We start from the raw sequence: 239,942 nt of genomic DNA, 5'->3' as shown, positions 1-239,942 counted from the left end.
GCATTGCCACTGACCAGGGATTGGGAACTGCTTAGTCATTCCTCTTCTGCAGTACTGCAAAAGAAATTGAATAAAGGAGAAAAGTACCATGTATATTAAATTATGACTAAACCCCATCATCCATAGTGAACCTTTTAGGTCTGATAAAGCAATGGCATGCTGGTTTTGTAGGTTATGAAAACTGTATTTAGTTTCTGAAGCACCACTGGAGATGATCTTTCCCCACAGCAATTATTAATCACTACCCAGACCAATAAGACCACAGATACCCAGGAGACATTTACTTTTCTTTGGACAATATCCAAAGTTGGGAACGGTCTGTGTTGAAAAAAATCTACTATATTCTTCTTGTCTCCCAGTTTGAACCCCTGCTTGGCTTTATGAGACCAGAAAGACCTTTACTAGAAATGATCAATAACTATAAATCGGATTACTTTCATCCCAACCAGCTCTTTGGGATCAGTTCTATTTAGAAACAAGTAGACTCTAACAAAGCCATGAAATTTAAAACTCTCCTCAAAAAGAGAGAGAAATGGGGTTGCTGAGAACTGCTGAGCAGATTCCAGAGCACGTGTGGGGCAGGACCATGGCTGAGCTGTGGCGGCCACGTCGCAGCAGTGCCTCTGCAAGAGTGGTGGTTCCCATCCCGGCGACTTTATCGAGGATTCTCTGCATTTCTGAAAACAAAGCATTACTCCTTATGTTTCAGAGACTATATCATTTTATTACAGGGAAAAAAAAAACAAACAAAAAACCAACCAAACAACTAATCAAACTAAAAACAACAACAACAAAAAACCCCATAATGAAAATGCTCTTGCTGGTTTTATTGAAAAAAAAAAATCTGTTAAATCCCATAATCCTAATTTTCATGCTCACAGTTTGGAACAATTGAGGTTAATCATTTATAGACAGGGGCTTTTCAATATAAACTATTGTCCAAGTCCTCTGCATGGGTATTACATACAATTTAACAGGATAATCTTTGCAGCCCCTATTTCTGGGCTTAATTTAGTTCTTTTGCCCTGCATCTCGCTATATTTTGTTTTTGCAAAAGGAGGCCAAACAGATCTGTATTGCTTACTGGCCTTCTGTATATTTACTTAATTTGTTTTGGAGGCTGTGTGTCAAACCAGAAATTGTGCAAATAAATAACCTACTAGATGCAAAGTGACTGTGAAAGACTTAATCAGATATATTGATGAATTTTATTAGCAAAAACTCTGTGGAAAGGACACAGGAATCTCACCTCATTCTTACAGCCAGCAATAGCTAGCAAGAAAGATTAATTTATTGTGACCATAATGGCACATTTACAGTACAGATACTGAAATTTAGTATTCTGGTCCCTACATTATTTTTAAAAAAACCACATTAATATTGCAAGTAGTTCCTTGAAATATGCAACACCTTAAAACAAAGATGGATCATTTAAAATCTGTGTCTGACAGGTTCATATAAACTTATATTTCAGAAAGGGAAACAAATCTATTCAATCAAGTAGTACTTTCCACCTTCCAACTAGGTAATTACCCATTGCTTTTAAAGTATATTTCCTTGTTCCATAAAGAAAAAAGCCGGCACTAATGCCATAGGTTTGAGGATGTCAGATATCTGAAGTTACTTTTTATGTTCTATGTGTTGCTTACAAAGTCCTGTTTAAGTACGACTTCTTGGAAGGAGCCTTACCCCCGCTTAAAGGATTAATTTTTAGACCTCTAAATCCATTAAATCAAATTCTAATTAACTTAAAGTCAACATTCTTTAGGCCTTGTTTATTGTACAAAACAATAGTGTTTAAACATGGTGGTGAAACACATTTCTCTTAGTCACCTGAACGGACAGAAAAATAATGTGTTAATATGATATGTTTTAGTAAGCCTAGTACAAACCTAATCTGCAACACTGATAGTAATTGAAGTGCACATGGAATGAGGTACTGCTCTGCATGAATTAAGGTACCAGACTGAGTCGTATTAAGTAAGTACAGATAAGATTTGAACCATAATATTTCTAAAGTCTTGTTTCGATATAATTTTTATCTGTGTTCCACGCTTTCAAAACTGATTTTATCTGTGTTTTCACTGCAGACATTTCCTATGTTTATTGATTTATTTGTACTCTGTACAGAACTATTGGTATAATTACGTAAAACCTTATACTTTTAGGAAAAAATGAACCCTCTTCCACCTCATAAATGTGCCGCTCCATATTTCAGAAACAGGGAGTTAACATCGAGGAGCATCAGGCTTTGGTACTGATGATTCATGAAGTTTGAAACAATTCCCCTATGCCATGCAGAGAAGAATTACAGTCCAAACAGTACTCCACTGGGGAGAAAAAAGAATATTCCAAGGCAATATCCACCAACAGTTTTGTTAAGAAATGCCAGTTCAAAGCAGAAAAGAAGTGGTTTTTCTTAAAAGTAAGATGAGATCACATCAAAAATAAACATTTCCCTCTGCAACTACTTCAAATTTCATCAACGGGAAAAAACTGTGTGTTGGAAAATGAGAAATTAAGATTTAACATCCAAGACATGTAATTAAATAATATATGAAACTGCTGCCTGTAGCATCACTTTCTACATTGTATAATCTTTTTCAAGTCGGTAGTTATACTGCTGCATTAATATATGCTAATTTAAATATTCCTCACTTAGAAAGACTTCTTAATCCATCATGATAAAGCAAGTCAAATGTTCTAGCAAAGTGAAATATTCAAATAATATGTTCTTTAACAAAATTAGAAGAAAAGCAAATACATCCTGCTCTGAATCTGGACTTAGGAAAGAACTTAAATGATTAAACATTTTAAAGTTGTGTTGGGTTCTTTTAAGGTAACAAATTGAAATGAATCACCGTGGGTTTTTTATTACAGCTGTCTTTTCAGCTATATATCTTTCCATTTGCACATTAGAATGGAACACTTTACCACAACTTTGTAGCTTTTTTTTTATAATCCTTTTAATCAGCACTTCCGTTTTATTTCTGTAATTTGCAAATTGCCATTCTTTTCCACGAAAATAAATTATTGGCGTAACTTTACCCTTGACAAAATTGTTTACCCGTATTGATTAATCACATTGTTGATCTGTATATTATCTTAAGCCATAAATCCACACAGACGTAGAGTTATATTTGATTTGGCATTTTCCAACCTTAAATCTTTTGCATTTGTAATGAGGGAATTCTGGCTATTTATTTTCATAAGGCTGATCCAGTAATCCATCTCTACTCTAGAAAACATTAAAAGTACATTTTCAAGTGCTTCAGTGATGAGGGTTGGTTATTTATTAGCTGAACAGGGGCCTAAACCAGGCTACATCTGACGACAAATGAACACAGAGGAATAAGGCTCTGTCAAGGAGTGACAGAATAGACTCTCCCTATTTCTTCAAACAATCAGATTTCACTCTGCTGAAATTTAATGCAGGTTTTGCCATTATCTGCAGTGGGACCAGACCTCAGCCATTATTTTTCATTCTATTGTACATTATTCTAAATGATATACAGCACATAGTGTTAGAAATTGTAAGTTAATTTGCTTTCTATGAAGCAGCCTTTCTGAATAAAACCACGCTGTAGCTCTCTTAAGGCATGAAAAATACTCATAATCGAATCCATCTCTGAGTGGGAAAAAATATGGTAAATGGATGACAAAGAATTATCAGCAAACATGACTTTGCCATTTTTTAAGAAAATGTATTCCAAAACTTATCGTGTTATGGATTGTTTTCAAATTTAAAAAGTGTATGTGGTTATGGAGATTTTATGATGGGTCAAGATTATTTCTCACATAACTCTATCAACATCTGCACTGTATGCTATGGATGACTCATAAACGTGATTTACCATCTCTATCTTCAGAATTCGGATTTGCATCAAGAGAAGCAGGGAAGTCCAAGGAGGGATGGATGGAACAGTGTAGCACAGCGGAGAACTGTACTTGTTGTTTCACCTGTTAAACAAAGTGTTGGGTTGGGTTTTTTTTTCCCAAAATATAATCTGCACCTTCTTCCGACCTCTACATGTGGGAAAACCAGCATCCTACAAGGATCTAAAATTTAGAATTAGAATATATTGATATACCATATAAATCAACACATCTTTTTTTAATTACTTTAAAATACTGAAATATCTTTATTCAAAAATTAGGAAAACATTACCTATTAATTATAGAATAGAATAGAATAGAATAGAATAGAATAGAATAGAATAGAATAGAATAGAATAGAATAGAATAGAATAGAATAATTTTAGTTGGAAGAGACATACAAGTCATCATCTCATCCAACTGCCTCACCACTTCAGTGCTGACCAGAAGTTGTCCAAATGCCTCTTCAACACTGACAGGCTTGGGGCATCAACCACCTCTCTAGGAAGTATTTCCAGTGCTTGAGCACCTTTTCAGTAAAGAAATGTTTCCTAATATCCAGTCTGAACCTCCCCGACACAGCTTTCAGATATTCCATGCACCCTGTCACTGGATACCAGAGAGATCAGCATCTCCTCCTCTAATCAATTTTTATTTTATTCTTCCTTCTAGATAAACTGCATTTATATAAAATCCCTCCACACTACTTGTGTCTTTTGGATATAGACACAAGTATAGACACTTTCCTACCTCCTCTTTTATTTCCACTGTATCTGCACTTTGAAGGGATGCAGTGAGATGCTGTACAAAGAACATTACCCAATGTGCAAGACATGGCCTTTATAAACCTAAGGAAAGGGGAAGGAAGAAAGCATCTTAAATGATATTTGGTTTTAACACACGTGATACAGATTTCTGTTTCTTTAGACAATTCATTCTTCTCCACTGACAACATTTTCCTAAATTCATGTTCTTCTGTCTTTGTTTCCACAGCTTTAAAGCTTATTGGAATTTCCCTCTCCCTGAGAACAGCATGAGGCTCAACACAAGAACAAAGGTAAATGCAAACATAATGTTTACCTAAAAATAGAAGTTGCTTTTACCTTTTACACAGACATACATAGAAACAGAGTGTAGATTTTCAAATGTTACATCAAAACATTGGAATGTTCTTGAGGTTTAGTAAATATTTTAGAATATTCTCTTTTTGATCGTCTCCTTCTCCTCCTTATCAAAACCCAGCATACATTTTTATTCCTTTCATCAGGTCATTACTGGACACCCTCTAGAGGCACAAGCAGAACAGTAAATATCAAATGCAATTTATATTCAAAAAAAAAGCTTTTATATTTGAGATTTATAAAAATTACTATTGGTATTTTATTATTGCAGGTCCCAGGAACATCACTCTCTGTGTCCAGTATACTCAGCAATGAACATACACAGAAGAAAATACTTCTTAAATAGATCAATTACTCCTTAAAAATAATGGCTTTCTTAAGGAAAGAAAGAAGAAGAAAGCTCTACTCATCATAGTGATAGAAGTTGATCTTGAAAATCCTAACATGGTGATGGCTGTAATGAATCACCATGTATGTCACCTTGAAAGCAGGGACTGCTCTGTTATGTAACTTCATTATTTCTGTACTCAGCCTTAGTATGGCCAAAACTGCAGCAACACGTCCAGTTTCCAATGCTGTATTCCAGTAAAAAACTAGAAAGATATGGAACAATTTGATAATGAATGTGATGAATCAATGTCATACAGATTGAGAATGAAACATAGGCAGGATCAAAAACCCTCAGCCTTCTGGGAAGGACCTTCAAGAACCAGACGAAAGGAGTCTGTGCAAAAATACATAGAAACAGCCTCCAAATAGATAGGAGGCTGGTGTGCAATGATGTGGTTCTCATATCTGTTAAGAATAGAACACAATGTAAGAAAAAAAGATGCATTAGAACAAAAGAGACATTGTTTTGACGTGGGGAGGGGAAGAAAACTCAGTACTCTGTGTGTAAGGACTGTTAACACCAGAAGAAATTGCCTCAGTGTCTTTTTGGTCGTTTTTAAGAAGTTAGACAATTGACAGTTAGGGATGTCTGTAGTCCAATTGATCCTGCCCCAGGGCAAGAAGATGACTGTCTTTAGGTCTTTCCCAGTTCTGTTATCTTCAAGACCATAGTTTTATACCCATGGCATTTCCCACTGGCTGTTCAACAGTTTTGTTCTTTTGTGAGGACTGTGTATTGAAATACATCAAATTTGTCTTTTAAGCAATCATTAGCAAGCATTGGGCTTGAAATACAAGCCTGTAGCCTTTGTGAACAACTCAGAAACCCCCAGAATGTCCAAATTAGACGTATTCCAATTGTACTCATGAAGAAATCAGTCATAAACAATGAAGTTATCTGCACATGAACACACTATGAATGAAGGGGGAAAAAGGACTGAGCACTTAGGAGTCCTACTCCAGATTTTATGCTTATAATTATAAAAATAAAACACTAGTATGTTCAAAAAAACCTTAGCCATACAAGAAATAAGGCAGTGTCCCACTGAGCATAGAAACTGTGCAGTTCGCTCACCATAAAATACCTACAGGTTTACTCTGGAAGTATAGCTTCCCCAAAAGTCCATATTTCCAGTTCCATTTCCTTTGACTAAATGTAGCATCCATCCAGCCCAGAAAGAAAAACCTTTCAAAGTACCTTCAGACAACTATTCAGAGTTTCAAAATATATACTCAGTAAGGATCCAGCAATCAGCCCTGGCTATTAATCACTCTGACAAAATCATCGATTTTCATTTCCTTCTTTCATGTTTCGTGGGAACAGCCTGACTTAGCTTACAAGATCTGAGAGAGGTGATAAGGACACTAAGCAGGCTTTTGAGAGATTCTGAGCACCTCGTGGATTACTGTCTGTTTAACCTTTTAATGAACTCTTGGGCTTAGTTTTGGGAATCTCCTCTCCTCAGCAGCATGAGTCTCATTTCTACGGTACTGAGGTGTCAGATGTAATCAGGCGTCCTGCTCCCAGTAGGATCCTATAAATTGTATGTTTGTGATTCTACTGAAAAAGTTAGTGTCCGCATATTGTGCTATATAAAAAGGCTACTAAACAACCCAATTAACAATAAAAGTTCTGGAATCGCTGGAATTTAATTAAATCTTAAATCCTGATCAATAGTCAAGTATGTTCATCTGGCTTCTCTGCCTAGTAACAAGGCACCCTGTAAATTACAAAGGGAAGATTACATAGTATTTTGCTACTTTTAAAGGCCTACTAAAGAACTAGTAAGTGCTAGTGACTCATCTTCAATGCAAATATATTCTTGACAGCTTTCACTCTGTCACAGAGAACCAGGATATGAACCTTGAAATGAATTAGTGATGTTAGGTCTGCGTATACTAAGGCAGAATCACTGTGGTAAGTCAGAGGCCTGCCTCTGTATATTCTTATCTTATTCCTCTGATGGTCCTAAACAGAAGTGTTTCCTTCCAAGTGTCCTACATTTAAAAACATAGAACCAAATCCTGCAATCCTGTTCAACTTTAAACATGTGATGAAGCCACTGAAAGTACAGTTTCATACAAAACCCCAGAAACATGTCTCGTACCCATGTGACTACCACCAACTTCTAGTGAGTGTTTCTTCCAAGCTGTGATGGCAGAGACAGGAATGAAGCCAGCTTTATGTTGCCTAGGCCCTTTGAGTTAAACAGGTACAGCATCCTTATGCCAAAACAACCACATTGCATTTGAATCTGGTTATTGATCTGCACCTAGGAGAGGAAGCAGAAGGGTAGTGGTGCATTGTCAGGAACTGCCCCTAGAATGAGAGGTGTGGAACAGCTTTTCAGGAGTTGTTAAGGGTGGCTTTGTGCTGTGGCAACAACCAAAGGGCTAATACGAGAGTCTACCTGAGATGACAGTGAAGTTAGGGCAGCAGCAGTGTTTTTCTGGGGATGAGCCAGTACTGTGTGAGGAATAAGGGGAGCTCTCAGGAGACCTGTGTGCAGAGCCCACTGAGCTGGGCTGCTTGGGTGAGCCTGAGTTGTGGGTTCTGTCATCCTGTCAGTCAGGGATGCTTGTAACAGATGTCAGGTGGAGAGTTTGTGCCATGAGAGGCAGGGAGTTATCTCAGCGGCATCGTACTGCGGGGGGAACTGAGGCACTGTCAGTGCCAGGTGAGGATGCTGGGTGTGAGTCACTCCTCTACCTGTGCACTGAACAACTTCATCAAGCACTAACCTGGGGTTCCAGCTCTTACCAATGTGCTAAAATAAACTATTTTTTTTTAAAAAAAACCAACACTTTTTGATTTATTCCACTCCCAAAGTATTTTCATCTGTTTTTAAAAACAAGCAGAGAAAAATCTAGAATGTTCTGAGCTTACTTTTGTGACAGAAACTTTCACTTGTCCCAAATGAAAATACTTCATGCTTGTTCAAATTCTTCTTTTATTTTCACTTACCACTCCTGCATACTCTTCTGTAGCAATATGAGGGGCCCCTTCCTTTTTTTAAAAATTAAACTCGTGTCGCCTTTGTCTAAATAGGGAAATGGCAGCAACCACACAGCCAGGGGAAAAGAAAACCCCACAACTGACAAATTCAAGTTACACAGTCTTAGGACAATAATACTGAAGTTTGTGGAAAGGGTTCATGGTGACGATAATTCGAGGTTAAATTGCAGAGATGCTCCACTGCATCGTAATGCTGCCCTCTTAAGGACAAAGCAAGTGAGGAGCAGGAGTACCTGCCTGGCCTACAACTTCTGTGTGACAGCTGATTCATCTCATTGAATCATAGAATGGTTTGGGTTGGAGGGGGACCTCAAAGACCATCTAGTTTCAACCCCCCTGCCACAGGCAGGGGCACTCTCCACTAGATTTGAGGTATTTTGACGTGGTTCTTGTGCCTGTTACCACACTTCTGTTCCTTTCGTGCTCCAGGGCACATTACCGTGCTCCTGCACTCTAAATCTACTTGGTGGTAGGAGCCTCCTCTGCGTGGTCAGGGGGCATGAGGCACAATGAAAACCAAAATGCCCCTTTTCATGTCTATAGAAGGCTTTGACACATCAGATCTCGCACTTCACACGTGTTTCCTGCAGGTTGGAAAGCATGAAGGTGCCCAGTTCAGGCAGCACCCACTGCCCTGTTGTGCCTGCTCCATGGGGCTCTGTGGCCTCACTGCCAGGACAGGATTTTCCTAGTGGATTATCACCACATATGTACAATTCAACAGTAATTACAATGATGCAGAAATTAACCATGGAGAAACCCAAAATATTATCAGTTAGGAAAGGACAGCGCAGAAGGCCAGCCTGCTATATGAACATCTCCAGTAGCTAATGGTGCCATCAAAGTTCAAAGACAGAGCTGAAAATGTAACCTGAAAGGATGCTGTTAACACATTAAGGTAGTTCTGTTGTTAAACCTCCGATTAAAGACAGCTCTTTTCTGAGAAAGGCCCTAGAATGGGATGTCAGAATGCTTAAAGGCTTCATCTAAAAGGAAGAAACCAGGAGACAAAGCAACACTTTCAAGACAAAAGGAGAAGAAATAAATTTGGGGGGTCGTGTGCAGAAAGCAAACTGCTGAGACTTTCCTGTTATCAGTTTTGTGCTGTGAATACTGAATATGAAGGTGATATTCTTCCATTTATCTCCTTTTTTCCCAAAACTGAAAACCAATTCTCTCCATCAAGGTTTTCTATTTCTTGTTGTCACAGTTGTAATTTAATCTTTGGCTTCACACACATAAAATTTAACTTGCTGAATTTCTCCATTGGTGAGTATTGTTCCTCACACAAAGTGGTTTAAGATTAACTATGATTAGTACTTTTGTGTTGTAAATTCTAAGATAGCGTGCTACTACTGCTAATATAATTGTACAGTTCTCACAAAATCTGGATGTTCAAGATTACATTCAGTTGACAGCATATACACTGACCAGGGGGTTGGACTAAATGATATTTAAAGGTCCCTTTCAACCCAAACCATCCTATGATTCTATCAGTGAATGTATGATTTTCAGTATCTATCTAGATATTTCAAGACTGAGGTATGTTAAGTTGTTTTTGTTGAGTTTTTGTATAAAATGTTTTAAAGGCACAGCAAGCAAAGCTATAAATTTAAAATGCCATAACTGAAACACAATTTTGGAAGCTGTATGAGTCCTTTGGGGGGGGTGTGTGGTTGAGATATCTGTACTGATACAATCTGCAAATCAGACATACCTTCATTTAATGTGAGGACAGTGTAAAGCGGCAGCTGTGGGGGAACTCCTGGACCTAGGATCAGAATTGTAGTCCTTGACTTCAGTGGGGCAGGAATTTGCTCCATGTTTGCTAAACTGAGCATCTTTAGGAAGATGAAATGTTCTGTGCTCAGAGTTCCCAGGCTGCTGCCTCATCTTTACAGTGGTGATTCCTGTAGTGTGCAAGACCCTGGATGCATCTCCTTCTGCATACTTATGTTTCGGTGTTAATATATGCACATATCTATTCAACATTTACCTAAAACATATGTATGTATCATTGTGTAGATCTAATTTATGACATATATATTGTATAGCATGACATATATGGAGTGTATACATATACATACATAACAGCATTATAAAGTATACTTATATCTGTGGGAGATATCCAAAGCTTTTAAAGAAAAGCTGCTATACAATGGTCTAAGGTAAAATTATGCAATCCGTTTCTTCATTGCTCTGACACCTTAAGTACTCATCTTGTTCTACTATTAGCATTAGTGAAGTTTACTCCTAATTTCCTTGCATTTTCCTATCTAATCCTCTTTCTAACCTCATGCTGTACTCTAGAATTTTTAAATATATGTGATAGGCCATGTTATTTAAATTTCTCATCTGTGTCCACCCGAGCATAGCAAACTGAATTTTAATATGTAAGTACATTGCATCTCATTCAACTGTTTGTATTTCCAAAACCATTTCACTCTGGAATACCGAATCATCATTGTGCCATCCTGCAAAATCAAATTGTACTTTGACATAACATTGCAGCCTTCCAGGGCCTGCAAGGAGCATATAAACAGGAGGGGAATCAACTTTTTAGAAGGGTAGACAATGGCAGGACAAGGGGGAACGGATTGAAGCTAAAGGAGGGAAGGTTTAGATTAGATATTAGGGGGAAGTTCTTTACGGAGACAGTGGTGAGGTGCTGGAACAGGCTGCCCAGAGAGGTGATGGATGCCCCATCCCTGGAGGTGTTCAAGACCAGGTTGGATGGGGCCCTGGGCAACCTTGGCCAGATCCAGGACTTGAGGTTGGTGTCCCTGCCTGTGGCAGGGGGGTTGGAGCTCTATGATCCTTGGGGGTCCCCTCCAACCCAGACCATTCTATGATTCTATGATAACCAAAACTGGTGCTGTGGTTATGTATCCCAGTTTACAGCTGTGCACAGGAAGGCAATGCTGAAAAAGACAATTGGCATTAAATGTTTCATAATAATTGCTCTCAATTTAAATACTTTTCCTATTACTCTATTTATAGCCATACAAGAATTAAAGAATGCAGAGTAATTGAACCAGGCTTTTTAATCTTTTGCAAATCAAAACAAAGTTTGGTGTCACAGAGAGAAGAGCTGCCGGGGAGGGATGAGGTTCTGCAAACAAGGCTGTGAAGCCCAGCCATTTAAGCATTCTAAGCCAGGCCTTATCTAGGCACTACACTCAGGTTCAATCCCAGATAACAGAATTAAGTCGATGCCACTCTCATCTGTGTACTTTTCTCCACAGTGCTTCCTTTTGGCCAGCACTTTGTTTCTAACAGCACTATGGCAATGCTTCTTGGGCAGGTGCTTATCAAAATACCCACTTGGTTACGTCATCCGGAGGCAGACTGTACTGTTCTTAAGAGTTTTGGGGTATTTTTTTATTATCAAAGCTGCCAATAAATTAAAGGCGCCCTCCAGATGACCTATGCTTGTGAGGAACACACAGACGCTCTGACGAGCCTGAGCCTGAGCCTGAGCCTGAGCCTGAGCCTGAGCCTGAGCCTGAGCCTGAGCCTGAGCCTGAGCCAGGCCCCGCCGCTTCCACCCGTGTTCCCAAGCTCACAAAAGCCTCGGCGGGAAACGCGCCTTTCAAACCCGAGCGCTTAAACACGCCCCCGGCCACAGGCCTTAGCTCTCGCCTTCCCGAGCTCCGAGTCTACGGCCGGGCGTTTCGGCTCCAAGCCGGCCCTTTTCGGCGGGGAGAGATGTACTCGGGCCGAGCTCCGTGACCGGCCCCTGCCCATCCCCGACCCCGCGCAGGTGAGGGCGGCCCCCCGCGGGGCGGAGCGAGGGCGGGGGGACTCCGGCCGCTCCGCCCTGCCCCGCAGGAAGCACCGCCCGCGCCCCTTCCTCCTCCTCCTCCTTCTCCTCCTCGTCCTCCTCCTCCTCCCTCCCCGCGGCGGCTCGGCAATGCAGCAGCACTTTTCCTTGGCCGACTGTGACGTGATGGGCTTCGACCTGGACCACACGCTCTGCCGGTACCACCTCCCGCAGAGCGCACGGGTGAGTGCGGGCCGGTGCGGCGCGTCTTGGCTCGGCGCGGCACGGCCTGGCAGCGGCGGGGCCGGGCTGGGCTCCCCCGGCTCTGCGCCGCCCGCCGCCACCTGCCCAAGCGAAAGAGAAAGTGCCGGGGAGCGGGGAGGCGGGACCCCCTCTGCACGGGCAGCACCCCTCGGCGGGGCAGCGAGCCGGCACGGCTGCTTCTAGGGAGACCTGAAGAGAGAAGCCCAAGTGCACGTCTCGCTGTCCGCGTCCTCAGCAGGCCTCTGCCCGAGCAAAGGGGACAGCCATGTCTTTTTCCCCTTGAACCCCGCGCTTCTTGAGAGCCTTCCCAAGCGTAGCGGTGCCGAGGAAAAGGTGGAGGACCGCCTTCCCCCCCGCCCCCGCCGAAGCTAGCGATGCTGCAGGCGGCTGGAAGCCCGCAGCACTTTCGACAGGCGACCTTGCAAACTTTGTGGTGCTTGAAATGAAACGCCGGGCATAAGGGCGCCGAGCATCTCAGGCTTAGCCCTGCTGCCCCAATAGACGAGAGGGACTATTGTCCGTGCCTTCCCGCCCTTGCTGCTGTGTCCTTTTATCCGCCTGGCACACCTTAAACTCCCTGAAAACCTCTCATTGACTCGTCCTTCTTTGGTGATGTCGGGGCTTTGCCACCGTGCTGTCTCCTGTCGTGGATGCTAGTGGTGTGTCCCCCTCTCCCCTTTTCTTCGCCTCCATTCACCTGCAGTAGGTTTTGCACTGCCCAGAACTCCTGGCTAATTGCAGGACGCTTCAGAACTTGGGTATAGAAACAAACGTTTATGAGATCTCTCACTTATGGGCAGGTGTGGTTTTGCATGTCCTGTGTTGCATACTTGCTTTCTTGGGCTGTGGGTGACTTTCTGTGGAGGGACCTCTTTGTAAGAAAGAAGGTTCAACTGTAGCAAGTGATAAAACACACGTGCTCTGGGGTTTCTGCTGGAAACCAGCTCCAGGCTCACCTTCCCTGTTCTTTGTGGTATGCCACGCACGCTGCATCTTGCACAGGCCCCTTCCTCCTGATAAGAATTTTGTCTGATGAAGGCAGACGTGAGGCAGTTGATAACCAGAGGAGTTGTGTGTTGCTGTTTTTTAACAAACAAACAACAAAATAAATATATAAAACCCCATTTACTAAACTTAGTTCACTCTTCATCTTCTCTCAGGGGAGACAGCCTGACCATGCCCATTGCATGCCTCTTTACTGGAAATAAGAAATGCATTAAAATGCTGATACGCACAGCAGAAGGTGCACTTAGTGCATCTTTCAGGGTTGGCCTCCGTGTTCGTCTTTCTTGGATGTTACTCCTATTCATTCCTAGAGCAGTTAATTAAGAAAGTAAAAGGCCAGGGAACTGTTTTAATGAAAAAAAACATGAGAAAAAGGGAGGAATTACTATTTTATATGGTGTTCAAGGATATGACAGCATCTAACTAGATCATCTTGTACAGCTTTACCAGCACATTATAATAATAAATCATTGACTGATGTATCAAGCTTTAGCAGTGTTTTTTCTGAACCTATAAATAGTAACAATTTACTTTATAGTTGTCTGTTGCCTTCAAAATATGTTCCTTCAGATACTTTTAAAATGTTCCCGAAGGGTAATTCTTTGTTGGCTCAGAAGCTGCTTGTTGAGTGTTGGTAACTGTGACAGAATAAAAAAAATAATAAAAATAAATTGGGGAAAGGAGAATAATAATGTAGTATTAGATACTTACCATCTTGGTTTCCCAACAGCCTGGAAGTATGGTACCAGTAAGGTAGAATGCCATAAACATGGTTATACTGGACACATTGCCCCAGAACTGTTGTGTGACCGTCCTGAGCTGTTTCCTGGCTGTGAAAGAAACACCCTCAGGCACAATTTCCCAGTAGTGGAGGCATTGGGACAGCACCCCTGGGTCCCTGGTTTGCTTTTGCTTAGGAGTCACTAACTCTGACATCTTGCCACTTTCCAAGGAAGCAGCAGTATCTTTCATCCTAATATATTAATGTTTTTTCTTTTTTTTTTCTTTTTTCTAATTTGTAGTTAATATATGATAGTTTTGCCCAGTATCTGGTAACGGAGAAGGGTTATGACAAAGACCTGCTGACTCTAGCTCCCGACAGCTTAGACTTCTGGTGAGTACACTGAAAATAACAGAAACTTTCTTCATAACTTCCTTTATGCTGTAATTTCTACAAAGCCTGGCAAACAGCTTCTCTTATTAGGTAGTTGTTGTTAGGATTGTCAAGCGTGATGATAAATCCAAAGTTACAGTTTCAAATACTTGTTCAAACTGGTATTTGTTGTGCGATCCTTCTGATGTCATACCAAAGTTGAAGAGAGAACTGATAATCTGATCTTGCTTTGTCAGTGCTTCTAACTATCTAGACACAAGCCTTTTAGTTTGACTTACACTCTTAGTTTATATCCCTTTTTTTGTCTTCTAATTAGATTCAACTGGTAAGTCCAGTAACCATCAGAATTTAGTAGTTTTTATCTTTGTAAATGTGGTTTTGTTTGTGTAAGACAGAACAATCCCGACAGCCTTCTGAGGACCTGAGGAAAGTTGACAGGCCAGGAGGTCGCCCTTGGATGGCACATCATGCACAAAGCTGTGATGGAAAAAGCTGCTCTGAGATCAGCGGTCTCTGAGCAGGAACTTGAACATGAATCTCTGACTTTCCAATTTTTATAGGTTGTTATCTAGGCCAGGGGGGTGGGGGCTTGAAAGGCCACATAGCCACTAATTCTTTTAGGAGAAACACAGGACAAAGGGTTAAGTAATGCATGTGTTACTGTGGGAACAGTTTTTATCAGTTGTTTTTACAACTCAGTGTTTGACTGGACAGTTTACAAGCAGATTGATTTCTACTTTTGTGTGACAAGCATGTCCCTGTATTTCTCATATTTTCATCTGATGGATAAAATAATTTGTTAAGATCCAGATATCTTGGCCATGGTCCCTTATCAGAGCTGGGGATTCATTAGCATGGACCTGCAGGCCCATGCACTGGTGGTCAGCATGTCAGTGCTCCTCACCCAGAGGTCTTTTGTGAAAGGCTGGGGTGTGCTTGCTGCCTTTGTGGCATATCTTCTTTCCGTGGGGTACCTTATAACAGAGGATGAAGGTGGCACTACTTTTTTAGTATTTTTTTTATTCATTATTATTCTCACCGCTGAACTATTAATTAGTTTTTAAACGACCTAAGCAAACATATATTCAAATATCTGTAAGGAAGCAATTTACTGGGAGAGTTAGAAACTCCTGTTAGATGCCCGTCCTATGCTGTCAGCTCTTTACCTTGCTGGCACTGCCTTGCTTCTGCTTCACGTGTTCCTTGGATGTTCTGTTGCCTTGTGTAGAATGATGTTCTACTCCTCTCTCCCTTAATAACTGGTGTTATCAGTTTAGCAATAATAAGTAGGGGAGTTGCCACCAAGAAAAAACCCTATTTTCTTAACAGAAGTGGCTTTCTTTAATATATGTTTGGACCTTAATCCTCCAATTTACCTATATGAATAGTCACTGAACTCACTGAACAATGGAACTGGATTTATTTAGTAGGAATTTGCTATGTAAGTGAAATCCAGTCCTCATTGTAGTAATATGTATTTGCATATATACAGCACTGTTCAAACATGGAACTATTGGAAGGGTTGTGATTTTCCTGCTTTTGTGTAGAATCATTGTATACCTTCTGTCACTGCGTTTCACTATTGTGACCTATAGCAGGGTATTCCTCTGAAAGCATCAATTGTTTGTTTCTTTTTTAAAATAAAACTGTTCTTAGTTGTAAAGGCTTGGTGTTGGACATTGAAGAAGGAAACTTCCTGAAACTTGCAGAAGATGGAACAGTTTTAAGGTAATATTGACAATAAGTTTATATCGTTAAACAATACTAATTTCAGCCAATATTCATTTATTAGATGTAAAAGTGTAAATGCTTTTTGGTAATCTGGTGATCAGTTTCTCTTAATGTCACACATACAGTTTTTTCATAGTATTTCCAGGATAGCTGCTAGTAAAGAATATCCCATGTAAGTCTCTGAGTGCGTACTTGATCTTGACAATAAATTAACTTTTTCACTGGCTACCAATCTACTCTTTGTCCAGTTCTGCTAAGATTCAGGGTAAGTTTTTTCTTTAAATTGTTATTAACCTGACTCATAGTCACTGCTAATGAGGAGGGCACTGTTAGCTTTGTACTATACACGTTCAAAATTCTGCAGACTTACGACGTATAATTTCAATAGCCCAAGGTAAATTAAACACAGAAGATGACGTTTGCCTTCAAAATTCTCACTTTTCTCCTCTTTAAATCTGTATTTTGCTTTCAGTCATCATTTCAGTGCATCATTATTTCCTCTTTCCCTCCTTTTTTATTATTAAATGTAGAAGACTTCTATTTTGAATCACAAATCTGCAAAGTAAATATATTTCATGGGACTGTCAGTCCCAGTCCCATTTCCCCCTTTATTTTTTTCCAAAATGAAAATCTGTGTAATTTAGCACTCAGGATAGATTATATGTTTTTTCTTTTTTCTTTTTTTTTTTTCCTATCATACATGTGGGAGAAGGAGCTTGCAGATGCTAGGGAAAATCGGGTTTTATTGTAATAAAAGAAGAAATACCTGTGAATCTCTGCTGTGTGTCCCAAAATTAATTTGCCATGAATTTTGGAGGGAGTACTAAATGCAGAATTCAAGACTAGAGGGTGTAGCACAGTAAAGGGAAAAGTGGTTCAGGATTATTTCTCCCAGCACTGCCTGTGTTTGCTTCAAACTGGAGTCTGTGCATTGTTTTGAGGCCCAATTTGATGGTCAAGCTAGTTGATTTTGATTCCTAAAAAGGCTTGTACATACTTCTGTATTACCCACTAGCACTTTTCCATAGTTCTGCCCTATCCCTCTCTGAATGTTCCCAGGCCTCAGAATGATGTATAGGCTTTCTGTGCTGTGTTTTATTGTGCAGTGTATATTGGTAGTTCAAGTATAGTGAGCGTCCTCACACAATTGAGAACGTTCGAGCAACATAGAGTGACTGTGTTAGCAGGTGAGGCACCGTAGCTGAACCCCCAGCCGACCAAACCTCTGTTTAGTAGGGCTTTTATCAAGGACTGTAAGCTGTATGACAAAAGCTGAGGTCCTGGGAAGCTTCCAAGTTAGTTACTTCTGATCAACATGCATGAACCTCAGTACTCAGTTGTAATGCATTACTCTGCACTAGGAGTAGTTTGCCTGTTTTCAACCTTTTTCTTTTCTTTTTCTTTCTAAATGCAAACAACTTAATGCATCAAATAGGGCAAGCCATGGTACAAAGAGCATGACATCCGAAGAGGTCCTGGAGACATATGGAAGGAGGGAGTGGAAGCATTTTAATACAGTCAGTGGAATGGTTTCCCGCTCAGGTTAGCATGTCCTTACCTTAGCATGTCCTCTTCTTCTGCCCCTTTAGTGCCTTGTACTATTAGTTCTTACCCACATGTATTTAAGAATATTTGAGCTGAGAATTACTGGGATTAGATACGGGTTTTGGGGAGATTGGGGTGGGTTTTTTTCAATTTCTAATACTAGAGTTCATCTTAAATTTAGGTCACCATTGATGAGACAAATAAGCTAGTTATGTCTAGTTATGTTTTAGCTACAGAGATGAGTGCTTTGTTCGTTGATTAAGTAGGCTGAGATTACCCACCTGTCTCATTTAGGACATATCTGGTAACCTGAATGTTTTTTAATTGTTGACTCGTTACCATCAGTGCTGTTACAAGAGGCCTAGGTGCAGGTGCAAAGAACAGAGCAGGTCAGGAAAGAAAAGTTTGCCTTGGTTTTAAGATGGGAGTGACTTTGAAGGCACTGTTTGCATTCTTACTAGATGCTCTGTGCTTCCTTTCTGTTTTACTTTCATCTTGTCAATCATGAGTAACACACGTAACATGCTCAGTTAAGTTATGTTGCCCTATGTAATGGAGATACCTTCCATGAGGTTTTGCTGGTGTAAACTTGTTAGTGATGCTTATTCTAAATGGCAGGTATTCATTTGAAACAAGGTGGAAGAGAAAGGTTTCCTTTGGTCATACAGCAAACGTGCCTTTCTTACTCACTGAAAAGTGCACTTGGTCTTTCTTGTGAATGTTAATCCCCATGTTGCTGACTTGTACCTTAACATACCTAACAGACAGCACAGACAAGATCATGAATGAAAAAAATAAAATCATTGGTTAAGTCATTTCACTCCTAGGAAAGAGTTTTGGATCATGACCTTGGTCTAGGAGTACGTTTGCACCCTCCTGATTTTGTTCTGTTTTGATAGAACCAGGGTTCACATGATAATGTGGGCATACTTCCCCTTGGGCTAAGGCACTGTCTACAGCATGTGTGTGCACGAAGGAGAAGACTATGTGTAAGACCTGTCCAAATGTTTCTGCAACAACTTCTCAAACTCTTTCTCTGTGTTTCCACTGCTAGGCAAATAGGTATTTTGGAAGAGTTGAGTGATACTGTCCTAACTCTTAAGGCTCATGGATCTTCCCCCATCTCTTCCACCTGAAATTTTAGAACCTTAAAGTGAATTTTTAAAATCTCACTGCCTTGAAATAGGAGAACTACTTTCAGTTGCCAATTATGAGAATCAGAAGTGGGAATAAAAGATAACAAAGACTGGGAAGCAGATAGTGCTTATTACCAGTAAAATCCAAATAGTTTATACTATTATTTAAATATGTGTGTGGGGGGGTATTTTTTTATTAGAGCATACAATATGGATTTAAAACGTAGTGTTGTTTTTTTTTTCCCAGCTAAATACTATTTGTATGATAATTATTTTGACCTGCCAGGAGCTCTCTTGTGTGCAAGGGTTGTGGACAGCTTAGATCAGGTAAGAATTGGTTTGTTTGAAACGATGTATTACATTATCTTTCTCTTCCACCACACCTGCATGCATTTAATAATGTATTAAATAGTGTATTGAACAGCATTAAGGTCTTTAGCTTTTTTCTTGTTTGGAATTTTTCATGTTGGATTTAGGCTATCAGAATTGTCTCTGAAGCTAATTGTGAGCTACATGTACATGGCATGTTCAAAATAAATGTACTTCCACCAGAGGGCACAAATAACTAGGATACGAATGGAAACACGCTGTTTTCTTAGGTTTACTCCATGATATGCTGAATATAGTTCTTTAAATCTCCGTTAATTATACTTGATGATACTTGAATTAAATCTAATGTTGGTCTTTTGAATAACACGGTTTGCCAATTTGCAGGGTGTTAATGAGTTGAAAACTTAATTCCATCCTTTTTTAAACTTGTGATTGTCTTAAACTTCTTGAATATGTACACAGACATAAACACACCTCTAGAATAGTGTCTTTTTTTTCTTTACTAAACAACAAGGTACATTCTCAACGTGGAAAATATAATTGCTTTAACCTTTTTCAGTGCTTTTTAGGCAGATAGAATGTGCTAAGTTTTGTGTTTGAAGTTAAATGGTCTGGTTATGTTTAAGAAAGCTTGAATCTAATTGTGTGCAGCTGGGGGTAGGAGAGGGCTCTTCTCATACAGTAAGTATATCGGTATCAAAAAAATACTGATGTCATCTTCTGGCTAAAGATACTGAAGTGCTACAGGGCTGAAAATTACAGATACCAAACTTTGCCTGCAGAGTGAAATTCAGAGCTGAGAGACGGGTATCTGGAATCCCTTTGGATATCAGCTGACTTGAGGCTTTAGCCTCCATGCTAAAATAGCATGCTGAGTAGATTGCTACCTAAGTCCAAGTGCTTCATGAAGAGTTAGCTAAAGCAAGCTTACTGGGAAATGCTCAGCACAGGTGTGCTGTAAGACTTTTAAAGGATTAATGTCCTTCCTCTACTGTTCACAGCTTAGAACCATCTCTCAGATGTGACGTTCACATTGCATTACTTTATATTGAGCGTAGACTTGGCACAGATCACCTACTTACGGGGGGACAAAGCATGTCATAGCATGTGTGTAATAAGTTGCATGTTCAGTTTCTAGTTTCCAAGCTGGAATACTGACTCTGAGTCAGTGCTGTCTTCAGAGAGAATTAAACTTGTGCTGTTTCTCCAGAGTTACTGGAAGTGGGTCATGCACCCTCTTTATCAGCTAGCAGTTCTTGAATATTTTACATGATGTTGGCTCAGTTTCAGTAGGGAGGGGTAGAGGAGTTGTCTGAAAGATTAGCATCAGCCAGATGAGATGGATGCAAGGCAGGAGGTGGTCAGCCTCTCCATGCACTTATGCTTGTAATCATGATTTCTTCCCCCACATTCCTGAAGGGAGATAGAGGGTTCTAATTCCTGTTCTGGGAGCCTGTTTAGTAAGGACTGTTTTGTTAACATTTCTAGAAAAATACTCTAGCATCAGGAAAGCTTTCTACTGGAAATAAATGAGAGAATTGCTAGGTTTGGATTCAGAATGGGTTTTGACATGGGTTGAATTCTGGGCTGCTCTACTCTGTTAGAACTGAATCTGCCCTTTTTGTATCCATGGGAAAAACACATAATTTCAGACAAAGCAGAGGAGCTTCTTGGTGTTTGGTATCTTGATATTGAAGAGATACAGCTTTGTCTGATAGTTCAGCTAATGAAATCACATCTGATAATGACACCAAAGTCACGGTGGACTGCATGGGCATGCACAGTTTTCTCTCTGCTTTCTGGACATTGGTCTGTTCTCTTGCACATCTCATACCCAAGGGCTGTAGATTTGCAAGGAATTGGTTCGACAGTTATTTTAGTCTTCTCTGAGGTCAAATGTTTTGAATGAACTGTACCCACTTTTCAACTAGCATCCCTCTGGCCTCAAAACAACACTCAGGAAATGTTAACTCATTGAACTGATTTTCAAAGCCAAACCCCCAAACTAAGGAGCAATTCAACCTGACTCAAGGTTAGTGCTAGTGTAGGCTAGTGCCATCGCCACGAGACAGATAGATGCTCCCCAGCCTCTCCTGAACATGGCTTTGAGCAATGACCTCAGTTAGCACCTAAGTGAAGTCTGACACACGTGAAACTGTGTCTTGCTGTTTGTTCCTTTCTGTATTTCTGTGGCAGTTTGCTTTAGAAAGTTCAATTCCTGCTCTTAAAATACAGAGCTGGTGGCTGATAAGCAGACTGCCGCAGTGCTTGTCAACCATGCACAAAAGGCCTTGTGTGACTTGCTGGATGTGAAATTAAGGGCAGGCTGTTCTTCTTTCTGGAAGCCTCCATGGCAGAGGATTAGTCCTGAAATAGCAGTTTACTTGAATACGCGTAAACTACATGGGTTTTTTTTGTTGGTGATGTTAAGGGGTGGGTGGTTGTTTGGTTTGGCTCTTTTTTTTTTTCAGTTTCTGAATGTTTCCCTCTCTAGAAAATGCTTCATGCTTACAAAATGGGTCATTATTTGGATATCAGAATAGTGCTTGGACCACAGAAGGAAACACCATGAAATCTATTAACAGTTGCATTGAAATTTATCCTACTGGGGTTGTGGAAAACACCCAGACTAAGCCACCTGCTGTGCTGCTGCCAGTAGCTTGTAATTCTGGACACCTCTTACAGGCTCTGTAGATAATCCTGTGTTCTGTGACACTGGCTGGCTCTGTAATTGCATCTGTGTTTAATTCGGTGCTCCTGAAGTTGGTGGAGTGTGAGAACGCTGTGGGGCTCAGCTGGTTGAGGAGCTTTTCTTCTCCCTGAGATGCAGAAAGGGTTGTTGAGGTCAGGTGGAGCTCTTCTGTGCTTGGGAGACTTTCTAGGAATGGTGAGAGACTGTTCACAAAGTACGCATCACCTTTCCCTGCCCTTCTGCTAGAGCTGGGGTTTGGCAGCTTTCAGAGGTTGATGTAACACGGTGCCACCCAGCTTGGCTTCTGTATGAGTGCTTCATATGGTGTTCAGGGTGCAGTTGTTGCTAGGAGGGCACTACTTCTAAATTATAGCAAAAGGTTTTGCTGGTTCTGAAGGTGGAAGGTGATAGAAGCACCAGGCTGTAGATAATATCAAACCTCTAATTAAGTACAATATTTGCAGTTCTAGGGACTTGTTTTTCCCAAGTGTCAGTGGGATGACTTATCCAGTAGGTTATCTAATGCCCTCTTTCGCTGTAATGTTTTAGAGCTCCTCGCAGACATGATTCCTTTCTCCTTTCCCTTTCTTCCTCCCACCCCACCATATCTTTCTGAAGCAGGGAGCTAACTTGGGAGCAGTGACCCAAAGTTCACAGCCAAACTGAGTACTGATCTCCCGAATCCTACTGCCTGAGGCTGGTTTGCTCCATTTTCAAAATAATTTAGTTATTAATGGAATTCATGTCATTGTTTTGATAAGAAAGCTCGAAATAAGTGATCCTCGATGTCATGACTAAGGTTCCTTTTGACATTTACAGCACGATGGCCAGAAAAAATATGACTTCTGGAAGGACATGGTGGCTGCTATCCAGCACAATTATAAAATATCAGCTTTTAAAGGTAAGTAAATTCACTGAAAACTTGCTATGCTAGATGAAAATGCTCCATGTGCTTGCCAGAGCAAATATATGTGCAAGTACACTGTAGGTTATTCAACACAGCTCCTACATTTCAAGCTTACAAGTAGTTGTATAGTAGACATGTGTTTATCCTTATCCATCTATTTCTATGTAGTTTAGCTAGAACTGTTTTGCTATTTTTAATAACACTTGTGATGAGCTGCTTCACTGAATTTAGAGGAAGAATGGTTTCTTACCATGATTCATTGATTAGTATGGTAATGTATACATCCTTGAACTACTTTGATTTTGTTCCTTGTGATGTTGCACTCCTAAATAAAATTAGAAATGCACTGGTGGGGGGGGAAAGGAAAAAAATAGTAAATATGTAATAATTTTCTTTAGCTGTCTAGTTCTGATAGAATTCCTCATGTAGTATTGACACAGTGGTGGAGAGATTGTTTTCCTAATTTTTAACCTTTTATTTTGCTATTAATTTATTAGAAGTTGCAGGTGACTTTTTTTTTTTTTAATAACCTGCCACCACCCAAGCCAACCTTCTAATACTATAAGTTTGAGTTGGAAAACATCTTTTAGCCTTCTGCTAAAAAGGCTTTTCCTCCATCAGACTTTTAACCTTCCAAGCTTCTATTTGGTGTATAAAATAGTAAGTTGAGAATAAGACTTCGTGTGCACATGTGAGATGACTAAATGATTTTTAACTGTGGTTGGGCTTTGTTTGCTGGGGGTCTTTTAAAGATCATATGCAGATCAGTTCATAATTCTGTATATTTTTGCTGATAGTATTTTCTGAGAATTACCTCTGTTAATGCAACGTTAGGCACAGGCCTAGTTTGGAGCTTCTTAAGACTTACCTGTTTTTTTTCACTAGAGCTGTGCTACTTCCTGCATTCCTTTCAAAAAGAATTTTCTCAGGTTCCAAACAAAAATAAAAGTTGATACTAAGATGCACGTTGAAACAGACAGTGAGATATTCCTAAAGTGTTTTCATTTGTTGTTGCTACTGTCTTTCCATTGGAGCTTAGAGTGTGATTGGTCATTAAGAGTTGTTCTACGAACTCATTCGTACCTGAAACGATAGGAACATTGTACCTGATGACCTTTGTTTTCTGCTGATACCAATCCTAATCAACTGAACTGTAATTTTTTTTCTTTTAAATTCATGTAGGTTTTTTTGATGGTTTGGGGTGGGTTTTTTGTGGGTGTGTTTTGCTTGGTTCTTTTCAAATCATGAAAGATCTTTGTTTTAAAAGGTATGGATCACGCAGTGGCAAAAAGAAGTAGCTTTAAAAAGTGTTCTTTGGAGATGAATTAGATGAAATAGAAGTTAAAGTCTGATCTTTGAAATCAGAAATAATAGCTCTGTTTTATTAGAGTGCCTGCCTGTGTGCACATATGTACATTTATGCATATATGTATCTACCCAGTATTTAACCATGTATGTAAGCCTGGAATTTGCATACAAACAGCTGTGTGATATGACTTAATCCTTTCTGTTACCAGAATTGGCACTTAATTTAATACACCCTAATCTCTGTTATAAAAGTTAAGGTGCATGCACAACAGCATTAAAAGTATAAGAAAACATTGTGCCTGGTAAGCATTAATTGCTTTGGATGAAGCACTGTAAAATCAGAAGTACAACAATGCAGATTGTAGGCACTATTGAGATGTTATGAAGGTACTATGCTGTGTCTCACATCACTTTGAAAGGCTTCGTAGTGATCTTATTTTGCTTTTAACAATGTGGTCCAGTGGATAAAGCACTGAACAGGCAGAAGTACTAGAGAATTTCTTCCCATATCACTTACTTGTGATGTTCACATGGAGCATCTTTTTTTGCGTCAGGTCCCTCTGTGAAATGAGAGTAATGGTACTACTCTTCTGTCACAAGTTTGTGCCGAAGAGATGTTTCTTTTCCTCAGCTGCAAGCTTAGCATAAGTTCTTGAGGAACCTCCTAAACCTGGCTCCCACCCAAAGTCTACATAGCAGGAAGCCCCACTGCCTGTCTTAGCCCAGAGCTGGGCCTGAAAACCACAGCCTTTTGATTTAACTCCATGCCTTCCATGCCTTGGAGAGGGTTTAACCCTTCAGAGAAAAGCAGTGCTCCTTAACAATTAGTCAAGGTAAAATTTCTAAAGCAGACTCGCTAAGTGGTCAGTAGAGGAGACGTGAAGTTCCCAAGTTGAAATGCTGTCTTAGTAGTGCCATTGTCAGTGTTGGAGCAGAACGACTGGCTGCTGCTTTATTTTTTTAAATTTCCAAGTGTTTGCAAGTCACTTTGGTTTGCTGTCAGTATGCCCTTGTTTCTTATGCCCCTTCTCTTTTATTTCACATGATTTCTTTGATCATAATCAGGTGTCTGGTGGATTTTGCTTTTCATTGTCTTAGCTATGGCAATTGCCTTAGATAATTGCCCTTTGATATTTTTTTTGGATGGCTCTTTCGCATAGCCAGGATTGTCCTGACTCAACTTGTCGAAGGGTATTAACCTACTGTTCTCCTTGTAAAGAAGTGAAGAACTGAGACTTGTGGAGGGACAGTCAAGAGGGGCTCCAAATAGTCTTGTGTTATTTAGCTCTTTGAGTGGGAATCTATTTGGGGGGGGGTTTATTAAACAATGCTATCAGAAAACCATGATGTCAGAAAGCTTTGAACACATTTGTACTTTCAAAAAGGTGTTTTCTTACCTACAAGAATGCTCTCTGCAGTTGATGTCCGAGTTGAGCATTAAATGTCTTGAGTAATCCTTTTTGTAAATCTTTAACTTACTACTGGAATATTTTGCAGCTTTAAGGTGACTGACATTAGTTTGTATGTATTTCACATTGTTTATAGTCTATATTAATTAGTAACGAGCAATTTTAAAAGAAATGACATGGCAATACATCTTATACTGTATAAGTATGTAGACAAAGGTCCACAACATGTTATAGAAACAAACTTTCATCTTTTAAGGGGTAATGAGGACTTGAAGTACTATAGAAGTATTTACACGTAAAAAAATTCAAATTTGGTGATTTTTGGATGGAAAAATAGTTTTTGTAGGAGGAAGTTGCCTGATATAACTTCTTAAAGCAAAATTTTGTAAAATGTCTTTTCTTAGACTGTTTTTTTTCTGTCTTCCACAATTGCCTTTCCCTAGCATTTTCCTGACAATTCTCAAAAACATAACGCTTGTGGTTATGTAGTGAAAAATCATATATTTGTCATATTTTCAATCAGTTCATAAGATTATGTTTCAATTTTGGAAGTAAAAAGATCGCAGCTAATATGGCAGCAGAGACTACTACATAAGTTGCCCATAAAAAGGCTTGATGGGATCTGCCCTCAGGTTTCAAGGATGCATCAGAGAAATTTGTCACTCAAAGTATTTAAAATCTTGCAGACCTTCTCAAGGTTCCCTCTAAACTGGGAATCTAAAGCGAAAATCAAGTTAGAAGTTGTGCTTGTGCTGCTGTTTGTTGAGTAATCTCAACCTTTTTGATGTTAGGAGATGCTTTCTTAATGGCTTTATGTCTGAACAGTTATGAAGAGCCTTCAAAAAGACAGGCCTGATGTACTAAGCTGTAGGTGTATGTGAAGTCCTATGTGTTAATTTGAGGCACAAAATGTTAAAGGACAGAACCTGATGTAAAGTGGGTGGATGGTAAGAATTGGTGAACCGTGCTTTTAAGGATACTGACTGGGCTTGGTTCCTTGTGCAGAGATGACTTAATTAGGGTCACAGGACAGTAATGTACTGCTGAGCACCAAAGTTCTCCAGCAATTTTAAACATGTGCATTGGCATACTTTTCAGATGTTAAAGCAATTAACCAGAAACTTTACAGCTCCTGAGCAGTATTTTCCAGCTCCAGTACTCAGTTTCTGAAACCAAAGGGTCAGTTTGGTTGGTTGGCACATGGAAAGTTCTGCTGAACTACTGCACGTGACTGCACAGGAAAACATTTGTAGGGAAAGAAAAATAAAAAAGATAATTCTTAGGAGATCTGTAATGAATATTTGGCATAAACCAGGAAAGTAAAAAAAGTAGGGATGGACAATACAGACTCAAGTGTCTTTTTGAGTTTTGCCTGGGCTTGAAAGAAAGGTATGGCAGGATTGCTGCCTGTTAATTGTGTTACAGCCCCCTGTATTACTTCCATACAAACATTTGTGTGCAACATTTATAACTGTAGTACTGATTTGCTTGCCTACGTCTACTTGGCTACTGAAATGAGCTGATCTTGTTACACTCGCTACTTAAGCACTTACTATATAGTATAATGTATAGCCAAAGCTACGAACTTCCTTATCCAGAAGCATTTAATAAAAGGACAAAAAACCCCAATTCTGTAGTTCTTTACAGTTTCCATAATATTATTTAATTTTGCTAATGATGGATCAACTTAAAGGTATCCTCACTTTTTTTTTAATTAATTCCAAGTACTTGGGAAACTGCTGATTTCAAATGTATGTGATACAATGAGCCTCAGGCTCTGCTTTCATGAAGAAATGACGGTATCACAAAACTTTTACACATGAATCTATGTACTTTTATTTCAAGTGATTAAAAACTCTTTAAAAAATAAGCTAAAACTAATTGTTAAAAGTGTTGATAAGGTTTTGATGTATATGACTTTTAAAGTATGTGAATGGTAACTCATTGTAAGAAATACCTGATCAAACTCTTATGGTTTTCTAAGCATAAGCACTGATTTTTATTATGGTAGCTTACTTGATACCATTAACTTTTCATGGTGCTATAGTAGATCAGTATTTGTGAGACATGAATGCATGTAGGTGTGGTAAATATGATTATGTCTACTGACTGATTACTGTCATCTGATACATTTAAAATTTAAGTAAAATATATCCCCAAAAGTATTGTATTATCAAAGCATGAACTGTTTAGGGAAAAACAGTGGTGGTAAAAGCTGTTGTGTTTTCCAGGTGTCTGCATGCTTGAAAAGATACACTCTTCTGGATTTGGTGATAGTTGCCTTAGTGTACTCTGTGGTTTTACAGAACGTTAGCAACTTTAAAACTATTGAATTAGTTTGCTGTAGATGATAAAATGTGCATCAAAGAAAGCTGAGCGGATTTCTAGGCTTCAAATATGGTTGTTTTTGCTATCTGAAAGTTTTAGATCTTAAGCAACAGGTAGTAGTAATTTGTATATTTACATTTCTGCAAGAAAGTTATTCATGACTAAGAAAAGTGGAACTAAGTTAAGATTGTGACATTGTATGTACTGTATGAGAGTTGTGTTTTCTTCACTCCTGTTTGATAGCTTAAAGATGAAGCTAACAGCAGACTAATGTTACTGAAGTGTGTCTGTTGTGAGGACCATTCTGTAGCTGAGACCTGTTTTATTTTGAATAATACCTTCAGTTAATTCAAGTATAGTAAAGTATGGTCAAGAGTCCTGGGATGGCTACTTGATGTGTCATAATTAGAAATTCCGATTTTCCTTTATTTAAAAAAAAGAAAAAAAGACTGGTGTATTATATTAATTCATAACATTTTAATGTTGTATTCACTTAGACAATTGATCATCATTTGAAATAAATTTCATATGACAATTCTCTAAGAACATAGAATATTATTCTACTAGGTTTGAACCAATCTCTTAAACCTTTTCATTTCCTCTTCCATTTCTGTGGCAAAATCGAAGTTGCATGACCTGCTAGTGATGAATCAGATCAGCACCCTGTTAAAATGGTGTGAAGGAGGGAACGTGAGGACAGCGTGAGTGGGGTGTTCTTAGCTATGAGCAAATAGGAAACCTGAGAAAGAAGAGTGAACGTAGTCAGAAGAATAGAGACCATTAGATTCTGAATTGGGCAGCTGGAGCCATACTTGATCATTCTCCATGAGATCGATGACAGCACTGCCAGAAGCCTGATCAAGGTATCCTTTCTGGTACTCATCATAAGTGTACATGAGCGGGGAACCGTTTTTGTAGAGTGCAACCCAAACATTTGTTCCTTTTGCGTGTACGTGGTAGGAGAAATAGTACAGTCCAGGGATCCTGCAGGTGAAGATTCCTGTTCTGGGGTCATAGTGTTGCTGCCTGTTGTACAGGATTTTATCAAATTTGATGGGGACTGTTGCCCCAGGGTAGGCTTTTGAGAGAATGACACTGAAAGCAGACACTGGCATCCCTGTAAGAGCTTGGTTTACTCCTTTCATGTAAGACCCTCCTGATAGCTCCCGAGACTCTCCTGCTTTCACGTAGCTTTCGGGCATCTGTGGGATTACAGCTTGGCCAGGAGGACCAGGAGGACCTGGGGGGCCTGGCAAGCCAGGCTCTCCATTGTTCCCTTTAGGCCCGGGGGGTCCAGGTGGTCCCATGGGTCCAGTCAAGCCTTTTGTAGAAATACCTGCTGGGCCTGGCAGTCCTGGTGCTCCTGGCTCGCCTTTTGCACCAGGGGCTCCTGGCAGGCCAGGGGGGCCAATGGGGCCTCTGATCCCAGGTATCCCTGAAGGCCCTCTGGGGCCTGGCTCGCCATTGATTCCTGGCACTCCCTTAATTCCTTGTGGGCCCATTGGACCAGGCAAGCCGGGTAGCCCAGCATGGCCAGTGTCACCTTTTGGGCCTGGGAAACCTGGGTGTCCCTTAGGACCAGCAAGGCCCTGCTCACCTGGGTATCCTGGTTTTCCCTCTAATCCTGGTAGACCTCGTTCACCCTTGGCCCCTGGAAATCCTGGGGGGCCTACAGGGCCCATGTCGCCTTTGGGCCCGGGTAGGCCATTCTCACCAGGCAAGCCTTTGAGTCCTTGAGGGCCCATGTTCCCTGGTGGCCCAGCAGGCCCTGATTCTCCTGGCACACCAGCTGGGCCTTGGTCTCCTTTAGGTCCTGGAAGGCCAGTAGGACCTTCAGGCCCTCTGTGTCCCTTCATCCCTGGCAATCCTGGCTTTCCAAATCCTGGAAGACCTGGGGGTCCAGGCAAGCCTGCGGGTCCAGGGTGTCCCTTGGCTCCGGGGAGGCCTGCTGCTCCTGGCGGTCCCATTGGCCCAGGCCTGCCAACACCGGCTTCTCCAGGTTCTCCTGTGGGACCCTGGGGACCTGGGACTCCAGCCATTCCAGGTGCACCTGGTAAACCTCTGTCACCTTTCTGACCTGGCTGACCTGGAAGACCATTTTCACCAGGCTTCCCCACCCCAGCAGGACCGGGGAGACCCCGGGGCCCCTGTGGGCCTGGAAGACCCCTGTTACCTGGGCGGCCTGGAACACCAAATCCATTTTCTCCCTTTTGTCCATTTATGCCAGGGATACCTGGCTCTCCCTTCTCACCGGGAAGGCCCCTTGGCCCTTGAGCTCCTGGAGGGCCTTGTGGTCCTGGCTTGCCAGGGACAGACAGTCCTGCGGGGCCGGGAGTGCCGGGGGGTCCTTGTGGCCCTCTTGCGCCTGGGAGCCCAACAGGCCCAGCTTCTCCTTTCTCACCATTTAGTCCTCTGTCTCCTGGCTTTCCTGGTAGACCTGGCATGCCTGGCTTTCCAACCGCAGAGAATCCAGGTGGTCCAGGGGGACCAGGGGGGCCCTGGGGACCAGGACTTCCAAACCCTGGCTTTCCTGCAGGACCTGGTTGTCCTCTTGGTCCAATGGGGCCTGGGGGTCCAGGGGGTCCTTGTTCACCCCTTATCTGCACACCTGTGAGGGAGAGGAAAATCAGGTCAGCCAGGCTTGCAGCATGGTGTGGAAATGTATGAAGGCTTAACTTGATTTGAACCTCTTAGAAGCTGAATTACTAATACTGTGTTTCATCACTGAGAACCTGACATTCAGAACAAAAGTGTCTCAAAGCTCTTAAATGAATAGTTGACAACTACAGATGTGTTGTGTTGTAAGCTACAAGGCCTCTAGAATTTCTCTCTTTTTTTTTTTTTTTTTTTGCTTCAATGCATTTATGTTCATTAGAGAGCTTAAAAGATGCTGTGCAAGTAGATGCAAATTATTAAGGAAGGGAAAAAAAACAACTGATTTAGCAAGCTATCAGACTTGCATCTTGATGATGAACAAAACCAGAGGAAGCTTCCCGTGCAGGTGTAGCTGCTTTTCTAAAACTACTTGGTGCTACATTGAAGTAGTGAGATTATTGTTCTTTCCCCCTCATGCTTCCAGAAGTGGTCCATGACTGTGGCAGTGGTTTGGTTTAGTTTTTTTTAATTAAATGAATGTTATTTTTTCAAATACTGTCTTAAAGATAATTTGCTTGTCATAAAAATTCTGCACAGTGGCAGGGTGAAAACTGGTAATTCATCTTGCTGCAGTCAGAATTCCAGCATTGTTTCATTTTACTATGGTAGTTGTATTTTTTAATAATGCTGCCTTTTCTTAGTTATTAAAACAGCAGATGGAGCCACTTAACCAAGTGTCACAAGTAGAGGAATAAACAAACAAGCTCACTGCTTAGTTTTCTGTGCAATTTGGGGGAGCTTGCAGCTTCCTGTTGGAATTAGGATGCTGATTTGTAGGACATTACAGACAAGATTAACATAGCTATTGGGAGACTGTTTCAGTAGTTTGCAGGAACTGGCAGCGTTATAGAGCAAAATGCCCTACCTCTGATGACTGTTAACTTAAGAGGCTGTTTTAAAAGTAAAAACTGAAGCATGTAGAAAGAACATGGATTTTCATTTTTTTTTATAATGCCAACATATTCTGTTTGCTTATTTAGAAAAGATTGATAAGATAAACAGTGGGATCACCTGAAGTTTGAAGTTTACATTCCAGTCTCTTACAAAGGGGGGGACAGAGGGGAGGAGAGAGGGAAGAATAATAGTTTATGCAATGACTGTTCTGCTGTCTCTTAGATAGTACATTGCTGTTTCCAATCTTGATGAGCCAAAACAGAGATGGAGGAAGAAAACTATTTTTGTACATAGCATTTTAAAAAGAGTTTAGCATATGAAATACCCTTGATTTTGGTTTGATACTGGATCTGCAAGGATGCCTTCTTCCTACATTGCCAGGGAAGTTGTTACCATCTACCAAGCTTAGAGATCACTTTCTTTTTTGCTGGTGCATAAAATCAGCAGATCACCTTGTTTTGCACACCTTCCTATCTCACTGCTGCTATCAAGGAATATAGTTCTTAAAAGCAGTGGCTGTGATGTACTGGCAGACTGAGATTGCAAACACACATCCTAATCAGCTGCACAGGAGATTGTGGAATCTGCAAGTACTAGTGATGGGTCTTTTGCAGTCTTTGATATTTTACTGATACTAGATCTGTTACTACTGAACTCCTACATTAAGTAAGGTATAGCTGCAAGTTGGTTTTCATGTTATATAGGTGACATAAGATATGGCAAGTTAAGAATTAAGTCATATAATAAAATAATTTGGAAAAGTCTTAAGCCTCTCAGAATTCACACATGCCCTGCAGCAGAAGTGGTATGTGAATGTTCTTTGTATGTTACGTGTTTTATCTTCTCACAGAGAAGAGCTGCCATCAGAGAAAACATGTTAACTTGACTGGAAGACTCACAGTTTATTCCATAGGTTCCACCTGTGGATAGAATTTCTAGAACTGTCTTTCCACATCAGACGTCAGACAAAGCCTGAATACAAATACCTGAACAGGTAGTCTGAGCTAATGTTATTTCATTTGTAAAGCATTAGGGGAAAGATACAAATAGGTTTTTACATCAACTGCATCAGATCCAAAACCAAGCATTTATGTGGGTATTTTGGCAGAAGACAACAGTGACACCAGCCAGGTCTATAACTATGTAAAGATCTACCACATGCATTTGGAGCTTAAATTCTGCAGGAGGCAAACTACATGTTACTCAGCTGCATTTAAGAAACATGTAGTTGCACTTGATCTTTTTCTTTTTTTCTTTATTTTTTGGTGGCAAATTGCATCAGCCTCTAACTTCACAGTGCTTCTCGCTTGCTTTTTTACCATGCACCTTCATATCATTCCCAGGTTCACAAAGTGGTGTCTGCTGCCTTTTTGCATAAGATGCTAAAGGCTTTGTCAGTATTCATGTTGTTACAGAGAAGCTTTATTTCTTTGAAGCTGTGCTGCTTTTAGACTAAAATGTCTGGGAATTGTACTGTCTAGCGACAACCATTAAATCCTCTGAGGAAAGGACAGAAGAAAACATTACTGAAGTAGGAGTGTTATTAGGAAAACTGAAGTAGTGGTTGGCTGCTCTCCTATAGCTCTTGATGCACATCTTGTTGCAAAGTTGGTTTATGTTCTCTAAGTGCAATCAAACCCTGTTTGTGTATTAAGTATGAAAACTTTAGCATAACCCACAATAATGGCTTATTTAAGCACTGCTGAGCAGTCAGGTTTAACTCAATGATTATTCTCAACCAAGACTTCTGAGAAGATTTCAAGCTGAAGATCTACTGGTTTACAGATTATGTCCTGGAATATTTGAAAAATGGTAACACTAACTGCATACAGAAAAGCAATTTATATTCTGAGTGGAGAGCTGTCAAGAACAAGCTTTCTAACACTGTTGAAACAATTTCAGCAAGTTAAAGGAAGCTTTAGAAGGGTTTAGTTGCTAAAAGAAATTGTATCATCTATTCTATGTTGTCCTGAGTCACCAATCTGGGCCTAGGCTGAAATTTTAGTCTCAGCCCGTTTGCTGACAAGCTGGTACACAATAAAAAAAAAAAAAGATTATTGATAACTAAATTTATAGGCCAATGTTTGGTGACCAAATAGGAAAAGCGAGCTATGTGAGAAGCTTGCCACATGCTACTTGAACTACTTAGGTACAGAAGAACTCACTAGACAACAGTAAGAAGAGGTTCTGTAGTATCCTGTTTTATTCTTCCATCACTATCTTGGACTAGAAACTATGATCTCTAACAGTTTGCACTCCTTAAACTCTTCTAAAATCCCTCTACAGGATCTTGTTATTCAGACCAAAGAATAGAAGTGGTTTTTCCAGTCCCCTGTTTTAATGCTGTTTTCCCAACTGAAGATTTGTCATGAGGTTTTGGATGTCTGGGCTACCACGTCTGTAAAACTGTAGGCTGTTCCTGCTTTTGAGGTCTACTGCATAGTTTTTTGTTACCTTGCATACATATACAGCATTTTATACTTCTCATATGTTGATATAATTGTTCTCATCCTAAATATGAAGTTTCATGTACATTAGCTTCTGTCTTAGTAGATAAAGTGAAAAATTAGTTCAGGACAAGGCATTTCTTCCCTGCACCCAACTTCCTGTCTGCCCTGCTCCTTCCTCGCTTTTAATTTACTGTTGGTTTCCCAGGAAATGAGCAAAAAGGAAGAGGAAAAAACCCAAACAGAGCAGTATAAGGAGAAGAGAACTAGGTGACCTATGGGAGAGGATAACCAAGTAAATATTGAACTTCACTTAACAATTTACATATTTATATTACTTTTATGAATAAACTCATGGAAAAACACTATGGAAAAATTAATAAGGTGAGGGGAAGGAAATGCACTGTAACCCAGTGGCAGTTCCAGGTAGTAAGTCCTCAGAGTAGCTGATGATGTACAGGTACCTAAATTCAATCTGAGACTGCTGATAGGATTCCAGAATGTCCTTGTGCTGAAGGTAAGGGATGAAACTCTGACAGTATTTTGTAGAGCCTGGAAGAACATTTTGAGGGATAAGTTTCCCAGTCATGCTGCTTTCAGCTGGCTTTTACAGCAGAGTGTTCTTGGAGCACATGGGCTGGAGCTGGTTGGGGTAAAACCAGAGCTGCAACTTTGTACTCGGTGCATGCTGCTTATGGAGATGTTCATCCAGTGCACAGGATCAGACTAGAGCTATTATGAAGCAAAACCTCTTAAATGAAGGTAATGTGGATGCTGTGTCCTGCACAGCAACTATTCTCTCCTGTTTTCTTCCCTGTTTTCTAATGCATATATAGGTTAAAATGTCCTTTACTGGTGAAGAGAAGCTCATTTGCAAATCCTATTTTCTGAGTCCTTTATTTGGCTTCCTCATTTCTACCCCAAAAAATTGACTATTACAACTAAACATACATGGGATAAGGCAAAAGTGAAAGCTGTTCTTAATTGCCTGTTTATGTCTGAAAGAAAACAGTCTTGTTCTGGGGGTGAGGGATATTTACAAGGAAGATGCAGTTCTCTTCATTTAAGCAATGATAATTTTGGAGAGAGACTACTGATTTGGGGGATAATTCATTAAATAAAAAACAAATCCTAGGAAGTCAAGTTTTGATTTCAAGCTTTTAAAAAAAATACTTTGGCTTTTTTTAAAGCATAGAAATATGAAACAGAACTCAGTTTCAAACACTAAGTGTAGCCACCTATTCAACTTACAAGGACAGAGAGGATACCTAGAAATAAAATGTCAGTGTATAGCATTGCAATTATATACTGCCTGTACAATCTGCCTATACAATAAGACTGATTTATGAAATGAAAACTTAGATCTTTGATACATTTTTTATTATAATATTTAAATTCACACCTAAGGCCTGTTTTGAGTAGTAACATGACAGAATATGTGAAAGTTCTCTCTGAATATTGTAGATGACAGGTCTATTGTTAGAAACCCTAGTGTTGAATCAAGAAATTTGAGGATAATTACCATGTGGTACATAACACAACATGATTGTGTGCATAATTATTCCCACTGCTGAAGCTCATATCTGTAGTAATGGTTTTGCTTCTAGTCTATATGCCTTTTTTGTTTACAATAAACATTAAAAAATGAAAAAAGTGACAAGTGTGCATCTTTGTGCAGTCTTCTTTCTGCAGTGATGACATCTTAATAGGCTTAAACTGCCAGTGAAAGTTTAATACCAGTAGTATAAACAAAGAGCTTGTGTTCATGTATTGAACCCCAAGGAGTAATTGTGTTAGTTTATGAACAAGAAATAGCAAACTTACCTTGACTCTTTACATTGAATGGTAGAAACTGTGGCCCCTTGACGCTGGATTGTTTCTGGTATCGTTCAGAAAAATATCCATCGCTACCGTGGACAATGTTCAGACAAAACAGCAGCAGTAAGGATATCTGTAAATGCATCTTTCCAAGCCCACTCTGCTTTAGAAAGGAGAGAAAAGGGTTGTTAAAGCAAAAGCTGTTCACTTCTGTTTCTTGTGCATGAGTAAATGAGTTTTCTCAAAGTACTGGTATTTTGTGCTCGTTTCTTCCTCTTTCCAGTAGTTGTGAAAAATCCTCTAAGGAAAAGGGAATCACTATTGCTATCACTTTGAATGATTGAGCTCTTGTATAGATAGCTTAGAGGCACTGGTCTCACTCTTAGGAAAAGATTCATTTTAAATGGATGGCAGCCAATTTAAAACCACTGTCTTTAGAACACGGGGATTATTTTCCTAGTTTTTCCTAGTTTCCTAAAGTTAAGTTCAGGTGTTGCACCTATGAAAACTCTTGAAATGAAGAAAAGTTTTCAGTGGAAATACATAGAGCCTCTACCACGGCCTTGCTGCCTCTGTCTAATGCTATAGCAGATGAAGCACAAAGTCCTGGCTCCTTCAGCACCAGTGGCAAAAATCTCACGTTGCTGTGCTTGAAACCAGACTCTTACCTCTAGCCTTTCAAAGAGTCCCAGTGGCATTAAGGATGCTGTAACTGGCCCTTAAATATTACCCTCCCCCTCCCCTCCACAACCAGAAAACATGCATCCTGTAGAATTTACCTTCAAAACCAAAGAGAATGAAATGAAATGGTAACATACCCCAACGGTGCGGAGCTCCAGTACAGTGTAGTAGAGCAGTGAATCCTCCTCTACTGAGGAGTTGTTCTGCCACTGGTGAGTGAGCAGAAGCTGATGATTTCAAGTGTCACCCTTGAGTATTTATACGATTTTCCCCCCTAGTTGGGTGACTGCTGAGCTTAAGCTCCTCCTCCCAAATAGGGAAGCAGTAATCATCTGTGTGTATATGTGTGTTTTTAGGGGTGGGGGAAGCTATTTTGGACACTCATCCTAGATCCTGTTAAGTAGGTTTTTTTGTTGGTTTTTTTCCCTCCTTTCCTTGGATTTCTTATTGTTGATGAAATTATATTGCTCATAGTTAGCATTTTCTAAAACTTTACAGCTCCTCTGTTCATAGAACTGAGAAAGGTAGCATTGGAAAAAATCATGAACTTGTAAGTAAGGTTGATAATTCTAAGTGCTTCATTTGGATATCTCTGTAAATATTTTAAGGAAAAGTCTATACATTTTGAACTTTGAGCTGTTGCTTTCAAGAGTAACCCCACTAAAGTCTATAGGGACTGCTTATGTGACTAATTGTTAATTGGGATGCAAGAGAAGAATTTAAAATCAATTAATATGTTAATAAGGGAGTTGTGTGAGACCCTGAAGAGTACTTTTACGCAGCTGTTGGTGTAGGAGATTATCTTCACATTATGTTTCTAGACTTCTGTTTCAGTGCTGCAGGTACCATATATGATGTATTCTGCAAGTAATGCTTCTGTATTATGAATCTTAAAACGCAGGCATACCTCACAATGAGAGCATTATTCTATCTAGTTGTAACAAATGTATTGAAATCCATACTGCAGTTTGCAAGTGTTGGGCAGGCTCATGTTTGGGGCTGATGGAGTTTTTTTGATCTTTTCTCTATTCAGCAATTAACTACTTTCAAGGTTACTTCAAGCAAAAGGCCATTATCTCTGTACTTCAACTAAATGCACGTTTAGCCTACTGAATAATTTCAGTTTAGTAAACTTAAACTACTGCTGTTTTACTGTTGGGGGTTTAAACTTGATTGCAGTTGCTCTTTTTTACTTCTATTTTTTCTCAGATCAGGTGGTATCCACACATTCAGACTTCTTTTTTTAATAAATAATGGAATCTTACAGTATTTCAGCATCACTTTGATTAGTGTTTGCTAATAAATACACAGTGATTTTCAGCCTTGAATTGTGACTCTGAAACATTAAATATCAAAGGGTAAAAGAAGAATGAAGCAGCAAACCTTCCTCATTTAGGAAGAAAATGTAGAATTATATAAATATTTTTTGCTTTTGTCAAACATTCTCAGCAAAAACGTCTACATGTAAATTACTGTGTATTAAGACTGCTTTGCCAATTGCAGACTTTTTTGACATTGTTATGTAGTATTGTCTTGTAGGAGTTAAATTTTTTGGATGTATCTGAATTTTTTTGTTTCCCTTGCCCCAAAAATTAGTGGGAAAACCAAAGATAAATGACAACTATGTTGTTACTAAACTGAACATGTGCTGCAGGTTACTGCTGTCGTGAAGTGAGCACGTATTTATTTTCCAAGTTAATTGAAGCCATTTGGGGAAGCTGCCTGGGGAGCCTTTCAGTGAGGTACAAAAAAATACCTATGCAGAAGAACACATGTGAACCTATATCTTAATACTGCTTGTATAAGCACTGCAATCAGTCAAGAGCACTAACACATGATACTGTAGGGATACTAGTAAATAACCTGCATTGCTGGGAGTTCAGATGGGTGATCAGTCCAGAGGGGACACCTGTCAAGGTTCCAACCAAAAGAGTGAGCTGGTGGCCCAGAACTGTGTGGCTGTCCTATGGAATGGCAGGTTAACGTGGGCTGTGTTTTACTTGCTTTGTGTCTTTGTTTAATTCCACACTCTTCAAGCAACAGCCTTTTTTTTTTTGCTTTTATGTATTATGGCAAATATCCTAGAACACAAGTTACTGTACTGGAAGACCAGTGGACCATCAAGTCTATTCTGCTTACAATTGTACTAATACCTTTGCTTACTAGAGGGCTGCATTAATGTTGAGATTTAAAGACTGCTGCAATCATTTATTTAATGTATTGTTGAACAGTTCTTTTCTTCTATTCTTCTTCCTAGTCATCCTCTAAACAACGCTATGTTCTGTTTTTGTAAATAAACCCTTTCCGCTGCAGAGGGCTTCAGACTGAAGCCTGGCTTTCCCTATTAAGCTTGCGTGTCCAATCTGGTCAGTGGTTTTCAGAGCATGTTTGCATGTCTGAGAGGGCATTTCTACTCCCTCTACGTGCATTCAGTTCTTTTAAATCTTTTGAAGAAGGAAGCTTTGTCCTCATGATGTTTGTGTAACTTTTTCAAGGTGCTTCATTTAAAAATTATGCTCCATAAATTCAAATGAGGACTCAGCCATCCGCTTTTGACAGGGGCAGCAAATGTATGGGCATAGAGTTTATTCCTTCCTTCAAGAAATACAACTCCAGCTTCTTTTTTTGGTTCACATAAATCCAAAAATAGCATTTGATTTTTAAACATTTAAATACACAGCCCTTAGTGGGAAGTGTGGTTGTTGCTAATTTGACAATGTTTGGTTAAGAAAGTTAAGAACAGCAGGTGACAGGTTTTTTTGTGCACACAGCTTCATGCCAATTGCTGGCCTAATTCATAAATACCCCCAAAGCAGGCACACTTAGGTTACAAAAGCACCAATAATGTATGCTGATATTTGCCCAGCAGCCTCGCTTCCTGCCTTGGCTCCTTCTGGCCAGGAAGATGAATAATCTCTGTGTCTCTGCATAAACAGGGATGATTGTGGGGTCAAAAGGTATATACAGGCGAACCCGCTGTCCTTGTGTTTAACCTGAGCTCCACCCTATTGTGCTATCTTATGCTACTTCTTGGGTTTGAGGTTTTGTTTTTTGTGGGTATAGGAAGTGGAGGTAGAATCGGAGTTCGTTTCTTTTGTATGTTTTCCCTGGTGCCGTGGACGTGTTTTATTGGCAGAGCACTGACACACATTTAGCTCTGAGCACACATATGAAAGGCAGACTTGGGTATATATTTGCACGTGCACAAATAAGGTGCAGTTAGACATATTTGTGCACACCTATTTACAGAAACAGCATATTTTTAAATAATGCTGTTTGCTTACATGTTTTCAAAGTATAAACATTTAGAAAGTTGTCTTTACTTTCAGATGAAGGTATCTTCACTGCCCCCTGCTCCCCCTGTCCCACTACCCTAATAACCAGGAATAACGGTGTGATACATGGATCCATTGCACCACTACAGAAGTGAAGTGCAATAAAAAGACTCAAAATTGAGTTCCTCTGAACCACATGAAGTAGGGACTGAAATCACGGCTTTGCAGCAGTCTGTAGTGCTTTGTCATATTTGCTGACTGAATGTTCATTTTGCTGTTGAATGTTGTTGGAAAACACATTCACAGATGCTTTCCAAAATCCCGTTTCTTCAGTGTCTGGCTCCCAGAGTCAGTGGAAACACATGCATAAGTGACGTGGAAGTGGCACCATGCTTTGGGAAATGGGAACTGACTTTCACCGCAATCCTGCAAGTTACTCATAAGGGGACTTGAATGAGTCCCACAATAAGCAGCTGCTTATGAGAAAGAAATGTGGACAGCTTAATTAGGTGTAAACTGTAATAAAATAAGTAAGTACTCCCTTTCTCACACTCACACACCCACAACCACACTCCAATCCCTGCTGGCACCAAACAACACCCCCACCCCCCCAAAAAAAACCCCAAAAAACCAACCAAACAAAAAAAACCCCACAGCCCAAAACTGGCTAAATGCATTCTTGGTACTGAGGGTTTTCTGTGTGAGTATGTTTAGATTTATGTTTTTGACTGTGAGTGTGTGATCTTGATATTGCACCATCTGAGCACAGGTGCTGACCAGTTTGTTCAGTTCACCTGCTTAGTTGTGCAAAGAGCGGTAAGTTCTGTGAAAGTAAAAACTCACAGCTTTAACTCAGACTTTGTCTTATTTTTAATGACTGTTTTTTAGTCTTAATCCTGAAATGTTTGTAGTTTATAATTACTTTTTATGTTAAAACATGGTACCCAGGGAACTTGGGCACGTTCCCTTGGGCATGGTACCCTTTTGTTTGGGTAGGTAATCTCAGTTTCGAAGAAAGAGGCAAGAATGTGTTGGGAGGTTTTTTCCTGTAGTTTAAAAAGTAGTCTGAAAAAAATGGAGTAAGTTTTTACTCATGACATAAAATACTGTTAAGAGGACACAATTCTTTTGCTTCTTATAGCTCAGTATCTATAGAAGTGCTTTCTGATGCTGTCAGTTCTGTTCTGTTACATGCCTAAAGCAAACTTTGAAGACTCTTCCCTAGTCTATGATAAGTTTTCCTCTGCTAAAGTGCTTATGCCCAAAACCTGTGGTAGCTGCCATTTTGTAATGGACTCTGATGGCCTGTAGCACCATCTCTGGTGAAGAAATTCTTCAGTTTCCAATTATAAGTTGTCAAAAAGTTGCTTAGGAATTTCAAAGAGAATTTTGAAAGCCTGCCATGAAATTAAAGGAGTAATTGAGTTTCCTAGTTTGTGGTGTACTCTGTGACACACTGGAAACTCCTAAATCATCTAAACTCTGTGGTTTAAAACCTCCTTTTCCATCAGACAGTGCTGAAGAGAGTTTGCACTCCTGTGATAGCAGATAAGCAAGCCTTCAATGGGAGTGCAAGGAACAAAGGGTTCCCCTCTGTTTCATAATGGAGAAAGCTTATACAGATACTTCTCAGCTTCTTGATGCTCACAGCCAAGTGCCCCCAAAAAAATGGAGAGCAGGAAAATCGAAGAATTCAGAAGCAGTGGGAAGTCTGGGGTTTTTTTAATTAAGTGATTTGATGTTGTGTCCTTTTATTGTTTTTTAATAATTTTTGCTTTTTGTTTACATGGAGGGTATTTTCTGTTCCAATGCTAGCCACTTGGACTTTATGGGACTAGTAAACCTTGGTGGAAGAAGATGCTTGCTAATTGTTATCCCTACAGTCGTGTATTACTCTTTTTATAGATTTCATGCCTTTGTATTTCTAACACTTGTAATTGTGGTTGAATAAATGCCCTACTTTCAAGTGTAATGGAAAGATGGTCTGTATTTATTCTGGCACTGCGAAAATGACTGACTGCTGGCCAGTTTGTTCTGTTCAGCTCAGGTACCTGTTGATCACAAGAACTCTATTTAATATAGCTGTGTATTTAAATAGATGACACAGAGTTAAATATTTATAGTTGTATTCTGTCTGAGTTAATTTGGGGATACACTGAATAACTGTAGTGAAACCTGAGGAAAAGATGTGTTCCAGGCAGGTCATAGAGAAAGTTTTGAGACCAACGTGAATTTCTGATTGTACCTTCCTCAGAGTCAGGTAGTACTATTGGCTAATGCTATTTTTATCAACACTATATTGTTTGTGGCCCTATTCCCCCATTTCATTATGCTTGTATAAAGATAAGGTAATCTTCACCTATCTTAGAGAATTTATGATGCTAGACTAAAACATACCAGACAGAAGTGCAGGTGTTAAGAAAGATGTTTTCCAGTACTTTGGGCGTACTGCTGACCTGACCTTATTCCTTCCTCATTTTTATTCCTTCTTCCACCTGCCTCTGAAAGTAAAACCAACAAATATTGATCAAAGGAAGGTATTAATTTGAAACTCCTGTAAGTTGTGTAGCTTTAGATGAAAACTGATCAGTTTTCAAGATACTAAAAACACAAAGCTCTTTCATCCTGTCTACCAGAAACGCATGTGTATTTAAAGCTTGTATTTTCACTGGATTTGTTTAAAAATGCGTATTTCTGATGGAGAGAAAGGATGGAAATAGCCAGTTAGCCTTGTGCACAAAAAAGGGTTTCAAAGGGATGGATCACTGGAAAGCTTAAGCATGTATGAAAATTTGACTTTGGATTTTGGAGGAGAGGGTTCCACAAAACTCTCTGGAACTGCTTAAACATAGCTGGGGCAGGAGGTTTCCAGGACATGCTCATTTTTATCCTTCTGCCTGATGTTGTGACCACACTCTTAGTTGTGTCAATAGAAGGGTTTATGGATCTTTTCTGTAAGATGAATTAGTAAGAATTTGATTTGGACTAAAGTGCATTCAAGCTTTCCTGGGAGTGATTGAAGGAGGAATGCTTGTTTTCCATAGGTCCAGGTCCTTTCATGGGATGTGTTAAATGTTTTTTAAACACTTGAAATACATAGCTTGTCTTTAAAGATTACTGCAATTGTTCCTTTTTTTTTTTTCTCTTTTTTAAGCAAGTTCCTGGTGTTCTGGTTTAAAAACCTGATTTGTAACAGCAGGAAGTGTCTTTGCATAAAGGCTAAATAGTTACATTTTCTGGAGGTGGTGAGGTGGTGCTGTATTTTTATTTTCTTTACTTCATGCCCTATTTTTCTCTGACATCTATTAGAGTATTTAATATTAATCTAATTTAGTATCTTTGTGCCTACTGAACTCAAGGTTTCTTTCAGACCCCCCTGGACCACAGTGAATAAAGTGGAGGCGGTGGTAAAAGTGTGGGAACCACTCCTACTTTCCCAAAAGTGAAAATAGGTAAAACTCAGCTGCTTTTTCAAGTGTACTCACTGGAGCAGGTAGTTAGCTTGCTGAATAGTCTCATTCATTGACCTTACTACCTGCTGTGGTTTGGACAATTGGTTGTTTTTAAACATTCATGTTTAAAAGCAGGTGCCAAAGGTGGTGGTGAGGCTGGGGAAAACTCCAGACTTTTACAGCCAGAACAAATAGGATTTGTCTGAGTTCACTTTAAAAATAAGGCATTTGTTTGGGGGTTTTTTAAGTCTGGCACGTTAAATATTGCTGTTACTTTTTCATTTAAGTTGAAACTTAGGAATGTCCTGTTGGTGTGTGAGTACAAACTTGCTGTGCTCTTTCTCTTACGCAAAAAAAAGCTCGAGTCTACGGAGCCTGATTGTTCCTGGTGATTATTAATTGGTTTTAGCTTCACATAGCTGAGATTGGATTTTTACAAGCATTACATTGTCATAAAGTGGACTCATAATTACCTGCTTGTAATAAAGTGCTAATGAAGTGGCTGCTTTTATTATTACAGAAAACACAATGTTTTATAGGTGACACCATATTACCTGACTTAAATATGCAACCTTCAATGTCTCCTGCATTTCATAGGAGAAAAATCACATGAATGTGAAGGATGAGGTTTTTAAAATACTTTAACCAGTAGGCTGTTGCATTTAAAGAGCTATCTTTCCTTCCTCAAATCTTTGAAAGGGGTTCATATGCCGAGCAACTAAATACTTAACAAGCTATTGATGGAAAGAGTTATCTAAATTCCAGGGGAACGATAAGAACTCCTAAACTAATGACAGACAACTTGACCAAACTGCCAGCTTGTTTCCAGTGCTGATGCTTTCTGAGCCTGCTGTTGCTGTGCTAAATGGTGGAAAAATAAACCTGAAAGTTAACTCTGCTGGAGGTGATGTTAGATGACTTGTGCACCCATTGATGGTGAGATGTAAGCAGGGAATCTCCACACAGTTAATGGAAAAGAGCCTGATGTATATCTGTTGCATACAGAAGTGGGTAAGTTCACAAGCAGAAATTAAGTGTGTTACTCCTGAATTTAGGTGTTCAGGTTCCACTGAGGCCTTTAAACCTTCCCAGACGTTCACAGTAGATTGACTGTATATTTGGCTTTGCAGTTGTCACAGTTTAAGAATACAGCAATGGAAAGGTGCTTGGATTTTATGTGATTAAAGTAACATCATGTGAATGTGTTTAAGCCTTAAGAGATTTACTAAAGATCAGAGAAGTTGAGAGACACAGGGATTCAGCATCAAAAAATGTCATGCCCCTATCTGATTCATTAATGAGCTGTTGTCTTCTGTGTGATCTGTAATCAATAACCTGTTTTTGGAATGGTTTCTCTGGCAGTAGCTTAGTTGGGGATGTAGATAAAGGTAATTTCTGGGACTCCTTTTGATAAACAGCTCGTGGTCCACAAGCAAGGGGGAATATGCTCTGCTGTCAGGAGCTGCTGCCAATATCACATGGTACATCAGAAAACTGACTACTTGAAGGAAGGATTTTTGATGTGTTGGTATTGCTACAGGTCTGGAGAAGAAGTAGCCTTCCACCGATCTGCAATAACCAGGGTAAAGTGTTAGGGCCTTGAAATGGTGGTGAGAGAGTCATAGGATAGGAAATGGAATATGGTGGTGGAAAGGAGTCATTTATCTGTGTCACAGAGTTCAGACTGTGATGTGGAGTCTGAATTTTATAGTTATCTCATGCAACATACTTTTTGAGGAATTCTTGTAGAACCTGTGGGTTTCTTTGCTAAGACAAGATAAAAGGAGGGAGGACACTGCAGCTCCTGGTGCTCAGCTCATCTCTTTTCTGGTGTAATGTCCAGGAAATGGGGAAGACCTCTGAGCAGTTGACCATGCTAGGTGAGTGTAAGCCTATGTAATACACAAATTCAAGAGAAATAAATAGTGTTTGGGTACAGCTGAGCCTTAACCTGGGCTTGAACCCAGGCTTTCTGGCTGTATGCAGGCTGTTGGATCTCGAGCTAAAAAGTTGAAGCTGTTTTACTCAACTGTCTGGCTGCAACCTGTGTTGGGCTGCTACAAAACCAGAGGGAAAGGCAGGGTAAATGCCTTGTGGTTGGCTTGCACTGCGCTCCAAGCCGTTGTGGGAATGAGTAATCTCTGTCTGCAGCTAGTTTGCGATTTTGTACTGTGTGTTTGCATCTCAGGCATACTCATGGGTGTACTCATTTTGAGGTATATATATATATATTATACTGTTGTGACCGAGGTTTGAAACTCACTATAGTTGGCATATGAAACTGCTATACTTCCATTTCATTCTCACTACTGAATGGATTTAGTAGGTCTTTACAGTGCTTGAAAATCAACTTCAGAAAACCTTTGGCAAAGGAAGTCTGTCGTCCAAATCGCACCGGTTCTACATCTCCAATTAGAATTTTAAAATGGTATTTTTTCTAAAATGGGCAATATATCTAATCATTACAGCTTTAGCACTGAAATATAAGGCAGTGTGAGTTGTGAACATCTACTTCAGGTATCTTCGAGTTCTTTACAGATTCACCTCGGACACAAATGTAACTTAAACAAGTGGCTATCTTCCCTAGCATGTATTCCAGACTATTCAAATGGTGCAAAGATTTGGCCACCCACCAGCCACGGATTCCAGTTTGAGATCTAGTCTAACTACTAGTCTCTAGAGGAAAAAAAACTTTTTAAAAATGGGCTTCTTAACATGCAGAAAATAAGAGGATATATGTAAGCCCTGAAAGTTTTGTGACAGCTTGCCATGTTACTTTAAATTATTTTTCAACCCCCAAAGAAGTGTGGAGTGTAGGAAGCCAGGGCTAAAATCCATGCTGTTACTTGTTATGGTATCTATGTTTGATACATTTTATTTATGTTGGTTTTATGACATCCTCTATTATTAAATCTGGTAGAGTAGATTCAGCATTGCCTTATTACCTTATCCAATCAGTACCTGGTTATCCAATTCTGTACTAGAAACAAGGCAAAATTCTCTCTATATATTTGTAATCTCATTCAACATTCTAGCTAGTTTTTAAAGTTACTTCACGTTTTTTGGATGAGTGAGAAACAGACTTCAGTATTAGACTCAGAATCTGCAGAATCGAAAAGGATCGTTGTATTCAGAAGATCTATCTACAGATTTAGCAGAAGTTCCAGGAATGAGATTTGGATTTAAGTCCTTTCATTTACTAGCTTAAAATATTTTTATATAAAGCTGAGCATCTTTAAACATCCTCCCTTTTTCAGGACCTAAACATAACACTTTTGTCTACTGAAATACTAGGTCACCAAGAATGTATATTAGGCCATTCAGAGAGACCTTATTGTTTCAGTAAATAGACCTCCTGTGTCTATAGACCTATGGTGGGATGTATTTGCTAACCTACATGTTAGTAAGTAAAAGTCAAGTTAATGTTACTACCATATTTTCCTTCTGGTTCCTTTTTATACCTGTCTAAATCCAGATCTTTCCTGGTATGTCCTGTGTACATAAATTGTGTTGGGTTTCAGAGTTGGGTTCCACCTTGGGCTGTGCTGATGACCGCAGGATGTTTATGCGAACTATGCAAAGTTTCTGGCAGAGTTCTCCCTCTGAGGCCTTCATCCAGTCCTCTGTCCTTGAGACATTCATGTCATTTATAACAGGTTTTTTTGTTTGTTTGTGCACCAATAGTTTGCAGGTACTCTAAGGGAAAATATATTTAGACTGGTCAACACTGTTGGGAAGCTGAGAGCTGGCAGGGGCATGAGAATTTCTTTGATATGTGAAATAATATCTGAACAACCTTAAGAGCTATTTAATAATAGTATAGGGTAGTTTTAATACCTTTCACAGTTTCTAGGGATTAAAAATGCCAAATAAAGGTAAAGCAAACTTTTGTGTTGACAAAGGAAGACCTGTTTTACAAACTTCATGGGGGTAATGGACATGGTTTTTGTTACATTCTTTCTAAAACTGCTTTGGACCTTTTAAACTTCGACTGGATCATCTTTTAGAAGCAGAGAAACACCTGTCTGTAAAGACTCATATTCTCGAAGAAAACAACCTGTAATTTCTAGAGAATTTGAGTAGTGGCAATGACAGTGATATCAGCTATTAATTCTTCCAGGAAGGGCTAAATGATCTCAGGGGAACCCAGGATCTTGGTCTTGATTTTAAAAAAAAAATCAGAAACAATCACAGAGGTAAAGGATCAGATTATCTATTTCAGTTGAGAGTTGATTTCTGAAACTTCAAGAGTAGAGAGCAAGTTAACATTTCAATATTCTTAAACCATCCTTCTCTGGAAGGAGGTGTGGGCCACACTATCACCTGGCTGCTCTCATGGAAAACTGCCTTGGGCTGTTTGTTCAGAGCCCCAGGAGAACGCTAGTCCTTGGAGTCCTTCGTTCCCAGATTACCTGGAGGGCCAATATGACACCTCAGATGCATAGATATGTGTGCTTTTCTATGTCTAGTAGCTGTGCACAGTTATTTTGAGTAGTTACATGCATAGAACTGCAAAATATTGATAGCTAACCAGACTACATTTGGTGTTTGGAGTTATTTTATGGCCTACATCTGAAATGTCTACTGAAACAAAGCATTTTTTTTTTGGTTCTCAGTTATACTTATGTTCAGGAAAGGACTATATGGCTGTACAAGTCTCAACAAAATCCCCAAAGACTGATGGCATCTAGTTAAGATTAAGGTGACTGTCCGGTGGCCCCTTTTGCTTGGCAGTGGGGTCTACACTGATTTATGCAAACATGGGTCAGGCCTCTGATGATTTTTTTAAAGGATATGTATGGCTCAACTACATGTTTAACAGAAAATGAATGTATAAACAGAGTCTAAGAACCTAGGTCTGGGTTTCTGCAGCCAAGTTTTTGGCCCATCAAACCTTTACCAGCTTCTTGTAGCCCTACAGCACAGCACTGTCCTCCAGTTCTGCATTTATGCCATGTGCCAAATGACTGGAAGGCACTTAAGAAGCATCTCAAGTTTCTGTTCTTGTGCTGGGAGCACAAAGCAGATGCAGTTATGTTCAGCTGCTGACTCTTCCAAAAGAAACAGTCTGCTGCTTAAGCAGAGTGGTCCATCAAGCGGCTAAGTAGGTGTGAGGGACATCGCAGGGGCTGAATGTATAGATAGGGTCTTCAGAGCTGCCAAACTCTAATATTGTGCAAATTCAACCTGAAATTTGTAATAATTGTGCAGAATGTCATGGCAGTGGCAGAATAGACATTTTGCACACCACACCAATAGGTGATGAATTCCCAACCTATGGAAGGAATGAAGGACTTGAAGCCACTTTGCAAGACAGATATACAAATCTTTCTGAGAAAGCAAAAGCCTGAGGTATAAGAAATTAGAGTTGGAATGGTTGGCAATGTTTTAATTATCTGAAAACCTAATTTTGAGGAAACCTCACGCTACCCATTAGCAATTATGCAAAGTGTGTTATAACATCAGGTAATTATTTTAATGGTTAAGCTCTTTTCCCTTATGCTTTTACAATTCGGGGTATGGTTGGGAGGGGCGTTGAGGAAAAATACTTTCATAGTCTTTACTTTTTATTATTATTACTATCAAAGAAAGAAAATTTAGTTTTATTAAAAGCTGTTTCATCTATTAAGAGACAGCACTTTTAACACCATTGTTTAGACTAAATTACTGTGAATTAAAATGAAAGATAAAAAAGCCAAGAATACAAATATTTCATGTCTCCTTTATGATTCTAAAATGTAAAGCATGATCACTTGTTGTCTCTGTGGTCTGTCTCCTTACTGATGCTTGCCTTCCTCTGAGAACCTCTTACCAAACAGTTCCTAAGAATAAGAAACTAGTGCTTTGGAAAAGTTTAAATTCACAAGTACACCAGCTTCAGGCTTGCCATCTCTTCCCAACGGGATTTCTTCTCTTAGTCATCCCAGTCGTTTGTGAAGTTTGCATCTGGAGAACCTTTTAAAGATGAACACTGCAATGTTCCTGGCTCATTTTGGAGAACAGTGTTTTTTACTTTTGAAATATAAAAAACAACAGCAAAGTTGGTAAGAACGGTGTGTTTTTTAATTCTGTTTTCGCAAGGGTCTGGCATTTGTATTGTCTCGTACACAATGTTTGCTCTGAATTTTAGTTATTGGCCTTCAGTATGAGGACATGGAAATGCTTTCTGTATTCTCTATGTTTTGGACCTGATAGGTCTATCAATCTTCTGTCCTCCTATATATATGTATATCAGAATAATCAGTAGAGGATTATAAATATGGTTAGGAATATCAGTACATCTTGTGGGGTGCATTACTTTCAGGGGTGTATGATTGCAAGATGCTTTTGGAAACTGGTTGGTCAATACAGCATGGAAGCTATAGAGAGAAGGTTAGAGTTTTAAAGTTTGCACAGATGTGTAGGTGAGTGCTCTTTGGCTTTGATTCTCAAAGTAATCAGAATATAAGTACTAGGTACCCACAAAATACCACCAAAGAAAACAGGCTTTTTTTTGTTGTTGGTTTGTTTTGCTTTGTAAGGTGTTTGGGTTTTTTTCAGTAAAACATAATTAATAGTAAAATAATACTTTTTAAGAATATTCCCGTTTCTATTTCCTTTACCACTAATTTTTTTTTTCTCAGTCTGCCAATTCTTGAAAACTGCCTTTTTGAAATTTTGCAGAGGCATAATGGCAAACAATCAGGAGACAACAAAGGAAGCCTGTTTTGCTTTCAGGTTATTCTCTATCCTCTTCCCAACAGCACATCAGAATGTGATTTCCCTCCTTATAGATCTGCAGGATTTCTTCTCCTGAGGCTGGTGGAAGTGGGTAGAAATGGCAAAGGCAGTTACCTTTTAACTAGAAATGTGAACACTGCACATCTCATATCTACAACGTGATCAATGCATTTTAGAAATTAAGGCTTGTCTCTGTCTTTCAACGATTCTCTCTATGCATTTCTTTCCATCTTCTATACCTTTAGCTTTGCTGTTTGCTTCTCTGTGTCTTTGATGCTTCCTCAGACTCTTTACGGTGTTCTGTCTATGCCATTCAGTGTGGCATGGGTGGAAGAATTTTCAGCATTAGACCACTAAAGATGCTGGTCTGTCCATTAACTCAATCTGAAAAATGTGTTCCTGTAAAAATGCAACCTGAGGCAAGTGGCAGCACTCCTGAAACTTCAGAAGGAATCACCATCTACTCTAGGGGAAAGCTTTGGATTTTATAATTTTATTACTATATTTTCTGTCATTACTGCCTGTGAGCAGAATTTTCAGTCTGTCTCATCTTAAGTAGTATCTTTCCCATTCAGCAGAACCGAAGATCATCTGAGTTTGAGTGCAAGCCTGGATGTACTGAATAAAAATTAAGTTTTAAATTCCTCACTCATTTTCCTGGTATGCACACGCACAAAAAAAAAAAAAGAAAACCCTGCTTTTTGGCTTGTAGCTCTGAGAAGTTACAGAGTGATTCAGGATTGTGATTAAATGTTTCTGCTATGGTAACAGCTCAAGAACACTGTCTGCTCGATCAGGTCAGTTGTGGAATTCAGGGCACTTTTGTTTATGTCCGTGAACTTGACAGGGGCTTCTCCCAGCAGGAAACAAATACGGATATTTTCATGATATGCCACTTGTTTTGGGTTTGCTTCTTGCAGTTACTCAGTCACTTGTTTTCTTCAATTTTATTTCAACTTGGTGAGACTGAAGAGCCTTCTTGCTGTCCGAGAAATCACTACCAGGTTTCCCAGTAATTCTCTGGAGTCTTGACAGGTGTCTCCAGCTTATTCTCCCTTGAGCAAAACATAACTTTAAATATTTTCAGTGGCTAAAGCCAGATTGGGTCATTACAATAATTCATTCTGACTGGGATAACACAAGCCAAAGAAGCTTGCCCAGTCGTTTCTGTTTCTGCCCACAGCATATCTTTAAGGACATAACATCCTAGCATTTACTTAGCTGTGGGATGCTCAGGCTGCTTTACACGCTGCTCCGGATTCTCAGGAGGAGAATTCCTGCCTCACACCACAAAGGGGAGCTCCCTTTAGACTGATCTGTTACCATGACTTTCCCATGGTTGGCAGGAGTATTTTGTTGTGTGGGGTGTTTTTTTCCTTACTTTAACCAAAGTCTGCATTAATGCCACATAAGCCTATTGTGCAAGGCCGTTGTAGTATGCAAGGAGAACTGAGTTTTGTAAAACTGTGGCCATGTTTGGATTTGGGAGCATCTAAACATCTGGAGCTGTCATAGATGGCTATGTAAGACACAGTCTGTCCTATATCTCCAAAGAAACTTGGTTTTTCTTTGCTCACTAGTTTGAGAAAACTTCTTCACTGTCTTTCTCAAATACTGTTCAATGGTTCTTTTTTCCTATCCTTCTTGTTTCTTTTGATGAGATTTTTCTTTTGTCTTCTTCCTGCTTGTTTGGATCTGATATATATATTCTGGTTTTGGATACTACACATATGTTGCTCTTAATATACATGTGTACATATTTGCGTGGACTAGTATATAAGGATGCAGATCGGATGATAGACTTGCACAGGTCAACTTTACAAAGAGGCTGTTTTATAAAAGGCATCTTTTGTGTATGTGGAGATGAACAGTTATTTAGCATCAGCTAGTTTTCAGTACTTCTGAAGGGCCTGGAGCATCTCCCCTATGAGGAGAGGCTGAATAAGCTGGGGCTGTTCAGTCTTGAGAAGAGAAGACTAAGGGGGGATCTAATTAACGTCTGTAAGTATCTTAAGCATGGGATGCAGGGGGAATTAGCCAGCCCCTTTTCAGTGGTCTGTGAAGACAGGACAAGGGGCAATGGCTGCAAGTTGGAGCACAGGAAGTTCCGCACCAACATGAGGAAGAACTTACCCAGTGAGGGAGCCCTGGGACAGGCTGCCCAGGGGGTGTGGAGTCTCCTTCTCTGGAGATATTCCAGACCCGTCTGGACACCGCCCTGTGCAATATGAGCTGGGGAGCTGCTTTGGCAGGGGGGTTGGACCCGATGATCTCTCAAGGTCCCTTTCAACCCCTACAATTCTGTGATTCTGTGATTCTCTCCAATGCCATTTTCAAGCCATATATAAAATTTATGTTTTTATTAAAAAATATTCATACATTTTGGAAAACCAATGTAAAAAATTGAGACAAAACTATGAAATTACGTAGGAAGTATGGAACCATTTATTTCTAATCAGAGAATTCAACTGTTTTCTGACATAAAAATTCAACCTGATACTGATAGACATCAAAGAGATGTCTATCAGTGGTGGGTAAGCTATAGCAAAACTGTAAATTCTATTTAATATGTTTACCTGCAAACTCAAAAGAAAGAGAAGCATTTTTTCCTTATCAAAGGAGTAGCATTCCTTGAACTGTTCTTGAGACTTTGCCCTTAGATGCCTGAAAATCTTTGCTTTATCAAGTACCATGTTTTTTCTTTTCTCCTTCCCAAAGGAGTTTTAAACCATGTAATCATCTTTTGAGAACTGTTAATTAATGCTTTTATGTATAGAGCTTCGTTTATTCACTCATCATGCTTCAGAACAGGCTTGTTCCCAACAGTGGAGTAGTTCAAAATTGTTTCAGGCTCTGCACACTACAGCTCACGTCCTTTGCAGATGATGGGGAGCAGGATGACAGACGGCACTGTTCACCAGAGCAAAAGACTAGACTGGCCCCCTGTGTCTGCAAGTGGAGTCTGTTGGATCCTGACTTTGTCCATATTGACAAAAGCCCTGCCCTCGTTAAAGGTTTTCTATTAGGGTAGTCTGCTAAATTAGTCTGAAGTGTATCTTTCAAGCTGGAAAATGAGTTTAAACAGGAAAAGGCTAAGGTAGAAATAAGTCTGTGGCAGCAAATATGAGTCAAGAAAGGAATGCTGTCAAGCCTGGCAGGCCCAAAGCCTACATGACCCACAGGAAGCATCTCACAGTGTTTCTATTGACAGATGCATGACTGAACTTGCATCTGGCAAGTTCTGCTGAGACACCAAAACAGACGCTTTTTTTTTGCCAGAAGAGTTGTACATAAAACCCTTTCTGTGACTTGCCAGATGAACACAAATAAATTTGGGATGCCGAATTCATTTTGAGACCATGGTAGCAGGTTGTACTTTTCCTCTGACTGCCGTTATTAACTCTTCCCAAGCTGTGCATCACATCTTCCATTGCTGATGGTCCAGTTGAGCCCGTTAGTTTTGTTGTACTTCCATTTGAGTTATCAGGAGGTTGCCTCTTCTCTAGCAGCAGCAGCTTTACAGGAGGGTGTTCCTCAGCATGTTTCATGCCACTGGCGAGCTGTGCAAAGTAAATCCTGCTTTCTGATGTTTGAGTCTCTGAGCACGCTGGATGTGTCTGTATCTCTGGCATCAGACTCTTGCACTTCTGCAGGTGCTGTCTGGATGTGAAGTAGGTCTCGCCTGGAAGGTACATGATCATCCTAAAGTGGTGCAGCACCTGAGCACTGATACATGTGTTAGTGAGGGGACATCCATGCTCATGCAGCTGCTCCCAGACCACCGCTGCTCTCTATGCAGCCAGCCCAGGGGGTAAGTAAGAGTCTGGTTGCACCTGACTGGGCAGGTATTTCTGCTGTGACCAACAGATTGTGTAGAACCGCCTGTTCTGGTCACCTAAAAATAAATTATCAAATTACAGCAAAAATAAATAGTTGTTCTTTCACAGAATATGAGGAGAGTGGAAAAAGAATGCTGCTGGAAAGGGAAAAGAACTTTTTCTTTTACACCGAACTATTTCCATCAAAATGCCAGAGTGTACAGAACTGGGAATTGGCAGGAGCCTCCTCCACGCAGCAGTTCTCTGTGGGACACTTAGGGAGAGGCAGCTTTGGAGCCGGATGAGTGGGGAGGCTGGAAATCCTATTGTGTGTGCTTATGATTTTGAACAGAAGGACTTCTTCGCTCTGAATGGCAAAGTACAGTAGCTGCTATGTGGCACATGGTGAGGTTTATGACAAATACCTGTGACCCATTATGGAGTGTGCTGTGGAGCAGTGGATCCAGGCAGAGCAGCTTTGGTGTCCGTTACACCACATTCCTAGAACTTCGCTTGGTGATTGAGTGATTTTAAAGACAGTGAAAGATAAATACTTCCACACCCATTGGAAAAGCAGATATTTTTCCTTTTAGCAGAGAACATCTGTTGTAGTTAAACTTATATAGGAAATACTTTTTTTTTTTTTCTGAGAAATCAGAGCTACTGCAGTTTTTACAACTGAAAAGAGGATGATGAGTCCTTGTGAATTAAAGGTCCCTTTCTATATAGAAAATAAATGCTTCCTTCCTGTCAACAGATTTTACCATAACCTGCATGACTCACATAGATTCAAAATTCAAACAAAAAAATGAAATTAAAAAGTATGCAAAACACCCCCCCCCCCCAAAAAAAAAAAATCCTGCAGCCTCATCCCCAAGGAGAACTCTAGAGCTGTTGTCTTTCTTCATTTTAAATAGGTGTAGTTTGTATTAGTATTCTGGAAAGGTAGTTACATCAAAAGCCCTGCTTTACACACTAGACAATATGAACAGCTAAATATTTGTGTAAGTGACATTAGGTAGCATTAGTCTTTGTCCTCTAAAAAGGCCAGTCCAGATAATAGTATAAGAGCCACCTTCTTTAGCTCAAAAGTTGATTCATGCTTTTAGCTACTGATTCAGCTGAACAAGTTCTGCTTACAGCACGTGAACAGCCCCAGATAATCACACGAACTGCTCACATGATTCAGAGAACAATTATCTTTTTGGTTAGCATGAGGGTGCTTTTTTACCCCCTCCATAAAGAAGGGCAAGAGTCACAGAAGACAGTTTAATTTATCTTTCAAAAAATATGTTTGATGCTCTACTGATAGATGCAATGTTTCGGGCTGATTTATGGTAGGAGAAGCCTCCAAACATGGGTTAGGAGAAGCAGGATCTATTCTTACTACTGCAGCCAGCACTATTGTAGGAGACAAATTTGGGGACTCAAAAGTGAATTTGATGAGAATTAGAAAAAACCCAAATAATTAATAATCCAAGCAAATCTGTCCTGAAGGATTTTTACTTTTTCTAGCTGCTGCAGTTAAGTAAATAGGTGTAGTTATACATTAGAAAATATGGAGGAACAGAAACACAATAAATGTGCCTTATCTAAGGATGAACTACAGCTTTGATACTTGCAACAGCTCGGTATTTTACACTAGCCTGACATAACTTAGTGGAGTCTGAATTTACCCAAAATAAGTATTTAAAATAAACAAAAATAAAAAGAATGTTCAAACTGTTAAGTACTGCTTTGACATAACACTTAGTTCAATCTAGGAATTTCCAGTTCATCAGTGCATCATTTTCACCCTGTCATGGATCAGTTAAAGGTTCTAAAATGGCCTGGAGGAAATGCACACAGTTGATTTATGGGGCTACTAATGGGATGTTAGAAATGAGCTGTTGTGCCTTGGAAGAGCAGCAGAAGCAGTTATATGCAAGATGTGATTGGTTTCATGTGAATGGGGATAAAAGTGACATGATTAAGTGAACTCTTGTCATTATATTCCTCGGTAACTAAATTTTCTCTGTCCTCCACAATGGAAAGAAATCTCAATTATGTTTTAAAATCTGCACTTCTTTTTAAAAAGCACTTTTCTTTCAAAAAACCCTTTCGTTGAGAAACCTTTGCAATATGCTTTTGCCTGAAACTATTTTTCTTCTAAACCTTATTGTGAAAGGCTGGGAAGTTTGTGGCTCAATGTCTTTATTTCATATGGTCTTCATTTTCTCTTACTAAGAGCAAATTAAAATTTCTATGTACATACGTGCGTTTATGTGTATTTATACTGAGAGAGAGGCAGGAGAGCAACCTTCAACCTGGAAAAGGTGACAGAAGACTTAAGAAATATTTTCCAATCACTAATTTAGCTATTCCAACTCAGTTATATATGGTCAACTAGTAAATTTCTCTTTCCAAACTGGCTTTTGCTCATGAAACACAACATGTTTACTTTGGCTGCAGCGGCTTTAAGCAGGCGTGGTATGAGAGGCGGCCGACACCAAGTTAGTTGAAAGGTCTATTAAAATATTTTAAGGGAGGAACAGTGCTACTTACTTATTAGAACTCAAAGTATTAAAATATGGATCTGCTTTCTTTGGTAGTAGAGAAAATGAGGGGTTTTTTCCTAGTTGAGAATGTAAATGCCACTGGCAGATGGCTACTGATCAGTTGTAGACTTAGAAGAAATCATCTTACTTGAACATATTCAGTTCTTTAAACCTATTGTGTTGAATTAGCAGTTTATCAAAGAAAAAAAGAATAAAATTCTTATTAACGCTAATAAATTATTAGAGCTGTTTTGAGATTAGCCTGTGAGGAAGACAGTGATTTATCTGAAGCTGGAATGCAGTTGTTGGGTGGGTTTTTTGTTTGCCTGAGGACTAAATTCCACAAATTGTGGCAGGTCAACTGGTCTGGGAATAACTTCTAATTTGTAACGCTTGGTGCATAATCTGGGGATTTTTTCTCATTGTATTTTGAATTTCAACTTAGATTTTTAAATAATGTGATGAAATATAGAGATATATGATTTCTACAAAACACTCTATAAAAAGGAATAAGGCATATGTCTGTGTCTAAAAGTGAGCAAAACGGTTTGCCCCTTCCATTTACCCTTCCTTTGCACATCTTTGTCACTGTTATATACTTTTTTTTTCTTTTTAGTCTTCCTAATTTTGTTTGGATTGTAATTTTTTACCATCAGCAACATGATATAGCCTTTTTTAAAATACCCATTTAGTTTTTTTGATTTCCTGAATGCAATAGTATTTCTATATGGTATCATAAAATAATTTATGTATTTATTGCATTATCTGTTTGCATATTATTTAAGGAGAAAGTGGAAACAAGCCATATCTCATGTAATCCATTTGGCTACATAGAACAAATTGAAAATAGCACCTTCTTGGAATTTTTTGTTGAGCACTTTTATGTCGCTGTTATAAATATGACAGGTCTGCTCTTACCTTCCATTGGCTCTAATTGTCAAAGGTTTACATGTAATGGACAAGAGACAATCTATTTTAATGAAAGCAGAAGGAGAACTAATAACCTATATAAAAACCTTTGTTTAAGCTCGTTCATCATAACAACAAAATTCCTTGGTGTGCCTTTTTGAACAGCCTTATGTGGATGTTGTCAAAAAGAAGAGGCTGTATTTAGAAAACTTACCCCATGACTATTGGAGTACCAGATTCCTACCCTTTTATTTCCCAGTAGTGCCTGTATTATACTGAGTAGTACTAGCTGGATTTAGATGTCAGGATGGCAAAAGGGGTTCTCAGCTTATATTGTGGTGGTATAATTTGGTTCACTAAAAAAAATTTCTTTAATATGTTAAAAAACAGAAGCCAAAAGAAGTAATAACTTCAGCATTTGTGGCACTTGCAAGTTACTTTCCATATTTTACAAGTGTTCCAGCTCTTTTTCTTTGTAATATAATTGTGCTTCCTAATTTAGTAACTTTAAAGATAATCTTCAGCCTAAAAAAATTATGGGACAGGTTTTCAAAACTCAACCAAAATTCCAAGAGGAGGAGAACTTTATTCCAGATTTGTCATCTGTCTCTTATTTTTAAGCATTGACTTCCAATAATTTCAAATGTGTTACGCAATATATTTATCAAGCACGTGTTTTTATACCTCCTAAATTGTAATCCCTACATTTCTGCAAGATATGTGATGCTTTCTTACTCAGTAAGCTTTTGGGGTTTTCTTTTCCCCCAAAGTGTCACAGCCATTGGAATGGTTTATGTGCATTTCCAGGGGTAGGTACCTGGAGGTTTGTGTTTTCTGAGTAATGTGCTACTGTGGTTTGTTAGTTGAAAGTAATCTGGAGGCAGAAGGATAAGCCACTAGCACCTGGATAGAGTCCAGAGCACAATGCCAGCTGTCATCCCTCTTCTTCTGTGCTTTAACTCGGCAACACGCCATGTAATGGATTACCTTGCATCAGAACAGCAGCGTGCAACTATATGCTTAGTAGCCTGTGGTAAATGTGAAATTATGAGAGCAATTAATTACAGTCTTTTTCTTTATGGGCTATGCCAAAATTTCACAGGTGAACCCATCTAGTTGGCTGCTGCCACCAAAAGGTCAGCTTCTCTGTCCTAGTTCTGCCCTCTTCTCCCCCTCCTGTCCCCTCCTCGTTCCCTTACACCACATGTGGGGATGGTCAGGTTCTTCTGGGACCTACTTTAGCTGAAATAGCTAAAATTAATCTCACATATTTGCTGGGGTAGTTTTCTCCCATTTAAAAAAAAAAATGAAAGAGCTTTACAGAGATGTTTCACAAGCATTACAGTGAAGGACTAAGCAGAGGAGGAACAGGTCCATAAATCACTTAGCATGTTTCATAGACCATTTTATTAAATTCAGGTCTTTGGATATGGCCATGAGAACAACAGACAACAGGTAGTTACTACGTTTTAACTGAGTGTATGATCTTTATTTCTTTTAAACCTGCATCTCCCATGTGAAGCAAAGCCATTTCTTCCCTTAAACAATTAGAAGTAAACTGAAGTCCTGAAAATCAGCTCTGTTGCAATTTATCTTTTATAACTTTAAATGCTTGAGTATATCCGTGCACTCCAGATATTTTAAATTCTTTTGGATTACTTAGTAGTTTGGGCATCTTGAGGTAAACCATGATGTTCTGCTGGAAATCAAACTGATCTGGATTCAGATCTTTGATTACCAGTAATTTTAAACTGCTTAATACTGGAAAACAAGACAGCAGAGAAATACATGCTGGAGGGAATGGGTTCAGTGCTTGGCCAAGTCCAGCTCCTCTTTTCACCTGTACATCCATGACTCCACAGTCGTGAACAAATACAATAGCCAGTTCTCCAGTGCAGATGTGCAGGAGTCCAAGATGTGGCCACCCTCCACAGGTTGGTTAGTTGCAGGCATCTGCAGGTGGATCACACTGGTGGGCTCTGCTGGATATAGACAAGTGCCAAGGCTGGACTTTTCTTGTGTGTCTCATACCAGGGGAATAGGACAAGCTGTGACATTATCCTCTGCTAGAGACTGCAGAAGTTGCAAACTTTGTAAATATTTTGGGGAGCTGTTTCTTAGTTAAATCACTTTTCTAAAGCTATAGTGAGAGCAGTAATATCAATAGAGAGCTTCCACTTGTACAAAAGCAACTGTACAGACTTGTATAAAACTAGGATGCAAAAGAAAATGTATGTACTATTCCCCATCATTCTGTGAACTGTAGCTGACACGTTGAAACAGTTCTGAAAGGTATAGGCAAAAGATTAGAATATAGTTGGCATTTGGTTTGGTAAATAACAAATATAGATGCTGTTCCTACTATTTGATATATTCTGCATGGCTTTTAAGATCTATGTCTTAATACAATTCAAATATAAAAGTAGGCTCCCTGAAGTTAAATTAATTGTTTTTAATACCTCAACTTTTCAGTGTTTTAAAAAAGTTTTAGTTCCTGTCTTTAAACTCATGGCATTCACTATACTGCAAAATTGTTACCATTTTCCATTCCTGTCCTTGACAAAGATGGACTGCACTGTTCCAAGGGAAATGGAATGAGGTCACCTTATGGAAATGTTTGTCATATAGTAAACATCATAGGCAGAAAGAAAATTGTTGGCTATTGGCAACAGCTGAGAGGAGTAGAAGGAAGCTTGTGACAGCAGGAAAGTGTGCAGGAGGAAAAGGAGAGACCAATGCAAAAGGCAGTGGAGTGGAAAGCTGGAAAGGAGTTCCCGTTGTTCAGAAAGGATAGCATGGCAGCTCTGCATACCCCAGCAACATGGGAGGGTCAACATCTGTATATTCACTGAAACACAGACATGTTTAAGTCTGTATTCAAAACTGGATATTGGCTGTGGATGATCCTACCAAGAAATGGTCAGAATGTGATGATGCACTTTGTCAAACAAGTGACTCTGCAGCCCAGTGTACTGACTTACAGCAATCTTAAGCAGATGTTTAGAGAAGAGGAGGAACAGGATAGGCATCCTAAAAGATGAAAATGTCAAAAGATGTTCAATTTGGTCTTGATTTCTTTGTATTTGGATTCTGGTCTCAGTTTTTGAATACTTGAAGATGGCAACACCTTCTGTATCTGAGTACACCTATCATGCTGTCACCTCTATTTCTTGATAAAAGTTCAGTTTATTAGTTATGTCTTGATTTTGTTAGGAAAAAATATTAAAGATAATTTTTAGATAATAAGCATTGTCTCTGAACATTTTTCATGTCTTAGATTTTTAAAATGGGGACACTTTTACTTTTTCTACCCAAAAAAAAAGAAGCCAACCAGCTTAACTTTGCAAAGTACCTTTTCCTGAACAGCTTTTTTGAAAGGAACCTGATACTTGGGTAATAGTAGTGATAATGTGCTAATAAGGATTTAATAGTCTTATTTTAGTTATATAGATTATGCTTAGGCAACCTTGACCCAGTGGATTGTTGTTTTCCTCTGTTTCTTAAAATAGGGTATGATTTTCTTATATACTGCTCATTTGGAGAACAGAGTAAGCTGTTGGTCACTGCCCTGATGCAGGAGCCCCTGGCAATTGCTGCATATTATATTTGCAGATGCACTGCCATCTGCAGAGTGACCTAACAAGGATTATGATCTTCCTTAACACCACCCATCTGAGTGGCTGCCCTAAAAATAACCAGATAATGCTACTCAAGGTGATGCCCCAAGCACATTGACTGCAACCACTGCCTGCTGCACTCCTTTATAAAACACCAAGCTATCATCTAAAATTCAGATGAGTCAGGTTATGCTTATTTTAGTTCTGTCTGCTTTAGAGTTGATCACAGCATGCAGTTTTGCTCTCCATGGCCTATTCTGTTGTTGATGTAATGCAACATGTACAGTTGTTTTTCCCTATACCTATTTGACCCATAATTGTGGAAGGCAAGGTCTGTTATTCAAAGGACTGTATGATGCTAAGGTGAGGAGCTGTGAGCAGTGGCACCAGTGAAGCATTACCCCCCTCCCCGTATCCTGGGATGCATCAAAAGGAATGTGGCCAGCAGGTTAAGGGTGGTGATTCTGCCCCTCTACTCCGCACTCGTGAGACTACACCCAGAGTACTGTGTCCAGTTCTGGAGTCCCCAACAGAAGAAGGACATGGAACTGTTGGAACGGGTCCAGAGGAGGGACACAAAGATGATCAGAGGGCTGGAGCACCTCTGCTATGAAGACAGGCTGAGAGAGTTGGGCTTGTTCAGCCTGGGGAAGAGAAGGCTCCAGGGAGACTTTATAGTGGCCTTCCAGTATGTAAAGGGGGCCTACAAGAAAGCTGGGGAGGGACTTTTTTAGAAGAGCATGGAGTGATAGGGTGAGGGGGAATGGTTTTAAATTGTAAGGGGGTAGATTTAGCTTGGATATTAGGAAAAAATTCTTCATTACGAGGGTGGTGAGGCACTGGAACAGGTTGCCCAGGGAGTTGGTGGATGCTCCCTCCCTGGAGGTGTTATAGGCCAGGTTGGATGGGGCCTTGGGCAGCCTGGTCTAGTGAGAGGTGTCCCTGCCCATGGCAGGGGGGTTGGAACTTGATGATGTTTGAGGTCCCTTCCAACACAAACCATTCTATGATTCTGTGATTCTATGAAAATTGCTACCTAATTGTATCCTGAAGCTTAAACAGATTCTGTCCTAATGGGCCACATAGTACATGCCTAAAGTTTGCCTTCACAAAAGGCAGGCATTCTCAGTTCAAAATCTGTATGTTTTCCCAACATTATCACTATTCTCCTTTTTTCCTTTCAATAAATTGCTGAGTAGAGTTCTTTGGGTTTGTTTTCTTGATACAATTTTCTTCTGAAACAATCATCAGTGGCGGTTTCTATATTCCATGTAAGTATTAAGTGTTATAGAAAGATAAATACTGAGCTAAAAGATAGCCTTGGTGTGCTTTAGCCAAATTCTACTTCTATTTCATGTTCAGAAGTTATTTTCAATAGACTTATTTCTTGCCCAAGTTGTGTGCTTTTCCCCATGTTTCACAAAATATATTTGCGAGTGTATCTTGGAATTGTTGTTATTATTAAGTTGTCACCCAGACAACAATCCATACACAATCTATATGGCTGATTTTTTCAATGAAAGACATTAAGTGTGATTTCATATTTATTCTTGACGGGCTTGGTTCAGTGATCTATTTCTGTAAAGTCAATAGCACCACTGTTGCTGGGCCATTGTGTGTGTGTGAGCAGCCTTTCCCTGATCTGTGCAGTGAGTGAACATGGCAGTGGACTTTTTCAAATGAAAATGAAATGTTTGAGAAGACTAATTAAACTGTTGCAAGCGTTGTGGGCGTTAAGGGAGAGAGTTCTTCCAGAGTGTTAAAAGTGAAGAAAAATCATAAAATCGTTTAGTTGATCTGAATTGGTTTAGTAACCCTTTTCTCATCCCCCAAATAATGAACAACTAAATCCATACTTAATCTAATTTAAATTAGGCAAAGTAAGACAAATATATCAAACCTTAAAAATCTTGTGGCAGAGCTATGAAATATACATATGCTTTGTACTTGACCCAAAAAATTACTTAATGCAAAATCCCAACATTTCTAATGCTGTTTCTTGGAAAGTATTAAAAATGAAAACTCAGCACTTGGAACTACAGGTGTGACTGGTAATAATTAATATGCCATCCTGTGAGGAATTGTGTATAGAACATTGATATCAAAGTGACTTATAACTGAAAGATCAGGTTGGGTCTGCTCATCATATTGAGGAAAGGCCAGTGATCTGCAATCTTCCACATGCCTGCAGAAAGTCCCTGAGCTTGAAGAGGAACTGAAAAGCAATTCTGACACTGGAGGTGCCACAGATAAGATATTTTGCTGTCAGAGTTACTCAGACTTCTTATGTTCTGTGTAAATTCAGGTTGTCCCTGGTGCAGGATTTGCTTACCAATTTAGGCAACCCAGAGCAGGGTATTTACATGAGCTATAATGATCACTTCATTGCTATATGGGTTTTATCTTGGTAATTCCTTTATGGTATAAACGATCTGCAAATCTATTGGCTGCCTTCTGAAATGTCATTGACTTTTCAGTGGTGCCCAGTGACAGGACAAGAGGCAATGGGCATAAACTTGAATATAGGAAGTTCCACCTAAACGTGAGGAGTAACTTTCACTGTGAGGGGGAAACTGGGGGATAATAGCTTGTAATAAGTTGAGATAATAGCAAAAAGTCGTAGTGCGTAGCAAGTAGGTCAGGTCCTGATGGAATAGAAACAAAAATTAAAATTTGATGTTTAAACTGATGTGTGCACTCAGACACTTTGGAGATCCTGTAGGCTACCAATGGAAGACATGCTGAATCTTCCAAAATTTTGTTTAGTAGCTGACTATTATGGGAAAATAAAGCTCAATCAGCAGCAGCTGTGTTTAGGAGAAACAATACTGTCTGGTACATTGTCTCTTACTCGTTCTTATATTATTAAGGATATTCTCCTTTGATTTATACCACAAAGTAATTTAGGCCCTAATTACTGAATTGCATACTTTGTCCAAGCTGCTTTTAAAAGACAGAATTCTCAATTTTCATGGCAACCAACCACAAAGTCTTAAGTCTTTAATTCTAGGCAGGCTGCATGCTGTGTCATAGAGGGATTTCTGGCAGATCCATTTTAAAAATGGAGGAAGAGCATTCTCCTCTTTTGCATTGGTTTTGCCTGCTATAGAGTGAGCAGCTGCTTGGTGCTTCGTTGCTGCTGGCATTAAACCATGGCATCTTTGTGCTGCTCAGGTCTTCTGCACAAATTAAAGTAATGGTGTTACATTTAAAAATACGTTTGGCTGCTTTATGTGCAAAAATGTGTACATAAAAAATAAGTGCCTTTGAATTCTTGGTGGTCTTGGAAGACAACACCAATTTAGGCATAAAGGAAGGATGATTTCTTTGGGGCACTATCCAGCTTTCTCTTAATTATAATGCTGCTCCTGTTGTAAGGTGTGTGATGATGAGCATGGGGGAAGGCCTTATGGTCAGTGCACAGATCTTTGCAAGTGATGGCTACCTGCAGCAGCCCTCCCAGTTCCTCCCCCTCACACTCTAAGAACATGCTGGAATGCAGGATGACCCAAATGGACAGAACTCCTTGAAGAGGTGGCGAGCCATTTTGAAGCTTGTGTTACCAGTATGACTGCAAATGCCTGGAGTGAATGACTTATTAGTTAGCTTTTTGAAACACAAATGTTAATATTCAGTCTTGAGCCCTGAATCAGCCCAACTAAGGTTAGGGATGTGTCCAGCTTTAGAAGTGATGATTGCTTTCTAAAAGTGATTTTATTATGTTATGCAGAAGTGGAACCAAAAACTGTCAAGCACATTGATCACTCTTATTGAGTAATATATTGAGTAATTCCAGTGTCAGGAGCTACAGGGCTGGTGGGGTTTGATATGAGCAGATTGCAGGTGCACTGTGGAGTTGAAAGGAGGGGATCAGGAAAAGAATCATTTTGGAAGGATACTTGTGCGATAGAAGCTTTAGCAGGAGAGAATTTGATGGTAAAACCTCAGGAGAGTTTCAGACCTGACATATTAAGAAACATTTCTTTACCAAGGTAAGGTAGTCAAGCACTGAAACAGGCTTCCTAGAGAGGTGGCCCTTAATAATATGCTTTGACTTTCAATCCGCTCTGAAGTGATGAAGCAATTGGACGAGATTATAATTTTAAGTCCCTTAGAGCTGAACTGTTCTAGTCCATTCCATTCCAAAAGGACTCAAAAGGAATTGGAAGTAGAGAGGGAAAAGGATAAGTATTTTGGGGAGGATCGTGGGAAAAGGAGATGTAATTTGGTTGTAAGGGACAGTGGGAGGCTTGATCAGAGTTTAGTATAGTGGAACTTTGGGAGGCAAAGCATTGGCACCCTGGGTTAGGGAAGATTCACTTCAGGTTGAAGGAAGTGCATAGGCAAAGAAAAGCCCCCACTTGCACTCTGCAGTATGAGCTGTAAGATAAGGCATGGAAGAAGGTCTGTCGGTGGATTCCTAAGCCAAATTTGGGCCCTTCTGTGTTAAAGTATAACACAGTGACTCTCTGATAAGATGATTTTTCACTTTATTAGGATCGGTACTTTGAAAATATTGCTGCTTGGTTTGTGTCTATAGAGTGGAGCTGTGAAGGTTGGCACGGTGAAGGTCATCAGGAATCTGCACTGAAAGTTAATTTTTGTCCCTTCAAAAGGCAGTTATCAAATCTTAAACTTTTAAGTAAAGTAAGGCCAACACCACAGTTGGTTGCTGAGGAACCTAAAGACCAAAGTACCATTATAGGGTAAAATTACTTCATTAAACATTATCGGGTAGACTGAAAAATACCTGAAGCATTTCCCCTTCTTTGGCCTAAATATAGCCAGGTAAGTTTAGAGGAAATCACAGAAATCTTGGGAGGTAGCAAAAATAAACGAATAAATGAATAAAAAAAACCAAAGAAACTTGTATAACAGGTGTCTGTTCAAATCTTGTTTAGAGTAAAAGAAAAACTAGTTTTCAGTGCAGCCTCATTTTTATAGCTGTGACAAGCTGCTTGCCCCCAAAAATGGTCATTTTATAACCCTATTTTTACACTTTTTTATCTAGATATATTCCCAACATAATTAAACAATAAGAGCAGGTATCAAAACAGGTGAAAGGATATGAAGTGTTTGTTTTCAATCTAATATTTCATCACTTTTGTTTAACCCCAACTTTTTTGTTAAGCAGAAGTTTTGCTTGCTGCCATTGTAAATGTTACAGGGCTGTTCTGGAATATTTTAAACAGAATTCTTTTGAACACACAGGAAATACTCTTTGTTAGTAATACCTTAAATGGCCAGGCAATTAAAATCTAATGTATGATGAAGCTGGGAGACAAGCAGTACTTCTTTCAATTGGCTTAACAAACAGGACAGTCACCCCCCACCCCCCATTCAAACTGCATCCCCTTGGAAATGTGAGCAAATTGCAGCAGAAATAGGTTTGTGATTGTGTACCCTGCATGAAGGAATATTAAAAGCACTTGAAGGCACAGCTAAGTCGTTCTGCGATTCAAGCACTGAATTTGAGTGGAATACTCGGCGCTATTTTAACTTTCTGTATCATTTCCTGAGGCTTGAATGGAATGTCTTTTTCCAACATGCAGTAGTGCTAATTTCTCAGCTGTCCAATGCTTGATAGTGTAACCATAAAATATAAGCAGAAAAATAGTGTATTTTGTGAAGCTTCTTGTTTTATATAATGAATATATTTTTCTTTTTAGAAAGCACTATATTGGACTTTTTTCTTTAAAAACACTACATTTAGGAGAGAGTTTTAATTGCTACGTATTTTAATCTTCAATCTAGTTCCTTTTCAGCATCCTGCAATAGGAATTCATGTTTGTCCTACCTTGTAGTTGACTGAAAGCTGTCCCTCAATAGAGGGAGTGTGTCTGCTTGCCAGGTGTCACCCAGAGTCCCTGCTTCCTCAGCTCAGAGGTGCTCCTCTTGCAGCAGGCATGATTCCCGGGAGGGCTCAGCAGGCATGTCAGAAGAATTAGAAGGCAGCAGCCCTCTCATTCAAAAACCCTTTCTTGGTGGCTTTTGGACTTTTTAACTTATTGAAAAGCTGAGCTGAATCATATGCTGGCTACTGACTGACGGGTCTGCCATCTGAGTCAGTTCCAGGAGAGAACAATTTTTTGTTTCCCAGCAGAAAATGGCTCTGTACAAGAGGTGGAAGGGGATCAGGGATTCTCACTCAGTTAACCTCTGTGTTGTTATTTATCTGTGTTAAAGAAGAGCATGAAATTTATCTGACATTTCTCTCTACTGGGGGGGGGGGACTTTTTTGGATAGTAGAAAGCAAATTCCTTTGTTTTCCATAGCCAATAAAAACTGCCTCTTAGGAGACAAAAGTTATAGCATTTTCCCATGGTTGTTCCTTTATTCCTATTTTGTAGCAAAACTCAGATTTCCAAAAGGGGAGACGAGCTTCCTGGAAGTTCTTAAAAATGCCTTTGTGTCTGTTACCCATTTATCTACTTCTGTGAATGTGTGGGTCAGATACAATATCTGTGAATTTTTTCCATATTAAGGAGTGATAGGTAAGTCCAAAGTAGTAGTGTTTCCTGGAATCCAAGAGAATAATCTCAAATCAAGATCGTTTCTTCCTTTCCATTGCCAGTTCTGAATCTATTAACTCAAGTGTTGGATTAAAGAAAATGACCTCTTCTGAGCACTGGTTTCATGCTTATGACAGTCCCATACCAGACTTTGAAAGATGACTGTGCTGTGCTTTATTGAATCCGTATCTGATCTCATTTCCTTGGTTTTATCTTGTCCGTGTAAGATACCTCCTATGCTGATACTTACGTTCGTTATCAGAGGAAGAAAACCTGGCGTTTGGAGTGTATTCAGTCACTGCCATAGCCCTTGGGGGAAAAAAATGAAATATAAATCTTGAAGATGACAGTGCTGGGTCTGGATTATCATCATAAGCCTTGGTTGAGGCAGATTTGTCTTTTTTACAGTCACTGTTTCTTTTTGACATTTCTCTGGTTGTGCGACTTGTAACTTCATCTAAAGATGGCTTCTTAAAACCCCATTAGAGTTACATTATTGTGCCATTTCAAAACACAGTACCAAAAAAGTGATATATTTCATTTCTATAGACAACTCTAATTTTCATATTCCCTGCACTTCAGCTTCAGAGATATTTTAAACCATTTTTTAAAATTTAATGCAAAATACCTCAGAGTTTAACTATGAAATTTATAATCAGCTCCACGGCCATGAGTTTTATCTGCAACAATATAGAAAATACTTTTTACTTCAGATTTTTTCCTGCATGTAGCCAAAATCTTGTGAGAGCGGTCTGTGTAGAGGTTTTGATCTTGCTGTGTGGAATGCATTCATTGAGAGCTGCTTATCTGCCTGATTTATTTCAATTTAATGAATCTGTCCACTCTGAGGATGAGCAAATTTCTGAGATTCTGTTGATTTCATTCAAAATGCAAGGCAGTTATGGCAGCTCTAAGCCTGAAATGAAAATAATTCGGCTGAAATTTGTAACTTAGTGCTCTAGTGAAGACTAAGTAGAATGCCAGTGATGCTTTAGAGGCAGTGATCCCATTGGAGGAGACGCAAACTTTGACTGAACTGCAGACATTTAGAAGCATAAGGTTGTCGCAAGACACCTCTCTCTGCAAGTGATCATTCATTTTTTGCTGTACCCTACCTTTTATCGTCCTTCAGGCACTGAGGGCTTAGTATGCATAAGGGCAGAAGAGAGGGGTGTAGTACAAGTCAATTGGATTTGTGTTTACAAACATGCTTGGAAGAAACAAAAATATACCAAGCAAAGATGCACCCAGAATTAGTGGATGCACATGCTGCAGGATCTGCTTCAAGGAGCTGGGGATAACTCTCAGGAATCTGATGAATGTTCATAAATGTAGAACTCAGAGATGCTTTGATATGTGGTAATGCTGGAATTAATAAGAAAGCCAGTTTGGATCGATTTCACATGTAAAAAGGCATATAGATATAAGAAAAGAAATTAAACTCTGCAGTTACAAAGTGCAAGGAACAAAACATCACATTTCTGGCACTTCAGTCTCGACTGTGTTTCACATAATGGATGCAGGACTTGATATTTACGATAGACCTTACAGTGAAAGTGACATTTCCTATCTTGCTTTTATTTTGCTGGCCCTTTAAAACATACATGAACTTCCTTAATGCATCCCTTGAAATTCAGTTTAGGACCGCGTTATCTATAGTCCAGAGCACCAAGTGCTACAGGAATGTTGGGAAAGGCAGGAACTGGCAGCAGGTCAGCTATTGATCTCCATGAAATCACTTCTGTGTATGTGGGCCTGGACTCCATCAGTTGTGAATTTTTCTGAGTTGAATGCACTTGTCCTTGGTTTTCCCACACCACTGCTGGGTGGTTAACATGGCTGGGATGAGGACAGGTTAAACCATCATCCTTGTTTCTTCCCCTCTTGTATTTTCCTCTTCCCACTTTCCCATGTCTGTTCCTTAAAAAAAAAACCTGGTTGTATTCAGCATTAGTCACTTCTTGGGAGATCTTTAGTTCCTATCTGGACTACCAAGGTAGCTGAGAACTGAGAAGCTCATTGCTCTCAGCTGTGGCTGCTTCTCCGCAGAGGGAAGGAATTGCAGGAAAGGTCCTTTTCATGCTAAGGAGACTTGGAACAGGGTGCATTGAGTGTCTAGGCAGGAATAATGAATTATGTAATCCTGCTGGCACGGCAGCGCTACATGGGAATAGAAAATGCATAGGAAAGATGGAATCTTTGGAGAATTTTACTGCCTAAATCCATAATGCAAATTTCAGAAGTGTGTATTTTAGAGCGTTGCTGAAATGTAAAAACAGAGCACTTTAACACCAGGAGACAGCCCGGGCTGTTACATAAATTCCGAGGACCTGTATTAAACCAACTTTCTCTTGTTCTTTGCATTCATGGTAACAGCTAAGCCGTTTCCCTGAATCTGCCTACAAATAAACTTTATCCAAAAGGTGAAGTATTGATCGTGGTGCAGCCATCTGGTGATAGAAAGTCCTGGCCAACTGGTAGAAGTTTAGCTGTCGCTCAGTTTAGGGGCGGAAATGCCAGCCCACCCTAGCTGTAGGTATTGGTGCTTTATCTATAGATTAATTCTCTGCGTGCCTTTCTCACAGCAGAGGAAGAGCCTTGAAGGACAAATATTTTTCAATCCTCCTTCCAGATCTTGTTCTGAATGTAAACCAGTCCTGGGTTCTTGTCTTAAATCACTTGTCACTGTGATACCTGTAATACTAGAAGATATGAAATCATTGATACAAGCTATCTTTAGTGCATTGCCCTTCATGCAGCAAATTGTATTTTAGCAATCACAGCCATATATCTTTTTAATAGACTGTTATTTATCTTAAATCTAACCATGTTATTGTGAACACTGTAGTTGCATATTTCTTTTCTCAATTCATACTCAACATTTAACCACACATTTTCTTTGTAATTTCAATTTAAATATGTCATTAGGTCCTTTATTTTTTTTCCCTTCGGTGAAAATAAAGCTAGCAAGATCCTCCCTGTGCAGCAAGTACAGCCTGTTCAAGGACCTGCACCATATCAAGTATTTCATAAAACACTTCAGCTCACTTTTAAAATCCTCCAGGTTTCTAGCCTTCAGTAATTCTTCAGGAAGGCTCCTACAGCCTCACTGTTCTCATGGTTAAAAAAGTTTCCAGCCTAAATCAGTTTGTGGCAACTTTATAGCCACTCTTAAAAAAAAAATTCTTGTGCTTTTTAATTGTCATTCTCCCTTGCAAGGGAGGTCTAATGGTATGATGTATTTAACTATTCACACAGTTATTGCTCTGGCAGTGTTTTTTTGCAAGACACACTATCTGTGTTTTGGAAGACCCTTGCAGAATATGGACAGCCACATATTTACTCAGATGAGAAGACACTACAAGGAGTCTTGGGTCATACAGAAAATTACATGTTTTCTTCCTGTTTGATTTCTGGTTGATATGAAAATTTGTAAATCTTTGAGGAGATTTTTCTCATCAAAATTAAAAGTTCGAAAGGCACCCTAGTAAGGCTTCCAGATGTCCTTTATGAATGACTGTACAAAGAGGGAAGAATCTCCAAAAAATCTCCACTCATCCCTTTTAGACACGATAATGTGAAATTACCAACTGACTTGTTCACATATGTCTAGAGATTATACAAGGAGACTCAAGAGCTGCGAAGATAAAAGGTTTTTTAGATAGATTGGACAAGACAAATCCCATTTTCACTGCAGAATGCTGTGCTTTGTAATATGACATTTCACCCCACGTTTCCCACTCAGTCCATTTCTTGCTCCCCATGGTGTTCTTGCCCCTTTGTGCTAGCAACGCTTCTGGTTATTTTTCCAGACTTCTTGCATTCATTCCTGTTTTAGGGGTGAAATCACAAGGTGAAATAGTAAACAGAATGAATGCCAAGACTAATCCAAGAGGAGTACTATTGGTGGAGTAATCTGACAGCCCAGAGGTCCCCCTTTCAGCCGGGATTTCCTCTGCAACAGTTACTTTAGTCAGCACCTTCATAGTCCTCTTCTAATATTCCTTTTCTCCAGTTTACCTAGTAATCTCCATTGTGACACCTTATCAAATGTTCTGCTGAAGTTCAGATAAAATCTAATCTCTATGCAGTTCTTTTGTCTTGAAAATCAGGTATCCTATCAAAGGAAACAATCAGGCTAGTCTGACATGACCTACCTTTACCAAAGCCATGTTACATTTTATTCTATTGTCCATTTACCTTCAAGCCATTAATTATCCTTCCTTCAGATTTTGAGGTGTGAAAGGATAAAGAGTTTTGGGTCGCTTTTTATTCTCCGGTGTTGGCACAAACCCTGATATGATTTGAGCATATTTTGTAGCTCTACCTAAGTAATGTCTTCATTAAAAGTCCTTTTTGTTGGATCTGATGTATGAAATTTTTTCAGAGTTCTGAGGTGAATGTGGGCCTGTGAGCAGACTCAGGTGTATTAAGCTGTTTAAGCTTGGCTTGTGCCTTGACAGTCATCATGGGTATGTACATTATCTCATCACATTGGTTTCACTGAAAACCCCCCCACACACACACAAAAAGGATTTGTTCACATTTCTTTGAGCATCTTTCTTTCAAGGAGTAATTAACTTTACCATGCTGACAGTTCTTTCTTCTCCCAATTATTTTAGGCTCTTTCCTTTGTCAAATACCACTGTCTGTTTGGATCTGGAGACTTTATATAGAAGGATTTCCCTTTCCTTGAGGTGCAAATTCCAATTACTACGTGAATATTTGATATAAAGAAATCTGTGTGTCCTTCATCAGTGTGTTGGTCTTTTTAGCAGTTTTTTTGTCTGAGAGGGCTGACATTGTCCAACACATCTCAAGGGAGCTCTTAAAAAGGTGCTTTAAAGTGTGCTTTAAAATTTGTTTCCAGTGACTGTATCATTGCTTAACTAGAAAGAAAAAGGCTTTGATGTTAGTACAGAAGAACTTCTACAAAATACTTCGACTAAGATATAGACATGGGGGGGTTTTAAGTCATTAAAAGGTTGTGGGCTAAAAGACGTTTTGCATAGGAAATATAAGAAAATAACACAGTCACATTACATGGCTCAGTAACAGTTACAGACTTACTGTGCTGTAAGTTCTCCAGAAGGATGTGGAAAGAAGACCAAATGCCTGTAGACAAGTGTCCCACACAGGGGATGTAGCTCTCAAATGACAGTATGGGACCTTCTGCCATCTAGATTTAGAAGTGCTTTGAGAGGCAAACATATTGAGCCATTTGCTTTACAAGAAAGGAGAAATCCAATTGATTAATTGCATTTGGGACCCCGGCTGCTTTGTTTGCTACTTCCTTTGTTTCCCTGAACTAATTGGACCAAGATCCTAGCAACCTACTTCCATAAACAAAGGAGTACAGTCACAAAGAATATCACAAGTGAATATTTTCTTATGAAATCAAAACACCTCACCATCAGCAACACTTGGCTGCATACCTTTTTCTTCTGCATTATGTGGAGAGAAAGAGGATCATTTAGCTAGTTTGTTCAAATGTTTAGTCAGGGAGGTTTTGGAAAGTTGCTAATGAAATACAGAGGCCAATACTTTCTTTAGCAAAGGTGAAAGGAGGCTGTTATGTACCCCTCTAGGAATACTCTGCGCTGTTCGCTGTATGCAGAAAGAATTCACGTGACAATCAGTGGTCACTGGGAGACCCTTTTAAAAAAAATCTCCATATTAATCACTGTCTTAATCCAGGTTATGGAATGAAGCAGAAAAACCTGTTGTTATGAGCTGTAGTATCCCGAGGTTTAGGATTGGGATCAGCTAGTTACCCTGGGTTTCTCTCATTCAGCTTAACTTGATCTAAACTGAAATACAAATAATTAAGTGCAGAACTTGCAATAAAGATTGTAGTTGAAAAGTTTTATGAGAAAAGTTAATGCAAGTAAGAGGAGCGAGCCCACATAAGTTTGCTTTAAACAAAAAATATTTGTTTAAAGGTTTCATCTGTCTCCATGCCCTCTGACACTGTCTATATTCAAGCTTAGACATCTGATTTACCCAAATTATGGATATTTGCAGAAGACAGTCAAGATTTGGGGTGTGTCCCTTTCATCTGCTTAGTCAATATTTATCTTTCATGAAAGAGAGGAGGAAGAGGATGGAAAAGGAGATAATTCATATTCAGACAGTCTAATGCATCTAGTTGTTTGGTATTCATTAATCCAATTCATTCTTGCCTAACCATTGTTTGCTATCTCCTGTTTTAGAGATGTTCATGTTTAATTGGCCTAGCTGGACAAATCTCATCCTTCCAGACAGAGTGGGTTTCATATGACTGAACACTGGACATTGACAATTAGGCATCTGTTGTCTAGATTCCATTTTTAAGCAGAGGAAAGAAACGGGCATATTTAGTGTGTGACTCACACGATCTATTTTAGACATTTATGTACACTGGGATGGGAGGAGCAGCATGCTAGAGTCACCCGTTTGTCTCTGCTGACTATAAAAGCCTTGCCATCCTGCACAGATTTGGGGATAGTCAACCTTAGGTGGGGTGATTCCCATCCTTGAGGACTCTTCTTTTACTAGGCTAGGTTTTTACCAAAGCAGTGATTCACAAGGAAGTCCTCACCTCTTCTTGTAGAGCTGGGAAATTTCCATGTCCCAGAAAGACACTTCTCATCCTCCCTCTTTTCCCACCCCACAATTACAGTGTAGCTGTACGTTATGTAGCTGGGACTGTGTGTGGGTCTCAGAGGTGAGCTCTTTGCTTAGGGCCGGTGCTAGAAGTGACCTGTCAGTGCTGACATTCACTGCTTCTGCAGCTTCTGACTCTTCTTCATAACACTGTGATGAAGGCAATGAAAATCTGCCTTGGAAAACCTGTGGTGCAGTCAGAGGTGCTCAGCACTGCTCTTCTCTGTGATCTCATATAGTTTGAGGAGTTTGCCAGCATTCTGCTTGTACCTGCAAATGTTCCAGCAGCAAAGGAAACAGATTAGGGTAATAGATATGGAAACTCAAGCGAAGCAGAGCTTTCACATAAACAGTGTTTGCAGTAGGCAGGAACCATTGTATATGTTTTAACTGGCGTAGCTGTGGACTCCTGTAAGAGGGCACATTCAGAAACATCCTTAGTATGTGAGTATGAGCATCTTCACTTTCTTTTGGGCTGAACCTGAACACATGTGCTCTTAGGTTGAGTGCTGAAATGAAACTGGCTCAAACCTCAGAATCACGAGATTGGAAAAGACCTTTAAGATCATTGTGTCCAACTGTTCCTGTCCTATGCTAACCCATATCCCTAAGTAACTGATCTACTCATCTTTCAAACACATCCAGGTGACTCAACCACTTCCCTAGGCAGCCTGTTCCACGTCCTGACAACACAACAAATTTGGGTGATCTGCTAAAGCACATACCTGATAGATGCTTAGAGCATAGGCTTTATCCCGTTGCACTTCTGTGACCTTACCTGCCTATTCTAAGGAGAATAGAGTGATGAAAGGAAGAGAAACCACCTGGTGAAAGTATGAAGGGAAGGAAAAGGAAAGGAAAGGAAAGGAAAGGAAAGGAAAGGAAAGGAAAGGAAAGGAAAGGAAAGGAAAGGAAAGGAAAGGAAAGGAAAGGAAAGGAAAGGAAAGGAAAGGAAAGGAAAGGAAAGGAAAGGAAAGGAAAGGAAAGGAAAGGAAAGGAAAGGAAAGGAAAGGGGAAAGGAAAAAGGAAAGGAAAGGAAAGGAAAGGAAAGGAAAGGAAAGGAAAGGAAAGGAAAGGAAAGGAAAGGAAAGGAAAGGAAAGGAAAGGAAAGGGGAAAGGGGAAGGGGAAAGGGGAAATGAAAGATTTTAATAAGATAACACTGTTGGTGTTTGACTTACTCATTTTTAGGTATCAATTTCCTAGTGGAAAAAAAGACAAATAGAACAAAGAAAAAGTAGAGATACTGAGCCTTTAGTAGCCCTGTGTGGCTCAAACAATATTCCAAATTTTTGCTGGTGTAGATTTCATTAATTAAGGAAAAACATTAATATTCTCCATATCCTAACTGTTCCTCTACACTACAAAGCACATTAGGGCTTTGGCTTTGAAAGCTAAAATATAGCAGACTTAATGGAATTTTATATTCGTGCTCCCAAGAGATTTCAATGAAGTCTTGAGGGTAACCACAATCCCTGGCAAGAATCCTCTTTCCTATTAAAGCTGACCTGGACAGGGCTTGCTTTCATGGCACATTTAAATTGTCCAGAGAAAAGAATCTCTGTGGGAGACATCACACATTCTTCTTGCCTCTCTGCCCCTGACCAGCCTAGCAGTGCCACTGCATCTACTCATTAAGCAGGGGAGAGAAGGAAACCAATACTTCCCAGTTCTGGAAAAGAAAACCAGTCAAGAAAAAAATACTAGGTCCCACAAACTAATAGTGAAAGGTCTGATTTCCAACAACTTACTCCTGACCTCATGAACTGGAAAATACTTTTTTGTTCTCCTTGGGTAAGTGTTCTCAATGAATTGTTTCAGGGTTTCTTGGGATGTATGCAGTAGCTTAAAAGGGTAACTTGTTTAGATTTTGGAAATATTTTTTATTTCTTTATTCAGTACCCTTCAGTTTGCTAATTATTTAGCCTGGGCAGAAGCATTTAACTGCCAGTAGAATATCAGCAGCGAGCTTTCTGTCATGTTCCCTTTACAGAGTTAGCATCTGTCTTAAACTCTTGCTTTAAATCACCACCTGGACCTGCCCCAGTCTCTGCATTAATATATTAGGAAAACTGGTTTGGAAAACTTAGACAATATTAACAACTCCTCTCCTAGAAAAATACCCAAAATGTTATTTACAAACGTTTTTATATCAAATAGATATATTAGATATGCATTTATATAGCTTCAAATTATTGAAACTGCTTTGTAAGTCCAAAGCAGGGATTTTACTAAATATAACAAAAGGAACCATCAATTATGTGTGCAGTTTAACTGGGCTGAAAAAAAGAAAAAGTAAACTAATTTTCCATTAAAAGCAGGTACATGTCTGCTGAATCTTGATACTGGTGGTAACTGATTTGCTGAAAAAAATAAAACCAAAAAATGATAGATGATTATGTGCTATTTTTGGAGAATAGCAAGCATCAAAGAAATCTGCCAGGAGTCCAGATGACTGCTTTAACACAGAATTATCACTCTGGTAGCTTACATCAATCTTAGACGGTAACTCGAACTGTCTTGCTGGTAGATTTGAAAACACCATGAGAAATGTCCAGTCGCTGGGGATATGGCTTGTGTCCACCTTCCAGTGTGAGAGCCAACATGTGGCATTAGTGTGTATTTCAGAGGAAAACTAACTTCCAAATGGCTGGAGGATACCAGCCAACTGCCGGCACAGAGACCAAGAGAAACCAGCACCCGAGGGGAGAACACCGCTGCTGAAATCCTTTAAGTCTATTTTGCCTTTGCACCAGCTATTTGCCTTATAGAGCTCTGAGCAAAACCAAACAGGAAAGATCTTAGACCCATTGGTGCTGCCAAATATTTTGTGGTCTCTGGGAGCTGGGGAGTTGAACTACGAGACCTGCATGGTATGTGAGAGGGCTGGAAGGGATTGTTTCAAGTAGGGAGGCAGTGACGGCGCTGCTGGATCTCAGTAGCCTGCAAAGGGTGCCAGATGCTTCTTCCTTGAAGTTAAAAAAGGGCAAGTGAAGTGAGCTGACAGCTAGTAAGTTTATCCAATAAGGTCAGGTAGAGTACAAGCTCCCTTATTACTGACCTCTCTACTTACCAAAAGGAAGGGGAAAACACTCTGTGGAATTAATGAAATCAGAGTTACATTTCTTTCATTCAAATACACCCTCCAGTCTTTAAAAGCTCCATTTTGTGATGGAGTTGTACTGGTTCCAAACTGTAGTCACAATAGCATTTCTCCAAGAAAAGGATTCATTAGAAAAAGCTGTTCTAGGAGGCTGTCCCACCCAGACATGGCCATTGTGCTATGAATGGCCTTTCTTAGGATGAAGATTGCTAGGAGCCCTTTCACTGGAAGGTGCCACTGTATCATGAGTAAATGTAAGAGCTCCAGTTGGACAAGCCAAGTATCAATGATCCAAAGAAAAAAAGAACTCAAGTGACTTCTCTTAGAAACTATAAGCTCACATAAGGGCACTGAATCCCTGGGAACATGTGAGCTTGGTACTGTAGATGAAAAGATAGGTCCAGAATGAAGGGCTGCCATGCCATCTGTGGGTGCTGAAACACTGCAGGTACTGGGCAACAAGAGAAGCAAAACTCAAGACTTCCAAGGAGTCATGAAGCCAAGTAAGAAGTTCATTACAGTGTTTCTCAGCATAATAACCTCAACAACAGGCCTTCAAGTCACAAAATAATAGGAAGGAGATAGAAGAATGTCATTTGTAGACAGAGGCTAGTTCTTTTTTCAGCCTGTCCATTGGAAGAAGGAAAATACTTTTTTGTCTCAGCATTAGAAATACTTTGAATGCTGCCAAAGGTGGCTAGAGGCAATAAGGCATTCTCTGATACTTTTTTTTTATTCATTTGACAGACTTTTAATTGACTTAAATACAGCTGTAGGGCATGTTGCAAATTATTGTCAGTCATTTTTCTTCCTTGCACCCAGATCTCTGCTTCTTGCCATAAATACAATGCTTAGATCCTTGGGATGATTAGTTTAGTGACCATAAAGTGTTTGGAGTGAATGCAGTATGAGCTGGTTTGCTACTACAATACCAATTTAATTAGCTCCAAAATAAAATGTCATGAATTCTACTTTCTGCTGCTGCCCCCTGACCAGAAACCCTACTCACTCCAGAGGTGGCTCTTTTCCCCTTCTCCTACCCAGGCTTGGCCCTGTGACTTCCTCCAGTCCTCCTTCCTCTTTGCTGAAACTCCTTGTCCTTAGATTGAAAGCAGACTCCAAAACCACCACAAACTGTTTTCTCCTGTCTGGAAGAGCCCTCCTTGCACATACTGTATGTATGGAGTGACTCACAAACAGTTTGGACCTGGGCACTGTTCGCCAGAGAAAGCAGGAAGGAGTAAGATGGTGTGTGTGAAGATCTCTCCATCCTGCCAGAGTGTAAAAGCACCACAGTAAATTCTCTGTGGATATTTTTAGTTCACTCAAAAATGACAAATCATGTAAAAGTCTTTCCTTAAGAATTTGGACATAACTGTGGTCAACAGTGGAACAGTAATTTTAACAAAAATGCCTTGTTTTCCTATAAAGTCACTGAGCTACTAACTCTGCACCAGTCAGTTTTGACACTTGGCCACAAATGTATTGCTTATATAAAGTTTTATCTGCTGAGCATTAAGCATTAGAAGTATTTACAATTTGCTAATTCTTCTAATCTGGGAGCTGAGCCAAGACCTAGACCTAAATCTTTCTAATACAAGTATGACGATTTTAACAAATTTTTGATCATCAGAGATGTCCCAGTCTACTGTGCTTTGTGAGCCATTTGGTTTCTTGTAATATATTACTTAGCTTTTGGTTCACGTAATTTAAGTACCCCACATTATTAGATCCCATCTGATTGCTTGAAAGCATATATATTTCTTCAAGCCTGGTTTTGGGTGAGAATTTGCTAGGTATTGGACTTGATAATGTGTTGATTGAGCATTGTTAAAAATGTTCATCATTTGTTCTTCTAAAATGGCAAGTTTGGCCCTTGTCCTTTAAATATGTCAGTTTGGATAGAGAGTTACAGTTGATTAGTTGATGCTGCTCTGGTGAAACTGAGCAGGTGCAGGGCTGTGGCTTTGGGGGTCTCTACTGTGTTTTTTTTAGATGGTAACATCTGCAGTGTAGAAGGTTTTGGGAAGCATTGTCAGAGTTCTGTGGGTTTTAATTTTTTCAGCAAAATGAAGTACTCAAAGTAGATGCTGTGATGTATGGCATTTTTACTCAATTGACTGCAGGTGAATTGATGGAAAGCAGCGTGCACTATTCCTTCAGTGTAAAGCCAGCAGCAACAAGAAACATAATGTACTGTTGAGTCTTCAGCCTCCCAGAGGACTCACACTCTGAGGCCTCTCAGCCTTAATTAATCCAAACGAGATTTAGGTACAAAAGAAACTTTGTGGGGTTGTTTGTTTTTTTTACATGAGGAACCTGTTTTGTTTAAGTAGAGTGATTATACTCTCAAACAGCAAATTAAACAGGCTTAAGCTGTAAAGAAATGTCTTTCATAATGATAATGAGTACATTGCACTCAAACCCCTTGCGAGAACAACACTCAATGCAGGCAGCTCTTCTGTATTATCCCAGAAGTAGAGACACAAGAGGCTACAAAATATTATCAAGCTTTCATTTTCAAGGATGTATATGACACCATCAGTAAAGCTGACAAGTAATCTTCTCTGTATATCAACAATTACATCTCTCGTGGATATGACAAACTCCAGCAAAGAACCCTAGACCACCCAGTCCCAGCAAACAAAGATTGCTTTCTGCATTGCATATACACCTGTCACTGAGGGCCTGTACATTAATTTTGATGGGGATGGAACATATCCTGACACACTGGGTTTTTTAAATGTAGATTAGGATTACATTATTACAGTTTGGCAAGGAGAGCTTGCAGGCTAGAATCTGTGTTGAATTTCAAGAGGGGAAAGGAATTAAAATGAAAAAGCTGTATTTTAAACTAAACCAGATGACTGTTAGTGGTCTGAACAGTTAAGAAAAAATGTTGAAAAGTTCTCCAAGAGGAGAAATTGCACTAAGGGTACTGGAAAGACTACTTCTGACTTAAAAGGCAGGGCACCACCAGCAACAGGACAGCAGTCCTGATGAGAACCCCTTGGGACTTCACTGTGTAGTGGGTAGCAAAGTCTTCTGGCCAAATCTGGGCCCAGTATAACAACACAGAAGGACTGTTATCATGGCTAAATTTTAAATGGTATTAGAGATGCAGGCATAAATTTTCACTCAGTCAGTCCCTAACAGCAGCTGAGCAATTTCAGGTCCTGGCTTGGACTCGGCAACAAGGCCGCTTCTGACACAGGCCTAGGTTTATCAGATTGTGGGTCAGCAGAGGGAGGACTGATTGGTGAGGCTGCTGCTTCTTTTGAGCCGTGCCTGCATTTAGTCCCTACTGGAGCACGAGAGATTATTTGGGGGTAATTCAGTTCGTTGCATAGCTGGGTTTACCATTGATCATTTCTGTGGGTTTTTTTTTTTTTTTAATCTTCTTTTAGAGGAGGAGTGAATAAATCTGTGACTTTGTCCTGTGAAGGAATGTGGTCTGATTTTTAATAACCTGTCTGTACCAAAATAATCTCTATTAGACAAGAGATGGCAAGGCTGATAAGTTTTCATTCCATGGTCAGAAACAAGATTTTTAAACTGTGCGTGCAAAAACCTGCAGCCATCTGAATGAAGCACATCCGTCCTTTTTCTGCTGTTTTGTCACATATTCTGCTCCTTGTTACGTATTTTCTCACAAGTTGAAACTCTTCACTTCACTGGCATATCCATACCCATTCCAGGTAACCTGACTAAATTCTTTTTCATCCCACTAAATGATGAAACACTCAACCGCCGGGAGTCCCGGCAGAACCGTTGGCTCCTCTGTGAAACTTGCTCCCTCTGGTGTTTCAGCAGAGCCAGTGCTTGGTGGCCTTTGAATCCAGGCTTATAGTTTAATTACATCATACTAATGAGGAAATTTTTTCTAAGATTTGTAATATTATTTTGAGAACTTACTCTATTCAGATCTTATGGTGAAATAAGGTTTTGTTCAGTCAGTGTTTTCTCAGAGACGCCTGGGTCTCATTGCAGTGAATATAAAGAGCAACACACATCCTTTCCTATATGGCTCTGAATGGCATCTTCCTTATAAGTAATCCTTCTGGGTTGTTATATTATTTCATTGTATTCTTAAGGTTTATGCTTACAGAATTAAAGAAAAATAATTTGTCAGTCTTATTTTGAAACTTTGATGTAGAAATATTGCAACGTGCCAATACTTAAAGGGGTCCTACAGGAAAGTGGGAGAGGGGCTGTTCACCAGGGAGTGTAGTGATAGGACAAGGGGCAATGCCTTCAAGCTGCAAGAGGGCAGGTTTAGATTAGATGTTAGGAAGAAATTCTATACTGTGAGGGGGGTGGGCACATGCTGCCCAGAGAGGTTGTGGAAGCCCCATCCCTGGAGGCATTTAAGGCCAGGTTGGATGGAACTTCATGCAACCTGGTCTAGTGAGGGTGTCCCTGCCCATGGCAGGGTTTTGGAACTAGATGATCTTTGAGGTCCCTTCCAACCCAAAGCATTTTATGATTCTATGATTCTAAATATAGCTTGCTGTTTTTTGCTCTTTTTGTTTACAATGTAAAATTATTTGTGCCTGTCAGGCTAGGAAAAAATAAAGGCATGTGAGCATGCTTCTAATTTAAATTGTTCCCAGAATGTTTCTAGAAAACCTATTTTGGGTACATAATTTATCTTTGATACTGAACTGGAGTTAGGTTTAAGAATACCCAGTTGTAGAGAGAGGGCAACTTTCTGTATCAATCTGATGTGAGGTATTTCAAAGGTTTCATCCCGCTCTCTGTGAGATTCACATTGCACATCTCTTCATTCCTTGAAGGATCTGCACCGGGCCATCATGAACATGTCATGTGGATAGCAGTGGAGGTGACAGAAAAATCCTTGAAAAAGTAGCACCTTCACTGATGCCTGGGAAAGGCAGATTAAAGATAATGACAGAGATGTTGCAAGCTCCCTCACAGTTATCCAAATTATTTCTCTTGTTGCACTGTTAGTGGATTATTACATCATCTTATTGCTCTCTCACTGAGATCAGAAAGAAGTCCTTGCTAAAAGCATTACTGATGAACAAACAAGTTGAAATGCCTCCGGAACTCGAATGAATAGTTTCTGTAAAACTAAACTCCTGCTTCAGTTGATCAGTATAAGACATGTTATGGTCCTCAGTAAAAGACATGTTATGGTCCTTCAGTTCTCACCAGTTACTCAAGAACTTGTTATTTCATGTGGGATTATTTGGGGGAAAAAACATCTCTAACTTAATATGGTAGAAAACTCTGAATAAGCCAGGTTTTGTTTCTGGTTTTTTTTTTATTTGGAGTGATACAGTTCTGCTACATTAGAACTTACCTTAAAACTCACATAACATTAAGTAACATATGAGACACATATTGTGTAGATGAACTCTGTACGTAACAACTGAAATGTTTCTTGTGTGCCTAAGATTGTAAGTCATTTAAGATAAGTTTCTTACTGCACTGTGGGGAAATACTGTCACCTGTTTGGTTTGGTTCTCTGTGCTTAATAAACCCAAGTACCTGGACTCATGCAGTCATCTTTATATCCATTTTGTTTGGTTTACATAAAGGTCATTATAAAGAAGCTGGAAAGGAAAAGTTTAAGCTTCCCAGATGAGCACTGTGGAAGGTGTTTTTAGATTGGCATTTACATGGGGCATGTTCCCAGGCTTGCAAACGGCATAAAAAGTTACTGCCTGCCAGGTGAAATGGAGTGATTGGTTGTATATGTGCACATTAAACCTGTCCCCACGGTGAAATAAAACATTCATCTAAATGCAGGAGAAAAGGAAGCAGGTATACAGGGACAAGTCCTCAGCTGCCAGGTGGCAACTCCTTAGATTTGCTTGTTTGATGGCTTGCAGTCATCTGCAATGCAGATAATAAAATGAGAGCAGGAGGTTTGTTTCTATATAGCACTTCCACTCTTTGGGCAAAAATAGCTGTGGGAGAATGCAGCCATAGATTGAGGAGAAACCAGGAAACACTTTATACCACGGTGGTCATGGTGGCACAAGGATGGAAGAGAATGAGGTTAAAGAACACATAGGAAGTTCTGCACCAACATGCAGAAGAACTTTTCCCCAGTGAGGGTGACAGAGCCCTTGGACAGGCTGCCCAGGGGGTGTGGAGTCTCCTTCTCTGGAGATATTCCAGCCCCGTCTGGATGCCGACCTGTGCAATATGAGCTGGGGAGCTGCTCTGGCAGGGGGGTTGGACCCGATGATCTCTCGAGGTCCCTTCCAACCCCTATGATTCTGTGATTCTGTGAATTAATTCCTTTTACTGCCTACAGGCAGATGTTGTTTCTGACATGATCACAGGCAGCATTATCCATAGGTGAGGTGAATAAATAGAGTAATATGTGAAGAAAGGGGTTCAATTAATCTGTAATACGTAACTATAGTACTTTGAGGAACTATAAAAGGTGCCTTGCACTTACCCCACCACTACCATAGGGATGAGTTAGGTTTTTCCTTCCTAACAGATAATTCTCCAACCTCTTTGTAAAGACCTGCTCTTACAAAGATCGTGCAGCTTCGTAGGCAGCTTTTCCAGTGCGTCACTACCCTTAAAATAGGAAACTTCCTTATGATTTCTAATCTAGACTTGCAGAAGCATAAACTCACAGCTTCTTGACTCATTGACCTTGGTCTCAGGGGACAGATTATTCCTTTTTATTTTCCCCAGGCACAAGCTTTCTACGTGTTTGCAGACTGTCATTGTCTTTAAGATTTATCTTTAAGCTGTCAAATCACCCAGTCTTGTTCATTACGTCTTCGCCCTTCTGCCCTCTTGGTGGGCAATAAATGGAGGAAAGGAAAGGAAGAAGGGAAGGGAAGGGAAGGGAAGGGAAGGGAAGGGAAGGGAAGGGAAGGGAAGGGAAGGGAAGGGAAGGGAAGGGAAGGGAAGGGAAGGGAAGGGAAGGGAAGGGAAGGGAAGGGAAGGGAAGGGGAAAGGGGGAAGGGGGAAGGGAAGAGGGAAGGCAAGGGGAAAGGGAAGGGAAGGGAAGGGAAGGGAAGGGAAGGGAAGGGAAGGGAAAAGAGGAAAAAGAGGAAGAAAAGAAATGGGAAGGGAAGAAATGAACAGCTCAGGACGTAGTAGGGATTTCTCCACCCGACACGGGTGTTTTGGTGGTTCTTGGTAACAAAGAGGCCGCGGTGCTCCGGGGGGGCGGTGGAGCTTCCCACCCCAGGTCATCCTCCTCCCGCCGGAGCGCTGGGGGTGCCGGTGCGGGTGCGGGTGCCGGCGGGGCTGTGCGGGGTCCCGGGTCGCTAGATGGCACCACCCGCACGCCGTACGGCGCAGGCCGCGGGCAGGCTGCGTGGCCTTCCCTCTCCAGTGCCGTGCGGCTGAACTGTTCCGGCGGCAAACACAGAAATGCGCCTACGTGCAGACTGGTTTTGTTTCCCTCTGCTGCCCCAGGCTAATTCTTAGAGATAAAGTACCTGTGGCCTGGCTCAGTGCAGTGTCGAAGCGTGACCCGACTCCCCCCTGCTCGTCATGTAAGCCCTTTGGGCCTGTCCTGGAACATCTTCCCCTTGGTATTTAATCCATGGGGACTGGAAATACTCTTAAAAGTACAGTCCTCATCCAGGACCTGGGTTGTTAAACTCTGTAGACCAGAACCGTGAAGAACAGTGCTTGGTATATACGGGATCTGAGAGCTCTGTTAACTGGGCGGCTAAGCTGGGATCCCAGCCCATCGGTGTGAGATGGTCATTGTGTGTAACAAAACGCAACGATAAGCTTAACAGAGGGTGGTACCTCCCCGACAGTAGGAGCAGCAATTATTGAACACTTCTGGTAAGATAGAAAAATCATCAGAGCACAGAAAGCACGCAGGACCATACCTTGATTTTCCTGTATATATGTTATCACAAGGATGACAGGGAAATAGCTTGCTGTGAATCTCCCGTATCGTCACAGTCTTCTGTATTGTCTTTTATTTTCTGATAGGCTTTTCTAATACAATTTAAAATATCTCATTTTATACATACTTCTTCCTCCTAGCCCACTCCTGTGGTGCTTGCTGTTTGCAGTTTCCCTGCTGCTGAAGTGTGGATGTGGCACCTGTACAGGAATGTTAAGTAGCAAGCACAACTGGAGCCCACATACAGCTCTTGGTTCAGCTGTACCCATCTGGAAGGTTTGCAACTGTAGACCCAGAGCCTGGAATTAACACCGTTTGTTATTGTGATTGACAGTGCTCAGTTCCTTGGGAGATAGAAAAAGATTAATTCTTCTTTTAAGAAAAAATATGGATGTCATTTACAGTGTGATTACTGAGATAGATATATCTATATATCTAATTTATCTTTGTTGTGTGTGTCTTAGTATGTAATAGGTATATGATCACAGAATCACAGACAGAATCACAGAATCATAGGGGTTAGAAGGGCCCTCAGGAGATCATCGGGTCCAACCCCTATATGATGCTACTGCTGCTGGTAAAAATATTTCTGAGAACTTTATTTGTACTCCAACTTCATTCTTACTGCTTTAAAGCAGCTGGTGCATTCAAAGCAAGAAAGAGAGTTTCAGTTCCTCCTCAGGGCTATTTTAATTTGAGGTCTATAGAAACAGGGATTACCTGCAATGTTATCTTGGTGGAACACCACAGCTGAGTAGGACTTGTAGTTCGTTTATCAGCATCCTGTAGCGTTACAAAAAGGTCTTTGGGCTGTATTTTATTTCTTCATTATCCATTTTATTTCTACACCAAATATAACAGCATGTTTTGTGGAAACCAATGGACTCAAGCGTCATCAGATATATAAATTAAAATGTACTCTAATATTTGCTTTCCCTACAAATTAGATGCCAGCATTGCTTTCAGACTACAGCAGCATCCTGAATAGAACCTATTTCCCACCTTCTCAGCCGTATGCAGTTGAACAGAATGATTTCCTCATTCTGTCCTAAATTGTTTTGCAGGGTTTTTTTATGATGTACTTACCAGGGGACGGATTTTAAAGGTGTGTGAGTTGACCACAGGCATTTTAAGAATGCAAAGTTTGTTCGGAACATAAGGTGTTCAAGTGCAAATATCTACAACATATATAGAAGAATAATCTCAAATATTCTATGGCAAAGAGCGAGTGTATGTGACAAATCAGAGTATAAGGATTGGTAGCTTCAGCAATCTGAGTATTGGTGAAGATGGAGATTTCCAGAATGTTTTGTGGTAATTCCCCACTGATAGTTTGTATCCCTAGAAATATTAATACCATGGCAATACTTGCATAAAATAATGATCCATATAACCTTTTAACACAAGGAAAAATGTGGATTTTGTTGCTTTGAGTAATCATTGTATCACCTTTCTGTCTTTTACAATTTAGCATAGTTAAGCATGTTGCATGAATCCTATAAGAAGACATTCTTGTCCGTGGAACAAACCAGTTTGTTCTACCTGCAGAATATTCACTTTAGGTGGTCACACATCACAGTAGAGATCACAAATTGCTGGAGAATCAGATTGATGTAACTGAATAAGTTTGTCCAACAAGTGGTAGTTACCTCTGCATGGGTTTAATGCTCAGCCTGTGGGTTACAAGAGTGTTGTCACAAGTTAATTGATGTCATAAATCTGGCCCGTTACACTGCAGACTAGCATGGTCATGTAAAGCAAGGAAGCAATTTATTTTGAGAAAGAAATGATTTCCTGTAAAATGTCCTACCTCCGGGGAGCATCCTTCCTGCTTTGTAGTGTGCTGTGGAAACATGGCCATGTTGATGTAAATATTAACAATAAACCAGAAGGAAAAGAAAAAAAAACAAGGAAAGAAAGAAATGCTGTTTCCAAGTTTTCTGTACATGAAGCTATGGAAGGTCATTCAAACTGCCCAGATTTAGGCAGCTTTCTAACAAATGTCATGTGTTAGCAGCCCCCATGAAGCCAAGATGCATACTATGCCTTGTACCATGTGCTTCTCATTACTTTTTTTAACTTGTATTGTTATCTTTTTAGTACAGGAAGGATGGGATGAGGCAGGGTAAGGATTACAGAGTGGGGCTCACTCTGACAGCAGGAGTAGTTATGGACCAGCAAGGCAGAAGTGGGTTGGGCTGGGCTCAGCTATTTGGAAACACTACAGATAGCATATGAAAATAGCCTGGCTTTCTTTTCCCAGTGTCCATGAATCTCAAGAAGAAGCAAGAGTAAGACTATGTACAAAAGACTGTACAAAAAGCATCTGGCTGTGGCATTGCATTCCTAGGAGCTTTGGTTAGTTTGCAGTTAGGACACTGCTGGTGTGATGCAAGATGGGGCAGGACTAGGAAGAAAGAGATTGAAGATCAGGGGCAGACTGAATGGGGTTGTTCTTTCAGATAGGGAAGCAGGGAGGGGTGTCAGGAAATGATATTTTTTTAAACTTGCATGAAAGTCTTTTGGTAAAAAGTAGTTAAGAAGTTATGTTTTCAGAAAAAAGAAGCAGCCTCACCTTGAAGCTGACTTTGGTTAGGGCCTGCCCTGAAACCTGCAGCCTTGAGGTCCTGGACTGGCCATCGCAGGTCTTTGGTCTGCTGTGAAATGCAGATAGTGGGCTGGGGGGATGATGTTCAGCTAAGGGATGGCATGGCAGCAACAGCCTCTAATTTTGACGTCATGACTTTCATTTAAATATAACTAAAGTTCCTGCACTATTCCTGACAGCCTTTGGCATGGGAGTCTCACCTTGGAAAACTGAGGGCGGGAGGGAGCATGGTGATTCCTGCCTCGTTTTATCAGACTAGAAGAAACAAGAGCAGTTTTTGACTTCATTAGAAGGATTTTGAGTCGTTCAGTCATTTCAATTTGAGACCTATCTTTAGCTACCAAAACATTTTAATTTTTGCAGTAAGCTCCTTATAGGCCACAGGAGTAGAAAATGAGTAGAAGAGGAAGTGACCCACGAAATTATTTGCAGAGGTGATGTTTTGTGTGTGTTCTGCTGAACTGTTTCATTCAGTATATTAAATATTTATGTAGCCCTGCAGTCACTAATAATCCAAGTAGTCATGTTTTCCCTGGCCCACCCCGAAACCTTACCTTCTAGTCACCCCCTTGAAATTAATCCAGGTGAACACAGAGTTGTCACCGATGGAAAATAGTTTGTTTTTCAAAATAAAGTATATTTCTGCCTGACCAGAGCTGGATGTGCTAAAAATATTGCAAAGGTTAATGTTATGTGAGCTGTAAACATTTTCTTTAATAGACAGGTAAAAGGAGCGAGCGGAGAACCAGATGATCCTATCCATCATTTGCCAAAAACTGTAGCACCACATGCAAAGCATTTATTTTGTGACCATAAATATCCTTAGTTTTCTGAAAACAGAGGGAGAAATTTTCTCTTTAATGTGTGTTTTTACATACAGATACATGTTTGTTATCCGTGGATATGGATTATAAGCAGAATACAATTATTCTTAATACTGGTCTGTTTTTCATTCCTCTTTGTATTACCTATCTCCTCTCTTCTGCCTGATTTCTGTAATTTATTTCCCCTGTCTTTCTTGTTCTGTTCCACTTCCACGTCCAAGAGTAGTTTGAAAGATGCTCTGCTTTCTAGGCAGCCACTCATATATCCAGGCACACAAGGTAATTATTAGCTTTGACGAACAAAGGTTCATCATACTGCCCCATTTAGCCTCATGACAGGCAGCATCTCACCAAGGTGTCATTCTGGATTCCTGGTCCATGGATCCCTTTTCTTTTTTCTTTCTCTGCTCCCAGAAATGTTTTCTCAGGCATGAATGAGAGATTTGGTCCCATAATACTAACACCCCCATTATCTCAACTCAGTATCCTCTTTTCATGAAAGCTCCTAGTTAACCAAGAGGTGTAAATAGCTAGTATTGTTCCTGCCTTAGCTACACCAGTATTCTAAACCTTTAGTCCCTTAAGAGACTGCAGAGCCTTAGGTAAGGAATTAAAGCAATCATAGAGAACATAAAAATAGAGAATATTTTACAAGTCACACTTCTTGTTTTGCTCTTATGACATTTGCCTCTTCCTAAACCTCCTATCTTCCTGGACTCTCATCCTTTTATTCTGTTTTTAAACATCCATCTCCTGGGGGAAGGAGAGGGATGATTTATCTCTTCCTGCTGCTCCTCGTTCCTGATATTTGCCTGAACCCAGGCCTCCAAAATGTAACCATATTTTGCCCAGTCATCACTACTTCATGCTGCACTCTGCTTTCTTATCTTGCTTTATGTTAACATTTCCTTCCCTCAGACTCTCATGTTGCTTCTGCTGCTCCTACTAGAATACACACTTGAGTTTAAATGAAGTGATGACTTGTCTAATGTAATTTCTTTCTCCTCTACTTGCTTTCAGTAGATGAAATGTAAATTCTTTTGCAAAATCATCTCTAACAAAGGTATCTTGGTCGTGTTTCTGCTGAATACTCGTGTTTGTTGTTGGATATGTTTATTTAGATGAAGGAGGCCAACAACAACAGTCAAAGAAGTGTCTCTCTGTTCCCTCTGATAACTTCAAGTGCTGTAAGACCACGGTGGAAAGCAATGTACAATTAATACATTTATCTGCATCATCATTGATAGAAACACTTTGTTTCAGCTCTAGTTTCTTTATCAAAGTAATAATTTTCCTGAAAGCCCACATTCAGACAAAAATTGGGGAGGAGGTGTCAGTCCTTACTTGCTGCAGAGAACCAGGCTATGGGTATTGATAGCTAAGCTATCAAATTGCCTTTGAATTTAAAAGAGAAGGAACACGCATTCCCAAATACTACTTCCATTGTAAGAGATGGTTAGTTGTTAAAGTGGCTAAATACAAGCTACAAATTGGCAGCTGGAAGTTTATTTTTCTTGGCTGAATCCTAGGGATTTATTTTCTTTTAGCCTCATACCTCTCTGCTTAGCTAAACCATATAAATAGCGGATAAAATCTTTTCAGTTCAGTCAAGTAGGTGCCCTTTAGAAGCAGTGACAATGCTGAAAAATAGACGGTGTTCCTGTGTTTCAGTTCTGGACTGAAGCATGCCTGTTGGACATTGGCCTTTTTATGTGATCCAAGTACCAGCTGAGGGGTGAAAAAACGCGGTGTCCTGGCAGTGCAGCTTTACAGACGTTGAGCCCAAAGGAATCCAGAGCCAGTGAGGTGTAAGCTCATCCTGCCAAAGAGGAGCGGGGTAATAAAGAGCACGAGAGCACAGTTTGGGTTTCCCCCCACCCCCAAATAGAGGTATTATATTAAAACATCAAACTGCATACTTCTATATAAAGCAATTTTGCAACTGTAGTAAAAAAGGGTGGTTGGTGCAGAGACTGGATTATTGCCTGCCAGTGGTGGCAAGCGTTGTACGGGCTCTTCCTGAGTTTGGTCTGGGGGTTCTGCATATCCAGCTGCACATGATTTCCATCACACTTGCTATCACAGCTGTACCACGGGCAACGAAAACGTAGGGCAGGACGATGCACAGAACATCTTGATCAAATTACAGCGTCAAATGTGACAAGAAAAAACAAACCCTAAACTGGACACTACGGGAACCTCTGGTGATCTATGGAGAGGAAATTCTATTGCTCTGAAAATAAAACAGGATGTAGATTTGACAAGAGGCTCAGGCAGGACTTCAATATGTGGCAGCTCTAGACAACTCATTTTAATCACTTGCATTTCCACTGCTTTCAAAGGAAATACATGTTTCATAGACTGCAAAAGCAATTATTATTTTAGAAAGTGTATTTGGAAGATGATTATAAATCCCTACAGAGGCTAGTTGCTAGCTTGCTCTCACAGGCTGTATTTCAGAGATTGCAGATAAGTTGTTTAGTAACAAGAATGGACATTTTAAAACTCTACTGTTGCTTTGTGGCAACACACCTGTAATAAATCAGGAAATTCTGAATAAAATGCTTAGACATTTGCTTTCCTGCTCCACATCATTGGATTAAGTTGTCTCATGCAATCACGGGGGTAAATATGTTGATTGAGCTGATTGTTAGAGTCTTCTTGTTTCTGTTTGTTTTGGGGTTTTTTACTAAATGCTTTCCTGTATTTTGAGAAGGTGTTCACACTGCCAAAGAGCCAGAGGTTACTGGTGCAGGCTTTGGCATGGGTGCAGATAACCGAACACAATAGAGTCATTTTAGGGGAAAGCGGGAACATTTGCTATTCCTGTTTTGCTTTTGCTGATTTCTGGGTGCACATTAACACATGTCGATGTCTCTATAGCTGTATGTACAGTGATATTCATAAAGCAGATAAAATGCTAGAGATTTTATCTTGGGCAGTCTGCAGATTGCCAGCTGTAGATCTGGTGGTGAGTGGGAATCCCCCGTTTTGATACAGTGAATTTGTGGACCGGTGGAACTTCTCTAAAGTGTGTTTATAGTTCATTTTTGAAGTTACTGAAACTTGGATGGTCCATAAGCATTATCAGAAAGGTACTGCAGGCCAGAGACATTTCTGAAGAACAGTGTTTGTCTTAATAATTACTTTGTTTTTCCAGAACAGAGCTGTATGACCATCACATAAAATCACTCTTACTACCCTTAACTCACTTTCTCCTTTCCTCTGTTAGTTCTTTTCTGATTTCTCACTGACTGCTCGATAGTTTTCTTCTTATTTTTATGGATTTCCTGCTTTAGAAAAACAAAGTGCAGGGTATGGCATAGTGGTAATATACACCCTTGGGAAAAATGCTTCATTTCTTACTACCGAATCATTCCATCTGGTTGTGAGGGCTTGACGTGGTGTTATTTCTTCATCACATGTTAAAACTCCCACAACTCTTTCTGCCAACAAGGTGCCCATGGCTCTGCTGTCCTCCTCAAAACTGGCTCATGACCTGGGATAATGAGCAAAGTTTCCAGCTTTTATTTTATTTGGCTTTCATAAAATCTTGTAAGCTTTGGTGGTTAAGCCCCTTTACAGGTATGAGTATATATTCGACCAAGCTGTCTTTACCAGACGCAATAGTATGTTAGGAATTAAGTTAAACTCTACTTTCCTGGGCCATGTTGGCCTAATTACAGTACAGTATGCTTTAATGAGGGTTCTTCTAAGGTATCTCTGCCTGATATGGCAAACAGCCCAGAGGCAAACTTCAGATCCTGGTGTCAAGAACTGATTCATTGCTTGTCTGCAATTAACAGTTGGGCTTCAGGGTCTGGGTAGAAAACTAGAATAAGACTCTCTTTCAGTTCACATAGTTCAACCTGCATCCAGAGTTGTTAACCTTTTCCACTGCAGATGACTCAAAGGCCAAATATCCCAGATTTATCACATAGCAGATACCACTCAGAGTATGGACAAAGAAGACTTAAATTTACTCAGAGTATCTACATTCATTGCACATCAAAGAATGGTCAACAGAGGGTAGGTGACATTAGATAAGGAAAGAAAAACAAAGAGTGTCTAATAGTAAAGTTTGGGTAAGACCTGAGGGTATTTTTACCTGAGGGTATAAATAGCAATAGATCACTGTAGATATAAATGAACTTTGCCATCTCCCTTTTAATTGTTTGAACCTGTGACAGCTAATGCCAAGCCTGCTTTGTTTGTCTGCCTTTGTTGTCATGTAATGTGTATTTTCTAAGAACAACAAAGAAAAATTGTCGTGGTGTGGCATGCAAAATATAATTACTAATGATAATACTGAAAAAACACTGAAAAATACTGGAAAAAAATATGGTGGGGGTGGGGATGCAGCCTCTGCACCTCAAAACTGTATTGCTCATCCTGAACAATATTCCTGCCCCAGGAAAGAGGTGTGAAACAGTACATGAAACCTTCTTTCATAAATCTGTTTCATTTAATCAATAACTTTGATTTGTCTTGGCTAGCTCTCAAGGTCGTCTCTCAAGGCAAACGTCTTGGCATCCCAATATGCTGGCTACAGGAACAGGCTCGGGTTCCCCTGGTACAGGCTTCTATACAGCCTGACCTAAATACTGTAAAAATCTGGAATAGTGACCTGGTTACGAGTTGGGAGATGTTGTTTGAGAGATTTTCCTCATATATAGTAGTCTGCTCTGTAGCTTCTGGGAATAAATCTGTCAAGCCACAGTATGGAATAAGACATTTTTGCCTTCTGTCTAGTTGCAGTGATAACAGCCAATTTGAAAATTCTTTTGGGAGACCTTTCTTTCCTGCCATCTGTAGATGTCTGAATGTGTAATTTATGGAATAGTGTTATGTTTAGCACCCAGCATCTTTCAGTCTCTCTTTGATACTACTGTTTCAAACATACATGTTCTCTTTCATTAAGTAGCTGAAGTTCAAGTGGTTTAAATCTTATTCTTTCAAGCTAGAGAATAGCATTACTCACATACCAGAAGGCTAAGTAATGTCTGGGATTTATTAAATCATTCAGCAAAGTTGACCACAGACAGTTGCATATAGAACAAATGCTGGAAGAAAAATAATCTTCTATGATGATGTTCATTATATTTTAATACACAGATGGAGCGACAAATACTTCGTATCTTTTCTGTTTCTACAATTACTATATCTCTTTTTAGACCTTTAATTAGCTGGATGTTTTTGATTAAGAGGGTTTGAGCATGGAGGAAATGTGTAGTCTTACATCATAGGAATGATTTTTAAAAAAATAAGGTTTAGTTTGGAGTCTTGATGGAGCATCTGTGGGTTATAACATGGTAAACATTTATTAGTGACTTTAAGGAATAGGTAAGGTTTACTGCCAACTTAATGTTATTGCACACTGTTTAAAATCGTACATTCCAAGTGTATTTGCAAAATTCTGTTACTGTTATATTTGGCAAGAATAGCATTATTGAAGTTGGAATTGGAATTGGTTTTGGTCTTGTTGGGGTTCCTAGTGTTCCACATACCTGTGAGTCTTTGTCAGTTTGTTTTAGCAACCTTTCATAGATAAAGTGCTGTGAAAATTGCAGAAAGGTTAAATTGGATGTTGTTGATCAGACAGTGCTAACCCAAAGTGTCAGAGCAGATGTTCTTGGGAATCACCGGTCCTTACCATTTTCTAAACATCACACTCATTCTAAAATCATGTACTGAGTATCCAAACATTGAACAAATGCAACAGGAAGTAGGTGTTTGCTGTTTAAGACTGTCATTGAAATTTATGTGTTGTTTACTCGTACGAGCAAAAGAACATCAAACAAAATAACTATGAAATTTCCACAATAAAAAAAGTCATGCAAACTTATTTCTGCCACAGTGGATCCTCTTGGTTTGATTGGGGTTTTTTTTTTTGGTTTATACTGAGTTACAACCCAGGGAAAATTTTAAACTTTGCTTTGCTTTTGTAAAAATGGTATTGGTTGCACATGAAAGGGTATTTGTTGTGTGGATTAAGTGGTTTGTGAGCAGGATTGGATAATACATAATTATGTTTTAATTTTTTAGAAAACTGTGGGACGTATTTCCCAGAAGTGAAAAATCATCCAGACAAATATTTACAAAGATGTCCCGAGTCTGTAAAAAAGTGGCTGAAACAACTGAAGAGTGCTGGGAAGATTCTGCTATTAATTACTAGTTCTCACAGTGACTATTGCAGGCTCCTGTGCGAACATATTCTTGGGTAAGTGCAATGTCCTTTTCAAATTATATTGGCCAGGCAGCAACTGGAGATAAGGCTGAGCTATAGGGAAATCCATTCGAGTTTCTTTACATGCTGTGAATTATTTGGATCTGAGGTTTCTGATGGGCCTTTCTCTAGTGGAGTGTTACAGGGTACTCGAGGCAAAGTACTCCATCTATGAGACCATGAGCTCTATCTCACCCACAGCACACTTACATCCTGCATTTTTTCTGGGCATCTTGATAGGATTGAAGATGACAGGGAATATCTTACAGGCCAACAGCCAATACATCATCTGAATCCCAATTTTATTATCATTTTTTTGCTCAGCTGGCTTATTCAAGCAGCTTCTTTTCTATGCTTCTCCAGTGGTGAGTGCAAGTAGTAGTAATCTGCACGGAAAAGCTGCTTACAAACACTTCTTCCCAGTGGTGGTATCCAAGAGACGGTTGTACATGAGAAATGTTCATTTACAGATCACAGCAGAAACGATAGAACAGGTATTCGTTGCACTTGGCATGCTGTTGAGATTGATAACTGCTGATCACAACAGCTATTTTTAGCTGTAACATAAAGAATGTGACTGGTCAGATTCAGCAGAACCACCACTTGGACCCCTAGAAACAAATTAATCAGTGATGCAAATAGCTAGGTGGGTGAGACATGATATTTAAATAATGAATCAAAGAAACAAAGTAGTGCAGTGTGAGCCACCCCAGCTATCTGGAAATGCAGGGGAACTGCAAAGTGAATACAGAAAACCAAAGATAAAGCCAAAAACAGCGACCTCCCAAAACCAGCCCTGCCAGTATCACTTCTCTTTTGTACTCTCTGGGTGAAATGCTAAATTGAGCATCAGCTGTGCTGGTTCTTGTTGTCTTGCTCATTTCTGGGGAAAATACACATCCTCATGAGAAGCATTTCTCCTTATTAAGATGTCAGCGAATTATGTCTTTTGTGTAGATCAGTCTGGGTTTTTTTCTGATTGAAAATTCGGCATGCAGATAAGTTCTTGGCCACATGTAATGATTTTGGCTTTCTTTTCCTTGATGAATAATGTTTCAGTTTTTTAAGGCAGCTGAGAGATCCTGCTGGAAGACAGTAAGCAAGGTAGCAGAGGCGGTCATTTGCTTTTCAAAAGCGAGAAGAGAGATGTTCTGCTAGAAGGATACCGGATCACTCTGTCTTTCCTCTTAAGTGTAGGATGTTTTACAGTGTTGATTATAAGCAGATTTTCCAGTGACTCATGCAATGTGCCTTCCAAGACATCTTCTCAAGAATTGAGTACTCCACTGCCCATTAGACCTTGCTAAAGTTTTTATTTTCCTGAAAATAATTTTAAACTTTTTATTGGATTTGTTTGTTCCATGCCTCTTACATCAGGCAATGAGACTCTACAAACCCATGCTGCCTTTTGCAATACTGGAATACAGGCTAGGTTCATACCTAGTATCTCTGCCCTTAATGTCATTTTGACTAGGCTAACTACATTTTCCTCTTGACATAAACCCTTATGAATTACATCTATGTTGTCCTTTATCAATTTCTTTTCCTAATTTCAGTTAATCAATATCATACTGAGAAGTTCAGAAGTGTATAGTATTACATCAAAAAAACCCTAGGGATAAATATGTGTGTGAAGTTTTATCCTCTTACTCTTAATATCCTTGCACCTGTTAAATTTTTGCAGTCTATTTAAGAAGTTCCCTTTTGGCTAAAAAAATTACTGTCAACATAAAATCAGCACTGGGAAATTCATGCTTAAGTGTATCATTTCCCATTTCAAAAGCGAACCATCCCAGTTGTGTTCATCTGACCGAGGCGACCTAAACTGAAAGACATTTTGGTAAGAAGAGAGGAAGTCTAAGAAAAACTCTCATTTTGAAGTAAAATGAGAAGCATTTCCCAGCCAGAGCACACACATATTGCTGAGATCAGTGTGCAAGGCATGTAAGCACACAGAAGTTCATGTGAGTTCATTCACGCAAGTAGCAACGTCATGGTGTGACTCCAGGCTTATGTACAATCAGAATGTGTGTAGGTGAACTGAATGCTTAGGTGTTGGCAGGAGCACACCCAAAGACAAGTCAGTCGCACTGTCACTGAAGCCAAGCATCTCATTTCACCTTGTCATGAATGTTAGCCATCTAAAAGCTAAAAGTTTTTGAAGCTGCTCATTTTGACTCCCTCTGTGGTTAGTGGAGAGAAAACACTGGGCATCATCCTTGGCAATTCCTTCTGTCTCATAGAATTATGTCTGAAGTAAGGGGGATGAATTGCCTTCTAAGAATGCAGATGTTTCTCCATCGTCTCTGTCTGTGGTGTAGGACTCTAGCATGCAATTTTTGGATAGCTAAATTTATGTGAGATACATCCTACTCTTTGTCTTAGCTGTTTACTGTAACCACATGCCACAGCACCAAGCACAAGCAGTAACTGGAACAGATTTTATCGTAAATAATGTTACCCAGTAATGTAACACAAGGTACTGGTTCTCATAAACCCAGCAGTTTTGCATATGAGTTTTAACATGATTCAAAAAGGGCTGTAGATAACGCCTCTCTGGCTCATAGGGGTTTTTTCTCAACAATTCAATAAAAAAGTTACCTGGGTCTTGCCAAAACCCTGTTCATTCCATTTCAGTTTTTTTTACACAAAGCACTCCAGACTGTTCCCATAAGTCTTCATTGTGCTCCTGAAGTGTTGGCTTATATTTTGAAAGTTCAAGCTTAACTTATTCATGGAAACATTAATTGCACTTTATGCTAATTTGGAAAGTTTAACTCTATCTATACTTCTTACCTAAGATCTCAAGAGCTGTGCGTGAGTAGCTCAACTTCTGGAATCTTCCACACAGAAGATAATTTTAAAAGCATGCCATTGTCATATGTGATATTGGCTCTTTTAAAAAATGAAGGTTTATATATGGTCACAAGTGAAGAAAAACAGACAAAGCTAAAATTTCAATAGAGGAAGAAAAAGTAAAGATGTTCTATTTTAAGGCTGGAATGTAATTTAGAGCATGGGGAGAGCATTCAGGGTTTTTAGTTAAGATATCTCATTCTCATGGGAAATTGTCTATTATTTGAAAATGGCATGGTTAGCTAGTTTTCTTCCAGTAAACTTCTTCTGTTGATAGCATTTTAGTGCCTGGACTTGCCATCTGGCACTTCTTTGTTCCATGCAGGAGTATCCATCATTTTGTAGGCAATATAGTCACCTAAGTAATAAAACACATCACAGGTATGAAATGTTTACATTTTCTAATAGTAAAAAATAACTACAAGCAACATTGGTCTAATTTTATATTTCAGTCACTTGAAAACTTGTAGGTAGGTCTTGTCATTATTTCTTGCCATGGTTTCCAGCTTGATGAGGTATTAAGTGAGGTCTAATAGATTCCTTAAAATAAAGAATACCCTGATAGAGTAGAAATAACTGGCACCTCCAGAAGTAGACCATCTCATGGTAGGACACGTGGCATGAATGTCCCCGAGGGTAGCCTGGTTTTCCTACTGGCTTTGTAACGGTACTGACGTGCATACAGGTCTCTACAAAATGCCTAAACTTAAATAAATCCCACTTAAGTAGTGTGCCCAAATGCACAGTCCCATTTAAATGGATGGGATCTCCCCAGTTCAGATATTCGTCCGTATTTTCATGGACCTAATGACCTTTGAAAGAGTCTGAATTTAGTGGTGTGATTCAGCTTGCAGGTTAAGAGTGGTACTTGGTGGGTGTTTATCTGTGAGCCACGTGTCTACCCTCCATGTAGCCAGCAGGAAGTTAGTCAGAGCAGAGGGTGGAGCCTGAAGAAAGAGCTCAGCTCACAAAATGGCATTTCAACTTTAGGGTATGTGAAATCATCCTTTAAGACTTAATCGGCTGCACTAATTAGAACTCTGTTGACTACAGTGGCATCGTAGACACCCACTAGGCATACATACAATATGGATGTCAACAATATACGCACCGGTGTTTAAGGGTTTTGGTCTTCAGTTACTTCCTACCCCATCACTTCATGTATTGTGCTTTATAAAAAATACCCCCTCATTTATACCTGCCTATACTTGTCTCTGTATATGTTGTCACCCAAGATTAAAATATGTCTTCTGTCACATGTTCACCTGAGATTTAAACACTCCCTGGGCCAAAGAACATCCTTTTACATGCAATGAGTGGTTGTGACGGTACAGCACTGGGGGGTTCTCAGCCAGCTGTCTTCTCACTTTCTTCTCGCTACTTTCCCAAGTCCTGAAGAGCATTTAGTGGCATCTTAACTAATTCATTAGTTTAGCTAATTCACTTTCCTTTACTTTCTAGGAATGATTTTGAAGAGTATTTTGACATTCTGATTACAAATGCTTTGAAACCTGGTTTCTTCTCCCATACCCCAAATCAAAGACCTTTTCGAACTCTTGGTAAGTTGCAGTTCTTGTCTGCTTGCCTCTGTCCAGAAAAGGGAAAAATAGACACACCAACTAAAAATCAAAAACAAAACAACAAAAAAAAAAGGTCAAGAGGACTGGATAACATATTTTGAAATGTAGTCTTGGGGGAAAAAAGGGCTCTGTACAAGATTCTTTCAGAGATACAGAGATACTAGTAAAAAACTCTCTTAAGACTGAGGAGCACTAAGAAATTAAAACTTACAGTGATGAGGACAATGAAAAGGCAGATTGCAAAAGTAATTAAAAATGGTATTGAGGCTCAGGAATTGCATCATTAATAAAAAGTAAGATCCTTTCTCTTTATTGAGCTGACATGGTCATGCACAAAAAATGAAATTCAGTTTTGGAAAAAAAGCATAGCAGAAATATTTCAGAAATTTAAAGGAAATTCATGAACAGTACAAATAAAATTGCAAGGCTGAAGGAAATCATGATGGAAATCTGACACTATTAACTGTGTGTACTTTGGCTAAATAATGACAGAGTAGGCGAAAAGGAAGTGCCCGTGTGCTCACTTAATTTAATTAAAACAATCTGAAACATTTGGCAATGTTGCCCCTTAGGTAATTAAGGTTGTAACAAAAGTTGTTTATCAGAATAGTGTTCATTGAACTACAAATAATGGTAGGAACATGGCCAAAACCAGTTCATTTTTCCATATTTTGGTAAATAGCCTTATGCCTGAAAATTAATCTTATATCTGAAATAGCCTAAGTCAGCATATACATATAACTGTATTTTAACGTTTTATGACAGGAAAGTCAGCTGTTCCATCCCAAAAGAAATTTTGCCTCTGGAACTGTTACAGTAAAACTCAAATGAGCAACAGAAATACACATTCAAACTGCATTTTAATGTTTCACCAATTTATATAGGAAAATAAGAAAGAAATATCTTCAATGTGATTTTTAAAGTATTAGTTCAAAGAGGAAACTGCCAAATTGACAATATCTGAGAAAAAAAAATAAGCTCAGAAGTGAAATTGAAACTATTAATATGAAACAGGGGAAAGCAAAAACATAAAGAGTGAAAAAGGCTCCTTTCTGTAAGCATTTTATTTAGTTTCATATAATGCAAATTGAAAATAAAATGTAATTCACTTTGGATATTCTTTAAACAATCAGATTAGCCTGACTTCCTAAGGAAATCCTGCTGTGTCCCTCTGTCAGTAATCCAGCCAGCAACTTTTGAACCGGTTGGCCAGTTTCAGTAAATTTAATAGACATCCAAAAAGTTCAGAGATATTTCAACAAGGGATGGGGTTTTTTTGTGCAAACCAGGGCAGAACAGAGAGAAAAGACTTAAAATAATGTCTCCATTGAGAAATATGGTGTTGCATTATCTTAATGACATTATTAGTTTGTAAGTACCGGTCTTCATGAAGCTGTTTCTTTCTCATGCATTCAGGCAGGATCAGCATTCCCTGGAGTCCTCTTACTGACTTATTAGTTTTCATTTGCTTTAAGTTTTGGCATTGCAAAGAGACTCAAGTAAGGGTTCATCACTCAATATTAACACAGAATAAAGCCTATTAAAATTGAAAGCTAAGAATTGTAGGGCAGGTTTTTGGAGACATGTTCTTTTAAGAGATTGTGAACCATTAGAATAGGAGCAATTATATAAGAAAATATAAAAATATAAATTATTTTTTGTTTGTAATGTATCTTTCCTGTCTTTTGCTGCCTTCTCTCTGTGTTCCTCACAACAAACGTACAGCTTCAGAGTAGATACCAAGGAACACAGTTCATCTGGTAAACACTATACAGTGAAGCTTGGCTGTGGGGGCAGTTACAGAATCACAGAATCACAAGGTTGGAAGAGACCTTTGAAGATCATCAAGTCCAACCATTCCCATCCTATGCTAAACCATATCCCTAAGTACCTCATCTACCCTTTTTTTGAACACATCCAGGGAAGGTGACTCAACCCCCTCCCTGGGCAGCCTGTTCCAGACCCTGACAACTCTTTCAGTAAAATATTTTTTTCTAGTATCCACTCTAACCCTGCCCTGGCACAGCTTCATGCCATTTCCCCTTGTCCTATCTCCTGTCACCTGGCTGAAGAGACCATCGCCCACCTCCCTACAACCTCCCTTCAGGTAGTTGTAGGTGATGATAAGGTCTCCCCTCAGCCTTCTCTTCTCCAGGCTAAACATCCCCAGCTCCCTCAGCCGTTCCTCATAGGATTTGCCCTCCAGCCCCTTCCCCAGCCTGGTTGCCTTTCTCTGCACTCGCCCAGGGACCTCAATGTCCTTCTTATGTTGGGGAGCCCAGAACTGCACGCAGTACTCAAGGTGTGGCCTCACCAATGCCAAGTACAGGGGCACAATTACCTCCCTAGACCTACTGGCCACACTGTTTTTGATACAAGCCAAGATGCCATTGGCCTTCTTGGCTGCCCAGGCACACTGCTGGCTCATGTTCAGCCTGCAGTCAACCAACACCCCCAGGTCACCCCAGGTTACTCCATTTCAAGAAATTTTGTAAGGCTTTCTATGGTATCAGTACCACTGAAAATTCAAAATTTCACTTTCTAGTTTCTATCTTCCTTTTGCCACTATAGATTTCGGGCAGAAGAGGCACCGTGGTTTAGACCCTCTCTTCTCTGAAAGCACTAGACCTATCATGGACACAAAATTTCCTTATTTTGGCTTTGAAATAGGAAAAAATTAGAGGTGGACATCACAGTCCAAAACCACAAAGACTTCTTGCTCTAAGGGAAGAAAGCTCCAGTATCTGAAACAAAGCTTGTTCTGTGAAGACATTTGTTGCATAAAATGAACTGGAGATCAATCCTGTTTCTCCTAGGTTGAGTCTCAGCCATGTTCTTCCATCGATCAGTGGATCTGAATTACAATAATTTCCTAGTAATGCCATATTCCCTTCTGTTCCAAGGGAATTGTGTTACAGATGGACTTAAGACACAAAGTATGGAACGTGTTCTTTAATTTCAAATACCCCAAGTATGGCATTGTGTATGGGAGCTAAATTTTATATATATATAACAGGGGACTTCAGCTGCAGATTTACTTAGGGAAAGGTTGTGAACTTAGGATGAGGATAAATCCTGTCCAGTGAATAATTTCAAAAAGTTCAGTAGACGTTTGAAGGAAACAAGGAGAAGATGACAAAGAAGGCATTGTCTAGAATTGTGATATCAGATAACTAGTCTGCAGAAATGTTATTTCAGTAGACGAGCGATTTTAGAACTAACCCACTTAGAAGCCATAAACTATTTTTTTTAATTGCACAATTAAAAATGTGTCATTGCTTCACTTGTTTTTCAAGACATGCACCATTTAAAGCAACAAAACACTGCTTGAAATCTTAAAAGATTTGTGTGACTGCTGTTTATTGAATCAGGGTACCAAAAAAGCACAATAATTAATTATTTAATTTACATCATCTTCTTTCAAAGTACCATTCAGTTAAATGCAGGAGGAGTTTCTATGTTTCTTTCCAGTGCTTAGAACCACTACGTTCATCTAGGAAAACAGGTTTTTATAGTTAGGGGTAGATTATGTAACAGGACAACTTATGAGAACAGTGCTACACAAAAAAACTTTGCTCCCATAACACAGGTACCCCATAATTTACTTGTTATTCACAACGTTGCATTTTATTTTATACCAGGAAATTCTTAAAATGATTCTTGAAATACTTAAATCCAAAGCTGAGGGTATAGCATTTTCTTTGCTTTCAACAGCTATATCCAGCTTAAAATAATACGTTGTTCCCTGAAGGACTTGAAGGAATACGAAAGCAAATACAGTTGTGACTCATCTGATAACATGTAGTAAACCAAAATCTCTGTAACATTTGACAGCAGGGCTTTCCCTTTATCATTTCACTCCTTCCTGTATGTCAAAAACCTAATTTGACTGCCAGTTCTGACCATTATCAAATATATATATTTTAGAATGCAAAATTAAAATAGAAATGCTAAAGATAAACCTAAATTCCTTTCAACCCTTCTATAAGTCAGTATTCCCAGGGAATTCTCATTTGGTCCTAAATAAGACTTTTATTTCCAGCTCAGGAACAATTACTGTCTTTTTTGATCTGGGTTTATTTTTTAATGAACTGAAAATGTGTTACTGATTGTTTGGTGTCTGTACAATGCATATTTAAAAATATATGTATGTCTGCATATATATGTGTGTGCTGATAGGTAGAGGACAGAAACTACCCTATGTATGGAGTGCCCGTGGATGCCATATTTCTGTGAGATTGTGTGTCCTTACCCAGTGCACAGAGAAACAAACCTGCTCTCAAGTTTTCCAAGTCCACTGTCAATTGCATTTCCAGGCTGCCTGCCTTACTCCTCAACTTGAATTTGTGTCCAGCATACGGTGCCTCTGCTACATTGTACAGCCCCCAAGTTAGGAAACTTGTCCTCCAATTTTTTACAATTCTCTGGTCACTACTATTTTAACAACTTGCTACAGAAGCTTTTGTCCTCCTTCCTTCATTCTTCTCTAGCCTTCTGAAAATAGAGGGGAATGCTATGACCTGGAAAGGCCAGTTAGAACAGAAGATGAGGGGATGAGATATAAAACTGCGTATTTATAGGCTGAAGACTGTCACTGATTATTAGGGGCATCAAGACTTCAGAAGAAGTAGGTGAATCCCATATCTGCTAAGTACCTAAGTTTTCTTCTGCCATCTTCTGGGACATCTGAGCTTGACTATTGCCAGAAATGGATACAGAACTGGGTGGAGAATCAGGGCTGATCCTATATAACTATTTTTATGCATTTATATTCTAAGGCCTTTTAGGCCTGAGGAGTGGGATCAGGGAGGGAGGGAGTGCCTTCATTTTCCTGGAAGATGAATGTGTAAGTCACATAACTTCTTTTTATGCATTCTTCTTATTTCAGACTTTTGTCTTTACCGGCAGAAACATACCAAAATACTACCCAGTAAATTTTTAAGACCTGCAGTAAAACTGTAGAGTATCTATTAAAAATGTGGAAATTTTTAAACAGATGGTAGTGCACCATTAAAAGGGAATATCTAATTTAAGTACTTGCATTATTCACTCTTTTGAAGAACGTAAATTCCATCTCTAGAAAATTCTGACTAAGATTTTACTCAAAACACATGGAATCCAGTCCACAATATAGTTCAGTTGCTATAATTGCTATGTAAAAGTATCTTGCTTGCTACGTCTAAAGTGAAGGCTACCTTGGTAAGAAGTTTTGGTTTTCTTCCACATCAGCCTGTGAGGTTAAAACTCAAGAGGACTTGTTCTTTTTGGCTACGTTATTTGTTCCAGTCTCCTCTTCTTACCAATCTTGTCTTTCTTTAGATCATCAGAGCTTCATATTTAAATGTAGATTCAAATTTAAATTTAAAAATAGTTTTCAATTTAGCCTTTAGCTCATGACAGATATGACAGCACATTTCACACAGACTTGATAGTTGTTGGAGAGCTCGCTCTGCCAGTATGAACCCTACCCAGATGCAGGGGCTGTGGTCCTCAGTCTGCAAACACTGTCATAGTTGTCACAAAATATTACTTGTGTGAAACACCTCCAGGCACAGGTCATTGCTAGGATTAAATATGACCGTTTCTTGCACTATTTGACATGGATCCCTGGTGCCTCCTTATCACTGAATGCTGAAGCTCAGATGCCTACTGCTCCCTCGATGAGCAGCAAGGAAGATGGGAGGAAGGAAAATCTCCTGATCTAAATGCAGAGGTGCACAAGGGTGTGTATGTGAGACAAAGATATGTCAAAGAGGGGCTGGTGGAGCCAGGTGAGAGGATGGGACAGGAGGAGGCAGCATAAGAGCAGAGCAGCACATGTAAACAGAAAGAGGAGAGGGATTTCAATCTGATGGGCTTTTCTGAATTTCAGGTCATTGCTTTTTGACTTCTCCCATTGCCTCAGGGAGGACTTTTGGAATAAGTCTAATGTGTCATATATATCCATCTACTATGTGGATTCACATTTCCAGCTTGCCCTCTGGCCACAGCAGGGGATATGCCACTGCCCTTTGTGGAGGTGCTCTGGGATCAGGAAACATTTTGGGGGAGAGACTGCAATAGGCCTCTCTTTCTGCTTCTCAGAAGTTACAAGTAGAGTAACACCACCACTGGCAAATGCCCCCTGTGTAATCTGCTCTTCCAGTGGCTTGAGGTGTTCCTTTAATGCAGCTGTGTGGGCTGCCATTCTTCTGGAGATCGTGACTGTTCATATCAGCCTGTCTGGAAATGCTCTATAACACCAGGCCACATAATAATGTATATCTGCAGAGAGCTTGTGACAGAGTGGTATATAAAGGTTGCACTGGACGAAGACTGTGTTATTCAGGAGGAGTAAAGTTCATAATGTTTCCCATATGTCTTCTAAAATTGCTGCCTTTATATTGTTATAGCATCCCACCATGCCAGTGTCTGTAAAAGCAATGCAATTCGTTTTAGGGAAATCTTGGTTAGCAATTCTGTATAGCCTCTTGGCACTATTTTTCATGTATTTTCTGGCGATGTAGAAAAGGAAGGTTATAACCATATTTTTTACTCTGGATTTTCAAAACTAGGTGGTTTTGTGATGTTACAATCAAGGGTCTCCTAACTGTCTAATATCAGATAAAGGTTCTGTATCTAGCTTGCAGTAGGAGGTCTACTGTGTAAAGGCACAAAGTGTGAGAAGTAATTCCCTGCTTTTATGTCGACTAGGGATTTTCAGTTTATCCATCATTTCTGGATACCTTCTTTGGCAGCATGGTCAATGCCCAATTCCCTTTTCTGAAAAGTGGCCTAGGCCAGTCCAGCAGGGCTGACAGTGGGGTGCACATAAACTTCATCTCATATAACAGTGTTTGTTTTCATACAGCTATTCATCATCCACTGGAGGAGCTCAGAGGGTATTTCCAAACATCTACAATGTCAGCTTCCTTGGTCAAACGTTTCACCTCCATCCTTAGTTTAAATTATCTTAGTCTAAAACTATTCCCCTCCATGTACTGCATTTGCACAGATTTCAGTCACTCAACAGATTTTTTTTCTGACTGTGTAAACAAATCTCTCAGGGACTTCTGGTTTCCCAATGTTATTGGTGCTGCAGACAAATATTTTTAAAAATCAGTTTATGTAACCCAGTAATCAAAGGGATTCTCCAATTAGTCTTTTTAAAGTCTGCTAGATAGTACTTGTGTGCAGTTTAAAATCAACAGTTTGAGAATGATTTGAGCCCAGAGAGGTGATCATTTCTTCTCTTGTCATCATTTGTAATTAAGCTATGCAGCAGGTAAGATGGGAGACTGTAAGGGAAATGTTAAGGACATCTTTTCTAAGAGTTAAATTTTATTTCATGTTTTCTAAACATAGCCATAGTTGATAATAACAGTCCGGATTTGTTTTTACATTTTCAGTATAGTGGTCTATTTGAAAGCATTTAAAACAGAGGCAAAAATCAAAATAAAGTTGGGCCAGTGCATACCCACATGCTTTTGCAGAGCAGATTGCTAAAATCACAGGCATACTACATTCTTAACAGCTGATAGCAACATTTTGGCATAAGGTTTCATTTTTTTCTGATAGTTTTCATTGGATACCATATGTGATGGTCATCACCTCATAAAAAAAAAGAGTGGGCTTTACATTTTGGTTCCACAGCAGAGATACCAAATTAGGAATTGAGGAAGTCCATTTTTATCACTAACTGGCAGTATATCTTTTATACACCTTTTGTAACATGATGCCAGGGGCCACTCTGCACTTCACACTGATGGTATTGGTATCTGCTCATACAGAGACAGTTAAGCTGGTGTAATTTCAGTAAGTTGCCATTTTGTAGTAGTCAGGGTGTGTGGTAGCCAAAGAACAAGCTTTCCCTTACAGTACATCCTTTCAGGCAGTCTGAGCAGAGAGGCCATTCCATTCTCCGAGAGAGAGGAATGGAGCATTCTTCTTTTGTTCTGTTTTTCTTGGAATGGGCTTCATTGGTATTTGCTTCAGAAGTCTTGGGAGGCCAGATTCACATTGCATCGTGTAGACGCAGTCTTGCCAGCAACTGGTTTCACTTGGGCATTTTACAGCAAATCAGAACCTACAGCTACCAAGATACAGGCTAATTCTTTAACATTTAGTCTGTTTTCCCAAATATTGCGGCTTGTGAAATCACATGCCATGTGTAAGTAGGAATTTCTGCCCATCCCCTACTGCAAACCTCCATCAGTAATGCAATTTCAACCACATTTGAGTGTGGCCTAGTGTTCTCAGAAATATTGCAGCCTCCACAGGCTGGAGAGTCAAAAATGGGCCCATCGCTGCCAACTCAGAGAAAGGCTACAGTGTAAACTTACCCCTGATCAGATACTGGAGTATTCATCCAGGAGACCCTGGCCACAAATGACCCAGCCACTGGAAGAGTATACATGAGACTTTGGGCCCTATTAGGCATTCACTGAATCCAGCTGCAAGACACAACTTCATAGGAAGCTAGGCCCCATTATTTCCACTGTTGATAATAAACAACTCCTAGTTTATTAAAATAAAACCAGGGAAAAAATAGTCTCTGAAGTATGAGACCTCTTTGTTTCTGAGTATCAAGATGACTGCTGAACTATGGATGCATTCTCCGATATCTACCCTTCTTTCAAAGAAAAAACTAAAGTAAATGTGTTGAGCCAAGTTCTTTATATGTTTGCATAGTGTTCAAAGTACCTCAGAGGATAAAAGGAATAAGAAGTTATTCATTCTAAACTCAAAACAGTGAAAAACTGCAAAGTGCTTCTTCATAAAGACAGCAGGGGTTGCTTCAGCTGATTATCTTTGATATTAAATACTGTGTTTGGCACAAAGCTGATAAGAATATTACAGAAAGCTAGTTCAAAGAAAGCTAAAGCTGCTGCTTTCAAAAGCTCAGTATCAACAATATTCCTTTTGTTAAAACTGGAAAACATGTTTAGCATAATTGCCAAGTACTCTAAAAACAGAATTCTTTGTCTATGGAAAGTGTATTTTCTTTTTCAAAAGGAGTTAGAGTAGCTAGCTAACACGACTGCAAAATCCTGGTTATTAATTATATTACATTATATTCAAGGCCTGGACAAAACTCAAACTCCAATTCTTTGAGGCATTGTGCAAGCACATGATAAGAGTCACTGTCTTCAAGGAACCCGCAGACCAACCAGATAAACAAATGGTAGGGAAAGAAAAGCACTGACTTCTCTGCTAGAGCCAAGGAACCCAGAGATTGAACGACTTGCCCATAACCATATCTCTGGCAGATCTGTATATTTAACTAAGATTTCTAATGTCCTAATCCTGAAGCAGTGAGGAACTGTAAACGTAAGTTTGCGTAAGGACTCAGTGAGATCCTTGACTGTGAAAATCTTTTTGGGGAAATGAAGATAACATACTTGCAAGTAATTCTGCTGGATTTACTTTTTATGGTTCAGCAATACATCCTTTATAAGTTCAAGGAATTGGACCTACAAAATTGATGTGTTCTGTACTGAAATTATTCAAGACATTCAATAATTATTCAATACTTATTTCCAATTACTGAAAGCAATAAGCTAGAGTGGTTGTTTGGTTTGGAAAATAGTTCCATACCAATGATTTCTTAAAAGTGATTATTGGTAATCAGGTCATGCTTATGTTTAAGAAGAAACTTCTTTCATAGAAAAGCATATCAAATGCCTTCTTAATATGGTGAATTGTTATAAGCTTTCCAAGCCTGTGTGCTAAGAGCAAGTTTATCCAGTAACCTATTTCAGTGAAACCGGTTGCAAAATTTCTAAGTCATGGTGATGCTTTAAAAATAGTTGCTAAAAAGATGAGATTAGGATTTAAAAGCAACTGTTGTTTTAACAACATCATTTAGTAAGTGTAAACTGCAGATAAAATTAGATGAGTAGCTGTCTATAACTGCATTTAAACACATACACCATTTGTGATCACCTTCTGGTGTTGCTATTTTATTTTCTTTTATTTCAGGATATTAGCAGAGAATGATACAGTCTGGTCTGGATTATACCTGCAGGACCAGAGAGATAAGGCAACAAAAGCTCCCACACTTAGGAAGCCAAATTCATCTAAAAAATGCATCGTGTTCTTACAACAGAATGAGCTGCTGTCAGCCCCCTCCTCGCTCTGTAGTGAGTCCCCACAGAATGTGAATTGCCATATCCTAGCCTGTGTTTTCAAAACCAAAGCCAAAATATCTAAATGACCAGTTTGTATTCCAGACAAAACTGCTCAACAGACTTGTCTCCTTGAACACGTGAAAAGATTATTAAAAGGAGATGATTTTTTCCCTCCATAGTCTCAAAGACAGTCAAACACTATACAACATTTAGAAGCACAGCAGTCAGCGTTCAGTATCAAACATTTATAGTGTGATGCTGAAAAATACTTGGGATTTACAGATTTTGCACTGAATGTGAAGAGACCAAATTCTCTGGAAGACAAAAGCAAATGCATATCTTCCATACATGAGCAAGACCAGCTCTCATTGCCGGCTTTTCAGGACCCATTCCAAAATAATTCCTTCAGTTCTCATGCTTATGCTTCCATAGAAATGCTGAAAGTTTGAAAGGGCTGGCTAAGCAATTGCATCTGAGGGACACATAAGGTTACTTTTTAAATTTATTTTTATTTTATTTTAAGGTTTTGTGGGGTTTTTTTAATTTATTGAAGAGAGCATTAAGATTTAGTATTAATGATCCAGTAGTTTGTGGCTCCTTTATGTTGAATATGTGGGAGCTCAGACAAGTATAACATAATACCTGAAGAATGTCTAACAATTATTTATATAGATAATTCAGATTTCAGAATTCTCAAAAAGAAGGGGTTTTTAATATTGCTTCCCAGCACACTTAAGGGTCTGCCCAAGGCTGGGGGAAGAGCTGAACTGGAAATATGAAAAGACAGAAAGGAACAGTAGGAAAACAAACGATGCAAAACTCACAGCTGTTTTGGCATCAAGAGAATACGTATTTCCTTTTGACCCGTTTTGTGGATGGTTAAACAAATACAGGCCAGGTTGGATGGGGCTTTGAGCAACCTGGTCTAGCAGAAGGGTTTCCTGCCCATGGTGGTGGGGTTGGAACTAGATGGTCTTTAAGGTCCCTTCCCCCCAGAACCATTCTAGGATTAATCTATGATTTTATTTTGTCCATGGAGTAAGAAAGATCCCAATGGAAAACTTGTAAACTCATGGAGATCATTACCAGACTTTCCTATTGTTTACAGGTAGGATGTTACACCCCTGGTAGCTTAGTTCAAAACCTGGCTTCTCTTCTTGCCAAACCTCTATCAGAGAAATGGATAGTTTTCAGAAGCTGGTTCTTTTACATTGAGTTGCAAGCCTCTCTACCTTATACAAAACGGACTCACAAGTACATGGTAAGGGTGATGCCAGATGTCAAAAACAAGGTCTAGCCTGAAATAAGTACCAGCAATAGACACAGAAACCACAGCACATAGAATCTTCTCTGCCCATCTGTCATTTGGTATTACTCAGATGACTCCAGTCGTAGGCACTGAAGAGCGAGCCAACACAGTCAGTGTCAGGCTGTGCCGCGGCCCGAAGGACAGTGCCCACGCTGTGCTCTATGGAATACGTTGGCCCCATTGACTCAGTACTGCAATCTGCAGTGGCTGTCCTTCCCCTTGTAGAGCCTTTACACTACTTCTCTGCAACTGGGGTCATTGTGCTCTCATTGCCTAATTACAGGTCTCCAGTGCTAATCAAGAGCCCCTGAGAACCCAAACACAGATCTTGCAGAAGTGCAGGACTTATGGAAGACCCATACCTTACCAGTTTACAACTGGACTAAGGTGCTGGAGGACCTTAGGGCATCTCAAATGTCTCTTGGCAGCAGTGTATTAGCAACTGAACAGGCGCAGGCTACCTGCTGAGTAGAAAGCTGTGATCTGTGTGGGTCTGCTCTTATATCTACAGCAGCCAAAATCTGTATGCCTGCAGGATGGATCAATACAAATCCATAAATTTTACCATGCCACTAAGATTCAGTGCAAACCTGTGTGAATTACATTAGTTCAGTTTAAACTTCATGTTGTAGACCTTCAACAGCTGTCAAAATCCACAAGGAATTTCTGGAGGAAAGAAAGATTGCCTACATCGTAGGGGGGCTTATCACTATGACTTCACAGGAAAAAATTCTTAGCATAGATCACATGTGTAAGCAATAAGTGATAGAAATGAGGTATTTATTCATCTTTCTTCTCTCTTTAATTGATTTCTTCTGTAGGATTCAAAAATAAGTAGATTATTAGACCGAGAACTTCATAAAGAGTAACCTTGTGCCTTGATTTTTAATTGATTTGGAAATCAGGACTGAGGCAGCTTGTAGTAGAACAAAAATAGAGAGTCGTGTATAGTACATTCCTGGCAGAATGAGGGCTGGCAACCACTGCAGAAAGCTTCCCTTCAGCATAGTTTCCATGAATCTGTATGTGCTGGTTTTCATTAAGGAGTTTTTGAGTTCTCTTGTGTGTTCTTCCAAAATGTCAGGCTTTTGCTAAGGTTAGTCTGTACAATTGTTTTACGTAGAAAGCACATTGTACATTTTTGTACTGCAACCATCAGATTTGCTGTTGGAAGCAGACAGTGAAAGGAGCTGGTTAGGAAGTCCTAGAAATGAGCTGAGAAGTTGAGGAGGAATCAAGGCCAAAGCCCGTGTCGTGATCTGGTTCGCTTTGACGCAGCAGTGGATCTTTGGTGGGGTTTCACAGTTTCTAAATACCAAGGCTGACCTAAAGTTTGTGAAGCATCCAGGAGAACTATAAAGTAGTAAGTGGCAGAGGAGAGCTGCAGCAGACAGCAGATGTGGGTTTATTGTGCATGGGGTAAATCTCGGGTGGGTAAAGACTTACTTAGGTCAGGAGCAGCTCCGCCTCTGTAACCCAATGCAGGGAAATAAAAGGTCAGAGAACACAAAACCAGGCATTACTTTGGCTGGCAAGCGATGGTGGGACACCACATTGTTTAGATGAGTAGCAAGTCCTCTGCAACTGATGTTCAGAAGGGAATTACTTCTTACAAGAAAGCTCAGGAAGAGGTAAAAGTGATGATCATCTTTGCTCAGTTTATTCTTCAGTCTTTCTTTGTTGTTCATGTAGGGCTCCAAATGCCTTAAACTTCAATATGTAGGTTAGATGTCTTTCTAAGTAGAGTTATCGACCCCAGGACCTTTTCTCTTCGTTAGTAAACACGTTCATCCTAATCTGATTCTTATCTGCTCTGAAACCACTTTGTATATTATTACTGTCCGCAGATCCCAGGTGTCTCTGTGATACTGCCAGAGCCTTGCAAGATGATTACTTTTTCTGGAACAATAGTAGTGAGAGATTTTATCAGTGAAATTCCTGCATAAGGAGATCTGGCACAATTCTCTTGGTTCTGAGAAACAAGGTAAAGTGCATTTTCATATATAGACAAAGTGGTTTTGCAAGCCACACAAAATGCACAGATAAGGAATTGGAAAAGTTTTTAGGAAGTGTCACAGAGATCATTGCTCTTTACTTCTTAAAAAAGCTTGTTACTACAAATCTTTCATGTCCATCTTCCCATCAAAGAATAACTAAATGTACTTTGCCAGAAAGGAATAGTTTCCATTTTTCCTTGCCATCTCCAGCTCAGTTACATTGTTCTGAGATTTACTGTGACTGTTTTACACCCAAAAACTTTTCCTCTTTGTTAGAACATTAATTTCCTAATGCTTTTCATTCTCTTTATTAAATATGAAGTTCTACCATATCTCAACAGATCTCATAGGAACAGGATTTCTTCTTGTTTTTCATTCTAGTGTTCCCTGACAAGCCTGGCCCCACAGCATACTTAAAAAACAGCCAAAGTCTCTGCCAGTTGTTCTAACCCTGTCAGGTTCTGTGCCCCTCCATTGAATTCATCTATGATCGTCGTCCACGGGGCCATGAAATTGTACCCAGACCTCAAGACTGAACTTGCCATCACCTCTCTCTCTTCTGTCACATGCACACGCCTTGTCCTTCCCTTCTGCTTCCTGTCCACCACAGGTCATAAATCTCAATAGGGAGCTCAGTGGGCACACCACATCCTAAATAGAAAGGAGCTGCAAAGGACAGAAAAGGCACAAAGCAATGGGAAGAATATAAAAATATTTCTTAGTTTCTCGGGCCCTCAAGAGATGTTTTCCCACTGTATCTCATCTTTGCATTCATGGCTTGAGCAATATCACAGCACCCTTATTTGTTCTTTTATCCAGTATAGATAAATCCAGTTCTCCCTCTCTAATCTTCATCTTACTTTGTCCTCCAGAGCCACATAAATGGCTGTTGTTGCCACTGTACCAAAATACCTCATGAACCTTAATATATTGACACTCACAGTAGTTGTTATATATGGGAGCTTTAACGCTTCTGTTTAAAGAATCACAGAACAGAATCACAGTGGATTGAAAAGGATCTTTGGAGAACGTCTAGTCCAACCCCCACAGGGCAGGATCAGCTAGAGTGGGTTGCACAGGATTGTGTCCAGGTGGGTCTTGAACATCTCCAGAGAAGGAGACTCCACAACCGCTCTGGGCAGCCTGTTTGGGTGCTCTGTCACCCTTAGAGTGCAGGATTTTTCCTCATATTCAGATTGAACTTCCTGTTTTCCAGCTTGTGCCCATTGCCCCTTGTCCTGTCACTGGGCACCATTGAGGAGAGTCTGACCCCATTCTCTAGACATCCACCCTTTAGATATTAGTTAGGACTGATCAGATTCCCCCTCAGTCTTCTCTTCCCCAGGCTAAACAGACACAGCTCTCTCAGCTTTTCCTCATGCAAGAGATGCCCCAGTCCCCTCATCTTTGTAGCCCTCCACTAGACTTTCTCCAGTAGCTTCCTGTCTTTCTTGAACTGGGGAGCCCAGAGCTGGACACAGAACTCCAGATGTGGCCTCACCAGGGCAGAGTAGAGGGATAGGATAACCTCCCTCAACCTGCTGGCCATGCTCTTCTTAATGCAGCCCAGGATACCTTTGGCCTTCTTGGCCATGGCCACCACTGGCTCATGGTTAAGTTGCCATCCATCAGGACTCCCAGGTCCTTCTCTGCAGCACTGCTTCCCAGCCAGTCGGCCCCTAATTTGTACTGGTGCCTGGAGTTACTCCTCCGTAGGTGCAGGGCCCTACACTTGCCTTTGAGGAGCTTCATTTGAGTTCTCTTCACCCTATTTTCTAGTCTGTATGTTCATGCAAAGCACCTGAAGTCAGGTGATTCCCTGACCCAAAAACCAAGCTAATCCAGATCAAACCATGGGTGTCACATCCCATCCCGTGTCCTCTGTGTAGCAAACCACAATCCCTAAAATGCTAGCCACAGTAGGATACTTTTTTGCCCTGGTGCAGCCCCATGGACAAGCCACCTTCTCCAAGGATGAGCACTCTTCCCAAGGACATCCTTGGGCACAGGTCCCCCACACCTCTCAGCAAGGCACACACTCGAGGAGCTGGCTGCATCTCAACCAACCTGCTCCCCAGCTGGCCCACGCTCCAGCACATCCATGGTCTGGGGAGGTCTTCTAGCTTACATTCTTCTCTATCTCCTGTTCAACTGTAACTGGTAATGCCACCTAATTACTGACCAGCACAACTCCAAACAATTTTTCCTCTTTAGTACTTTCTGTTAAAGGCTTTCTGCAATGAACCCTAATGTGCACATTGCTCATGGCAAGGGTGCACTGCAGAACCCCAATTTTTTTTTTAAGGATTGGGGTTTTTTTTTTCATAGAAGTGATACTAAAAATGTGAAGTGCAGTATAGAATATTGTAAAAGCTTCTATGGGTCCTGCTTACTGCAATAAAATTGTAAAATCATTTGTGGTACATGGTGGAAATACGTCTCCAAGGGGAGATTTCTCTCAGTGGTTTGGGCTGAAAAAGACCTCAAAGATCACCTGGCTCCAACCCCCCTGCCGTGGGCAGGGACACCCTCCACTAGACCAGGTTGTCCAAAGCCCTATCCAACCTGACCTTGAACGCCTCCAGGGATGAGGCTTCCACAGCCTCTCTGGACAACCTGTGCCAGGGCTTCACCACCCTCATATAAAGAATTTCTTCCTAACATCTAATCTAAACCTGCCCTCTTTCAGGCTAAGGCCACTGCCCCTTGTCCTATCACTAGATGCCCTTGTAAACAGTCCCTCTCCAGCTTTCCTTTACTGTAAGGCAGCTACAAGGTCTCCCAGGGCCTTCTCTTCTCCAAGTTGAACCAAGCCCAACTCTCTCATCCAGTCTGCATAGGAGAGGTTTTCCAAATGGTGCTTAACTATTTAATGCCATCGTATTTGGATTATAATTACAGATTTTTTTCATTAGTAGTTGAAGAGGGCCCTGGACAACCTTGTGTAGATCCAGGCTGGAAGTTGGTGTCCCTGCCTGTGGCAGGGGGGTTGGAGCTCTATGATCCTTGGGGTCCCTTCCAACCCATGCTATTCTATGATTCTATGATTCTATGAAGTTCTAAGTATTGTTCATAGCCTATAAAAATAGTCACAACTGAATACATATATGAAGCAATGTCAAGGTAGTCTCTTCCCTGACAGTCATATTGAAATGGGATTAATATCAGTAAGATTTTTAAGTGTGTAAAGTAATGCTTCTCTTCTACCATGAGATAAAACCAAGTCTTTGGTCAACAGGAGCCACAGCTCCTCTCTCAGAAGTCTCAGGCATTAGCTATTATTTCCAGGAAAAATTGATTATTCTTCAGGCATCCACTTTTGTGTAGAGATATTGGGAATGAGCATACTTCACAACTTCTGAAGAGCAGAATATCCATGAAGCACTGAGAGAAGCAGCTATTTTCAAGTCCTTTTTTTCTTCCCTGAGAAACTTCCCCTTTTCAGACAGGAGAATCTATGTTTGAGGGTTTTTTAACCTCCCCTCAGCAGCAGGGAGATGCTCGGGCTCTAGTGGCTGGGCCACTGTTCTCCAGGAGTGCTCTCAGTTCTGCTTGCTGGTAACTGTTGTGGGTTCTTCTGTCAGGTGGACAGTTTGAGCAAGGGTTTAATAACTGCTTTCTGCAGCCACCAAATGTTTGTAGTCTTCTTAACAGACAGAAGGCACGGTGGGTTTATTTTTTATTTTTAATCCCCAAATTTCGTTTTTTCATCTTTCATGGAACCTTGAATCTTACGTTAGTTTTTCAAGGCTGATGTAAAACTACCCCCTTCGTAGGCAGCTGTTCTGCAGGCAGAAACGATCAATAAAATTGAATGTAGGGGATTAAGATAGTGTGGTAAGTTAGGAAAAAAGAATGGACCTTTTTCATAAATCAAAAGTCAACTTGGCTTTATAAATAGTTTTTACATAAAAGTTAATGAAAACAGCTATTGTGTATTGCAGGCAAATGAGTGTGTTCAGTGACTACCCATGTTCATGTCTACTTTGCAACTGTCATGCCCTTCAAATAACACATTTTAGGAAACTGAAAAAAACCCTAAACCTAAAGCTCATTGCTTTATGAAGACAGGGCTGTTCAGAATCAAATTATCTATTCTAGTTTATATTTTATACCTGAAGTTTTAGGTGTAGGAGAAAAAAAACTTAGTCTTTCTGTAATTGAGGATTAAAGAACTTTTGTTCCTCTTTTTATTGTTGCTGTTCTTTTTTTTTTAATGTCTGAGGCCAAAGTAAATGATGGCAGGAAGCTTTTCCCCACCACGCTACCGTGTCAGTTTTCAGTGTAGAAGAGTACAGTCCAAGAGCACACGCCAGTGTGGCTTATTTCAGTAGGTATTGCTGGAGAGACTTAGAGGGCTCAAATACACTGGAAGATTATAGCCTGCACAGTGCAAAGAAGATGCTTTGTGGGTCTCAGTTTTATTTTAATTATGAAAATTGAGACATTTTTCTGAAGTGACAGGTTAGGTCACAACTGACTGGTGACTCTCATCTCACCTTCACTGCTTCTCTCTGCCTTCAGCTTCTATTCACTCCTCAAATTTTTGTATAGCACCGAAGCACACCCCAGTGAGAAAAATTATACTTAATTATATCTATATAAATATATAGATATAGATATATTATAGAAAAATATAGACTTAATTGGATTCAAAATACTTTCTGGAAAAGGCTGTCTCTCTCCATAACTACCTAGGGATCTCTAGGATGACTATGGTATTAATAGTGATAGGGTTATTCGCGAGCATTTGTCTATGTATTGGGGCTTCCTCATTGGTAAGGCTCTGGAGCTTCTTACAAAACTAAAGAGGTCCAGAATAAAACTGTTCTGGGAAGATAATTTCTTTCTTTCCTTGCCATTTTGTACCTCCCAAAAGGTCAATTGGGATCTTTCAAGATCTCTCAAGATCCCAATTAAAAAAAATACCAAGCTCAACAAACCAAACTTACAAAATACGTACAAGGAAGAAATTAAATTCTATAGTTACTTCCCTCTTACCCTTCCAAAATACAAGTATTCTCAGTTATAAACACAATTAAGTAAAATTATGGAAAAAGCTTCCGCAAATCTCTGCATGAACTACATTTAAAAATGCACTTGCAATTGAATCATTTTCCAAAAGGTGATTGTCTTTTTCCAAGGAAAAAAGGCCTTGCGTGTATTTCATCATATCAGTATTTGAAATAGAAACACTTTGTTCATTAGCCAGACTGTTTCTGGGAAGGTGTAAACTTAATGCTTTGACAGATTTGTAAATAAATTACTCCCATCTGTAGCGAGCTGTTCCTTTCAGCTCCTTTAACACAGTAATCAGAACTTCCTAAAGAAACTTATTTGCCAACTTCTCTAAAGGAAACACTGATTTTCTTGCAAACAAATGAAGTTTAAGTCTTGTCTCTACATCGCCTGTTGCTTGGCACAGTTAAGCAGTAAGGCAGATTTAATACAAGGTTTTAGAAATACTAAACAGTTTTGGGGTTTTTTTTCTGTCTTCTCTAGGGATTCTGTGATTTTTATATGCCATGGGCAACTTAAATGGACACTATTTTGTACTTTAGTCTTATCAGGTCTTATAAATGAGCAGATGAGTAGAAGTGCATTGTGAGAAAAGGAACTGTTAGTAATTAGATAAGTAGCACTTATGAAACAGTTTCTTTTTTTCACAGAACAGTATCTGTTTTTCCCTTAGCTTTGTCTATGGTGGCCTTTTGGAATATTGCCAGTTTCTATTATTATTGTTACTGAGTCCTCCATATGGATGAGCACACGTGCTGGGGTTGCCAAACATAAGAAAGATAATAAACTGCTTATGTAAAATTTAAAATGATGTTCCAGTTTTTAAAAATTATTTTTTACTTTGATTAGTCCAGCCTTTGTCTCACCAACCATAAGCTACCCCAAAGAAGGCAGAATCACAGAATCACAGAATTTTGTAGGGGTTGGAAGGGACCTCCAGAGATCATTGAGTCCAACCTCCCCACCACAGCAGGTTCCCTAGGACAGATGCACAGGAAGGCATCCAGACAGGTCTGGAATATCTTCAGAGAAGGAGATTCCACAACCCCCCTGGGCAGCCTGTTCCAGTGCTCTGTCACCCTCACTGTGAATAATTCAGGGTTGGGAAGAGAAACTGATTGTCAGGACTTTTCTGGAAAACATTTATGTCCTAGGGAGCTGCTTTGGCAGGGGGGTTGGACCCGATGATCTCTCGAAGTCCCTTCCAACCCCTACGATTCTGTGATTCTGTGATTCTATGATCTGATCAGACAACAAAAAATGGAGACTGCCAAAATCACTATTCACTTTGGGAAGCCATAACCTTTTATTTCAGTGCATCATGCTAAGGGACTAACATGTTCCTTATCACTTCCCTGCAGTCAGACAGGAGCGCTGGTGCATGTGTCAGGCCAATGGATTTCACAGCTCCTTCCAAGGCACAGAAATAACTCCAGGAGGGCAAAACATAGTAGTATCTTCGTGAGCCCTGGAAACCACCCAGGAAAGGTGGTTGGGCTATGTGTAGGAATTTTGGCTGCTATTCTACAGAAGGGTGCCCACAGAGTATGGCATTTTACCCCCAGCAAGCTTGTAAATTACTTTCTTCACGGAGAGCTTGCCCACAGGGCAACTCTACAGCTTATGTCATCCCCACTCATTACCTTTACAACTGGAAGAACCCACCAGAAGGATTTTAGTTAATGTGTGTAGTTTCCTGCCTCACCTCCTTTCTGGAAAAGAGAGTTTGTGTTTCTGAAGTGGACTGGACAGGCCATGTAGGATCAGACTGCGCTTGCAGGCCGGGCTGGAACATAACCCAGCTTTTGTATTAATGCCCTTGGGGCCTGAAATGACATTATTTTAAATTCCAGAGAGGCGTATCAGGGCGATAGTTGTGGATCATAAAATTTACCTGTATTACGTTGGCCTCCTGAGGCGGTAACCGGGGCTGCGGTGTGCTGAACACGTCCGTCCGTCTGTGGCAAGCGCCTGCGTGTGGTGAGAGCCCACAGGAGCGGCCCCTGGGGAGGAAGAGGAGGGAGCAGGTACAGGCAGGAGCGGCAACAGAGTCACCACCGAGTGGTTTTATTCTGCTGCAAAATTCAAAGGAACAGAATATATCAGTGACCCTAATAGCAGGTCTAAACTAGATGTGTATGGAAGTGAGTGAAAGGCTGTCAGGAGGAAGATAGGAAGGGAGAAGAATGAAGGGGTTGATGAGGAGCTGCATGCACACCTCAGTTAAACCTCATACACCCTGGGCTGGCATGGCCTCCAGGCACTTGGAGTTACTTTCTTACCCCTGTCTCTGCCCAGTCAAGTAGATACAAGGTGTCCCCTCAGGTTGTCAGGTGAGTCACTCCTGGGTCCTTGCCCCAATTTTGGTAGTGCCACAGGGCACCCAACCCCTAAACAGAGGAGCAGTGCAGGGAGGTGGCCTCAAGGGTGGTGAGCTGTTGAAAATTAACCTCAGTGTAGGTGTGGCTGAGTACGGGTGAATAACTGAAGCATAAATCCACCTGCACTTCTTAGCTTCTCTCTTAACCTCAGGTTTTCCCAAATGAGAGCTCCATGCCGTGGGCTGTGGTTTAAGAGCATAAACACCAGCCAGGTTAGGGAGAGAGCTCCAGGTTCAGACCCTGGGCTGAGCATGCAGCGTGGACATAACCTCAGCACTGCATCTGTTCAGGTTTACGTATCAGTGGGTATAACCCACAAATAGATGGCAAAGCAGACAGCAATAAGCAAGCACATGCAAAGTCTTTCCCAAGCAGCAACTCTGGCAAATTACCATCAGTTGTCATTTAAAGGGGAATAAACTTCACTGATTACTTTTTGTATCTTCACCCCGAGTGAAACCAGATGTTCCTCAGCCCATGTTAGAAACCCGCAATGCACATCTAAAGGCAGGCAAGAATATTCTTACAAGAAAAAGGATACTGAGTCTTGTTAGTGAATTAGTTTGTCCGAAAGATCTGCTGATGACGATGGGTGGACATTTCTGAATCAGAAAACATGTCCCGAGCTTTTAGACACAGCAACATGTAAATTGCCTTTCCAGCAATATTAATATTGCCCCAGCATGACTCAAGCTTTTGTTGTTGTTTTTAAAAAGGAACAGTAATTTCCCCTCAGGAAAATTGCTCTGAAAAACTGTTGAGGTTTAGGTGAGTGTTTTAATAGAATGATTTTCTGGGCTTAATTATTTTCCATTTTACCTGCTTGCTGCCTTTACATTTCTTGTCGTGGCACGTTCTTAGTCTACAGCCAGGAATCCAGGTTGCAGTGATATATTAGACTTCAGAAGGAAGCAAGTCGCTCTATCTAAATCATCTGAGAAATTCTTTTTGGTTATCCAGTCTGTTTAAAACTGTCAGGACGTCTCCTTTTCCTCCCAGCTTATAAAACCTGAAGGATTTAGCATCCCTGCCGATATATATGTTGCTTCCTGCTGGAGGAACATTTATAGCTTTTCTGACCTCTGAATGAACTTTGGCAAATCAATAACAGCAAAGTGGAAGGAAGGTCAGCAGCAGTTTTGCTCTTGTCTAAGTGCAGCCAATGTTAGGCTCTGCTTATCTAAAATATATTAGGAACTGCCATAATCACATTCATGCAGCATTTTTTGCAGGAAATTTGCAGATTTCTTCAGTGCTGTCATGTAGCTGCTATCTGAGGGATAGAGTACAAGGCCAGAGACAATGGTGTCATTAATGGATTTTTATATCGCTGTGTATCAATTTTTACATGGCAAAAATACTACAAGAGGCCTGAAGAGCCAGTGCTGAAGAATAATTGTCTTGACTATATTTTGCTACAGGGAAAGTGTAAGTGGATTAGAAACCCTTGTCGTTAATGATTTACTGCATTAATTTCCTCCCACCTCAGATTAGAGAAATGTAATTCACACAGTCGTCCTGAGATGTTTGAACACAAGCAGCCTATGAGATGGTTTGAGGCAAGCTTTACCAGGTCAGATTCATTACTTTTATAACCCTGTAACTCAAATATTATAAAGGACTTTTCCTAATCACTTCAATTTCTGAAGATCCTTCCGAAATCAAGGTGTTTCCATAATGAGTTAGACATCCTAATGCTGTTTACTGCCTCCAGGCATAGAGGAGGAAACCAGGCTTCAAAATTTCCCTTCATTCCATTGCCTAAAAGTGAAGCTTCTAACTTAATTAAACCCTTTCCTTCTCCAGAACTGGCATGCCTAGAAAGTGCTTGCATTGTGCTTTGCCTACTGAGGGGGTCTGGCCAGCTAGTTCAGACTGTAACTGTAAATTAAAAGCCTAAATTCCAGATGCATCAGGTTAAGTGAGATGAATCCTACTGCTGGGAGTGATGGTAATAGATCTCACAGAGTGAGAGATCTTCTACCTTCTAATTATCATGCCTTTTTTCAGTCAGGACTTCCACTCATGCCTTTCAATAGAGGTAGCAAAGCAGTGTCTTGCTCTTTGCTGGAGCCTTCTCATGCTGCTGTAATACACAGGGCTTCTACTTATAAGTGTAATGCAGGTATTCTGAAAATCCCTCTCCTAATACCTCCATTTTTCTGCAGTATTTTCCTGATAGAATGGAGAAACAGTGGTAGCTATACAAACTTCAAGGAAACTTGCAATAGCAGCTCAAAAGACTTGTTTACATCAGTTTCTTTCTCTGTGTCTGGATTGTTTGAGGATTGGGTCTACTTGTGCAGCCAGCCTTATAAATATGTCTAAAAATACAGGGAAAATAAAACAGTTTTTCTGGAGTTTGACAACTTCTGTTTGATCAAAAGTTGTTTGGTCAAAAGTATTATAAAAGTCAGGAAATAAAGATTTTTTTTTATAGATGCTATCAAACTTATTATAAGGTTTCTGAGAAAGAACAAAGGAAAAGACATTTCCACACGAGTTCTACATGAATTGTTAGCATCAACTTTCAATTTCCTTGTTTTTTCCCTGTTTATAAAGCACCCTTAATATAGCATCATTTTGTCTAAGAATAAATCCTGTGTTTAGTCAAATTTTTAAATTCATAATGTTCATGAATGGTTTATTGTCTCTTTCCCCATATTTATTTCGCTCTCTTTGCATCTTTCCTTCAGGGACCAATGTAGTGCACCACATATGTCTTCTGTGCTCTTAAACACAGTTCTGTCTTGTCATTTTGCTGCTCTCCAAAATTTGCATTCCAGCTTTCAGCAGTCCCTCAACAAATGAAGTTTGCTCTTAGTCTGAGTCCTAACACATTTCAAGTACTTTGAAAAATTCTATAAAGCAGGAGACAAACTGAAGTCATGGTGCTTTGCCCAAGTCAGATCAAAGTACTGTATTGGCTTCTAACCCCTCTGTCTCTAGCATAAAAAATGCGATGCTTGATGCTGAATATCAAAACCACCCTTTTGTTTAACCGCTCCAGTAGACAGAGGATATTAATATTCATATTGCTGATGAAGTTCTAGTTTATCAGTTCACTAAGGCTAGTATTTTGGCTCTAGCAAGAAGCTAAAAGGAGTTCATCTGGCAATAGCACATGGAGCTGAATGAGCAGTAGAGTTTCCTGGACACCAGGACAGATCTAGCCACTTCAGGACTAGCTAGCTATATGTGGATATATGTCAGTGTGGCTTACACCACCAGCAGCAATATTGTCCTCTTCACATTTCTTCAGAACTGGGTGGTAACTGGGGAGTGCTCAGTGTTGGTCGAAAGGTGGCGAATGCCCGTAAGACTGTTTCATTGTATTTATGTCAGTGTTTGAAAGCAATAGGTAATTTGTCTGTGGGGAAAGGTACCTGCTGTCTCTTACAGCCTGTCTTATCTCATGGTTTCACCTCAGAGCTGTAGCAGCTCCTCCATCAGTCTGGTCTGTGTTGTTTCCTGCCTTCACTGCTGCAGTGTTTGGGAGGCAAAGCCTACAACTTCCTCACTCTTCTGTAGCACTTGCAGATGAGGCTCAGCTGCCTCTCTCCCCACAAACTTCTGCCTACCCCCAGCTACCAAACACCTTGCCTGAACCCACAGTCAGTACCAGGACTCGAGCCAGACACTGGAGCCGCTTTAATGTCAAAATAGACTGTGGTCTCCAAGCTATGCACAGGCAGCTTGTCACACATCTCATGAGTACAGGAGCATGGGCTGCTCTCACTAACAGTGGGTTATTTGGTGATTTCAGAGAACGACGAGGAGCAGGAGGCTCTGCTATCGCTGGACAAGCCCGGCTGGTATTCTCAAGGTAATGCTATCCAGCTTTATGAACTACTGAAGAAGATGACTGGCAAGTTGGATCCCAAGGTATGTTATAAGTGAGAGTAAATATTTCTAAAAATAACCTGTTTCTGTCTCAAATCAACCGGACAAGCTTTCCTTAAAGTTATTGATGTGGATGGGCACAAGTTAGCGGTCTGGTTATTCTTGCTGCTAACAGACTGCAGTCCAGAACTGGAAGCAGCATGTTAGTCTTCTTATCAGTAGAATATGCAGACTTCCTACATGTTTTATTCTCTGGCATGGTCATGTATCTCGGCATCTTTGGGGAGGATCAGATTGGAATCAGGAAATAAGCAATCTCCCTGAGGAAACAGATCAAACAGATTACAAGGTGGCATCAGTGAGAACTATGATCGTGTTGTTTTAATTACAGGTCTGGATGGCTGAAAATGCCACTGAAGAGGGTGGGAGCACATTTTCCGTAGAGGGTACATTACCCCCCATCAGAGAAGTGCTCTGAGTCACCAAGAGATGCTCCTTGTTTCCAAAGCTGTCCAAAATCCATCCCTGTTGTTTAGTGTATTTTACTGGTAGTCTTTTCCATTGCTCCCTTTGTCAGTCAGAAATCTCAGTGGCATCCCCGTGCAATGCCCCTGGAAGGTAAGAGGGAGGAAGATGTGCACGGTCAGCCTTTTTCTTACAGAGCTGGTTGAAGATAAAACCCCAAACAGTGACATTAATAACATCTGTGTGTGTCATGGCCAGCTATAAACATGGAGGAGTTTTTATTAGGTTGTTTTAAAGCACTTTTTCTCTCTTTGTGAAATATGGTTTGCTTGTTTTTCTCATATACAATGAACTTTTAATTTGCTGCTTCCCTCATAGGTTGTTTATTTTGGTGACAGCATGCACTCAGATATTTTCCCAGCACATCACTATAGCAACTGGGAAACCGTCTTCATCTTAGAGGAGCTTCTAGGAGACGAAGTTATGGTGACTGCAGAGGCTGAATCTGAGCCCTTGGAGAAAAAAGGAAAATATGAGGTAAGGGCTCCTTGCAGATGTTTCCTGAAACAGCATAAAATAAGTTACAAAAAAGCCTCCTGCCACCTGTGCTGAGAGCGAGCCTGCTTATCTTACCTGCCTCCTTGTCAGCATCAGCATCCCTCGAAGATGATGTACCCTCCTGGCCACCGTGGAGGTGCTCAGCATTGCAGGGGTGACACGGCCTCTACCTGGAGCTAAATCATAGACCTCAGAAAAAGAGCTGTATGTGCAGTCTCTCAAGCAAAAAACAGTCTTCAGATATAAGACCCTGCCCTGTGTCCTACAAGGAGAAAGTTCATGACCGCTTCTCACAACTCCAGGACCTGAACTCTACTGAGTTCACGTTTCCCTGTGTGTTGTGGCCAATGGTAAACATGGAGGAGTTTTTATTAGGTTGTTTTAAAGCTCTCTTTCAGTGAAATACAGTTTGCTTGTGCTTTTTGCATATACAAAACTTTTAATTTGCTGCTTCCCTCATAGGTTGTTTATTTCGGTGGCAGCTGGGCTCAGATAAGAGGGACTGTTTTGAAGTCTGGTCCAATGCAGGCTACTGATACCAGACAAATAATGTGATTTCCAGGTTCATCACACCTGGGAAGCAGGGCCTTAGCACAACTGACATACTTCACTTGCCCCCCAGAAGGTGGATACATTGTCCTTCTCTCCACTGCTGAAGGATCTAGTAGATAGGGGATGGTACTGGGATGGCTTAGGCAGTGGTGTTCTGCCTCTGGCATGTCCTGCATAAGAACTGAAGTGCAGATTCACTCGCCATTTGGGATGGTTTTTTCCTATGTTACCAAATAAATAGGTCATTTTATGCTAATTACAGATGGAGATATATATATGTTATTTGCACTTCACTTTGAAAAGCACTTTTAAAAAAAAATATTTTAAATAATTACTCTTTGTGATTCAAAAGTTAATGATAGGAAGATTTTAGTGGGTTGCATTTAAACCAGATATGTTTTTAATCTGACTAAGAAGTGGTTTAAAAGCCCCTGTTTTTAAGGAGAGAATTATATTTTCAGTGGGACTAAACCAACATAGATGTGACATCTATTTCTCTACTTTCTTTAAAAGACATATCTAATTTTTCCCCCACTATCCTGATTTCTAGACTAAGGTCGGCCAAGACCATTTCAGTCACTGAAATAAGGAAATTTAATCATTAATATTTAGGCATTTTCCTGGATTGCAAAAAAAAAAGCAAAAAATAAAGCAAACTCAAATATCCTGTTAAAAAAAGGCATGACTCAGTAAGAGAGAGGGGGGAAAAGGAAGACTGAGTAGTACTGCTAGAGAGGTTAATACCACTTGATTTAATTAATTAATGCTATAAAAATAAGTCATTCTTCATAAATTTGCACATTCTTTGGAGACTCTGATGCATAACTGCATAGAACTTTCATCTCTGTAAGGTCTGTATTTTTTCATTCAAACATCTCGGTTTGAGGGGTTTTTTTTCACCTATGTTTTCTTAAGCATGCTCAGTATATGCTTTTGAAGCACACATTTTTAAACAGACAGCTGGAAAATGTTTCTTTCCCTGGAAGTACAAAGGAAGAGGTATTGAGTGATGTGTTCCTAAGCCCTTGATGGTGATTTGGCTTTATCTTGTTGCAATACCTCTGGCATACTGCTCACAAGATCCATCTTCTCTATCCCTGCTGTTGTCAAGCAGGAAATTGAGACTTTTAGACAGGTGCTTGACTTTTCACTAACAGTGTGGTATTCCTGATAAGAGGTTGCAGTATCTCAGGGCAGACACCACCCCTGCCACACACAACCCCTGTTCAGTTTACATCCGCTGCCAGTGACAGCCAGCAAGCAAGGGAGAAATGAATTGCGCTGATTAAAGGAACCTGAACCAGGGGGGCCCTGGCAGGTCAGTGGTGTTATTTCATTACCACGCTGCTCACTGGAGTCTGAACAACGGGTCACATCCATATCTCTGCAGTTGACTGGACACCACTAACTTAACAGGACCGGTTCACAGGGACTCCCTTTACCGGCCTATGAAAGTTTTATTTTTGTTCCCCTAATCAACTTCTCCCTTTAACCCTTTGGTTCAGAGGAGAGAAAAGGCAACTCAAAGGACTGTACAAAGTCAGGTGTTCTTCAAAAATTAGGAATTGACAAATTAGTCTTATTCATCATGCTTCTCATTCATGGGCAATTAAAAAAAATGCTCTACTCTTGCAGATTTTCCATGCTGTGGTGTGTGTGTGTGCAGAGAGACTGAGAAGTTCATGCAAGGGGCAATCCTCCTTTCCATCAGTCTGTACAAAATACTATTAAAGAAATAAAGTGTTACAGTATTACTTCTGATTTGCAGAAAGGAATTACAAAGAGCCTGCTTTCAGCTGTTTGACAGGTATTTCATCACTAAGGGAGGGAGGGGAAGAAACCCACCCCCTCATACACAAACCAGGAGGCTAGTAATTTCCATTTTCATTAGCAGTTTTTGTTTTCTCCCTTCAGTTAAATGCATGATATAAGCCAGATACACATAACTGTGAAATTATGGTAACAACTGGAGTTCTTTGAAGTATGTGAGTCATAACCAAATGAGCAAGAGAATAGCAAACTCACAACTATTCCGGCAATTACTGGGCTCCTAAGTGAATTGCAGCATGGGAGGGGAGAGTACCAAGCACTGTGCTGAAACAAGGTCTGGGGGTTGGTTTGCTTGGCTGGATGTTTTGGGCTTGCCTTCTATTCTTTAAATGCATGATCAATTCCATCAATGAAAACTCAAAAAAAACCCCTGGAATCTGTCCCAGGATTTCGAGGGAAATGATTACAGAGGAGCTAGTCAGTGTGTAAAAACCTTGGGCTATAGTAATGAATGGAGCAGAAATCAACGAATTTATTGGTGGATATAAATGATACTTTTGCAGTTCAAAGGAAATACTCCTTTTTACTGTATTACCTATCTGCTGGTTCGTTGGAAGGGGGTCAGGGCCCTTAATTCCCTGAATTTCCAGGAGTCCCCACAGACAAGGCTAATTACACTGTGACTTTTGGCTCTGTTTGTCTCTTTATTCCCGTTTATCTTTAACACAAATCTAGAAGTACTTTCTGGAACAACTCGATGGGCTTTTGTGAAGCCAGTTAAAGCAGTATCCTTAATGCAGCATCCTGAAGCAAAATGCATTTTATTTTACAATCAGCTTACAATGATCCATGTTGTAGTTTAGGTACAGTGATCATGGGAGAAATGTTTTTTACTTGCACATGACTTGTGGGGGGCAAGTTCTGAGCAGCAGTGACCAGTAACAGGCACATTTGCACACCCAGCTTGGGTGTGTTATTCGGAGACATCTGGCTGTTGTGACCAGCACAGCTGTGCTGGCAGAAACACCTCAAATCCTTCCCATTATACTGGCAAAAATGGGTTTTGAGTGTTGATTTTTTTTCTGTCACTACCTTGGCACAGCCATCAGCACCATCCATCGTACTGGATACTGTAAAGTAATCCTGGTGCTTTGCACTTGGTACAGAGACATGGCCCAGTGGGCAAATCTCCATCTAAATAAGGCCTGTAAAAATTACTGACAGCTTGGTTTTTCACTCCTGTCTCCTTTACATCTTTCTTGCTTTCATTTTTTTACCAAGTGTAGAAAAGCTTCTGTGCTCAGCTCCCTGCTTGCATGTATTTTTGAAAGGTTATTTGTAAGCTGACAAATGGGTGGTTACCCAAGGGTCCCACATTAACTGATTCTGCCAGCACCCTGTTTGTCTGCAGTTAATAAAGCAAAGGTGATAGCAAGAATTCCAGGTGGTTTAGCTTAGTTGAAAGCCCTGGGACTTGAGGAACTGGTACCATCGTTATTTCTCTGAAGTCTAGACGTAGCCTTTGAGGCTTTGTACCCTCAACTGACACAATCAACATCTGACTTGCTACTGTCTGGCCAATATGGCTCAGAGGAAAAGCTCATGCTTGGGGGTTTTGCATAAGAAAGAAGGGGATTGCTCAGCCCTTCCCAGGCTTTACTGTCCCCATGCCTGTCTGGGGACTGCAGGAGTGGCTGGTGCAGCTTCCAGAGCTCCTCTGCCCAGCTGTCCAGTTGTGTGCCTCCTGACATGTGAGGTGTAGCGATGTTAACAGAGGGCTTTTGCCTTATTTCACGGATGTATAGATTTATCACACGTGGTCTGTCCTTCAGTGCTGGCTGGGTATGGTGCAGAGGAGACACGAACATGTTCTAAGCATCAGTTAGGGATGGCAGGGTGAGCGATGTCTGATGCTTCCTAAGGATGTGGGCAAAGTTTTCATAGCTCTTGTTAGATTTGAGATCAAGATTTAACCTACCAAACCATCCCTGTCATGTGGAGATCAGCCAGTAGCAAAACAACGTGAATTCTTCACCAGGTGACTAGATGACAACTCTCATATCTACCTGGGGTTTAGTTTTGCTACAGGCTTGGGCTGTAAATTCAGAATGCAACTCCCTCCTCCTTAATAAGGAAGAAGTTCCCACTTTGAGAATCAGACCTCTGAAAATATAATTTCATTTCTTCACATTGAAATTTTAATTGCCTATTGAACCAGTCACACATTTTAAAAAGTAGAAGCCTCAGGTTTTTTTCTCCTGTCAGTGCCTATGTACTGGGGCTGTTTTGGTTAATCACCTGAACAGCTCTAACAGTCTCACATTTTCTGCACGTGTCATCCAGCTGGATTTTAATTCAGCATGGCATCTACATGTAATGATAAGTGATATAAAGTCCTGGGATTTTCATGAAAAGATAAGATTTAGCCAAAAAGAAAAAAAAGTGAGATACTGTCCTTGTGTATGAAGAAAAAAAAACCAAAACAAAACCAGTCTTTTGTTTTGAAACAGAAGATAAGGTTGTTTTTTTCCCAAACTATTCACATCAGAAGACATTTATCCATATCAATACTTCTTCCTACCCCAGCTATTCTGAGAGGAAAAATCTGCTACACAGAAACACAAAAAGGATGGCTCTGTGTTTACTGACATGGTGTCTTTGGCTGGATCAACAACTTGCTTGTGATCAAAAGTCACAGACCTCTGTCATAAATACAAATTATTCCAGCAGATTCTCCAAAACTATTAAGAAAGGAGTTAAATAGAAAATAAAGTACAAAAGTTCATGAATCTGGAGGCACACGCTAGGATATCTGTTCTTCTGTGGTTTGCTGGTCTGAAAAGTTACTTTGCACACAAATGACTTAAACAGATTTTAGTTCACAGGGTTTTTTTCCATTTTTTTCATCTTTCTGTAGAGGCCTCCTGGAGCTTCTTCTGGCTGCTCGTGGCAGTGTATAGCAGGTCTCAAGATGAACTGCTAAAGAAAATCAGTTTTCTGAACACTGCTTTAATGCTTTCTTTAAAACATGCTGAGGTTACGTGGTGGTGTCTGAAAGTATACATGAAAAAAATTCAATTTTCCACAATTTCCTAAGCAACTGAATGGCTCTCCATGGATCCTGTGGCTCTGTTCTAACTCATTCCTCAGCTCAGAAACAGATAACATGACACAGGTGGCTTGACATGTACTTTGCAGTTACGTCATTCAGACCCCGGAGTCTCCTTTCGCCTGGGAGGTGGTCTAGGCTGGGTGACAGTCTGTGCTGCAGCTACCCAGCTGCTCCAGCAGAGAAAGGCAACAGGCTATTCATACTACTGAAAAGAGAAAAATGGGGAAATTAAAAGATTTTTTTGATGGAAAAATATTTAAAGCCAATGTTTTGTGTCCTAGGGAATCCATAAATTGTGTAAACAGGAGCTTGAGGACTTATGGGAAGAAGATTGTTATCGTTTTTTTCTATGTAATATTTTCAAATTAAGTTGCTCCTGAAATACAATACAGTTTTACCAGAAAATTGGTGAAACACTAGTGTTCCTTAAACTAATGTTTGTGGTTGAATAGAGAAAGGGTTTTTTATTTTATTTATTTTTAAGTTTACATATTTATTTACTCTTCTTTCAGGGAGATCAGCTCAAAGCTCCCTACTTTGTGTCTGAGCAGTGGGGCTCTTTCTTCATGGACAGATTGCCAGGCCTGGAAAATGCAGAGGAAACCTTAGTCCACACATGGTCCTGTAAATGTACTAGCACTTACAGCACTATTGCAATCCCTAGTCTTGAAGCAATAGCAGGTAAGGAAGATGACCTCTTTTTTTTTCCAAATGAGCAGGTAGTATTCCTAGTAACTTTGTAACACTGTGGATTAGTTTTGAGATTACATGTGTCCAATGTACATTAAAAATACTCTGTTCATATCATGCAACAGTTAATGCTACTGGCTGTTAGTTACTATGAGGTTTGTGCTTTTAAAAGTTGTCTGATACACCAGTTTTTTGCTTGTGTCTGTAAATACTAGATGTTTAATTTATCCTGTAGTAGAAATAGGATTTAACACACTGTAGATTAGTTCCTGAACTTGACCAGGACTTCCCCACAGTATTTTGCTGTTTATACTTTCAATGCTGAGTTACATTCAGAAACAAACACTTGCAAAGTTACTTGGCGCTTTCACACTTCCAAATGTTTCTCTCTGATCTGGCTTGTTATCCATCCTCAATCAGCTCACTTACCCCATTACAGTTGAAAGGAAGATGAAAAAGCACAAGAATGTAATGAAGCCAAGAATGCCTAGGACTGTGCTGCTTTTTTTCCCTCCCTTCCTTTCTTTTTTTTTTTTTTTGAATGTGTGTATTGCTTTGAAAACTGCATCATTATGGATAGAGCTGGAGCCTAAAACATTCTCCCTACCTGGAAAACAAGGCCATCACAAGCACTGTCTTGTTCTCCAAAAGTTCTCCTAATTGAGAAACCAGCTCAGGTTTTCTACCTTCTTACATCAAGGTTGTGCCAAAGGTACAATTACAGCTGATCTTCTCATTTCTACTAATGTTTATTCCCAGAGGGACCATACATCTTTTGATTGGTTTGAAGCAATAGTTGTAGCAGTAATACTGCAATAATTTTGCAACTGCAGTTGGTGATGAAGTAGTGGTGAAGTCTGTCTGTCTGTCTGTCTATCTATCCTCAGTCTATCATTTTGGCTTACTGAACTTTGTTGATACACCATATCTTAAGGAATAAATAAATTATTAAATGAATGAGGTGCTTAGCTGTATGAAGAACACAGCAAGTACTTGGTTTATTAATCCCTCTGTTCAGCACCTGTTGCCTACTTCATGCATAAGACCAAGGAATAAAACGTTCCAAGAGAACATTTTGGATTTGCCCAGCAGGTATTTCTATGCCAGAACATCTGCAGCCAGATTCTACACATGTAGGTACATTGTAAGGACATCTCAAAACAGAAAACTTACACAGTGCCCCAGTTTATTTATGCTTCTGATATTTGCTGTGTTTCAGTCTGTATTTCAGTCTAAAGATACAGAGCCCAAAAATACCAAAGTAAATTGCCAAAAGAGAGGTAAATTCTGTCAAACTCCCTTCTAATACTTTTTCCAGAGTCATTCTGTGGCTTGTTATGGAAACATTGGCCTAGAGGCAGCACGTTGGTCACCCTCACTCTGTGAGACTGCCTCCCAGCCAGCTCCCCCCAACCACAGCAAGTCTGCAGAGCTAGCAAAGAGCTTTAGACCACAAACGTACCACCAAGCTTCCAGCTACTGAAGAAGGGGTGAGAAAAACAAAGGCCTATCTCTGTAAACCAGTGAGTGCTGTAGCTGCCTGGTGGCAGCTTGGGAGCCCCTGTAAAGCTTTTCCCCCATTGGCACTGCTTATCCCTTGCTGTGTCAGACCAGCACTGGGGCAGGGGCTGGTGTCTGCAAAACTTATACCCCAGAACTAAAGGACAGGGAAGAAATAACATTTTTAACTTGCAGCTGTGAGCCTGAAAGCAGACTCAAAGCTGAAGGTACGAGAACATTTCTGGTTTCTTAGAGAGAGAGGTATTTCTTGTTTGTTTGTGTGGAAGAGCAGATGTTCATTATTATGGATGCTAAGGAATTCCCAACTCATAGCGAATACCTTGTCTGACTCCTGTCACAGCAAGCTGTGAAAGCCCCGGTTTTGCCAAGCCCTGAAGTTTTTGGCTGCACTTGTAAGTCAAAGCTTAGCTGCAGCTATTTAGAAATAGCTTAGCTAGAGATTCAAACAGGTTATGCGACTTTGATGCGCTCCAGCTTTTCCTTTTCTACTCATCTGCTTTAATAAACACCAGAGGTCTTTCCACAGCCAAGCTGCAAAAATGCAGGCCTTTCCTCCCCTGAGCCCCAATCTGCAGCCAGGCCGCCGGCCTGCTGACTATAGGAGCAAAGGCCCCGGCCATTGGCTGGCATGGGCCCAGCAGCACCCATCTCAGCCTGACCCGGTCGAAGGAGCTGCTGCCTCAACAGGGGTGTGCTGCAGCCTCCTGAGAGCCGTGGGCTCACCACAGCAATGTCTGATCTGGCCTCTGTACGTCTCTGTGAGCCATAGTAAGTGCAACGTACAAGTCAATATCCCAGCAGCTTGCAATCTGCAAAAATATTTGGTGAAAGGCAGACAATTGCTGCTGTGCTAGCTTTAAAGTTGATTCTTGTTGTTTGGATGTGGCATATGTCTGTGTGTAAAGAACAGCTTGAGTTACTTCTCACAGCACATTTTTTTCATTGAAAACGATTATTCCAAAAGTTACTCAACCTTATTAAAGTCTAGTGATGATTTACAAAAATAACGGAGTTTTCATCAAAATTCACATTAGAATTCCTCTGAGAGAGTTATTAGAAATTAATTTGGGGTAATAAACCCCTTCAATCCTGTTTCCATTTTTTAAAAATAGAGTAAATATGTTAAACTGTTTTTCAAAAGTTACAGATATGCATTAAGAAGTTAGAATAGAAACAACTTGGACAGTTTTCTTTTTTCAGCAACACATTGTTAAGTTTGGTGCAGGTGCCTTCTGACAGTTTCACCTGAATATTTTATAAATGTAACTAAATGGAAGGATCTGATACTTAACTGAAGAGCGTTGTAGGAAAAGGGTTTCACAATTGATGTAGTTTTTGGAAAAGGGTTTCACTGCTGTTGCAGTTTTTGGCCACTCAAAATATAAAATAGCAGAGCATATGCACAGATTGTATGTGTAATTAATGAAATGCCAGCTTGGTGAAAAGATAATCCAATCAATTCTTCATTACATTTCTGTGCTTAGCAAATGTAGTTGTTCTTCTATGCTTCTGTTCCCATCTTTACTTGTAACTTCAGTACATGACTCCAAAGGGGGTTGCATTCAAAGATGCATCAGAAATTCTGAACTTTACTCTCACTTCTGGCAAAGAAGGTATTAGCAGGATTGCAGATTACTGTGTCACAGATTGTCATCTAAACTGCCCTGACAGTCCCTGAAGATAAAGTGCCATTTTCCATGTGCCTGAAAAAGGGTGTTTTGGTTTGTTTATTGTTAAAATTGCCCAAAGGACAGAAAGGATCTTCTGTAATACCTTCTGCTCTTTCCTCAGTTTGGAGTGGAAATCAGATGAAGGTCACATAAAAGTCTTCATTTAGGACATTAAGATGACATTAAAGAGATAAAAGTGAAGAGCAGCATTATCTTTGTAATATTTAGAGAAGATGATTTAAGCTGGAAGTTTTCAAAACATTTTGTAGGTCCTTTATGAGCTGATTCTGCTTACCCACTTCCAGTAAGCAGGGAAGTTTTGTCTCAAGTATTGGAAAGCTGATGAGCTCATAATCTTGTGGCCAAGAAATCCAATGGCATCCTGGGGTGTATCAAGAAAAGTGTGACCAGCAGGTCAAGGGAGGTTCTCCTCCCCCTCTACCCTGCACTGATGAGGCCACATCAGGAATACTGTGTGCAGTTCTGGGCTGCTCAGTTCAAGAAAGACAGGGAGCTACTGGAGAGGGTACAAAAAAAGGCTACAGAGATTGTTAGGAGACTAGAACATCTCTCTTATGAAAAGAGGGTGAGGGACTTGGGACTTTTCAGCCTGGAGAAGAGGATCTTACTAATGCTTATTTATACATGAGGGGTGGGTGTCAGGAGGATGGGGTCAGTCTTTTTTAAGTGGTGCCCAGCAACAGGACAAGAGGCAGTGGGCACCAACTTGTATATAGGAAGTTCCACCTAAACAAGAGGAGGAACTTCTTTACTATGAGTGTGGCAGAGCACTGGAACAGGCTGCCCAGAGATGTTGTGGAGTCTCCTTGTCTGGAGACATCCAAGACCCTCCTGGACTCTGTCTATGCAGCCTGCTCTAGGTGATCCTGCTCTGGCAGGTTGGACTAGATGATCTCAAGAGGTCTCGTCCAACCCCTACCACGCTGTGATGCTTTGATAATTATATTGACAGTACATGGTCAATAAAATAGTAGAAAACAGTGTCCCTATTCCTATTCCCAAACCCAGCTCTTTCTTCAGTTTTCTGCTATTGAATCTTACCTCATTTACAAATTCTGACCATTCTCAAGCGCAACAATATCGTAAGCCAAATTTTTCAAACCAGGATCCATCAGTGTGGGAATGTTACATTCCAGTTCACAACACCCACACATGGAAATTAAAAGGCGTAGGAATCTGTCTGTAAAATAGCATCAGTTTCTAATGCATCCTCCTCTACTCCAGAAGGTTTGGCAAGAGCCAAGTAGAGTCAGGTACTCTTGTCTATCGTACCTGAATAATCTCAACTTTACCGGCAAGGAGCAGGTGACAGCTACTCTGTGTCCAGTTGATCAAATTTCCAGGTAGACATGTAAATAATTATAAATAATATATAAAAAAATATAAATAATACCTTTTTTGCAGGAAAAAGTCACTAAAATAGCTAGCCAGTGCTCCCATTGCAGGTGAAAATTTGATTTAACAGTTCTTTGATCCCAAAAATGATAGGCATACTTCAAGCTAATCCTTTTCCTTTCAATCTCATTATGGCTGGTAATTTTATGAAGTTCCCACTTCAAAAACTTCCATGATGAGTAACCGTGGAGTTTTAGTGCTCAGGGGGGGAATTTTGGTAAGTTTGGTTTGTTCTTCCTTCCAAAGAAAAACTGAAGAAATTGGTCTCTATAAATCCTAATAAGGAGAACACAAAGAAACCTTTTTTCTTAAAATTTCATGATTGTTAACCTAATCTCCTCAGCTTCTCTCATAACCTCTGAACGGTGAGGTTTGTCACAGGATTAAAAGTTACTGCAAGCAAGAGCAGGAGACTGAGTGATATTTTAGCTCAAGAGAGTTGGATTTCAAAGAATTAGTGCAAATGTAAATGTTTTCTGGAGCCAGAGTTCATTTCACACTTTGGAGATTTGATAACCGAGCTTGTGTCATGCATGAGGAGAATGCATTTTTTTAAGTCTTGCATGCCATATGAAATCTCATCATGTTTTACCCATCTGGGTGAATAAGTTTTTCTTCATGCCTGTTATTTCAATTAGCTAGTACAAGAGAAAAATCTCCATTATAATTTACCAAAGCTGTGTCTTTATAGACACCTACAGATGTGTATCCGGCCACCTTCTGCAGGCGTTTGAGTCATCAGCCTGCTTGCTGTGTAAATATAATGACAAAATTGCTGGTGAACCATGGCAAAGAAGTTCATGTTTCTGCTTAGAGATGCAGATTATCCAGGCTATGAAAGCCCAAAACAGCCGTGACTGGGGCAAGCAGAACTGGCACTGCATGGATCACAGATCCACGGGTCTGTCCGTCACAGATCAGCTACAGATCACAAACCTCACACACTCTTGCTTCAACAAGCTTTTTTAAAGATGAATGCCCTTGAAGAATCAGCTGTTACCACAGAAGTCATGAATTCCATTAAGCACATAGCCACATATTCACGTTTATACCCTGAACAGTATTATTCATAATTATTGCTGAGGTGAAACAAAAAATCCCCCATGTTTTACAGCATTAGTTCTGGTTTTTTTCATTGACATTACATGATTTAAAGTCAAACCCAGCCCCTATTAAAATTAAATTAGCCTTTCCTGTAACTAGAGAGATAATTATGTGTTCTTACTTATTCAGATAATGCGATAATAGCATATAATTTCCTTAAACATGGAAACCTATCTATCTTATACATTACTTGTTAATTACCATTAACCTTTTACATTTATTGCCTCACCTTACAACCATGCTTTTACTTGACAGCTTCAGCGTAGGAATGCATCTACACAATATCATCTAAAGACTGCATTTATCAAAATGCTTTGAGGATTTAAAGCAGTTGCCACTAAAAGGCCAAAGAAGTCGTTTTTATAATGAAACTTGTTATGCAAGAAATATATGTTTATATCTGGTGGAAAATTGGTGTGTGAACACAAGGGACAACATTTCTGAGGTTTTCTGGCTCTGAGGTTTTGATGCAAGTAAAAACAACAGGTAGCACAGATAACTGACTCAAGAGAAGATACATGTTCTGAATGTATTAACAGGATCTTGCTCTATGTGTAAATTGAACAGCATCCGATAACATAAATCTGATGTATCTGTTCCAGGAAACTAGTTTCAGTGTTTTTCATTTAAGAGAAGGAAAAATATACTCAACACAACAGGCAAATACAATGCATCTGTGTCTTGAACTAAAACCGACAATAAACTGCATTTCAACCATAACAAATTCTTATTCAATAAATCAGAAGAACTTGTAAAATGTCTTCAGGACCCAGGTATTTCCGAAGGGGTCTGAGACCCCAACTTTCTGAAAGGATTCGACTACTTGGTAGTAATTTTCAATGTAGAAAGGACAGTTTTCACTATGTTATAATTTCTTCAGTGTTTTCTTCCTTCTCCAGAAAGGTGTATTGATTTGTGCCCCTTAAGGCCATGTCAAATCATGCAGAACCCAAAAGATTACTTCCTAGCCAATAACTGACAGAAATGTTCCTGCCATCGTTATTCTGCTCTGCGAGATGTCAAAGTACAGCCACCTCTAAAAGATTAAAGGGAGAATTCATGAGCAACTCATTAAGAAAGGGGGAACCACTCAGTCATTTCTGCTTTAAAGTTATCCTTCAACTCAGGCAGCATAATTTCATTTGCAGGCTGTAATTAAAGCTATAATTGGGTTTCCCCTACATCTCAGGCTTACGGGCTGGGTTTAGATTGCTTCTTCAACAGCACTGCTGCTAATACAAACATACAAGCAATATAAAATGTTGATAATTTTTGAGTGTGAAACACAGTGGAAATAGGTAAATCACCAGGGAATGGAAATATTCCTTTGTGCAGGTTGGAATTTTACATAACCTGCAACCTTACACGTGCAAGAAAAAAGTTGCTGGAAGCATTTATGTTCCTTGCATTTGTGTCTTAACATATTGCCTCCGGATTTAGGTGGTAACACTCAGGCAAAAAAAGAGTGTGGGCTTCATCTTTGCTGTTTAAAAAGCTTAATGTGTGTCTATGTGCAGCTTTTTACTTTAAGGTAGGCAATGTTTGTCACCCATCCAGAGGAAAATATACAAAAAGGGGAGGAAAACATTTGTTTTACTAAAGGGGGGAACATGACAACGTTAACCCAAGTTTGGAAAGTAAGGTTTATCATCATGAGTTTACCTCAAAATGAAAGTAAAGGTGCGTGTCATCACTGCATTTATCTTACTGTAGCTCAGAGAAGTCTCAAAATGCAACTTACTTCTTTTTCTTAATCAATCAGAAATTCCTGTCATCTCAATTACTTCTTTTCAGGCTAACTTCTTCAACTTATCTCAGAGGCCCTTCCCACCACCCTTAGATCCAGGATGAGTCATTCAGGCAGAAAGTAATTAACAGATCCCTGAAAGATTAACACCTGCAGGAGGATCTTGGCATTCTCCTCCTAGGATTTTTTTTTAGATTAAGTCTTCATTCAAATATTTAAAAATACTATAGTCCAGTATTTTATTTTGATCAGTTCCAGATCAAGCAAAGAACCACACAGGGCTACTTCCTCAAAGAAATCTACAAAAAAATCACCATTTAAACTAAAACAAAACCGAGAGGAATTTCCCTGACATACAAATAGTGAGTTTTCTCATATAAACACCAAAGAGCAAAGGAATTTCCACGGCTTTCCTTCGCTGCAGTCTCTGTCGGGCTCAGATGCGAGCTGAGCGCACGCCTTGCGCGCAGCTGTTCTGCTCGAGCCAGGGTCAGCGGTCGTAGGGCTGTAGGGTAGGCCGCGAGTAACGTGAATACTTGCTCCCATGGTAACTGTGGTGAAACTACACGCCACAGGCAGTCACAACCACCACCCAGCCTTCAGCAAAACTGTGGCAGTGAAGCTGCTGCCGCAAATCTCCCCACACCTGCTACGTGGGTTTCCTCCAGTGTCACCATCTTCCATGTTAGATAGAGCAGAAGAGTAACCAGTGATGAACCCCAGTGGCAGTGAAGCTCTTTCTCAGGCCAGGCTCATGCTACAGACGTCTGCTGGCAGTGTCAAAGGCACAGTCTCCAACTAATACTCCTGTGTTAGCAAAAGCTTTTACATCGGCACAGTGAGAGCAGCAAACCTTGTGCTTTCACTGAGATGAGTTTTAGCCTTCATTCCCAGATGCCCAGGAAGAAACTGCACTGGCTCGTATCACCAGCTGCATCCAAACTCATAGGTTTCAGCAACTTTCAGAGCACACACACACTGAAGAGTCCCTGCTTTCCCACACAACACCACACAGAGACACACACACACACACACACAGACACACTCCTCTCTAGCTTCTGAGTTGTGGAGTGTGCAGACAGCAGCAATGACTTCCACATAATTGATTGAAGAGGGACCCTTTCCTCGTGCTGACTTCACTGTTTCAGGAGCTTGCTTTGAGCACAGCGAACGTCTGACCTCCTGTTTAGGAAAATCAGCCTTAGAAGTTTTGCTAAAAATAACTGCTATCTGATAAATCTATTTAGGACCTTGGGTTTGGTTTCTTTTTGCCACCAGTGCACTCCCTCACGTTTTGAGCTCTTGCCACAAAGTGCTGCTTTGACCATTATGAAACAGGAACGTGTCAGGATACACAAAAAAATTAGTATTTACAGAAACCCAACACCTGCTGTGCTTTACCTGCAGGCTGGCAAGTCAGGTCACTCGGCAGTGCAGCCAAACTGGTGACCTCCCCGGCAGCAGCTGTGCTTACTCCACTGTTAAGAAATTGTTATTAGAAACTGTTGCCCTTAAAAAATTAATACCTTCCTTTTTCTTCAACAGCAACTTTGAAATACAAGGGAAGATTTACAGCAAAGCTTCTAAGACAGTGTAAATTACTGTCATTCCTGTAAAAGCAGAAGAATTAATACTGGCTGATGATCTACCCCTATAGTTAAACCACCCGGATGCTGAGCCCTAAGACAGAGCTCTGCCTGGATTTTTTGAGATTAGCCACAATTAAGCAGTTTAAAAGTTTTTCAAGTTAAAACCTGGGTATCACTAATGAGGTTTTAGATTTTCCTCCCTGTGCCTTTTCTTTGGTGATAATCGGGAGGAAATATGTGGATTCACTCATGGAGACGAGAGCCTGCTGCTCACGAGGAGGTTTCTCCAGTGTCTGGCTCCAGCCCTGCTGCCTGGCAAGGAGCAGACCTCAGAGAGGGGAGGGGAGTTGTGCTTTCCATAGGGCTTCACACTCGTCACGGGGATGCTGCTGCTGCTGCGGTGTCATGATTAAAAAATGTTGGCTTTGCTTTTGTTGGTCAATACTGCAAAATGATTCCTGACATTTCTGCTGTGTATTTTGGGAGAAATCTGTTTCAGCTTTGGACTCTGCTTCTAATTGAAAAAAAATGCCTTCCATCTAAAGAGCTTAGTTAAGATTATATTTGTCTAATGTATTGGTTTGCTCAAGGAAATATCAAAAAAGGATTAGATGTGAGTATTGAGTTTATCAAGCAGGCCTGTGTCTGGATTAGATTATAATTGTCTTCCATTCAGTTACTCAAATATTTTCCTGATCACTCATCGAGAATATTACGTTTTCCTTTCTTCTTGTGGTTTCCTTTTGCTTCCTTGTGGCTGGAACTCTGATTTTACTTCTGATAAAAGCTTGTGGCTTTCCTTTAGTTTGCTTGCACTAACTGAACAGCACACAGACGCCGAGAAGTTGTTGCCTTAATAACTGTGAAATAAATCCTTCCACAACATGTAAATACGTGCAGGGATATGGGTATACATAAGCATCGGGGCACAATGTTGTAATTAATATCTGGATAATTGGAACACAGGAACTGGCAGTGGTTACTGTTCAAAAGTCATCACTGCCATTTTATTTAGGCCAGGGCTGTGGGAGTCCCACAAGGGCAGGGCAGGAGTCCTGCTTCTGAGCTGGGGCTAATGCGTAGAGCCCCTGAGGGCTGCCCAAGCCTTTGGGAAACACTTGTAACACTGAATGGTCACTGCAAAGGAGACTGGTTTTCATCACTCACTTGCACTGAGGCTCTGGTGTGGGAGCAAAGGAAGGAGTGAGACAGAAATTCAGCGGGATGCATCTGATAACAGGCATTTCTGTACATCTAGAATGGCTCACAGACCTTGAGACCCTCCACGTCTGATTTCTAAGAGTGAAAGTGAATATCCTAGTTATCACAGAATCACAGAATGGTTTGGGTTGGAAGGGACCTTAATGATCATCTAGTTGCAACCCCCCTGCCATGGGCAGGGACACCCTCCACTACACCAGGTTGCCCAAAGCCCCATCTGATGTGGCCTTGAACACTTCCAGGGATAAGACTTCCACAACCTCTCTGGCCAGTCTGTGCCAGGGCCTCACCACCCTCATAGTAAAGAATTTCTTCCTAACATCTAACCTAAACCTTCCCTCTTTCAGCTTGGGAACAAAATGATTCTAGGTGGAATTACCTAAGTGCAACAGAAAATTCCTGGGGTTGTGGACCTGAAGCCATTAGGTGAAACCAGCTAGTTCATTCTTCCAACCTCAAGTTCTTTAGTTTGTTCAGGGTTTTGGTGTTGGTTTTGGTTGGGGTTTTTTGTGGGTTTTTTTTTTGGGGGGGGTATTATTTTTTAGGATAGTGGTAATATTGGATGACTTTTGTGCTGAATTCATTATCCACATAGGTTAGGACTGATTAGAGCCGGGCTGTCAAATCATATCTCAGCAAGAACTGGGTATCTGCCCCCTGCCTAATTTATGACTCCATCAGTGAGAAGTGGGTGCCAAGGCACAAAGGTCTGCTGCTACAGCAGCAGTTGTGAGCATGCACAGTAGCAGAATCTGGAAAGATTTACTGGCAAAAACACTAGGAAAACTAACAACTTGGAAATAAGCAACTATCTTTTTCCTGAGACTGGGTTTATTATGAAATACCGTCTCTTATTTTTTGCATGCTTTTGCATCAAGTTGTGGCATGGGCAAGCGTTTCATTTTAGCAAAATGGAGCTGCTTATTTCTCCTCTATGTCATCAGTGATAATATGGAACAAGACCAGATATGAAATGTACTTGTGCTGTGCCCAGGAGACAGACTTCAGACCTGTATCATTCTTTGGTGATGAGATGGTGTTGCTGAACCTAGTGACACCATTGCCATTTGCATCAAATGAAGTTGAACTGACCTTTGGTTTTCCATTCACATGACACTTTTCCAGTCCAGACCAAACAAATAAATACAGCACAGAAATAAAGCAGTAAAATAAAACATTGCACATTCCAGGCAAAGCAGATGCAGGAAAATACATTATTGATAAAAAAACACCAAACACAGGAAGATTTCTATTCTGTTTGTGATGCATAAAATCTACTTAATGGGTGAAGAATGGTATCTGCCTCATGCAACTGTCCGTGATGCCTTGGGCAACATTTTTGCATATGGATGGATACCTCCTGATCATCCTCCAAAGTTAGTTTGCTCAGACAAAAAAAAACAGTATTTAAATGGATAGTTTGGAGGGTTGAATATGTTAAAAACGTTATTATTCTCTCTTGGAGCCTTGTGCATTGTATATAGAATGGGTTTGGTGTTTGGTAAGCTGGTTGTGTAAAGCTAATTCACCAGGAGCTATCAACAAGACGATCATTTTGATCCAACTGCTGCTTTCCTACAGCATAAACAACTCTGCAGCAAGTCTGCCCCATCTGTGCTTCTCTCTGGTTAAACTACTCTTGGGAGCCTCCAGACTGCTCGACTAAAAGGCTAGTGGAGGCTTTTATATAAATGTAACTACAGAATTTCAGGGGTTTTATAGCTCATAAAGATATTCAGAGGTATTTTAATTTTTATATTTATTCATTATTTTGGGAACCTTTGTTTTATACAGAGCTATCATAAATAGACCCAGCAGCCAGTAAATCCACTGGGCCTTCCACAGGCAGCAAAAGCATCTGACGGTCCAGTCCCGCCGTGCTCACTACGGGCTCCAGGGTCCCCTGACTCCAGCAAAATGGCAACCTGCTTCATAGAGTGGAATTCACCTCCAGTCAAGCCTCCTCCCATTCCCACTTTATTCCAGCCTTTCTCTAATTTCTCAGCTGGATCTAAATGCCAGTTTTGTCGCTTTAGTTATGTTTCATCTGGTTTTAAAGCTGCGGGCCTGGATGCTGTCCTGGAGCCTGCCTGTGCATTGCAGGCCCGAACTGCCTGCTGTTTCTGGTGAAGCTGCTAAGACACTGTTCTTCTGTTTCACAAATCCTGAGTAAATAACTAACTAAATAAATAAACAAAAGTGTAGCGTATAGCAATAGGATATTTTATTCCAAATTTTTACAAAGGGGGTGTCATTAATACCCTAGTGTTCAGGTAAGCCAAGTAATAGTGTAATGTTTCGCTTTGGTTCTAAACAGACAACTTGGGAAGGAGCTAACCCTTTGTTGTTGGTTCGTTGGGCATTGTTGGGTTTTATTTTTTTCATATATTTGAAGGGTAATTGTTTCTTGAACAGAGTTTTATTTGTGTGGTTTTTAATTTGCTTTCTTGGAGTCTGAGGTGAGCATGGGAAGTATCAGTTTTCTGGCTGTGGGGGTGGGTGGGTCACTGCTGGCAGCAAAGACTTTTTTTTTAAAAAAAGCTACAGAAAAGAAAGCTTTGACTGTTCAGAACTATTTTAATGCCTTCAGTGTTCTTTACAGACTGGGAGTGATGAGCACGCCAAGTTACAAGTGCAGATTTCTAAGAATGCTTGGTACAAAATGATGTTGTTAACGCTGGACTGTGAGGAGGTCTAAGAGTGGGTGCCTTTGGGGAATCTTGCTATAACAGCCATGGAAAAATAAAAGAACCAGACTTCTTTGTTTTAAACGTAGCCCTCTTACGAGTAGATTGCTGACATGAAAGAGAAAGGTGACAAACTGAAGAATGAGCTTAGAAGTGTTCCAGTAGGAAAATTCCATCTCAGCTCAGAGAAGAGCTTTGTTTAGTTTTTAAGCGTTCTTTAAATAATTTTCTATGACTAGCATTATTTCAGCAATCAAGGAACTGAATATTCTTTATTCCATTTGAGTAAACTCTAAAAGTCAATCCCTTGTACAGATGAAGATGTCAAATAAATATGTAAGCATGCAATCTGATTGAGTTCTAATGCTGATGAGCAAACAGCTCAAGGGCTTAAGAAGTACTGCTGTTCACCACAGGCTTATTCTTTATGTGATATGGGATGTGTTGCTAATCAGATGTGGTATGTTTCTGTCTTTCAGATTTACCACTGGATTATAGATTTACACGATTTTCCCCAAATAGCTCAGCAACTGCTGGGTACTACCCAGGCCCTCCAAGAGCCCTGCTGCCAACTGAGGAGTCAGTGACTATGAAATAGGCTGTCGGCTTTTTGCTTAAATTACCCTGTGGCCCTTACTTAAACTGCTGTCAAATGCTAACTGGTGAAAATGCTGTGTGATGCTTCATAAAATAGAGTGATGGATTAAAGCAGACTCCTGTGTAGACTTGTGTTTCACTTGTTGCTCTTGTCCAGCTGGGACAAGTGAGCAATGCACCCCTCTCTAAATCTTCTGACCACCACTGCCTATTGGCTCTTTCCATGCGCTGCCCAAAGCCTACAAGAGAAATGTGCTAGTGATAACTCATCCCAAACTATATTCTGCATTTTCAAGGACATTTATCAGTACTGTCCCCGTTTAAGGTGATGCTGCTGCTGCCCTAAGCCCCAGGAACGACATGAACCAGACCCTCAGCCATATTGCATTAATAGTTACCTTGGACAGCCCAGGGCATCACCACAGACGAATGTTTTCCAGGCTCTGAGGAATTTATTGTCTCACTGTAACTGCCCCTGGGGACACAGACCAAGGATGCATTGCACCCAAAAAGAGACTTGAGTGGGGTTTAGGCAGCTAAATGCAGACTGACAGCGCTGAAAGCCTTTGTCACATGCTTCGTGTTCCTGAAAGTGCCTACCCACTCTTCAGCAGTAAGGGTCCCTACATGCCTTTTCCTCCTTTAGTCTCCAGTACCTCAGGAGTCAGAGCATTCCTGCAGAAGGCTCTTCTGCACACAGTTCCCTTCTCAGCTTGAGTGGATTTGAACCCACATTCTACACCTCCCTGGGAAATTCCTCCGAGAGTAGGAAGGATGTAGGATGTAAAGCCATCTTTGCCAAGTAGAGCCTCAGCCCAGAAGAGAAGTGAGACTGAAGACATGAACTGAATCTGTGCTTTCTTACCAGCTAATTTAAGCAAATGGGCATCCTCTTCTCTGTGGATTCAGAGCCAAAGACCCGATTCTCCAGCGCTTTGGACACGGAGCCTTTGGTAACTAATGCAAGGAAGCAGATGGAAAAATGTGTCAAAGATATTTGTTTAGTTAACAGGTTTTTCCAGGCACACTAGCATGGCAGAATTTTGGATAAATTTACCTCAGATTTTAAAGAAATTTCATTTTCTTCCTTTCAGGAAAATCCCACAATAAGACTTTTATTTTCCGAGGGAAGGACAGTTAGCAGAATGGGTTAAACTTGTCTTCACACTTAACTTGTGTCACCACAGTACACTCAATTCTTGCAGCTTCACCAGCAAAAATATTTTGGGTCAGGATCAGATGCAAACACCATTCATTCCACCTCATCTCAGAGATACCAGTCTTTATTTCCATACTTTTTTCCTACCTCTCTTTCATTTACATGGGGATCTTATTTTTACGTTTTTGTGGTCCAGTATATTTACAAATATTTCCCATTTAACATTAAGGATTCTTTTTTTGAAGGGCAACATAAATAAGGAAAAAAAATTAGGGAAAACTTTCCTTAAAAAATGTGGGTGAGGAAGGAAAATGAAAGTGCCATTCTCCTCATAAACTATAGGCTGAATATATTTGACTTAGGTAACAGTAAGTAATACTTCTTATTTTGAAATTCTTAAATTAGCATCAATGTCTTGGGCAGCAAATCTGTCTCATGATAAGAGTATGATTTGTATTAAGCAGAGAGAGATCCAGATTAAGATCTCAGATCCCTGATTACAGCATCATTTGAAATTCTAACCTGCACCAAGTAATCCTCTGCAAATAACTTCTAGCTAGGTTGTGGTCCAAAACCAATATTGTGCACCCTCACACTCCTGCTGTTCTGAGTTTGGAGCTGATCTTTGTTGGTTGGGGATTTTTTTTGTGTTTGTTTTTTTTTTTTTTAAGAGTTAATTAAAATGGAATTGTTAGTGACTGATTGGGTGAAAATCATCCAAGTCCTTGGTTCCCAGTGTCTCAGTGGAGATGCAGCATTTTTTAAGTGGAAATGTGACAGATTCTAAGGACAGCTTGAACAGAAAGCTCATCAGGATAAATACATGTACAGACTTGTTCAACTGGGAGGTGACAGTACCTGTTTGTGACGAGGGCTGTCACCAGCCATTCACCACACCTGCTGCTGGAAGGACCTCAGAGTACCAGAGAAAGAAGTGGGTAACAGAAGGCTACTGCAAGCACGACTCCATGTGCCACTGTGTGCTGCGGGAAGACTTAGGAAAGATAATTGTTTTCCCAAAAATCAAAGTTCCATTGAAATCAGGACTTAACAACCCTCACTAAAGACTCTTCTTATTCAAGAAGCTCTGAAAATTATAACAGGTCTTATTACAAAGCGGAGGTTGGCAATAGAGGAGCTTTAGAAGGGTGCAGTCGTTGCTGTGGTGATGGGAGAGCTGTTGGAGATGGAGGTGGTGTGGAGACCAGGGAGAAGAATTGCACGTGGCAAAAAATCAGTGGAGAGCTGGCTGTATCTAACATGACACTGTAAAGACACCATCTTTGCTTTTTCCTTCTTGCTCTCTCTTTTCTTCTTTTTTTTTTAAAAAAAAAAACTTCCTGGAAGTCTCTGAAATTTCTTGGATTCTGTTGGGAGAGGCCATTGGCAGAAAGAACGCTGAAGTGCCTGCAAAACTATCTTGAGTACCATCAGGGAGACATAAAGTTGTAAAGATTCATTAAAATCACTGTGTCTGGTTATACAGCCCTGAAAGCCACAGTTTTGCTTAAAACTGGAGTTGAATAATACCGAGTCTCTCTTGGCATCTCCTTTGGTATAAAGCATATCTGTCAGAATTTTGAAATAAAGAGGATTTATTTCTGAAAATAAATAAATTTAAAAAGTTCTCTGAATGTCCTTTATCTCTGGGCAGTGAAGGGAGAAGGGAGACAAGGTCATCGTAGCACTGCAAGGAGAGTTCCGTGGCAAAGCCTCAAGCAAAGCAAAACTTGACCCACTCAATAAAAGATACATAAATCAACACAAAACTAGGATGAATTAATATGTTTAAAAGATTAATACCTATGGGAAAGTCAACTTTGATGCAAAGCAGAGCTCACTGTAAATGCTTCCTGAACAGGGCTTGTTCCTGGAAATGTCTTAATCCCCAGGGAGCAAAAGTTAAACAAACAAATGCAGATAGCTCACTGGTGGTAAGATATGGGGGGCACTGCTGGGCACGGGGCCTTTCTGAGGCTCACACTTCCCCAGGCTGCTGGGGCTCTCCAGATCGTCTGAGTCCCAGGTGTGTGGTAGTGCAGCGGTGCTGGAGCGATTCCTAAGGGAATTTGCAGGGATATATCTGATGGTAGGCACCAGCATCCAGCACTCCCATGACTGGTTTAAATCTGCTGAAGCAGGAGACAGCCATTGCCCAGCCTGGCATGACAGCCTACCTAGGGAAAAAAACATCTATAAAACGGGCATTGTAACACAAAAAGGGGGGTTGTACACAGATGTGCAACTGGAAGATCCTTTGGGGTGCAGAAGGGCTCCAGGCAAGGTGGCTGGACCACCTCCAGCATCCTAGGGCTTGGGATGCTCTGTAACCACTGGTCTCACAAGCTTTTTGGCAGATGCTGTAGAAACTGAAGCAGTGTAACACACCTCACTGACAAATTGGAGATTACTTACCGGTTGCTATATTCTAAAATAGGATGCAGAAATTCCTCTACCAAAAGCAATACACAGGACTGATCTTTCTTTCAGGGAAAACAAACTGGCCCAGCCACAAGTCACAGGCCCTAGCACACTCTGGGTCAGATCTGACTGCAAGCAGGTTGCAGACCATGTAACCCTCAGTAAAGGCTGGCTTATCATGAGATTGCGCCAATTCAAAAGTGTTCACTGGTGTTTTCTCCAGAAAGCCATTCTCCTTTAGAAACCCCGTTTTTAAAATTATTTTTCTTCCCAGAAGTCCTAATCTGACCTGAGGGAGGAGTGGGAAATGGCCAACACCTATTGCCCTGGCAAAATGTATAGTTTCCAACCTGGCCTTGGAGTGCTTCTCTTTCCTATAGATGCATAGTCTTATTTCCTATTTGTAATCATCTTTCTTGCCATCAGCGGAAGGCGTGATTTTAACACTTCTCACAGTGGCCTTGTTTGGCCGTGACAATCACATACACTTCACCTTGAAGTCTTTCTTCCTGGAGCCACATATGTATTAAATCATACCAAGGGAAACAACAGCAGAGTGTTAGATTATATAAATAAGTAGGGAGGTCGATCCTAACAGCAAGAAGGCACTGGCTGAGCTTCCACATCAACCTTCTTTTGCCACCATGGGGGACAAAAAGGCACTGAGTATAAAACACACTTTTTTTTCACAGCTTTGATGTCTTCCAGTAGAGAGAGCTTCTCCAAAAGTCGAGTTTAGAAATAAAGTCTCGCCTGTGCAGAACAGTGAGTGTGTCACACACTACACCATGCAGTGAGGGACCTGATAGGAAGAGGTTGCTTCTGACTTCCTCAGCAAGGGGGCATGGCATGAGCTGGCCTGCCTCTCCTCAGCATCATGGAAGGAGCAAGCCAAGTCTTCCAGTACATTTAAGTGACTGACTTTTAAACCAAAATATGCCTCTTTCTGTACATATGCTTGGAGGCAGATAGTATTTCAGCTGAAGCGTAACATCAGATGTAGGAAGGGAAGTACACAGCTAAAGGAACCTTATCTCTGCAGAGCATGGCTGGTACAATGGCTATAATGGTGTCACCACAGACACCTATTGTAGACAACCGACCAAGAACCAGGCCTTCCAGCAGGCACACGGCCCATCTAGAAGCCCCCAGGGGAAAGGCTCCATCCCATTATAAATCCAGTTGCCTGTAATTTCGTTTTCTGCAGTTCTGAGTAAGTGGAACATCGAACCTCCTTGGTGAGTCACAGGAGGAAGAAGAAATCCAAAAAATAGAGGCTTTCTCCTAAGTGCTTTCAGTGCAAGAAGCAAATCCCACTTTTCTGTAAGCATTATAAATAGAAATGCTTAACTTGAAAACACAGCCTGGATTGGGGCCAAAATAAGATGGAATCCAGGAAGTTAAACAGACTCAGACATTTCTAACCCGAAAAGCTTGCCAGCAGCTTCACAGGGCAAACTGGGGATTCTGATCAGTGGACTGGAGCTGTGGCCAGCATGCCCAATCTTGAATTTAGGACAAAGCTGGAAGGGAAACCTCCTCAGGGTGAGGTGGGTGCTCACAGCAGTTCTCTGGCGAGCAGGGCAAGGCCGCAGAGGTTTTGCATCTCCCCAGATGTCACGGTTCACAGAAGGGCAAAACATCTGAAGCGCCGCGTGGAACTTCTGCCCCCGCTGCAGCTGAACTGATTTAATCAGGGCCGCGCTAAGAACCTCCCCCGCTCCCCACTGGCGCGGAGGTGGTTCTCTCACACGCGGTCCTAACGGCTTTGCAGTACTCGCGCTTGGGTGAGAAACCATCACAGACACTTCAAAACCACGAGGACCTTACGGCTTCCAGTCCCCTTTGGCAAGCTGGGATGATGGGGGGGTGTGTGTGTGTGTGTGCGAGACACAAAATGGCAGCAGCGCAAAAGGAGCCCGCGCAGCGCCCACCACCGCTCCCACGGCCCAGGCAAAGCAGGTTCTGCCAGCCAGGAAGGTATTTCTGTTTTGCAATGACTCCTAAAAGACCAGACCAAAGGCTCAGTTCCATTTCCTCTTAAAGGCTGTAGAACTTCACGTTCCTTTTAAGAGCGAAGGAAATCATCGTGAACTCTCTTAAACTGTACACAGGAGGAAAAAACAGACATTCCTGCCCAAAACTTGTGAGAGCAGCGTTTTCAGGATATATTTTAGGAAAACAAGCCCATTAACATCCAATAGGTCTTCTTCCATCACAACACTGTTGCAGCTCTGTGATTCTATGTGGCTAATAAATATAAAAGATCAATTTTTAAAGCCTCCACCACCTCTGAAGAATAAAAGTACAGATGAATATAGCAACCCTTTTCTCGCCTTATCTCAAAATAATACCTGAGACCCACAGTTTTCTTGCTACACCACCCTGTGGGACCTCCAACTCACACTGGGAATTTAAATGGATAACCCTAGGTGCTGAGCTGTCTGCAAATTAGATTCCTGCAGAGAAAAAAAGATGCTATTTTAAATTTTGCAGAAAGTAGCATGATGTTAGGAACTTGAGAGATTTTAAAAAAAATAATCTTTATCTTACACCAACAGAAGGCTTCAAAAATATCTACTGGGAGCTGGTGGTGAAGCAGCTGCAGTGGTGTTGTAGACAGATAGCAGCACTGAACTTTTCTGTCCCTGTTTTCTCCCTCAAAGCTGCCCAGAAGAAAGGGCATGAGCATCCATACTGACATACACATGAACAGGCAGCAGTTAAGGGCTAGGAACGCATGACACAGGTACCCAGCAACTATGGGGATGAGGGAATCATCTACATTTCATAGGAGGTGTAGGGGTTTTAGGTCAATTAAATAGCTAAACTAAGCACTCCTTGGCAGTAAGTGGGGAGATCTCTAGATAGTGGAAGACAGGTGATGGAAAATGGCCTATAGCTGAAGCTCAAGAAGGATGAGGTTGAGGGTCAGCATGAGCTGACAGTTAACAACTCAACAGGGCAATAAATGGCTAGAGCGTATCGGGGAATGGAGTTTACATGTATCACAGTGAAAAAGTGCTACCAAAGTACGTCTATTATGTGGTGTTTTCCTCTTTCCTCTAACCTTTCTCCTATTAAGTCACAGGAATTTGAGACACCTGGTACATTACTGATATTAATCCATATATAAAATTGGCCAAAAAAAAATTGGAACCTGACGACAATTAATTTAAGAAAATAGATTTGGTAACTACCATTAATTTGACCATCGTTAGACAGATATTATTAAAAGTATGTGCATGCATTCATGCATGTATACATACATGTGCACACATTCAGACACCAATATTGCTGGGTAAAGTGCACTATCGGCCACAAGTATGGACAAGTGTGTGAGTGAACAGTCACAAGAGGGTTCCAGGGGGCCCTGAAATGTCTGAAAGCACAGGAACAGGATGATACCAAAGCCCCAGAGCAATACACACAATAACCAACTGCTGATGCTGATGCATCAACCTCCTCAAGCTCCTAAAACTAGGAGCAGAGAGGGATCAGTCTTCAAGGAGTACAGATGACAGCCAGAGCAACCAGCTGGTGGGCACCACTGCTTCAGAATCAAGTGTGCAGAATTGCTTGCTACGGTAGCTTCCAGAGCTGCAGATGTATCGTCTTGAAGTGGAAATGAATTTCTGATGCCTGTGTTTGTGTTTGATCTTGGCTACAGCAAATCAGAGTGAGGCAGCTGCACAGAGACATGACAAGTCACTGGAAAGTTCAAATACAGTCCCTAAGAAATACTTTTTTCATTTACACATCTCCAGTGTCAGGAGGAAGAGAGTGACATGGAAGTATGAGCCACAAGAATTGGGGGTGGGGAAAATGCACACGTTGGAACTATTTTCCAGTATTCCAGCAGATGTTTAGCTATCTCCTTGGCTTCCAACATACCAAGTGACTCCGTAAAATAGGTGGATTCTAGCCTTAAGAAACCCCCAGTGTGTTACAAGTGGAAAACATGATTGCAACATGTCTGGCATCCAGAGAGGGAGATTGCGGCAGTGGGCTCTAAGGGAGCACCGAGGAAGTCTGTGTTTAGAAGGCTCCTCTCAGTGTGAACATTCACAGTTTGTGCTCCCCAGGGGCTACTGCTCGGTTTATAACACCACAGAAATCTGGAAGGGAAGAAGTTGCTGTGTTGAGAAAGGTCACACGTTTTGAGAACATAAAGTAACAACGAATTGAGCGGAATGAAAACCCACAGGCTGCTGGGTGACACGTGGGGACACACACACACACACACACTCCAACCTGTCCTGATGATCGTCAGCAGAGAAAAGGAAGGCCAAGGGATGAAGAAAGGGCAGAACAGTTAGGCAGCCTGACAGCTGCATAGAGGAGATAAACCTAAACCCAGCTGAAGTCTACAGTAATGTAGAAGCAGTAAAAATGGTATGGTCCTACTGCTGTCACAATGGAGTCTGAGGCTGAAAGGCACAGACAGGATGATACATGCCATTTTTTCATTGGTCCAGGTATCTTTTGGGCATTTCACGCTAAGTACCTATGTACCTGCTTTATGGCTGCTGTCTTCCTGACCTGCCTGGGGACGATAAATCTGTCTGCACGTTTGCCTCTCCTGGCTGTGACTGATGCTGCAGCTTCCCGTTTGCTGAGAAATCTGCAGGGACTTTTTTTCCTCATCTGACTTTCTGTCTGCTAGCCTCGGGCTAAAGCAGGCTGAACACATGGTGAGAGCAAGAAAGAGGGAAAGAAAGGAAATGTAAAGCAGAGAAAGATGTTCCATTTACATACAAAGAAGAGCTGTTTAGGAAACAGGTCCAGTGCTTTCCCCTTCCAGCTACCCTACTGATAGTTTGGCTGCATCTGTGGGGGAAGCCAGAAGCATTTCCAGTCTGGTGCTACAGAAGCAGACATAGGAGGGAAGAAGCATTTGTCCCACTTAATGCAGCTTTCCAGTGCCACAAACATACCTGGCACCCAATAGACCTGTAGGAAACAACTGGCTAGATCTTCCTTTGAAAGAAATTGCTTTGCACCACACTAAATGTGCCCCAACCAGAAAAGGCATCCTAACGAGCTTAGACAAGGCTTCCAGATTTCCCACCCTTTCTGATTTGTAAAGTTGGCTTCAGACCACTCCTTTTCATGACCAGCTTCTGGAGCTGTGACTGTTTCTGCCCATTGCCTCCACGGTTAGCCAGAGCCCCAAATCCCCGAGTAGTAACTGCTGTGAATCATGCAACACTCTCATAAACTTGAAGGACGTAGTAGGAACAACAACGAAGTTAGGACACTGTCTGGTCCACACCCAGGCTGAAAAAGAGGAGATAGCCAACACTGAGGCTGGAACTGGGCTAAGTTTTGAAAATCAGAGCTGCTTTCATGTAGCACTAATAAAGTCCAGGGGGAAGAGCTGGGCAGAGCCCCGAAATGAAGGAAGGCAGGGTGAGCATTACGCAAGTAAAATACCCAGATTTGTAACTCTGCCGTTCAGCCACAAGAAGAAACTGGCATAATTGCTCTCATCCTACAGGCTGCAGCTCACAAGGCTAAGATCAGAACTCACCACAGCTGGACACAAAAGAAGGGATCACAAGGGGTATGGTCAAAAGAAAATCAATTGTTGTGGAGAATTATTGAAAGAATCCAGAGAATTTTGTATTTTTCTCTCTTTGCATTTGAAGAGTTTTGTCATTTGATGATAAAAGTGGAAGTGCCTCTTACATGGGAAGTAAAGACCGAACAAGTCACACACAGAGGAAAGGACTTGGGTGACAGGGAGGCACCCTAAAAAAATAAATAATCACACAGAGGAGAAAAATAAAAAGAGAAAAAATTGCTGTTGCATAGGCTCTGATGGAAGAAAGAGAGGACCAGCCAAGACTGTGTGTGTGAACACTCAGCTTCCCTCTCCAGACAAATCTCTTCAGGCATTAAGAAGGAGAAAGCAAACATCCCCCCCATTTTCACGACTAAGTGTGAGCCAGAGGCTTTAAAATGTATGCAGCATCAGCAGACACTTTGTGTCTCCTCCAAAGAGGATGAGCCCAGAGTCACTGACTTAATGGAGCTCTCCTGCCTCCCTTTCCCAACACCCTAGCACAGTGATGGGGGGGTTGCTCCCTCTTCACATCCTCTGACTTAGCTCATCAAAATGCAGCAGGAAAATCAAACACACTTCCCTTCCCTGCAAACCAGACAGATAACCACAGGGCCACTTTCTTGTCCAGAGATGGGCAATGAAGCTGGTGAAGGGTCTGGAACACAAACCTTATGAGGAGTGGCTGAGGGAGCTGGGATTGGTTAGTCTGGAGAAGAGAAGGCTCAGGGGAGACCTTACTGCTCTCTACAACTACCTGAAAGGAAGTTATGGTGAGCTGGGGGTCAGCCTCTTCTTGCAGACAAATAGTGATAGGACAAGAGGGAATGGCTGCACGTTGTGCCAGGGGAGGTTCAGGTTAGAAATTAGGAGAAATTTCTTCTCAGAAAGAGTGGTTAGGCATTGGAACAGGTTGCCCAGGGACTTACCATCCTCGGGGTGTTTAAGGAAACATTGGATGAGATACTTAGGGACATGGTTTAGTAAGTGATAGAGGTAGTAAGGGGACAGTTGGACTACATGATCTTGAAGATCTTTTCCAACCTTAATGATTCTATGATTCTTGGAAGTTTTCCTTTCTCAGACATCATTTAACATAAGGGGGGGAAAGGGCAGATGTTCTCAAGACCTCACAACCAAGAGCTGTCTGGTCACAGTGTCATGGACGCAGCAGACATTTTCAAGACATGCACGGTGTACTTGGGTGTCTAAGACAGTGAATTCTCTGTGTAAGACCTAAAAAAATTGCCATTGTTGGAAAAAGGCAACATTTCCCACATACATTTGGCTCAGTCACACAGACACCAGTCATTTCATATTCCTGGTAAAGTTCCTTGACATATAGACCAAGGAAAAATAAAGAGCGTGTGACGTATGAGTAGAACAGTTTCTGACCTGAACAATTTTCCCATAATTTCCATGGAACATGCTCCACATAACCTAGCCAAGTCAATGGTCTTTAGCTCCAAAAGGTAAATTTAGCTCCTCTCCTAAATGCATTCTGGAGCAATGCCACCTGAAAGGTCAGTTTGCTATATGCTTCTGTGTCAGATGCTGTCATTTAAGGGAATGTGCAGCTACACAAATGATTAATCTTAGTGGGATCTTTCCAATAAAAAAGAAGGAGGGAACAAATAAACTAGGGTTCTGCTACTTGGGAACAGAGGGGGTGGAGTTTTCAGGGACAGAAGCACCAAGGGTGTGGAAATTGTCTGATGGTACTTTACTGGGTCAGTCATTTAAACAGACTTTCTAGTTGGTGGCAAGAATAGGAAGCTTGAGGATTTGATTTGTCATGTCCTGAAGAAGATGTCTAAAACAGGTCAGATGAATTCTGGCCTGAAAGTATTTCTTTTCCTCTGTAGTTATAAAGACAATCTAACTTGACCAGATCAGAGAGAGTTATCAGCAAGTATAGAACAAAAGTGCATGACACGTTCAGAGGTTAGATGGATCCCACACAGAATTTCTGGTCCAGATTGACATTGTTTCATTATTTTTTTTCTTGCTGTCATCAGCAAGGAATTCACTGGCCTGCAGCAAGGCTGGCAAATCTCAGAGCTCTGCCTTAGCAAAGGAGGCGATACCCATTGCTAAAGAGGTGAAGGGCACAGGACATCAAAGAGGAGACATAATCTTGTCTGTGCAAGTAGGTTTTTTGAACATAAAGATCCAAAACAGGACTGGGAAGGACTTTGACAGGTCACCTGTTCCACCCTGGCTGTAAGGCAAGATCCATCAGACTTGCTAGACCTGAACTGTTCTTGTCAAATATATGTCCAACTTGTACTTTAAAAAGCCTCCAGGGATAGAGGTGACATTCTCTCTTGTTTTATGGACCCTTACAGATACCTTCTTTTTTTTTCCCTCCTATTCAGCTTAGATTTCTCTTACTGCAAAGTAAGTGCTGTTCTCAAAGGATGTGGATAAGAGATTATTATCTCATTTTCAGCAACTTTCAGTAGCTGAAAAATGTTATCAGCTTTTATGTTGCTGCAAAAATGTTATCAGCTCTTCCTCCAATCTTTGCATCCTTAGGCTAATATTTTTCAGTCTTTCACACATATGATGCTTGCTATACCTGGGGTGATTCTAATTTAAAAATTATTAGTGGCAATGCTCATATTGATCCAGAATGGAAAAATCTCACCTCTCTGATATCTTTGAATCATCCTATACATTTTAATATATTTACTTAGCCTGACAAGCCCCTGTGAGCTACTGGGAAGTAAAATGGGTCTCGTTTTGTACATGAGGATACAAGGCTGAGAGGATTTGTGGTTCTCTGCTCTTCATGTGAATCCCCACCTCAGCCTAACTGCACACCAAAGCAAGACCCGAGCACAGCCCAGCTCACCCTCTGCAAGACAGAAACCGGGAGCGGAGGTGAAAGGGGAACCACGGTGCTTGGCTCAGGTATTCAGTCGTGACAAGTCAGCACAGTGCAGCTTCTCTAAAGCATGGAAACAAGCACAGACCAAGGTGAGGATTTCAAAAGCCATCTGGGCATTATGCTGTTCAGAATTGTCAGGGCCAATGCCATTTTCCTTAGAGTCAGATACTTAATACTTTTAAATACCTAATGATGCAAACATGTGACTAGTACTTAAGACACCTCCCTCATCATCACTTTAGGCATCCTATGATGGTGATTTTACAAATTCCAGTAGATTTGTCTTCTCAGACACATCTGTTCAGACCCAGGTAGGCTGTAGCTCTTCTTTTAGACCGGATATTTAGGTTTAGATTGGAAATTAGAAAACATTTTTTACTGAAAGAGCTGTCAGGGCCTGGAACAGGCTGCCCAGGGAGGGGGTTGAGTCACCTTCCCTGGATGTGTTAAAAAAAAGGGCAGATGAGGTACTTAGGGATATGGTTTAGCATAGGATGGGAATGGTTGGACTCGATGATCTTCAAAGGTCCCTTCCAACCTTGTGATTCTGTGATTCTTGTCCTCTTTCATGTCACAACATTGATACTTTACAACTCTACTATCAATGCAGTAGAAGACACCATTCAAATAGATGGTGAGAAACCATCTGTCTTCTTATCATGATTAATCTAGTGTTTGCATGACAGAAGCTGAAGCACTTAGTGCTTTTAGGCATGTCATTACTGGTAAAAAAGCAGTGTTTCATTCCAGCCTCTGGATTTGCTCTTGGACTTTGCAGCAACTGCTCGTGGATCCCTATTAAGACTGTCAGTAGTCATCACTATACAACAGGAGTGAAGGGGAATGTATAGTTACGAGTTTTACCTAGGTTCCACAAGTTTATTCATCTTGATGGAAGAGCAGGAACCATGCTCAGCTCTAGGAGCCAATAAATACGCAGAGTTTGTACTCTTCCCTGGTTAGTGAGTAGGAAAGCAAAGGTAACTGTTCCAAAGGGACATTTATTTCCCTCTCTTCTCTATTACTTTCCTAAGTCTCTTCAGTTGAGCAGCTGCAAATAAATTGGCCGTGTGGTTGGCTTGAATGGTGTCTCAGGGTGTTGTTTGGCAGGGGAAGTGCTGGTGTGAGCGGGCACCCCGTGCTTCACACCGACAAACCGGCTTTTTGTTTCTTCGCTGCCTCCCGGGAGCTGTGGGATGGGACCTCCTGTTGCTCTCACGCAGCCCGGTGACAGCACTGGAGATGGATATTGCGTACGAACGGGTCACCCCGGATGGTTTAACCTCCGCAGCCTCCCTTGCCCGAACCGTGGTGCCGGTGCCATACGGGGCAGGCAGAGAAAACCCAAGGGCCGAGGTGTTATTCCCTGTAGAGAAACGAGTCCTCCCGCTCAGGGGGAGAACTAGGGTATGTCTGTGAACTGCGGGCCAGGGGGAAGCGGGTGAGGATGGGAAGAAAAACCCTGAGGCGAGCCAGGACGAAATAAGCACACGCGGAACTAAAGACGCGCCCGGGAAGCTGCGCAGCCGGCGGCGGAGCCGTGAGGGCCGGGCGGTTCCCCCGGCGAGCGGAGCGGTGCCGCGACGCTGCCCGCCGCCGCCGCCATGGCGTAAGGGGCCAGCGGGGCCGGGGGAGGAGGAGGAGGAGGACCGGGGAGAGGTAAAGAAGGAGGGCGGGGAGGAGGGAGGTGGAGCGGGAGGGGGGGAGTCACTTTCTTCCTGAGTTGAAAAACGCCTCTCCCGGCTCCGTCCCCCGGGGCTCCGGAGGAGAGAAACTTTCTGGCTGCCAAGCAGTGAGTGCGCGCCGAGCCGGGCCGGGCCAGGCAGGGGCCGCCGGCGGTGAGTGCCTGCGCGGTGCGGAGCGGCGCTCCGCTCCCCTCCATCCTATCCCATCCCTACCCTCCGCTCCGCCGAGCGCCCGCCGCCGCTCCTCCTGCCCGCGGCGGGCTCCGGGAGACTGCCGGCGGGGCGGGCCCCGGGAGCGCCCCTCCGCCCGCTCTGGGCTGAGCGCGCTGGTTACCCGTGGATCCGGGGAGGAAGGGTCGGGCCCAGCGCTCCCGCTGCCCCGCGCGTCCCCATCCCCGAGGCGCCGGTGGCGGCCCGCGGCGTTAGTGGGAACCAGGTGCGGGCGGGCGCTCGGCGGGGACCGCGAAGTGTGGGCCGGATCCACCCGGTGCGGGAACGGGGCGGGGTGTGGTGGCCGGGGGCGTCCCGCGGGGAGCAGCCTCCAGGCACGGTCTTTTTCCGGGCTGTCCCCGGCGGAGAGGCGGGCGGGGGTGCTGTCAGGGCATGGCCGGTGGCACTCCCGCGCCCCTCCGGAGGCAGCGCGCAGGATGGGCCCCGAGTGCCGGCGGGAGGTGCGTGCGGGGAGGCAGGGCTCTTTCTGCCGAGAGGTGTACCTCAGGGCGCCGCGTCTGACAGCCTCCTGCTCTCCCGCAGCACCGCAGCCGCCGGAGCCCGGACCCGAGCCTTTCGCTGACGAGTTAAGCCTCCCAAACATGCGGGTGTGAAAGGTAAGCGGTAGCATCCCTGCCCCGCGCCTAGGGAAGCGGGGAGACAGGAAAAGAGAGATTTGCTCGGTGCGACTTCCTGCCGCTTTCCCCTTCCTTTCTTGGGGTGTCTGTGTGTTTTGGTTTGGGTTTCTCCTTGTAAAAGTCGTAAGTGACCTGCGACCGCGGTTAATAACCCACGAACCTCAGTCTCCTCAGCGCCAGGATGGCAAGTTGGGATTCCTGTTGCATGGAGGCAGCGCGTCATCACTTGGTGCACCTGGTGCCAGCTCTCAGAGTTCGGTTCGGTATCATTGAAAGCTGCTTTTCAGTCGTTCCCTCCTGAGACAGGATAGAGCTGCTATCTTTTCCTGCATGTCCAGGCTGGAGTGGCTTCTTTTTTGGGCATAAGCAATTGGCAATACAAGAAATAGATGCAATTGTGAATGATGTGCATGAAATATTGCTCAACCAGTTGGAGATTTTTGGTTGCCCTAAGAAGATCAATTACAATTTAAATAACACTAAAGTTTTAATATAGTCTAAACAAAGACAAAGAAAATCTCAGCTAAATATTGCCACGCTATGTTTATCATGCCAACAATTATTATAACTCATTGCAGCCTTTCAAAAAAGGGAAGAATTCAGCTCAAGGGCAGCAGTGGGGAATCAATAATTCAGATGCTGTTTATTACTCTGAAAGACTCTTGCTGGGTAGCCTCGGGCAAGCCACTCCACCTCTCCATGGCTCTGTTTCCTTCCTCATAAAACAGATAAATGTGCTTGCTTGCTTCACCGGGGTGTTGAGAAGTTTAATTAATTACTTTGTTTCATAACTGCTTGTAGATCCTTGACTGAGTTTCTCCAACAGAAGCGCTAAGGAGTATTTCAACTATGAGTTCTTTTACTGTGTGACATTGATTATATGTGTGTGTTTCTTCAGTGACCTAAATTAGCCCAACTTTTATGGAAGTTAACAAAGTAGCAATTGCGGATTAGGATTTTCTTGGCTATCTGTCAGCTTCACTAGGACTCAAACCCAAACTATACTAACCACAGTGTATTTTACTGGGACTGAACTACTGGTAGTTCAAGAAAATGCCATTTTCTTTTCTTGTTATTCAAGATAAGAGCTTGCAAAAGCATTGTGATACTTTGTGTAATTTGGAATTGCCCTGAAGAGAACCAAATGCTGTTATTTAATGCAAGAGCAAGAGATGAGAAAAGTTTGTAAATATGCGTGTATCCTTTATAGTGGAAACTGACCTCAGAAGATACTTGGTGCTGGTTTTCCACTGCATATTCCTGTACGGTCTCATCTGAAACCTGCTTTTTGGTCACAGTGAATATGGGATGCAAGGGAAGAAATATATGAACTGAACAAACTGATTGCCTGTAGTACAACTTGGTAGATCTTGGTTGCCTAAGAGAGCTCAGTTTCTGTTACAGCTTATATGAGTTATTCTAACAAGACAATTAGTAAATGTCTGCACCATGATGGAGAGGAAAACCTGTTTAGTTACCTGGCTAAATGTTAGATGGGGTTTTCATAGGTTTCATACAGTAAAGAGTAACCAAAAGCTAGTTTGAGGATCTGGTACTTTCTAAAGGCATCCACCTTTAAAAACGCTGTGCTTAGGAGGTCTGTGTGTGCCATTTCTTTTCCCTAATGCACTGACAGACAGCACATAGGCTTTTTCAAAACTGAGTTCAAACAAAGCCTTGATCAGTGGCAGCAGGAAGTCATTCCCATCACAGGCAGAATTTGGGCTGTGAAGGAACGTAGAGAGTTTATATGCTGGTGGAGAAATGGTCATATCCATCAGTGCTCAGCAGACTGAGCAGTGAGGACTGGGGTTCAATGAGTTTGTAAATGAGTCTGTAAAGCCCAAGTGACCCTTCTTTCAGAAGTGATTGCATTTAGCTAGAACTGAGTAACATTCTTAGGCTTGTGTGTGGAAACTTGCACATCTGGCACACACAACATACTCTAGCAAGGAGCAGAAAAAAAAAATTAGTTACTACTGCTATTGTTCCTGGACATTTTGCAAGAAACAAAGTCCATTTGCCCTGTTGGGCTTGTTGGTTTTTTTGCTGAAGGGATTAAAAAAATAAGAAACAACTTTCCATAGTCCCAGTTTAAACTTTGTAATCCAAGTGCCTGGTGAGTGAGTGAAAGAGAATGGCTTTTGCTTTGGCAAGTTGTATTTAACTGGTAAATATGATACCTCAGCAGCAAGTCTGTCCTGGCTGTATACACCTTCTTCGCTGTTTCCATTCAGCTGAGGTAGATAAAAGAGCTTAGTTACAGTAGCATAGTCCCCTAAAGCTGTTAAACTGCAGTGCCAGTTTGTGTTCAAGACTGTAGCTGTGTATTTATTATAAATAGACTCAGTATTTGATGGAAAGCCCTTCCTTTGAGCTGCTTTTCTGTTTAGATGGGTGAGGGTTGTACTGATGTCTGCTAGCCCAGCTGGGAATATGGCAAGGTGCAACAGAGCTGCAAATTCCCCCCCAAACCCTTGTGCGCAGCACTTTGGCCAGGCTCAGTTATCTGCTCAGGATGGAAAGGAGCAGAGGAGGGGATTAAAGCCTGATAGGAAAAGGAAATTCAGGTGAAGTCCCCTGGGACCTTTCTCATCAATGTTTTGTCAGTAGAAGTTTAGCAGAAGTGAAGTGTTGGTGACGGAGAGCTTTGGGAATCACACGAAGGACAGAGTGCTGGGAGTAGTTTCTCACATCAGGTGCTGACATCAGGCTTTCATCCGCTCCTGGGACATGGTCAGGTGTGAAAGCCCAGACACAATGCTGCCATTATGTGCACAGTCTGATATTACCTTCGTTCTTTCTGGTTTGCCCCTCACTCAGGCTCAGGGAATATACAGCAGAAATCAGCAATGCTGCTGTGTAGTGGAGGATTGGTCACTAGAATCAGGCAGGTATGGTATCTTGGTAGCAGACAAACATCATTTTACCATCAGAGTTCTTTGGCCACAGCTGTCCTGGTATGTGTTCTTGGTTTGGTTTTGTTGGTTTTTATCAGAAATAGTAAAAATGCTGAATATTTGAGATCAGCCTGGTATGCCCTCTTAAGTCTTCCAATCACGTGGCTGCCTCGAGTTTAATTAAAGTATTTTCAAAAGTTGTTTGAAAGCATTTCTGTGGATGCCATGTCATTTTAAAGCCTTTTAATCAGTTCCTTGTAACTGTGATGCATCACTTGTTTTGGCAAAAAAAAATAAATCTGCCAGGTTTCAGTTCTGCTGAGAGGTCTGTGCTTGCTCAACTCAAGGTCAGAAATGAGATGATAACATTCTAAATTTCCTAGTTGACCATGTTGATGCTTACTCACACAAATTGGTTATGCCAACTGTAAGTAGCTAAATTTTTGCAGGAATAATGTGATCTTCTATCTCCACCTCCATTTCAGGCTTCTGTCTATGAAAATGTAATTGTCACTATTTATTAGGGGTATTCTGATAAATATCTGATGCTTCGGGTTACATAGGGATTATGTCTGTGAAGAGATAGATGGATAAACTATATGTAGCATATATCTGTGTATATCTGTGTGTGTATGTATAAAACCCCCATAGATAATGAGATAACAGATTAAAGCAGCAGAGATAACAGAATTTTACCAAAAATAACGAACATCTTGATCTGCAGTGAGATGTGACTACTGGGTAGAGTGGTGTAGTTTAGGTCAGCAAGCAGAGGTGGTTATCCTGTAGCAAATGAAAGGGGAGTTGTTCTCTGTGAATACACATTTGAAGTCTTGCATACACACATTTTAAGGTGATCTGTAGATAATATAAGACCAACTGTTGATTATTTTTTTTTAATTGCTTAGATGGAAGTCTTTTTATAAATAGACTTTGCTGGTGTTCCTACATGCTGTCACCATACCTTTACATAAATAATAAACAAAATTTTAATAGAGTTGGACTGAGTCATAAACAGGATATGGAAACATGGTTAAAATGAGTTTTGATCCCATAGCAACTGAAGGATGTGATGCGTTTTTAGAATTCCTGTCTGTTAATAGGATGTCCTGTGGAAATGCTTTACAAATAAAAATACCTGTTTCAGATCTTCAGCTACTGAAGTGTAGAGATATAGATACACAGAGAGTGAGAACTGGCTTTGCAAAGCTCTAGCTAGAATATTTAATTTGTTTCTAACATCTTGGAGGCAGCTAAAAGCAAGCATAAAAGAGAAAAGCTCCTAATTGTACATAGTAGAGATGACTGACAACTTAAGGGGCTTAAAGCATTGACAAGTGTTTTAAAGAATAAAGTTCAAGACTAACAAAAAATTATTAGTTTGAAAAGAGGGAAGAAATGAGAGGAAAGTACTGGAAACACTTGTCTCAGTATCAGAAGTTTCTGATGTTTAAATCATCTGCTAAAAAGTGAGGGAAGCTCCATGACATGCAGCAGTCTGAGTGGGCTCAGAGAACCAGGAGGAATTTTGTTTTGACAGCAGTAAAATCGACTTTCCCCTTTCACATGTATGAATAATTTTCTTCTGTCCTTTCTTTGCACCTCCTGGGCACTGCAGTCACCCTCTGAAGGTTTTCCAGCTCTTCCTCCACACCACAGTTCTGCCACTCGATCCACGCGGAGACCACAGCCTTGCTTACCTCAGGTTGTCTCTTCCTTCACTCCGCAGTTACACAGTCGTGCTTTTGGGTTGTAGGCTGCTGCCAGAGGAAGCCCTAAGCGTGGTTTGTGACACCCCATGCCAAAGGGTTCACATCCTCACAGACCCCCTGACTGGGTCTATGTGTGTGGGCCAGGAAGGTGCGTTACTACTGCTCTGTGTTTCTGTGGCAATCACAGTCCAGGCCCCATGCGTGTCTGACGTGTTGTGACAATGTAGTAGGTGGATGAGTGGTTTGCAGGATTGACTTCTGGGACAGTCATGGCACAGACAAGTGTAGTTAAGATACTGGGTTTGGCCTATATGAAAATTCTCAAACTGCCTTCTGTTTGAGTTACCTTCCATGGTGACACTTCAGCAAAAGAGAACTCTATTCTTAATTATCGAAATGGCCTTTTAAAAAGTTCTTCAGGATAAACCAAAACCTGCTGGTGATTTATGGGAAGTCTTTCTGCTGGAGTTTATCTGTTTATGCCTTTCATGGTAAAAGTGACTGAGGCCAGTAGGTCTAGGGAGGTAATTGTGCCCCTGTACTCGGCATTGGTGAGGCCACACCTTGAGTACTGTGTGCAGTTCTGGGCTCCCCACCATGAGAAGGACATTGAGGTCCTTGAGCAAGTGCAGAGAAGGGCAACCAGGCTGGGGAAGGGGCTGGAGGGCAAATCATATGAGGAACAGCTGAGGGAGCTGGGGATGTTTAGGCTGGAGAGGAGGAGGCTGAGGGCAGACCTTATCACCACCTACAACTACCTGAAGGGAGGTTGTAGAGGTGTGGGCGATGGTGTCTTCAGCCAGGTGACAGGAGATAGGACAAGGGGAAATGGCATGAAGCTGTGCCAGGGCAGGGTTAGATTGGATATTAGAAAAAAATTTGTTCCTGAAAGAGTTGTCAGGGTCTGGAACAGGCTGCCCAGGGAGGGGGTTGAGTCACCTTCCCTGGGTGTGTTCAAAACAAGGGTAGATGAGGTACTTAGGGATATGGTTTAGCTTAGGATGGGAATGGTTGGACTTGATGATCTTCAAAGGTCTCTTCCAACCTTGTGATTCTGTGATTCATTCTGTGAATGCAGATGCCATAAGAGATGTGCCTGTACTAGTTGGGAATGATCACCTTCGGGATTCTGGATATCAGAATGATTTTCTTACTCATTCTATATGATGAAGTGCAGAATAAAATATCCTGGTAAGGGTTAGGAATGCTAATGTTAGTGCAAGCAAAAAGCCCAAACTATTGAGAAAGCATTTATGCACTGGGATAAATAATGAAGTAGAAGAAAATTCCAAATCCCCAGATTATGGTTTGGGCATGCAGACGATTTAAATCTTGTTTTTGCTTGAGGCAGAGAAAAGGTTCCACATTCAGTGCACGCATGCGTGTGCCCTGTTAATTTATATATGCAGTGGGAATACAAACAAATAAGCTTTGAAGTGAAAGGAATAAACAGATGAAACTTCCCTCACAGATACCCTGCAAGTCCCACTGTAAACTTATAAAAGTACTTTGCAGTTGCTGTCCTGTCTGTAGCATGCTGGAGGATGAGTGCAACCCTACGTTGCTACCAGAGCGATGGTCTCAGGCGGCCATGTACAGCTTTGAAGAGATCCACTGAATCTTGTGCATAGATCAAAGGATTAAGGTTTAATAGTTTAAATAATTTGAAGTTTAGTATTTTAAATTCAAGTTTAAATCTTGACTGCTGGCATGATGTCATGTACTGACAATTCCTATAGGAACTGTTTGCTTCTGGCTGCCTTTATGATTTTCATATCACAGTTGTTTTTTAGGCATATAGGTTGATTCAAAGCTTTATTTCAGATAGCTTCAGAGCAAGTGCAATACTAATACCTGGGTACCTGAGCTATGCTTTATTTTGCTGTAGATTTAATTCTGAATTATATTTGGGCTCATAGTATTTAAGCTTTTAAATACCTCTAATGTTACGTAATTGTGATTTAGCATATTTCTCATAGTGAAAAAATCAGAAGAAGAAATGAAGTCATGTCCCCTGGTGGGTAACATCATAATAGGTATTTTTTGAGCTGTAAGCAGTGGGTTTTTTACACCTTTCCAGCATTTTTATTGGAGAGGCAAGTAGTCAAGACTGACCAAGAGGGCCGTGGAGGAAAGACACCTGACTGCTGTTACCTTGGGACATGAGAATTTCCTGCACTGGTGTCTGGCCCCACAGCTTGGAGAGGGACTTGGCAGTACTGGATGCTGATGTGGGAACTACACAGCTTGGAACTTTGGTCAGTAGATTTATCGTGTTTGTTACAGTACAAAGTTATACTTATACTTTTCTTGGTCCTGCTCCATCTGCTCTCTAATTTTGCTATATCAGATATGTTTCTATGAGTCAGTAGGAACCAAATGGTGATATATATATATATATTTATATATCTCCATATATATAGGAGCAAGTCTCTATTGACTCTTTCACCTCTCTGTTTTTGTGCACTTACCCTGCATTATTTAGTACTGGAATGTCATTAGATGCAGTAAGAGGACATAATTACTCTCCCATTTTTAAAATACGTTTGCAAAATATTTGGATCAGTGATAAAACTGACATTGCTGAACAAAACAGCTCTCCATCATGATCTTAAAACACTACTACTTCCAACTGATTAATGCAGTTTTATAGACTCTGCTTCTTTGTCAGCAACCAAGTCATTGTGTGTGTGAAAAGATTTGCCAATGACTTGAGGCATTTGGACAAAGTGCTAAATAAGGGCTTGTAGAGATGTTTGCTTTTCTTGACTAACCTAGCACTCCTCATAGCAGGCAGCTAAGCACATGTTGGCAGCTGTCAGCATCAGTGCAAGATGTGTGCGCATCTACATTTAGTAGCACAAGATACCAAGCTCATCTTACTGCAATATTACCTATGAGTTTGATGGCACTGGTACAGCAGCAGCTTTTGCTGGTGGTTGACCATTCCTTATTAAAATACCTGTGACTCTCTTAGCTGTTCTAGCAGTGGGTGCTAGAGTTGTTTATTTAAGCACTAGTACTTTTGAACAGCTTCACAAAATACTGGAGTTCTGCATCCAGTTCTGGAGTCCCCAAAATAAGCAAGACATGGAACTGTTGGAACAGGTCCAGAGGAGGGCCATGAAGATGATTAGAGGGCTGGAGCATCTCTCCTATGAAGACAGGCTGCAGAAGTTGGGCTTGTTCAGTCTGGAGAAGAGAAGGGTCCAGGGAGATCTTACAGCAGCTTTCCAGTACCTGAAGGGGGCCGATGAGAAAGCCGGGGAGGGACTTTTCAGAAGGGCATGGAGTGACAGGATGAGGGGGAATGGTTTTAAATTGGAAGGGGGTAGATTTAGATTGGCTATTAGGAAGAAATTTTTCCCTGTGAGGGTGGTGAGGCACTGGAACAGGCTGCCCAGGGAAGTGATGGATGCCCCCTCCCTGGAGGTGTTATAGGCCAGGTTGGATGGGGCCTTGAGCAGCCTGGTCTAGTGAGAGGTGTCCCTGCCCATGGCAGGGGGGTTGGAACTTGATGTTTGAGGTCCCTTCCAACAAAAACCATTCTATGATTCTAAGGTGACCTAACCATGTAATTTAAGCTGTGGCAAAAGCAGGGTGACATGCTTGATCAACCTGAAATTTGAAGCCGACTAAGCATTGTGGGGGAAAAAAAGGAGTAGAATAACTTATCAAGAAGCAATTCAAAATTCTTGTGAAAGTTCAGTCCTTCCTGCCTCAGAGGTTATTGTCTAAGGTAAACAGGTGCAGGCAGAACCTGAAGATTTGCTTTTTGTCTGTGTGGTGGAGTAGATTTTCCATTAAATTCAGGAACACAGTTGTCTACCCAAACACTTGTGGAGGTAATTCAGGTAGCAATAATAACTGTGGCCTTTGTGGAAAACTGGAGCTTCCAAAAAGAAGACAAAAATGCAAAATATATGGAGATAAGTCTGAAATTGTAATTTTGACTTTTAAAGTAGTTAAGTTTTTCCGTGGGGTTTGTTGGTTTTTTTTCTTACAAGCATAGAGGTTCGATACTTGAGCAGAATGTCAGTGATCTTCTCACCTTCTCTGGAGACAGCTAGGTACTTTCCAGGGGGATTCAGAGGAAAGCCAGCATATTCACAGCAGAGATGCCAGGAGTTTGCCTGCAGCATCTTCTGAGCAATCTAGGAGAAAGTAGCATGGGAGTGGGAAGTCCAGCTCTCACCAAGGGTACAACTCCATCCACCTCCTTCTGGCAGGAGACCTCCTGTTCATGTTTGTGTTCATTAGCCTTCTCCAGGGTGCACGGTGGGGTAGAAGATGGTCCAAGACCTCGGTGGGTCACAGTGAGGTGGAGGAAGGCACTGAGTATAGGCAAGAGCTGTGTGTTGTGACAGCTGCCCCCAGTATGACTGAGCAGGCAAGTCTGACTTCTTTGTGTCCCAGCCAGCACCGGGGCTTGGAAAAGCTCTTTCTGAGTGAACTGTGGTGTTGTGATGCCTCCAGTTCATGGAGGTTTCAGTCACCAGAAGTCACACCTTTTCTGTTCCTGGATGTGAAGGGTTGATGAGATACTGGTGTCAGAGGTGAGTCATGGGCTGGTGTAAGAGGTGTCAGCAGAGACACTTGCAACTTCTGCTTTTCAAGAAGCGGCACGTGTGTCCCAGCAAACAGCATCCACACATCATACATGGCTCTTCAGAACTGATACTGCAGAAAGACACAACTCTCTACATGTTTTTATATTTGTAGTGATCCACAAGAAGGTCAGATTGCTTCGATGATAGCTGTGCCAGCTGAGGGTCCCAACAGTGCTGTCCTTTCCTTGCCCCCTCTGCTGCCCCTCTCCCACTCCTCTGCTCTCTCCACTGGAGCAGCCTCCCTGTGCACAAGGGGCAGGAGGAAAGACCTCTCTTTTTTTCTTTAGATAGTGTGTTAAAACCAGTTTATTTGTTGAATTTATTTGCCTGTGCCAATGGCTAGTTTGGTTACTGGCATTGCTTTTACAATAGGATTGGAGTTTCTTTCTGCAGCTGAACATCTACTTGGTGATAGGGATGGGGAGAACAGTGATAGTTAAGATTTGGTCTGTTTTTTCTAGAATACATGATGTTCTTTACTGTTTGTTTCTGCTGGCAGCAAAGTGGAAATCATGGCAAATACTCTTTCAATCTAGGACTAAGTTAGAATCTTTTCAAAGCTTATGATATGTAAGCATTTTCTTCCATGGGCAAGCATCCTTCACTCTCCACTTAATGCTTTACCAGGTCATGGGTTTCAAACTGAAGAATAATCCCCTCATTCTCAGAAAAGCTTGAGTTGCTTAGTAAGGTTTTTCTTGGAAGATGTGCTTGGTAATGATGTAGTGTAATATGAGAGTAAGAACTTTAAAAAATGGTGAGTGTGATTTAAGCAATCAGAAAGCCAGAGGTCCTGTTCTTTTGAGGCATGTGTATCAAACTTGTAGCAGGTTCACTCACAACTGATAAATTTGAGTTTTATGTCCAGTTATCTGTATGTTTCTGGCTTTCACCTAAGCTGTGCTGTCAAGGTTCATATGTGTATTTTTGCACAGTAGTATGTTTTTCTTTAGCTTTCAGTATGCGAGTAAGTGAACTAAGGCAATGTCAAAATATAGAGCTCAACACAGTTGAACATGCGTTCTGTGTCATGGGTTTTGGCTCCCCTCCCCCTAGGTACATTTATACCATTGAAATGAATGTTAAATAGTCCCTAAATGTGTCTGGGTTTGTTCACATCCTTCTGCTGACAGTGCTTTGTTTCTTTTGCAAGTGGTTTTAGGTATGTCTTCCTGATCAGTTTAGTTTCTGAACAGCTGCTAAACTGAGGAGTGATGACTCAGGGTGTTACCTGCACAAGTCGGTGAAGTGTGTGGTCAGGTCTGGGCTTATCAGAGAAAAGTGCTTGATAGTTCCACTGTTTGAAATCCCCATGGGGTGATTTGCCATGGCTGTACCCAGAACCACGCAGTCCCTGTCTCCTCACTAGCTGGGTGATAGTTCTGCTTGCAAACCCATTCTTGTTCTCTTGGGAGCTTTGATTTTTTAATTTTTATTTTTTCATTATTACTTTTGCTGGCCCAGCTTTTAAGGACATCACAGATGATCCAACATGGAACATTGGTCTCTCTCCTTGCTCTCTGTGGTATGATTTGAGCCATATTCATGCCGTGCTGGGCCTTACTTGGGGATTTCTCTCCAGGTGGTTGTGGCTGGTGCCTCCAAAGAGGTTTGCATGGAAAGGAAGGCAGACTCCTCCCTTGCTGCCTCCTCCCATCTACCAGTCACACCAAGCTGAGTCCCACAAAGGTATAGGATAGGGCTCACTGGCTTCACAGAGCCCTGGCTGCTGTGAGTTATTGTCATCATATCATAGGAAGGGTGTCAGTGTGATTTAACCAAGAATAAATAAGAATAACTTTGTAGTTGTGCTTTTGTCACTGCCTATTGACTTTCACCCGGATCCTGACTCTGAATAGGCTGCCTGTGAACGTGCTATAAATCAGTTCTCCAGTTGTGCTGCTGTTAGTCTAAGCAGTGTTTTATGGTGATTGCTTCTCAGGTACAAGGTGAAAAAAGGGTTTAGTTTGTCTATTAAATGCATGTATGCATAAGGGGAGAAAAATAAGAGGGGTCACTGAATTCTTAAAATGTGGACTAGGAATTTTAGACACCGCCAGAGGTGTCCAGTGAAGGTAAAATGCTGGGAAATGCACATCTAGCTTTACAGAGAGGGAGTTCTGGGCAACCTTATTGTGTATTCCCCAATCTCTAGTCAGAAAGACCCTAATTTAGACAACTCTTGAAACCATCCCTAAATCTATTTATCTGCATAACTCTTACTGATGTGCAGAAGTAATTAGGGAACTCAAACCAAGGAAAAGAATGCATGAAGTCTTCACTGCTAGCTGTGATTTTTTTCTGGTTGCATAAGCATGAGCTCATGCTCTGAAGCTTGGTGATTGCAGTAAAAGTTACAGGCAGTTTTTACTGTTTTGGTTTTATTTTCTAGGTTTGTTTTTAGGTTCTTTCCTCAGCCCCCAGTTCTAAAGAGTCATAAAGGTGTTTAAAAGAACTGTATGTTGGTTTTGGGTTTGTGAAGCTGTTTAATTATGAAAAAAGCAGTTCTCCTCAACAGTTAAAAAAGGACATTATGTTTCAAACATGATGTTCCAGTTGGGCTGGTTTTTTACCTTCTTCCCTTCAAAATACGCTGTTGTATGGTTTCCTTATTTATAGATGAGAACACAAGTAGACTTTGAGTATGTTTGGATAAGCCATGGTGTGTGTCTCCCTGTATGTGTGGATGTGGTGAGACAAAATGTAGATATACTAGAAGTATTACCAAATAAGCCACCTCGTGATCTGCAATTGGTTTACACCCAAGAAAGGGCAAAACTTACTTGCAAAATGCATTAAAAACACAATGAAAATGTCATCCTCCATTACACTCTGTTAAAGCAATTATGCTGTGCACTGTGATATATGAATGTAGGCAGTTAGAGGGTGCAATATTATTTTTACCTTGGGCAGGAATGCACAAGAAATTGTGTACTTGGCCAAAAATGCTTGCTCCCAAATTAATTTTAGGAGCTGAACACAAGTTCCAAGAGTATTCCTGGAGGGACCCAGTCTGTCAAGGTTGTCTCATTGTCTATGCACATAGTAATGACATTGTTGAGTGTGGGTCTCTAAATAAAGTTTTAGCAGCCTGTAAGTTTCTGTTTGAAAAATTTGACATCTATGGGTAGGGATCTGTGGGGAGAAATAAAAGGTTGCTTTGTACTTCAGCTTCTTACGAGTTTTATGACTGGATCCTATGAAACAGGTTTTCCATGGGGAAAAAAAAAAACATACTTGTTTTTAGGTTTTCTTCTGACTATTTCTCCTTTTAATAATTGAAAACTACTGTTCATTATTTACATAAAACTGCCTCTCTTGGGTCTGCTTTCTGTAACCTTTACCCTTGGAAGAATTCTAGGAATTTGCTGGCTTTCCTCAGGGGAATCCTGGCCATGTTTTATCTGAGACTTCAGGCTAGATAGTTGGTAATTTTAAAATAGTGACATCCTATGTTTAAATACTGGCATTTAACCTCTGCATAGATTTGCCATTTGAGCACATTTTAAGAAGTCGTGTATGTAGGAAAATATGCACTTTAATTCAATATTCATCTTTCTTGGTAGCTGGCAGGAAATCTCCATATGCAAAGTGGAAGAGCCCCTTGGAAAAATAGTGGTAGTAATAGTAATAATAATAACGTGAAATCCTTAAATGCCCTGAAGACAAAGTATTTCAGTGTTTTATGTTTTGGGTTTTGTTTTTTGGGGGGTTTTTTTGGGGGTTGTGTTTTTTGAAAATGAGGACGTGTCAGAACCGGAGGCCTCAAGCGCTGTATAAAATGACCCCGGCACAAACCTCCAGCATTCCTCATCCTTCCCTCTCCAGCTGCTAACATCAGCCAAGGCTGCACGCAGGCTTGGCTGCCGCCAGCACAAAACTCTCTGGCTCTCCCCCCCTTCCTCCTTCCTCCCTTCCCGCCCTTCTCTGCTTTGCCAGTACAGTCAGCACCGCTCCACGTTAGGTACCGCTGCAATTATTTGAAATCAGTGTGTCCCTTCATCTCGTGCCAGCTACTAGAGGGAGAGATGGGGGAAGAAGGATGGGGCTTTCTTCAAAGTGTTGAGGTTTTTCTTTAGGTTGACTTGCTCAGTCGTTATCATCCGAAGTGTTCATACAGAATTGATTTGAAAGCCACGTGGACAATACAGGGGGTTTAAGTCTAGATGGAATTGGAATTTTTAGAGAACATCCTGAGTTATAATGTCTCATGGATTCATTTTTCTAACGCTTCCTCCCATGTCTGTCTGCCGCAGGATATTTCAAAGATGGTTTGGCTGCCACTGAGGCTTGGAGATCTGATGCCACAATGAGGACTCACACACGGGGAGCCCCAAGTGTGTTTTTCATACACGTGGTTTGCTTCGCCTTTGCCTACAGCGCCAGGGAGGACCCGGACGGGATGGTTCCTTTTGTCAACGCCAACTACGACAGCTACCCCATGCTCTACTTCTCCAAAGCAGACGTGGAGGCTCTGCGCCTCCAGGCCGCCACCACCCACCAGCACATCGCGGCTCGTCTGATCGAGGCGGTGCAGACGATGCTGTCCTATCCCCTGGAGTACCTTCCTCCCTGGGACCCGAAGGAGTTCAGCGCTCGGTGGAATGAAATTTATGGCAACAACCTCGGGGCCCTGGCGATGTTCTGTGTGCTCTACCCTGAAAACCTGGAGGCCATCAGCATGGCCAAGGATTACATGGAGAGGATGGCGGCTCAGCCTAGTTGGTAGATTTTTGTCTTTTTTGTTTTTTTTTAAAAATAGTTGTTCTTACTGTATAAACTGCCTGCTGTTAGGGGAGTGAGTAGATGAGGGAATTGGTTCGATTGCCTCAGTTGTTCTAACATTCACTTTAACAGTGATTAACTTGCTGAATGCATTTACTCTCATCTGGGCCAGCAGTGACACTCAGCTTCTCACCTTTACTGGACTTAGCCTGGTGCAAATCAATGCTGGAAGGAGCATGAGCCTTTCCAATGCTGTAAAGTTAAACCAATCCAAGCCCACCCCCAATCAGAAGGCAGGGGTTAATATCTGATTTGTGTCAAAGTCCTGAAAGTGTTATTTTTTTATGTTCCCCACCCCAAGTCATACGTAACTTTTGTGTAATCCTTTCTTGGGAATAATTTTCCCCTCAGGAAAAGAAGACCTATAAAAAAGCTATAATTAGATCTAGGTGAAAATGACACTTCTGTGTTTCTGCAGTCTGCTTTAACATCTCTCTGAGCTTCAGTTCAGACCTGCAGCTCCACTTGGTTCTAGAGTTTTTAGGTCTCTCCTTATACAAGAAAAGACAAGAAAGATAGTTGTCCATACAATTGCTTCACTGGAACTGCCTGAGTAACTGCCATTTTGATGACCACCTCCAGGGTTAACTTCACCTGGATGTGAGGTGTCATCCACAAGTTAGTCTGTCCTTGCTGTCCCACACTTTCTGTGGGGACAGAAGGTCAATGTTCTCACTGTAGGAGTAAGTCAAGCAGTTGGGACCCCAAGGTCTCTCTCGTCATCTTCCTTTCTCATTCCCACCAGCAATTTATCTCCGCTTTTTTCTTTGAGCAGACCCATTTCCCCTACCCCCCTGCAGCAGTTGCCACTCAGTGCACTTCAACAGACTATGGCCCAGTGTTGCTGCCACTGTGAGGAGCTCAGAGGACAGAAACGTGGGCCTTGACAGGACAGTGGCTTCTGTCCAGGGTGGTGAGCTGGAGCTGTGATGGGGCAGTGCTCCTCTCTATTGCTGCTGCTGTCCTACAGCAGCTCAGCAGGAGCCTGAGACAGGTGTCAGGCCAACACAGGAGGAAGCATTAGCTGTTCAAGCAGTATTAATTGCTCAAATGATGAGCTCTCACCTCCTTTGGGTTAAGACCAACCAACACGTGGCATCCTTCCATGGACTGTCATTGGAATTATGCTGGATTTGAGTCGGCATAACTTGGGATGGACGTAACTTAAAAGGCTTTGCAGTGTTGGAGTTCCCCTATACCAAGTATTAAAATGGTGAGAGTCACAGAAATACAGCGACTGGAACAAAAGAGGTTGTGGGAGAGAAGGGACACAATGGGCATAAGGTGCTTCTCACAGAAGAGAGGACACGTGGCAGTTGAGAAGAAAAGTACTGGCACAACAGTGCAGTGATAATTTCCAGAAATCTTCCACTGAAGCATGACAATACAAATCTTCAGCCTTACTTGCCTCCAGAGGCAGTCTGTGTTCCTCCTGGCACATTGGCAGAGGGATAGGGCCGTAGAGAGGTGAACCCAAGGACACGTAATAATCTACAGCAGGACCTATGGGCTGCTCCAAGGTCAACACCTTTCTCCCTAGTTTCATTGTTCACACTCTTTAACTTGCTTTGGGTAGTGTAAACACATGCTCATCTGTTTTAATGGAAGAAGAAAGAGGACCAGGTACTATTTTGGGCACTGGAAGTTATTTGTGTGTGTATTTCTCAGTTTCCTACGTCTCTCCCAGTCTCAGGAACCTCATTTCAGTTCCTTGTGTCCTGTGATTCCTGCCCTGGATTAATTGTGGTTCCTCTGTCCCTTGCCACGATGCTCTTTGTCCCACTTGACCAGATGCCGATCAGGACTGAGCACATATCCTATTTCCACTTGGCTTTGATGTTATTTACCTCCCTCAAACTGCTGTTTTTTCTCAAGCAAGTATCTTGTGTTACCTCAGTGAAAAAGAAGCCATGCTTTTCCCATCTTTCCCTTCTGATGTAGACATGTCATTCAGCAAACAATCAAGGTTTAGTCATGGTTCTCTGCTTTGCAAAAGTTAGTGGGCACAAGGCACGTGGTAGGGGAAGGAAGGACTGAAGAGGGAAATCAGAAACATAGCCCATTGGGCTGGGATATGCTGCCCTTTGTATAACCTCCAGCCAGCCAAACACTGTGACAGAAACGTGGGTCTGCTTTCCATTTTTGCTCTCCCATGAGTACATAAAGCTGAATGCTGTCAACGTGGAGCTTGCAGTGCAGCTCCATTGGTGATGGCACTTAATATAGATCCTTCTCCCTAGTCCAACAGTGTTTTTCAGGAAACTGTTGGAATGTAACATCTCTTAGGCATGTACTGATCTGTCTGGCTTTGCTCAAACAGGTCAGCAGGTTCAGAAGCTGAAGCCATGGACAGACAGATTATATAAATCTGGTTTTCCTAAGCAACTCAACTGCAACATGTTTCTGCACACACTTCTCCACTTAGGATAAGGCTCGGAGAACAAGTAGAGTGTTGGCCTGAGCGCTACTGGCAGGCGCAAATCTAAACACTAAATAAAATTTACGTCTCACTACCAAAATACACTTCTGCTTTCTGGTGTGTGTGATAGTTGGATAAAATCAATATTGTTTAAAACGCCCCAGAATGCCAGGAAATCAAGGAGACTGACATTTTAAAAGTTAGTGAGAATCCTCAACAGTCCAAACATGGTTCAGTATCTCAGGATACAGTTCTGAGGAGCCTACTGGTAATGGATACAGGCACGGAAGATGCAGTGTAAGAAGCACTTCTGTCTTTTTTCTAATCTGTTACAACAGTCATTTTATACCACATAACAAAGTACACCCGTAATTGGGTTCCCATTCATGTAAGCTAGCAGAGCATGAGCCGTTTGTCATAACAACCGATGCTGATAAGCATGCTGCTCATAACAGAGCATCCGTAATTGCTACATCCTGGAGTAGGTTTACATTCTAAAATAAACAAAGGGGCGATGGCTAATAGCTAACTGTAACAGTCACCCAAAATAATATGGGAACGGACAGCCTTTTGGAGCCTAGCAGGAGCAGGGAAACGGAGTGCATTGATATTTCAGTGAAATTAGATAAACTGTAATGGTTTTGCCTGTAAAAATGAAAAGCTGGTGTGAAATAACCTGGTTGCGTTTCCTGGGATTTGATATCTAGACACTGTCTTAGGGCAAATTTGTCCTTATGTTTAAGCTGTATTATTTTACAGAGAACAGAGGATGTAGATACATTTGCTGGCGTTTTATCTCTGCCTGGCCCCTAAAGCACTCCCCACCAGAAGTGCGTTTTTGGCCGAGGGGATCTGTACTCGTGATTCTTTCCATATGCCGCTGCCGCGGCTGGTTCCCGCGCTGAGCGGAGTGATGTAATCAGAGTCACACATTCTGCAGGAATAAGAGTCCAGAAAGATTCAGTGTTTGGGACAAAACAGTGAAAAGCTCTCCTCTTTACTAATCCTGCCTTATAAAACAAACAGCTTAGAAATTCACAACTTCTGCATCCCGTTTGGAACTGCCAGACAGAAGGGTTGGGTTGGGTTGGGTTGGGTTTGTGGGGGGTTTTTTACATGCAGCTGATGCACTGGTTTTAAAGACAAGTATGATACCAGCCTGCAGTAGGGTGTGGGATTTGCTAGTAAGCTGTCTCTGTGGGTTTCATAAAAGAGATAATCACTGTCAAGCACATGCAAACATTCTAAGGGGATAGCAGTGACTAAGAAGAAAGTAATGGGAGGCTTTGGCATAACAAATCCAAGACCTTTTCTGCTATTTCATGTTAGTTATTGTCAATTAGCAATCTTATTAATCCATGTTTGTTAAAAGTATTGGTTCATGGTAAAGGATCATTGCTGGTAGTATCCAGATAGTTCTCAGTGTTGAACAACGTGGATTACAAAGTAAAAATATATAAACAGAAATCATCAAATGTGTAGATAAATGTATAGCTAAAATAAATCCACACGTGGCGAGTCGAAGTAAAGCGGGTCTCTCTGCTGACACCACAAATTTAGAACATCTGTTTGATTCCAAATAATCAACCAGCAGTCACATTCAAAGTAAACTGAAGAAGTTTTTATAAGAACTCTGGAATAGAAGTTAGTATAAAAGAAGCTTGGGGGATGCTGAGATAGTCTCCTACGGGGAGAAAGAAAAAGAAAAGGAGGGGTAGGAGGATGAATTTGGTATCTGGAATATATATTACGTTAGTAAGTGAAAAATCAAACCCTCATGCTGTTTTTATCTTTTTCATATGTAGCATTTAAAAATAGAAATTGTGCATGACTCTGGAATTGAATGGCTAGCTGGATTTTGAAGAGTATCTTTCATACCTTCACTTTTAATTGATAGGATCTCTGGGAGGTAAATTGGTGGTGAATTTCTGTGGTAGCCACAAGGAGCTCACTTTGTGGCATGCCTGCTATAAAAATTTGCTACAAGAGCTAGAGGTAGTCTGTTGAAATAATATCATAACTAAATTTCTATGTCTGCATAAAGCAGCACTAAAAAATTACTAAACCAGACTCGGTTCTTGTTTATAAATGCGTCAACACAGAAGGATCATGATTGATGCTGAGACCAGTGTGAAAAGGACTCTCTTGTGATCAGGGCCAAAAATGAGAAACCAGGATCTGAAAGAAGCTTTAGAGGTCACAAAATGATGATTATAGACCCATGGGGAAACAGAGAGAATGAGGAGAAAAAGTAGACAAAGATTTCCAAAGGAGTAAAGTTTCAGTTGCCTCCTCAACACCTAAGCAGTACACCCCTACTTTTGCATAAAGCTCGTAAAACTTCTGAGAAACTTTTTCTATATATTTCCAGTTTATTTCCACATTGATATGAATGTAGCCCTTTACATTTAACCATTTATCATCTAACTATTTACATTTCACTCCTTTGCTGGTCTTCCTCTGATCCGAGCCACAGGGACCACCAGCATGTCGGAGTGGCTACTGGTCAAGAGATAGGGGCAAACTTGTCCTGTTTTACCTTAGACACAGGAAATATAACCCAGAGGTGTTTCAAGGATGTTTTCTGTTCTTCCCATGTTTGTTGTTGCAAAGGACAGAGCACTTAGGTTGTGCTGATAATGGGGATTTGTTTCAGCAGCCAACTGGAAAAATGTGGAAAGGGTGAAAGCAGAGAGTTGTTTTGAATGAAGCAGATGTTTTTCCAAGGATTTTTCTTCTTTCTTTCCCAAACAAAAATTAGAAGTGAAGAAAATTAGTGAAGAAAGTATTCCATTTGAACACAATAAAATACTTTGTTTTGGAGGTTTTATAAGACAAATACTGATAATTGAGTCTAGTTTATAAAATACATGTTGGTGGTCTCATTCCCCTTGGTAGGTATACTCCCTCTTGGTATGTAACCTCCCTCTGTCCACAGAGTAGTATTTCTGTCCTTTGCCTGTCAGGAGGTTTGGAGATCCATCTCCCTCCCTGCCCAGAAGTGGTGCAGAACGGTAGCAAGGGTCTGTGGAGTGCTGGGGCAGTGCATGGGCATTGGCAAGACTGCAATTACACAATCAATTTCAGGATCAGGAGGCCAGCTGGCCCCATTGCAGGGCACATTTGCATTAAATTTGATGTTTAATGTGCATTAAACTCAGCCATGCTGCTGGCTAGCTACTGTGTCTAAGATAGATGGCATCAGAATGCTGTCCTTGAACTAATTGTCACCTGACTCTTTTCCTTTGCTTCCCCCAAGTAAGAGTGAGAGGTTCAGTACTGAGATGGGAGTACTGGCACACTTCCATCACTCATTAGCTTTATCTGCCTTCAGCCTCCAAGGGTTACTCTGCAGTAATTTGTCATGGGAAAGTCGGGAGCATTAAACTGCAGGATGTGGATTACTTGCATACTACGTGTGTCAGGATGTGCTTAATGCTTCATTTTGCTTGCAGTGATGCCATACTACTTATTGACATAGAGGCTAGAAATCAGAGCACACGCTGCCTGGAAGGGTATTCTGTTTCTCAAGTTAGAGAATGTTATTTTCCTATTTACTGCAGTTTGTTTTTAAGAACTGAATACTAAGTGAAGGAAAAACGATTCCAAATATCCCTCAGGCCATGATCAGGAAACTCACTTAAGCAGGAGAGTTTGATTTAAATCCTGCCTTGATCTGGGCAGACAGTTTTTTCCCTCTTGGCTTACATTTCTTGGAGAAATGCTTCTGATTTCAGTAAGGAAGCAGTTTATTAGTAGAGAGGAATGAGGGGGAAATGCAGAAAACCTTTTCCACTGAGCAAAGAGACATTAGTTAGCATTAGGGAGGTTGTCTAGAAACAGAGTTGTCATAATCTTACCACAGTTTTTCTTGTTGGCTCTGTCATCACTGATACTGATTTTTACTCCCCATCCAAAAATTTATGCAGCAGGTATATTTATTTAGAGCACAGAATCACATTCAGTGAAGGTGGATGGATGTACTCTTAGCCTTGGACGACGCAGTGCACACATGTTGGTTCTTGACATCCTAAATTGATGACTGAAGAACTGGGTCTTAACCCTCCCCCTCCTCAAACTGATTGTTCACTGCAGAAGGTGGCCAATCTAGCAGGTTGCACCGTGCTAAAATTCTCAACACAAGTAGGAAAACTGTGCTACTCATCCATACCAACCATATCCATGGTGTCTGTATTTCTCCAGTTTCTTCGTGGAAGATTTGTATCAAATTCTAAATGTTTAAAATAAAATAGTGCAAATGTTTTATATGACAGGGATGAAGAGAACTTAAAAGACCACCCCAGGCACCTATTTGTCCCATGCTGTTGACAGAATTTGTCCAGGCAGCAGCTGTTTGTGTGGAATGAAGCGTTTGGCTTTGGAGGTTTACGGAGTTTGATTGCTAGGCAGTGAACTCCATCAGCACTTCTTGATCTCTTGCAAACCATCTCAAGTTTCCAGATAGGCACCCCTTCCAAATGCAGATATAGGTATGTAAGTGTAAAACAAAGTCTTAACTTCTTGGTACTAATCCGTAGGGATGCATTGGTGGGTTAGCTGTTCTTTTAGAATATGGTTTAGAATTTTTGGAGCAGTTGCCTTTGTAAAAGTGTTCGTACTTGCAACTAAGTAGCTTCTCTATACTAAAGAATCCCATTACAGAGACGTTTTAATTTACTTTGGGTTCTTTTATTTTGTAACATATGATACCTCTATAAGACCAAATGGGCTAAAGCAGCGTGGAGGTAAAGGTTACTCGCTGTCTTCAGGCGCAGTCAGTTGCTACGCAGAGGTTCCTACTACCTGACGTTAAGTTTTACTCCTGAGAGGCACTGTTTTACAGTGCAGAGCATTAGCGTGTTTTTACCTGTCTTGATTTGTATAAACACACAAAACTTTTCTGTAATATCTCAGAGCAGAGTTATTTAACAGGTAGCCCTGCAGACCCTTTGCTCACATCTTGCGTTCAGTGCAGGGCTGTGGTGCCACGCTTTCCCACGGTTTATCAGCCAGGCTGTTTACCAACTCTGACCCCGCAGATCCATTTGAAAAATGAGAATGTAATTTAGATACAAAACACATTTAATGCTTGCTACTTGACCATTCTTCTCATGAATCATGTTCCACATTGTTCGGTGTACATTGCTTGGTTCCATTGAAAGTCAGTTAATGGGCACACTAATTTATATCAGCTAAAGAATTACTGCTTCAGGGAGGGGCTTCATTTTGAGAACAGATGTTGGCTGTGGGTTTGTGTGTTTGGGAATTGGAATCTTTAAATTGTTGCATTTAATTTTCTGTATGACTTGTGTGTATCTCCTCTGTAATATTCTATACAAGACTAACTATACAGAATTGCAGTTTGAGGGAAGTTATGACAGAATTACTTGGTCTGCCCTGAGGTGGGTAACTGCACCACTATGGAGGCTTAGTGTTGTTTTACACTGAAGGGCTTTTTCTTCTTGTGGTTTACTTTCCCTGAAGGAATCAGTAACCTAAATGCAGACATAACTGGTTGATTTAGCACTTCCCATGTAGAAAAGGGCTTTCTGTTTTATCAGAAGAGGTGCCACAGAGATTGATATATGCACTTATACTGTTGAATTTGATGCAGTATTGCACTCAAAACCAAACCTAAAGTTAGCATACATCCTAACAATGGAACGTACCATAAATCAGTTCCACTCTCAAATCTCACTTAAGACCAAGTCCAGTAAAGATCATTAAAAAGCTTTAAACAGATTCTAATTAGCAATTTGTATGTTGTTACAAAGGTACTGAACTTTGAATTAAATATTTTAAATTAGCTCAAATTCTTTCATTGTTCTTTCCCTCACCCCTAATGAGTAGCTTAGCCCCAATCCCTTTGTAATTGCTCCGGGCAGAGGCCTTTAAAGTGACATTGTCTGTACCTGTTTGAACTCTGATTTCTGAATGTGCAATAGTGTAGTGAAAAGCAAAATTAAAAATTCTTTGGAAATTAAGATTGGAGATACAGCCTGTCCAAGGTATGTTCATGTGCCAGAGGATTTCTGACAGCTGTCAAGGTGCCAGTGTTGCATATAACCAGCACAGAATGCAACTTGCTTTTACATATAGGACTAACAGCGTTATAAGAGCTTCTTCAATGACAAGGAAAGATGACAAAGCAGAAATAGAAATGCAGAGAATTAACTGAGATCAGCAAATAACCATTTAACTCAGACTTTCAGTTTTTGTGCCTCAGTGATACAGTATAAATAAATCTGGACAGCTGGAAGAGTTGCTTGCCTAGTTCAGCTAGGTTTTCTTCCAGTTTATCTGGAAACATGGAAAGTTTGAGCATGTAAATGTTTTGGCTTACAGGTCTGTAATATTTTGAACAACAACTAGGTGAAAACATAAGTAAGAAATTTATTATACCTGGCTGTAAGCCTTCACTGATAAGTTCAGAGTTTGAACCATCAAAAAGAAAAAGACAGAGAAATTTCTCAACACTGACCACAGAGAATAGCAGGTGGATGTGGAGGAAATGAGTAGTACATTTCTAGAACTATTTTTTCTGTCTGAAGACAGTTCACAACCCTTTTCTGTCAATGCCTGTCTGATAATCAAGAAACAAAATTGTGCATACAAAATAAGCTAGTCAAAAAAACCCAACCCTGGTTCATACACAAAGGGTGTCAAATGCTGCTGCTCAATGCTAAATCCATTCACCTATTTAATTTAAGATGTGAGATAAAGATTTCATTTTAAGAATGGGGTAAAAAAATGTATAACTTCACTCAGCAGAGGATGGGATTGAAGATGAGAGAAGGTGAACACTTAAAACTGTTGGAAATTCAGCTAATCAGAAAGCCTACAGAGGCCTTCCTTACACACAGGTAGGAATGTGCCAAGTTCATTTGAGTTCTTTGGATGATGTTAGATATACTGAAATAAAAGTCAAGGGTCATTTTTTTCTCACTTGTACGTGTTGTGTTTTACCACAGTTGCAGTCCCCATGGCTGATGGACATAACTTCTATATGGTTCATTCATACATTTCAATGCAAATTAATCCTCCCATTGCAGAGTGAGGATTTTTTTTAAATTTTGCTCTTTTTTTTGTGGTTTTTTTCCTCATCTGTTTGTTCACACAAATTAGGATGAAATCACAATTATAGAATCACAGAACTGGAAGGTGTATAGAAGCACAACACAATTTCCACTGATTGCAGTATGACACTCCCTTGTCTCAACAATTTAAAATTCATTTCTCTAATAAAAAATATATTGCAAAGAAAGTGAAGGAAGGAAACAACCATGAAAACAAGTAATGTTTAGAAAAGATTGTTTTTTCACAATGTTTACCTTCACATTTCCTTTTCTGTAGAACTGTGGCCCGAAAGTACTGCAAAAATAAAGTCTTTGATACATGATATATGCTCAATTTAAGAGAAATTTTTGTTCTACATTACCTTCACCTCCATTTTGAATTTTCCTAGTACAACTTTTCTATTTTCTAAGTTCAGTGTAATCATGGGATCTGAGCAGGTAGTCCTGCACAACAGTTTCAAGTAGCATCATCATTTTATCTCTATTAAACCGTGCCTTTGTAATGCTATTAAGTATGCCAATTTGAACTGTAGTCATGAGAGCAAATTTCATCATCTCTGCTTCTTGAATGCATTTGGGAAATGAAGAAATAGCATAATGAGGTGGGGTTCTTTTAGTACTTGCTTTAAAGACTCCAGCTTCAGGCCCATAGCCACCATTCAGCAATTTATCCACATTTGGTTCCTTTGGAAAAGACAAAGGTTGTTACAGATTTTTGGAGAAGTATAAACCATGAAATATTGCTTTCTCACAATAATGACATGAAATAATTGCTTCAGATAAATAGGTTACATTTCTGTACAATCGATATTACAGAAGCACAGAACTGTAGGGTTGGGAGGGACCTCAAGAGATCAAAGAATCCAACTCCCCATATTCTGCATATCTGTTTCTCCTAGCAAAACCCAGAGGAGTGCAAACGCTGCTTTAATATTTAACAACTTAATCTTTCTAATAAAATTAATGAGCTTTGAAGGTTAATGTTGTCCAAACATAGGAAAGAAAAAAAAAAATGGTCTGAGACTTGGTAAGTAGCTCACTGCTGTGTTAAAATTCAACATGAACTGCATAACTTCAGAGGCATTAAGTCATACTCATAGTATAGTAATGGAGAAAAATTAGTACCTGAAACTTAATTAATTGGCATCTTTGTTTATTGACAGGCTGGTGAAGGATGCCCCGTGGGATGAGGTCCCTCTTGCTCACTCCTTAGTTGGCTTTGCCACTGCCTATGACTTCTTGTACAGCTATCTTAGCAAGACTCAACAGGAGAGATTTCTTGAGGTAATTGCCAATGCCTCGGGATATATGTACGAAACATCATACAGACGTGGATGGGGCTTCCAGTACCTCCACAACCACCAGCCTACCAACTGTGTGGCCCTGCTGGCTGGAAGCCTGGTTCTGATGAATCAAGGTATGTGCTAAAGCATAGGAGTGTTTTTCTGAAGTGTATCACTCGGCCATTTATGCAGCAGAGCTCAGGAGCTGGTGGAAGTGCTGCTGAGAGTACAGCAATATTGGGTTTGCTCTTTTGCTGCTTACAAAAAAAGTTATTTACTGAATAAAGCAAAAATCTGTGGGAAGATGTAAAGGGTATAATGTAGATGCAAATAGACCTGTGTATGTAAATTCACTAATCTAAGTAATTCTGAAATTCTCACCTCACTGCTTGTAAGAATTAAAAATCCCCTTGTGCACAGTCTGTCCAGTCCAGATTTAGAGACAGGGTCTTTCAGGGCAGGTTATCAGTAAAGAGCGATGCAATGCATTGGGAAGGTCAGCAGTCACAAGAAGCTCATGCTCTGAGCTGGGACCTAGACACTGGGTTAACCTGGCAATGTCATCCACGACTTCTGTCCTACCTCCGTGAGGGAGCTGCAAAGGGGCAGCTTTATTCACCCAAAGGCCACAGCTCAGGACCTGTCTTTCAACCATCCCCCCCATGAGCGGGTCTTTACCTTTTTCCCTCTAGACTGTGTCCTTGCACTCCGTAACCATCATCCATGAGGTGTCTGTTCCAGGTGTCACCTCCTCCTTTGCATCAGGGACTTAAACCTGTCCTTCCCAGTTTCCAGGTGAATAACCTCACCAGTTGCTTTTGGCCGCTCTGCCTGTGGGCTGTCCCTCTCCTCCCATCTAAGTGATGTGTGGTGTGAGGGAGAATGCAACTCACAGAGTCGGAGGGAGACAACACTTTAAACACTAACTTTAAACCCCAGAGGTACTTTTGCTGGGAGGTGGTCATGGATCCAGCTCCTGCTCTTATATATATAATAATGTGTCAGTATTTTATCAAGGGATTATTTAATACATGCTGGTATGTTGAGTGGAACTGCTTACTTGCTGCCAGTCAAGGAAAATCCAGTTTCTGCGTGCTGATGGCATTGCCAAGCCACAGAGCCCTGCCAAGCAAAGGCAGATCTGCACATTGTTGGAGCTTTCTGATGCCCAAAGAAGTGTGACAAAAAGTGACACCTACTGTGTTGGGGTGGTGGTGGTGGGTGCGGTTGTCATCTTTTTGTTGGGTGTTTGTCAAAACAAGGGCATTCACTGATGCGCCTCTGAAAATCAGCAGGAGTATGTGAGGAAGTTAGTCCCTTCCCTCCTACCTTGCCTTCCAGAAATTGAAGACTCAGATTGTTTTTATTCAGTGGGTTTTGCTAAATTACTCTCAATTCCATCCTTCCCGGAGCCTCCGTTGTCGCAGAAGGCTGACGGTTTGCAAGATGACTCTGCTTTTCATTAGAGGATAGACCATGAGCACGCTCTGTGCCCAACAGTGGTGACATCACAAATACAGTTGGGCAATATTTCTTTCAGCAAAGGTTTGGTGGGGTTTTGGGGTGGGTTTTTTTGTGGGGGAAGGTAAATTCAGCAACACTTGAGCATTTTGAAAATTTGTGCCGATAATTCAAATGCAAATAGGTCAAAACATCCAGACTCTAAGTGCAAGTTCTGTTGTTTTCAATATAAAGCAACTTATATTTTACAGAACCTGAAATATGACTTTTTTTTCTGTTGGTCTAAACTTGAAAAAAAAAGTAAAAAAAATCTTAAAAATTCTCATTCCAAGATGAAAGGCTTGTTCTGAAGTAGAAAAGGGAGGTGGGGGAGAAAAGGAGTAAACACACTATTCCTGTATCAGATTTATCAGATGCATAGTGATTGTAAATGGGTGTATCCCAGCACAGATCTTTCCCCCAAAATGTTTAAATTTCAACTAATAATTCTTAAAATGATTCATCTATTGAAGCATGCAGAGAGTAAATAGCCAGGTTAAAGACATGTAAACATTGCCACAGGAGTGGGAAATTTAACTAACTGAAATGAATTCTAGGCACACAGATATACTGAAGTCTTTGCAGTTAAAATAGACACTCAGATATTCAAAGAAGAAACTAGAGTAAGACCTATTTCAATATAGACACTGCTGATTTTAGGTAAGATTTGTTCTTTTTTTGAGGGGTAACCTGTGACAGCATTGAGACTCTTAGTTTTTTATTCAAATGTATTCTTACTCTTTTAACATACTACAAGTATATGGTTGTAGCAGAGATATAAGCTAAGTAAAGAACATATATGTATTACAGTGGTAAATGGACTGTGCTGAACTATGGAAAATAGAACAGTAGTGAAAAGCTAGTTGTGGATGTTAATGTCACAATGGAAAACAAGGGTGGAAGCATTTGGGATTTTATTCAGACAGAGCTGTGCTGCCAAGTCCATCACAGTAATGAAGTAGTGTCAAGATAGCTGTGAGTAAAATAAGTGTAAGTAGCACCACCTGTCCCCCTTGCTCAGGCCTTCCCCATTGCATTTATCTCAGCAGCCAGCAGGTAAAAATACCGTGTTAGATTCAGGTTGCCTGTTTAACGTAGACATTGCACCTTTTTTTCTGTTAGCTGAGCAGGATTTGGCAGCCTCAACTAGTAGGAAGTCTGAATTGCTCATCACTCTGCTGAGCATGAATACAGTAATTGTGGCAATGACATGGAACAGTCTTAGTAGCGGGTTTGCATGTGGCTCAGGCTCACTTAGCCTGACCTGTGTGCTTCATTCAGCAGGCACCACGCCAAGGTGAGACAGGGTATAATATATGCTGGCAGAGCTCTGCTATAGGGTGGAAATAAGTCTGGTTAACTCTGTGTCCAGACACTTTGAGTTGGGTAGACATGAAGTTGTCATAGAGAAGCACAAGGCAGTTGCTCTCTGTTTAGTCCTACCTCCCTTGCCAGTGAATCTGAAAGAAAATTAAGAGGAGGCACGTAGCTGTTCCTCTGCTGGGATCCACGTGCTGCCTTCTGCAACATGTATATGCAGTGCTGAGGCTCTCCTGCTTGTGCCTGTTCCTTGGTGAAGACAGACAAGCCCCAAGGGGGTCTCACAACCTCTTCTCAGCTCTTGATTTGTGTGGAGCACACCAAAACAGTAGGATCTCTGAAAGTCTTTTCTGTGGAAGAAATATAACTGTTTAGGGCTTGTATATGTGGAGGCTAAAATGTGATCTAGCTGGAAGATGAATTTTATTCTGGAACTGAGGAATCTGCATTTAGAATTAACCATGCAAAGCTCTTCTAAAATAAACCAATATTTGGATAGCCCATTAGGTTGTACAATAAAATGACAATGTAAGTAGAATGGAGCGTGTCTTAACTTAGAGCATGTGTTAGTAAAATTATTAGTTAACTGCAGCTCAAATGTGAACTTCTTTTTATTTTTAAACTCCAAGGATCTCCTTGCCACTCCAGTGATAATGCCAGTGAAAAATGACTGATTAGAATATTTGCATTACATGCCCTCTAGTGGGGAGTGTATGTTCGTTCCCATATGGCTTTAATTTGAAATACAGCATTCTTGGTGGGGCTCTCCTCTTTTTGCAAGTCCTGAATGCACTAAGGAAATTTTCCCTGGAAAGCATAATCCCACGTTATTAGCAGAGGGTGTTGGATAAGTCTTCCTTGCTCGTGTGACCTTGCTGTGTTTAAATACAGTGCTTTATTTTTTACCCTAGAACAACGGGGATGCTGCAGTGCTGGGTGGTGTTTGGAAGTTCTGGATCGCAGATTCATTGCCCTAAAGGATCCCACTGTGGGAATACAGATGACATCACATATGATCTTTGGTGTTTTAATTAGATATGCCAACATTTTTTGCTTTCAGGCTACCTTCAGGAAGCTTACTTGTGGACCAAGCAAGTGTTGGCAATCATGGAGAAGTCAGTAGTCCTGCTGCAGGAGGTGACGGATGGGTCCCTCTATGAAGGGGTGGCTTACGGCAGCTACACGACCAGATCGCTGTTTCAGTACATGTTTCTTGTCCAGAGGCACTTTGATATCAATCACTTCAGACACCCCTGGCTCAAGCAGCACTTTGCATTTTTGTACAGGACTGTCCTGCCAGGTAGGTCATTTGGGTGGATGAAGATGAATCTGCTAATTCTTGAGGCAGCTGTAAATGTCATACATGAAGTAGGCTGTTTTTAAATGAGACTGCACTCATTTTTTAAAATAAGCCTTACCTTCATCATCCCTTGTTTATCATTGGCTTTTAAAACCAGCCAAAAGATAGGAACACCATTTGGGAGCAAAAGCTATGGTTCAGAATTTGATTTCTGGTTTTCAGATCTTCAAACAGACGGGTTTCTGGGGTTTTCCATTTGAAAAATAATATTCTTTCAGATTCTTAGTAATTTTTTTTTCTTTGCCAAAAATCACTACACTAAAATACTAAGTGAAAATAATAGAAAATAATTAAGCCAGGCTTAAAGTATCAAAAAATATAGGAAAGTTTTATGTGATCACCATTTTTCAGAATACATTGAAACAGATTTTTATGCCATTTATATTAAAATATTTTTCTTATGGAAAATGTAATTGACTCAAATAATAGGTTTCTCCATGCAGGGGTATGCAAACCACTTTCTTTTTTTCCATGTGAGCTTTAAACAGAAATATCAGATGACAGTAACGGGTCAGGTTCACAGACTTTAATATTTCTGTTCTTTTGCTGGATGTCTCCAGTGTGTTTTAGCTTTTCTGATATAAAGTCCCAGTTGTGACTAGAAGATGGAGATATTCAAACACAAAACCAGTTGTAAGTTAATAAATATTGCTGACCCCTTCAAGCTTTCAGAGGAAATTTAGTTTCAGGAAGCCTTGCACATTTGCAATGATGGCTTTCTGGTGTTTACTTGCAGAACTACTCACTAGGAACTTGTACTGTTCAAATTCCTGGTTGAGAAGACAGTGATAACTTTTTTAGCTGTATGAACCCCAGCTGTAGCCATGTATGTAAGGGGAGCTGAGCACAGCTCTGGCAAGCTAGGGATGTAGGGAATTATGCTAGCTCTGTGTGACCTCGGGCATCTACAGGGGAGAGGTTCCTAAGAGCAAAGTGAACTTTGCTAGCTGTTTCAGGGTGATACTGGTTATTTTTTTCTGCCTTGGAGGAACTCTTCTGTTTTCTTATAGAATCATAGAATGGCTTGAGTTGGTAGGGACCTCAAAGATCACCTAGCTCCAACCCCCTGCCATAGGCAGGGACACCCTCGACTAAGCCAGGTTGCCCAAATCCCCATCCAACTTGGCCTTGAACACTGCCAGGGATGAGGCAGTCACAGTTTCTCTGGACAGCCTGTGCCAGGGCCTCACTGCCCTCATCATAAAAAGCTTCTTCCTTATGTCTGAATCTCCCTGTTTCAGTTTAAAACCATTGCCCCTTATCCTATCAATCCCTGCCCTTTTAACCAGCCCCTTTCTGGCTTTCCTTTATGCCTCTTTAGGTTCTGGAAGGCTGCTGTAAGGTCTCCCTGGAGCCTTCTCCAGACTGAATAAGCTCAATTCTCTCAGCCTGAGTTTAAAGGAGAAGTGGTCCAGCCCTCTGATCATTGGGGATGGTTGGACTAGAAGATCTTTGAGGTCTTTTCCAACCTTAATGATTCTATGATTCTGTGATCTTCGTGGCCCTCCTCTGGGCTTGCTCCTACAGCTTCAGGTCTGTCTTACACTGGGGACCCCAGAGCTGGATGCAGTACCCTAGGTGAGATCTCACCAGAGCAGAGTAGAGAGGCAGAATCACCTCCCTGGCCCTGCCAGTCATGCTGGTTTTGATGCAGCCCAGGATATGGTTGGCTTTCTGGCCTGCAAGTGCACATTGCCAGCTCATGTTTTGCTTCTTGCTTTAGAGAGTTTGGATTGACATAGGAATAGCAAAAGCTGTAAGGAGAAAGTTGCCAGATGAGTGAGATGAGGAAGTGGATGGGACATTGCTGCTTATGTTTTTTTTTTTGTAGTACTTTGACTGACTGTAGCCCACAGCCAAAGCAGAAAGGTGAGTATTCAGGTTAGCTTCCTGCAGAAGGAAACAGCTCCTGTGTAACCTCTTTATGGCTCATTTACACATCGGCCTATAAACACCTGAGAAGGCTGTCTCTGTTTGTGTCTGCACTGCTTGGCTCCACCGCCACGCTCTACAAATGCATCTTTGTACCTTCATTTGTTGGCTCTTAGCTTCCTTTTCCCTTTTTTTTCCCAAGGGTTTCAGAGGACCGTGGCCATCGCGGATTCCAACTACAACTGGTTCTACGGGCCGGAGAGCCAGCTGGTGTTCCTGGACAAATTCGTCATGCGCAACGGCAGCGGCAACTGGTTGGCAGAGCAGATCAGAAGGAACCGCGTGCTGGAGGGCCCGGGGACACCATCCAAAGGGCAGAGGTGGTGCACTCTCCACACTGAATTTCTCTGGTATGAAAGGGCATGAGTGGGCTCAAAAGGGGGCTGACAGCTGTCGGCTAGTAGTGATAATTCATTGTCTGTAGGTCTGTGCAGTAGAAGCAGGGATCGGGCTAGCCATGTGCGACCCAGAGAGTGGTTGGGCTCAGAACAGCTTCACTTGGCAGAGATGCACAGTATGTGTTGCTACAGGGAACACCTTGGTCTTGTCCTACATCTGCTTTTGTGTTTTCCCTCTGTTATCTATGGCTTTTATAGAATGCAAGCTATTAAGAAAAGACTGAAAATTTGCCTACTCATAATCTTAATTTATTTGGTCTATTCTAATGTGGTTTTTTTTAATCCCGTTGCTTTCTTTAATAATTTATTAGGTGAATATTTAAAGCAGAAGTTTCTTTCAAACACTAAAAGTAATAACATAAGCTTTCTTTTAAAAGCTAAAGTAATGTAAGCATTAAGACTACTATTTAGTTGCACACTAATTTGCAAGTTATGCTTAGAAACAGATACCATGATAAAAGACTAGGTCCATATTTTCCATGTAATTTTCAGCTTTGCTAGCTTGTGTGTCAGCCTTCTAAAGGTAAGAAATGAAAAGACCCAAGAGGCTTTAGCTATACATATAAATTCCCTCAGTCTGTGGAGAGAACAAGTATATTTTGGAGGAGTCATGTAGCTCTCTTTTTCTGTCTTAAATAAAAATATTATTGCATGTCTGTTGTTTTGCATGTGTAATATGTACATTAGAATGAATACTTGTTAGGCTCCAAGCACCCTTCATCTTGTCATCTGCAAAATACACTCCCCTAGAGCCCCATTTCATCATTCTCTTCTCCTGTGTCTCCACGGAAATCATAGGAATTTATACTTAGAAAATTCTTTTTGATGTTAAAGGGAAATAAATTTTTAAGAACACCTGAGTTAAAAAAAAAGAAGGCTAAATTCTCTGAGTATTCCAACAACTGCCTTTTCCCTGCACTGCAGTGTTGCTCTTGTGATGAGCATATCTGCTTATATTAATCAAGAAAGAGGTCTACTTTTAGGGGAATCTAGGAGCACTAGATACAGAGCAGGCTTCTGGAGATGGTTGGAATTACCTGAAGCCGTATGCATGACATGAACTGTGATTGTGTTGGGCCTGAGTCTCCTGGTTAGCTGTAGAGAATAAATGTGATGAGGAACCATCTAACAGAAATATTACTGGGCTTAATGATGGTTTTCTTTTCTTTTGGCTGCTTAAAAACAATGCTGTGAGGTTGGATTTTGTTTTCCATGGTTGTTTTGTTTTGGTTTAATTCCTGTAGATTATCAAATAAAACAAAAATTACAAGTATTGTAACCTCTTCTGGAATGAAGACCTCTTTTTAATCCAAATGTCTTACAATTTATACCAGAAAGCCATGCAAACTTTTCTTCAAGCTAGTTGTAGAAGGAAATGTAACATGGATTAAGTGATGTAAATCATGAAAATTTATCCTTTAAAACGCCTTTTTGACAATTCTAATTTATTGCTAATTGTGTTTGGAGGCTACAGACTTCTGTAACCATCAACTTGAGGAAACAGACACTCTGCTTCTCCTGGTTAAGTAGGCAGTAAATGGGTGCAGATGTTGATGTCTAGTGCAAAATAGACAGTGTCGACAGCCTGGTCCTAATGTGCTTTTTAAAAAGAATTGTATTGCAGCCAGTAACTTTATGATACAAGACAAAACATGGCTATACTTTTATTTTTGGATTGCAGAAAGATTGCTAGCTTTAAAAATGGGTCAGATTCTTTCAGTTGTTCTATAAAAAACACACAATGACTTTGAATAAGGATTAGTACGATAAATGTTACATCTATATGATTAGTTCATGGAAGCATACATGTGGGCTTCATACTATTAGCTTGCTCCTGCATGTAAATAGTCAATCAGTTTTTAAGTTCCATACAGGTGTCGGTAGTGCAATCAGTGGAGTGATTTTTAAACCCATTTTCCTCATCTCTTTGGCAGGTATGATGCAAGTTTGCGGTCCGTACCTCCACCAGACTACGGGGTTCCTAAGCTGCATTATTTTGAGGACTGGGGAGTGGTAACCTATGGAAGTGCTTTGCCAGCTGAAATCAACAGGCCTTTCCTTTCCTTCAAGTCAGGAAAGCTGGGAGGACGTGCAATATATGATATTGTTCATAAGAACAAGTATAAAGAATGGATCAAGGGCTGGAGGAACTTTAATGCTGGCCATGAACACCCAGACCAGAACTCCTTTACTTTTGCTCCCAATGGTGTACCTTTCATAACAGAAGCTCTGTATGGGCCAAAATACACTTTTTTTAATAATGTGTTGATGTTTTCCCCTGCCGTGTCCAAGAGCTGCTTCTCCCCATGGGAAGGGCAGATTACAGAAGACTGTTCCTCAAAGTGGCTTAAATATAAACATGACTTGGCTGGTGACTGTCAGGGACGAGTGGTTGCCGCCATGGAGAGAAGCGGGGTGGTTTTTATCAGGGGAGAAGGAGTGGGTGCATACAATCCTAAACTGAAGCTGAGAAAACTGCAAAGGAACCTCATACTTCTCCATCCCCAGCTTCTCCTGCTAGTGGACCAAATCCACCTAGAAGATGACAGTCCCCTGGAGGCAGCGACCAGTTTCTTCCACAACGTGGACGTGCCTTTTGAAGAAACGGTCGTTGATGATGTCCACGGGGCCTTCATTAGGCACCGTGATGGGATATACAAGATGTACTGGATGGATGACACCGGCCACAGCGAGAAAGCCACCATCGCCTCACGGATGTATCCCCGTGGCTACCCCTACAATGGAACCAACTACGTGAATGTAACGACCCTCTTGCGGCACCCCGCCACCAGGGCCATTTACCTTTTCATCGGGCCCTCTGTGGACGTGCAGAGCTTCACCGTCCGCGGAGACTCTCCGCAGCTGGAGGTGTTTGTTACCACCGGCGAGCACGCCTACGCCGTGTACCTGTGGCCCGCGGAGGATGGGTCCCGCTCTGCCTTTGCACAGGTCGTTGCAGACCGACAGAAAATTGTCTTTGACCGAGCCTCTGCCATCAGGAGCTCCGCGGTGCCAGAAGTGAAGGACTACGTAGGGATCGTGGAGAGGAACCTGCAGCATTTTAAGCCTGTCTTCCAGCAGCTGGAGAAGCAGATCCTGTCTCGCGTACGCAACACGGCTGGCTTTAGGAAGACTGCCGAGCGCCTGCTGAGGTTTTCAGACAAGAGGCAGACAGAGGAGGCCATTGACAGGATATTTGCAATCTCACAGAGGCAGCAGCAGCAGCACGGCAGGGCAAAGAAGAACAGAAAGGCAGCCAAAGGCTACAAATTTGTCGATGCCGTTCCTGACATTTTTGCACAAATAGAGGTAAATGAAAGGAAAGTGCGACAAAAGGCACAGACTCAAGCACAAAAAGAGTTGCCTGTAGATGAAGATGAGGAAATGAAAGATCTTCTGGATTTCGCAGATATCACTTACGTGAAGCACAAAACTGGGGTGTCAATTAAGGGCCGGTCAGGGCTGGCACAGATGGTGACGACTGCTCGAAGTAGTGCCCCATCCATATCAGCTTCCTATACCCGTCTCTTTCTAATTCTCAACATTGCTATTTTCTTCGTCATGTTAGCAATGCAGCTCACGTATTTCCAGAAGGCCAAGAGACTGCACGGCCAGAGGTGTCTGTATGCAATACTTTTAGTAGACAGCTGTATATTATTGTGGCTGTATTCTTCCTGTTCTCAGTCACAATGTTAGCAGAAGACCTCTACTAGTCGACCAGTTTATGGTCATAAACGTCTATGCAAAAGCATTAACCCTAATAGGGCCAAAGTTTATCTTCTTTTTTTTCTGAAACATTCCAAAAACAGCTGAGGGAAGGTTGGTTTCGGACCAGAAGGGATGGGAGAATAGGGCAAGCTCTGAATATCTCAGAAAACTAAGTACTTAATAAGTACTCCTCCTTTGTGTTTTGAGTCAGGCCTCACATCTGAGGGAACGTTATGCTTTGTTCATCAGAGTTCAGTAATGTAAAGTTGTAATTAATTCTTTTGTTTCTAAGGGCTTTCTTTTTTTTATACAGGATTGGATTTGCGTTTAGCGAGGTTTCATTTTAGGCTGCTATGGGTGTCTCTGGACATTCTCTTTAAGAAAAGGACGTTCAAACACAGGTATGCAAGGCACATCTTGGCAGTTAAGACTTAATTTTTCTCTACCCAACCAAAGAATGCTTCAGCACAGGGCACTCCTGTACGACTGTTGCAGACCCTTACGTCACGTCACCGCGCTTTACAGCCTGACACAGTGGGAAATGGCAGTCGTGCCTGTACTTGCCAAGCAGGAGACACAACACCTGGTGGGCAACAGCAGGAGGTGAATACAGGGCTAACTCAAAGCACGAAGGAACACTGTTCTCAGGAAAAAAAAAAACCAAACCCAAAAAGCTTTATCTTTCTGTCAAGTGTTAACCGTAGAAAGATGGATGCTGTAGGGTCTGTTCTTAGTTTGACAGGGCAGGGTTTCACAAAAGTTTTCTACAGTTTTAAGCAGATCTGAATAGGTCACTGCCCTTCCATATGCAAGTGTAAAAATACAAGCAAAAAAACCAAAGCGATCCTGTGGTAACCTCAGCAATTGCCAGTATGGAAAAAGAAGTATTGAGGAAGTATTTAATGTCTTTTTTTTCTGTTCACATGGCTAGAAACAGAAGATGGTTAAAATTGTGTGAACAGCCTGTTCTCTATAAAGCACCAGCAAGGGTTCTGCAAGCTCTTGGTGGCCCTGGGTCAATTATTTGGGGATTAGTGGTAAATGGAATCATGTGGTTTATGACAAAAATAAGTTTGACGTCTCCACATATATCCCCTTCTGTTCATTAAACTGATTTCAAAAAATCATAGCTATTTGAGAGGAGGGAAGCTTTATGGAATTGGGGCATATCTGTATGACTTTACAGAAAAAAAAACAATTCTTCCAGTACATTTGCTAAATAAAAATGTTATAATTGTCTCAATGAAAAAGTTGTTTTTCTTTGATTAAAGTATTTTTCCCCTATAATTACAGTAATGATGTTCATCAGCACTTTGCTCAAACCACAAACCTTTGTTCCTTCCTCCTTGCACCCACTTAGGTATTTGTTACCTGCGTGGCTGCTGTTAAGCCTTCTGTGAGTCTGTGTTGAAATGTGATGAGCTCTCCTTGTCTAAACATCTTCAGTGAACAGATATGAATATTTTCACTTGGTTCGTTCCAGCTGCTGAGCCAGCTCTGGGCACTGTGTTCACACACATCAGAAGCCCTACTACAGTCTCCAAAGTCTGGATCTATCCAACAAAAGTTGGTACATTTAGCCTGAGCAAAAATGTGGGGCCCCAGATAATTTCTGATCCATGAATAGTCAGTGGAGAAAGAGAACCTTCAGATAGCTGTGTGGTCCACACGAGACCTTGAAACACCTTCCAGACATACCTTTCCCTGTCCCCAATTGCAAAAGGCCCTTGGGTGGTTAATCACCCATTTCAGATCACCCACTTAATAGCTTGAGTCGAAGGGAGCTGAACATGAAGAGTGTTGCCCCACGTAGCTCCGTGTTCCTAGTGGTGCCTGCTGAAAGAATGACATCATTGTGACAGGCTGCGTATCACTGGAAGTCTTCTTTCTGCCTTTGCTCTGTGACGACCTGAAGACATGCAGAAATGTTTCTGTTCAGTTTCAAAGACTCTTGTTGGTTGGTTTTGCAGCATTAGGTGATCCTGTTGTTGGCCATCAAACACTGAAAATCAAGGAGCAGGTACTGTTGCTGTTGAGTTGTACAGCCTGGCACACCCCTCCTCTGGGAGCCAGTGCCACAATATTGCCCTGAGGTACTACATTTGCCCAGGTCAGTTTCCTATTGCTTTGAGTGATCAGCTGTAGGAAGCCAACCTGTATTCCAGAAGGCTTTTAAGAAATCCCTGCGTTTCTTTGTCTGCTTTGCAATGCAGCATCTGAAGTCTAGCATGGGATTTATGTAGCTGTCAAATGAAACTGCAGAGTTGCAGAGACAGAAAGCAGGGTATGGCTGTCTGCATTACCTCTCATTTGCACTACACCTCCCTGCACCTTTCTAGCAGTGTGAAGGGGAAGAGCTGGCTGCAAGGGCTGTCCATCTTCACAGCTAGGTCTTAAAGCAGCTTTTAAAGCAGACCAGCATCCAGATGAATAGTGGATGTGCAATGATGGAATGAAGGGAAGTGAAATGTACCACTCCTTCCTCCTGAATGAGAGGCCAGATGCATATCAGCATTAAGTGGGAATCCAAGGGCTTTCCAGCCTGTGCTTGGTTTGCATCTCATACCTTTCTGCTAAAGACTTAAGGGGTTACCTGCATATGCCTATCACTACTGGCCATGCTGAGCTCCACTTACACAGATGTAACTTTGATTCAGATAGGGCAACTAAAGTTTCCTTCAACTAGTGATGAAGCTGTAATTGTGCTGAGTGTATTTCGGATACAAAAAGAATATTGGGCATTTTCTTATTCTTTTCCAGGCCAGACCCTTTAAAAAGTCCCTCTCCAATGGTTGTGTAAATTTTGTTTCTATTCTTTTTGTCCCTTCTTATTCTTTATTTAACATACATGGTAATTTCTTAATGGATTTTGAAGCACATGGAGGAATGGATGGTTCCATGCCATCAGCAACCAGCAACTCAGTGTAGAAGCATCTCTGTCACAATGAAGAAACAGTTCAAGGCCTCAGATGGCAGAACACACTGAAAAATCCAAGCTGCCCTTGCTTTACTAGGAAGAGTCAGCCCAGATAGCCCTGCTGGCTTGTGGGGGGGCTGGAGAAGGTTGGCATTCCTCAGCCCTTGCTGACACAAGAGACGATGCTGTCCTTGCCTTTGTGTCCTTTGCCTGAAATGCAAGAGAGTGGCAGTCTCTGTGAGCTCTAGGTCCATTGCAGAAGCACTTGTGACTAGTTTCATCTGGATTGGGTATACAGAACAGCTTTTGAATTGCCAGTGTATGGTACACAGTAGTGAAGCTGTATTTCACTCCCTAGCCTAAATGGGGTCACAAGACTGAAGTGTTTCTGGCACATGCCTCTGCTCCCATTCCTAATCTGCTGCTTTCTGGGTTTAAAAAATGTGATTTTTTTCTGCATCTCTGGCCACAAGAAAAGGTAGGTATCCTAAACTGGGTGTGTGTAGATGGGTTTCTCTATTCATCTGAGACCCCGCTGACTTCACTCAACTTCCCTTCAATAGCTGGTGTTCAGTCATGCATGCTTCATTTCAGGGCTGCAATCTAAATTAGTCTAAAGTTATTTCAGCGTATTCTGAACAAAGCGAATGGGAATTCAGCCCACAGGTAGTGGAGTGGATGTTTGAGGGTGGAATCTGGGGTTTTTAATGATTTTTCAAGTCCAGCTAAAAATTGGCTATGTATGTTATATACATCATTGTGGCTGAAGGAAGCAAAAGGAGTGGAGCACATTACCTCATTTCTTAAAACTTGCAAGATCAAAGCTTATTCTGAAGGATTATATGTCTGAAATACATCAAATTATTCTCTTGGCCTATGCATTTTCCACCGATGAAAAGTTGTTTCTCAGTGTTTGAAAGCATATAGTGTTTGGAAAATAGCTGTATTTCTGCACTGGGACGTTACACTCACATTTATTTGGTCTGCAAAAGTCTGTTGGGATCAAACACACTTTTGTCTGCCTTTAATCCCTTCGCTCTGGCTACTCTCTTAAAATTCAGTCAGGTAATGTCAAGCTGGTAAGTCAGACCCAGCTAATGAAGCCAAGATGTTATTTTCTGTCCTTTCTTGGCAGCTCCAGGAGCAGTCTGCAGCAGAGGACCTGTGCAATCCATGCATGTCCACACCGTCATCAGCACACAGACTGTTTTCTACATGAGTTCAACCTTGAGACAGATAATGTCAAAGCACTTCAAAGAAAGAGCCCAGGTCCTTTTCTAGGACAGAACGTAGCTGTTGTCTGCTTGAGGCAGGCAGGAGAACTGGACCAAACTCTACAATATAGAAGTGCATTCTAAAAAATATTCTGAAAAATAGGATTATCCTTGGGTCTTCCTCAAAGCTGGAGAACAACTAATACAGATGAGTCACTAATTTAAATTTGTGCTTGTCTTGGTTGCTAGTCTAAACTGCATAGTGGCTGCAGACATTTAAGTCAACAGAAAAACGAATAATTTTAGGGGAATTTAGATTTCATCTTCAGTTTTCAGTGAAACTGGACATGACTACAGTGGCCATGAGATACTAGGGAACACATGAATCAATATATACAAGGCCACATCCTCTCTACTTTAATTTGTGTTTATAGCAAGAGAACAATGTAAATCCTGCATTGTGGTAGGGATGTTCTTGTGGTAATGGAGTTCTCCCAAACGGCAGGACAGGCTGACAGCAGGACTAGCTGCGTATAAAAGACGGGGACAGAAAGTTCACACACAAGTGCCATTGAGTGCAACAGCCTTTAATAAAAGCCAGGTGTAGCTACCATAGAGCCTGACGTAGCTCAGATATATGTGGTAAGCAGAAACAGCTTGGGTATTTGCAGGCAGGGAACGAGACTGATTACAAAAACTGTTCTGAGCAGGTGAGGTTGACGACCAGAAGCCAGAAACTTTCCGGTTCTGTAAGAACAAAACTCAGTTAACAAGAGACTGAGACCATTTCTAGACCTCCCGCGTGGTCATCGTTGCTGCATGAAGAGCAGGACGAATGCTCATTCTGCAGACACAAATGCATGATTAATTTCAATTATATGCTATAGCTGGTATATTGCACAGGCTTTTTGTGGCAGGAGGGTTGAAAAATCTGCAGTGAGGTCTAGTCGCCCACCATTTCCTTTGACAAAGCAATGCTTCATGGTGGAATTATCTTCCTCCAGGGGTAGGTTACAAGGAGCTGCTGTTGCTATACTTTTATTTTCAGTGGTAAAAGAGCATTGGTATTTTTGAGCTGTTTCTTCGCTATGGACGTTCGTTTTGCCTGTCTTCTAAACTTACAAAGAAGAAATGACTGGCACCCCTTGACAGGAGGATTCATTAGGTTTCCTCTTTCATTCTTAACTTGCTTGCCTGATTTTGCCCAGAGAGGACTGTGAACTTTTTGGTGTAACTAAGATAACTGCAGGCAGACAGCTTTGAAAGGGATAAGGTCTCAGCTCTTGCACTACCTTACTTTTAGAAAAAAAATATCTTTAAGTAACAAAATTAAGGCAGCAAACGAGCCCAAGATGGGAAACTGGAGATGGTGGAAAGGGGCGTCCTATTATGAACTGAAGATCTAATTAATTAAAAAGTGAAAGAATTATTAATTGAATGGATAAGTACAGAGCATGGTCAGGCAGCATTAGGCCACACACACGGGGAGTGGAACAGATCAAGTATCAGCTATCGGCAAGATGTGGTGGCATAACCTGAAGAATGGGATACAAAACATTTAGAATAAGAGTATAGAAGTATTTTGGGTTTAATGTGCTTAAAATTACCAAGAAAATTTATGGCATTTCATTTTCCATATTAAATAAAAACTGAGCTTTGTTTTCGTAGCCCTGACTAGTTGACTACTCAGGGTGATTTACCTGACTACAAATAAATTAACTCTATCACAGAATCACAGAATCACAGAATCTTAGGGGTTGGAAGGGACCTCAAGAGATCATCGGGTCCAACCCCCCTGCCAAAGCAGGCTCGCTATCTCATATTACACAGATAGGCATCCAGACGAGACTTGAATATCTCCAGAGAAGGAGACTCAACCACCTCCCTGGGCAGCCTATTCCACTGCTCCGTCACCCTCACTGTGAAAAAGTTCTTCCGCATGTTGGTGCGGAACTTCCTATGCTCCAGCTTACAGCCATTGCCCCTAGTCCTGTCCCCACAGACCACTGAAAAGGGGCTGGCCTATATTCACTAAGGCTGCTTAATTTCATCATAAAAGCTGACAACATCTACCTTTCTAATCCTATGAAAGTATCACAGTTCTCTTATAAATTCAGCAATATTTTTCACTTAATCCACAGCCCACACTTAGACAATTATGCAGATTTATTTATGACACATAGGATTGCAGATTAGCTTAGATTGAAGAGTAAAGCCCTCACACTGCTGGTTGCTGTAGGACACTTGGACCCTCACCAGAATGAGACCTGTGGTGAACTTGCAGTGCTAGAGAGCAGTGATAAATAATAGCAGGGAAAAAATTAGTGCAGTGGCTTGTGTGACACTGTACCAGAGCTCACCCACCAGAGCCTCCTTCAGAGCCACATTTGTTTTTGCAGACCTGCTTCCTCCCTACCCACTAAAATTCTCTTTCAGCCAAAACCTGCTAATAAATGTAATGCCTTAAAATAGCAGTGTAATGTACACAAATACTCCTAAGCTCCACTTGCCCGGTCACAGTGCTACTTCTCATGCTGCTGTTCTGCTAAATATTAGTACTGCTGATGATTTATGTGGTGCCACTGAGCTGTGTGACACTTTGCAAAGCTGCAAGAGGACTGGTTCCACCATAAAGTCAGAAAAACTTCCTCGGTTTCACCAGCTGAGGTAATGGGCCTCAAGGGGAGGTCAGTCCACATGGAGGGTAGGTGCAGATCTGCTGGCAGACAAGACCCCCCACTAGCTGCACATTCACTTCACCTGGAACAAGACAAAAGGCACTATAAGAATTTTTTTTGAGAGTCAAAAGACCTTTCCATGTGTCTTTCTGAACTGGGTGCTGAGAAATGCACCTTACAGCCCTTTCACTTGAAGAAGAAAGCCCAGTTGCTGGAAAACCAGTGCCGAGCTGCTCCTTGCCATTGCATCAATGCTTGAGATTTTAGATTCATAATGTGAAGAGGAAGTGGAAGGCTAATGACAGATATTTTGGGCAGCAAATCTAGCCTTTTCCTATTCCAAACAAATAGCAAATGTCCCAGGGATAAAAAACACAAAACAAAACAAGACAAAAAACCCCAAAACAAAACAAAAACCAAAACACCCAGCACCAGCACAAAAGCCCACAAACCTAAAAACCACCAAAAAAAACCCCCAAAACAATTGTATGGATTTACTAACTTAACTAAATCAACATCTACTCAGTATGTACTAGCAAAGCACCCTCCCAGGCATGCACGCTGCATTGAGGACCAGTATTAAGCATGTGATACAACTACAAACCTAGAAAACGAGTGAAATTCATTCAGCTTCAACTGAAGGGATAGAAATTAAAATGTCAAGGAGACACTGGATAAAACATTAAAGAAGTCAATTAGTTTTTCACTGACCCCTACATCTTAATAAAGGTTATTTCAAAATGAAAAGATGTTTCAAATACAAAAATAAAAAATAATAAGGCCACAAAGACTTTCTCTAAAATTGTTTTTTTATTGTGGAATTGTTTTCATCCCCCTTGAAAGGCGTGAAATTTAATGCAAATCAGTGCAAAATCAACCATTAAATCGGACTTTTGGGGACTTTTAACAGCAAGCTGTTTTTCTGAACACTTCTCTGTTAACTTTTTACAGCTGTTGTGGGAAGAGAAGTGTTAGTTTAGGGGACAAGAAAGAGCTACCCTGAAAGAACAATGTTCTGAGGTGAAAAGCTGCCAGGTTGGTGGGCTCTGAGCTTTCTTGACCCTCCAGACTCTCCCACCAGGGCCCTCTCCAGCCCCTCCATTGCTTCAATAACACAGCTACTCCCCCACCCTCCAACCAGGGTGGTCTCTCCTCCCTCTCCCACAACCTTCTGCGGGTGTTTGCTGGATACATGTCTGCTTGGAGAGGAGGGTTAAGCCTCCGTCGTGCAGAGCTCCCCTCCCTTTTGCCAGGAAGCTTGTTCCTGAAATCGTGTTTTATTACAGGTAAATAAAACATTGCTAAAATTAGGCTCAGGAAGAGAAGTAGTGGGCTTTCTTGGCTGTACTCTTTCAGCTGTGTGGTCATTATCAGAGAACTGCTGCTGGTCATTCAGTTCCCCAGGGCTCAGATGCAGCCCATGTCCCTGTCTTTGTGCCATGTGCCTTTGCAGTGATTACATAGAATTGCAGACTAGTTTGGTTTGGAAGCAACCTTAAAGACCATCTAGTTCTAAACCCCTGTGCCACTGGCAGGGACACCCTCCACCAGACCAGGCTGCCCAAAGCCCATCCAACCTGGCCTTGAACACTGCCAGGGAGGGGACAGCCACAGCTTCTCTGGGCAGCCTGTGCCAGGGCCTCACGGCCCTCACAGGGAAGAATTTCTTCCTAATACCTAATCTAAATCTGCCCTCTTTTAGTTTAAACCCATTGTCCCTTGACCTGCCACTCCCTGCCCTTGTAAACAGCCCCTCTCCAGCTTTCCTTAGACTCCCTTAGGTACTGGAAGGCCACTGTAAGGTCTTCCCAGATCCTTCTCGCCTCCAGACTGAACAAGTCCACATCTCTCAGCTTGTCTTCATAGGAGAGGTGCTTCAGCCTTCTGATCATCCTCACAGCCCTCCTCTGGACTCACTCCAACAGTTCCATGTCCTTCTTGTCCTTTGAGAGCAATCATTCAGCCAATTTCTTATCCACAGGGTGGTCCAGCCATAAAAATCATGTATGACAAATTTAGAGACAAGGATGTCATGCAGGACAGTGTCAAATGCTTTGCACACTTCTAGGTAGACAAAATCTGTGGCTCTTGCAATGTTTACCAGCACTGCAACCTTATGATAAAATGCTACTAAATTTATTAGGCATGATTTCCTCTTAGTGAAGCCATGCTGGCTGTCACAAATCACCTCCTTACTCTCTATATACCTAAGTATAGTTTCCAGGAGAATCTGCTTCATGATCTTGCCAGGCACAGAGGTGAGACCGACTGGCCTGTAGTTCCTGGGCTTCTTTTTTTTTTCCCTTTTAAAAAGTGTGGGATATGTTTTCCCTTTTCAGGTCAGTGGGAACTTCATCAGACTGCCTGGACCTCTGAAATACAATGGAGAATGGCTTAGCCACTTCATCCATCAGTTTGTGAGGACCACAGATGCATCTCATCAGGCCCCATGGGCTTCAAAATCCACATGGACATGTTGTTGTATGACCTAAGCAAGGTGCTCCTGCTCTGATGGGGGAGGTGGACTTGATGATCTTTTGAGGGCCCTTCCAACCCCTAACATTCTGTGATTCTGTGGCAATTCTGGATACTTAAAAACAAACCTCTGCTTTACCAAAAGGACACAATTAGCAAAGATTCATTAGCCAAAGGGCACTAACAGGAAAATGCTAAGTGTGTATTTGTGGTGTTTTCTGGTTCTGCGTGTTTGGGGGGAACTCATTGGCACCACTAGTTATGAAACCTCTTGCAAAGCTGAGCAGGGAACCAGCACAGATACCAGAACTTTCCACAGCAAGTTTTCTTTTCCTTTATGGTAGGCACAGTGTGAGAGAAACGAAACCCTCAGGTTTGGCAAACCTCCAGTTTCGTTTCTAGGTTGGTTTGGTCATCGTCTCAACTCCAGCAGAAAACCCAGGCTTTACCAAAACTTCTTCTCAAGGGAAAAATAAGGCTGGCTAACAGTGCTGCATTAGGAGAAGAGAGAATAGTTACTTGGATTTTTGCAAGTTCCAGCTCAGTACAAGTGCTTGTTAAAACAAAACTGTGTTTGTATTTGTTAAATGCTGCTGAGAATCACAAGGTTGGAAGAGAGCTTTGAAGATCATTGAATCCAACCATTCCCATCCTATGCTAAACCATATCCCTAAGTACCTCATCTACCCTGTTTTTGAACACATCCAGGGAAGGTGACTCAACCCCCTCCCTGGGCAGCCTGTTCCAGGCCCAGACAGCTCTTTCAGTAAAAAATTGTTTTCTAATATCCACTCTAACCCTGCCCTGGCACAGCTTCATGCCATTGCCCCTTGTCCTATCTCCTGTCACCTGGCTGAACAGACCATCGCCCATCTCGCTCCTCCAAGAACAAGGCTGAAAAGTGGCAAACTTCATACCCAGGAAGCCTGACTGTTCCTGATGCTCCAGTGACAAGAAACAAACACCTTAAGGGCATTTGTCAGCTGGAGCAACAACACCAAACATTCATACCTGGCAGTATCAAACAGACAAAAGATAATGGAAGCCTGGATCAGAAAGTCATTCAATACTTGCCAATAATACAAAGACATTCTGAAGAGGTAAGAAACAAACCTCTGCTTTAACAAACTGCAGATATACTTTCTTAGACCTCCTGACCAGAAAGCAAAATGGCAGATCCTGGGATGCATCAAACTTGGTATTATTATCATCACCTTCCCCTTCACATCCAGTTTAAAGCCCCATTGATCAGCCCCACAATCTCTTGGTCAAAGACTCTTTTCCCGTTTGAGAAAGGTTCTTCCCAATTGATACCAGCAAGCCTGGTGCCATGCAGGCCATCCCATTATCAAGGAAAACAAAACTTTGGTGCTGACACCAGCCACAAAGCCATGTATTAATAGACTGGATCCACCTGCTCCATCTGCTTGCAACTGGAATGAGAGAGAAAAAAATAACCTGTGTTCCAGATTCCCTCACCAACCCTCCCAAGGCCCTGAAGTACCTTCTGATTGTTCCTGGGCTACTAATCACAGCTTCCTCTCCAACTACATTGGAGATCAATAATGGGTAATAGTTTGAGCACCTTACCAAACTATGAAGTTTCCTGGTGATGTCTTTAACCTGGGCTCCAGGAAGACAGCAGACTTCCCTATGAAGAGAGTCAACCTGGCATATTGGACCCTCTGTTCCCCTCAGGAGGGAGTCACCAACAACTATAACCCCTCTTTTCTTCCTTGTGGGTGTGGTTGTGATGCAAGCAGTACACCTTACCTACTGTGGAGACCCCTCTGGTGTAGACTGCCCATCATCCACAGCCGCATTTGACTGTTCTTCCACAACAACTTCACAACTGTTGTTCAGAGGTAATGGGAAAGGTGAGGTGGGCAAGGAGGCAGTTTGCCTGCTGCCCCAACCATGAACTTGCCTTCATTTACTCTTTTCATTTAGAATCCTGCCTTCTGCCTGACTGGGGCAGGATACAGGGGCCCTTTGATCCTGGTTGCTTTTTGAGAGGTGCTCCCATTTTTGTTTCAAGGAGGGCAGCACCTGGCTCCACCAGTCTATCTCTTGTTCAGTCTCCCTGATGCTCCCTAACCTTTCCTCCTCCTCTCACATCTCTGCCACCATGCTGAACAAGATGGTCCAGCTGCTCGCAACACACACAGCAGGTCTCATGGCTGCCAGCCTTTACCAGTGAAAGGCTCAGGCACTCCCTGCAGCCTGTGACCGGGACAGCTGTGTGTTTCCATGGGAGCACTGTCTAGATTCCCACATCCATTCTGGCTAAGGTCAATAGCATGGCCTTCTGGATGGAGACCAAAGCTAAACTTCTTCAGAGAGAACCTGCCAAGCTGGGAAGTTCCTTCCTGCATGCCCTTCCCTGCACACTACTACACCCCACACATACATCCTACCCACTCCAGGCCAAGTATTCCTTCGGTCCTGGAGGCTTCTTAAAAGGGCATGGGTGTGGTCGCTGATGCTCTGGTGACACCCACTCCTTGTCAGCATCTTGTACAAGAGCTGTTGGCTCTGGCTTGGGCTCCAGAGGGGTTTCTCTGCTCCTCCAGTGTCTCCCTTCCTCAGGAAGACTTGCTCTGGTTCTTGCTACGCAGCGTTCAGAGCAGCTCCTCTCAACAACCAACCTTGAGTGTCCATGAGTCTACATGGTAAACACCAGGGCATGGCACCTGCTGGCAAAGAGGTGCCCTCCAGAGAAGTACAGCAGCAGCTGCGCATGGCGAGAGTGTTCACAACGGTGCCTTGCCCTTGCCCCACGCAGAGCCAGAGCCTCGGTGGCTTTTCTCACCTGGATCGCAGTCATCCTGCTGGGCTCCAGCCTCGCTGGGTGCGTGGCCAGCAGGAAGGGCCTGCTACAGAACCTCGTCAGTAAAGGTGAAGGACAGGAGTGCCGCAAGCTGATGGTCAACAGACCCTGCAAGGAGAACTTACGGAAGAACACACCCGGTGAACCCTTCAGCCTTCCAGCACAGTCCCAGGTAAAGCCTCACCGCTCTGCTCTTCACTCCACAGGCTTCAACCCTGGCTGCTCAATGTATGGTGGTGCCTGCTGGGGCACCCTGTGAACAGCCCTCCTCTCTCACTCTCTGCAATTACCAAAAAGACGTGATTAGCAAAGATTCATTAGCCAAAGGGCACTAACAGGAAGCTGGTATTTGTGGTGTTCTCTGGTTCTGCGTGTTTGGGGGGCAACTCATTGGCACCACTAGTTATAAAACCTCTTGCAAAGCTGGGCAGGGAACCAGCACAGAGACCAGAACTTTCCACAGCAAGTTTTCTTCTCCTTTATGGTAGGCATAGCGTGAGAGAAACGAAACCCTCAGGTTTTGGCAGACCTCCAGTTTCGCTTCTAGGTTGGTTTGGTCATTGTCTCAACTCCAATAGAAAACCCAGGCTTTACCAAAACTTTTTCTCAAGGGAAAAATAAGGCTGGCTAATGATGCTGCATTAGGAGAAGAGAGAATAGTTACGTGGATGTTTTTCAAGTTCTAGCTCAGTACAACTGGCAAATTCTATACCCAGGAAGCCTGACTGTTCCTGATGCTCCAGTGACATCAGAGAAAACCAGTCAATCAAAACCAACGCAAAATAATGAGACTATTTTTATTACTGGCCATTATTTTTAACATCTGATCTACTTCCAACAAAATTAGGAACCAGAAATAATACAAACTCACTTTTCTTTTGCACTCGGTGTTTTTCACTTGATAAGAAATCAGCCTGAAGTGCAAGGGGATGCTGCCTCAAGCTTCCAGCTAGGTACCCCTGGGGACTGGATTTGACCAGCATCAGCATCTACTAGGACACCCACTTTAGGTGGTGCCTCTGAGACTTATATAGGTGTGTTAATTCATGCATAAAGCAAGTATGAATGCCCATGTTCAATAGTCAAACCCATGTCCTGCCTATATAGCATCCTGGGGACAATTTTTCCTGCTTGCTCTGGCCATTTCTTTGCAGACTCAGCAGGGAAAGGAGGCACCAGCAGCTAAAAGACAGTCAGCAGGAAGTCTAACCCGCAACCCCCGAGGCAGACAGGGCAATTCCACACTCTGTTCTGTAAATCTGAGGGCAGCTGCAGAAGCTGCTGGCCACTAATCTTGCCTTTGCAGTTAAGCAAGCCGAGGGAAGAGCTCCCCTTCTCCTTTTTTTTGGTATTCTTCCTCAATCTCGCAAGACCAGCTGAGGGCTGCAGAAATGGTGTAAGGCTGGCTGGATCGTGTGCATAGGATCCCCTATTTTGGCAGGGAGCAGACTGTTTAAGATGTTTTCTTCACTTGCAGGTTTTGTGTCTGTTTCAATGTTCAGTTCGATAGTCCTACACAGGACTATGCCAAACCATCACTAACCCATCTCTCTCTTTCCCAAGCTGATAGGATGGGTCCTGATAGCCAGCATCATCACTTCGGCACCGATCCCAAAACACATCAGCCACTGTTGCTCCTGTCAGCTCAAGGTCTGGAAAATTTACTCTGAAAAGGAACGGGAGCTCTTTGAGATCAAGGCTAAGGAGCACACAACCAGGCTGGCAGCAATAAATATGAATAGCTGTTTTGAAGCCCCTGGCCCAGTTCCAGATGCCCAGCAATGAAGACTGGCAGAAGATTTAACTCGTCTGCAGCTTCACTTCGCAAAAGCAGTATCACAGCATGAGCCACAGCATGATCCACAGCATCATGGAGGCTTCCAGGAGCGAGATCAGAATCCCCCTGCTTTAGGATCTGTGGATGAAGCGAGCACAAACTCCCTTTAAACCCCCCAGTGGGGGTTTAGTCAACCAAATCAGTCGCAATGCTGGCAATCATTTAACCCTGTGGATGTAAGAAGAATCATATGCTGTGCTCTTATGCATTGTATGGAAGAGCTGATGGCTGTAACCCTCAGCAGATTTGCCTCTAAGCACACTTTATCGCTTTTGCTTAAGTATATTTCAATAAATACATTGGTCGCAGTGGGGGTTTCCATCTGTTGCTGTTCACTAAGAGGAGACACAGGTGTAAACCAGTAAGCATCTGCAAACCAGCATGTGCTGTGCCAAGTTATTACCAAACACCTTAAGGCATGTGGCAGCTGGAGCGACATGACCAAAGGTTCGCACCTGGCAGTATCAGAGACAAAACGAATGGAGGCCTGGATCAGAAATTCAGCTCACTTTATTAGCTTTCACTTGACAATATTAAACTTAACATGAGCCAGCAGTGTGCTCGTGCAGCTCACAAGGCCAATGGTATCCTGGGTTCAATCAGAAGTGGGGTGGCCAGCAGGGACAGGAAGGTGATTGTCCCTCTCTACTCTGCCCTCGTGAGACCCCGCTAGAGTCCTGTGTCCAGATCTGGGGCCCCCAATAAAAGAGAGATGTGGAACTGTTGGAGAGGGTTTAGAGGAGCCACAAAGACGATCAGAGGGCTGGAGCACCTCCCCTGTGAAGAGAGGCTGAGGGAACTGTGCTTGTTCAGCCTGGAGAAGAGAAGGCTGCAGGGGGACCTCATTGCAGCCTGTCAATGCCTGAAGGGAGCCTATAAGCAGGAGGGGATTCAACTTTTTGAAAGGATAGACAATGGCAGGACAAGGGGGAATGGACTAAAGCTAAAGGAAGGAAGGTTTAGATTATTAGATATTAGGGGGAAGTTTTTTACAGGAAGAGTGGTGAGGGGCTGGAACAGGCTGCCCAGAGAGATGGTGGATTCCCCGTCCCTGGAGGTGTTCAAGGCCAGGTTGGATGGGGCCCTGGGCAACCTTGTGTAGATCCAGGCCTGAGGTTGGTATCCCTGCCTGTGGCAGGGGGGTTGGAGCTCTATGATCCTTGGGGTCCTTTCCAACCCAGACCATTCTATGATTCTATGAATATATCTCTCTGTGGAGCTTAGAGCAAGCTCTAGTTAGAATATTTATTTTCCATTAGTCTCTCAAGGCGAATACTGTGTCTTTTAAAACTGGGAAGCAAATGTCACTCCAGTCTTCAAAAAGGGCAAGGAGCAGGACCTGGGAATATACAAGCCAGTGTCACCTCCATCCCTATAAAGGGGGGAACAGCTTATTATGGGGGTCATCAATAAGCATGTGAAGGAGAAGAAGGTTATCAGGAGTGGTCAACATGGACCAGGGGGAAGTCATGTCTGACCAGTCTGATAGCCTTTATGATGGCATGACTGGCTGGGTGAATTAGGAGAGAGCAGTTGATGTTGTCTACCTTGACTTCCCTAAGGCTTTTGCCACTGTCACCCGTAAAATGCTCATAGGTAAGCTTAGGAAATGTTAGGTTAGATAGATGGGGAGTCAGGTGGATCAAGAACTGGCTGAATGGCAGAACTCAGAGGGTTGCAGTAAGTGGTGCAGTCTAGTTGGAGACCTCTAGCTAGTGATATGCCCCAGGGGTCAGTTTTGGGTCCAGTCTTGTTCACTGTATTCGTCAACGACCTAGTTGAAGAGACACAGTGTATCCTCAGCAAGTTTGATGATTATATTGAACTGGGAGGAGTGGCCAATACACCAGAAGGCTGTGCTGCCAGGACCTGGACAGGCTGGAGAGTTGGGCTGAGAGGAACAAATCAAGCTCAACTAAGGCAAGTGTAGGGAACTGCACCTGTGGAGGAATAACCCCAGGTACCAGTGCAGGTTAGGGGCTGAACTGCTGGGAAGCAGCACTGCAGAGAAGGACCTTAGAGTCCTGGGAGATGACAAGCTCTTCATGAGCCAGCAAAGTGCTCTCACAGTCAAGAAGGCCAGTGGTGTCCTGGAGCGCATTAAGAAGACCATGGCCAGCAGGTCAAGGGAGGTTATCCTCCCTCCTCTTACTCTGCCCTGGTGAAGACAGGCAATGGGCACAAACTGGAACACAGGAAGTTCTGTCTGAACATGAGGTCTGACACAGGCTGCCCAGAGAGGTTGTGGAGTCTCGTTCTCTGGAGATGTTCAAAACCCACCTGGACACGATCCTGTGCAACCTGCTCTAGGTGATCCTGCTTTAGCAGGAAGGTTGGACTAGATGATGTCCAGAGGTCCCTTCCAACCCCTGCCACTCTGTGATTCTGTGATTTCTGTGATGACACACATGGGGTTTTGGCTACACCTGGATGTCCTTGCCAAATACACTACTGAACTTGATGAAGTCTGAGTGCACATTGTCATGTATTGAGGGATTTGGCATAACATAGCAGTATAGGTGAAGCTTATATTAACAAACACTTATAGCACAGTTATATATTTGACATTATAAATCTGCAATCCATATTAGCAAATAATAATGTTCTTATCAAAGAATGTCATAAGAAACAAAGATACCGGTTTTGAGTGAAGAATGATGAAATCAGTTTTTCTCTGAAAAGCTGTTGTAGAGAGCGTTTTAGAGAGATGAATCAGATTGTTTGGTCTGGATGTCCTTTGATTCCTCCCAGAAATCTTCTCTTTCTAGACAGTAAGCTCTGACTTGGAAATGATTCATACAGACAGAGAGGAATGTCATAAAGCTGCCATTTTTCAAGGAGGAAGAAAGAGAAAAGCCTATTTTTAACTAATCAACTTGGAAGCTTCATTCTTATTATAAACTGGAAATGTGACATATAAAGGGAAAACAAGATTTAATTCTGTATGTAGAAAAGAATTTTTTTAAGTATTCTGTTTGTCACAGACTCACTGACTTGCTTGGTGTTCTTTTCTTCCCAAGAAACTGTGAGAATTGTCAAGTGAGAGCTGATAATAGAGTAATAATTTGTTATTTGTGCCTCCAGGAAGCAGAATTCAGTTAGAAATGTTCCATTTAACCCCTCACATTGAAGAGTTCATTGGTTCCTTGATGCCTAGAGAAAGACTTTCAAAGGTGTGGGGAAACTTGTTTCTGGTTTTAATGGGTTGCTGTAATGCTGTAACTATTCTGAGCAGGTAATGGCACCTGGGGCTGAGCCCAGGGCTGGGTAATTAATAGCTCAGGTTTTGTTCTGTACAGATGCCCTCTGATTGCTCCGTTACACCACTGTATGTCACAATTAAGACAAGCAAAGTGGACTGTACAGCTCTGGTGGGAGTGAGCCCTGCTGTCCCAAGGTGAGAGGAACCCCTCACTTAACAGGACTAGAAGGTAAACAGACTAAGGGGGAAATGGCAGATCAGGGTACAAATCACAGTGATCAGAGTTCATTCTGGGCCTCACTGAATTGACCTGAGGGTTTGTATTTCAGATGAAAGGGAGAGCTTTAGTGAGAAGAAGGTGAACTGGATAGGGTGGATAGGGTGCTGCGCTAGGATTTGGGACCTGGGTCCTACTCTGAGCCAGGTATCTTGTGTTACACCACAGAATGTGAAACCTTTCCTGTAATTCAGGTGTCTGTGAGGCTGCTATTTCTGTACACCTCAGTGGTGTGGGGGTAATGGGCAGGTAAGAACAGACACAAGGACCAGCACACTGGTTGTGTGGCAACCTCTGAATTTTTATTCATGTTTTCTTAGGTGAAGTACAGATCCACAGTGACTACACGTTAAACATCCCATGCCTTGTTCAGTCTGGTTGTAAGATCAATCCTCCTGAACAGCAGGCAGGTGTGAAAAAGGCCCATAGCTTGAAGCATTGCTGGGGTCAGCAGATGGATGCAAGGGGCTGAACAGGCATGCCTGCAAAGCTGCATTTGGGGCCAGAAAGAGCTGTAACAAACCTGCTCCTGCCATCAGTGAAGCTGCATCCCTCTGTGGTTTCAAGGGAGGCAGGATGTGCCATGTGCCAATGAATGGCAAGCCATTCCACATCAAACTCACCTGACAGCGAGACACTGCATACAGCAATCACAGTGAATTAATTAATTACTCCCACCCATGAGCAGCCAGGGGAATAAAGCATCTCTTAGCAGCCATGCTCAGAAACATTACTGACAAACCAAATGGGAGGAGGCGGTCACGTTTAGCTGAAAAGAGTCAGTGTCTGAACGAATATTTGGCATCCAGCGTGCACTAAATACTGTGATACAACTTCCGTTGATCTCAAGAGCGTGGTTACATGAGAAGGAAGTACAGGCTATTTTCATGTTATATATCAATATCCATGTCATGATGATTGGCATTGCTCTCCCCTTGCTCTGCCCCTCCTGTTGGCTGCCCGGCCCGCTTCACCCTTCAGACGTATGACTGGTGCAGCTGGCTCAGGGGAAGCCGTTTAGACCTTCTTCAGAAACAGAAGGTGCAAAACACCCCTCAGCAAGGGTTTCTCCCAGTATTTCTTTCATTTATTTCTTTTGTGCTTTCTGTCTTCAGCCTTCCTTAAAAACGTAATTCCTATTTCTGTCACAGCATCGCCCTTCAGCCTGTCCTGAAGGAAGGTAACTTCTGCTGCTAAGTGAACCTAGGAAGAAGCAGGTCTGATCAGTCACAGAAAGTCCCGGTTTTCCCCCTTCCTCCAGGAAAACGACCTTTATTTCTTTCTCTCACCACAAGAGGACACCCTTTCTCAGGATTCACAACAAACAGCTTTCCAGATTGTTTTAAAACTCCTTTCCACACTAAGTGAATGAAAAGCTTATATACGCTGGAATTGCTGTCAATCCCCACCCTTCGTTCTAGCTTTGCTTTCTTCCCGAGAACTTCAATTGTGTACCTGATAATTTTGTGATCACAACATTTTCTGGTCACACACTGATATTTCTGATAAATACTTCTGTTAATTAGACTTGTACCAGACACTATAAATCTGAGACTGATGTACATACACAATACTTGTACAGCTTTTGTTTTCTTGAAACATATGGCAAATCAGATACCGACAGCAGCATGAAGCAGCCCCAAAGTTTTCTTCCAGGAAACACCACAGAGTGTGACTTCCAAATGGTGCCCTTTGTGTATTGCTTTGTAAAAGCCTTAGATTTTAAGAACAAAATTTAGAATGATATCTGATACCATTCTGATGCTTTTTCTTCTCCCCTTCCGCAGGCGCTGTGGTAACCTGAGATTATCATTTATCTTCATGTCTTTGGAAAGAACCAGGGATGGCTGTTACTGATTACACCTCTGCAGGAAAACAAGATGGGCTTGGGGAGCAGTGGAGTCCAGCATGCCTGGCCCCCTCCCTTCCCCTAGCCCCTCCCTGCCCCGGCTCTGCACATCACTTGTTCATTGGCTCCCTGGTCCCACCTGGATTTTTCACTGCAGAGCCAAGCAGGGACAGTGAGGAGGACAGCCAATCCCTGTGTGCCTCTGCTTTGGGATCCAGGATCAGCCTGGCCTCTGCTATTTAGCTACAGACATGTAGTCTGAGATATTAAACACTACTACATTTCTTTCATTTATCAGAGCAAGAGGGTTTGCTTTCCCATGCCTCCCTCTGCTCATTACCAAGTAACAGAGATGTGCACTCCCTTACCATTTCCAAGGCACCTCGAATCACCCCACAGAGGAGGTTACAGTAGCAAAGTGATGCTCTTTCTGCTGGCAGCTCCTCCACAAAGTCCACTAGTGGGTTTTTGTCCAGGATTAAGGAGAACTCATTTCCTGCGGCACTACTGCAGCTCACACTGGGGGTCACCCCAAGGTACATCTTGAAAGCAACCTGTAAAAGGATAAAACTCTGCTGCTTCAAACTGTTGTGTGAGAACCAGAGGGCAAACTTTAGGATGTAGCATCCTGTAGACAGCTCTATCCCAGGAAAAAAAAGGGGAAGGGTGAGACAGGCTGGTAAACAAATTTGGTGATCAGCTTGAGTCAGAGATGCAAACCTGGAGCTACGTGATACTCCAGAGAAGCACAGCAGAAGGCTGCTTATTCTCTTTGATGTGCCTACATTTAAAACCCCATACAAAGTGGTTTTACTGGTATCACTCGTCTGCTTTCAGCCATGTCGTGCTCCCTTGGGACCATTAGCATTGATAATTGGGTCCCTCACAACATTGCCAGCAACTTTGACAATCACAACTCCAGATCTCCTGCAACTGTCGAGTGTGTTTGTACTCTGATCTCCATCCCCAGTCACAAAAAAACCAGCAACCCACCAAGGAAAAGCCCGCCAAGACTGCCAACTTATTTGCCTATGTAGAGCATCACTTGCTTTCCTTCTGCTACCCATGAATGTGACTGTAAATGTGCAACATCTGCGCTGCTAGCAGAGGGGTCCCCTGCGAGCACGCTTCTCCAGACAGTGACATCACAGCGTTATCTAGACAGCACGCAGGCAGCAGGCTGTTCCTCCTCTGGAGAGCTCTCTCCCCTCCTACGCCACTACCGACTGCTGCCACCGAAGAGACAAGCAGCTGGGTTTGTACCTCTGTAGTGAGTATCAGCCATGGATGGTTTCCAAACAATCCTGAAATTCTTTATGAACCAGAAAACCGCTATAGGGTACAGCTTTCTGGCGCTGCTGACGATGGGAAGTGAACGGGTGTTTTCTCTTGTTGCTTTCAGATGCCCCTGCAGCCATGAAAACTTCAGGTACGGTTTGGTATTTCTCTTCTCCCCAGCTTTTGTTTTGCTAGTTATCGGATATTTCTTGAACAGCAAGACCTGGAAACTCTTTACAGGCTGCTGGGTGAATCCCAGGAAAATCTTCCCCAGAGGGAATATCTGCAATTTCTTTTACGTCTTTGGACAAATCACTTTAAATGCTCTGGTAGCCCCAGTGATGTGGCTTTCTGTGGCTTTGCTCAACGGGACTTTTTATGAATGTGCTATGAGCGGCTTGAAAAATTCTACCTACGTACAGGCAGTTTGCCACAGCAAATCTGCAAAGTGCTTCGAAGAGCTGCACAAGGTAGCCTGTGACAAAAGCTCCATGCCCTTTTCAGAGAGTGACGAGCTGAAACGAACTCTTCAAGCACAGTCCCAGGTAAGAAAGAGAAATAAAGAGCATTAATTACACAGTTGGCACTGCTGCTGTGATTTACCCGTGGAAGATCCTGATGTCAGATGCTAAGATAGAACTGTTGGTTTCATGCAAACAAAGCTTTGGGGTGGTGCAGCCTTATAAAATACAATCTATCCATCTTTTGGTTCAGTTTGAGCTGTGTCATACTTCCTGGGGGTCCCACTGATGGAAGGGATAATTTAAAGCCTTCTTCCTGAATGAAGATTACACTAAAGAGAAAAAGTTATTGGGTTGTTTAGGAGGCTGAATTAACAGATGTCACCCATTAAAGGGGTCTGCCTTATTAAAATATCCATATGACACTCTCCTAGTTTATACCATCATCATACTGTAATGATATCTTAGGTCACCAACTACAGGAAAATAGTGGAAAATAAGATTTGTGACTGCTTACATAACATGTTTCTGTTTGCATCCCTCATATTCGTGATGGCAGATGAGAGCATGTTTCTGGTCTGCTTGGAAGGAATAAACACTAAAATAAAACAACCAGAACATGCAGAGCTGAGATTGGATTATATTTTACAACATAACTCGGTAACACATAGATAAATTCAGAGACAAAAAATCAAAACAAAGGGAGAGGGGAGCTACAGGAAACGGTGATAAGATGACTGAAGGAAAAACACTCTGCAGAGCCAGCAAGTTTTTGTCAGACAATTGTTCCCATATGGAACCATTTCCTCCCCAAGAGCCAGTTTTATTTTCAAGTCCTCATGCAAATAGGAGTGGAATGCAGGCAAATCCTGTGCTGCAGACAAAACAATGCATTTGAGAATTTTAGAAGGAAGTAATAAAACAGTGCTTAAGATTTTAAGTTGTACGTGTAGGAAATAGTGGAAGACCAGTGACTCAGTCTATAGCATGAGAACACATGGGTTCATTCTCCAAGCTGCAACAAAGTGAAAAGCTGCTAAAAAAAAAAGCAGTCTCAGGCACCCACAGAAATCATCAGTCAGTATGAAGTGACTAGAAAAACCAAAAGAAAGCAAAACTACTCTTCCATACCAGTCCTTAATAGTAATTGTTTGTCAAGCTTCTCTGTTTCACTTATTTTCCTGAGGAAACTTTCTGTGTTCCCTCAGCTAAACACAGATTTGTATTGGCAGTTGTTTAACATCAGTGCAAGAGTTCATGTGAGAAAGGTTGCAGCTTTCCATATCATCACCATTAAAGCGTGGGAAACTGGTTTCACTTCATCTGGGTGTCTGAAACCCAGACAATTTGTTCCATGCTGGGAATTGCTCCACTGTTTGAAAACAAGGGTTGAGGTTTTTTGGGGTTTTTTTTGGAAATGTAACACATTGCAGTAGAGTAGGTGGGTAAAACTATTGGCTAGGCCAGTGGCATTACACATGAAAAAGTGGTGTTCACACCTCTCCTTAAAGCAGAACTTCCCACTACAACGATTTCGTGCACATTTTCCCACCCTCTGCCCTTGCTGTAATCCTGGAAGTAGCTCTTTCCTTTAGTATGTTCCTCACAGAATTTTGCCAGTATCTGAAGTTTCTACAAAAACAGATTGAAAGATGCTGGGAAAGCATATTTCAGCAAAAAAACACCCCAAGTTCTCTGAAAATACAGCAACTATTTCTAATCGTTGTGTGTAGATGAACTATTCCAGTGCCAGCACAGACCTACCAATGGACATGCTATTTCTTCCTTCTCATCCCCTCTCCTCCCACAGGACTGAGTAAGAAGATAATTTCGAACCAGTTTTGGCATAAAAATGTTTTTTCACTACAAAGGGATGAGTCACAAATTCACAAGAAGAGCTTAGATTTCAGTGAACCTCCTGGGGAAAGCTTTTTCAGTTTAAGACTTTCTTTTATATCCTCGTTAGCTAACGAATCCTAAAAGAGTTCCAGTTGTTTGTCGGGGTGTTTTGTTGGTTTTTTTTTTTCATTGAAAAGAAGTGAAAACCCCACCTCACCTAAAAATGGTCATAGTTTAAAAGGTTGATTGATCTGGGACAAAAGTTACTGGCCGGTTTTGATTTTGCAGTCCTCACACTTCAGAATTGTGTCTTAATAGTAATTTCTGCTGGGTAATTTTGCTTAATGCTTTCAGGAGAGGGACAACCATTTAGCATCTAGTGATTCTGATACTTTATTCTCCCTATACACTTCTCCCTTTATGTCACAGAATTCCATGACAATGCAGTATGTGCCATATAGTCAGAGTGTTGCAATTGACTCTCACCAATATCCTTCCCTGAATTACCTGGGCACTACTCCCGCTCTCAGGTCCACTCGGTTTTCTGCATAGCACTGTGCAGCCATAACATGATTTGATTGATCATTTAGGTCTCTCAGATTTTATGTTCATACCCAGACTGGCAGTTGAGCTCTGATTCAAGAGCGTCTATCCCTGAAGCTGAGCTGGCCTGGCACTGGACATGCCTCTTCAGCCCAGTTCCCCCAGTTCCCCGTGTTATAAAACAGAAGGGGGAGCCAGCCAGACTCCAGTATAAGTCAACTTTTCTTGAGCATTTTACCTTCCACCATAAAAATCAACAATTTTTGCCTTCCTGAGAAAGAGACATCAAAATGAGTGCTATTGGGAAGCCTCAAACATGATGTCTTCTGCTTCCCTTTGGTCACCGTATGGATGGCCAGTTAACATTAATGACAGGGACCAAATGCAAACTGGGATGAGACACCCACAGTAGGGGCCCAAGAGGAGCAGCAAGCCCTCCACACAAAGTGTGATCGCTTTGTAGGACACCCTTGATTTAAGCAGCATTATCACTTGGCCCTTTTTAACCTGAAACTCCTATTTTTTCCCCCAGATTTTAGGCTGGTGTGTGATAGTTACCGCAGCTCTTCTCTCCCTGGTAACCACCTGCTGCGCCAGCTGCCAGTCGAAAGTCAGCCACCTCCAGCTGATGTTCTGGAGGGTGTACATGGAGAAGGAGAAGGAGCAAGTGGAGCAGATTTTCCAGCTGTATGCCAGCAAGCTGAGTGAGAGAAACCTGAAGTGCTTTTTTGAGAACAAGGAACCAGAAGTGATTCCCTTGCCAGATTTTCAGGCGTGGCAAGATGCTTCCCAGCTCTACTTTTTCAGCGGTAGCAAACAGCATTACAGCACCATTCACAGGCTAGTTGAAGAAGGCCAGAAAGAAATCAACGAGGAAAGAGAGACAATGCTGGACTTTGTAGACAGAAGGGGAATACCCTAGATCAAATATATTTTCAGCTTTTTTGTATCTTGCTACTATAGCACACTTCTAGCTGGTTTCATCTCTACAGTTTTTCACAGCGGCCTCTTTCTTCTTCAGCATGTTCCCTCCCAGTTACAAATTTGCTCCAGAAGGATGGAATGAAATTATTCCCCTAGGTCAGTGAAAAGGCTGCAGCTCTCCATGGCACGTAGGGTTCATGCTCTACTGATGTCGCTGGCTCTGGATCAAGAACTGAGAGCAAAAAGAGATGAATAATGACTTCTATGAGAGGGTTTTAACACTACCTTATGGAAAGGGCACTGCCGTGTTCTCATCCTATGTAAATCAAGAGACTAAAGTAACACCACCTAAAAGGTGTGAACTTAATAACAGAAGGTGTGTGTGGCTTTCTGACAGCCCACAGAAAGTAAAGGTTTTGCCTCCAGGTAATTTCCAAGCTACAGCAGTGTTTTAAGGCACCAGTGGTCACCCAAGGCATCTCAGTGTCTTTGAACACCTTCTGCATCTAAAACACCATGGATGCTACCCAGTGATCCTGGTCTTCTGGTCCCTGAGACATCTGCCTAGGACACGGGGCACAGTGAGCTGAAGTGCAGGGTACCAAGAACTTGAAACTGCCAAATAGTTCAGCAGTTCTGTGTTTTTGTTAAAAAATAACATGCTATTTTGAAATATAACATTGTTAGTGCTTTGTTACAATAATAAATACGTCAGTGATATTTTGCATCTGTAGACTACTTGGTATTATCTTCTCCCACTGAGAACTTCCCTTTGTATGGGTATAGAACTCCTGCTTTGAGCCAGTTTTGGGCACTGGGTGAAGCCTGTAGAGCTGTGTAATCCTGCCTGTGCTGGGCCTGCAGCCAGGGTACCACAGAGGCCCTGGAAGGGAATTCCACATTCTGAAACACAAACTTCATTTTTCTGAGCTGGGGGCAGGAGGAACCATCCAGTGACACAGGTAAGGTGACAGCACAGACACTGCCTCTGACCGAGGCGCTTCACCCCAGAGCCCTGTGCTTTACCTCACCCACTTGGAATTCAGCACTTGGCTCTCACACAGGGTGTCCAGAGTCTTTGCAAACACTGGATAAAAAGAGAACCAAGTTACTGCCAGCTTCTTTTTCCCTGGGGTGACTGGGCAGGCTTTTATGCAGCATTTTACTGCCAGTCTCCCCGAGCCTGCAAAGCATCTCATTTCTGCTCTGCTTGAATCAGGTTCTTATCAACTAACCAGGGTACTCTGCCCAGCTGCTCTCATACTGCACTTCTTCAGCAGAAAGAAAAAGAAAATAAAATCAGCATTTACTCTTTTAAAAAAATAAAATACAAGAGCTAATTCCACCTGCTTAGAATTGTCTCTGTGTGCTTTGAAGAACTTGGGGTCTTTGAGCAAATCTTTTAAAGTGTCCATCCCAGGGGACCCTCTTCACAGCAGACTTAAGACATGTCATGTGCCTGAATGTATCTGCTGCAGCTGAAAGCAGAGAGGCAGCGCTGCCAAAATGAAGTCATTAGAGCAGGCGTGTCTGACACCAGGTCTGGTGCTTATTCATTTTTCTCCCCAGGCTCCTCTCCTGGTATAACAACTACCTAATTCCAAGGTACCTGACCCTTCCTGTTTGTCTGCTTTTTTTCTTTCTTTATGAGAGATGCACCAACATCTCCTGCCCTGCCCCATCTGCAAAGGGGAGAGGAGACACTACCTAAGAGGATATCCCTGTTACCTGTGCCAAACTTCCCTTCCCAAACCCAGTTTTCCATTTCCTTCCTCTCTGGGATCACAGAACACCAAAGCAAGCAGGGATGCAAAGGGGAAGGTACTAAGCGGGATAATGAGCTGATCAAGGACTGTGGGAAACACGTGGGTTGATGTAAGGATGAGGTCTCTAAAAGGGCTGGGACACTGAGGCAAAAGCACAGTAGGGAAGGGTGAGAGGACAGAGGGATCCTGCTTTCAGCTTCTGGCTCCGTCTTTCTCCTCAGTGGAAAGCTCAAATCTCTACACCTGAGTAGCCAGGGCCATCTGAAACAGGAGTGTTTCCCAGCCCAGCCTTCTCTTGTATTGTAGAGAGGCAAAACCAAGGTGCATTCTCCTCTCCTCATCTTTGTCCTGCTTCGTGTTCACACCTAACTCATGTTGAGAGTGTCTCCACCTCCAAGAGCTGCTGCTGAACCCCTGGTACTACGAGTGCCTGGTAGGAGCCCAAGGCTCTCTCTGCCCATTCCCAGGGCTGTTACTCTAGTTATGTATGATGTCTTACCAAAATGCCTGTGACTTAATGCAATGGCCATGTGGATGCTGGAATAGTTAAATAAAAATAGACAAAAATAAAAGCCAGTTTCATGCAAACAACAAAACCAACATTTTCCCTTAGAAAATTTAGATTTTGCATTAACTCAGATGTCCATCAAAATATGAGGGCACAAATAAACAGGAAACTTCTGCTCTGCTGCTTTGCCCTCGGTTTACTACTTCTTCTCCTCCATAAGAACCCAATTTTCTCTTTAAATTCCGTTGTAGTTTTTTGTGGCTGGGTTCTGTTGGAGAAGAGGGAACTGCAGGGGTGGCAAGAAACAGCTGGAGGCTCTCTGCAGGTTTGCTGAGGCAGGGGCTTGTGACCCCGTGGAGGACCAGGCTGGAGCAGACTGAGAGACTGAGAGACATTCTGTGATTTATGACTGCACCCACCCTGGGGCAGCTGGTGAAGAGCTGAAGCCCCGTGGGAAAGGACTCACGTTGGAGAAGTTAGTGGAGGACTGTCTCCTGTGGGTGGGACCCCAGGGTGCAGCAGGGGAAGGGCGTGAGGAATGCCCCCCCTCCCACAGCTAAGAAGGACAGTGAGGTGGGGGGAGAAGAAGGGAGCGAAATCATGACTGAAGTCTGCAAAGAAGGGAGGGGTGGGGGAAGGTGCTTTAAGATCTGGTTGCACTTCTCATCCAACTCTGGTTTCACTGGGTGTGCAGTGTGATACATTAGAGAGTTTTCTTTCCTTCATTCTGTATTGAGTCTGTTTTGCCCATGATGCTGATTGTGGAATTATCTCTCCCTGTCCTTATCTCAACTCCTGAGCCTCTCAATATGTATTTCCTCCCCTGTCCACACGAAAAGGGGAGTGATAGAGCTGCTTTGGTGGGCATCTGGCCTCCAGCCAGAGTCAAAACACCACAAATTCTCTTAACTCTTCTTCTGCTACACATCTGCTGCTCCTTCAAACTTCAAGCCTTTGTTACAAAAACTACTTAACTGTGCTGCACCCTCATATGCTTTCAATTTAGTTTCAGCTGTACTTTGCATTACGGGATGATGAATCTGTCCAAATTCTATTGTTAAAATTTCCTGTGTAAAAGAGAACTTGCATGGAAACTATGCAAAACCAGGAGCTGGTTTGCAACAGAGCACCAAATTAAGGCAAAATTGCAAAGTTATAAAGTGAAAAAAGAAATTTAATACATAGTAATTCAATTAATAGATAACATCATTTAAAAAAAAAAAAAAAACAAAACCCAACAGGCTTTGACTGGACAGAAATTCCTTGAAAGCTGCCATACACAACTTCTCAGAGGGTATAATAAAGGTCTTTTCAATCTTTCTTTGTGACTCCAAAAGATGGGGAAGTAAAATATACGAACAGTTCTGAAAGCTACATCCAAAAATCTGCCTCATTTCTATTGATAGAAAATGGAAGAAAAAAGAATACCTCTTTAGACATATACGTAGGCTCGCCACCAAAATGAAACCCACAGAAAGCAAAATGGCTCTTTGGAAAATGTTACTTATGGCTCCATGGGATTGTATATTACTTAATGTCAAACAAGTCTACGCAGTTGGAATCAAAAATGTTCCACTGCCCTTTTTCAAAGTCTCAACCAGCATCCCATCTCTCTTAAGCAGCAGCAATAAAATTCATTAACTTTGGTGATGCTCAAATACAGTCTAGAATTAGTGAAATATTTAAGAAGCCACTACCTTATCAGTGCCTTTATATACTACTGGGGATTTTTCTCCACAAAACATTCTATGTGTAAGTAATGTTGCAAATAAGTGATAATACAGACTTAAAAAAAATTGAAACTGTAATTTCAGGTGACATAATAACAAGATTAATGAAGGATCAGAATTAATCTGCTTAAAAGGGGAAAGGCAGCCAAAACAGCGTTTTTGCTAGCATAGTTTTCATTCTTGGTACTTTTCCACAGTCGGTGTTTCATAAGAGTAAGATGCTTTACAGGTCTTACCATCTGTTGCCAATCCCATGCACTCACCAACTTTCCTTCACTCTTTGAAGTGCAGTACTTCACTTTTTGGGTTACTGTCTACCACTGAGCCCAGCAACCTGTTCCACTTCCCTCTCACTGCCCAGATCTGAAAAGCCACGTTTGCCAGCTTTTTAAATTCTGCCAGCTTCTGTCAGGCTTTCAGACCAGCTATATATCAGCATACAGGGACCTTGTGTGGCAGGAAGAGGAATCACATCCCTTGTCCTACAGCTCTGGGCTTGGGGGGTGACAGGGTTGGGCCTTGTTACAAGCAGCTGTAGAGATGTACACTCGCTGCACTCATGGGATACTGAGCTTCCAAAAGGAAGCCACTGCTTTTCAGTGAGAGACATACCCTTAGGCACAGCACTGTATTGAGACAGCTATGGAGCCTGTGAGCCAGCAGTAAGTCACTGTGGACCTGAGGGTATGGCTCAGCTGCACCTGACAGCAGCACACACAGCACTTCCTGGGGTATGGGGGACATTGTTCTAGGGTTAGATCTAAACCAGGAAGCTCTTTGTCTTTTTGCATCTCTTTCGATCAGATTAATGACATCAGTGAGGAGGGACTGAAGTAAGAATATAATTTTGTAGGATGATAGAGCAAAGTTCTCAGCCTCATTTCAAAAGCAACCCTCAGTTATACTCAAATTCTGAATCATCTTGGACATTACATCTTCAACTGAGCTTTGTTCTTAATACCATTCCCCAACTGGTTTCCATTTCCTTAGCCCAATTTGCCAGTGAGCAGAAAGCCTACTTTTACATGTCCTGTTTTACCTTTTCTTTTTTATTCATTCCCAACTGTAAAGACACAAAGTCACAGCACCAACAGAAGACGTCAGTGAGCACCATGGGAACTCAGTGTAGAGGAACTCACTTTGGCTCATCATCAAAACTTGCTGGCCCTTCTCCAGCCCCAGTCTAAGCTAGCTGTATATCCCAGGCTTTGCAGTCTGAACCAGTGGTGGAAGTTTTAATCCCTCAGTCACTGCCTTAGGGGCACCTTTCCCCTGGTGTTTATTTCTTAATATGGAAAACTGGCTTCGTACTCCTCCTTTAATGTCTTTTTTTTTCCTTCACTACATCTCTTCCCATTTCCACAGGGAACACCCACAGCTGGATCCTGCAGAATTCTCCTTTCCTTTCCAAAGGACCACGGGGGAACAGCAACGTTTCCCTGAACTGCTTAACTACCTTAATTACTTTAACTTCTAACTGGTGTTACTCTACGCCCTCATCCTCAGACAGATTTCTCCTTCAGAAGCTGGTACAGATAAGTATCTAAGCACTTTCTCCTGGCTGAGAACACGCTGCTGAAGAGTCAGAGATCATGTAAACAGCTGTGTAGTTCTGAACTGGCATCTCTAACAGCTTGTATTTGCAGCTACATGCCGGGTCATTTGACACATGTTTTGCTGGTATGTGCCTTGAAGACTACTTTAAAAATGTGTTGCTGAAGAAATGTGAAAATGCTTTCCATATCACATTTTTGCCTCCAAAAGGTTATACTCCTACTGCAGAACTCTTTTAGTTGTCTAAAAATAGCCTCTTCAAGAGACTGTGTGCTTTAAAGTTTGCTCCAATCTTTTCAAGCGATTTTGTTTCTCTCTGTAAGTCTCTTTTGAACTACAGCCTGAAGAGAAAGTGCCATTTTTCTTACTTTGATAGTTAATTTCTCACTGCATTTTGTTGTTGAATCCCTTGTACTGAAGAATGATGGTTTAACTGGATTAAAACATTTGGAAATAAGAGGACCATGAGGAACAAGACCCAGAAAACCATGTAGCTGGCGTATGCGTGAAAATTCAGAGAAAATAAAGTACAAATACTATCTTAAGTAGAACAACCCAATCATTCTGTAATTTAGCAGCCTTGTATGATCCTTTTAATGAGACAGTCTATTTTAATACACTGATTGAAATGCTGCTTGTTTTGGGATTTTCATTCAGCTGCCCTTACTGTCTCAAACGGATCCTCTTCCATCCAGATCCTCCTCCAGAGGAGGAGCTTTGTTATACATCATCCTGACTCGAGACTCCAAAATACCCTTTACTCCAGGAAGAAATTGAGTTTCTACTCTTCTGCAAGCTAATGGGGTCTGTCTGGCTTTCAGTGATGTCACCAGCTTCTGCTTTAACTTCAGCAGGTCAGCGTGTTACGTGTGTGTTGTGCACTCGTGTGCGTTACAGCCCTACCAGCAAACGTGAAGAGGTCCTTTCTCTATTTCATCAGTTCCTCTGTGACAAGCATTTTGGAATGATAACATAATTTCTGTCCCTCCACGTCAGTCAGATGCAATGTAGGTATTTGTGGCATGGTTAATGTGAGCAGTCACATATCACCTGATAATATCCATATACTGCTGTATAACCAGCATATACTGGTGCCTTAGTTGACTGTACAGACTGTCCTAAGAAACCTGCTTTGGCAGAGACCCAATGATCTCTTGAGGTCCCTTCCAAGCCCCACAATTCTGTGATTCTGTGAAAGCCTGCTATTTCCCTGCTCTGTAGTCCACAGTTAAAGGTAATGTTCAGATTTAACTGATGCTGCCAGCAATTCTGAAGCAATCAAAAAGTATGCCGGGCATATTTTTGTCCCCTAAAATGAGCCAATAGAAATTAATCTGACTTCAATTAACTGCTGCTCTCTTGGAACAAACAAGTACCTAGCAAACAGTTCTTTTTTAGGAAGCGAGGTTAATTTTTGCCATTGGGAAAGGACAGGCACATGTTTGTTGGCAACACTTCATAGTGGAAAATCATAAAGGATAAAAAGGATCGTTCACCATGACCTGAACAGGTACTACTCTGAGCTAACTCAGTATCTCTGTACTACCACCTCTTTAACAGTGACTCGGCAGTCTAAAGGGGATGGATGTCCTATGGATTTGTCTTCCCCAAGAGCTTCCCCAGGAGATCTGCTTTGCCTATGGGGACCAAAATACATGTTTAGGAACCCAAATATTGTCACTAGATTTCCTCCTAGATCTTTCTTTTCTGACAGCAGTGTGAAAGACTACTTCCATCAAAGAAGGTGAAAGTACCCACTTTGATGATACGATCTTTTTGACTTTATTATTAGATTTGTGGGTACTGAGGAAAATGTTCCTCTCATTTTACTTTCTTACAGTTCTTCTCTGCTACCAACGAGTCTTCCTTTTGCAGAAAACCCTGCCACTTATTCCTAATATTACCATTTTAAGGTTAAAAGACATCTAAGATAATTACGGAGATGCAAAGAGATTCAGATGGCAGGAATAAGAATATCAAAGTTTAAGATTGGTATGAGATGGTTAAGCCTTATGCTCCTAAAAAAGAAGAAAACAAAAAAAGAATATATGATTTGAAGTTCATTAAAACTGGATCTTTTTTTCCTTGTTTGCTGCATTCTCTGACAAGACAACATGAAATCAGCTTAAGCTGCCCCAAACAAAAGAAGCTTTTTTATTTTTCTAATGTCAAAATGCCTCATAGACTACTAGGAAAAGAAGAATTTTAATTTCAGCATAGCAACTGACTTTAAGGTCAGTTAAGGTCACAAGTGGTACCCCATTTTGTCTTCTCTGTCCTCAACCCAGCTATAAAACTAATACCCATGTGAACCAGTTCTGTGGTTCTGATGATTCTCTGTGGTAAACCTACCACTGTGGGCTTACCAAAGCCATCCACAGAATTCTTCTCTCACCAAACATCACATATTTTGTGTTGTTTAATGTTGTTTTTTTTCCCAGCCTGAAGTAAGACTACAGTACAGAGGTAGAAACAGATGACTCCTCTCAAAGGCAGCCTCTGTGAGCTACTAGTTGATACGAAGTTGTAGATAAGGAAAGGGCAGGATTTCACCCATGGAAGCATGGGTGTGACTGTGGAGATGTGTGGGTTTTGATCAGACAATCACAATAGAGCAGAAAATGTAAGTAACAGTTCTGGAGCAAACTGATAGAGGAGGAGGGAAAAGCTAAGACCACTGAAGCTGGTGAAGCTCTGGAGAATGTGACTCTTACCTGTGCAATCACGTCTGCGGTTTCAGAGTAACTGCGGCACTTCTTCACAGCTGAACGAGCTAAAAAGTCATCGATCAGCCTCACACCAATGCCATATCCCCTAAGGAGACAACAAAGAGAGCTACCATTAAAAATGGGGACCTTCTTCCCACCTACCATCTCCCTACTCTGTCTCTTGCACTTCCTCAAGCCAAGCAGCTGGCTTTGAAGACAATAGACCTTGCTGCTCTGGATTCTTCTTTCTACCACATTTTGTAGCACAGCAGGATTGCTCCTGACTGCAAAAGGAGGTTTTAAGCACAACAGGAGTCACCTAGGCCAAATCCCTGCAGCCTGAAAGTGCAACTACTTCTGAGCTATCCAAATCACAAAAGCATGGCATAGCAAGGTGAGGGGGAGCCACGGGAAGGCCACATCAACAGTGAGCACGGTTTCTCACAGCATTCTGACTAAGAAACTGGCTGCCACTGGCCTTGAGAGGTAGACCCTCAGCTGGGTTAAAAACTGGCTTGATGGCCAGGTCCAAAGGGTGGTGGTGAATGGAACCAAATCCAGCTGGAGGCCCGTCACAAGTGGCATCCCCCAGGGCTCAGTCCTGGGTCCAGTCTTGTTCAACATCTTTATCAATGACCTCGATGAAGGGATTGAATGTTCTCTCAGTAAGTTTGCAGATGACACTAAACTGGGAGGAAGTGTTGATCTGCCTGAGGGCAGGGAGGCTCTTCAGAGGGATCTGAACAGACTGGACTGATGGGCTGAGACCAACGGGATGAAGTTTAACATGGCCAAGTGTAGAGTGCTGCACATGGGACATAACAACCCCATGCAGCGCTACAGGCTTGGGGGAAGTTGGCTGGAGAGCTGTCAGGCAGAGAAGGACATGGGGTGTTGGTTGACTGCAGGCTGAACATGAGCCAGCAGTGTGCCCGGGCAGCCAGGAAGGCCAATGGCATCTTGGCTTGTATCAAAAACAGTGTGGCCAGTAGGTCTAGGGAGGTGATTGTGCCCCTGTACTCGGCATTGGTGAGGCCACACCTTGAGTACTGTGTGCAGTTCTGGGCTCCCCACCATAAGAAGGACATTGAGGTCCTTGAGCAAGTGCAGAGAAGGGCAACCAGGCTGGGGAAGGGGCTGGAGGGCAAATCCTATGAGGAGCTGCTGAGGGAGCTGGGGGTATTTAGCCTGGAGAAGAGGAGGCTGAGGGGAGACCTTATCACCACCTACAACTACCTGAAGGGAGGTTGTAGAGAGGTGGGTGATGGTCTCTTCAGCCAGGTGACAGGAGATAGGACAAGGGGCAATGGCATGAAGCTGTGCCAGGGCAGGGTTAGATTGGATATTAGAAAAAAAATTTTTACTGAAAGAGTTGTCGGGGCCTGGAACAGGCTGCCCAGGGAGGGGGTTGAGTCACCTTCCCTGGATGTGTTTAAAAAAAGGGCAGATGAGGTACTTAGGGATATGGTTTAGCATAGGATGGGAATGGTTGGACTCAATGATCTTCAAAGGTCTCTTCCAACCTTGTGATTCTGTGATTCTGTGAGCACAGAAAGGTATGGCAACTAGAAAACACCTGTGAGGAACAGAAAACTCATCTAGTACGACGAAATGGGAGAGTTCACATGGAGGTTGAAATAATGTACATGGATCTAGGAGATGAGATTTAGAAATTTGTATTATGAATTAGCATAACAAAGGATAATCAAGAAACAAGTGTGAGCTATCAAAACAGTCCTGGCAGTTTTCTTCTGAGAATTCAAAAGTTAACTGTTTATCTTAATTCACAAATTAGCATTATAATGACAGAATATTCAACCTTATCCCCTGCTAAATGGACTCTGTAATCCAGAGTGCTGGAACTGATAAGGTAACAGACATAAAGCTGACAGGTATCATACAGGTTGACAAACAGCATTATTGGTGAAGTAGAACATTTCAAGCAGTACTCACATTCTATCTAAACAGATGTTGACATCTTCATCTTTTTCATAGTCCTTGCACAGCTGGGCTACCAGAGCCCCGTACGTGAGTACAAGAAGTTCTCTGCTCTGCCAGAAAAGGTGGAAATCAAAAAATGACACTAATTAAAATCAAACTCTTCCATGCTTTTCAGCTGCTGCTGTATTAATAGCAAGTAAAGATAACATTTAATAAAGAAACTTTTGTTCATGGGTGTGTGATCACTGAAATCCACAATTCAGAACCTAAATTAATCAGCACTTGATTCTCTACACAGGGATTTTGCTCGTTAGAAAACACGTTTCTTGGGGTACAGCTGCTTTTACCAGCTGCATTCTTGCATTCTATAATTGCACATATGTATGCTGGATTGATGAATGCTTTCAAAGGCCATCCAAGATTAATGATAAGCATTTAGTTGCAGGAAGAATAATAAAGGCAATGAGCTGTTAGCCCTTTTACAATAGTCACAACGGTATAGACACTGAAATACTAGTTCCTTCACAAAGGTATGGTTGATCTGATTCAGATCATCAGCTGTTTTCAAAAAACTAAACAGTAGATTTTTTTAGCTCAGAATAATGAAAAAATACTATAATTCAGCAAAAGTGTAAAGAATAACAACAAGCAGAGTAGAAAGAGCCCTCAACACAAGAAGGGCATGGATCTGTTGGAGTATGTCCAGAGGAGAACCACTCCAGAGGACTTTAATCAGTGTTCTTATTTTAACAAGTCACTGTTCAAAATCTTTAGTATAGTACCATTCCCTTAATTTGTCTTGGTGATAACTCATTTGCAATAATACTGCCAAATTCTGGTTCACAAGTTCTTAACAGAGTAAAAGGATGCCACATAGGTTCTGTATTGTTCTAGTCTGAGTTAAATATCTTAGACAAACTTAAGCATACTATGTCAACATAATTCTATTTATCAGTCAATGTGTTGGAGTATGTTTTGTCCATAAACTTTTGTATATTAACTTTAATTATATCATATTCTTCTGTTCATTTTTCAGTGGAGACCTCTGTCCCCATTTCAGAAATTGACACAACATTGCCTTCAACCTTCTGGAACTGTTCCACTGCCTCAACTCCTACCAAAAATCACCAGCCACCATACAGAGACACCTAAGACCCTCCATTCCTGAAGAGAGATGTGTGTGGAACTGAACCATCCAAGTACATATCAGGGATGTCCTTCTCTCTGTGCTTCATGTAATGACTATCTAAATACAGAGGCACATAAACTTACCAGACATTTCTATCTTTGACCATAAATCTCTCTTAAGCACTTAAATCTCTCCTCCTCAACAGATCCCAATCTCAGAAAATTTGTGTCCATCTGTCCTAAGCCTGTTGTGAATCTCAGCACTAGGGATGAAGTAAAATCATGCAGTGAAGTGCCCAGTGGGCAAAGCAGTCGCTTAGTTCTTGTTATCAGTCATTCTACAACTGTGTGTGTTCTTTTCCTTACTAGTAACCTCCTCTCTCTTCACTCTGTTACACATATGTATACATAGTGTGTCGTAATTATATTTTTAGAGGCAAAAATATTCCCTTCAAAGAACAATACTATTATTGGGGTTTTTAAAAACCCCTGTGGCCTCATTTTCTGCATGATGGCACTTTTAAGTTTTTTGCCTTGTGGTAAAATATTCCTGAAGGGTTATAAACTTGCTATCTGAACTGTTCATATTTAGACACACCACTGCCATAAACCAAGGAGCACAATAACTGCAGTCTTTAATGGCACAAATACTGCTTTTTGTGAGCATGGCCTCTCGGGAAAAATGTGCTGCAGGGTATTTGAAACAACTGCTGGAGCTTTTAGAAGAATATTAACATGAAATGCAGAAAAAGAAGGAAGTTTTGGTCTATATAACTTCTACTTGGTAGAATTCTGTGCTGTGATCAATGGCCAAAGACAACACTTAAAACAGTTACAGTTTTACCGTTGGTTCTCCAAGAATCCGATTTTGGCCCTAGAGCCAGCTGTTGAGATCCTGTGCACAGGAACATCACAACACTGGGAGGATGAAGAAAGACCCCTGCTCAACTGACATCAGCCCCAAAAGGAGACATGGTCTGCCATGTAGGAGGCACACAGAAGGCAACAGCTATGCCACCCTCTCGGTTGAACCCTCTCTTCCTGTAACTGTCCATGGGGCAGCGATGTGGCCACACAGCTTCTTTTCTCCCAAACAAGAACAGAGTTCTGGCCTCACAGATTTATTGCTGAGGGCAGGACTGTCTGAAAATCATTTCATGTCATAGTCAAGGTAGCTGGAGAGTCTTGAAGGCTCCTTGAGCAAACCTCAGTATTACTTACTGCTCAGAGTCAGACTCCAGGTCCTTATGGGCAGGCATCTTTGTGTCACTGCTTAACAGCTGGGAGCTTGTTGGCATCTCACAAGGGGGTCCCACTGTAGCCATAAATGCTGCCAGCACCTCTGCTCTCATACTGGCAGACTCCCCCCCATGCTTTCAGTACTTTAAGACTATTCACAAATACGACTATATAAACCCCATCACTACAATAATATTCTTACTCCATGCACAATTTTAATCACACATTACAAAAATGTCTTACTATTTTGTGGTTCTCCTGCTTTCTTCCTGGCGGCCGAGACATGTTGCTTGTGTAATGCCTGATGTACTGGTCAGTTTACGTCTTTCCTTCCTCAAGCAGCATAGTTTTCTCTCAATCTCTGTATTTCTTCTTTCCCTTCTCTAAATTTTTCTTCTTTCTGCTCTTCTGCCTTTTGCATGAGATGTGCTTGCTGCACTCTGTAATGCTGCCGATGCTCCTCCTATTCTCTACGTGTACCGAGCCCTTTGGGAGGAATTTGATGGGCAACAGATATGCCCCTGAACACAATACAGATAATATTTCCACCCATAAAAATGATTTGTAACCAGAGACACAGCAGCCATGGGGAGTCAGACAGGGCTGCCCTAAGAGATTCACATTCGTAGGGGCAGCAGATTAATTCTGTTGGGTTTTTGTCAGGTTTTGGTGTTTGGAGAGTCAAGAAAAGCTCCCTCTCTGAAGAATAAAAACACAATTGCAAGATACTGCTGCGCAAGGTAATTAAAAATTTATCATTTTCAACTTAAAAGAGCTACAGTCTTCTGCCAGCTCTGCCTGCTTTAGCCTGGTGAGTGACATGCCTGCCTCGGCAGGAGCAGTGTGGGTTACAAGGCACCACAGCCACCACACTTCTGCAAAGCTGGCAGGACAGACAGGGGCAGCCAACCCTCAGAGGAGTCAACTGTGCACCTGCCACAGCTGCCAGCTGGTGCAAATGGCACTTTCATTAATGATGGGTCCAGGGGATGTTGTATCATTCTTAACCCATTATAACCCCTGTTTGTAAACACCCCTGCTGTGAACATCCAGGAAGATTTGGCTTCTTTTACCAAAAACCATAAATTTACCTGAGGTAAATTTGGCCTGTTCAGTTAGTTTAGATTTGTAGGGAATTTAGACTATGGTATAAATAGTGAATTTAGAAGTTACAGGTAGCTGTGTTTCCTTGTAGGTCTCTTCTCCATAGATATTCCCACCAAGTCCTCTTAGGAATGAAAATAAAAATACACAGCCTCATCTGAATGCCAGGCTGCTATTAAATATCAATTAATTAATAGATTTGGTTCTAGAGTAAAATTACAGGTATTTACTACTCCAGATATACAGAAAGCAGCAGATGTGATTCATTTGGGAGTTTAAAGTTATGACACAATGCCAGGATCAAAACACTACACACAATAGGACAGATATTCAGCTTTTTTCTGAGGAAAACATAGTTATCCTACCAGCTTTCATTTTACATGGAATGAGTCGGCAACTTTACATAATAAGCCACTTCCATTTATTTTTCTAGGCACTTTTCTGGCCCTGTAAAATCCAACTCCATTTTACAAGTGAAACCATTGTAGGTACTTCCCATATCTAAATTTAAATAAATTATAAAAGCCAGGCATTACAGTTCTCTAGATAGCTACTTGCATTTCTAAATTGAGTCTGAGAAGGGCTTGTTTCTCACATCATCTCCAACTAGTGAAAAGCACCAACTGTGTCTTCCCTTGCCAGAGACACCCCATATTCCATAAGAAAATGTACTGCATTGCATCTTAAAAAACAGCTCTACAAGATTATCGTTAGCATAATTTACCTGCAGTGAAACCATCAGAAAGCACTTAAGGCTACCCATAAAGGAATACACTTTTATTTATCCAGTTGTGAATATGAGGATGAATTACTTCAGCCTGCATGAATAATGTAACAACCAGGAAGGAACACTCTGGACAACACAATCCAATGCGTGGTAAGGACACACCAGCGTTGTTTGGAAGACACATACTTGCACACGTGTGTACATGTAACTCCAGGCATTTAATATGACATAATGGGTAGAATGTGCTACATGTTGGAAGGTTTGCACATGATTGAGAAGATGAAGCTGAAATGGTGTGTCCAAATAAAATGGGGTTTCAATGGCTCCAGTGAAGGAAACAAGTCACTGGTGAACTGCATCCACATCTCCAGGCACAGAAGGAAACCACGTTCTTAATTTTAACTGCAGTCTGACTTGTAGCCCTGTGGAAAGAGTAGAGGTTGGCACATATCTGGCACCTGTTTTAAACCAGAACATAGACTTCCCAGAAATAATCCAAGGCATTTTGAATTGTGAGGAAGTTAGCATCACGGTGCACCTCCCTTTCTGTCACATTTGTTAGGAAAGACTTTTAGCCTCCAGCTCCACAAAGATTAATCTGGCACACTGCTTGAGCATCAGGCTACACCAGTTCCATTCGTTCCCATTAAACTGAAAAAAAACCCCACCTATAAAACTCTTATGTATCTCCTGAAGTTCAAAAGCACAGATGAAAGTGAAAACCTGTAGAGGTAAGAATATGGTCTCTTTAGTAGTCCAGTATTTAAGCATTCTCACAAACATGAATATCCCAGAACAAAGTGCAGTATGAATTGCAGATTCAATAATGAATAAGGTGTCAAATACCTAAAAAGAACACCTAAACAAGTTATTTGAGCCAGAGCAATAATACTTTTGCCACAAAAGATGGTTGTCCAAATTAGCACAATAAAGGATTAGTTTTTTGTTTGCTCTCCATCTTCAACTTACGTTAAATATTACACTCATAGAAAATTATTTCAAAATGCAAGAAGGCAGGGAATTGGGATTTGCAGCCACATGGAAAACAAAAACACCAAAAAAACCACAAAGAAAACTACTTGAAACAGGTTTCCCACATCACAAATGAGTGTTTTCAAGCCCAGTGTGGCTGCTGCTTTGGCCATGTTTCAGAATTAAGCAATGCTCTTGCTGTCACTTTACCTGTAGTGCCCAGCCTGCAAAATGCTTTCAGGGTGACCTGCTGAAACTTCCCTGGTCAGGTTGGGGAACTCAAAAACTGTTTTCAAGTGGGTGTTTTTGTATTCAAGTGCCTACGGATTGATAGCCATGCAAAATACAATTCAAAATGCAATAAAGGCAGCACAGAATGTCAACCTTTTGACTGCTCACACAGTGATGAAAACACTCTGGGAAGACCAAGGTTTGGTCTCCTACAAACTTTACAGGCAGCAACCTTCACCTGGAAAATAGAACACTTCCCTCTTTCTCTCTACTTTTTCCTGTCATTATATGACAAAATCATAATATTTTTATCATCCAAAAAATATCAAAAATCCTCTCTGTGGGGGAATTAAGTGCAACTGGTAGAACTACAGAAGGAAAGCTGGAGAATACAGCTTCTCCCCACCACAGTTACACAACATTTCTAATAATAACGGAGCTCTTGGAAGAAAGAGATGCGTTGAGAGAGTTCTGACTGCATCAGGTGGAGAAGGGAACTGAAATCAATCTCTTCCTTCTACCATGGCTGCTTTATTTCAATAAAAAGTAAATGAGGGAATAAAAACTACTTGCTTGTGTATGGGAGAATAGGAAGATGCAATGTGTCTTCCAGTAACCATGATTTAAAATAAAATGGCAAATCGTTCTCAGTTCTTAAAAAGAAATCACTTGTTCTCATAAGTGAGGCTCCTGGCAGCGAATTCAAGCTGCAAAATGACAAGCAAAACCATGGCTAAATTTTGCCTATGTGTCCTGTTTGCCTCAGACACCAGCTACAAGCACCTACCTCTGCCTCACAGGCAAGTTGGCTGTCACATCAGGTAGTGGCGTTTTGGATTACATTCAGCCCTAACTCTTCCTGGGCATGAGGCCGAGAGACTGAATGTCTGCCTCAGCACCCTGGGTTCCTCTGCAAAGGCAAGTACTTCAAGGTTTGATTCGCAGCCCAAGCTCTTAATTGGATCCAGCCCTGTAATTTGTTTCATAATAGGATGAGCCAGCAGGATTGTTTACAGCACAGCATGAAAGCAAGTGCCAAAAAAGTGACAATGCAGCCGTACAAAGCTGTTTATTGATTGTATAAATTGCCTCATTCAACAGCCTTAGGCTGCCTATGAATATTTCAGTGGTGTACCTCTCTTCAGTTTCACATCTAATGTGTTTCTGGAGTAAGTGACACTTGGGAAAGCCTTCCTCCCTTAATACAAAATGAGTTCCCAAAGAAAGCTCAGCAGCAATCAATTGGAGATTTTAAAATGAACTGAGGCATAATGGGAGACTCTTATAAAACACATCTTCAGAATAGCTCTGGAATAGCCTGATGGGTTTATTCCACCAAATTTAAAGTAGGTAATTGTTCCAACATTATTGAAAACCCTGTGACAGTGAAATCAAATAAAAAATCAAAATGTCAGTATTCTGGTTTTGTTGTGCTATTACTCTGCTCAAACAACCAAGAGCTTAACAACAGGTTCCTGAAAGTGTTGCTGGAGGTTTCAGCATGCTTCCCTAGTGCTTTTAAAGTTGTGTGATGGTGTCACATAGCTTTGAGAGCCAATGACCAGCAAGGATCTCATTGACAGATTGTGATCTGGCTTGAGACAAGCAGGCTTCACTCTTAACAGTGCACTGGGGCAACAAAGTCATGTCTAGTGAACAGGCAAGACATGGATAACATATCATTTGTGTGTACAACAGCTGTGACAGTGTCTCTGCCATGCAAGCAGACAGCTTTTTGAGCTGGAAGTTATTACCAACCCTCTCTGAAAGTGGAGAACAAGGTGTGGAGTCAGACACTATTATATCAAGCACCCAAGCCCACACATGCTGGAGATAGACATCTGTAATGGGAAGACAAATCTCCTCATATACTTTCTAGCTAACTTTTGTTCTGATGTTGGTAAAAATGCTTGTATTAGAGGCAGTTTGGGTTCTCAGAACTTAAACACAAGTTTTTCCATATTCAGATCATCCTAGGGTATGTAATGAACAGAACTACTGGGCAGCATGACCAAAGGCAAAGTGCAACCCAGGGAAGTTTAAATTAACTTCTTGATTTGTGAGACATGCTGAGAGACCAGATCATACATCCTAATATTAAAAAAAAAAAAAAAACCAAAAAGTTCTGGAAATGTTTAACTGAAAATTTTCTATCCACCTCTGCCCATTGAATGAGATTGACAATACTTGCAAAACAAATTAAGACTTGAAGTCACAAGCACTCCACATGAACAGGCAGCCAACGGGAGTGCGCCTGGAGCTGGCTTGACACTGTGTGAAGAGCAGCAGCTCTACACGTTACCAAAACAAAGCCTGACAAGGGAAACATTCAACACTTTCAGAAGGGAGACATGCTAGCTTCTTGCCACCTACAGGTGAAACACTAGAATCCTCATGGTTCAGCAGCTAACTACCTCCCTCTCAGACCCTGGTCTTTGGAGAGCAGACTGCCTCAGCACCAGAACTGACTTTACAAACTAACATAATTAGGATTCCAAACTTCGTGCTACTTACAGAATCTTTTCTGGGTTTATTTTAATGTTGAACTATTTTAAGTGCTTCGTTTTTTACAATCAGTCCACTTGACAAGGCTTTGCTTGGTTGTGACGTTTTTTTCCCTAGCCCCACCCTATGCTTCTGCTAATTGCCACTGATTAGCAAACAGCTCATCAATTAACTCTGACAGGGTAGTCATCGGTTTGATGGCATTGGGATAATTTATTGTTAATTTCAGATAATTAGCAAGGGGCTGGTAGAGCTCACAACTGCCTAAAAGCTAAATGTTCCAGAACCACTGAGATAAATTATTGAACAAAGTAAAACACATGAGTGGATGTCTGTAAGCATACTTAAAGCTAGCCAAGAAGCTTTTGGCTCCCAGGGAGTAGAATCAAAGATTAGTAGTAGGACAAAAAAAGAAAGAGGAAAGACTAGCAGGGGGTTTGTTGTTTGTGGGGTTTCTTTTTTAGGGTTTTTTAAGCTGTTGGTTCTGTTCTAGCCTGCTATTAACTTTTGCTAACTGTAGCTAAAAGCTAGTATTGACTTAAAGGTATCTGGTAAACAGTAAGGTCTAAAATGACTTTCCTTCCAAAGTGGTTAACTTTTCTAAAGGGCAAAGAGGTGGTTGTTGCTAATGCTGTAATTGCAATGTTAACAATTGGTGGGCAGCAACTCTTCTCTTTTTTTACATTCAGCTGTCCCTGTCACGTTGGGCAGAACCTTATCTATGGGCTGGCTTTCCTAGGAGTGCCTGCCCTGATCCTCCTGGTTGTTGGCTATGCGCTGAATAACCAGACCTGGAGGCTGGTTACTGGCAAAAGATCCCCTCTTCAGGAACAGGCTAAACCAAACCGGTTCCTGCAGTGCAAACTGGTCTGCTTCGTTCTGTGCAGCATCACTGGGAGAGCGCTGGTTGCTCCAGTGACGTGGCTAGCAGTCACCCTGATAAATGGCTCGTACTATGTCTGTGCTGTGAGCGAGTATGTGCCTGAGAGTTATTATGAAGCCAGCCCCAACGTTACTGCTGGGGAACGCAGAAGGATCCTGGCTGCGTTTCCATGCAGCCAGCTGGTTCCTCCGGAGCTGACCCGGGCAAGGGACGAAGTGATTCTCCTACTCCGATACCAGTCACAAGTGAGTAGCTCCTGTTGCTTCTGCTGCCTGCACATCTAATTAATGACATGAACTAGAGCTAAGCATTAGGTTGAAACAAGATCAGTGGCTTCTGCACTTGAGTGATAATCTCTGTGTTTAGGAGCCTCCTCTGCCCCTGTAAGGGGAACCGAGTTTCAGGTATATAACTGGAACTGTTGGAGAGGGTTCAGAGGAGCCACAAGGATGATTAGAGGGCTGGAGCACCTGCCCTATAAAGAGAGGCTGAGGGAGCTGGGCTTGTTCAGTCTGGAGAAGAGAAGGCTGTGGGGGGACCTCATTGCAGCCTTCCAGTACCTGAAGGGAGCTTATAAGCAGGAGGGGATTTGACTTTTTAAAAGAGCAGATAATGGCAGGACAAGGGGGAATGGACTAAAGCTAAAGGAGGGAAGGTTTAGATTAGATATTAGGGGGAAGTTTTTTACAGAAAGAGTGGTGAGGTGCTGGGACAGGCTGCTCAGAGAGGTAGTGGATTCCCCATCCCTGGAGGTGTTCAAGGCCAGGTTGGATGGGGCCCTGGGCAGCCTTGTGTAGATCCAGGCCTGGAGGTTGGTGTCCCTGCCTGTGGCAGGGGGGTTGGAGCTCTATGATCCTTGGGGTCCCTTCCAATCCAGACATTCTATGATTCTACTACTAACTATGTCTTGAGGATTAAGTCCTCCTTTGGTAGCATCTTGGGAAGTACTGTTGTGTAAGATAAATGGAAGCTAAAGAGGCAGGGAGGGTATGAAACTTCTTCATTCAAGTGTATAAAAGATGTGACTGAGGGGCCCAGGCTGTGAGAGCTCCACATGAACCGAGTTAAAGTCAGACTCAATTCTAAAAGCTTACATACCCTGTAAGTAACAGGGGGCATATTAAGCTGTTGCTTCTGAGAGAATTTGTTTTAAACAGGCTATAAGCTAATGTGAGAAGAGAAGCCATCTAGTTCCTAGCTTACAATAGCTACAGAGGAGAAATCCTTAAACTGTACAACAAAATTTCCTGAAACTTGACCAAAGGAAGCAATTTTACAGGGTTACCCCCAGTAGGAAGGGACTGGGTGTGATGCCAACAGACCCTTTCCAGGCTTATAATACACTGTTTATCTCCTCAGTCAGGAAAAGCACATAAAGATCATCTTATGGATTTTCTGATGCTCAAAAGTTATCACTGTATTTTCAGCTGTAATACATTTTCTTTTCCCTTGTAAGGTGGCTGGCTGGCTTCTGATTGCTGTGGTAGTCATCACTGTCTTCCTGTCTTACTGCCTGGCAAGCTGCTTCTCCCCACTCAGCTTTCTCCACTTCAGATACTGGAGCAGCTACGTCAGCAACGAGCAGGAGCTCTTTGATGAAGCAACAGACCAGCACTCCAGGCTCTATGCTATGCAGCACGTGAGGAAATTCTTTGGCTTTGCCCCAGGGAGTGAAAACGTAAAGGAAATCCGTATCCCATCTCTCCGGGAGTGGCAAGCCATTTCTGGACTGGCCTTTCTGAAACGAGTGGATGAGGAGCACTATGACTACAGCCTCCTCCACGACTGGGCGCTCAAGGAGTCTGCAGATGGAAAATACCTGAAGACTGATGAAGACCCTGTGGTCAGAGCGCAGCACTGAGGGTCCAAGCCCCCACCAACAGCTTGCAGAAAAGCAGGGTTGTGTCTAGCTCTGTGTCAGACCTGAGCTGCTCTGGAACTTTCTGGTGCCTTGATATATTGATATATAAAGTACATGAGCAAGTACATCTTGTTAATGTTGCCCTTTCCCACGTGCTTACAGGCGCCTCTCCTGATTGTGTCTGACTCCTGTGGGAGGTGACGTGCTACATCTAGATCAGGGTGGGCTGTTTCAAGCTGCAGCTTTCTCCTTTCTAATACTTGTGATGAAAGGATGAGTATGTACTGAGAGAGACAGATATTCCCAAAAGCTTTTTCTTTCCTCCCATTAAAAATTAATAGCTAGACTTTGATTGGGTCCTGTGAGTCTGTCCATTCTGTACAGAGCAAAAGCAGATACCCAGCTTAGTCTTAGTGAGCCCTAGCAGAAATGCCTTTTCTCCTTTTCCATGTATTTCTTAAATTACACGAGTAAAATATATTGAACTAACTACAAGTCTCTGGCTACAGCAGCACAGAAGGAATACAGGGGAAACTTAAGTGACAAAGGCAGATACAGTGAGGAGGGAACTTGCATTTCTGGTAAGGAGATAAAATGCCTGCTGAGAGGCACAGGGTGGAGGGGTGCTACAGGTAGCAGCTGTCTGAACAAACACTTTACATGAGGAAAACTTAAGTTCAAGTGTATTCTGGCTGAGAGTAATAGCAAGGACAGTCTCCTATTCCTTTTAGAGATACTTCAAAATCTGTTACTTGTGTGCTTGCCTACTGTACAAACAGCAAATTGTTCTACGTGGTAAGGCTTGCTTTGCCTGTGAAAACCCTACAATGTAGTTATACTAGTGTGCCCATA

General features: G+C 41.5%; 5 protein-coding genes across 5 annotated transcripts; 3 read left to right on the top strand and 2 right to left on the bottom strand.

Annotated features, from left to right (window-relative positions):
- Positions 1 to 12,316: 12,316 nt before the first annotated feature.
- On the top strand, positions 12,317 to 193,897 carry LOC311189787 (dermatan-sulfate epimerase-like; the record flags this gene model as incomplete). Its single annotated transcript, XM_084261513.1, has 17 exons — positions 12,317 to 12,409; positions 14,458 to 14,549; positions 16,206 to 16,277; positions 17,716 to 17,822; positions 19,209 to 19,288; positions 22,803 to 22,884; positions 94,361 to 94,535; positions 98,859 to 98,956; positions 123,559 to 123,677; positions 124,479 to 124,637; positions 130,605 to 130,773; positions 144,217 to 144,312; positions 172,385 to 172,853; positions 183,572 to 183,825; positions 187,572 to 187,811; positions 189,946 to 190,153; positions 192,136 to 193,897. 17 exons carry the CDS (start codon positions 12,317 to 12,319, stop codon positions 193,895 to 193,897), a joined length of 4,275 nt encoding a protein of 1,424 aa, XP_084117639.1.
- On the bottom strand, positions 28,652 to 35,903 carry COL10A1 (collagen type X alpha 1 chain; the record flags this gene model as incomplete). Its single annotated transcript, XM_084261403.1, has 2 exons — positions 35,756 to 35,903; positions 28,652 to 30,543 (listed from the first exon to the last, which is right to left on the bottom strand). The coding sequence occupies exons 1-2, from the start codon at positions 35,892 to 35,894 to the stop codon at positions 28,652 to 28,654; spliced, it is 2,031 nt and encodes a 676-aa protein (XP_084117529.1). The 5' UTR covers positions 35,895 to 35,903.
- Positions 193,898 to 212,422: 18,525 nt separating the features above from the next.
- Positions 212,423 to 231,092, bottom strand: TRAPPC3L (trafficking protein particle complex subunit 3L; the record flags this gene model as incomplete). The annotated part of the gene is made up of 5 exons (XM_084262425.1): positions 212,423 to 212,542; positions 213,557 to 213,742; positions 226,506 to 226,605; positions 228,453 to 228,550; positions 231,051 to 231,092. 5 exons carry the CDS (start codon positions 231,090 to 231,092, stop codon positions 212,423 to 212,425), a joined length of 546 nt encoding a protein of 181 aa, XP_084118551.1.
- Positions 214,472 to 218,316, top strand: CALHM5 (calcium homeostasis modulator family member 5; the record flags this gene model as incomplete). Its single annotated transcript, XM_084262424.1, has 2 exons — positions 214,472 to 215,011; positions 217,842 to 218,316. 2 exons carry the CDS (start codon positions 214,472 to 214,474, stop codon positions 218,229 to 218,231), a joined length of 930 nt encoding a protein of 309 aa, XP_084118550.1. The 3' UTR covers positions 218,232 to 218,316.
- A 5,824-nt stretch (positions 231,093 to 236,916) lies between the features above and the next one.
- CALHM4 (calcium homeostasis modulator family member 4) lies at positions 236,917 to 239,090 on the top strand (the record flags this gene model as incomplete). The annotated part of the gene is made up of 2 exons (XM_084262341.1): positions 236,917 to 237,474; positions 238,686 to 239,090. The coding sequence occupies 2 exons, from the start codon at positions 236,917 to 236,919 to the stop codon at positions 239,088 to 239,090; spliced, it is 963 nt and encodes a 320-aa protein (XP_084118467.1).
- Positions 239,091 to 239,942: the final 852 nt, after the last annotated feature.

This window comes from Gallinula chloropus, assembly GCF_964237585.1.
Source record: "Gallinula chloropus genome assembly, chromosome: 3".
In the NCBI taxonomy this organism is placed as follows: Eukaryota; Metazoa; Chordata; class Aves; order Gruiformes; family Rallidae; genus Gallinula; species Gallinula chloropus.
This window is presented reverse-complemented; position numbering and strand designations above follow the sequence as displayed.